Source organism: Cavia porcellus, unplaced genomic scaffold (assembly GCF_034190915.1).
Source record: "Cavia porcellus strain 051 isolate PalLab524CR breed Dunkin Hartley unplaced genomic scaffold, mCavPor4.1 scaffold_5, whole genome shotgun sequence".
NCBI classification, from domain to species: Eukaryota; Metazoa; Chordata; class Mammalia; order Rodentia; family Caviidae; genus Cavia; species Cavia porcellus.
Window position 1 is genome coordinate 25608080 of NW_026947488.1, and position 280253 is coordinate 25888332.

The 280253-nt window shown below is 42.3% G+C and overlaps 9 protein-coding genes, 1 non-coding gene and 1 pseudogene across 37 annotated transcripts; 6 read left to right on the forward strand and 5 right to left on the reverse strand.

The window, feature by feature from the left end:
* The first annotated feature begins 7421 nt into the window (after positions 1-7421).
* On the forward strand, positions 7422-7540 carry LOC134476196 (5S ribosomal RNA). The gene has a single exon (XR_010047755.1). It is a non-coding gene; the product is annotated as a 5S ribosomal RNA (ribosomal RNA).
* A 10492-nt stretch (positions 7541-18032) lies between these two features.
* Positions 18033-51048, forward strand: Rbm39 (RNA binding motif protein 39). Of its 9 annotated transcripts, XM_063248444.1 has the most exons (19): positions 18034-18321; positions 19077-19140; positions 19365-19437; positions 20854-20903; positions 24171-24242; positions 25856-26050; positions 29037-29102; positions 29200-29253; positions 31015-31132; positions 32167-32319; positions 34949-35086; positions 38087-38152; positions 39850-40054; positions 40721-40798; positions 44331-44381; positions 46941-47022; positions 49403-49508; positions 49912-49990; positions 50086-51048. In XM_063248444.1, exons 9-19 carry the CDS (start codon positions 31070-31072, stop codon positions 50184-50186), a joined length of 1122 nt encoding a protein of 373 aa, XP_063104514.1. In that variant the 5' UTR covers positions 18034-18321; positions 19077-19140; positions 19365-19437; positions 20854-20903; positions 24171-24242; positions 25856-26050; positions 29037-29102; positions 29200-29253; positions 31015-31069; the 3' UTR covers positions 50187-51048. The 9 variants fall into 9 exon arrangements, 8 of the variants coding, with proteins under 8 accessions (XP_063104511.1, XP_063104512.1, XP_063104514.1 ...); XM_063248443.1 differs by lacking the exon at positions 24171-24242 and having other exon boundaries at positions 20327-20903; XM_063248446.1 differs by lacking the exons at positions 24171-24242; positions 29037-29102.
* A 1345-nt stretch (positions 51049-52393) lies between these two features.
* On the reverse strand, positions 52394-54352 carry Romo1 (reactive oxygen species modulator 1). Its single transcript, XM_003467810.5, has 3 exons — positions 54162-54352; positions 53840-53970; positions 52394-52583 (listed from the first exon to the last, which is right to left on the reverse strand). The coding sequence occupies exons 2-3, from the start codon at positions 53968-53970 to the stop codon at positions 52475-52477; spliced, it is 240 nt and encodes a 79-aa protein (XP_003467858.1). The 5' UTR covers positions 54162-54352; the 3' UTR covers positions 52394-52474.
* Positions 54256-83887, forward strand: Nfs1 (NFS1 cysteine desulfurase). Its single transcript, XM_063248447.1, has 13 exons — positions 54256-54418; positions 54973-55082; positions 56012-56128; positions 59152-59235; positions 64353-64505; positions 72398-72491; positions 73886-74020; positions 78267-78424; positions 78841-78946; positions 79030-79111; positions 79870-79953; positions 80550-80639; positions 82790-83887. The coding sequence occupies exons 1-13, from the start codon at positions 54322-54324 to the stop codon at positions 82851-82853; spliced, it is 1374 nt and encodes a 457-aa protein (XP_063104517.1). The 5' UTR covers positions 54256-54321; the 3' UTR covers positions 82854-83887.
* Positions 83888-89124: 5237 nt separating this feature from the next.
* Positions 89125-141616, forward strand: Cpne1 (copine 1). Of its 6 annotated transcripts, XM_013150270.3 has the most exons (18): positions 89125-89289; positions 94362-94446; positions 97188-100209; positions 119331-119459; positions 119551-119730; positions 119885-119959; positions 120043-120114; positions 120886-120966; positions 121134-121223; positions 121332-121418; positions 121557-121643; positions 121740-121799; positions 121879-122012; positions 122119-122173; positions 124013-124064; positions 140437-140570; positions 140693-140929; positions 141149-141616. In XM_013150270.3, exons 3-18 carry the CDS (start codon positions 97210-97212, stop codon positions 141287-141289), a joined length of 4614 nt encoding a protein of 1537 aa, XP_013005724.2. In that variant the 5' UTR covers positions 89125-89289; positions 94362-94446; positions 97188-97209; the 3' UTR covers positions 141290-141616. The 6 variants fall into 6 exon arrangements, with proteins under 6 accessions (XP_013005724.2, XP_005002791.1, XP_013005723.2 ...); XM_005002734.4 differs by lacking the exon at positions 97188-100209; XM_005002736.4 differs by lacking the exon at positions 97188-100209 and having other exon boundaries at positions 89131-89289; positions 94394-94446.
* LOC111756173 (small nuclear ribonucleoprotein-associated protein B-like) lies at positions 122527-124268 on the reverse strand (annotated as a pseudogene).
* Positions 141617-144488: 2872 nt separating the features above from the next.
* On the reverse strand, positions 144489-148469 carry Spag4 (sperm associated antigen 4). Of its 4 annotated transcripts, none has more exons than XM_003467802.5 (12): positions 148011-148469; positions 147478-147582; positions 147267-147333; positions 147036-147094; positions 146839-146882; positions 146548-146573; positions 146327-146435; positions 146015-146090; positions 145798-145913; positions 145323-145490; positions 144769-144858; positions 144489-144661 (listed from the first exon to the last, which is right to left on the reverse strand). In XM_003467802.5, the coding sequence occupies exons 1-12, from the start codon at positions 148318-148320 to the stop codon at positions 144506-144508; spliced, it is 1326 nt and encodes a 441-aa protein (XP_003467850.1). In that variant the 5' UTR covers positions 148321-148469; the 3' UTR covers positions 144489-144505. The 4 variants fall into 4 exon arrangements, with proteins under 4 accessions (XP_003467850.1, XP_023419963.1, XP_063104519.1 ...); XM_023564195.2 differs by having other exon boundaries at positions 148030-148249; XM_063248449.1 differs by lacking the exon at positions 147478-147582 and having other exon boundaries at positions 146839-147094; positions 148030-148249.
* Positions 148470-160634: 12165 nt separating this feature from the next.
* LOC100733214 (fer-1-like protein 4) lies at positions 160635-182546 on the forward strand. The gene is given in 33 exon segments (XM_063249463.1): positions 160635-160713; positions 160980-161035; positions 161379-161467; positions 161563-161662; positions 162765-162856; positions 163030-163071; positions 163354-163524; positions 163984-164044; positions 164158-164289; positions 164574-164636; positions 165276-165360; positions 165569-165728; positions 165843-165928; positions 165931-166025; positions 166111-166297; positions 166664-166831; positions 167032-167220; positions 167360-167537; positions 167631-167751; positions 168161-168261; positions 173385-173472; positions 173557-173755; positions 177434-177524; positions 177664-177834; positions 178229-178383; positions 178925-179085; positions 179606-179691; positions 180819-180917; positions 181083-181143; positions 181146-181326; positions 181773-182053; positions 182135-182235; positions 182315-182546. Coding segments are annotated over 33 exon segments (4119 nt in total). The 3' UTR covers positions 182505-182546.
* A 1449-nt stretch (positions 182547-183995) lies between these two features.
* Ergic3 (ERGIC and golgi 3) lies at positions 183996-193982 on the reverse strand. The gene is made up of 13 exons (XM_003467791.5): positions 193794-193982; positions 193588-193658; positions 193385-193472; positions 193043-193162; positions 190076-190169; positions 188909-189074; positions 188709-188766; positions 186317-186348; positions 185412-185508; positions 185271-185335; positions 184496-184632; positions 184362-184417; positions 183996-184190 (listed from the first exon to the last, which is right to left on the reverse strand). Exons 1-13 carry the CDS (start codon positions 193879-193881, stop codon positions 184111-184113), a joined length of 1152 nt encoding a protein of 383 aa, XP_003467839.1. The 5' UTR covers positions 193882-193982; the 3' UTR covers positions 183996-184110.
* Positions 193983-196567: 2585 nt separating this feature from the next.
* Positions 196568-197390, forward strand: CUNH20orf173 (chromosome unknown C20orf173 homolog). The gene is made up of 3 exons (XM_013150416.1): positions 196568-196781; positions 196921-197179; positions 197330-197390. Exons 1-3 carry the CDS (start codon positions 196568-196570, stop codon positions 197388-197390), a joined length of 534 nt encoding a protein of 177 aa, XP_013005870.1.
* Positions 197391-220737: 23347 nt separating this feature from the next.
* Positions 220738-266999, reverse strand: Cep250 (centrosomal protein 250). Of its 12 annotated transcripts, XM_063248456.1 has the most exons (35): positions 266848-266999; positions 263816-263914; positions 259110-259397; positions 258395-258451; positions 257319-257401; positions 256737-256902; positions 255887-255993; positions 255402-255653; positions 253653-253749; positions 250930-251037; positions 249952-250110; positions 249413-249591; positions 248797-248979; positions 247188-247332; positions 246606-246752; positions 245662-245892; positions 243765-243958; positions 243423-243550; positions 243055-243224; positions 241706-241873; positions 241204-241338; positions 238942-239085; positions 237959-238092; positions 235515-235653; positions 234432-234774; positions 233556-233677; positions 232293-232413; positions 231007-231128; positions 228003-230555; positions 224607-224702; positions 224379-224458; positions 224303-224336; positions 223742-223843; positions 222760-222822; positions 220738-221489 (listed from the first exon to the last, which is right to left on the reverse strand). In XM_063248456.1, exons 3-35 carry the CDS (start codon positions 259293-259295, stop codon positions 221226-221228), a joined length of 7212 nt encoding a protein of 2403 aa, XP_063104526.1. In that variant the 5' UTR covers positions 259296-259397; positions 263816-263914; positions 266848-266999; the 3' UTR covers positions 220738-221225. The 12 variants fall into 12 exon arrangements, with proteins under 12 accessions (XP_063104526.1, XP_063104525.1, XP_063104521.1 ...); XM_063248455.1 differs by having other exon boundaries at positions 224303-224458; positions 250936-251037; positions 266848-266998; XM_063248451.1 differs by having other exon boundaries at positions 224303-224458; positions 249952-250116; positions 250936-251037; positions 266848-266998.
* Positions 267000-280253: the final 13254 nt, after the last annotated feature.

Consider the following 280253-nt stretch of genomic DNA (forward strand, 5'->3'; position numbering starts at 1 on the left):
ATATGTTAATCAATGCTCTTCTCTGTAAAGAACTGTAAAACCTTACCTAATTGATATGTTAACCATTGTTGCCCTCTACAAACAACAGAAGTGGTGCTAAAACAAGCTAACAAGTGTTATTAATCACTGTTAGGCGCCTCTACTCTCCACTAAAGAGCTAAAGAAAAGTAGGATGGCCCTCTAATTTATACTTGTTTGAAGTAACTTGCTTGTGTGCAGGGAGATTTGGTTATTAGCATAACCCTTTACCTGAGCTTGATCCCCCTCCCCAGAAAGAAATTCTGTTCTATATGGCACCTTATTGCCTCCCCTCTCCCCTTACCTATCTATCTAGGCTAGGCCATAAAGATTTTGGGTTTCTGGTGACCTCTTCCTGACCTGATGGTGGTCTGTCATAAAATGTGCCTTAGCTTCAAAGAAATTACAGGAAAATGTTGTGGCTTAACCCTAATGCACCAAAAGGGTTAAGTTCCAAATCCTTGTGAAGGCTTAAGTTTCAGCTTCTTATAACTTTTGACCCCTTCCCACCTGTTAGTGTTAATGAACTGTCCTGAGATAATTAGCTTTCTACTTTCTTCTCCAAATGTTATTGCAGATAATTCTTATCTGCAGGATGGAAGTAACTCAAAAGGCGCCAAAGGCTGCAGAGGTTGTCAGAACTAAGTGGACAGCTATACAGTTTCCAGATTCAGGTCAACAAGTTTGATGGCTCTGCAGGTTTCTTTGTCTCCCCCCCCCCCCCCCCCCCCCGCTTCTCCTCCAGCCTCTTTTTAAAGTCCTCCCTTCAGTCTCTGGGACGAAGTCTCCAAATTGGCTCCCGGAGACTCGTCAACAGGCCTGGCCTAATAAAGCCTTTGCTCCCCAAATTTCAGTCTCTTGCTTCCTTGGATTTTGTACCGGGTCCGAGTTTTACAATGTTCATCCTTTTGATTTGACTGACTTTGTTCTGATGTCGCATCTGATTTTACTCTCTTCAAAAAAAGTAATAAGAACTGTGGGAGTAATAAAACCCAAAATGTGTAATTGTCATTGTACAAAAGAAAAGAAAAGAAAATGCTCTAAAGGTTATAACTGTATATATGTTTAAGTATATAAGACATATAACCATGTTAATGAGTTTTTTTTTTGGATCGTTGAACAAAACTGTTTGTACTCTCACTGTTTGAAAGTCCACTTTATATGCTTCAATTTTGTAACTTGAACAACTATTTTTTTTGTGTCTTTTTCATTTTTATCAGTACCAGGGATCGAATTCACAACTGCCTGCTTGCAAGGCAGGTGCTTATGCCGCTAAGCTAAATCCGCAGCCCCGACAACTGCTTGCTTTCAAGGCAGGCACTTATGCCGCTGAGCTAAACCCCCAGCCCCTGAACAAAGATGAGAATATGTAATCTATTAACTAGTGATTTCTTACTGTTTATTTTTTAAATTTTGTATCCTTTTTCTGTTTTTTCTTTTTCTCCTTAAATTAAAAAAAAACAAAATAGAAATAAAAAAATTTTAAAAAAAGATCAGCTTTTTGGTTTTTATAGTCTTCTTGAGGCCAAGAGCACCAAGGTTATGAATCAGGCACCCCAGAAGTGTGTTTTTTGGGGGACAGGAAGTGATCCCCATGACCAAATTATAAGTGAGCTGAGAGAACAACTTGGCCTTGGGACGTAAGTTTTGAAAATGTGACACTGCAAGTCCCAAAAGGGGTCTCCTAGGTGGTGACCGAAGAGTGCGGGGTGGGGTGGGGTCCCAGAGAACAAAAATAGCAATTTTGCCTCAGGCTGTATGGCTTAAGGAGTGTGAAAACTGGTATCCCGGTTCAGGGAAGGCAGGATAGGTTCTCTGATGCAAGCTTGCAAATTAGCAATGGAAACAGAAAACCCCAGATGGTAGCTCACCTGTGTTGAGTGAGGAAGGTCGCTGAGGCATGCAGATTAACAGTGGCAAGTAAACAGTCCTGGAGGAAAAAAAATGTGATTCTTAGGTAGGGGAGTTCCAACTGGGCAGGATTTTTTTTTTTTTTTTTTTTTTTTCTGGGCAGGATTTTTTAGGAGCTAACACAGTCTGCCATCTGAGTCACAGCACCATTATGGAAGTTTTCAGTGCAACAAAAGAGAGAATATAAAGTAAAAAATAGCCTTTATTCCAGGGGAGAGGAGTCCATAACCATAGAAGCCCTGGGTCCCTCTCACTGGAACCTGGGTTATGGGATATATGTATAACCTCTGACTGGGGGTGATGCTTCTGGTGGGCATTGATGATGCACCAGGAGCTGATTGGAGTTTTTGTCACACACAAACAGGAAATGAAGTTGCAATTAAGGCTGAGGAAGAAGCAGAAAGTGGTAGGCATTCCTGATTTGGCCTTTCACCATGTTATCTTTTTTTTTTTTTTTTTTTTTTTTGTCTTTTTCCTTTTTATCAGTACCAAGGATCGAACTCACGACTGCTTGCTTGCAAGGCAGGCGCTTGTGCCACTGAGCTAAATCCCCAGCCCCCTCTTTCACCATATTAGACCACAGCCATAACCATACAGTAATTTATACTAGGGCAAGAACATTTCACTTCTTTTTCCTCTCCCATGTTCCCTTTCCCATTTGAATATTTTCTATTTCACAATATCTAGTATACATTTGTTCCTTATTTACACTTTTGATTTCTCACACTAGAAAAACAATGCAATATTTACTCATACGTATCCAATGTATTTCACTTAGGAGTATGGTATCAAGCAGCATTCATTACCTAAAAGTCTTAAGCTTATCCTTCTGTTTGTTTTTTGTTTGTTTGTTTTTGTTTTCTGTATTTTTTGAGATGAGGTCTTGCTATGCAGTTCAGGCTGGCCTTGAGCTCACTTTGTAGCCCAGGCCGGTCTCGAACTCACAACGATCCTCCCACCTCAGCCTCCCGAGTGCTGGGATTATAGGCATGAACCACACCTGGCTCAAGCTTATCCTTCTTTATTGCAGAGTTAAAAAAAAAAAAAGCATATCTTTTTTATTCTTTCATTGGTTGAGGAGCATTTGAGCTATTTCCAAAATTTAGCTATTAGAAAATGTGCTACTATAAACATTTATGTGTATATAGTACTGTCATATGATGCTTTTAAGTTTTGGGGGAAGGTACCAAGAACAGGGATAGCTGGGTCAAATGGAATCTCTAGTCCTAGATTTTTGTTGTTGTTGTCTTTTTGAGACAGTATCTCCCTATGCAGTGTAGGCTGGCCTTGAACTCACTCTGTAGCCCAGGCTGGCCTCAAACTTGCAGTGATCCTTTTACTTCAGCCTCCTCAGTGCTGGGATTACAAATGTGTGCTACCATACCAGGAAAAAAAGGCTTTTTTGAGGGAATCTAGATTTTGAGGGAATCTCCACACTGATTTCCACAGTGTCTGTGCCAGTCTATACTCCCACCAGCAGTGGAGAAGGGTTTCTTTTTTTCCCCATAGCCCTGCCAGCATTTGTTACTGATTTTTTTGAGACAGAATCTTTTTTTGTCTTTTTTCCTTTTTATCGTTACCAGGGATCGAACTCACGACCGCTTCCTCACAAGGCAGGCTAAATCCCCAGCCCCTAGACAGAGTCTTACTGTGTAGTTTAGGCTGCCCAGGAACTCACTATGTAACTCAGGCATCTCAAATTTGTGGCAATCCTCCTGCCTCAGCCTCCCAAGAGCTGGGATTACAGGCTTGTACCACTACCATGCCTAGTTATTCTGTTGTGGGATGGAATCTCACTGTTGTTTTACTTTATTTTTATTTTATTTATGATCTTTTGAGACAAGTTCTCGCTATGCAGTTCAGGCTGGTCTTGGGCTCACTTTGTAGCCCAGGCTTGTCTCAAACTTGCAACAATCTGCCTGTCTCAGCCTCCCAAGTGCTGAGATTATAAGAGTACACCCCCCATGCCCGACTGAGTGTTGTTTTGATTTGCATCTCTCAAATGACTAGTGATGTTGAACATTTTTTCACATATTTATTTTTCATTTCTATTTCTTCATCTGAAAAGTGTCTATTTATTTTGGATGCACGTTTTTGGATTGGGTCTTTACATTTAGGGGATCTGATAACGAGTTCTTTGTATATTCTGGATATTAGTTCTTTCTCTGATGAACAGCTGGCAAATTTTTTTCCCACTCTGCCACCACATCTCTTTTAGAGGCTAACTCTTTCAGTGCTGGCCAGCACGTCCAGCCTCATTTTGTAACAGACTTTCCCAAATCCCCGAAAAATAGTTCCCAGTTCTTCTCTGTTCCAGTTCCCCTAATTTTTCTTCAGAGCATTTATTACCACCTGATAAATATTTATTTATTTTTTGTCTTTTTCCTTTTTATCAGTACCGGGGATCGAACTCACGACTGCCTGCTTGCAAGGCAGGTGCTTATGCCGCTGAGCTAAATCCCCAGCCCCAAATATTTATTTATTAATGATTCATACACTTGGGATATAAAATCCTTACAGATAAAGTCTTGGTTTTATTTACTGGTTTATTCTCAGTGTATAGAGCAATGTTTGGCTTCCTACAAATGCTTGATAAATTTTTTATTTTTGTTTTTGTTTTGTCTTTTTTTGTTTTGTTTTGTTTGTTTTGTCTTTTTGAAACAGGGTTTCAGGCTGTCCTTGAACTTATTTTTAGCCCAGGCAGGCCTCAAACTCACATTGAGCCTCCTGCCTTGGCCTCCTGATTGCTAAGATAAGATATGTTTTTTTTTTTTTTTAAATGACAGTATCAAACTATTTTGGCATGCAAACTGGGTGTGGTGGTACATGCCTGTAACCCCAAATTTCAGAGGCAGAGCCAGGGGGATCACCATAAATTCTAGTCCAAAACTGCTTCTATTATTTATGTCAGTCAGCCTAAGTGCCTTTTTATATTTTCTTTTTATTTATTAATGTTGTGGCTTAGAGACTGAGCCCAAGGCCTCTGCATTGAGGTATCTCCCCAGCCTGCTTGCCTGCTCTTTGCTTGCTTGCTTGCTTGCTTGCTTTTTTCTTTCTTTCTTCCTTTGAACCAGTATCTCTTAGTAAATCACCCAGGCTGGGCTCAAATTTGTGATACTCCTGCCTCAGAGAGCTGGGATTAAACGAATGTGCCACCATGCCTGGTATGTTTCTTTTTACATATGTTATCAGAGACCCCTGCAGCAGGCTCCAAGGGGGCCAAGTGTTTGGATCAGTGGCACAACCACCTACCTGGTGAGCATGAGGTCATAAATTCGATCCCTGGAAATAGGAAAACAAACAAACAAACTCAGGAATTTGGGCAGGAAATACAGTTCAGTGGTAGAGCACTTCACCATCATGTGCACAGCCCTGGGTTGGGCTTAGCTTTATAAAAAGGAAAAAACATGCAGAGATTGAGGTCTTTCATTTTTTTCCGAGTAGTAAAGATTGAATCTTTGCTACTCAATTATATTGCCTTGAGTTACATTCCCAATTCTTTTAAAAAGCTTTTGTTTTTTGTATGGGGGACTGAACTCACAATTATGCGCTTGCAAAGCAGGCGCTTATGCTGCTAACCTAAATCCCCAGCTGTTTTTATTATTTTTTATAAATTATTTTTCAAAAAATAAATAAAAATTATTTTTCAGATAGCATCTCACTGAGTCAAACCTCCAGTCTCAGCTTCCTGCAGTGCTGGAATGACCCACAACTCTGACTAGAAAATTTAAGAAAAAAATTAGAGGAAAGGAGGAGGGGGGAAAAAAAGTTAAGGTCGGGAGGGGGGAAGATAAAAGGGGGAAAAAAAGAGAATAAGGAAAAAAATGGAAACAAAGCTTTTATTTCCAAAAGGGGAAGGAAGGAAAGAAAGGATGAAGGGAGAGGAAGCAACCTTACCAAAAAAAAAAAAAAAAAAAAAATCAAACCGTATTATGTCAGGTACAAATTTCTCATGATGATGTGATCATTATGGATATAAAAAGTATACCAATAAAATTAATTTAAAATTTTGTGGATACTATATAGTAAGTGCGTGTGTGTGGTATTGGGGACTGAAACGAGTACCTCACACATGCTAAGCAAGAACCCCAGCTCTGAGGGGCTTCCCCAGCTTTTTTTTTAAATTTTGAGATGGCATCTCACTAAGTTGCCCAGGGTGGCCTAAAACTTTCCATCCTCCTGCATCACCCTCTGGAATAGCTGGAGTTACAGATATGAGTCATCATATCTTGCTCCTGATTTTTTTTTTTTTTTTTTTGTCTTTTTCTTTTTTGTCAGTACTGGGGATCGAACTCACGACCACACACTTGCAAGGCAGGCACTTATGCCGCTGAGCTAAATCCCCCAACCCCAGTCTTGCTCCTGCTTAACTTTTATAGTAATGCCAAATTGTTTTCCACAGCAGCTACCTTGTATAGCTACCTAGTAAGCTATATATTTATTATATACTCATATCATTAAAGTATAAGGGTTCTAATTTTTCCACATACTTATCAACACTCCATGGCATTTAAGTCATGATCATTATTTATATATTTTTCATTCTGATGCTCCATTACCTGGATCTAGATCTATATCTAAATTCATATCTGTATCTAGTGCAACCTGGTTTTTGACAAGTTATATCTCCTGGACCTTATACAGAAAATGATTGTTAAGGACGTGTTTCCCAGTTTCCAAGTTAAATAAAAAATACATTAAATACCTCTCAGCAGAGATGCTGGGTCTTTCTGAACCACTCATCATACAGGCTCACTCATATCATGGAATCAGAGGCCTTTCATTCAAAATTTCTTTGAATTTTGATGCTTCTTATGTTTGTCACTCACTATTGTCAAGATGTGTCTACCTCATGATGCTTTGTCAGTAGAATCTTTCTTTCCATTTCTAGATTCACTTAATTCCTAGATGTTTTTAGTGCTATGTTGGATTGCATTCTTTTTTGCTTCTGTCAGATTTTTTTTTCATTTTGGTGTTATTTTGTTTTGTTTTTTGAGACAAGATCTTGCTATGTAATTCAGGCAGATCTTGAACTCATTGTGTAGCCCAGGTTGGCCTCAAACTTGTGGTGATGCTCCTGGCTCAGCCTCCTGTGTGCTGAGATTACAGGCATATACCACCACACTCAGTTTAGAAGATGTTTTTATTTTATTTATTTATTTATGTCTTTTTCCTTTTTATCGGTACCAGGGATCAAACTCATGACTGCCTGCTCACAAGGCAGGCAGGCGCTTATGCTACTGAGCTAAATCCCCAGCCCTAGAAGATGTTTTTAAACAGTACTTTGTCGGGCTGGGGATTTAGCTCAGCAGCATAAGCACCTGCCTTGCAAGCAGGCAGTTGCGAGTTCGATCCCTGGTACCGATAAAAATGAAAAAGACAAAAAAAAAAACCCAAAAAAACAGTACTTTGTCTCTTCATAATGTTTATCCATACAAAGATTAAGACCTAACTGGCCTCTTTTGTGAGCATTTGGGAGAAAAGTGGGGTGATTCTATGGCCATACCACCCTGAACGCGCCCGATCTCGTCTGATCTCAGAAGCTAAGCAGGGTCGGGCCTGGTTAGTACTTGGATGGGAGACCGCCTGGGAATACCGGGTGCTGTAGGCTTTTATATTAAAAAAAAAAAAAAAAAAAAGAGAAAAGTGGGGTGAATGAGTGCTGACATGCTGCAAGGAAAATTAATACAGCTAAGATCCTGTTGTTGGATATGTACCATTGATGGTGGGAGACAGATAAATTCTGTTTTACTCTGACTGCTTATACCATGTCTTTTGTTGAAAGAAGACAAGAGCCTGTGGGACCCCCAATTTTTTTTGTCTTTTTGAAACATGAAGCTCAGGCTGGCTTTGGGCTCATTTGGGCTCACTTTGTAGCCCAGGCTGGTCTTGAACTTGCAATGATCCTCCTGCCTCTGCCTCCCCAGGGCTGGGATTACAGGTGTGAACCACTAAGCCCAGCTTGGGACCCCAAATTTTAAACTAATGCTGTGTCTCTTTGTGTTTCATCTTCATCACCATCACCCCTTGCCCAGACACAAACTCATAAATTGGCCCCCCTACACACACACACACACACACACACACACACCCCACACCTACACATTTTTCTTTCTTTCTTTTTGGTGTTTTGAAACAGTCTCACTATGTAATTCAGACTGGTCCTGAACAGGAAGCAATCCTCCTGCCTCAGTCTTCCTCAGAGTCCTTGTGCTGTCCCTGCTTCAGCCTCCCTACTGCTAGAATGGCAGGTACACACCACCACCCCTGCTCAAATCAGTATATTTTGGGAAAAAATATATTACTCTCTCTGGCCCTGTTCCTGATTCTGGCATTCATTCACATTAAATAAAGTTGATAAAATATTACCTGATTTGTATGCACTTGTCATTACTCATCTATTGGCACACTTATAAATAGCAAATTTTGCTATATGTAAATTTACTTAATTGGAAAAAAAAGAATTGTAAAGTGGGTGTGTTGGTGCATGCCTGTATTCCCAGCACCAGGGAGGCTGAGGCAGGAAGAATACTGGGAGTTTGAGGGCAGACGGAACTACATAATAAGACCTGGTACAAAAGACACACACAAAAAAAGTGAACAATATTAAACCTAAGTTACAATTATGCAGTGTTTAAGTGTTTAGGGTTAAATTATATATGTCTGCAATTTATTTTGTAAAGCACATAAAGCCAGGTGTGGTAGTACACATTTGTAATTCCAACTCACTGAGATGCTGAGGCAGAAAGGACCAGAAGTTCTAGCCCAGTATGGGCAATTTAAGATCCTGTCCCACAACCTACACACACACACACACACACACACACACACACAAAGGGAGGGGGCTCATGGGCATGGTGCCACCTGCCAGTAATTCTGTAATTCTAGAAGACTGAGGCAGAAAGATTACCTCTAATTCAAGGCCAGGCTGCATTATAATAGCGAGTTTGCCTGAGCTATACAGCAAAAACTATGTAGCCTGAACTATACAGCAAGATTTTGTCTTAAAAAAAAAAAAAAAAAAAAAAAAAAAAAAAAAAAAAACAAGAATGTTGTAACACAGGCCTATAATCACAACACTCAGGAGGCTGAGGCAGGAGGATCACTGTGAGTTCAAGGACAGCTTGCACTACATAGTGAGATTAAACCCAGCCTGAACTGCATAGCAAAACTCCCATCTCCCCCCAAAATCAAATTAATAAAATATATGAGCACTCAACATATATTTTGAGTTTTAATTATAGTCTAGGGGTGTACTAGAGCACTTGCCTAGCAAGCTTGAGGTTCTAGGTTCTATCCCTAGCACTAGGAAATAAAAATAACAAATAAAACCAAAAAAATTTTTATAAACAAGGCCAGGCATGGTTGCACATGCTGGCAATCCCAGCACTCTGGGAGGCTCAGGCAGAAGAAACACCACAAATTTGAGGTCAGCCTACACTACACAGTGAGTTCAAAGATACCCTGAACTACTTAGTGAGGCCTTGTCTCAAAAAAGCAAAAAGCAAAATACGAAAAACAAAACAAAGACAAAAGCTTTCTTAAACAATGTTGAAAAATAATTCTCAGAACTGAGGATATAGTTCAGTCGTTCAGCACATGTTAAATCCCTAGGTAAAATCTCTAGCATCACACATACAAATCTTTTTTTTTTTTTTTTTTGTCTTTTTCGTTTTTTTATCGGTACCAGGGATGGAACTCACGACTGCCTCCTTGCAAGGCAGGCGCTTATGCCGCTGAGCTAAATCCCCAAGTTGTTTTTTTTTTTTTTTTTTACCGGTACCAGGGATTGAACTCATGACCACATGCTTGCAAGGCAGGCGCTTATGCCACTGAGCTAAACCCCCAGCCCACATACAAATCTTAATTGCTTTGATGACCTGTATGAATCAGGCAGGGTCATCTAGAATGAAATTCTGGTTGTTTGTTTTGAGACAGGGTCTCATGTCATAGCTCAGGCTGGCCCTGAACTCTCTATGTAGTCCAGGCTGGCCTTGAACTTGCTAAGATTCTCCTTCCTCAGTCTTCCAAGTGCTGGGATTACAGGCATGCACCACCATCCCCAGTTTAAAAGCAGATTCTCTGATCAATTCATGTCATTGAACTCAAGTAGATAAACATAGTTTCAGAGGGATAAATGAGATAATTTATAGAAAATTGTTATTTTACAAAGTGAGCTCAAGGGCAGCCTGAATTGCGTAGGGAGATCCTGTCTCAAAAAGACAAAAAAAAGAAAATTTTTATTTTATTATTATTATTGTTATTTTGATACCAGGGATCGAACTCATGACCTTGTGCTTGTCAGGCAGGCACTTATGCTGCTGAGCTAAATCCCTGGCTCCTATAGAAAATCATTTATAAAATGTGAAATACTATACAAATGCTGTATGCTATTATATAGGGTTTTGCTTTTGAAACAGGGTCTCACTATGTAGTTTAGGCTGGCCTTGATCCCTTCACCTCAGCCTCCTGAATATTGAGATTAGTTGTACATTGTCTTGTCTGGATTTTTTCTTCTTTTTGTGGTAGGATTAGATCCATGTGATGCTGAGCAAGCACTTTACCGCTGAGATGCATTTCTAGGCCCTTTTTATTTAATTTAATTAATTTATTTATTTTTTAAATTTTATTTTGAGATAGAGTCTTGCTAAACTGCTCAGACTGTCCTCAAACTTGCAATTCTCCTGCATCAGCCTCCTGGAGTAACAATTATAGGGGTACACCAATGTGCAGGGCTAGGACAATGTACCTTGAGTTTTGTGAATAGGATTCACAGTAATCACAACAAAGTTATTGTATTGTAGCCTATGGTACCATTTCAAGTGAGTGGATATAGATATACTTCTGAAACACCTCTTTCTAGAGATTAATAATTTACTGAGGTTTTTTTTTTTTTTTTTTTTTTTTGTAGCCATGTGCCACCATGGGCTACATTAGTGAGTTCAAGGTCAGCCTGACCTGCAGAGTAAAACCCTGTTTCTTTTTTTTTTTTTTAAAACCCTGTTTTAACCCTGTTTGTTTTTTTAACCCTAAAGGACAAAAAAAAAAAAAATGGTCATATGTATTGGGAAATGGGAAGAAATGTTTAAGTGAGAAGCGTAACAAGGGTTGGAAAAGGGAAAGGAAAGAAGGAAAAAAGAAAAAAGGGAACAGAAGGAAAAATGGAAACAAAGCTTTTGTGAATAAGAAGGGGAAGAGAAATTGAAGGGAGGGTAGAGGAATGGTGAAAAAAGGAATCAGGATATATCACACACCGGTACAAATTCTATGTGATGAATGTGTTCATCATGTGTACCTAAAATAAATCCATAAACTCAATAAAGAAAAAGTAGTAAAATTTATTGGGGAATAGGGATGGGGAATAGGAATAGCTTCTAAAGAGGAGAGGGGTCCCTAGTGGGTTGCCAATGAACTCACTTCTCTGAGAAATTTTTATAGAGCAAAATATCATGAGGTGAGGGGCTGGAGATGGCGGCTTGGTGGTAGAGTGCTTGCCTACCATGCACAAGGCCCTGAGTTCAACCTCAAGTACTATAAAAAAAATTCATGAGGTACAAATGGGTTAAAACTATAATCAACCATAGCCAAGTGTAGCAGTACATGCCTATAATCCCAGCACTTGGGAGGTCAAGGCAGAAGGATCACTGTGAGTTCCAGGCCTGCTTGGGCTACAAAGTGAGTTCAAGGCCAGTTTGAACCACATGGCAAAAACGTGTCTCAAAGAACAACAACAACAACAACAAAAAAACACTATGATCAGGGGCTGGGGATTAGCTCAGTGGCATAAGTGCCTGCTTTGCAAGCAGGCAGTCGTGAGTTTGATCCTTGGTACCCATAAAAAGGAAAAAGACAAAACAAAACAAAAAACACTACGATCAACCAATAATATTACAAGTATAGCAGCACGGCCAAAATTGATCCAATACAGTAACACAGGCATCCGGATCACATCATTAACCTTGGCTGATAATCTACAGTTTTAGTTTTAGTAGTTTTAATCTTAGTGGATGGGAAAGAATGTCCCACCACTAATGAGATACTCATGTATCTACACAGGAAATCTCAAAAGTGTGGTACTAGTAATATCAAACTTCCATGTATCCTCTAGGAAACTGTAAATCTTGCCATTGTGACTTGAATTTTTTTCTTTCTTTCTTTCTTTCTTTTTTTTTTTTTTTTTTTGTCTTTTTGTTTGTGTGTTTGTTTGTTTTTATCGGTACCAGGGATCGAACTCATGACTGCCTGCTTTCAATGCAGGTGCTTATGCCGCTGAGCTAAATCCCCAGCCCCTTTGAATTTTTTTCATATTTCTGGTAGCAGGAATCAAACTCAGGACCTTGCACTTGCTAGGCATTGAATCTTTTTCCGATGTGCTTCCAGCCACAACTTTGATGCACTCTTATCTTCTACACTTACTTCCTTGAGGGTCAAAGCCCTAGATGGTAGCCTATTAATTTTTACCTAATTTAGCTGTTTAAAGTGCCATCATATCTGTCTTTTATTGAGGGGGCGTCCAGGGAATTGGAAAAAAAATCTTTGTTTCCACTTTTTCTATTTTCTTTTTTTTTTTTTTTTCTTGTCTCTCCTGTTCCCTCTCCCTCCCTCCCTTGTTCCCCTTCTCATTTGAGGTCCAGAAGACTGAATCCAGAGCCTATCATTTGCTAAGCACTGGTTCTATCATTCTCCTATTCTCCAATCTGGCTTCACAAATTTATGTAAATTTCTTTGAGATAACTAGAAGGCGCTTGACATCCTGGGCAACACATAGGAAAGTATTTGGTGCTGAGGATCAAACTCAAAACCTTGTATATGTTTTTTTTTTTTTTTTTTTTTACTGGGAACCGAACTCATGACCTCGTGTTTTCTGGGCAGGTGCTATGCTGCTGAGCTAAATCCCAGCCCCAAGACCTTGTATATGCAAGGCTAGATAGAGTGCTACCACTGAGCCACATGCCCAGCCTAAGTATTTGAAACAAATGCCAAATTCAATCTGTAAGTACACTGACTAGGTAACAAGCACACATGGAATGTAGGTCAGAATGGTACAATTCTTTGTTTCTTTTTTAGTTTTATTTATTTTTCTGATATAGTTTTATGTACTTAAGTCAGGCAAAGATCAATGAAGCGGTAAAATCAATTCCATCTCTATAAAATGGGCATGAAGCCTGGAATGGTGATGCATATCTGTAATCCCAGCATTCTGGGAGGCTGAAACAAGAAGGATTGCAAGTTCAGGCCCAGTCTGGACAATTTCGCAACTTAGTAAGACTATGTCTCCAAAAGCACTACTTAACTATATATCTATATTTATATCTATGCATTATAAAGAGAGCTACATCCCTGGCTCTTAGTCTGTTATTTGAGACATGATCTTGCTAGTTAATCCAAACTGGCCTTGAACTATCTTCTTGCCTCGACCTGCAGACTGCAGACAGCTAGGTGTGTACCACCATGCCCAGCTATATGAAGTTCAATCCTAATACAGCAAAACAAAGAACTAATCAACAAGCCGGGCGTGGTGGCTCATGTCTGTAATCCCAGCACTTGGGAGGTTGAGGCAGGAGGATCGCTGAGAGTTCGAGACCAGCCTAGGCTACAAAGTGAGCTCAAGGCCAGCCTGAACTCTACAGTGAGCACCTGTCTCAAAAAGACAAAAAAAAAAAAAAAAAAAAAGAACTAATCAATCAAAACAAAACCAACAACAATCCTAAAAAAAATCAAACTTTGTAGCCCAGCCTGGCCTGAAACTTGGAGCAATACTCCTGTCTCAACCTCCCAATTGCTGGGATTACAGGAGTGCGACATTAGATATTTTAACTAAAAATATGGAACAGAGTGACTTGAGATTCATGATTTTAAATGGAAAGGTATAAGATATTACATTAAAATATTTTGAGTTTGTTCTGAATTATGATGCTAGTGCTTTGTGCATGTTAGTTAAGCACTGTTCCTTTATATATATGAGCACTCTGGTGTTATGCCCCATATTAGTTAGTCTTTTGGTTATTTGAGATATATCAGTGTAGTTCCTGATAGTTCCAAACTCACTATCTAGCCCTGAGTGGTCTCAAACATTTTTGTTGTTGTTTTGTTCTTTTGAGATGTGTTTTCTTTAAGTAGTTGATTATGCAGTTAGATTGGCCTCAAACTTGTGGCAACCCTCCTGTCTCAGTCTCCGGAGTGCTAGATTACAGGCCACCATAACTGGCTATCAATCACTCTAGAAGAAAATAGGATGTAAAATACATTTCCTTTATATCTGTTATCCCTGATTTTCAGGAGGCTGAGGCAAGAAGATAGAAAGTTCTGGTATGGGATAGGTTATTTATTTATTTATTTATTTGTCTTTTTCCTTTTTTTATCGGTACCGGGGACCGAACTCATGACTGCCTGCTTGCAAGGCAGGCGCTTATGCCACTGAGCTAAATCCCCAGCCCCTGGGATAGGTAATTTAGTAACTTAGGGAGACTTTGTCTCAGTATAAAAAATAAAGGCTAGAATGTAGCTGAGTACAAAGAACCTAGGTATATAAATAAATAAACTTTCTTATATAAATTAAAGATTAATTTTAAGCATGCAAGTAACAGAATGGTGGCTGCACAGACCTGTAATTCAAGCACTGAGGATATTGAGGCAGGAGGATCACTGAGAGTTGAAGATCAGTCTAGGATATGTAATGAGTTCAAGGGTACCACCTGGAATATATAGTGAGATCCTGTTTCAAAAAATGACAAAACAAACAAACAAATAAAAAAAGCCAAACAAGAAATGTCCAAGATGGGGCTGGAGATTTAGCTCAGCGGCATAAGCGCCTGCCTTGCAAGCAGGCAGTCGTGACTTCGATCCTCGATATCGATAAAAAGGAAAAAAGACAAAAAAAAAAAAAAGAAAAAAGAAATGTCCAAGAATGTCACTCAGTGGTAGAGGGTGTGCCTAAAATGTGTGAGGCCCTGGGTTCAATCCTCAGTACTGAGTTAGGGAGGAAAATACTATTGTGAAATATCTGTCAGCTCTATCTTTTTTTTTTTTTTGTCTTTTTGAGTCAGGGTCTCCCTATGCAGTTCAGGCTGGCCTTGAACTCACTTTGTAGCCCAGGCGGGTCTCCAACTGGAAAGGATTGTCCTGCCTCAGCCTCTTGGGTGCCGGGATTACAGGCGTGTTTATTTTTATTTATTTTTTTTGTATTTTTACCGGTACCAGGGATCGAACTCATGTCCACAGGCTTGCAAGGCAGGCGCTTATGCACTGAGCTAAATCCCTAGCCCTCTTATCTGTCAGTTCTTTAAGATTAGCCCTGAACTGGGTGGAAAGTTTAACAAAACTGCCTTTTTCTTTTCTAATTTAAAAATTTATTAACTTCAAAAAATTAACGCAAACCCAAAATCTTTGAATCTATCTTTAAATGAGAAACCATTTTGGTATTGGTTTGCTGAGGCAGAGTCTCGGCTATGTATTTCAAGTTTGTCTGGAACTATGTGGCAAGCATTGATCCAATGCAGGATTTGGAGTTCAAGGTCACCATGGTGTACCTGTCTAGGTCAAGTGCAACTTGGGTACGAGGAGTGCAGGAGGATGCCTGAAATGCCCACAGTCTGGAGGCTGTGGCAGGTAGATTGGGTAAACTTCCTTTTTCTTTTTTTTTTGTTTGTTTTTTGTCTTTTTCCTTTTTATCGGTACCGGGGATAGAACTCACGACTGCCTGCTTGCAAGGCAGGCACTTATGCCGCTGAGCTAAATCCCCAGCCCTTAAATCTTTTGTGTGTGTGTGTGTGCATGTGTGTGTTGTTTTTATTTTGGTACTAGAGATCAAACTCATAGCCTCATACTTGCCAGGCAGGTGCTTATGCCACTAAGCTAAATTCCCAGCCAAAGCTTTCTTTTTCTGTCCTTGTTAAAAGTGTTTTTCGAGCCGGGCGTGGTGGCTCATGCCTGTAATCCCAGCCCTCGGGAGGCTGAGGTGGGAGGACTGTTGTGAGTTCAGAGACCAGCCTGGGCTACAAAGTGAGCTCAAGGCCAGCCTGAACTGCATAGCAAGACCCTGCCTCAAAAAAGACCAAAAAAAAAAAAGTGTTTTTGAAGCCAGGCGTGGTGGCTCATGCCTGTAATCTCAGCATTTGGGAGGCTGAGGCAGGAGGACTTTGCCAGTTGGAGACCAACCTGGGCTACAAAGTGAGCTCAAGGTCAGCCTGAACTTCATAAGACTTCCTGTCTCAAAAAAAAAAAAAAAAAAAGGGTTTTTTAAGACAGGCATGAGACAGTTTGGGATGGCCTTGAATTTGTTTACCTAGTCCAGGTTAGCCTTGAACTCACAGCAATCTTTCTGCTTCAGCCTCCCAAGTGCTGGGATTACAGGCATGCGTCACTAAAATCCTCTTGCTTTTAGTCTACTGAACCTGAGGATATCTGGTTTAGACAGTTTCTTTTTAGTTAATTATTTTTGAGATAGGGTCTATCAGACTGGCCCTGAGCTCACTTTGTAGCCCAGGCTGGCTTAAAATTCATAGCTATCTGCCTGCCTCAGCCTCACAGTGCTGGTACTACAGGTGTGTGTCACCACACCTATTTTTTATTTTAGATTTTATTTATTTTTGAGATAGATCTCACTGTGCAGTTAAGTACCCTTGAACTTGCTTATGTACCCAAGCTGGCCTCAAAACTCACAGCAGTCCTACTTCCTCAGTCTCCCAAATGCTGGGGTGTGCCACTTTGCCTGGCTTCTCTATTTTTGTTTTTTGAGACAAGATTTCACTATGTAGTTCAGGCTGGCTTTGCACTACGTAGCCCAGGCTGGCTTCAAACTTGTAGTGATCCTCTTGCCTCTCAACCTCCACAGCGCATGTGCCACCATGCCCGGCTAGTTTCTCAACATCTGTATTTCCTAGAAGTAATTGTTTAATAATACTATAATTTTTTTTTCAATTTTTTTTTTCCAGTGCTGACAATTGACCTAGGCCTCATGCAGGAACTGAAAAGGAAATGGTGGGAAATGAGGAGAGGCTCTGAGAGATTAATTTACTTGTCCAAAGTCAGTGTTGGAGCATTTGCACCATGTCTCAATCTTTTTATGCTCCATCATCAAGCTGTGATAGATTCCCTAACATTTTTGTTTGAAAGCGTTAGTATTTTTTAAGACATTTTTATTTGGGAGGAAGACACCTACAGTCAATGACCTCTCTGCTTCCCGTCACAGTATTAGCCAAAAAACAAGTGACAAATTAATGTTTGGATATCAGGGCCTCTGTCTTCAGGAGTTAGGAGATAAATTTAAAATAATCAGGAGCTTTTTTTGTACCGGGAATTGAATTCACGAGCTTGCGATTGTCAGACAAGTGCTGTGCCACTGGAATACATCACCGGCCCAATGGGGGACTTTTTTGAGGAAACAATAGCAAACTCCACACGAGGCCAGGCTAAATTCAGGGGGTACAAAAGTAATCTACTGCTGAGAAAAGCTGAATTTTATTTTTTTCCCCTCTACGACTTTCTCCAGTGTTTCCAATGATTTTTCGAAGCTCGACAGTCAAGGTCTCGCCTAGTCCGGGCACTAAATGGCAGTGTAATATTTTTTATTTTGTCCCCAATCCCTCTCTTCTCGTTTTGTCTCTTACATGATTTTCTCTTTGTCTTCACCCTCGACGGAAAACCGCCATAAGTCAATGATGGCTTTATCCCATCGCCATATGGACTAGATTGCTTTATGGCGACCTTGACAGCCACCTGGGTGGAAGGCCGGAAAAGGGGGGGCGGTCGGCTATGAGCGGTAAACCTTCACATGGCTGCGAGAAGGCGCCACGAACAGAGGAAGAACGCGGAGGTCCACTCAGCTAGGAGCTCTTTAAAAGATTGACGGATAGCGCACCAATAGTCTTCACCCTGGAAAGTTGTGGGTTCTCGCGAGATTTGGACTCCGTCTGGCCACAAGTCCAAGGCGCCTTGGAAAGGGGGATGGGAACGTCTGTGGCGCAATCATTGCGCGAGATTGGGAGGCAGTCGCTGGGGCAATAGCTAGATCTCGCGATATTTGATGTTCTTCGGTCTGGAACGCAGGGTAATTTCTCGCGAGAGTCCGTGCTGTAGGCTCTAGGAGACCCCGTGTGTTTGTGTGTAAGTGTGTTGGTGAATGTGAGTACGAGGAAGCAGCCGCCGCCATTTCAGGGAGCTTGCTGACGCTGTCGCAGGGGTGGATCCTCAGCTGCCGAAGCCTCTGTCCTGCTTTTCTGCGCGGGCTCCTCTAATTCCATTGTTTCTTTTAGATTTACTTAGGCGTATCCGCCTTCGGAGCCCTTATTAATAGGGCCAGGCGGTACCGCGGCCTGGGCCTAGGGCTTAGTAGCAATAGCGGCAGCCGACTTTACGAATACGAGCACTACAGGCGTCCGAAAGCCCGCACAGGTAAGGTGCCATCGTGGTTCCGCGTATTGTAGGATTTTAAAGTATGGTGTTCCGTCCTGAGGAACGCTGCTGTTGGTTTTTAGTGACGTGTGTGGTAGTTCTTGGGAAGTCGGCCCAATTTTGGCAGCCGCACCCTTTTCCTGGTGGTAAGAGGAGGGTTTCTTGGGGTGGCAAAGACCCCAGGGAGGCTTTGGCAGATGGCGACCTGACCCTTCGAGGCCTTCGCCTGCCGCCGCTTCCCAACATGGCGCCAGCCGAGCGATGCCTTGGCACACAGCCCCTCCCAACGCGAGGGAGTTTCCTTTTGCCCCTAAAATGGCAGCACAGGTTTTGTGCGGAAAGTGGTGCTGTGGCCCGAGGTTCTGCGGTTTGGTTTTGTGGTTCTTTATAGACTTAAAATTTGGACTTTTATGTTTTTCCCATGTTCTGGGGCAAGAGACGTTTTATATTTACTTACGCAAACCCCAGTAAAGTATCTTGGACCACTTGTGTCATTTTAGGGGTTTTTAAATATTTGTGGAATGTGTCGGTTAGGAAAGAAAATGATCAAAGATAAAAATTGAAAACTCGAGTCGGGCGTGGTGACGCACGTCTCTGATCCTAGCACTGGGGAGACTGGGGCAGGATAATTGCTGTGAGTTCGAGGCTAATCTAGGCTACGTAGTGAGTTCAAGGCCAGTTTGAATTGTGTGGAAGACCTTAACTCAAAAAAAAAAATTGAAAAATGTTTACTCACTAGATTGTCTTGTTTTTAGGTGTTTAGAGAAAATGGCAGACGATATTGATATTGAAGCAATGCTTGAGGCTCCTTATAAGAAGGTGAGAAAACATGTCGGTGAGGTTTATATATTTCTTAATTTAGCATTATTCACGAAACTACTGCTGAAATGTAAACTAACCTCCCTGGAGTCCTCTTGATTTATCTTATCAGAGATGCATTACGTGTAACTTACAAAAGTAAATATATGCTATTGATGTAATAATATTGTGCAGTAGTTTCACTTCAGCGTGATGAATAAATGCCCATCTATCTCTCTTTGTAGACTTGCCTAACGATATCTCACCTCTACTCCCATGAATTCACCTTTGATTCCAGTGTGAACTGTCAATCATAAGGTAGTAATTGAGTGACTTATCGCTGTACCGTGGTCCCCTAGGTAAAATGACTCAACTAAGAATTACCAGCTCCAGTTTGGTATAGCAAAAAGGTGAATGGTAGTGGTTTGGGAAAACAGCAGGGGTCCAAGAATAACAAAGTGTAACCAGTCTATGGCAAGTAAATCTTTCAACAAGTCTTTTAAGAAGTGGGTGAGATTTAAAAATTTACACATATATGAAGGACTGGTGATAGTAAATCTTAAATTAATAATTACTAAAATTCTTGGATCCCTGAATAGAAAAAAACAAAAAACAAAAGAGGCAGTATCACAGCTTAGTCACTTGATGACTGTTTTACTGTTCTCCATATTGTTTTGTTTTTAATTAGGCCCTGCCATTGTATTTCACACTAAAAACTACAAAGGGATTATTTTGCCTAATACAGTATGACCCATTTCAGTATCACAGTTAAAGTAAATTCACTTCATTCTTTTCACCAGTTGGTGGTGAAAATAGCAGTATGCATGCATTATCACTGGTGTCACAAACTGTAAGCTTTGTAAGTTAGCACTTATGCTCCTATAGCTGATGTGATCAAACTTTAAACATTGCACTAAACCTTTTAAAAAACAATACATTTGTTTTGGAGTATGTAGCACGGCCATGTGGTACCCTTTGGATTCTTTCTGATATCTTTAATGTATAGTTTTGTAATGCATAGATTCTTGAAGAGCTTTCTGTTTAAAAATGTTAAAATTCTTGTGTCTTAGTTTAACATGGATGTAATTCCATGTGAACAGGTATGGAAGTAAGAAATGTGTAGGTTGGACTGGTGGATTATTAATTGACTTTCTGGGTTCTTGGGAGTCAACATTACTAAAGCAGTGTGAATCCCTGTTTGCTTCAGGGCGAGATGTGTGACAGAGGTGGCATCAAGCTCTTACAGTCCCAACCCTCCAACGGAAATGGGCGAAGATCTCAGGAATGGCATCGGTCACAGGAAATCGATAGTGGCTGGCTGCTAGCATGGCCACTTGGGGCTTAGGCAGAAATAGAGCCGTGGTACTGACAAAAGGGACCATAGCACACGGAATAAAAGTCGAAACAGGACTTCATGTTTTATGGAAATTATATTTAACGACTTCAGCATTGTAAATCTGGATAACTTAATATATAAGCTGTGTAAGAAAGTAAAATTTAATGTGTTAATGTGGACATTTTTATTTTTGTATCTTGATGACATAATTGTAAACAACAAAGTGGTTAAACACATACCATCTAAATTTTTTTATAGCTTTCCATATTAAACTTTAAAAGTAATTAGTTTTTAAATTGTTTTGTATTTTCTTATTCCTATTCCCTTTACCCTTTGACAACTTGAAATGAAATGTTACCACTTCGTCCTCATGATGTTCTTCTATCAACCCTGCTTAGGATGAGAACAAGTTGAGCAGTGCTAACGGCCATGAAGAACGTAGCAAAAAGTAAGTTTTAAAAAGGAACAGGGTGGGAGGGAGTTACGGTGAGCTTTGTGTTTGAAATTTGAAGTTGTGTTCCTGTGGCTACATCATCTTAATAAGGTTTCCTTCTGAAGCTTTTATCTGTCTCTAAGAATATTTGTTCTTTTATCTTTTTGGGACAAGAAACTCCTTGAGAATGTGAAACTATGGACTTTTCCCTCCCAGATTTCAGGGATCTTCTGGACATGTTCCACTTAAGGTCCATCATGATAATCTGGTTCAGAGTTCTGTATTAAGCCAGCCATAGTAGCCCAAATCCTCCAGCTACTTGGGTGGCTAAGACAGGAAGATTGTGAGTTGATTGGAAGCCAGCCTGCTCAACATAGCCATACTGTGTCTCAAACAAGAGAAAATGACTTCTTAAACTAGAATTTGTGTTTTGCTTTAAATTTGTTACCTTTCTCATAACATTTGTTGATGCTGTCAATGCAACTATCTTATTCCATTGAATTTGAAAGGGTGAAGAGTTATATTAGAGAAGATAATAGCCATGGAAAGTATTATTGGTCCTAAATCACTAAAAGGAATTTTTGCTCCTTAGTTCTGAAAAGCTGTTTTGATCATAATAAGATAGTGTACTTAAGTACTTAATGTGACTCAAATTATAAATATGGAATTTGGATTAGATGAATGACTCAGGAACTTTGTGCTACATACTGGTATAGGATACAGTGCACAGAAAACTATGTAGCAGTTCATAAGACTGGAACCTGCTAAGCGTGGTGGTGTACACCTGTAATTCTAGCACTCAGGAAACAGGCAGGAAGATCAGAGTGAATTGAAGGCTAGCCTAGGATACATAAGTGAGTTCACAGCCAACCTGTACTATACAGTGAGACACTGTCTCAATATTAAAAAAAAAAAATTCCAGGAACCTATTTAAGTTCTTTTCAGCTTGGTCATATTATAAGTATTAAGCTGTTTTATTAACCTATGTTGATATTATTAAAATACTGGATCATATTTATGACCTCATATAATCACAAGTGATAAAATGGCACTTTTTTGGCTTTTCCAAAGACCTCATAGTGCTTCACAATAACTACCTCAATCCTCAACAGATTCAGTAGGTAGTTTGATAAAATTTTGTGGATAAGTAAAATGGTTATATTTGTAGTATATAGGGTTTGTTGAAGCTTTGTATTTTTATAAGACCCTTAAAATGTATTAAAGCACAATAAATGATATAACTTGTGGAAAAATTTTTTTCTGGTACAAGCTTAAATGCGTGTCATTTCTATTTCCTTGCTAATGAAACGTAGATATGAGTATTATGTTTAGTATTGGTAGTTGTGGTTAGAGAAGTAATCAAATTACTGCAGGCTTATGTCTGGTTTTAGTCTTGTTGACATAATGTTTTGTAATGTTTCTATTTTTTAGTCATCTAATCAGATAACCCAGGAAGAGATATCTATATAATAAATTGTCAAAAAGTAGGCAGTGCATATGTCTGGCCTAATGACTAAGTCGTTTCACAGTATTGAAAGGTTTGGGGTACAAACCTTTACTGTTCTCCAGTGTCATCACCCCTTGCTACTATCATCTCCTGTTTATATTTGCTTTTATCTTTCTTGTAAACTCATTAAGGCCATCAAGCTTTTATAAGGTAATTGAACATCAGGCTCTCTAGAAATGATGTTTAGAGGCTTTTTTAATATAAAGGAGTCCCATAGGAATAAATAAAATAATAGAAAACTTAATTGGCTCTATAATTGTATAAGGAAAGAGCCTTTCTAAGCACTCTGATCTAGTAATCTTAAAATGTACAAGACTCATTGCACATTGTCAGACTCATTCTAGCTGATTAAATGGTTCCCTTGTTCAGTCAGGAGTTTTTCTAAAGGAGCTTATTCAAATTAATTCAAATACTAGGTAGATGAAAATTTTGATATTGAGGGATAGAAGAAACAAGATGTTTTACCTTTGCTTTGGCATTCAGGGTAAACTATCTCAAAGGAGCTGCCATTTGTGCTTTTTTTTTAAATTCTAAAATTTCAGTGGTTTTAAAAGCTATTAATTGTTGAAATAGTTTATAAGATACTAAGAAAATGTGTATTCCAAAAAAGCACTGACTGTTTTCTTTTAAAATAATTGTGAGCCTCTACACATACATGTCATTGTATGCCTGCAGTAAAAAAATAGTATAATATAGCACGTACAAGTTATCAATTAGCCTATTTTATGAAGAGTTATAACCCAGAGGTTGTCAAGACCTTAAAGTATGCTTTAAGTACCTTACGTACTTAAGGTTGCCCTCAAGGGAACATTTGTTATTATAACCAATTTTGCAAAGTCTTAAACTACAATTTATTTGGTTAAGCTCTTTAAAGAACTACAAGGCTAATGAAATGACACAGTTGAAATATATTAGCTGCTGTGGTGTGGATTATCTATAGATTTTGGAATAAATGACTTTTCTATTTTTTTCTTATTTTCCAGAACACTTTGCATTTAAAATTTAGATCTTCTTACATGGAAGAGGTCAAATCCAGTTATAGCAAACACCTTTACAACAGAGGCCATATAACCAAAAAGTCCAAAGGCCCAGCCCAGTGGACCATTTACTTCAATGATGTTCAGTACAAAATTCCACTGCCACTAGAGACTTTGGAAAGTCCTATTTAAGTTGTAACAGGATTTGACTATTAGTATGGGTTTTGATAACATTCTTTAATGTTTTCTGAAGCTGGGATTTATTACAGAAGTATGCTCATTTCTAGTACCTTTAAATTTTTCTTTTGGCTATTTATGCAGAAGATTGTTTTCTCTGAATGTCATCCTGTGTTGTCTTTTTACCTGTTTGGGGTTGCCTTCAGATGTGGGTGAGGACTGTAACAAAAGTCCTAGGAATACTTTAAACTCTGTCTGGTCTTTGAAATCTTCTTTTGGCAGAGTAAAGTTTGGGGCCTGTGAGAGGTAAAGTATGTCGGCTACCTCTCTGGTTCAGGTCATCTTTAAAACTTTTGTCCTTTTTTATGGTAGATGGGATTGTTTTTTAACTTACTAACTTTAGCTTGAACGGATTATGTTATGTTTAGAACTTTTGGTTTTAGCCATACCACAACAGTTTCTTAGTCTTAAGAGCTAGTGTCAAGTTTTTGAGACAACAAAGACAATGTTACCTGCTGCCTATTTGGGCTTTGGTTTGACTTGAGTGTAGCCTAATTGTCTGTCATGTGCTACTTAGCATATACATTTCTGATAGTCAGGTGGATTATCTTGAAATTTTAGACAAAGTTTCTGCCTCCTTGGAAAGCTCTACATCTCCTTGTGATTGGAGTGTGGGTTTCAAGATTCCAGAAGGTGGGTGTCTTCATTTTTCTGTTTTTAATGCACTCTAAGGTAACCTGCTTACAGGTTCTCTGAGGCAAATCTTGATAGCTCCTTATGCTAACTTCATTTTGTTAAGTACTAAAACCATTATTTTCCAGAAGATGTAGAATTGTCAAAATAAAATGTTCAATCTTTATACTACAGATTGACATTTTAGTGAAATAAGTTTGTTTTGAAATGTATTTCAGTTTTCATTGAAATATCTGAAGGCACCTCTTATTTTGGGTGATTACAAAGTATACATTTTGGATTTAATTATGAATTGAGTGGGTCAAATGTGAAAAATTCAGAAATGAACAAGAAGATACTACTGACTGACTATTTTACCTTTCAGAGTTTGTGATTTTATAAAGGTCAAGTTGATCTTTTTTTGATTGCATCCTACAGGCTTGTATAAACTGGCTTAAAAATGAACTCCGTTTTCTAGTGTGTTTATTATAATATTAATGGTGTTTCAGTGGCACAAAACTAATAAAACGCTAGCCACCTGGGAGGCAGGAAGATCACAGGGTGCCAGCCTAGGCAACTTAGCAAAACTTTTCTCTATAAGGGTTGAGAGCTACACTTTGTGTCTCATATCTAGTTCTAGTACCTGGAGGCTTAACCTTGAACATACGGAGTTCAAGGCTGAGGATTCTACATAGTGAGAATCTGTCAAAAAAGGAAAAGATGACAGAGGATGTGTGGATGTAGCGCAGTGATACTTTGCCCTGCGGGCCCAAATCTGTGTGTTTAATCTCCAGTACTGCTTTTAAAAAATTACATAAAAATCTAGTGTTAGCTGAAAGGTGTAGCTCAGTGGTTTAAGTGCTTGCCTGTCAAGCACAAAGTCATGAGTTCAATCCCCAGTACCAAAAAAAAAAAAGAAAATCTCGTATCAAAGGGCTGGGGATATAGCTTAGTAGCTTGACACCTGAATGGCAGGCACAGGGTTGTGAGTTTCTAAGCCCCAGTAGCCCCCACACCCCAAAAATATTGTGTTAGAATGTGTTAATTCGTAGTGGGGCTTTTTTTTTTTTTTTGGTCAGTACTTGTAATTTTGCCAGTGGAAACCAAATGTTGATGTCTATATGATTCTTTGAAGGTATAAAATGCTCCTGTAATTGTACCAAAATTGACTTACGATAAATCCGTGTGTTTAATGAAAATTTGGACATGAACCAGTGCTGGTACTTTAATGTGAGCATATACCATTGTAACTTTCATTTTGTTATAACTTGTGGATTAGAATACTTGTTGACCTGTTACAGTTAAACTATTTAAAAGTTTAGATTTTGAATTATTCTGCCAACAAGTCCTGTTTTTTTGGTCAAAGCTGTAATTGACTCAGAAGATCCTTTCAATTCTGTGGTTTCTCTCTAATAATTCCTTGACTGATTTCAGTCATGTGTGACAATAGAAGAGTGTTGTTACCATACTAGAAATTATTTTTCCTTAGTGTACTTATGTATCATTTTATGATAGTAAAAAGAGGAAAATAAGCTTACAAAATAGTTAAAAATTTGACCATAAAAGGAAGTATGTTTTAGTATTTTTAATGGATTTTTTAATCAGTAAGATAATGGTTATTTTTATTTTCTCAGGAGGAAGAAAAGCAAGAGCAGAAGTCGAAGTCATGAACGAAAGAGAAGTAAAAGTAAGGAAAGAAAGCGTAGTAGAGATAGAGAAAGGAAAAAGAGCAAAAGCCGTGAACGGAAGCGAAGCAGAAGCAAAGAAAGGAGACGGAGCCGCTCAAGAAGTCGAGATCGAAGATTCCGAGGCCGCTACAGAAGTCCCTAGTATGTAACTATAGTTACGATTGTGACTAGAGGAATATTTTCTGGCCAATTCAGATAGCAATTTAGTTTGAAGGATTTGAATTGTGAAATATTGTAGATGTTTGATTAAAAATCAGCCAAAACCACTTTGAGGAAGAGTAAACATTAAATAAATGTATTGACATTAAAGATTAATGAATTTAAAAAAATTGGACAAATAAGATTTGTCATAAGTAAGATATACTTTGTTAACTCGGCTTAATTTTTTAATTGCATGCCAGCTCTAATTAGACTAAACCATTAGAATGCTTGAAAAAGTATAAAGGTGTGTGAAGTATTATATTTTTAAAAAGTTTTAAAATTTAGGGGAATAGGGTACATTACAAATACGTAACAAATAAATACTGGCTGTATAGCTATTTTCAGATGAAAACACGTGAAATTTGTTGTGTAGCCTTGATAAAGATCTTTGTTTTGGACTTACCACATGTAATTTGTATTTAAGATTCTTTAATACTAGTAGAATATTCTTGATTTATGGTGGCACATGCCTGTAATCCCAGCAGTCTGGAGTTTGGGGCAAGAGGATCACTGAGTTTGAGGCCAGCTTGCATAACATAGGGGGAACCTGTCTCAAACACACATACAAAAAATGCAGACAAAAGATACTCTAAAAGTGCTTTGAAAGTTTTATCACTACAGAAGTTTGGATGTAGTTAGTCAAGTTAAAAATGTTTATTATGTCCATGAATACTCAACTATAGTAGAAGTTTTGGAAAGCAAACTACTAACAATTTTAAGCAAAGATTAAAATAATGATGAGCCAGCCATGGTGGCGTACTCCTGTAATCCCAGCATTTGAGAGGCTGAGGCAGGAGAATCCCTTGCAATTTTGAGACCGCCCTGGGCTACAAAATGAGCCCGTGGCTAACCTGAACTGCATAACAAGACTCTGTCTCCTCACAAAGACAAAATCACAATGGTGTGATACTGTCTTCTCTTAATAAGCACGCTGTTGGTTGGGTGTGGTGTTACATGCTTGTAATCCCAGTACTCTGGAAAGCTGAGACAGGAGGTCCTGAAGTTTCAGCCAAGCCTGGGGAATTTAGTGAGACCTTGTCTTCAAAGACAGATTTGAAGCTGGGGATATAGCTTAGTGATAGGGCACTTGCCTAGTATGTTCAAGGCCCTCGGTTCAGTTCCCGGCACTGCAAAGACAGGCCTGAATCAGAGCTTTGTACTCCTTGCAAGGCACTTAGTCCTCCTATCTTTTGTTTTCTCTTAACAAAGTGGTAACTTACACATAAGCTCAAAATGAGTAATGGTTAGAAAATGTAAATAAAGCACTCAGTACTTGATATTCAAAAAATGTTTGGTGTTAGTCGAAATCATTTGTTGTTTAGTGATACATTGAATTCTGAGTCTGACCATCTTTAAAATAAACAGTGGTGGTGCATAGCTGTATGTAATTTTAACTGAATCAGACAGAATGCTGTGACTTTGAGCCTGGGCTACTAAATAGTTCAACGCCAGCCTGGACTACATAGCAAGTCCATCACAAAAAACTTTAAAAAACAAAAAAAATATTTTCTAGATTCCTTTTTATCTATTTATTTCATATATTTTTATATGAAAATTGGCCCATAGTTTGGTTTTGATTTTGAATACTGTATTTAAAACTTGTTTTTGTTCAATTCATCAAGATGAGTACCACACTTTTAAAGTGGGATTATGTTACTTTACCAGAATAAACTGATGGAAGGGAGAAGATACCATCAAAAATCAGATTATTATAATTTCTGTTGAGGATTGGTATTTTGTCTCTAGTCCTGGTCTGAATTTACATAAAGATGATTTTGTATTTGTGTGGATTTCAAGCGATTTTTAAGTGTAGAGGTTATAATAGGGTTGTATTATTAAGGGAAAGAAAATAGCTTACACTTTTTACTTGAACTTTTATTTGGTGAATATATATATGTATATAAAATATATTTTACTGTTAGCCTGAGTTGGAAGGGGAACCCACTTGAATATAAAGTAATTTTATTTGGAACTGACTGAATGTGGTGATAAGAGGGATAGTTTCCATGAAAACTAATTAAACTATGGGTCACAGACTCATTTCATTTTGCTACCCTTCTGGAATAGAAAAGGAGGATGAGCACTAAGGGATAGGTATATTTACTGGTGTCTTTAAGTTTGGTCTTTAAAAAGGACAAAAACTATTGGTGTTACAAAAGTTGCCTTTATGGTGTTTGAAAACGTAGTTTTAACTAAGAAAAATCCTCAGTTTTTATTCTGAGGAGTTAGTCCCATTACAAAAAAAAATCAAATTGTGGTGCACTATGTGTCCTGTCATGCTAAGAATTACAGTGACCATGGCATGACTGTATAAAATTACTCCTTTTGCTGGTTGTGGGGGACACATACTGTAATCCCAGCACTTGGGAGGATTGCTGTGAGTTCAAAGCCAGCCTGAACTACATAGTGAGAACTTGTCTGAAAAAAGCCATTTCTCTTTTTTAAAAGCACCTCAAACAGACTTATGTGTATTGTAAGTGTACATTTTATATATGCATATATTGATAGAAGGCTGTGCAGCACACCAAAAGTGCTTTAACAAGTTATGGTTGGTGTGAGGGAATTTGACTTATTTTTACATTTTATGTGTATGCTTTTTAAAGTTTCTGGAATATATGTACAAATTAGTAATTTTTAAAAATTACGGGGTTTTGAAAATGGGTATTAGTATTTTCAAAAAATTTAAAAATTTTGAGGCTGTATCCTTTGGTCTTGGCACCTCTCAGTGGTCCAGGATGGATATAAATAGAGCATTCCTGGAATAGAGTTGAGACTTTTTATTTTTTTAAGTCTTTTTGTTTCCTCTTCATAAATGAGGTGGAAAACAAGCAGCCTAAACAGTGTTAAACTTGCTGGAGAGCGCATGAACGCGATCTTAGCAAGACCCTAAACCTGTAACTAGTGTAATTTTGTGTTTCCTTTTTAGCTCCGGACCAAAATTTAACAGTGCCATCCGAGGAAAGATTGGGTTGCCTCATAGCATCAAATTAAGGTTTTTAAAACATACTTCTGAATTGTTTAAATTGTTTTTCAAGGATCTAATGTGATATATTTGTTTGGATAACTTCTGAAACTTTTTAACTTTGCAGCAGACGACGTTCTCGAAGCAAAAGCCCATTCAGAAAAGACAAGAGCCCTGTGAGGTAGCTGTTGGTCCTACTTTTTTTCTTTTAAGCTTGTAGATGTTGTTGTACACAAAGGAGAAAGAAAAAAAGGCTAATTTTAATTAAGGAAAGTAATTTGGAGTTGAGCATGGTGAATGCCTTTCATGCCAGTCTGGATTATATGAGTTCAAGATCAGCCTGGACTACATAGTGAGACTCTGTCTCAAAAAAACAAAAAAAATCACTATCAATTTATGAATTTTCAGTGGCTTTAATGTGTAGTTAAAAATGCAAAATAATGGTTCAATATGTAGATGCTGAGATATTAATGCTGTATTAAATGACATTTTTAAAATTTGCCCTTTGATAAGTTTAGAGAGACTCATTTACCTCTGAATTAACAAATGAAATTTTTTTAAAAAATGGGGTCTGGGGATTTTTAGCTCAGCGGCATAAGCGCCTGCCTTGCAAGCAGGCAGTTGTGAGTTCGATCCCCGGTACTGATAAAAGGGGAAAAGGCCAAAAAAAAAAAAAAAAAAGAATAATCCGGTAGGGCAGTGGTTTTTAACAATCAAATTTTATATCTTTTGTTTCTGTAGAAAAGTATTTCATTTCAGAAGTGGTAGTTACTCTTGAGTTGGGTGTGGTGGTGCACACCTGTTATCCCAGTACTCTGGGAGATTGCAAGCAGAAGGGATTGCAAGTTCAAGGTTAGTTTGGGCACCTAGTGATTTTTCTGAGCTCTGACTCAAAACAATAGAAAAGGACTGGAAATGTAGCACCAGGAGCTGGCCTTGGATCCAATCCCCAAAACCACACCAAAAAAAGTTAAAAAAAAAGGGGGGGGGGCTTGTTATCAAACTTAGTTCAGTTATAAAGTGCTTGGGTAAGCATATATTAACCACCTTGGATTCATTCTCCAATCCTGGGGAAATAAAAGGTTACTTTTCTGTATTCGTAGCTCTTTTATACGATAAACTACATTCTGAGGATTATGTGGTTTTCATATTTTGTGATTTTTACTTTTTATGATTTTAAACTTTGACATGATTTTATGAAGTGCTTGAGAAATCCTTTACACATATTGTGCACATGTAGAATTTGTGATTAGTTATGGGATATTTTGTGTGGTTGATATTTAACGGTCAGGTTCTTAAACAGTTCTTATGTATCACAGATATATTGTCACTTTGGAGATTGTAAGTCCAATAAATTGTTTTTTTTATTACCACGCAAGATGTGTTTAGCAGGAACATTTTGTCAGTAGCTATCATTCTTTAGAGGGAATTGTGTGTCCCATTGTTCTGTGGATAATAATATATAAATAACTTAATGAAAATCGACCTGGAAAATGTGACCAACTAGTTTATTCTATTTAATGAAAATATACTATAAAGAGGTTAATTTAAGGGCTGGGGATTTAGCTTAGTGGTGTAGGTGCCTGCCTGGCAATGCAAGGTCATGAGTTTGATCCCGGGTACCCAAAAAAAAAAAAAAACCAAAAAAGTTAATTTAACACAGTAAGTTGTAAACTAGGCATGATGGCGCTTGCCTATAATTCCAGTAGAAGGCTAAGGCAAAGAAATTGTTTTTTTGAGTATTGCATGTTAAGTTATTGATATTATCTCAAAATACAATATATAAAAAGTGTTAGGCTTGCTAATATAATGAGATCTTACCTCAAAAAAAACTGCTAGGGATATAGCTCAGTAGAAAGTGCCCATGTTGTTAATCACCAGTATTGCCCCAAAAATGATACTAAGAAACAAAAGTTGATTGTGTGTTCTTTATTCCTGTCAGGGAACCTATTGATAATCTAACTCCAGAGGAAAGAGATGCAAGGACAGTTTTCTGCATGCAGCTGGCAGCAAGAATTCGACCAAGAGATTTGGAAGAGTTTTTCTCTACAGTAGGCAAGGTAAGATATTATTTTTTGAGATTGCATAGTTGGGAATTGCAGTGCTTTAAGAAATGTTACAGTGGATAAAAAGGAAAATGCATCTAAATAGCATCTAAATAGAAAAATTTCTATTAGATTTAGGAATAGTGTGAGTGTATTAGCACATGCCTATTACTGTAATACTCAGGCTAAAACAGGAGAATTGTAAATTTGAGTCCAGCATGGACTACATATGAAGGTCTTGTCTTGGTGGTAGGGGTCTTTTTGAAACAGGTTTTCACTATGCAGTTCAGGCTGACTTTATGCCCACTTTCAACTTGCAAAGATTATCGAGTGCTGGTATTACAGGCATGTACCAGCATACATAGATCAAAATTTTTTTGTAGTAGTAGAATTTGTTGTATGCTAACATTTCTGTTTTCTTTTTGGTATGGGGGAATCAAACTCTTGACATTGTACTTGCCAGGCAAGTGCTTGTGCCACTGAGCTATATCCCTGACCCCGTTTCTGTTTTCTATTTAGTTCTCTTTTCCATATCTGGAACTTAGGAATTTCTCAGTGTAGCCAACTTTTTTATCAGAAGATATAAATAGGGGCTGGAATGTATCACAATGGAGTGCATACATAGTATGTGCCAAGACCCTGGGTGCAGTGGTGTGCTTCTTATAGTTCCAGCTACTTGGGAGGCAGAGAAAAGAGAGGATTGTTGCAGGCCACTTTAGAAACTTACTGAGAATCCTGTCTCAACAAAATGACTGGGACTGAGCTCAGTGATGGTGTTCTTGGGTTCAATCCCTAGGATGGCAAAAAAATAAAAAGAGGAAGCTGAGTATGTACCTAATTCGTAGAGTCCACGCTTACTAGCATATATGAGGCTTTGGGGATTTAACTCCCAGAACTGAGAAAAAAATTTTAATATGTCGAAATGATCTACGATATAAACTTTGTTATATCAGTGATGTATATATACTGTGTCAGTTTGGAAATAGCTAATTTATATGCTTTACAATGAATTGTTGCACAAACAGCTCTCTTAACTGTTTTGTTTTTAGGTTCGAGATGTAAGGATGATTTCTGATAGAAATTCCAGACGTTCAAAAGGAATTGCTTATGTGGAGTTCGTTGATGTTAGTTCAGTGCCTCTAGCAATAGGATTAACTGGCCAACGGGTTTTAGGAGTGCCAATCATAGTTCAAGCATCACAGGTAATGTATCTCATTAAAAAATAGGTCATTACTAGCACTGAAAGCTTCCTATTTGGTATAGTGCTGTAGTGTATTGAACTTATTATTCTTGGTGCCTTTTTTGTATCTTTATTTTTGTCTTGTTTTGGGTAGTGGGAATTGAACTCACGATCTTGTGCTTGCCAGACAGGACCTTCTGCCACTGAGCTATATCTCAGCCCTGTGTGTCCTTATTATGATTACTTTGATATTCTGTGTGAATTCTGAATACCGTTGTTTGATTTCAAAATTCATTGTTCTATTTTAATCAAAGTTGTAAATACTTAAGAAAGAGACATGAGTTTGATAATAAGATTTTTTATTTTTATTTTTTTTTCATTTTCTTTTTTGTCTTTTTTTTCGTTTTTATCGGTACCAGGGATCGAACTCATGACTGCCTGCTTGCAAGGCAGGCGCTTATGCCGCTGAGCTAAATCCCCAGCCCCAAGATTTTTTATTTATTCTGATTTACTAGGCATTGAGATATCTGTGAATATATTTTCCTCAAATTTCAAATGAAGTATGACACTTTTGAAAAATGTCTTCAGCTTTCAGATTTCTGGGTAGCTTGAACTGCCGTCATTTATACCTTTTTTTCTTACCTTTTCTTTTCTTTTTTTTTTTTTTTGTCTTTTTCCTTTTTATCGGTACCGGGGATCGAACTCACGACTGCCCGCTCTCAAGGCAGGCGCTTATGCCGCTGAGCTAAATCCCCAGCCCCACCTTTTCTTGAAAATAAGAGATGGCAATTTTATTTGGAGATTCTCTTGTAGAAAATAAGCTAAATTATTTTTCCTTTGCTGGTACTACACAATTGTTGATTGTTGCTTTTGGGAAAACGAAATTCGTACGCATGAGTTTTGTTTGTTTGTTAATGGGAGTTGAACTCAGGGCCTGGTGCTTGCCAGGCAGATACTGTGCTGCTGAGCTACATTCCCAACCACGTATTTACATTCCCAACCACATATTTCATTTCTTAAATGGAATGGTGTTTTCTCATTTTGACAGTATCCTTAGGTTTCTCTCATTATCCATGTACATTGAACTGGCTACTGATTCTGTCACTAGTAAGTCAGCAAAAGTGGCAGCTACAGTGAAATATTTTGAACAGTCATATTCCTGTTTGTAAACTAGCCCCTGGAGTAAATAACTGTGTGTGTTTGTGTGTGTGTGTAACTTGGGAACAAGATAGAAATATGACTTGAAATTACACTTCCTTCTAACCAAACATTATGTAACTATTGCCAAACTTAGTTTTTAACTTGGTTTTTGTCATGTTTGAGAGGGTGGTAGGTTCTGCTTTTATATTAAGAATATTTAATACTATGTGAACTAGGTAGGAAAATAATCAGAGCTCTAGTAGTGTCAGAGAAACATAATAGTTGTGTGTGGATTGGTGTGACTAAGGAGTGAGAAGTAGTAAATTTTAGTTTATTATAACTACTCATTCTGCACCATTTCACAGAAAAGGGCCTTACGTTAGAACGTAAACTGAAAATTTTTCCTTAAGCTCTTTTTTACGGGTATAGTAGTCACACCAAATGATTTTCTTGGTAACATAGTTTTGATACATGTCTGGCGTTAACTTTTATTTTTTCAAAAACTGGTGTAATGGCTGATTTGAAATTCCTTTTTGATGCCGCCTTCTCTTGCACTTTCTTGGCTATCTCAATGTCTTCAGTTGATTGAAAACCTTTACATTTCATGACGCTTGTCTTTGGAGAAGAGCCTGAAGTTGCATAGTGCCAAACTGGTTGAATAAGATGAATGAAAATACACTGTAACATTTTTCTGCTACTGCCTTTCTATTGAATAAAGCAGTCAGCAGCTGCATTCACCAAATTGTTTTTTATCACATCTGATAAAGATATTATTGAGGACTTTTAGAACTGCTTCAGAAAGTGGCAAAGAACAATAGGAAAAGTGTTTCATGTAAAGTTGGAGATATTTTGAAGGATTAATTAAATGGCAGTGTACCTTTTTATTGTAAAAAAAAATTTTTTTTTTTTTTTTTTGTCTTTTTGCTTTTTATCGGTACTGGGGATCGAACTCATGACTGCCTGCTTATAAGGCAGGCGCTTATGCCATTGAGGTAAATCCCCAGTCCCCGTAAAAAGTTTTTAACTTGAACTTTCATTGTTTTGATCACTTCTATATAACCTTTGGTAAAAGGATGTATTTTTTTTTTAAGATTTGAGATCTAATGTGGTTTTATAGTTATTTCAGTATAAAATACGGTAAATAATTGCTCTAGATAAAATACATGCATTCTCCTATGCTGTGGTAAAATATATTTAAACATTTAGCCACTATTAAATGTACAGGTCAGTGCCAGTAATTATATTCCAAGATACTATAGTTACTATTGTTAATCACCAAAACATCACTCTTAATTGTACCCATTAAGTCACAATTCTCTTTACACTTTTCTAGACCTTTGTAGCATCTGTGACTTTGTTCTAGAGAGTTCATGTAAATGAATTCATGCAATATTCTTTGTAATTAGATTGATTTCTAATCTTTGATTTCAGTTGTTATTGAGCAACCTAAGTGCTTAATCTGGTTTCTCTTAGCCCTGTATGATGTGGTTCGTGTTTTGTTTTATTCGTAGGCAGAAAAAAACAGAGCTGCAGCAATGGCAAACAATTTACAAAAGGGAAGTGCTGGACCTATGAGGCTTTATGTGGGCTCATTACACTTTAACATAACTGAAGATATGCTTCGGGGGATATTTGAGCCTTTTGGAAGGGTAAGTCCAACTTTTTGTTTTCAGTTTTTTTTTTTTTTTTGGTGCTAGGGATCAAACTTGCCATGTACTTGCCAGGCAGACACTTGTGCCACTGAACTAAACCCCCAGCCCTGTTCTTGGTTTTTTTTTGTTGTTGTTGACGGTGAACTTGCCATGTAGTGCAGTCTGATGGTACAGCAGAGTGGTAATGTTAAGTAAGGTATGTTTCTAGGGAGGCAATTTTTTTCTTTTCTTTCTTTCTTTCTTTTTTTTTTTTTTTTTTTTTATGACAGGGTCTCCATCTAGACCATCCTAGCCTTCAACCAAGTTATGTAGCCCAGGCTGGTCTCTGACTCACAGTAATTCTCCTGCTGTAGCCTTCTGAGTGCTGAGATTACAGATATGTGCAACTACACTGGTTTAAGTCCAGTGTCCATGAGAGATCTTTAGATGGTACATGATTAAAAATGTAACTGTATAATAATGTACATTTGTCTACTTAATTTCCTGTGAGATTAATATTGAAAAGAGTTGGCCAAATGGGGTGGCTCAGCTAATCCCAGCTACTCTGACTGCTTAGGGAAAAAGCCTGGGTGTAGTGATGGTGTTCCTGTAATCCCAGCACGTGGGAGGCAGAGGCAGAAAGATTGCCATGAATTGTAGACCAGCTTTGGCTGTGTAGTGAGTTCAAGGCCAGCCTGGATTACAGTGAGACATTGTCTCAAAACAAATGAAGGGATGAGAATTGGAAATTCAGGGTAACATATTGAAACTTTATTACTGTGAAGAGTGAGTTCCATATCTAGTAGTACTGGGGGAAAAAAAGAAGGGAATGGGTTTTTCTTTTTGTCTTTTTGAGACAGTGTCTCACTACAAAGGTTAGGCTGCCCTTGAGCTCACTTTGTAGCCCAGGCTGATCCTGTAGCGCACAAGTATCCTTTTGAGTGACGGGAGTTAATTACAAGTGTGCACCACCACGCCTGGCACACGAAAAGAATGTTTGTGTAAAATTTTCTGACATCTCAAGGTTGATAATATACTTGATAGACTATGTGAAGACAACCTGTTAGTAATATGTATGAGAATCATTTGTTTAAAAATCAAGATCAACTTGCAAGCGCTTGGTTTTGAGTTCGATCCCCGGTACCGATAAAAAAAAAAAAATCAAGATGAAAATTTAAGAAGAGGATTGGGGATATAGCAGAGTATTAGAGGACACTTGGGTTAAATCTATCGTTAATTCTGTGCTATTGAAAATAAAAATACTGTGCATTTTAAAAAAACCTTATTTTTTTTATTGGTTCATTTTAGAAATAATGGGATCATTAGTCATGGGGTATTTGTGCCTTAACAGTACTGGTTGAGTTTTTTGTTTGTATGGTTTTTTAGTACTCAACATGGAACTCATAACCTTTTACTTTTCAGAGAGGTGCTTATGGTGCTGAGCTAACTCCCTAGCCCCTATCATAGGTTATTTGCACCTATACAAGATAAATCTTACTGCTGCTTTTTTTCCCTCGTGTCCCACCCCTTCTTCCCAATATCTCTTTGTGCTTATTTACACTTTCAATTTCTCAAACCAGAGAAACTGTGTGTTTACACTTGTGTCTGATTTATTTCACTTATGAGCATTGTGTTTACCTGTCAAGCTATATGTGTTTACCTAGAAATATCAAGCTTATTCTTTATGGCAGAGAGTAATATTCATCAGTTGATGGGCATTTGGGCTATTTCTAAGATTCTGCTATTACAAACTAATGCTGTACATTTGGAGCAGGAGTTTTTTTGGCAGGTGGATAGTTTTTAGAGAAAAATGTTAGGGATGTATAGAAAATAAATTATTTCTGTCCATTTCATTTTACAGTAGACATTTTATTTTGGAATAAGTGTGACTGTTAAAAGTTTGAAAGTCATTGTATGACCATGAATAAAATGTAGGATATTGTGTATACCTAGTCAGTGCTAGTATGAAGATTACCCTTGGCTGTGCTTCTCGGTAATTTTTGTGCTTTCTTTTTATAGAAGGCTTAACTGGGATGATGTGTAATTTACAAATCCTGTATTTAACCTGTTGAAAGTGAACAGTTCTGTGAATTTTATTTTATTCATAGATTTTTGGATTTTGTTTTTGGTTTCTTTTTTTGAGACAGGGTCATGCTATGTAGTTCAGAGGAATTTGAACTCACTATGTACCCCTAGCTGGCCTCAAACTGGCAATTATCCTACTGCCTTAACCTCTACTGAGTGCTAGGATTACAGTCACATACAGCCACTCCTGGCTTCCATTCATACATAGAGTTATGTAATTGATCAGTATATCCACTGTTGTTTTAGCCAACCAAATAAGTGTGTTTCATATAACTAAGGAGAAATGTTTGATATTTTCAGTGTAATGGAAAGGAAACATGTTTATTTTGTTCATATTTCTGGCTGTATTTTAAGAAGAGGATCTCATTTTCCGTTTTGTATTTTTTTTTTGTCTTTTTCCTTTTTTATCGGTACCGGGGATCGAACTCACGACTGCCTGCTTGCAAGGCAGGGCACTTATGCTGCTGAGCTAAACCCCCAGTCCCCCGTTTGGTATTTTTTTTGAGACAGGATCTTGCAGTGCAGTTCAGGCTGTTCTTTAACTGACAGCATTTCTCCCTGTCTCACTTCTTGAGTGCTAGGCTTATAGGCCTGTGTTACCTTGCCCATCTGAATGTTCTTTTTGAGGCAAAATAAATTATTTGGTGCTCTGGACAGAAGTTAGGGGCTCTGGACAGAAGTTAGGGCCTTGCACATGGTAAGCTATTATTCTACCTCTGAACTATGTACCTGTTCCTTGCCTTTTTTTTCTTAACTCCAGTGTATAACTTACTGCTTTAACAAATTTTAGGCCTTTGTAAGTGTTTTTGGATGGAGAGTTTAAATTCCTTGTAGGAGGAGAAGGGTTTTCTGCATTTGTGAAACCCATATCTTATGGAATAAAATACTTTACCATTTCCTTTTTGACTTAGGTAGTAATTCTTTCAATTTCAGATTGAAAGTATCCAGCTCATGATGGACAGTGAAACAGGTCGATCAAAGGGATATGGATTCATTACAGTAAGTAATTGCCATAAGTAACATTGTATAACATTTTTTTTCTGAAATGTTTTTCTGTGTTTGTATTTCAGGCTGGTTTTGAACTGTTATCCAGTGTGGCTCTTACCTGGGACAGTCTTTTTGCTTCAGCCTTGTGAATGCTGGGATTATAGGCATGTGCCATCATACCCAGCCCCAACAACATTGTATAACATTTGATTGATTTGTTCATTTATTATTATTATTTTTTTTTTTTGAGAGACAGTCTCGCTATATATAGCTCAGGCTAGCTTTGAACTCACTGTGTAGTCCAGGCTGGCTTTGAAACTCGCAGTGCCTGCTTCAGCCTCCCAAGTGCTGGGATTACAGGCATATACCACCATACCCCACCAAATTTTAAGTAGCAAAAATATACTGGTTACTAATTGTGAGCGAGAAGTCATGGTTAATTGCTTTTACGTGATAAACGAGGCTGATGATACTCATTTTCCTTTTTTTTTTTTTTTTTTTTTTTTTTTTTTTTTGTGGGGGCCAGTACAGGGATTGAACTAATTACCTTGCACTTAGCAGTCAAGTGCTTGAGAGTCTTGCAGTTTAGGCCAGCCTTAAATGCACTATGTAACACAGGCTGGTCTTTAATTCCACTTTCTCAGTTGGTATTATTACAGGGGTACACCACCTCTCCTAGCTGTATGCTCAGTTTCATTAGTTAGGTTTTCACAGAATTAAAATGTACTTCATTTGCTGACTTTCTTAATGGTACATTCTTAACAGTTAAAATGAAACATCGTAGCCAGTCATAGTGGCATAATTTTAAGGCCCACTGTGGCATCTTGGTGACTAACTAGCAAGACCTTATCACAAAATTTTAGAGAAAACTGAAACAAAAAAAGTTTCTGTTGTTCATGAATAGTTGCGCTTTTGCCTTAGATATACTGATGGCAGGAGGAAGAGCGCACCTAAGGTTTCTTTATTTCTTATTTATTTATTTATTAACAAGGTCTTGCTGTGCAGTTCAGTCTGACCTTGAACTCAGCATGTAGATCATGCTGGCCTCAAATGCATGTCAGCTTCCCCAGTGCTGGGATTTTTCCGTCTCTCGTTTTTTTGTCTTTTGGAGACAGAATCTCACTATGCAGTTCGGGCTGGTCTTGAGCTCACTTTGTAGCCCTGGCTGGTCTCAAACTTGTAATGATTCTCTTGCCTCATCCTCCTTAATCCTGGGTTCACAGGCATGCGTCACCGTGCCCAGCTAAGGTTTCATGTCTAATAACATCAGTGTGGTTGTTTCACCTTTTTAATTTTTTTTCTTAAAGTATTTACAGTATATAGATTTTGTTAGTGTGTGTTACTAGGCGACTATTTTACCTTAATACAGTGATATTTGTAAAATAGATTATAAACAAATGTACTAAAAATTGTATTTTAATGTTTAGTAGCCACTGTGTAATTATTGCACTTCAGTATTAATAACAGGTGTTTTTTAAGAGCTTTGATGAAAGATTTTAACTGTAGAGTGAATGTTGAATTATTTTCCATTTGTATAAGTCAACAGATGTGCATGAGTTTATGGTCTGATTTGTATCATGTTATTTATATATTCAAATTTGAACCTTTCCCCCACTTAGTAGTTGCTATTGAATGTAATAATAGATTCAGTGTTTAACTGTAGGATGTTGTGTGTACATTAGTAAATTTTAAATTCCTTCCCTTCTCAGTTTTCTGACTCAGAATGTGCAAAGAAGGCATTGGAACAGCTTAATGGCTTTGAACTAGCAGGAAGGCCAATGAAAGTTGGTCATGTTACTGAACGTACAGATGCTTCTAGTGCCAGTTCATTTTTGGACAGTGATGAACTGGAAAGGACTGGAATTGACTTGGGAACAACTGGTCGTCTCCAGTTAATGGCTAGACTTGCGGAAGGTAAATTTTAAAATTTTTAAAAATTTGACGTTATAGTGATAAAGTAAACATGCAAAGTAAGAAATGAAAAGTGGGTGGTTATGGTAGTACACATATTTAATGCTTGCTACTTAGGCTGTAGCAGGAGAATCATAGACTCTAGTCCAGCCTGGGAAACTTGGCAAACACCCTTGCAAAATTACAACTAAAAAGCATTGTCTTGGGGATAGAGTATTCTAGTTTTAATCCCTAGTAGTGTAAAAAAAACAAGTGGAAAAATACTACTTTTAATTTGAGGTTGACGTTGTCTTTGGGCAGCACGTAGTTTGATAAATGAAGTTTCGTCATTAAAGTTTAAATATATTTCAGGAGTTCTAGCTGAATAGGCATCATAACACAAAACTGCAGTTCCAGCACTGTGGAAAACTGAGCAAGATTGCAAATTTCAGTTCAACTTAGGCAATTTAATGAATTAATAAGACCATCTTCAGATAAAAAAAGGACTGGGGATGTTATTTTGCTCAAGGTGAAGGCCACCACCACAAAAAAGTTTTAGTATTTTTGCTCTCATAGTATACTATTTTCATAGCTATATTAGGGAGGAATTAGCTGTGTAATTTGTTTTAGTGTGATACCTGGTAGTCCACACCCATGAAACTTTGCTCTTAAGAACCTATTGTTTTACAGGTACTGGTTTGCAGATTCCACCAGCTGCACAACAAGCTTTACAAATGAGTGGCTCTTTGGCATTTGGTGCTGTGGCAGGTAGGAATTGAATCTTTTCTAATTTGAAAAAATCATTTTTTCATCTAATTCGAAAATTTGCCAAATTTTTGCATTTAAAAGGACTAACTGAGAATTCAATTCATCAAGTACTTTTAGCATGTATGTTCATGTAAGGGTATAGATTTAGAAGTATCCACTAATTAAAAATAAGCTGTGAGGAAATTTTTATCCCAGTTGAAATTTGGAAGTTTAGCTCTTAATAAGTTTTATTCTTAATGAGTACATCTAATACTATTTGAAAGAAAACTTTCATTGCAATGTCTATGGTTAGAAAACACTAATACACCCTTTAATCAAACTAATTAAAACATGCTGTAGCAAGAGTTTATTAAAGTTCTTAGAGAAAGAAGGAAAGAAGGGAGAATTGACTTAATCAGGTTGGGTTCATGAAAATTTCTCTATTTCAGAATTTAGTTATCTGAAGTTTGTTTTTACAAATCTTGACAATCACTTAAAACTCAGAGGTAGTATAGAATTAAATTTTAAAATGTCAAAGACATCACTCTTTGAACATGGAAGAATCATTTGTATTTTAGATGTAGGTTGGTAGTAACTTTTTCCTGAGAGAATAGTAATTTCTATTTAGTATTGGTCATTTGATCTAATTTACAAAGGGAGACAGATCAGACATGGTGGTACATGTCTGTGATCCCAGCTCTCTGGAGGCTGAGGAAGTAGAAGGGCTTTGAGTTTTAAAGGCCAGCCTTCCCAAAGTGAGATTTGAGAATTATATATAAGGCTACCATAATCTAAAATTAATGAGAACATCGTGAATATGTCATGATTTCTACTTAGATCCTAAGTTCATCTAAATAAAGGGGAGAATTATTTATGCCTTTATTTTATTTTATTAAGAAACTGGTTCTTAATGGCTATCCAAAGTATGGGTGTACCTTTAGAGGCCCTCTCCTTTGGTCTTTTCTTTCTTAATACTTTAAATTTGAAAAATGACACATGGTTTTAGAATTCATGTCAGCTGTGCCATTGTGTTAAGTAAAAAATCTAGGGCTAGGGATTTAGCTCAGCGGCATATGCACCTGCCTGCTAAGCGTTAGGTTGTGAGTTAAATCCCCGCTACCAAAGGGGAAAAAAAACTAAAATCTTAAACTGTTGTCTGGCTGTGGTGGTACACAGCTGTAATTCCAGTACTTGGGAGGTTAAGGCAGGAGGATTGCTACAAATTCGAGCTGACCCTGGGCTACATAACGAGTTCAAGCTCAGCCTGAGTTACATACATAGCAAGACCCTTTCTCCCAAAAGTTAAAAATAAGAAAGTAATCCTAAGTGTTGAGCAGCAATTTTGATAGCTCTCCAAGTATTATATCTGCTATCTTTTTGGTTTTAGCACATATTCATATTTGATTTTTATTAGCTATTTAATTCTTTACGTGAATTAATCATTGTATGCCACTTGGTGTGACTGAAGACAATAAAGTACACTCATCTCTTCTAGAAATACACCCTTTTAATGGTTTGAAAGCTATTTTGAAAACTGTCTCCTCTTTTTCCATTGCTCAGGTCATTTTTTGATAATCTAGAAAATGTTTAATTGTAGGTTTTCCACTAGAGGATAGAGGAAAAATTTTGTTACCTCCTTCATGGAATTGATACAATGACAATAGGATGCATTTAAAAATGAACAATTTCCTTTGGATATTAAATATATTGATTTGTTACACAGATCTCTTCATCTAATTAAGGACACTTTCAGTATCAAGCACCCTCACATAGGTCACATATTATTTTTCTTACAATGTTGTGTGCAGCTCCCTGGGCATTCACGTTAGTTTGGATTAAATTTGCCTGGTTGTGATCAACTTAAATTCTAAAAGTCTTTATGGATTTTGTGATAATAGTCACTACTTGATATATCCCCTTTTTAAAGTATTTTTTGAGATGATTTTAAAGATTGTTCTTTCACATTTCTTACATAAGAATTTCTTTGTAGCGAGTAATCACTTAATTTTTGTGTAAATATTTATAATTGAATATTGCAGAATAATGCACAATGCTAATCATTAAAATTACAGGTAAAAACCCCCATCCCCTCTGGTTGGCTGAGGCAGGAGGATCCATAAGTTTGACGGAGCCTAGTCTGGGCAGTTCAGTGACCTGGCAGGAGGACCCTGTCATAAAATTTTATACTGGATTGCAGCTGTGGCTTAGTAAGAAGGCCCTGGGTTCATTCCCAGTAAGAAAAAACAGAAAAATACCTTATGTATAATTCAGTAACTTATATTATTACTTGTTTACCCTGATTAAGGCTATAGTCCACAAGTTTTGTTGTCCCCCTACAATCAAACTTGGGACCTTTTGCTTCATGGCAGGCTCTGTGCCACTGAGGTGTATCTCCGGCCTCTCTAGTCTCCAAGTTCTTAAAGCTATTGTTATAAAACTAATCCTTGGTTGTTACTGTGTCTATGTATATTATTGTAGCTTAATTGGCCTTTGCTAAGATGGATTAGTAGCTTTATGAAACCCATGCTGTGTTTCCAAATTGTTCAGAAATGACTTGGAAAATCATTTAAGTTGATTGGGATTTATTTATACTTAAGAGCATGGATTTCTGATACCTATACTTTTTTCCCATTTTAGGAAATAAAAGTCAAATTGTGTTATTATTTAAAAGTGTATTGACTGTGTACCTATGGTTATATCTTCAAGTTTCTTCAGTATACACCAGTTATATTTCTTCAGCTCCTTGAGATGCCAATTTTGAGCACCTAGCACCCAGGTATTATATCCCAGTATGACTTGGGTTACAGATCCCTTTACATTTTGCCATTTTTTAAATGATCATTTTAATTCCCAGGAAGAAACCCAGTTGAATCACATTTTAATGAAAATCAGAGCAACTAAATGTTTATATTTTTCTTGTGTTATACATTATCATAAACCCTATAACACATTTCTGCCTTACTGAGTTTTCAGAGTAGGTTGTGAAACGATAATGCTACTCACTTTCACTACTAGACATGACAGGTTAAATGTTGTTAAAAACACTTAAAATATTTATGCTTTTTGGAGAAATAACCTTTTCCAGTGGTGATACTCATTTCAAATTGGCAGATCTTTAAGGCATTAATATTATTGTGTTTACTCTTATTTTTCATGTATAAAATCCTGAATGCCACTGATGTTAAAAAAGTAAATGCTTGAATTTTCCCAAGTACTTGGAATTGAATTCTCAAGATCAGGGTTTTTCACACATTATCTGACCGGTGTGCTCCCCTTTCCCCATTTCCCATTATTTTCAGCTGAAGAATAGTGTAGTAGAATGCATTTGAGATATCAGATAATAGGAATAGGAAAAACACAAGTTTCCTAGGGTGAAAGGGGAAAAAAGACCCCAAAACCTTGTCAATGAGGAATGGGGAAGGAGGTTTTGCTGCCAGGTTTTGCTAAGTTCTTTTTTTAATAAACCCTGCTGCTGTAGTCCTCTTTTATTAATGCTTTCCTGACATTTACCCTGTTAGTTGAGGCTCTTCATTGTTCCTGCACTGAGCTGTAGAATTCTCTTTTGTTATAGATTTGCAAACACGACTTTCCCAACAGACTGAAGGTGAGTTGAACTGTTATTTTTGTCTTTGAAATAGAATTAAATGCAGTAAGCCTTAGTTGTTTGTATCATTTCATACAATATTTTTTGTATCTGACACTTTCAGAATGACACTGTGCTATATATACACATTAGTCTTATAGTTCAGAATATTTAATACAATGGACAATGAATATTAAAATGTCCATGCTTGTTTTTCTTTAGCTTGTTTAAAATTTTCAGCCTTGCGCTGAGTTTGTAGTTCAGTAGTAAAGAGTCCTAGCGAAGTACACTAGCACTCTATCCCAGCACCTCTTACCTCCCCTCTGAAAAAAAACTCCCATCTCACCTTTGTATGTTTTGTGTTTATCAGTTGTGTTGGATATGAAAATAAAGAAGTGAAATACTTTATGTTATAATTAGTAAAGATGTCTTTCAGATCATAGAATAATCTGAATGTATTTTTACATCATGAATCAAGGAAAAACTGAATTTTCGTTGTTAAAAAATTGTACTATCCATGATTCGCATAAGCTACAATCAAGTCATGAGAATGTTTGTTTAGACTTGGATTGCATGTGCATTGATACTTTTTAGAAAAGTAGGCTCTGAGTTCTTGTTTTTAATTATCAAGTAAATCTCTGTGTTTGGCAGAAAAAACATTTTGCCAATCAAGTTTGATACATGGAAAATCTCTACTTTGTTCTTGATAGTAACAAATTAAATACATTTTAAACAATTCCATTAAATGAGTGACAGCGGTTCTCAGAAAATTTTTGTTAGTGAATTTTAATTATGTGTTTAGTATGCATGATTTATAACATTTAATAATTTTAGAAAGCAGAAAAATCATCTTCCTGTTTTGCTAAGACCTGTTTTTATGCAGCACATTTGCATTGTGTTTTGATAGCACAGATTGATCTCCAGTTTTTTCTTAGTTATGCAGCCTTGTCTTTATATCACATTAAACTCTAGAGCTCATGTGATATTTCTTACTCCATCTCTAGAGTAGCTGAGACTACAGGTCTGCACCCCTGGGCCCAACCTATGATGAATATTGAAAACTTTCTCCCAGTAGAATTTGATGATAGCAATGTCGGCATTTTTTTATCTAAAAAATGCTTGTTCATGCAAGGAAATAAAAAGCAAGCTATCAGAATCCATAATTCTTTTCCAATATATTTCCTGCACTGCCCTATTATGTTCACTGGAAAATTTCTGATACTTCCTCAGGTGATCTATCGTTCATTTTAATTACCATGATTTGTTAATGCATTGTTTTATCCTTAGCTTTGTTTGTTGTTATGCAATGGAATCAAATTTGGTCAGATAATATGATAACGGTGAGTTGTGTAACAGCTACTGGATTTTTTTGTAAATCACATAAAACCATTGGAGCAACTCTTAGAAAATGCTACTGTTTTTTTTTTTGTTTGTTTGTTTTTTTGTAAATCACATAAAAGCTTTGAAGCAAGTCTTGGAAACTGCCCTAATTGCCTTTATGTGTTTTAAATACAAACTTTATATTGTCTAGAATTTTGAAATTACAATAGTTGACATTGGTATTTTAGATATATACATCTCTTTTTAGCAATTATTTGATTGGTTTATTCTCAGATGTTACTTTGTGGCTGGGCTTGAATTTGAGATTCTTCTGCTTCAAGCCTCCCTCGATGGGATTACATGCATACAACAGTGTGCTCAGCCTTTGTAGTATTTGTTTTTTTTAATATATATTGTGCTGAAATCAATATAATCCAACATTAGTTTAATATACAGCTTAGTTTCCTAGGAAGTAAAATCTTAGTTTGAATTTTATGCATCTTATTTTAAAAACAATTAGATTAAAGGTTATTTCTGATGTGAAAGAAATTATAGATCCATAGGGCAAAACTAAGAAGTATAGATAGGTACAGATTTATTTGACATTTTAATAGATTCTGTTTTAGCATCTTCCTCATTTTGTTCTAAACTCTTAACTATCCTAAAAATCAGTATTCCATTTTATCGTCTGGATTAGGTATTGAGATTTTTGTCTTCATTGAATGCTACAGACCACAAAAGTTTAAATTCCCTTACAAAATACTACTTGCGTATTTGTGCATGTCTGCTTTTCCAAAATCGGATTGTCCCAGTTTTCTGGCAATTGAAATTAAGTGCAGTCTACATCTATCTGAATCACTTTGCTGCTAATGAATAAAAATACATTAGTGGAAAAAAGTTTTATCTAAGCTGGGAATTTAGCTCAGTGGCATAAGTGTCTGCTTAACAATGGCGAGATCATGAGTTCAGTCTCTGGTACAAAAAAAAAAAACCCATCTGTACTGAACATGTACAGCCTTTTCTCTTTGTCTTTATTACCTAAGCTTCCATTGTTTTTAGAGATGATTTAAAGTTATAGTGATAATAATAACAGCAGTATTTCAAAGGGAGGTTAGTGAGTTGAGAAACATTTAGGAAAGATAAATTGGTGAAGTGACGTCCCTACTACACTGGGATAGGTTTTTTTTCAGTTGTTAATTATGAGGGACACTGATACACATTTTCCATGAAACTAATTTTTCTCTCTTAATCCTTTTTTAGCTTCAGCTTTAGCTGCAGCAGCCTCTGTGCAACCCCTTGCAACACAGTGTTTCCAGCTATCTAATATGTTTAATCCCCAAACGTAAGTATGTTTTATCAAATTTATTTTTCAAGTTTAAAAGGACATACTGTGAAAGCCTTAAAGGGTACTTTTATGTATTTTATTACTGAAACATTGCAACAATTTTGAGGGTGTTAGCATAAGTTTTCTTTGGATACATTTGTTAGGTTGAAATTGAACCAAAAAGTGTTATTGTATGTTGTGTATGTTTTTCTGTATTTCATTTTGCTTTGCTTTGTTTTGTTTTTTGAGGCAGTAACCTGTAGCCCAGGCTGGCCTTGAATTTGGGGGTTGATCCACTTGTGTCTGCTTGAGTGCTGGGTTACTGGTGTTACTTTGCCCACTCTGTACACAGATTTCTATGCATTTGGCTTTTTCTCATTTCTTTTTTTTTTTTTCCTTTTTTTTTCCTTTTTTCTTTTTTGGTACTGGGGATCAAGCTCATGACCTTGTGCTTTACCAAGCAAGTGCTTGAACTGCTGAGCTAAATCCCTGGCCCCTATACTTTTTAAATTTTGTACCACCATGCAAGAGGCTGAGGCCACAGGTTAGACTCAGGAAAGATCCTATCTCAAAAACAAAAAAATTTTTTAAAAGGGTTCTGTATATTAGTACATAATGGCTATGCTCACCCTGGGGAATTGGTGAGTATTACAGTTTTACCTCTTGCTCTTTTCCCTCCCCACCTATGTAATTTTCTGTTAAGTTTGTACAGTATATGTTCCCATTGTATATATTCCCTTTTTACTTGCTTTTATCTTTGAAATTTACAATGTCTTGGTCTAGTGATAGAAAACAATATTTTAAGTTTTCCCTCCATTAATTGATGCTATAAGTTTTAAAATATCATTAGAGGGTTTTTGTTGTTGTTCTTGTTGTTGTTTTTCATCTTTGTGACACAGGGTCTCACTATGCAGTTCAGGCTGGCCTTGAGCTCACTTTGTAGCCCAGGCTGGTGTCAAATTCAAAACGATTGGAGTGCTGGAATTAATAGGCATGGACCAAAACGCCCACCTATTACGTCTTTTAAAATTTATGGAATCAAGCCAGATATAATCATAGCACCCTTGACAGTAGAGAATTTTTGAGTCAATCATAGGCAGTCTTAACATTTTAATGAGACCCTGTCTGAAAGGCTGGAGACACAGCCCAATTTGAATGCCAGTTTTGGTCCCTGGTAGCACAAAAGAAAAGAAAAGAAAAAAAAAATAACAGCATGCTATTTGTGTGGGTGCCTGCATTTCCAGCATTTGGGAGGCTGAAGCAGAACAAAAACTACATACCCAACTCTTTGAGGGTGAGGGTTTCACTAGAATGCCAAAGCCGGCCTCAATTTTGTGAAGTTTTGTCCTTGTCTTCTAAAGGTCTACAGGCATGCCGCCATACTCATCTTGCTATTTGTGCCTGTTAATAGTGTGCCACAGGGAAAGTCCTTGGATTCTTGGGTGTTTCTTTTTCTTTTGGTCTGATACATTGGCTTTTAACTTTACTATGTAGTCCAGGTTGAGCTGGGATGCTTGGTGATCCTCTCTCAGGTGCTGGGATTACAAGTTTGTCCCCGGCTTAAAACGTTGGATTTTTGTGTTCCTGATAACATTTATTTTTATCCACGAAATAGTGATAATTGATAACAAGTGTCATTTGAGAAAATACTGTTTTAAAGATAGCGATATTGAATACTGACCATGGGCCAATAAAAGTTATTTATACATTTTTAAGTAGTGAAAATTCATAACCTAGGCTCTGAACAATGTTTTGCAGGTTGTGGATGAAACCCAATGCCTAAAGCATGTTCACAACACAGTCTAACTCTAAACTAGTGTCCCCAACCTCAGAAACTAGCTGGCCTTGATTTCACTATGTAGTCCTAGCTGGCCTGTCTTACAGCAATATTCCTGTTATTCTCCTGAGTGATCAGATTAAAGGCATTTGCCTGACTCGAACCAGTATATTGTGTTAGTTTTCTTTGATTTTTCCCTGCAACTCAGTATTGTTAATATAGCTGTCTTTAAAAATGCAAAAAAACTTTAATCAGGTAGCTTTTGTTGTTTGAGACAGGTTCTCAATATGTAGGTCAGGTAAACTTAAAACTCGGTTTGTGGCTTAGACTGGCCTCATTTATGGCAATCCTGTCTCCTGAGTGCTAGGATTGCAGGCATTTGCCACCAAGCCCAGTTCTTAAAATGCCTTTTATTCATAACAACCTGTTTGTTTTCTTTACTGTTTTTCCTTTTGTACAAGGGGTCAATGTCAACAACTTCATATTTGTTGAGCAAATGCTTACGCCATTGAGCTAAATCTCTGGCCTTTAATGCCTTTGATACTTACAAGTGAATATACATATATACAACATTTTACTAGTTTAAATGTTATTTTAAGGCAGCTTAATACTTTCTTACAGAGAAGAAGAAGTTGGATGGGATACAGAGATTAAGGATGATGTGATAGAAGAGTGTAATAAACATGGAGGAGTTATTCATATTTATGTTGACAAGAATTCTGCTCAGGTATTTTTCTTTTTAATTAGTGATGTTTATATACTGCGTTCTCTGTTTAAACATTTGGGACACATGATCACTGCATCCCATTAATGATTATTTCTGCAAGGACCTTTAACATACTGGCAAGATACTGGCTCTAAAATAAAATTAATTAAAAACTTGCCCCACATTACCAGTTTTGTGTAATAGTAAGAGCACTGACATTTTAATTTTTATCTTAAAAGTTACAGATAAAAGATTATTTGATAGGTTGCTATGTAAATCATTTGTCAATAAAATTGTGCATGTGCACATTGGCCATTGGAATATATGTAAAACATTTTGTGGTTTTGATGTGTCTTTAATTAGGCAGTATGACTAAACTTATGTGATTATGTTTTATATAACTGTGTTTATTTTTGTTTTCCAGGGCAATGTATATGTGAAATGCCCATCAATTGCTGCAGCTATTGCTGCTGTCAATGCATTGCATGGCAGGTGGTTTGCTGGTGAGTGTCCTCCCCTCCCCTCCCCAGGAATTGTGATTAAAGGTCTAAACCTAAGTGATGGTACTAAACCTAGTTGTATCTGCTTCTTTCAACAGGTAAAATGATAACAGCAGCGTATGTACCTCTTCCAACTTACCACAACCTATTTCCTGATTCTATGACAGCAACACAACTACTGGTTCCAAGTAGACGATGAAGCAAGATATAGTTCCTTATGTACATAGCTTTTTTTTTTCCTTGAGAATTCATCTTTTATTTAGATAAAAAAATAAAGAGGCAAGGGTCTACTGTCATTTGTATACAATTCCTGTTACCTTGAAGAAAATAAAAATGTTAACAGGAATGCAGTGTGCTTATTCTCCCTAACTAGCAAATCCCAATGTATACAAAGCTGTTCTTTCTCTGCCTTTTTAAATGTTCACGTAGAAAATTACATTAAGGATCTATAGGAATAGCTCTAGAGGAACAAATGTGCTTTCTGTAAAAAGGCAGACAGGTATGTAATGTTTTTAATGTTTGAGAAGCCTAACTTTTTACACAGCAGTTACATTTCACTAAGTTGATACTTGGCTCATGGTGTAGCAGATTTCTAAAGTACACATTTAGTGTATGGAAATTCAAGTCAGTGAAAGGGCTGTTTGGCTAGCATCTTGATCTTCCATTCTGATCATTTGTCAAGAAAGGGAGATTTCAAAATTATATTTGATGGTAACTTTTCAATTAATGTATCTGTAAAAGTTTCTTTGTAAATATTATGTGTTCTGGTGTGTCTTTAAGATTCCAAACAAAATGATGCCTGCATTTCCTGAAGATATTTAGTAACAGCTTGATAAATTAAGCAGTCAGAGGAAGAAATAGGAAATGCAGAAATAGGTTTTGTCTGGTTGCATATAATCTTTGCTCTTTTTAAGCTCTGTGAGCTCTGAAATATATTTTGGGTTACTTCAGTGTGTTTGACAAGACAGCTTGATATTTCTATCAAACAAATGACTTTCATATTGCAACAAATCTTTGTAAGAACCACTCAAATAAAATTCTCTTAAAAAGGCCACAGCAAATCTTCATTTATCAAATCGTTTAAAGTTACAGAAACTTGAATAGTATATATTAATTTCTTTGGGAAATAAATTCTTCATATAGAGTTGGAAGAAACTTACCCTCAAGCTGTTCCTGTCAAGTCTTTCACCATGTCTACAACTCTTAGAGCCTCTTTAGGATAATGTATCAAAATTGAAGGTGAATGAAAAAAATTGACCCTAAGTCTTAAATCTGGTATTTTGGGGCGCTTGGTATCTTGTGGACATCTTACTCAGGGGTCCGGGAGTGTTTCACAAAATGATTTTAATCTAGTTTTCCAAATATAGTAGTAAAGGGATTCTGAGCTACTTAGTTTGGTAGCAAAGCTTTATCATTTTAACTAAATTGTATGATCAACTTTATTTTGGTTAAACAATAGTTACCATTTCTAACTTTATAACCTGAGAAGAGGTTTGAGGGTGGGAGTTTCGTTATTTGGTGAAGAGATTCATAAGGATGTCGTCCCTCACCCGCCTATCAAGTCCTAGCTTTTTTCTTTTGGAGGGAACTAGACCAAACATACCCTTTGGTAGTTTTAATTTCAAATGTTTTTCTTACAGGCCCTCAATTTCCCACTGAGGACAGTGTGTACCTGTTGTAACTATTCTGGTTGTGTGTTTAATTCCTGTTTGATCTCTGATCAAGTATTTTTTTTTTTTTTTTTAAATGCCTTTTTGAGACAGGGTCTCACTGCAGTTTAGGCTGGCCTTTGAGCTCACTTTGTAGCCCAGGCTTGTTCAGACTTGCAGTGATCCTCCCTTCTCAGCTTCACATTACACAGGCGTGTGCTAAAACATCTGGCTGTATTTGTCTATTTTCATCTTTACCAGTTTTTCTAACAGTTCTGATTAACACTTGAGAGGCAGAGCTGGTCAAAATCAAGGCCTGTGTGACCTGCAGAAGTGGTTTAAAAGAGGCCTGATGAGATAGTCATTTGTGATTTGCCCTATTGAGAATCTACAAAAGTGGTTTAAAAATTAAGTGGATAAGTATTTTTTCAAATGAAGCCAGCAAAATGTTCTCAACGTACCAACAGCAAGTATTGGGAATAGGACAAGTTAAAATTTTTGCAGTGTGTGACCTTGGAGGACATGTTTTTCATAAATACACTAAGTTGAGCAGTTTACTAGGAGATTATATATATATATATATATATATATACATACAAGTGTATATATATATACATACAAATATATGTATGTATATAAAAATACTACTAGGCACCCTCTAATTTTCTGCTTTGGTTTAACAGTGGTAAGACACTACCTCTATTAGGTAGCCCACCTGTTAAGTCATTTGCCAAACTCAGTAATAACAGGCTCATAATGAGAAGAAAAGACTTTTATTATACTACAAGGGCTGGGACAGATGGGAAGTTGTAAATGTAGCAGGCAATGACTGCCCTGGTTAGCATCGTATGCCCATTCCAATGGCCATGAACGTGCCAAAGGTGCCTCCACTCTGCATCATGGTTTTCCCAATGCCACCCATCAGCTCTCGACCACGCATTCCAATCCTGAGGAGGAAACATGAGTGAGGCCAATGAAGAACAAAAATACAAGGAGGAGTTTTTAACTTCACTTTTTAGTCTGCATTTGTAAAAATGGAGCACTACTAAAGTCTGGCAGTCCTTTTATCTCCTGCTACTCCTTAAAAGTTAGCCCCCCCCCACCGTAAAAAATGACAAAATCGATCCTTCAAGAGCTTTAGGTTACTCTGCTGAATACAGCTGCCATCAATTTTATGGGAGGCAGGAGACAGTGTAAAGTACGTGGGCAAGTTTAAGTTGATTTTTGTCCCAAGGGCTTATGTGGTCCAACAGACTTGCCCCTTTCCTTTCCTTTGCATCCCCTCTCCCGCCATGGCCCCTTCTAGACATAAACGGGACTGAACCAGGGTGCACGATGTTCTCAGCTGCTTTCATTTTGCGACAAGGCCTCACTAAATCGCCCACCTGTCCTTCAACCTTTGATTCCCCTGCCTCAGTCTCCAGGGTAGCTGGGATTACAGGCATGTGCCTCCACATACATTTGCCTTTTAGTTTCCTTGTGGTAATGGTTTTGTACTTGGAAGTTGGTTTCAAGACCCCAACTCTAAAATTTACAGTCTAAATCAAATGTAAAGTAGGCTTTAAAACATTTACAGAATGGTTTTGAGGTATCTAGCGCAATGCTTAAAATGCTAAGTAACCCCCATTTTTAATTTTGGGACAGGGTCTGGATAAGTCATCAAGTTGCACAGGCTGACCTTGAATCTGTGATTGCCTAGGTCTCTCCCGAGTGTTGGGATTACAGACGTGAGCCACCACATCCAGCTGCAAATTTCTTATTACACACATCCCCCCCCAAATCCAAGGCCTTGGGCATGCTAGGCAAGCACTACATCACTGAGCTACATTTCCAGCCCTCAAGTTTGTTTCTCTTGGCGCAATTAGAGATAAGGTCAGTAAAAGTAGTAATAGCCACTTGGTATATGCCACATTCTATGCAAATTGTTGACCTGATCGTTTGAAACATGAGTTACTATTCTCACACTTGAAACATAACCTCCCACTTGCGTAAAGTCATTGAACGACTAAAAGAAGGATCAAAACCCCACTCTGCTTCCAAAGTTCAGATTCCTAAATACTAGGCGTACAGCCTAAAAGCGGTAAGATAGTAGGTCTTGCTCAAGAAAAAAGTTAGACAGAACTGGAACAAAGTAGGCTCTGTAGAGGGCCTGGTTAGACGAACTCGCTAAGTCCCGCCCAGAGATCACGCCCGCGACCCTCACCTGAGACAGGAAAAGGTGCCAAAAAGCGCCCCAGCTGCCATGCCCACGGCGCAACCCATGACAAAACCCATCTTCACGCGGTCGAAGCAGCTTGGTTGGGACTGTCCGTAGGGACCCACGGCCACCGGCATCTGCGGGGTGCGAAGAATATGGGAGTGCGGGCCTAGCCGCCTGCCCCGGAGCCAAGCGGGGCGAGAAGCACATCCAAGGTTTTGGGAACATAAATGGAGCAAATTAACTCGTAGACCAACTCCACCACCCTTTCTGGGCTGAAGACCCGACGTCGCGAGACACTGACGGGCTCCGGCCACCCCCACCTCACCTCGCTCGCGGCCTCGGTAGTTCAGCAGTACGTCTCACGGAAAGGGAGCCGGAGGCCGCTCGCGGTCGGAGGGATCACTTCCGGAGCGCGAGGCAGTACTTCCGGTAACCTGGGCCCAAAACTGCTGCTTCTTTGCGCGGTGGGCTCTGCTATCGGTACCATGTTTTTCCGAGCCGCTTGGAGGCGGGCGGCTTTGTTGGTGAAGGTTTCTCCCGGGCCGAGGCCCACCCTGCACAATCGAGGACTGCGCCTGCGTGGTACGATCCTGCTCTGGCCCGCTACCACCCTCTTGGGATGCGCTGACTTTTCTTTTGGGGCGGCAGCGCACCTAACTATTGAGCATTTCTGTCCTCGTCCTGCTTGCCAGATCCTCTCAACTTTTCTTCTCACCTGCATCTTCGTGCTTTCTCGGGAAGATCTTCTCAGCACGCCTTTGGAGCTTCACGGCCTCATATTTATGATCTCTCTTGGCCAACAGTTAGAGATGGGGATCGAGGCTTTTGACCATTCAGCAACCTTTGAAGGCTATTTCACCTGCTATGTCTACTGATTATTTCCAAACAGTTTTTACCTTCAGAGTGCTCCTCTCTCCCATCCAGACAATTTGAACCTTGCTCTCAGTGACCTCCCTCCAAGAACCTGGTTCTGTCCCTTAGCAGCTTTTTCAGTATGCTTGCCTTTTCCTTTGAGATTCTATCCCAAGCATCCCCTAAATGTCTCATCTCACCTCCTTTCAGCTTGAGCTGTTATGACCTGTGTCCATCCGTAGCTACATTCTCTCTCTTGACCACTGTGTACTATTTTTTGTCAGTTATAGATAATGCTTCCCAATCGGCTGTACCCTCAGATGCAGCCGCTGCCCCTGAGGCAGAGTCAGGCCTTCGACCTCTCTATATGGATGTGCAAGCTACAACTCCTCTGGTAAGAATGGAGGGACAGCTTTCCCTAGGGTTGTTTCCCCAGGAAGTAAATATTAGAAGCGAAAATTCACAGAAAGACTGCATCTCCTTAGAAGTGAGAGCCATTGACATATGCTGGGATAAACAAGTCAATAGGCTTAAATTCTAGTTTACTTGAAATGGTTTTACTATTTACTAGCTATCAACCTTGGTCAAATCACTTTCAGTACAGGCACTGTAATAGCAGGACACTGTAAATGACTGGACTAGCCAGGCACTTTGGCATGGTGACATAGACCTCCAGCACTCTGGAAGGCTGAGGCAGGAAAATAGCTAGTATAACCCCAATTAGCCTCTTAACACGACTATATAAAAAAAGAGGAGGGGGAGCTCAGGATGTAAATGTGCAAAGAGTTAGGTTTAACCTCAATACAAAGAGGGAAAAACCAGCCTGGCACTTGATGAGCCTATTATTGTAATTATTATTATTATCAATTTTGGTGCTGAAGATTGAATCTAGGGCTTCATACATGCTAATCATGTATACTACCACTGAGTTACATCCTTAGCTTTCCTACTTTAATAGTAATGCCAGTTTTCGCTAGCATGTTAGAAGGGGTGTTTATCTGGTAGGGTTTTATCCCAGTCTCTCATAAATCACATCATCTGGTAGGAATGGAAACATTTGCAGAAACAGTAGTCAGAACAAGTCAATACTTGTAAACTATGTGAAGGAATGGTAGAACAGTCTGGTTGAAGATAGATTGGGAGCAGGAGTGTATTAGGTTGATATTTGATTAGTTCCTGAGGAGCTAGAAGACTAGGACCTAATGCAGGCAATGTCTGAAGAGCTAGCAGTATGTTGAGACAGATTGGGCAGATGTGAGAGGTGGAGTGGGGCTTGTGTTGAGTATGGATCAAAGAGGCTGGTCTATTTTTTGTTTTGCTCAGGATCCCCGGGTACTTGATGCTATGCTCCCTTACCTTATCAACTATTATGGGAACCCACACTCCCGGACTCATGCTTATGGCTGGGAAAGTGAGGCGGCCATGGAACATGCACGCCAGGTCAGTACAGAGGAGTCTTAAGGTTCCAGTATCACCAGGTTCTGTGGCCTGTGGAGGGATTTCCTTTATGATAGGTGGGAAGAGTGGAGGCAGAAATGGTTTGGGCTACTTTGTAAAGAGATTCAGGGAGCAGCCTTGGGGTCTGACAAGCATTTGACTAGTTCTCACATTTCCTAGCTAAATTACCTTAGACAAATTACGTAATTTCTTTAGGCCTCAATTTCTCCACATTTCAAGTGAAGAGTGCATTAGATCCTGCTCTGTATGGTTATTATGATGAATTAATAAAACAGTGCTGGTAAAATTTAACTCAACATTTGCATATAGAATTCAATACTATACAAAGTAAGAGCTCAATAAGTGCACTTTTTCTCTATCTCTAGCTATATTCCTTTTTTCTTTTTTTTTTTTGCATTTTAAAGTTTGATTGGTACATTTTATTTATTTATTTATTTATTTATTTATTTGTCTTTTTCCTTTTTACCGGGGATCGAACTCACAACTGCCTTCTTGCAAGGCAGGGGCTTATGCCGCTGAGCTAAATCTCCAGCCCCTTGTTTCCATTTTTTCTATTCTTTTGTTTCTTGTTCTTTCTTTCCTTTTCCCTTTCCCACCCCTTGTTCCTGTTCTTATTTGAATATTTTCTTCCCATTTCCCAAAATCTAATATACCTTCTGGTCTTTATTTATACATGCAGTTTCTCACATCATAGAAACAATGGGATTAGGGGCTGGGGATTTAGCTCAGCGGCATAAGCACCTGCCTTGCAAGTATTTGGTTGTAAGTTGATCTTTGGTACTGATAAAAACGAAAAAGCCAAAAAAACAAACAAACAAAAAATGGGATTTAAACATTTGTAACAGATTTATTTCATTTAAGAATATGACTTCAAGGTGCATCCATTTAACTAGAAATGTCTCTGGCTTAACCTTTTATGGCTGAGTAGTACTCCATTGTATGAAAAAAACCCCACATCTTCTTTATCCATTCAATAGTTGATGGGCATTTGGGCTGTTTTCAAGATTTAGCTGTTAGAAACTGTGCTGCTATAAACAGGGATGTGCATGTATCACTGTTGTATGATGCTTTTAATCTTTTCGAGAAAATACCAAGAAAGGGAACAACTGAGTTGAATGGAATCTCTAGTTGTAGTTTTTAAAAAAATCTCCACATTGATTTGCACAGTGGTTGTACCAGTCCACAGTCTCTCCCAACAGTGATAAAGGATTCCTTTTCCCCAAAGCTCTGCCAGCATTTGTTATTGGTTGATTTCTTCATAACAGCCATTCTTTCTGGAGATGGAAGTTCAGCATTGTTTTAATTTGCATCTCTGAAATGACTAGTGATGTTGAATATCTTTTCATTATATTTATTTGCCATCTCTGTGTCTAAGAAGTGTCTATTGATTGCAGATGCCTATTTTTGGATTGGGCCTTTAATTTTCAGGGGTCTGATTTTGTTGAGTGTTCTATATATTCTAGATATTAGTCCTTTGGGGAATAGCTGGCAAAATGTTTTTCTCGCACTGTAGGTTGTCTCTACTCTGTTAGTGGTTTCGTCCAAAAGCTTTTTTTTTTGTCTTTTTCATTTTTATCGGTACCAGGGATCGAACTCACGACTGCCTACTTGCAAGGCAGGTACTTATGCCACTGAGCTAAATCCCCAGCCCCTCAAAAGCTTTTTAACAAGACAAGATTCCAGTTGTTGATATTTCATGATAGTTCCTGTGTAATCAGGAATTTTTTTTTTTTTTTTGATACTGGGGATTGAACTCAAGACCTCATGCTTGTTAGGCAGGTGCTTATGCCGCTGAGCCAAATCCCCCACCTCTCAGGGTTTTGTTTAGAGTCTTTGCCTATAACAATGTCTACCTATTCTATCTTCAGCAGATTTAGTGTTTCTGTCTTAGTATTTAAATCTTTTATTCTGTTTTAGTGTTTAAATCTTTTATTATTTTATTTGATTTTTTTGTTTAACACATGGTGAAAGATATGGGTCTAGTTTTTTTTTTGTCTTTTTTTTTTTTTTCATTTTTATCAGTACCAGGGATGGAACTCACTACTGCCTGCTTGCAAGGCAGGCGCTTATGCCGCTGAGCTAAATCCCCAGCCCCAGAACTATTCATTTCTAATAAGGGTTTTTGACACCTTTGTCAGAGATGAGGTGGCTGAGTGTGTGTTTGGAGTTGTTTCTACATCTTCTAATTTGTTCCATTGATCTTCAGGTCTGTTTTTTGCCAGTACCATTCTGATTTTATCACGGTAGTTTTATATTAATTATAATTTCAAGTCAGGCTTTAGGACGCCCCCTGCCTTGCCTTTGTTGCCCAGAATTACTTTTGCTATTTTAGGTCTCTTCTGGTTCCAGTGAACCAGGATTGTTCTCTCTAAGGCTTTGAAATATGTTATTGGTATTTTGATCAGGATTACATTATGTCTGTTTAAAAATTTTGGAAGTATGGCCTTTTTCACTATATTGGTTTTTCCTACCCAAGAACAATGGATACCTTTGTTTTTTCTGATATCCTCTTCAATCTCCTTCTTCAGAGTACTGTAGTTTTTCAACCTAGAGGTCTTGTACTTCCTTTGTTAGACTGATTCCTTGCTATTTTATTTTTTTGGATGCTGTTGTAAAAGGTGTTATTTCCCTAATTTTTCTTTCAGTGAGTTTGTTATGTGTGTAAAGAATGCAGTTGATTTTTTTTGAGTGTTGACTTTGTATCCAGCTATGATAATGAATTTGGTTATTGAATCTAGCAGTCCTATCTCAATAAATGCTTTAAAAATATATTGCATAATATTTTTTATTAGCCTGTCTTAGGCTAAAAGAGCATAGAATTTAAACTGTAACTGAATCTCTCCCTTGTCTGACCCTAGCTAGACCTATAAAGTACAGTGCTTCCTGGACAGTTAATAGAAATGCATTGAAGTTTTTGTTGCTCCAGATCTGACTCCCAGGTGTGTCGGCAACCCCATTTCGGATGAGGGAATTAATGTTTTATGTCTCTATTTCCTGGCTTGCAGCAAGTAGCATCTCTGATTGGAGCTGATCCCCGTGAGATAATTTTCACCAGTGGTGCTACTGAATCCAACAACATAGCAGTTAAGGTAAGAGAAAGGGGCAGGGTATGGTTCAGTGGTAGAGTGCTTCTTTGATAGGGAGGGAAGAGATGGACCGGATAGCATATCTGGATCTTCCTGACTTTAAAGATGGGTGTTTGCCATCATTTACACTGATAGATGTGCCAGGCATATAGCTCAGCAGCGCAGTTCCAGCCTGGCAAACTCAAGATACTGAATTTGATCTTATAACGAAAAATAAATAAATAGATTGGTAGGATTGGGTTTTTTTGTTGGTTGGTTGGTTGGTTTTTTGTTTTGTTTTGTTTTTTGAGACAAGGTGTTGCTATGCAGTTCATTCTGGCTTTGAGTTCACTGTGTAACCCAGGCTTGGTCTCAAACTCACAATGATCCTCCTGCCTTTGCCTCCTGAGTACTGGGATTACAGGCTATCTTGGTTACTTTTCTTTCATTGCTGAGACAAAATATTTGACGCCCAAAATGAAGAAAGGGAAGGTTTGTTTAGCTTAGAATCTTTGGAGGTTTCAGTCCATACTCAGCTGGCTCCAAAGCAGGCTAGCCTGGTGCTGGGGCAGCCATTTATGGTGGCTACAAACAAGAGCGGAAAAGGGCTAAAAGGGGAAAACCATATCTCCTTTCCTTTCTTATATTGTATGAGGTTTACCTGCACCTGACAGGTGCAGCACTCACACCACCAATCCCAGAGGTAGACAACGAACCAGTCACAAAGTGAGACTCAGTCACCCTAGAAAGGCCCACCTCCCATGACTGCATGAGGCTTGTGGTGACATTGCAACAAATCACAACATAGGTGTGTGCCACCATGCCCAGCTAGAGGTGTTTTTCTGAGCCACCCACTCCCACCCTATTAAGAAAAGAAGACACATTGATTTATTGCGGTTTTTTTAGCCCTTTGCAGTTTACTCTGTCTTGATTCTTTTTTTTTTTTTTCTATTGGTTTGAATCAGTGTATTAGTTGGATAGGAAATGAGTAGTTCTTAAATTTCATCTGTTTTTGTTTATGTTTTGGACAGCAGCTACTTCAAAGAGTGGATAATGGCGACTAAGTCCTTTTTTTGATTTTTTGATTTTTCACTGCTAGTAGTAGCAGTGAAGTCCAAGATAACTTATTTATTTATTTATTTATGTTTTGGTGCCCAGAATCAACTCTGGGCCTCATGCTTGCCAGGCAGACACTGCACCACTGAGCCAAATCCCCAGCCCATGATAACTTTCCTTGACATATTTTCCTGCTTCTTGTTAGCAGTTTTGCTCTTACTTAATTCCATGGCTGCCTTCCTATCAGCTGCCCTTTTATTTCTAATTATACCTGCTTACAAGAAATTCTTCTCCAGGCCGGGGATTTACGTCAGCAGCATAAGCACTTGCCTTGCAAGCTCTTGGTCATGAGTTCGATTCCCCTGTACCAAAAAAACCAAATTCCTGTCCATGGCAGGGTATATAGTTCAGTGGCACAATATCTGCCTGGCAAGCATGAGGTTTGAATTCTATTCTTGATACCGAAAAAAAAAAAAAAGAAATTTCTCTCCCTGTTTAGGTGCCTTCCATAGACATTCACTTGTTGCTCAGTCTGGGATCATTCTACCCTGGAAACACACAGATCCTTGATGCTAATGCAAGTAGAATTACACTCTTAGCAGCAATGTTGACATCTCAGAACATAATCACATTGGACTGGGCCCAAATTACTTGAGTAAATGCCATACTCTGAAAAACTGTGACCTCTGTAAGTTCAGCCCTGGCTCTAAACGTTCTTACCATTCTTTTGCACCTATGCAGCCAATATTGGTTTTTCTGAGCTCTGTCTGAGTATAGGAGGTCTGTGATAGGCTCAAGAATCATCAGCACTGATCTCATTGGCAGGAAGGAATTCTTTGAATTTTGGAGATCAGAGTCCAAATGGAGGTCTTTCCAAAGGTGGAATGGTTTGTGAAATGAGAAACTTTTGAAAGAAAAAAGCCTGTATATGTGTATGTATATATATGTATATGTATGTGTATATAAAAATAATAGTCAAGATAGTTATTATACCACTGATTTCTCTGTGTTCACTGAAGAGGAAGATTTGTGCTGGTATTGTTTAGACAACTGAATGCAGTTGTGTTGTGCTCTGGGTGAATGATTTGGGGATGATAATGCACAATGTACGTACCATTGTTACCCCCTGATTGATGTGTTTTGAATTTTTTATTGTATTTCTTTTTTGATATTTGTATCTTTGAACTAAAATGGATTTGTAAAATAAACCATTGGGAGAAAAAAAAGAAAGGAGCTTTAAAAAAATTTTTTTTTTGATACTAGGGATCCAACCTCACATTTGCCAAGTAGGTGCTTGGGGAGTGTTTTTGAAAATGTTTTGGAAGCCTCTAGAGATTCCAAACCTTAACTAGGTGCAAAATTGCTAAAAGAATCCTTGATTTTATTCCTCTTATTCTCCTGAGTGGATGTATAAATATATATCTTCCATTAAAGAATTTCACATCATAGGTAAAATATGAGAGGAAGGAAGACAATATATTATCTAAATTACATTGTGTAGAAATGATAATATAATTTTGAACCTTCTCATTGCCTCTAAGTCACTTATATTGTTATTATTGTTTTGTTTTGAAACAGGGTCTCAGTATGTTGTTCAAACTTGACTTTAGCTCACTATGTAGCCTAGGCTGGCTTTAACTTGCAGTGATCCTCCTACATCAGCCTCCCAAGTGCTGCAGTTACAGACATTAGTCACCATACCCAGCATAAATCAATTTTTAAATACTTTTTTATGTTCTTTGTCCTTAGGAACATAACAGTTTTATGTAGCTATAATGTGGGTCCAGTTAACTTTGCTAGGGCCTGAGCATGCTATGTACACCTCTGACACTGAGCTATCTCCCCAGCTCCTAATTAGTTTTATTTGTTTTTTTGTCTTGTTTTGTTTTCCAAACAAGGACTTGGTCTGTTTCAAGCTATACTTGGACTCACTATGTGATCCAGGCTTGTCTTGAACTCCTAGCATTCTTCCTGCCTCAGCCTCTTGAGTAATGGGATAAGCATGAACCACCACGGCAGCCACAAAGTTAATTCTAAACTAATTTTCTTAGCATTATTCCAGGAAATGATCATATGCAGATGTGAATGTCTCTCCCTCTTTTTATCTTTCACTTCTTTTTGCTTTCTTTTTCTTTCTTTTTTTTGGGGGGTGGGGTGGGGACAGTGCCTTACTTTATAGGCTGTCCTTGAACTTATTTTATAGCCCAAACTGGCCTCAAACTTTTTTTTTTTTTTTTTGAGACAGGGTCTTGCTATGCAGTTTAGGCTGGCCTTGAACTCACTTTATAGCCCAGGCTGGTCTTGAACTCACAACAATTTTCTTGCCTCAGCCTCCTGAGAGCTAGAATTATGGGTGTCTGCTGACCTCAAACTTTTTTTAAAACTTTGTTTTTATTCCCATAGTAATGTGTAATTGATAAGATATTATATTGGAAAGGCCTTGTCTGTGATATGGTGTAGATTTATGCCTAATGCAGGATTCCTTTTTTTTTTTTTTTTTTTTTAAGACAGAATTTCACTGTGCAGTTCAGGCTGGTTTTGAACTCACTCTGTAGCCCAGACTGGTCTGGAACTCACAATGATCCTTGCCTCAGCCTCCTGAATGCTGGAATTACAGGCATGTGCCATTATGTCTGGCATGGCCTCAAACTTTTGATCTGCTTGTTCAGTGCTGAGATTATAGCAGAATACTATCACTTCTGGGTTTGCTTGTTTGTTTGTTTTTATTGAGACAGAATATCAGTCTGATGCAGTGGGGTTTTTTTTGTTGTTTTTTTATTACCAGGGTTTGAACCCACGACCTTACACTTTCCAGACAGGTGCTTATGCTACTGAGCTAAACCCCTGGTCCCAGAGTATCACTGTTAGCCAGAGTGGTCTCCAACTTGTGGACTCAAGTGATCTTTCTACCTCAGTCTCTTTTCTTTTTCTAAAATTGAGTGTAATTGTCAAAGAAAGTCATATATATTTAAAGTATGCAACCTGATATCTTGAGATACATGAACATTGTGAAATTATTACTAAAATCATGATAATTAACATACCCATTATCTCATGTACTTACAACAATTCTTTATTTCCTCTGTTTAGAGCCATTTTATAATAGCCTACGTGAAAAAATACTCTTAAATTAAAAGCAAAATTTTCTTGGCATCTCAATTACAGTGACAGATTAAGCCAGTTAAGTGAACGCTATTATAGGGATTTTTCTTGATATCTCTGTGTATAAATGTATTTTTGAAAAATAAAAATTGGCAATAGTCTCTCTCTCTTTCTGTCTCTGTCTGTCTAGTACTATTGGAGCTTGAACAAAGCCCTGAGGCCTTTGTACTGGGCTACATCCCCAGTCCTTTTTTATTTTTTCTGTTTTTTCTATGTTTTGTTTTGTTTACTTTTTGAGACAGTGTCTCACTATGCAGTTCAAGCTAGTTTGTATTCACTATGTAGCCCGGTCTGGGCTTGAACTCGCAGCAGTCCTCTTGCCTCAGCCTCCTAAGCCCTGGGATTTAAAGCCTCTGTTACCATGCCTGGCTCCCAGCACTTTTTTAATTCTTTTATTTTGACAGGGTCTCAAATGTCCTAACTAAACATGAACTTGTGATCCTCCTTCCTCAGCCTTCCAGCATACTGGGATCACAGGCACATGCCACCATATCTGGTATATTATTTTTTAATGACATAAGTATAACTTTTATCCCCCTTATTACTGGTACTTAAACCCCCTCTTTCCCTCTCCCTTTTTCCTTTCTCTTGTCTCATAGTCCCCTATTTTCATGTCATCTCAACTTTTTGAGTAGCTGGGACTGCAGGTATGTGACACTGTACCTGGCTGTGCTTTTTTACTTAGATAAATTGGATGGTTCTTGGTTATTTTCTAATAATAATTAAAAATTTCTGGAATTTTAACTCATTTTGGTTACTTCTGATATTAATATTGAAAGTATCTGGTAGAATATGTGCTTAGTATGTACAAGACCCTTAGTTCTATCCCTAGCACACACACACAAAAATTCCTCATGAATGGAATTCAAGTCATAATTGTTTCTGAGAATTTTCTCTTTTCTTCCACATCATGATTTTTTTAGGGAGTGGCCAGATTCTATAAGTCACGGAAAAAGCATGTGATCACCACACAGACAGAACACAAATGTGTCTTAGACTCTTGCCGTTCACTGGAAGCAGAGGGCTTTCGTGTCACCTACCTCCCAGTACAGAAGAATGGAATCATCGATCTAAAGGTAGGTGTGGTCCATGATATGTGGGACAATCAGGAGGAGCCTGGCTTCAGCCTATAAATCCTTCTCTTTAACCTTTCCTGGAAAAGTTTCATCTAATGGCAAAGGTGAGGCTTAGAGAAATAAGTCTTGCAGAGAAGAATGTGTTTCCCTTGAGTATGTAGCATTCTCTTTGGAAGACTTATTTTTCAACTTGTTGGTGTTTCCCTCTTTATTTTATTTTATTTTAAAGAGAAAAAAATGGAAAAATCAAGAAGCAAACTAAAAAACAACAACAAAAGCAAAATGACAACAACAACAAAAAAAACAATAGTGATACAGGTTTTCAAAACAAGATGATAGGATTTTAACACTGGTTGTTATATTGCATATTGTTATGTTCAGAATGGTTGTTTAGGTTACCAGTTACAGGAATAAAATCAAACAATAAAACAGAAAAAACATTGGGTTTCAAAAACAAGACAGAAGGAAATCCCCTGCAGTTGCTATAATGTATATTGTTACCTCCAAATAGGTGCTTAGACTACCAGCTTTAGGCCTGCAAAGTCAATCAGACAATATAAGCATTATCATTATTATTACTATTTTTTACTTAGTTGCTATCATCGCAGCCTGAGCTTCTCTGAATCAGCTTGTTGCTTCTAGGGAGAGGAATTGCTCTTTGTGTCTCCCAGCTTGAGTGCTGGCTGACTCACAAGAAGGCATAGTTTGTTTTCTCGATTCTCCTCCCATTCTTCTCTGGCAGTGGGGATTAAACTCAGAACCTCATGTATGCTATGCGATTCTCTTTCTTACATTGAATCATTATTCATATTCATATCTGTAGTTTCTTCCTTATAGTGTCTTTAGAATTATGCTTTTCCCTCATTCCTTTCTTTGGAAAGGTCAAATCTTGAATTGTAACCACTTTTGGAATTTAACTGTGTTGCCTAAACTAGTCCTTTAGCCACCGTGTTCTAACATATCCTATAAATCCTCAATGGACTTTTATTTCTTGTTTTTTTGTTTGTTGTTTTTGTTTTTGTTGAGACAAGCTCTCAGTATGTAGTGCAGGCTGGCCTTGAACTTGCTTATATATCCCAGGCTGGCCTTGAACTCATGATCTTCCTGCCTCAGCCTAAGATTACCAACATGTGCCTGCTGAACTCTTATTTCTAGAGGACTTTTCTTCTAAGGGACCAGACTGTATTCCTAAAGTTTTTTGTTTTTTGGTTGGTTTTTTTTGGTATTTGCCATTGATACTCTGGTTCTTTTTCTATAACTCCAACTTTTTTTTTTTTGAGCAGAGCAGGGTTTTACTAAGTCATAAGGTGCCTAGATGGCCTAGATTGCTCTTTTGGCCTCAGCCTCCTAGAATAATGAAATTATAGGCATGCTGTGCTACTACACCCAGCCTGTTAAATGATTCTTTCACTTTTCACAAACCTTGAAAGTTTTGGCTGACATTAAAATTTCATAGTCTGGTGTGTTTGTACACTGCTATAGTACTAGCATGTAGGAAGCTGAGGTGAGAAGATCTCTTAAAACCAAAATGGTTTTTGTTTATGCAGTGCTATGGATCGAACCTAGGGACTTTACACTGAGCTATATCCTCAAACCCTTACCCCCTTTTTTTCTTTTGGGAAAATTTTGATAATTTTATTATATTAGTATATATTTGTAATTCATTGTAATTTGTAATGCAGTTTGCATTCATTTTGGGGATTGGTTATGTGTACCAATTACAGCTTGTTTTTTTAAATCCTCTTCCTCTTCCATCCCCTTTTCTCCCTCAGTTCTTTTTTTATTTTGTTCTTTATATTGTCTCATGTAAATGCTAAGTTGCTAAGGCTGTGTTTGAACTTGTGATTCTCTTGTCTCAGTCTCTCAGAGCCCTAGGATTACAGATACATGCCACCTTGCCTAGTTCTGTAGGGTATTTGTTTTCAAATTTTTACATTTTTAAGAAATGATGTTTAGATTTGTTTGTTTTTTGTTTTTTAGTACTGGGGATTGAGCCTGATGCCTTTGTATATGCTGGACAAGTGCTGTACCACCCTACATTCCCAACTAGGGTGATGTGTGAGTGTCAGAGTATGTGTGTGTGTGTTCAAACAGGAATAATTTTAGTACTTCTTTCCAACCTGGATGTTATTTGAATTTCTCACCTATTCAGAATTTGTACTGCAGTGTTGAATAGAAATGACTAGAATGACTATCTTTGTTATTATTTATCCTAGGCAAAAGTTTTTAACCTTTCTACTCCTAAGGATGATTTCCGCTCTAGATTTTTATGGAGGTGTCTCTTTATAGATGTCCTTTATCCACTTGATTAAGTGGTTTCTTGAATGTTTTCTCATAGAAGGGTTGTCGGATAAGTTAAATTGTATTCTCTTAACCATTGTGAGTGTATTTCTGTAGGCATAGTTAGATATTGCAATAAAGCTTTAGAAAGCAAAAAAAGAAAAAAGGTATTGGATTTTATCAATTGTATTTTTGTGTTTTTTAAGTGATCATGTGGTTTTTGTGTTTTTTTAGATGGCAAATCATTGTCTTTATTATGGCCTGGCACTGAAGTTGTATTAAGATAGTACTGTGGGGGCTGGGAATTTAGCTCAGTGGCCTAAGTGCCTGCCTGGCAAGCACGAGGTCATGAGTTTGATCCCCAGCACAAAAGAGAGAGAGAGAGAGAGAGAGAGAGAGAGAGAGAGAGAGAGAGAGAGAGAAAGTACTGTGGACATACCAGATTAAGCACTCATCACAGTATTCCTAAATCATAGAAAAACAAAGCAATAGAATATAAAATATAGTGTTCCATTACAGCAGAATATATTTATACATTTTAGAAAGTAAAATGAGGCCAGATATGGTAGTATATGCCTATAATTCCAGCTACTTGGGATGTAGGAGGACCACAAGTTCAAGTACAGTAGGAGCAAGTTGGCAGCATCTTACCTCAAAATGAAAATAAGAAAAGGCTGTGGCCATGGCTGTGGCATGTAGCTTATACACAAAACTTGGGTTCAATTCCTGGTACAAGTGAACTTGGGTTCAATTCCACCACCACCAAAGAAAGAAAAAAAATTAAAATGATGCTACAACCACGATTGTGTGATTCTGTTCTCTGTTCTGTTTTTCTTTTGTGTGCGTGTGTGTCTTGAACTTACTGTGTGGCCCTGACTGGCTTCTGATTCAGCCTCCCAAATAGCTGAGCTAATAGTTGTATGCCACACTAGATGATTATTATTGTTGTTATTTTGTGTGTGGTGGGGAGTGGGGTACTGGGTATTGAATCCAGGGTCTTGTGCACGTTAGCCAAATGCTGTATCACCTAGCCAAATCCCCAACCCCTGGCTAGATTTTTTTTTTTTTTTTTTTTTTTTTTGGTCTTTTTCGTTTTTATCGGTACCAGGGATTGAACTCACAACTGCCTGCTTGTAAGGCAGGTGCTTATGCCGCTGAGCTAAATCCCCAGCCCCCCCCCCCTTTTTTTTTGTCTCCCTGGCTAGATTTTTGTTTTCAAAATACTTAACATAGTGCCTTATTTTGTATTTTTTTTAAAGATAATAAAACAGAATAAAACCAATCAAAATAAACCAGTGTAAAAGATACAGGCCTCAAACCTTACAAAATCAGGGCTGGGGATTTAGCTCAGCAACTTAAGCATCTGCCTTCTCAGCCCGTGGTTGTGAGTTTGATTCCTGGTACCGATTAAAAAAAAAATTACAAAATCAACAGTAGCCTTTTAATGTCTTCAAACTAACTGCAGATAATTTCAGACATAGTAAAAATCAAACAGAACAGAATAGAATAAAATAATAAACAAAATAATGAATGCAGTTGGAGGTTTAAGCTCAGCCGCAAAAGTGCCTGCCTGGCAAGCACAAGATTGTGAGTTTGATCCCTGGTACCAAAAACAAAACAAAACAAAACAACAAAAAATGCATGCAGTAAATGGCTTCAAAATAAGTCTATAGTAAATCCAGAATTGCTATCATAATATATCTTGCTGTCTTTGAATTAGCTGCTCCTGTCATCAGATTTAACATAATCAAACAAAACAACAGAGAATAAAACTCAACCCTACAAAACAATGGAAATGATATAGGACCTTAAAACAAGACCATAGGGAATGAACAATGGCTGCAACCCTCAGGAGGAGATCTCCAGTAGATGCCACACTGTGTACTGCTATCCTCTGAACCTATGACCAGACCGCTGGCCCTAGACCTGCAATGTTAGTGAAACACCAAAGCACCGCAGGCATCCAATTGCATTTCACCTCCATAGCTATCATCACAGCCTGTGTTTCTTTGGATAAACTGGTCACTTATGCAGGTGGGGTGGGAGAAGGATTGGTACTTATTGTATTATCAATCTGCATGCCAGAAGGGGCTGGGGTCTGGCTTTTTCCAGTCTGGTAGTGGCCTGCTCATGGTACTGGTTCTCATACTGGGCTTGCTTGCTGGTATGGTCTTGTTCTCTCTCCCCTAGTCCACAAATGGCACTGACTCATGAGAAGAGGCTTGAGTCTAGCTGATCCTGGTCTGGTGGCAGCCTGTGCATAGTGCTGGTTCCCAGACTGGACTGTTCTCTCTCCCCCAGTTGCAATGACCTCCTTTGTATTTTTTATTATGCCAATGCATAGGGAGAGAAGGTTCAGCAGGACAGGCAAATCAGAGTAGTTCCTCCTGCTTTCATAGAGCTCACATTTCAGTGGAGGGGCTGTTAAATATGTAAATAAACATAAATGAAATAACTGCTACAAAGGAAGCAAACAAGATACTTATAGAGATCCCTTTCCCGACCTTGTCGCAGTCCAGGAAGTTTATATTTGTAGTCCCATGGAAAAGTTATTGGAATTTTAGCAAGTTAATACTAGTTTACCACTTCCAGTGCAAGCCACAGCAAGAATAAAAACACAAAGACATATTTATGGTTATGGGGAGCCAAGAGGTCTTTAGTCTGGCTAAGGTGAGGTTTCATCAGAACAAAGACCTTGAACCAGGGCCTAATTTGGATTTTATTAATTCATGAAGAATGGAGAGGCTAGAGGATGAGTGACTATGAGAAAGGTGGGAATTAGGTGAGTACTGTGAGCTGGGCTGGCTAGGAGACCTGAAAGCATCCCTGCAATATGCAGAGAGAAGGATATGTAGAAAGACGAATCTGCATAACACAATTGAGGTAACATTTAGGAGTCCTGCGCTTCAGCTCTGATGTGCTTTGCCTGTGCTCTCTGAAGTCATAGCATCTTATCAGGTGGCCACACCCAGTTGACAGCCCTGGAGTGGTGGCTCAACCCATGTTTTGGGAGTCACGGCCTAAGGGAACAGTGACTGTCACCTAGCTTCAAAGATTACACAATAGCAGCTCATTTAGCCCTATTAACATTGCTTACAGCCAGTTGAAGGGGAAAGGAAATGGCTTAGCCAGCTCTGTACATAACTGTACATGGAGATAGGTCCAGATTTAGCCAAAGTGGAGATAGGTTCTCTTTTGTTCAAGGAGAGTCGTCCAGATTGTCCTTCACAGATGCTGAGAGAGAATTTGACATTGAGTACCTACATTAGTCCAGTGTAAGGCAAAGGCATAATAGATGTTGATGGTTTAACTAATAGTCCCTTTGTGATATGTAATAATACCTTTGTGTAATAATACCTTTGTGATCCCTTTGAGTTTCAATAAGATGTGGTTCCTGCCTCCATGTTGTTAGCAGTAACCCCTGTCCTTGCTTTCTTTCTGTTTCTTTCTTCCTTTTTTTATCTTCCTTTCTTTTCTTTCTTTTTTTCATTTTTTTCTTTGTTTCTCTCTTCCTGCCTCCCTCCCTCTGTCTCTTTCATTCTTTTTTTTCTTTCATTAGTTCTTTCTTTTTTTTTGTTTTTTTAGATAGCATTTCCCTGTTTAGTTTAGGCTAGTCTTGAACTCCTATGTAGCCCACTCTGGCCTTGAACTTAGAACAGTTCTCCCGGTTCAGTTGTCTGAGTGCTGGGATTATAGACATGTGCCACCATACCTGGCCTGTTCAAAGGAACTTACCATTTTGTAATATTATATAACTGGAATTATACAGTATTTAACCTGGGTTAAATTGGCTTTCTTCATTCACCATATGTCTTTGGCAATTCATTCATTGTTTCATGTACATATTGTTTGTTCTTTTTTATAGATGTACCTTAGGGGTTTTTTTGTTCATTTGTTTTTCTTTAATTTTTTTTATTATTTTGAAGGTAGTAAAATACAACAGAACAAAGCCAATTGAGACAAGGCAGTGAAATCAGGTATAGTAATATCAAACCAAAAACAGAACATTATAGAACTTATCAAAACAGAATATTGAATAGAGCAATACAATTAATCAGAATAAAGCAAAACAGTGATAACAATATTTGCCTTCAAAGAGATGGTAGGAGGAAATCCCCCAGATTTGATATATTGCATATGGTCAACCTCTCAAGAGATGCTCAGACTGCTGGCTCCCATTTGCTAATGGGGAGGGTGGGGAAGGATAGGATGTTTGATTCTCAGCCTATGTGCCAGTAGGCTCATGGCTGTTTACAAGGGAGGTGAGCAGGTTGCTTTGTTTCTCAGCACCCTAAGTTTCAACATGTAACGGATGTTGGGAGACCTTGGCTGATTCTCCCCCTGGGGCGCCTGCCACTTGCTCAAACCATGGCTGTTTACCAGTGAGGCAAGAAGGTTACTTTGTTTCCCAGTCCTCTAAGTTCCAACATGGCTTGTTTTTGTTTTTTAAATATGGTCTGGCTATGCCGTTTGGATTTGCCTTGAACTGACAATGTAGCCCAGGCTGGCCTTAAACTTGTGGTGATCCTCCTGCCTCAGCCTCCAGAGTGCTGAGATTATAGGAGTGTACTTTGTAGCTCAGAAAGTACCAAAGTTTTATTAACCATGTATCCATGAAAGGATATCTGGGAAGTTTCTAGGTTTTGACTAATACAAAAGCTACTAAGAATATTTGTGAGTTGGGGATGGTGGCACATACCTGTACTCCCAGTATTCTGGGAGGTTGAGACAGGAGGATTGCAAATTCAAGCCCAGCCTGGGCAGTTTAGCAATTTAGCAAGATCATGTCACCAAGAAAAAAGAGAAAGAGAAAAAGAAGAAAGAAAGGAAGGAAGAGAGAGGGAAAAAAAGAAAGAAAAGAGAGGAAAAAGAAAGAACAAAGTTTTTGTACAAGTTTTTTTTTGTGAATTTTTATTTCTGTGGGATGAATGGTCAAGAGTGCAGTGAATGTGTCATGTGGTAGTTTTATGTAATTATTCTAAGAAGCAGAGGCTGATATAGGTCTGTAGCTAGTTATTTGGGAGTCTGAAATAGGACAATGAGTTGCGCCCAGGAATTTGAGGTCAGTCTAGCATCATAGCAAGACAGTATCTCTGAGAAATCAAAAAACAAAACGAAATAAAAAGCTATTAAACTGTTTTCTAAAATAGTTATACCATTTTACATTTCTCTGTATCTTCACCAGCATTTTGTGTTGTGACTTTTCCTTCAGTGCTGGGAACCACATGCAAGCACCAAGGAAGCACTCTACACTGAGCTGTATCCCCAGCCCCATATCATTTTTATCTTAACCATTTTGACGCAAAGGGGTGCAGTGAAAGGCCTCTTTTCCTTTGTCTTTTTTCTTCTCCTACACTCCCCTCCCCTTACCTCTGCACCTCTCTTCCAGACAGAGGCTCAGTTCCAGTTCTTGCTATGTAGCCCAGGCTCATCTCAGATTTCCTCTGTAGTCCCCAGTGGCCTTGAACCTAGAATCCTGCCTCAGCCTGATGCTGCAATTACAGGCATACACCACTGTGTCTAGTGAAAGGCCTCTTTTTAAGACTTGCCTACAGGGGAGGCTTTGTTGGCCCTAGATTGTCAGCAAAGCCCTTACTTCTGAATATTTCTAGGAACTAGAGGCTGCCATCCAGCCAGATACCAGCCTGGTTTCAGTTATGACTGTGAACAATGAGATTGGAGTGAAACAGCCTATTGCAGAAATAGGTGAGTATTATAGTTTAAGTCTTGCTTACTGAGTTCCCTCTCTGCAGCAAGAGTATGGTGGGAGCTCTAATACTATAGAGTGTATGTAGTAAAGCAATCCAAGGAATCAGAATTCTAAGTACTTTGTTCATGAACATTTTAAGTAGCACAAACAATTTTGGACTTTAGGTCCAGTACCATTTTTTATTATGTTTGTTTGGTTTTGTTTCTTGAGATAGTCTCACTATATAGTACAGGCTGGCCTTGAACTCACTTATGAAGTTTACACTAGCCTTGAACTTAAAATCCTCCTACCTCAGCTTCCTGAGTGCTAAGACTACAGGCATACACCACCAAACCCGGCAAATTTAGTACATACATCCATACATACATTTATTTATTTATTTTTGTTGGTGGTACCTGGGACTTAAAACCAGAGCCTCATGGATGTTAGGCAAATGCTGTACCACTGAGCTACATTCATAGCTCCAAATGATAAGTTTTAACATTGCACTGATCCCACCAGCAGATAGCTGCCAGGATAGCTGCGTTGTACTTGCTAGGCAAGTATGCTACCCCTGAGCTATGTCATGTGTCCCTTTTATTTTTATTGTTTTTTTTGCCAAAAATAACAATTACCTAAAACAAACTAACAGCAATGATGTTTAGAACAGCATCCCCACTTAGAGCTCATCCTCTAATCAATCACTCCCTTTTTCTTTTTTTGGGACTCGAACCCAGTTCACACTGAGCTACCTCCTCCACTCTTTTTTGTCTTTGTTTTGAGGTAGGGTGTTACTATTTTTACTAAATTGTATGAGATGGGCTTAAGCTTGTGATCCTTTTGCCTCATTGAATTTGTGATTTTTCTGCCTCAGGGTCCTAGGTTCCCGAGATCACAGGCATGTACCACCACATCGCTGTGTAGTTCAGGCTGGCCTTGTATTCTGCTTCAGCCTTCCCAGTGCTGAGATTACAGGCATGTGTCACCATGCCCAGCTTCTTTAATCTCTTTATGCACATTAAAATAAGATGTTGATTTTTTTAAATGAGAAAGGTTCTAAAAGGTAATGTGACTTAGGAAAGGCCAATGTTAATGAGGCAGTAAGAAGAACCTTATGCATGAGTATATCAGGTGGGTATTGATTTGCTGCTTTACCCTTGATGTTTAGAGTGAGAGCAGGGGTGGGGGTAGGGGGGGAGGAAAAGAGGAAAGGGAAAAAGGAAGAGAGAAGAGAAACAAGGGGAAGAGGAGAGAAAAAGGAGGAAAAGATAGGTAGGAATGGGAAAGGATTTACTATAATATTAGTGGTAATTTAATGTGGGTGGAGACAATTTATAGTGTACTATGGGTTGTTTCCTGGTTACTTCCCAATATTGTGCTTCCCAATATTTCCCCTGTATTATTTCCTCAGGGCAGATTTGCAGTTCCAGAAAGGTATATTTCCATACTGATGCAGCCCAGGCTGTTGGAAAAATCCCACTTGATGTCAATGACATGAAAATTGATCTCATGAGCATCAGTGGCCACAAACTCTATGGGCCTAAAGGTACCAGCTCCTTCTAGATTTCCTCTTCTTTCTTTCTTTCTTTTTTTTTTTTTTTTTTAAGATTTCCTCTTCTTTGAACCTGTCCTCAAACCCTTTAACAGATGTTTCTTAAAGTCATTTGAGCTATGAGCCATTGTTGTCAGAGGAACTTGTGCATCGAGAATGCTTTGCAGAGTACAAGTGTCATGTATGTGTTTATTTATTTATTTATTTTGTGGTTTTGTGTTTTTTTTTGGTACCAGGGATTGAACTCAGGACCTCTAGTCTGCCAAGTAGGCACTTACACAGCTGAGCTAAATCCCGGCCCTATTTTGTGTTTTTGAGACAGGGCCTCAGTCTGGCCTTGAACTCACTATATACCTCAGGCTGATTTTGAACTCGTGGCAATCCTGCCTCAGTCTTCCAAATGCTGGGATTGTAGGTGTGTGTCACCATGCACAGTTTGCATTTATATACCCGAGCAGCTATAGGTATACAGTAGCTCTTGGAAAGAGAATGCTTTTTGTTTTTGTTTTGAGACAGTCTTGCTATGTAGTTCAGGCTGCTCTCAAACTTGTAACAATTCTCCTGCCTCTCAATTTCTCAAATGCTGGGATTACAGACATGTGTCACCACCCCAACTAGAATGACAGTGTTGACCTGTGTTTTAACAAAGTAGCCATAAAAAGACAAACGCTGCTGCTCTATCCAGAGTGAAAGCATTTTTTGTTTTTTGGTTGGTGTTTATACTAGTACACTTTCTGTGTCTGCAGGGGTTCATCTTAATGTACACTTTGTGGATAAGTGCAACAGCTTCTGGAAGGATGGATGGATGATAGCTTCTTCACAGGGTTTCCAGAAGTCCTAGAGCTTTTGTAGGATGTTCTTTCAAAAGGCTCAACAGATATTCTGTCTACCTAAAATATTGGTTTTGTTGGCCGTTTCTTCCCTTTCCTTTTCCTGTTTCTTCTTTCTTTCCTTTTTTCCTCTTTCCCTGCTCTTACCTTCCCTATTTCCCTCTCTCCTTCTATTGCTTCTTTTCTTTTTTTTAAGTGCTGCGGATCAAACTCATTATCCTCAGGCATTGTTCTGTCATGTAGCTACACTCCCAGCCCTACTGTCTTTTATTGTAGATAAATCTATTTTGATAAAATCAATGAATTCCTTTTGATCAGAAGCTCCAGTCAGCATTTTGATGTGTGTAGCTACCCTCACTATTCAAACTCCTGCTTTCCAAATATAGACGCTTAAGTAGATTTTCATAGTATGATACCCTTCACCATCCTGACATGATATTTGAGCACTTGTTCTCTGAATTTTGGAATTACATAGATTCCGTTAGTATAGGACAATTTCTTTTCTTTTCTTTTCTTTTTTTTTGGTAAGGGGGATTGAACTCATGACCTTGTGCTTGCCAGGCTAGCGTTTATGTCCCTGAGCTAAATTCCCACCCCTTTGTTTTGTTTTGTCTTGGAGAATTCTAGCTTTGTAACTCAGGCTGGCCTCAGACTCACTATGTAGCCCAACCTGGCCTTAACGCAGTCCTCCTGCATCAGCCTCCTAGAGTACTATGGTTACAGGCATGTTCTACTATGCCTGGCTCAAGCTGGTTTTGAATTTCTCTCTTTTTTTTTTTTGTCAGTACCGGGGATTGAACTCACGACCATGCTTTTGCAAGGCAGGCACTTATGCCGCTGAGCTAAATCCTTAGCCCTGGTTTTGAATTTCTGATCCTCTTCCTTCAGCCTCTAGAGCAGATGGAATCATAGGCATGCGCCAGTGTGTCAGTTTGAATTTCTTTCTTTTTTTTTTTTTTTTTGTCTTTTTCGTTTTTATTGGTACTGGGGGTCGAACTCACGACTGCCTGCTTTCAAGACAGGCGCTTATGCCGCTGAGCTAAATCCTCAGCCCCCCAGTTTGAATTTCTTAATAGATGCAGTAGTTAATTTAAATTTGGGAACCACTGTCTTACGTTTTATAGTACTTCTATTTTCTTTCTTCCCCTTATTTTTTCTCTTTCTTTTCTTCCTCTTCCACCACTTCTTTCTCTTCTTTTTCTTTTCTTATTTTTTGAGACAGAGTTGCTCTGTATTCAGATTGGCCTTGAGCTCCTTTCAGTGATCCTCCTGCCTCAGCCTCCCAAGTGATGGGATTATAGACATGTGTTACAATGCCTGCTCACTACCTTCATTTTGTGCCTAAATAGTTTTCTGTATAGGAGATGAATTTTATTAAGGGCTCACATTATTCAAAAACCCTTGACTATTTAGTGAATTTCTTTTCTTTTTTATTTCTTTCTTGGTATTGGGGATCAAATTTACAACCTCATGCTTACCAGGCAGGCACCATGCCGCTGAGCTAAATCCTCAGCCTTTAGTGAATATCTTTGCATATTTATGCTCATATATATATATATATTTTTTTTTTTTTTAAATCTTTTTCATTTTTATTGGTACCGGGGATCGAACTCATGACTACCTGCTTGCAAGACAAGTGCTTATGCCACTGAGCTAAATCCCAGCCCCATGGTCATATTTTTGTACAAATTGTGTTTTCGTGTAAAATTGTTTTGATGGGTCACGGGAGATTATATATGTATATGTTTTGATAGACCTTGGGAGATAGTGCTAATTCTTAGCACCATTCTCACCCCCTACTCCTTTATTTTCCCTTCATTTTTAAAAAACGTAGGTAATATATTTACATATTTCAAAATTCAATAATGCACACAGTGAAAAGTCTACCTTCTACTCCTGTCTGCAACCTTTGGGGAAATGGTATCTTGGTTCTCTCCTTTCCTTCCTTTCTGTCTTCCTCTTTCCCTTCTTCCTTCAACAAGCCTCACTCTGCAAGGCTGGCATCAAACTGTTGGGCTTAACCAACCCTGTTTTAGCTTCAGTGCTGGGGCTGTATAGTAGCCATGCACCACTATGCCTGTATGACTAGCTTGAATAGTTTTCTAGAATTACTCGGTGCATTTTCAAGTATGTAGTACATATATACTTCCTCTCTGTCCCCCTTTTTAGCTAAATGATAGCTTATCATAGTTATTTTGATCTTGCTTTTTCACCTAACAATACATCCTTTTGTTTATTTTGAACTGTATAAACAGTTCAAAATAATTTGAATTTGGGGAATTTGGGGAAATTTCACCAGTTTTTTATTAGTACATGTTTGCAGAACATGATTACATTCATCATTGAGAATGTTACATGTACATAATACATTTCAGGCCAGGCATGGTGGCACATGCCGGCAATCCCAGCACTCAATGGGTGAGGCAGGAAAATCACCATGGGTTCGAGCGAGCCTGGAGTACATAGCAAGACCCTGTCTCAAAACAAACAAACGAACAAGAACAACAACAAAAAACCCCAAACAACCCACACCAAAAAGAAACCCCAAAGCGTAATACATCTTAATCCTCCAGTTTTACATAATACATCTTTTTTTCTCATTTGTTACCAGGGATGAACTCATGACCTTGAGTTTGCCAGGCAGGCGCTTATGCCACTGAACTAAATCCCTGCCCTCCCCCACTTTTTTTTTTTTTTTTTTTTTTTTCCTCCCCCACTTTTTGAGACAGGTTCTCTATGCAGTTCAGGCTGGCCTTGAGCTCACTTTGTAGCCCAGGCTGGTCTCAACCTCCCAACGATCCTCCCGCCTCAGCCTCCTGAGTGCTGGGATTATAGATGTGAGCCACCATGCCTGGCTCAACATAATACATTTTAATTCTATCTCCATTCACCAGTTTTCCTAATGATGTATATTAGAGGTTTTATAAGGTCAGTACAAATTTTTCTTCCTCGTTAGTTGATACACCTGCTTGGTATTTCATTGAATTGACATAATTTTTTGGCATTTCTCTGATGGCCATCTAAATTGTTTCTAGGGCCAAGGATATAGCTTGGCAGCACAGTGCCTGCCTGGCAAGAGCAAGAACCTGTGTTTGATTACTGATACCCCCCAAAAAATTATTTCCAATTTTTTTCTTTATGAATAATGTTGCAATATATGATATCTTTTCATTCATCCTTAGAGGTCTACTTTAAACAATTTTGGGACTGACTCCCTCAGGTAGTCACCTTTCTGATGTTAGTTTTACTAAATATTATGCTCTTGTTGCCATTTTTTCTCTTCTTTTTAGAAAAAATTCTAAGTTTCTAGAAAAGTTGAAATAATATTTTGATTCCTTTGAAAAATGATATTTTGTCTCATCTGTGTCTCTCTGTTTCTCTTCTTTTTTCTAACTAATTTCACTTCCCAGGGGTTGGTGCCATCTATATCCGCCGCCGTCCCCGAGTGCGTGTGGAGCCCCTGCAGAGCGGAGGGGGGCAGGAGCGGGGTATGCGGTCTGGGACAGTGCCCACACCCTTGGTGGTGGGGCTGGGGGCTGCGTGTGAGGTGGCACAACAAGAGATGGAGGTATGGGGAGAACTTTCCCCTACTATTTCTTCCCCTGTGCTGGGTCTACTGTTTAATGGTGTCCCAAGATGGCTAAGTCAGAGCTCTGCTGGAAGAGATTTAAGAAAATCCTGTCCTATCCAGATTCTTCAGTCCCGTTGTTCTGAGGGAGGTGTTACTGGGCTCCAAAACCCAGGGCCCAGGAGTAGTTACCAGCTGATTTGTTTCTGGGTTGTTGGAGGTCTGTTACTGAGTAGCTTTCACACGATGGCACTGTATTCAGAGCTGGGTATACTGTGGTCTTCATGAGTAACGAAGGTTGATAGGTGAGTTTGATGTACAGTCACTCCTGGATAGAAGAGAGGGCTCCTAGAACTATGGGTTTTCTCAGGTGATTGGTAGTCATGGTGCTTAGTCAGCCCCTGCCTATTCCTTAGTATGACCACAAGCGGATCTCACAGTTAGCAGAGCGGCTAACACAGAACATAATGAAGAGCCTTCCCGATGTGGTGATGAATGGGGACCCTGAACACCACTACCCTGGTATGGACTTGGCTTTTCGTCCCCCTTCTGGATGAGACTAAGATTCTGAAAGTCCTCTCATTGAGTGGCCTTCTCTATTTTAGGGTGTATCAATCTCTCCTTTGCATATGTGGAAGGGGAGAGTCTGCTGATGGCACTCAAGGATGTTGCTTTGTCCTCAGGGAGGTGAGTTGGGCCATACAAATAGGTACTGTGGCAGGGTCATTAAACCTGGCTTCTAAGTTCCACACAGGTTACTAAACTTCCTGGTATGGAGAAGATAAGCACAAGAGTTCTTGATTCATGACAGAGATCATCTTTTTTATCTGGTTAGGCACTGGCTGAAGTTTATCACCCTAGCAGAGGTGCCTGGGGATGAATTTTTTGCCTTTTATAGCCCCAGAGGTATATGTATCTCTTCTAGAATTACATTAGCAGTTTTATTCTCTTTTTTGAGACAGGGTCTCATTATTCAGTTCAGGCTGGCCTTGAGCTCACTTTGTAGCCCAGGCTGGTCTTGAACTTAAAACGATCCTCATGCCTCAGCTCCTGAGTACTGGGGTTATAGGTATGAGCCACCATGCCCAGCGTAGCAGTTCTATTGTAGGTCTCCAGAATTGAAGATGTTCAGAGGCCACCAGTGGTTTAGATGCCCTCTAAGCTGGTACAGAGAGTATCTTCTTGTTCCAGGGGAGTGAGCACAAAGTTCTCTGCTGCCTCTTCCTGTGAGATCCAGCCCTGGGCTATTATGTTCTGTTATGCGCTGGCAGAGAAGCTAGCTTCAAGTCCTAGTATGTGTAGGCAGTGTTGGGCCCTTTGGAGTGCTAGATCAGGTGTCTGTTGTTGTCCCTGTTGTGTGACTCCATGGCCCTGGGGGAAGGGAGCAAGAACTGAGGATTTGTGGCTTGAAGCAGATGTTGATGATGAACTGTCTCTTTCCTCAGTGCTTGTACTTCTGCATCTCTGGAGCCCTCTTATGTCCTTAGAGCAATTGGCACTGATGAGGATTTAGCACACTCTTCTATCAGGTTAGTGAATTGAGCAGCATCATTTATTATTAAAGGCTTTGTGTGTGTGTGTGTGTGTGTGTGTGTGTGTGTCTGGACTGAATCCAGAGCCTCACCCATGCTAGCCACGTTTGTTGCCACTGACATATATTCTCAAGCCAAAAAGCATCCTTCTTATTGTTCATTTCATGTTACCATCTTTCTGAATCTGTTTTTCTCTGTCCTTTCTATTTTTTGGTGCTGGGGATTGAGTCTAGGGCCTTGTAGATGCCAAGCATGTGCCCTTTCATTGCGATATACCTCCAGCCTTTCCTTATCTCTTGTTTCTAGAGCAGAGATTCTCAAACTTCACTGAACATCAGTCATCTGGGAAGTTTATAAAAGATGTCAGTTTCTGAGTCCCATATGCAGATATTCTCCTTTGCTATGTCAGCAGGGAGTAGTAGGAAATTTCTTAGGTGATTCTAATATGTCAATTAACAGTCAGAACCCTGGAAGAGTAGGTCTGTGTTCTTGTCTGCTTGACTTTATAGATTAAATCTTCAGTGGATTCTGACCAGATAAATTTACCCCAGTGCTACCTCTGATAGAGAGTTCTTCCCCTGTACCCTCCTCAGGTTTGGCATTGGCCGCTTCACAACTGAGGAAGAAGTGGACTACACTGTGGAGAAATGTGTTCAGCATGTGAAGCGTCTTCGAGAAATGAGGTATGCATTATTGGAAGAAACTAGTCCTGGTCCTTCTCTTAGCCTTAGGCTGTGTGTTCACATTGCTGGAAACCAACGTTTGAAGTACTTAGGTTTAAGAATTCAGAATTCTAAATCATAAAGAGAAGAAAGGCAAGAAAGTAAATATTCTTCTTCTTCTTTTTTGGTTCTGGGAATTGAACTCAGGACCTCGTGCTTGCCAGGCAGGCGCTTGTTTGTGCTACTAAGCCAGGTCCCTGGCCCAAAGTGAATATTCTTGACCAATTTTTTTTCCCTAGAATATTAAAAGTATTTTTAAACTTAAAGAAGGGTATTAATGCAGGTAATTTTTTTTTTTTTTCCTTTGTGGTACAGGGTCTTTTACATGCTAGTCAAGAGCTACCATTGGACCACTTCCCACCCACCATTTTTATTTTTACTTTGAAACAGAGTCTAGGTTGTTCAGATTAAACTTGTACTTGTGATCTTCCTCCCTAGGCCTTCCAAATAGCTGGGTTCTGTGGCCAAACTTTAGAGAAATTGTATGATAAATATAAGATTGTGCATGCTCCTTAGAGACTTTTTTTTTTTGGTTTTGAGAAGAGGTCTTATTGTGTAGCTCAGACTGGCTTTGAACTCAATGTATAGTCTAGGCTGAATGCAGGAATCATTAAGCATGTACCACATGCTTTCTGTGAGAGTCCTAAAAGATTAGGAGTTACTACTTAGTGGTGTTTGTACAGTCAACAATTTCGTAGGATATGGTCTTGCTCACCTGTAAGTTTAGCACTCTGAGAGGTTGAGGCAGGAGGAGCACAAATTTAGAGTTAAGATAAGGCAACTAAGAGACTTAGCGAGACCTGTCACAAAACAAAAAATAAAAAGGGGCTGGAGATATAGCTCTGTGCAAATACTAAGGTTATAATCCCTGTATAGGAGGGAAAAAGGCAAGAGCTTGTTTACTATTTAGGTGCTACTAGGGCTTCCCCAAATAATCATAGGTCTCAACTTTCTAATGGGTACATTGAGGCCTCTGGATATTTTTCAAAGCTTGACTATTATTGGTCCAGTTGACTTTCAGGATTCCCTTGGTCACTTGGTAGAGTAAGAAAGTTCAAGTATGCACCTTGTTTCCCTTTGTGAGATATCCCCTTTCTGTGTTCTGGATTTTCCTTGAAAGGTATAGCTATATTGTTTAACCATCTGCAGCTTGCTTAGGGTTCTTGGGCTCTAGAGTCTTCCATTGGCGTTGCTTTCTGGTACAGTAAAAGGGCATTTCTACTGACAGTGCTTTCTTACTCTTCCTGTGTGTCTTCAGTGGCCATATCCTTTTCCTTATGATCTTTTACAAACTGAATTCAGCCTGATCCCAATTAAACTTCACTAGAGCCTTATTTTGTGATCCTATTTGGGACAAAAAAGAGATTGCTAACTGTATTGAGTCAAGGAAAATCTCATAAATAGAAAGATGTGCTGGACTGGGCATGGTGGCACATGCCTGTATCCTAACTATGCAGGAGGCCAAGACAGGGGGATCACAAGTTCAAGGTCAGCCTGGGGAAAAGAGCAGAGACTCTGTCTCAAAATTAAAAAATAGAAAAGCAGTTGGAGATACAGCTTAGCACTTCCTGGGCTCACAGCCCACCACCACCAAAACAACCAACTAAACCAACAAAAACCAAAATCAAACAAAGAAACAGAATCCCCAGAAACTAAACCAAAACAAAAACAGAAAGGCAGGCTGGGACTGCAGAATATAATAGTATGGAATAATCAAGAGTAGAATTAAGTTGGGACAGGAAGGTCACAAGTTCAAACCCAGGCTGGTCAATTTAACAAGACCTTGTCTCAAAATTATAGAAAGACAGAGACAGTGAAGGAGAGAAATAAAAGAGAGAGCTTATGACTATTCCTAAAATTCATTCACTCAAGGTCCCATTACAGCTGAGTATAGGGTATCTAGTTAATTTTCTTTATTGCAGTTGGGGAGAGGCTAGAACTGACCAGGATTTAAAGGCAGCTGGTATTCATTAGCCACCTGTGTTAGGATCCACTAGGACAGAAGACAGAGATGAGACAGAAGGAGACCAGTTATTGCTCAGGGCATTGAAGCCAGTGTTGGTTGCCTCCTATCAAAACCTCACTCACTATATGCTGTTTTTCTTTGGCAGTCCTCTCTGGGAGATGGTGCAGGATGGCATTGACCTCAAGAGCATCAAGTGGACTCAACACTAGAAGAATATGCCGCTGACTCTGTGCTGGTCTGACTCTTTTCTTTCTCACTGACCCATGCACACTGAATAGTTTATATCCAGGGTGTGCTCTGTGGTCAAACTGAAATTGCTGTATCCCCATTAACTTTAGCACAGCCCACTTCCAAGTCCAAAACAAAAGAAAATATCTTTCTGCAGCCTTCACGACTTTGTTGAGGGTATATATCCATTTCTCTTCAAGAGTGCTGCTCTGGTCTTATAGTGTGTAGTCGTTTCCATCCTGAAGCAGTAGAGACATTTGCTATAATATTACTGCTGGACATCTCTGTGACTTTTGTGCAGATCAAAGAAGAACTAAAAGAAGGCTGTTTGTTCAGGGACTCTGATGTTCTATGTGCACATTTGAATCACTTTCTGCTGCTCAGCTGGACTGGCTCCTTGAGCAACAAGAATAATCAACTTCTTTAATTTTGTGTGTGTGTATTTGGTTCCAAAAGACATCTCTTTATATTGTCTATAGACGAAACAGCAAGTTTCTTAGAAGGCTTACAGTGGACCCTCAAGTTATGACTGGCTCGACATACAGACAGCTTGAGTTATGGCTGGAATTTTAGTTTTAATTTCCTTTATGACCGAAGTCTTGAGTTATGACCTGAATGCTGGCTACTTGTGCTTCCAGACGGTCTCAGATGTAGATTCACCCTAAAGGAGTTCTGGAAGGAACATTATAACATTGTTTCTTTTATGGAGTTCCTTCAGAAATCTTGGGCCAGAGTCTCTCTCTAAGGACACCAACATCTGCTTGTATGCAGGAGAGAGATTTGAAGACTATGTTGAGTCTGAGCCTTCAGCTGACAACCTGAGTTATAATCAGCTCTTGGGAACGAATTGAGTTTATAAGTCAAGGGTCCACAGTATCTCCTTTACTGTTCTCATCTTCCTTTTTTTCTTTTAATAGAGCTAAAAATATCTGTATGACTATTATTCTAATAATTTATGTTTCTTTGAAATTTGTTAATTTGGAGATTGGAGAAATAAACTTGATCTTCTGTTTTACTGTTTCTGTATAAGAATCAGAAGAAGTTGACACTGCTGCATGTGTTGACCACTTTTCTCTCATTGCTGAGATAAAATACTTGATGCCCAAAATGAAGAAAGGAAAGCTTTTTTTAGCTTACAGTTTGTGGAGGTCTCAGTCCATGTTCAGCCGGCTCCAAGGCAGGGTGGCATGGCTAACAGGCACTCATGGTAGCTGTAAGCAACAGAAGTGAAAGGGCAAAAGCGGGGAGCAAGCCGCTTTGCTTCCTTTATATTATATGCCAGCTACCCTCTCCTGGGTGGGTGCAACACTCATTCTGCCAATCCCTGTGCTAGAAAATGAATCCATCACAAGCACTAGATTCAGCTGTCTTCATGATTGCACAAGGCTTTGGAGTGACATCCAAACACAAACCATAACACTGCACTTGAGAATTGTGAGGAAGACAACCTGATTTCCATGGATGATTTGCTTAATTTGCATCTCTCTTCATTCAACAATTATTTACTCAACAATTATTTAAATACCTGTCAGGACCCAGACTTTATTCTGTGTATTAGGGGAGACACCAGTTAATAGGAACAAAAAACACCCCTGTTATTGTGTTTTCATACTAATGGAGAGCTATAAAATAAGAAAGGCTATTATAGGTTGTGACAAGTGCTATAAATCAAGTAAACATTAGGGAGAAGCTGTAGTGCTGAATCTTCTAGCAAAGCTTTTCTGAGCAAGTGATGCTGAAGCAAAAATGTATTCAGTGATAGCTGGTCAACAGATGAGTAAGGGATAAGAGGAAACAGCTTGGCATGTGAAGTACAGTGCGTTTGAGAAACCAAGAAAAAGCCAGTGGAAATACAGTCGTTTTTCCATTTGTGGGCCTGAACACATACGTAGTTGGTTATAAGAGAAGAAATGTTACGGGTCCAGAGCTGGGTATGGTGGTACGCACCTGTATTCCTAGCATTTGGAAGGCTGAGGCAGGAGAATGGGCATGAGTCCGAGGCCCATGCAAATAACATAGCGAGACTGTCTCAACCTACACCCTACCAAAAAAAAAAAAAAAAAAAGTTCATATTGAACATCTATCAGGTTGGGATTTATAGTTCCCTTATATGATTTGAAGGTCCTATATCATCCCTATGTCATTAGGACAGATGATATTTGCTAGTGTGACTCTTTTGTTTTTTCCTCCCTCCCTTCCTTTTTTTTTTGTGGTTCTAGAGACTGAACATAGGGTCTCACACATGCTAGGTGAGAGCTCCACCACTAAGCTACACACTTAGCTCTTTTAATTTTAGTTTATTTTTTGTGATAGTGGGAATTGAGCCCAGGGATTTTACACTGAGCTATATCCTCAGACCATTTCTGTTTTTTTTATTTTCAGACAGTTTCACCAAATTGTTAAGTTGCCCAGGCCGAGCCTCAATATGTGATCCTCCTGCCTCAGCCTCCCAGAGTGCTGGGATTACAGGTGTATGCCACCACATGTGGACCCCTCTTAAATTTTTTTTTTTTTTAGTTTTGGGGATCAAATTCTCAACCTCATGACCTCATGCTTGCCAGGCACTTATGTCACTGAGCTAAATCCCCGGCCAAAATTTTTATTTTGAGGTCGGATCTCACTGAGTTGCTTAGGCTGAACTCCAGCTTGTACCCTCCTGCTTCAGCCTCCCATGGAAGTAGAATTACAGGCATGGGTGCAGTGTCTGTGTCGCTTGTTTTTGACAAGCTAATAACCTTCTGGATTTTTATTTTTATTTTTTGTCTTTTTGAGGCAGAGTTTCACTATGCAGTTCAGGCTGGCTTTCAGCTTACTTTGTAGCCCGAGCTGGTCTTAAACTCATCATGATCCTCCTGCCTTAGCTTCCTGAGTGCTGGCATTACAGCCTGGCTAAATTTTCTTTTAAAAAAAATTTTATTGTGGATATTTAAAAACATAAAAGCACGGGGACTGGGGATTTAGCTCAACAGCATAAGTACCTGGCTTGCAAGCAGGCGGTCGCGAGTTCGATCCCGGATACCGATAAAAATGAAAAAGACAAAAAACAAAACAAAAAACCATAAAAGCACGCAGCATAAGATAGTGATTTCCCTGGTGCCCATTTGCCCCCCTCCAACCATTATTCTCCCAGAGCCCAATCTGGTTTTATTTACACCGCAAATGCTTCCTCCACTCCCTGTGTTACTTTGAAGAAAATCCCAAGCATGTGGGTTGCTTTTAAGATACTTTATCTGGTCAAGTCCTGCTGGCCTGAGAACCAATTTCTCTGGAGACTTTGTAACTGCCCGGATCTGAGAGCGATCCCTTAGCAGCGATGCCTGAGCTCTCGGGGACCCCGGTGCTCTGGCAGCGGTAAGCCGCTGTCATCGGGCAGAGAATTTGCCCTTGCGCCTCTTCTGAGCTAGGCGGCCACGTCCTTCCTGAGCGTCCCTTGATGGATGCGCTGCAAAGCAGGACGCCAGGTTTTGTGTGTCGCGATCAGGATCCGGGGCCCGGGAGCGGGGTTCAAGAGCTTCGCGAGCCCTGTCCGCTGACGCTGGACAAACTAGCGGCGGGGACAGTTTGAGAACAGCACGGGCTCCGTCTCCTGCCAGCCCTCTCTGCTCCCCGGTCACTGCGCGAGGCTGGACGCGGGTGTCCCGCGGCTGCTGTGCCGGGATCCTCAAGGCTTCCGGGTCTTGGAGACATTTTCTCCATCTGCCGCGGGGAGGACGCGGATCGAAGAATTTAAAAGAAACTCGGAAGCCGCCAGCCCAAACAGTGTAAGAGCAAGTCCTCACCGCGAGAGGGCGCTGGACCACGAAGAAACTCGGAGCCTTTCTGCTTCACATCAGTCCTGTGAAGCGAGTCTGTCCTGCCTTTTTGGCGCTGGGATGGAACCCAGGACCTTACACAGCAGGTAAGCACTCTCCATGGAGCCGCCCCCAGCCTGGAGCAAGTCGTCTTATCTGGATATTTTGACAGCGCCATCCCACGTAGGCACCCCAGGACCCAGCTGAGTTCATTACAAACCCTTTATCCTTTTTTTTTTCTTTTTGTCTTTTTGAGACAGGGTCTCTCTATGCAGTTCAGGCTGGCCTTGAGCTCACTTTGTAGCCCAGGTCTTCCCGAACTCGCAAGGATCCTCCTGCCTCAGTCTCCCAAGTGCTGGGATTACAGGCATGAGCTACCACGTACAGTACAAACCCTTTATCTTTTAATATGGAAACAAGGTCTTACTACTAACTAGGTTGACCTCAAACTTGGGATCATTCTGCCTCAGCGTCCCATGAAGCTAAGATGACAGTTGCATTCCATGAGACTTGATTTCACAGTCCTTTCACAGGCAGGCGATGGGAATGGATTCAGGTGAACTAGTACTCTTCCTTTCCTGAAGGGCCTGGCGCTTCCCGCACCACCTCAGTAACATGGCTGCCTCTCTCTGGGACAGTGTGTTGTCCACACAGTCGTGGCAGTGGTGATTGTCCTGAGTTTGCCTCCCAGCACCTGAGTCATAACACAGCCTGCTTGCTCATCAGAGGGCCTGGCCCTGTATCTCAGCAAATGCTTTTGTTTTTGCCTTAAAGACACATCCTACTTCAGCCAAGGTAAGGCACCACGGCCCTCTGTTTGGTCACCTACATCTGGGGCTCCCCTCTGCCCTGGGTCCCACCCCACATGTTATGCTTTGTGTCTAGATGTTCCCTCAAAGCTTCATGCAGTTCTAGATGGGGCTTTTTCAGAGGTAGATCAACCTAGAGAGTGTGATTAAATCATGGTTTAATACTGAGATTAAGGGTGAGTGATTGTTGAATCAATTCACTGATGGAATTGCCTTTATCTCAGCAGTCTGGGTAAAGTAAAAGGGGCATGGGGGCTGGGGATTTAGCTCAGCAGCATAAGCGCCTGCCTTGCAAGCAGGCAGTTGTGAGTGCGACCCCCGGTACCGATAAAAAGGAAAACAAGCAAAAAAAAAAGGGGGGGGGAGAGCTTTTTTGGTGTGGTACTGGGAATTAGACTCAGGAGCTCATGCTTGCCAGGCAGGTGTGCGCCACTGAGCTAAATCTCCAGGTCTAAAAGACTGTTCCTGTTCACTTTCTTCACTTGCTGTCTTCCACCACCACCAGGAACTGCCCCCTCTACTGCTGCCTAGGAGCCAGTCAGTTATGGACTGAAACATCTACAAACTGTGAGTTAAATAAACCTTTCCTCCTTTAAAACAAAACTATACTACATTTGTTAAAACAATGTTGATAGCGTATTATGAAATTTGAAATTTTTTTCAGATTTCTAATAATGGATTTTCTTTTTTCCAAAGCCAATCCTGGATACCATATTACATTTAGTAGTATTTTTAAAATGAACTCTATTATACCTATAAAATATATTTATTTATTTTATATATATATATTTTTGAGACAGGGTCTCTATGTAGTTCAGGTTGGCCTTGAACTCCCTTTGTAGCCTAGGCTGGTCTCAAACTCACAAGGATCCTCCTGCCTCAGCCTCCCAAGTGCTGGGATTACAGGCATGAACCACCACGCCCACCTACCTATAAAGTATAAAATGTAGATTTAAAAAATTTTTTTTTCAATTGTAGGTTTGATTTAAAAATGGGGTTTGTTTCTTCAGTTTGCTGTTTTGGGAATTCTGGGCTAGCACCACTCAAATCTTTCCGTACAAATCTTCCCAAAATTTGTTAAGAGTTGCGATTTTAGCCCTCATTTAGAGCTAAGTCCTTTTTGATTTGGAAGATGAAGTCGAACTGAAGGAGCATTTAGGACACAAACATGGAATATGTAGTTTCTTCAGTAACAAAATAATAGTGTGGCCGGGGGTTTAACTCAGCAGCCAAGTGCAAGGTCGTGAATTCGACTTCTGGTACTAAAATAATAATAATAATAATACATGCAGCTATGTTGGGTTTAGTGTGGATAAGTCTCACTAGATTGAAATTTTTAAAGGGAAAAACCAACTTTTGGCTGAGAGGACTTTTCAGCGAACTAGCCTCTACTTTGTGGTCCACTTCACTTCAAAACAGTTCTGCAAGATAGGCACTATTACCTTCCTTTCGCAATGGCGCCAAAAAGTGAAGTACTCTGCACAAAATCTAGCAGTAAAGTGCCGAGGCATCCCAACCATCCAGCCTAAGCCTAAACTAGGCGCCACTCCATCTTAAACACCTTAACTTCCGGGAGGCCGCCCGAGAGCGTTGGCGCGCGTGCGCTGCCCCGCCCCGTGACGATTTCGCCGTCCCGCCCCCTCTGGAACGCGGAGCGGCTGAGCGGGCTGGCGGCCATTTTGTGAAGCGGCGAAGGAGGTGGTCGCTGCGCTGGGCTCCAGGAAGCCGTTCGGGCTGGGGCTGTCGGCCGCGGGGCAGAGGCACTCGCGCGGGGGGTAACTCGGGTCTGGGTTCTGGTGACGCGCAAGCTCTCCCCGGTAAGACTCCCGCAGCCCCTGAACGGGCGGGGCTGTGCGGGGCTCGAGCCGCCCATAGGTGCCCCGGGGCGGGGCCTTTGGAGGCCTCTGAGCCCGCCGCAGCGAGCGCCCCACACAAAGGGTCGGGGCAAACTGCGACGGTCTTGGGGTGCCACCTGCTCCTCTGTGGCCTCGGAGGATACCGGGAGAATGCCAGAGGATGAGCCTACATACCGATGTGGAGACGAGACCTTGGCGAGGACCTTGAAGTGGGCTGAGATAGGGAGGCGGCCGGAGCTGGGTGGCCCAGCGGCCCCGAGTTAACGGGAACTGCAGTGAGAACACACCCACGTAGCTCCCGCGGCCGACTTCCTCTGGCTCCAAATGGGGCAGAGGGTTCTGCCTACGCCTCTGCCTCGAAGCGGGAAGCCGCCCGTGGGACACCCCCCTACCCGTAGTGGAAAGGAGGCCCCTGTGGCCTTTTAGTAAATAAGGGGTGCAATGAGGACACCCCGAAAGGGATGCACCCCCGGCGCCCCGGGTTGTGAGTGCAGGAAGTCGGTCTTGGAGCTGGCCGCCTCGGGGTCTAAGGTGGAGGGCTGTGGAGCTGCTAGGCCAGCGCTGGAGGGCTTTATTCAGGACGCAGCCCGCTGGGAGCCGGTGCCTTGTGAGGAGCGGCTGGCGTTGGAGGTGGAGTGTGGGTGGCTTTGATGGCTAGTGGTGTTTCTCTGAAGCTTGGTGGCGCAGGTTTGCAGCCACGTGAAACGGATGGGAGGATCTCTGAGTATCCACAGGTTCGCGATGGAGGTGGGCTCGCATGGAGCGTACTTAGCTGGGACCGTGTGGTCTGTGTGCCTCCAGGGAGTGCATAATAGTGAAAAATGTGAGGGGCTACGGCCTGGGCCACTCGACTTTAGTGCTAAGCATTCATTCAGCTAGGTAGTATATATTGAGAATTTTAGGCTGCTGTAGAGGTTTCTAGATCTTTAAAACCCTCGTTGGTTCTGGTATTCCCAGAGATGACCCACAGTAAATGGGGTAGTTGGTTGGAAGTATTTTGCATTATTTAAAATTAGGGTAATGTCTGTTAATACAATTGAGAAAAAGGCGACAGAAGATTGTTGAAGGAAAAGGTTGCGATTGGAGTATTTCTGTGAGGTGATTGCTTGAATAGTTGGAAATGGTGTAAATTTTGCAAAATGCAGTCTTAGCAACAAGAATTGCCCGGGACCTTGTTAATGTATTTCAAAGCATGTACAGTTGGAAAAACAAATCTTAAGTCTGGACATGTAGAGAAATTTTGTTTGTGTGGTTGTTTGGAGTTATAGAAATTAAAACAAGACGGTTGCACTTGTTCTTGAAGTTTTGTTTTGATAGAATGGATGGTTTTGGTGTTTACCTAACGGAAAGTATTCCGTATCAGGCATTTTTCTAAGATTGTGGTGGTTCACGTAAACTCACTACAATTTTTGAAGGAAATGAAATGTTTGTGTGTTTGATGTGTTTAGTATGTATCACTGGACAGCTTTTTTTTTTTTTTTTAACCAAAACGGAATGATTTTTGTTACTTTCTTATGTTCGATTAAATGTTGACTACTTTGTACATGGGGTGTGATACATAATTTCAAGTTTTCTTACGTTCAGGTATTTCAGGTGAAATATGTGCCGCTTTAGAAACTATCGTGGTAGATACTTTTATATGCTATTTACTACTGGTATTCTTCAGGCTTCTTTAACTTTATTTGAAATGTCAGATTTTTTCTTACGGAGAATTTGGGTTGTTGATACCATTTTTAGGTGTAAAACTTGATTTTGTGGGCCATTGTGTACCAGATGCTAGAATCTAGTGACGTATTGGTATTTTTATTCCATTCACAGAGCCATACATCATTCAGTTGGACGAACATTTTCTTTTGTAGGTGTTGTAGGAAAAACTTAGTAATTTGTTGCACGAAAGACGTTTTTAAGATATTCCTCCCTAAAATCTGACTTGTTGTCTAGTTTAATATCTTAATGTTTGGTCCACAAGAGGTTAATATTCATGGAAATGAATATTGCTAAATGTTTTAGGTCAACTAAATGGAAAAATTATTTCATTGGAATTGAAGTTTTACCAAATTTACTGTAATCTGTATACCCTTTGGTTTGCCAAGGTATAATTTAAATTTAAATTTAAAGTCAGCTTGTCTTAAAAATCATAGATGTGGTTGGTTAAGTTAGTAATTTTTCTTTGAAGTGTAAATGAAATAAGATAATGACCATTTTGTTGCTGTTTGGGGAGGTAAAAAATAATATTGAAGTCTTTTTGGCAGGAAGAGTATCTTAGAAATGTCTTTTGACTTACTGCTTTGAGTAAATATGGAATGGAAAGTTAATGAGAAAACTGTGCAATGTAATTATACAAGGTATCCATCTCTTAGCATCAGAAAAATTTTTTTCATTTAGAATGATCCTAGAAGCTGACATGTGTTCCATTTGGTGGTGGGAGACAAAAATCAAATGGACAAAGCTGTGGTTGTTTCATTCTGCCTACCTGAATGTGATTATACTTCATTACAGCATTGTGCCCATTCTAATTGATCCTGTGTTGCTCATCATTGAGGTGAACATTTGAGGGGGTTACTAGTTTTTTGCGTCAAGTTCAGCTTACTCCGATTCTTGTTGAATAAAGTTTGGTGACTGAACAAAGAAAAAATTCATTTTGGATGTTTATTATCAGATGAAGAGTGGAAATGGTCAAGTTCTAGTTTGTGTCTTCACTTCTTGATGAAGAAGTTTGTTGTCAGACATTTTATCCTGAAATCCTAAATGATAGGAATGGCTAGTAAATAAAAATGTTTATCCTATCATCATATACTTAGTTTTTAGCACATATTTGTAATTTATACATGCATCTGGTGTTTGTCATGCTGAAGCAAAGTCTGTGTTAGGACATGAAGTGGAAAATATACTAGGTCTTCTGAAGTATATCAATAGATTAATAGCAAAACAAGCCCATTTTCTTCTTGCCTTCCCATACAGGCTATACGTAGGTAAAATATGTATTTTTAGTTGTGTTGTTGTATAGAATTCAGTTTTGTTCTAAAGTTCACCAGTGCTTAAAGGTGAGTGGAGTGGGTTAATTTGGGAGCCTGCATGGTTGTTCACATTTGTTTTAGCATGTAGTACTGAGCAGATTCCTAGAAAATATTGTTGTTTGTTAAATTAGTGTTGAAACAAAAAGTACAGTATTCTCAGTTCTGTTTCTGTTTACCCTTTTTCTTCTGAAGGAAGAGATCTAACACCAAAGATTGTGAATTTCTGGCTTTTGGCTTTCACTTACTGCATACTTGATTTGGGTGGTATTGGGTTTCCCCTTTGTAGACATAAAAGCACAAATCTGTGTCTGGATTGATTTTTGTGCTGTTAGTTGAATACAAAATAGAGCTACACATTTGCCAGATGCAGCTTGGTTTTTAACACTTTGTGGATAAGAATTTTCCTCTTAGTTTTTAGAAGCCATTTCTGGCAATCTTGTAGAAATTTTTGAGTGTATTTAATGAATGCCCTTTGGATTTAACTGGCCAATCCTTTGTTTTTCAGCTGCCTTCTTGGGTCTGAAAGAAAAGAGGCTGAGAAAACTGTTTTCATCTTTCATGGCATATATGCCCATTCCAGACCTTTTTAAATGAGAATTTGAGAATCGAATGGGATCAGATGTTTATCACAAGTACTTACCTAGAAAACTACCTTGGTTCTGTAGCTTCTAAAATTAATCTTGTACATTTAGAAATAAATATTGCAGCCGGGCCTGGTAGGGCATGCCTGTAATCCCAGCATTTAGGCAGCTGAAGTAGGAAGAATGCTGTGAGTTGAAGGCCAACCTGAACTACTGTCTCAAAACAAAGATAAATATTTCAGTAATTCATGCCCTTCTTCACAGTTGTATTTGAAGGATTTTTTCAGTTTCATATGTCCTTTTGTGACCAGTTACATAAACTGCTGGATGTGACTTTTTGAATGAATTTTTACCTTCTACAGACCTAATTAGGATAGATTTCTACATATCAAAGATTAATACAGTGCTCTGGACTTTGGAAAGCATCTTCATAACATTTGCATAGCTTTCTGTGGCAAAAGAGTTTCGCTATTGTGTAGTAGCTTGAGTAGTTGCCTAAAACATGTTTGGTTTCTTCAGACAAGTTTGAATAACACTTATGATTTTTGAAATTTTACTTTTTGGTGATGAATGTTGAACTCACTAGTTGGTGCCTTAATTTTGAAAGTATTAATTAAAAATGAACATCATTCACATGAGTAGTCTGTTAATACTAAATAATGGAATTTCTTTCTCTGAATTTAAAAAAGAAAATGACCTTTTGAATGTAATTGTTTCATTTGGTCACATATATTGCTGATGAACTGTTCTAATTTCTGGTGAAAGTTGAAGGACCTGTTTTTACTTTGGGAAATATTTTTTAAGATGCCTGACACTTGAAGGCAATTTTTAAATGAACTTTTTGGAACTGTTGTGGTGTTAGAACTTTTCCTTAATATGTTGAACAGCTGTGAAATTAGTTCATATAGTCAGAATTTTCACTTCATTTATGTTTTTGTGATATTTGATGGTATTTTGGTGTAAAGGAAAATACATAGAAAAAGAAACTGCTGTAGTTTCTATGAGAACCCTTGAAGATTTAATGTGTTCAGGAGTTGTTTTTGTGTGAACTAGTTCCTTTACGCCAAAAGTTTGGTGGGAGATAGGTACAGATTGGACTTTTCTGTATTAGTTTATTCAAGTGATAAAAGCAACCAGCTAGGAAGCTAAAATTTATGACTTTTTGAATTTTCAATTGATTCATTCTTGGGCTATTTTGTGACTCTTGATACATTTAAATATATACATACTTTGAGAGACTAACCTGCAAAGGCAATATTAGGTTAATTAGTCATGTGTGGGATTTTGGTATATGTGGTTTTTTTAAAAATATGCATTCTAATGAAATATTCTGGTGGTTTCAGACTCGCCTTCATAATGTACAGTCAGTGTGGCCTGTGCGTGTTGTTTTGTGTTTCCTGCATTGATTTTTGCCTCCGTTTATTCTCTATTGCAGTCTAAAAGTTGGTTTTAATTGGTTGCCCACAGGATTGACTTGGCCTCTACTTCTTGTTAAGAAAATACATCTCTTGTTTTATCAGGTAAGAGATTTTGAATAGAGGGTTTGTTTAATACAAAATAAAATGAGATGGCTTTTTAAGAAACATGAAAGTATGTGTAGTAGTAATACATTGTGTGTGTTGACAAGCTTGTGGGGGTGGTGGTGAATGGACACTTGCTTGGTTCAAAGGATTAGTTTTATATGGCTACATTTCTTATTGTTAGATAGTAAGAAGGTAGCTGTTCTTTTTCTCAGTAGCATTACAGAGGAATTAAAACTACAAGTGTTTGTTATTTGTATTGTTATTTATAATTTTTTTTTTCGTTATTTATAATTTATGGAAGTACAGTTATAAATCTTGTATTATAAGTTTTAGAGTACAAATTTTAGATTTTAGATGAAATTTGAGCAATTGAATATAACTTTCTTGTTTAAGTAAGTTAGACTCAAGATAGGTTGAAATGACTTGTGTCTCAAGTAGGTACTTAATAGCGAAATGTCACATTTTTTGACTTAGTCTTGTGCTATGATTTGATTTAATTTTTAGCCCTTTTTTAATTGGTAATATGAGGCAGATTTTCAGTGGCATGTTTTCATGTGTACCTTGTACAGACTTTCATTAAATCTTTTAGCAGAAAAATGTCTTAACAATTTAACTATGTATGTTATTTAGCCTTTTGTTTAATTTTTGTGTTCTTGAGACCATATGCAATTCTCATTTTATTCTGTAAGTGCAAGCTAACATATCCCTCTCAGATAGTTTTGGGTGGTTGGGTTGTTTCTATTACTTGAACAGTAATGCAGTCTCAATTTTTCACATAGTCACATTGTAGATGCAAGGAATGCAAATTTGGTGTAATTTAGTAAAAGAGAGAAAGTCTGATGGTGTGGTTTTTAGTGTTAATTTTTTCTTGTTGATTCTTGCAATTCACAATCAAAAGCTTTACTTACTTTCCCCAAATTTCTAGTGTTTTATAGTAGTCTCACAAAGAATATTTTCTGTTTTCTCTTTCTGGATTAAATTTTAGAATAGTTTTTATATTTTGTATAAACACATGAAAAAAACCCATGAAGCCCAAAAAGTGTATTTTCTTCTCTTTCTTTCCTTTTTTTTTTTTTTTTTGAGACAAGGTTTCACTGTGTTTCCCATGCTGGCCTTGAACTCATGAGTCTCCTGCCAGAGCCTCTGAAGTAGCTGGGATTACAGATACATGCCACTGCGCTCAGCTTATTTCTGTCTTAAATACAATGGTCATAATACTGAGACAGTTACAGATTTTATTACTTTAAATTAGTGTTAATGTAATACTTGAAAAACTGCTTTCATGAAATTACCTAATTCTCAGAGTATATGGCAGGGAACCTTGCCTTTTGTAATGTTCTTATTTCATAAGTGATGAAACCAGATATCAAATAATAACTTCCCTGATGTCTCAGAGCTAATTTAATAGGTATATTTAAGTTGGTTTATCCCCATTAATTTCAAGTTAATATTTTTCCAGCCATACAAATTTGATTTGTGTCAGTTCACAAGGGTTACCCCTGTTTTTGCTTTTAGAAACTTAGAATTTAAATATTGAAATTTTATTTAAATTTGGGAGAAAGTTTTCTTTTAACCAAACCAAAGTGTATGTTATTAAGGTGATTAGTGAACAACCAGAGATCCCATAGGAGTTTTGTTGAGTCAGAGACTGAAACAATCACTGTGTAAAATTCACACCCTAGTTTTTTGAGAACCAGAACAAAAAGCAACTCATCATTGTCATCTCACCCATAGGAAAAAAATTTTAATGGAGAGTTCATGAATGGATCATTGGATCTCAGGTTTAATTAAAACAGCCACAATCAATGTACTGTAATCGATGTGTACTTTTTAAAGGTATGAATAAGCTGAGCCTGATGTTGCACATTTGGAATCCCAGCTACTTGGGAGGTTGAGGCAGAAGGATAGAGAGTTAAGGCCCACCTGGGCAAAATAAGCCCTGTCTCAAGACAAAACTACTCAAGCTGATGAGTATAGATAATTCAGATTTATTGTTTTAGGACTCATGATCTCATGATACAGTAGCCTTGTTTGTTTGTAAGATGTGTGGTTTTTCTTTTCTTTTTTTGGTACTGGGGATTGAACTAATGAACTCCTGCTTGCCAGATAGTCGCTTAGGCTGCTGAACTAAATCCCTGGCCCTGTGTAGTTTTTCTTAAAAGCTATAAGGCAGTGTGAAGTTTTCAGATGAAGCATGGTATTATTTGAGCTTTGAATCTATTTTAGTGTTATTTGTAATTAATGAGCGTGCCAGTTTTCTGTTTCTGTTGGATTTTGAGAGTGAGCCCTGTAAATGACACTAATAAATTACCAAGTTTATAGGGATATTAACTTTGATAAATTCTCAGCATGATTTTTTTTTCTTAGGGATTGTTAAACTTTGTTTCTTGATTTAACTCACTTCTTTTAAATCTTACTGAAGGCTTAGTGGTCTGAGTGATGTACATGGTGATTTTACTGTTCTACCGTTGTTATTTTCTGAAACTTTTTGAGTTTTGGGACTGAACTTCAAATCATTTCCAGAAGTAATGCCTTTAAAAGTTGAAATTCTCTGCATTTTAGATTATAGTTGGCACTGAATGTTCAACTGTGTTTAGCATATCTAAATTAAAGACATGCTTATTGACAGCTTGAGGGACTGTTTGAGGGTCTATTATGGTAAATGGTCATTCTTGCATCTAAAAATTTGGTGTGATAAACAGGAGTCTGACCTGGCCATTGCCTTTTCTCATCTGCAGGTGTGTGTGGTTTCAGCGCAGCATGGCTGTGGTCATCCGTTTGCAAGGTCTCCCAATTGTGGCGGGGACTATGGACATTCGCCACTTCTTCTCTGGATTGACCATCCCTGATGGGGGCGTGCATATTGTAGGGGGTGAACTGGGTGAGGCTTTCATCGTTTTTGCCACTGATGAAGATGCAAGGCTTGGTATGATGCGCACAGGTGGTACAATTAAAGGGTCAAAAGTAACACTGTTATTGAGTAGTAAAACAGAAATGCAGAATATGATTGAACTGAGTCGTAGGCGTTTTGAAACTGCCAATTTAGATATACCACCAGCAAATGCTAACAGATCAGGACCACCACCTAGCTCAGGAATGAGTGGCAGGGTAAACTTGCCTACAACAGTATCCAACTTTAATAATCCTTCGCCAAGTGTAGTTACTACTACCACTTCTGTTCATGAAAGCAACAAAAATGTACAGACATTTTCTGCGTCCAACGTAGGAACTGCTCCTCCAAATATGGGAACTTCTTTTGGGAGCCCAACGTTCAGCTCTACCATTCCAAGTACAGCCTCTTCAATGAATACAGTCCCTCCACCACCAATTCCTCCAATTCCAGCAATGCCATCTCTGCCACCGATGCCATCCATTCCCCCAATACCAGTTCCTCCTCCAGTACCTACATTGCCTCCAGTTCCACCTGTTCCCCCAATTCCCCCAGTCCCTTCTGTGCCACCCATGACCCCACTGCCACCCATGTCAGGCATGCCACCCTTGAACCCGCCACCGGTGGCACCTCTACCTGCTGGAATGAATGGCTCCGGAGCACCTATAAATCTGAACAATAATCTGAACCCTATGTTTCTGGGTCCATTGAATCCTGTTAATCCTGTCCAGATGAACTCTCAGAGCAGTGTGAAACCACTTCCCATCAATCCTGATGATCTGTATGTCAGTGTGCATGGAATGCCCTTTTCTGCAGTGGAAAATGATGTCAGAGATTTTTTCCATGGGCTCCGTGTTGATGCAGTGCATTTGTTAAAAGATCATGTAGGTCGAAATAATGGGAATGGATTGGTTAAGTTTCTCTCCCCACAAGACACATTTGAAGCTTTGAAACGAAACAGAATGCTGATGATTCAACGTTATGTGGAAGTTGGTCCTGCCACAGAGAGACAGTGGGTAGCTGCTGGAGGCCATATTACTTTTAAGCAAAGTATCGGACCTTCTGGACAAACTCATCCCCCTCCTCAGACACTTCCCAGGTCAAAATCGCCCAGTGGACAGAAAAGGTCAAGGTCAAGATCACCACATGAAGCTGGTTTTTGTGTTTACTTAAAAGGGTTACCATTTGAAGCAGAAAACAAACATGTCATTGATTTTTTTAAAAAGTTGGATATTGTGGAAGATAGTATTTATATAGCTTATGGACCCAATGGGAAAGCAACTGGTGAAGGCTTCGTAGAGTTCAGGAATGAGGCTGACTATAAGGCTGCTCTGTGTCGCCATAAACAGTACATGGGCAATCGCTTTATTCAAGTTCATCCAATTACTAAGAAAGGTATGCTAGAAAAGATAGATACAATTCGGAAAAGACTCCAGAACTTCAGCTATGACCAGAGGGAAATGATACTAAATCCAGAGGGAGATGTCAATTCTGCCAAAGTCTGTGCCCATATAACAAATATTCCATTCAGCATTACCAAGATGGATGTTCTTCAGTTTCTTGAAGGAATCCCAGTGGATGAAAATGCTGTACATGTTCTTGTTGATAACAATGGGCAAGGTCTAGGACAGGCATTGGTTCAGTTTAAAAATGAAGATGATGCACGTAAGTCCGAACACTTACACCGTAAAAAACTTAATGGGAGAGAAGCTTTTGTTCATGTCGTTACCCTAGAAGATATGAGAGAAATTGAAAAAAATCCCCCTGTCCAAGGAAAAAAGGGGTTAAAGATGCCTGTGCCAGGTAATCCTGCAGTACCAGGAATGCCCAACACAGGAATGCCCAACGCAGGAATGCCCAATGCAGGAATGCCCAGTGCAGGAATGCCCAGTGCAGGAATGCCCAATGCAGGAATGCCTGGTACTGGAATGCCCGGTTCAGGGATGCCTGGTGCAGGAGTACCCGGTGCGGGAGTGCCTGGTACAGGTGTGCCTGGTGCGGGAGTACCCGGCGCAGGAGTACCTGGTGCGGGAATGCCTGGTGCGGGAATACCCGGTGCGGGACTGCCTGGTGCCGGAATACCTGGTGCTGGACTTCCCGGTGCGGGAATACCTGGTGCTGGAATACCTGGTGCGGGAATGCCCGCTGCAGGAATACCCACTGCAGGAATGCCAGGTGCAGGAGGTGAAGAGCATGCCTTCCTGACAGTAGGATCAAAGGAGGCCAACAATGGTCCTCCATTTAACTTTCCTGGTAATTTTGGTGGGTCAAATGCTTTTGGGCCACCTCTTCCTCCTCCAGGATTAGGAGGGGCCTTTGGTGATGTGAGGCCTGGTATGCCTTCAGTTAATAACAGTGGTTTGCCTGGTCTAGGATTGGAAGTTCCAGGTTTTGGAGGTGGACCAAATAATTTAAGTGGGCCATCAGGATTTGCAGGGGGCCCTCAGAATTTTGGAAATGGCCCTGCTACCTTAGGTGGCCCCCCTGGCTTTGGAAGTGGCCCTCCTGGTCTTGGAAGTGCCCCAGGGCATTTGAGTGGACCACCAGCCTTTGGCCCTGGCCCTGGCCCTGGCCCTGGCCCTGGCCCTGGCCCAATCCATATTGGTGGTCCCCCTGGCTTTGGGTCTAGTTCTGGAAAACCAGGACCTACTGTAATTAAAGTTCAGAACATGCCCTTCACTGTGTCTATTGATGAGATTTTAGATTTCTTTTATGGCTATCAAGTTATCCCAGGCTCAGTGTGTTTAAAATACAATGAAAAAGGTATGCCCACAGGTGAAGCCATGGTGGCCTTTGAATCCCGGGATGAAGCCACAGCTGCTGTCATTGACTTAAATGACAGGCCAATAGGCTCAAGAAAAGTAAAACTTGTATTAGGGTAGACATTAATTCTTTATAGGGTGGATCTTCATATTGCTGTGATTAATACATCCAGATTTGTTTTTCTTAGGATTTTCAAGTTAGAACTGTGGATTGTTTCTTTTGCATATCATTTGGTTTTCATAACAGCATTGGCGACTGTTTACAACTTACTATCAGGATAAACATTGCTGTATGTTATAGTAAAGCTGTCTGGAAAGAACACAAACATGATTTAGGCATACCATTAGAGAAACCGTTTGTAAAACCCAATGACCACATAAAGCTTATCAAGGAGTCTAGATTGTTTTGTTTTATACTGTATGGGATGAAGAAAATAGATATGTTAGTAGAGTTCATTGAGGTCGTTCTTGCCAGCTGTTGAAAAATAGAAGTTGGCTACTCTGGGAATTTGGTTTAAAGCTGAACATACTTGCTTTGTTCTAGGGTCAAAGCTTTGTCTAAAGTCTTCATTTCTTTTAAAATTTAATAAAATCTCTGTATACAGATTCATTGTATGTACCTTTATTGCTTCTTGAGGGTTCTTGCTGTATAGACAGTCCTGCTTTCGGACATTGCTGCTTTGTTTGCTAATTGACTCATTTGTAAATGAGCAGAACTTTTGTTGTTGTTGTCGTCGTCGTTATCGTCGTTGTCGTCGTTTTCCTCTAAATCTAAAACTCCATACTTGGTTTGTGCTATCACTCTGAACTTTGATTTTTAATGTCATACTTTGAAACTGTAGAATAAGAGTTTTGCCATACAAATAAACTACAGAGTCCTCTACCTACCAGAGCATTTTTGGTTTGACCGCCTAGTTTTAGTTTAATAAACTTCATGTTTGGATGGCCTTGCAGACCAGACACCACTCTTGGTGGTCAGTGTTTAAGATGGTTTGATGTGAAGTCCCATCAGTGACGGACTGATTGTTCTAAGTAGCAGTTTCCTTCTGTCCCAACATAATGTGAAATTTTGGCCTTTAAGTAAACAGATAGGTTCATTCATAAGAAAGTATTATATATCTAGGCTTTTAAAGCTGAAGTTGAAATCGTTAGCTTTGCTCCAGTGGTAGAGTAGAATAAAAGGTTCATAAGATTGTTCATAGGTTGGTATGTGTTTGATCTTGTTACCTTGGAGGCTCTTTTGTGAGTTTGGTATAAAGTTTGAGCTTGTTTATAAAAATTCTTTATGCAGAGTAAGAGTGCAGGTGCCACAGATGAGATAATTGACTGCCTTTTTATGTCCTTTTTCTGTGGCATTCAGGACACTAAAATAGGAGGACCACATAGGTTCTGATTGATAAGTGTCCTTTCATATGGCATCCTGCTCACTGCTCCACAAGGCTCTACTTCACATTTTTTTTCTTTAGTTAAAATGCTCAAAAGATGTGTCATATTATACTATAAACATACTGAGAGGTTGGTGAGTTATCATGGAAAATAAATTTTATCTTTTATATGGGTCCACTTGTTTGGTTTGAAACCATTTCCAACAGGTCAACATATTTACAATGAGATCAGGCTTATAACAGAAATATATCCTGTTAGAAAATATGTAGTGCCTTTTTGGTGTTGTAAGAAATAGTGTGGTTGTGTAGTTTAAAGTTGGGTGTGGTAACAGGTTTTGTTTTGTTTTTGTTTTTTTTTTTTCCTCTTGTGAAAAGATTGTGTTTAATCTTAGAGGATTGACCATATAGGATTTTCTTTAGGGAAAGGATTGTTTTAGACTTTCAGAGAAAAGGTGGCTTTGTTTTGAGTCTGGGTAATTTACAAATACAAATTTGCTGTAACAGATCACTAGATGCTATTGCCTCAAATTAAAAAGTAATGTGATATTTGTGTATGTTTTTCTATTAAGTAATCATTTCTCATTTCAAAGATAATACGAACAACTTCAGAGCTGCTTGGGAATCTTATTTCAACCACAAATTTATTTCACCTGTTGGAAAGCTATTTTCATTTTAGGAAATTTGGTAATTTTGAAGTTTTTTTTTTTTTTTTTTTTTTTTTTTTTAAGACAGAGTCTCCCTATGTAATTCAGACTGGCCTTGAACTCACTTTGTACCCCAGGCTGGTCTTGAACTCACAGCAATCCTGTCTCATCCTCCTCAGAGCTGGAATTATAGGAATGTGTCACCACATCTGGCTTTGAAGATGAAATTTTTTAAATCTTTTTTTCCCCACAATTTGTTTTGGTTATATGGCCGTACATTATTAAATATTTCATACACTTTATTGCAGTTACTTTGTTACTTCTACATCTTAGATGAATGCTGAAAAGGAAAACTTGATTTCATTGTTCATTAAATAAATTAAGAAAATAGTGGTTTATGTAGAAATTGGAGAGAACTTTGTTTTATATTTCATTGAAGCACAGCAGTGCTTGTTGTGAAATGTAATTAAATGCCTTGCCCTTGTGGAATTTGATTTATGTATATCTGAGACATATTAACATAGTGCTAACTACTAAGTACTGTTTATCTTGTTCTGGGCATCAAAGTTTCAGTTTAAAAAAATTCCTGAAAATGTGTGTGAAACTATTCATACCTGTCTTTCCTATATATTTTCTCCTAACAACTAGACTTGGGGTAGAATTGAATTTATTTTGTTTTGTACAGTATGAAGGATCTGTAAAGCTTTGCTCAAAGTTGTGTGCATTTGTAAACATTATCATGGTATTCTCAATTCTATGTGTAAAGTTTATTGTCTGCTTTTGGTGACTGACATTAATGAAAGAATTTTCATTAGGTTTGATTTTTATTTTTTTCCTCCTGAGCTTTTATTGGTTTTTTGTTGTTGTTTTTGGTTTAAAAGATGAGAGAAATCTGCAAATGTTCTTTTTATAAATAAGCAAATTTGTAAAGTTCTAAACGTTAGTGTGAAACAGTTCATAAGCATAATTTGAAGGAATATTTTGTTTATATTAGTTTGTATGTACAATTACAGGTGACTTTTTTAAGTGCAACACAGCATTAAGTGAAATGGAGTTTCTAACTTTGTATTCCAAGTTGTCAAAACATCAACAAAGAAAAATTTCATTAAGAAACTTTTTATTGAAAATTTCAGACAGCTATTCAACGTAGTGAAGGTCAGTCTTAACTCACTGTATGAAAATCTAGGACTGTATATACAGAAACATGTACACATAAGGAGACACTTAGGTGGAAATAGTCATCTTGGTTAAAAATAAGGAAGCCTAAAAGTTTTACTCAAAATTCAGCTTTGTTTTACAGGATTCTGTGATTGTATACAGGTGTGGGTCAAGTGTGGAAAAAAAAAAACCTCATAATTTTAAGAACATGAAAAATGACTTAAAAATGTTAAAATTGCTGCTAATGGAATTTTGGAAAGAATTTTTGGCAGTGGTCACTTTAAAAATTATTGCCCACCCTCACAAAATTGCCACATTTAAGTTGTTGTATTTCAGTTGTTTTACTAGCAGGTCTATAGTGGTCCAAACTTTACAAACCAGACTAGTAAAATGGATCATTGACAGAATGGCCACCACATTGCCAGCAGATACTGCTTTGGCATCATTCAGCAGTTTTTGTTTCTAAAAATAAAGTCTTGAATACTGTCAATAAACTTGTCACAAAATAAAACAGGCTGATGCTTTTAATGTTTCAATTGCAGGAGTACTTTACTGAGCTATATATATTATCAGGGTTTTTTTTTTTTTTTTCTCCATTTTAACTCCTAAAAATATTTTGTGCCTTTGGAAAGATGGATTTGGTGATCTTGGAGGTGACAATTGTTGCTTACCCTTGTCTGCTATCTGCTAATGCTGAAGTGGAAAGAAGAAGATATCTGGAACTTCAGGGAGGAACTTGATTCTAGGTCATATCAGTGATATCCACCTTTTTAGAGATCGTGTGTGTTTGCTAGTGAATTTATGTGGACTTTACCAGGAGCCTGTATGCTCCTTTCACAGGACTGTCACAGGAGAAAGGAGTTTGTGAATTAGCATTTAAAAAACTGATTAGAGTAATATATGGGAAAATCTGTGTAGACTCTGAATTGCACACCTCTAAAGCATTGTGAGTGTGTACGTTGCTTTTAGTTTGTTTTTGCTTTTGCATTATTACTATGTGGGGTAATTAGAGGGAGAAGGTAGAAATCAAAAATGTTGCTGCTTCTGACATTGATGCTCCTGTTTGTCTCTTTCACGTTTGTTTAGCTTCTGAAGAAATTAGCAAATGAAGTTTTCATAAATTACATTCCTTTAAAAACAACAACCAAAAAAAGAGTTATGGGAACTAGTGGGCTGCTGCTTATAATTAAAGCTCTTAAAAAAATGTTCTATTATTAAAGAGTTTAGCCTGTATATTAATTGTAATATCCAGCTTATTTTAGATATGTTTAGATGAGACATACATAATTTGAGGTGGTCACTGGGTAGTTTACATTTTTTTTGAGAGAGAGTCTTGCTTTGTTACCCAGACCTGTCTGTCCTTGAATCCTGGTTTTAAGCAATCTTCCTGCCTCAGCCTCCTAAGTAACTGCAACTATAGCTGCTTACCCCAATACCTGTGAGCCTTTTTAGAATTAGCAAGATTGACTAAGCACTTACGTGAAATCAGCACCCCATAGATAACCCAGAATGGCCTTTACCATTTGAAAAGGGTGGACTCCGATAATGTTTATTTTTCTTGCTCAGGAGAGATTGCTTCTATAATTCATTGTTTGTTGCTTTCCAGTGTTTTGTAGCAGGAAATAGTTATCAATTATGTGTATCCATCACTTTTTCCAAAAGGAGAGATTACTTTTGTCTGTCTGTTTTGAGTTTGAGTCTTGCTATTTGCCCAGACTACTTTAAACTCACCAATCACCTTGTCTCAGTCTCCTTAATGAGCTGGGATTACAGGTATGCACCACTGCCTGTGGCTTAAAAGTAGAGTTTTTATAAAATAAGGTAGAATCTAAATTTACAACTTTGCTTTTTTATTTTAAAAATTTCTTGATTTCAGTGTCATCTTTTTAGTATAAATTCTGATTGGTCATGGTGATGTGTAAAATGTTTTGGAAACAGTGTGCTCTGGTAGTAGCACTATTTTCTTGATGCTGTAGTGACTATTCTGGGAAAGCCTTTTCTGTTCAACAACATCAGCACGCTCATCTTCTATTGGTACCTGCTCAGCTAAATGTTAATTCTTCATGTGGTGTACCTGGGTTTATTCTTGGTACTTTGAACTTTATGTCCAAGAGCCTCAGAAGCATCCTAAAATGTGACTCATATTCTGTTCATCATAACTAGCAATGGACAAGGTAGCATGAGCATGGTTTTCTACATATGCTCTGCCAGGGATCAGTCCAAAAGAAAGGGGTAAAAAGCCACCTAATACAGATATTCCAGCCCCAGGTACAAGAGGACAGCAGTCTTAAAAAGTGCTGGGCAGTATGCCATGCTAGACAAACAACCTACTAACCCCTTGAATTCTGTTGAGTTGCAGGGACCTCCTTTCATCGAAGAGCAGGACATAAAAGACTCAGTGAAACAGTTATAAAGTAGTGACAGGTGATACAGTAGAGCATTGGTATTGGCACTAAAAGAGTTTCAAATAACTTCGTATTTAACTGATAGTTCACCATTAGTTGTACATTAAAAACAGAAAGCAACTGGGAGAAATGGAAGAATGATCATCAAAAAGATATCAAAATATGAACAGGTGTTTCAGTCCCTCCATTTTGTTACCAGTTCTCTCCTTTTGCTTGCTTATGCAGTAAATTTTCTGGTAACCAGGAACTGTGAGTCTCACTCAGACTGAAGCACCTTGTTGCTGTGACTCTAGCCCCTTAGTGGGAGGCAATCTTTTACTTAAAACCCTTGACTAGTGAATAAGGCTTGTCACATGATGCATTTGTGCTTTGTAGCAAATGGTAACACCACATTGTTCTACCACAAATCTCCTGTTAGTCTTCACAAAGTATAACAAGGGGAAAGAAACTCAGCTGCTAAGGCTGGGTGTGGTGGCACACCTATAATCTCAGCACTTGGGAGGCTGAGGCAGGAGGATCTCCAAATTAAAAAGCCAGCCTGAACTACATATTGAGATCCTGCCTCAAAAAACACCACCACCAAAAAAAACAAAAAACAAGAAACCCAAAAAAACAACAGCGAAAAGAAATTCAGCTGCTAAGTGGACCTTGAATCATACCAACTGGTAATGCTGCTGATTACCTCATATTTCTTTGGTTCTAGTGATTTATGCTACTGTCCACTACATGCCACACTGGTTTTATTAGGGGTTGGGAAGGTCATGTAGTGTATATACATAACTGCTGAGGCATACGGTACCAGCAGGTAGCTCCACTGCTGTAAATCTGGCTAAAATGTGGAAGGGTTAATGCAAGTACTGTTTCCTGAAATAGTTGAAGCTTTGCTTCTGTGATTCTTTATTGACTGGTTAAAATTGGAAATACAGTATCTCTTGTCTTCATGCTTTTAACAGATTTCCTATGAACGAACAGCTGAGCCGTAGCTGTACTTAGCAAAATTTTAAACAGTGCACCTGGCTCGCCTAGGTAGGAAAGAAAGCAAAGTAAAATGTCTATTCAAGAGTTTCCCAGTTTTGAGTTGCGTAAGTGCTTGGTGGTACTTGTGCTAGGTACCTCATATACCACAAGAGGCAGGTGAAGGCCCTCCTGACCAGGTGCTTAAATGATGGTTAGAAACAAGTGTGAGCCCGTCTGTGTCTCTAGTATAGTTTTCTCATTATTAAAACCGTGCTGTTATTTTCACACACAAATTTTGAAGAATGACTGATGTGAAGATCTTCAAGTATCCCAAATGAGTTATTCCAATGAGGGATAGAGATGCTTGTGTTAGGAACAGTAAGTAGTTTACTTTTCCACAGGTGCTAGTCTCCACTCAGTTCTTTTTGTGCCGTATGTCACTGCGGACTATAGATAATTCCCACAACTCTGCTGCTGCTCTAGGAATATTCAGGAAGGTGGGTCAATAGTGCGTTGACACCTGGCAGGTGATACACATTAAAAGAATTCTAGCAGGACAGGATGGAGGGGGCACAATTGACCTATAGGTTTTTCTTTGAAGATGTTGATATAGATCACATTTTCTGAGATGAATTTTATCTTTATTTGCATTATTCATGTTTATTTAGTCCTTTGAAGTCCTATAAATGAATCCCATCTTGCTTTCTGCCTCAGTATTCACACAAATAAGGAAAATGTGATGGATGTAGAATTATTTTTCATCTGTATGCAAGGTTAGTTGGAATTACAGGGTTAGGCCACATGCATTTCACTATTAGTGGTGGATTTCAGATTTGAGTGAACTACAAAATAGGAGTTGAGTGGGCAGAGAAATATTCTTGGGATCAGGTTCTCGTTCTGAGATTTATTGTGATCCAGAACAAGTCATTTCTCAGCTTTGCCTTCAGTGTTAGTTCTACAAACTGGAATCACACCAGATTATCTCCTATTTATTTTTGAGAATTTTGTGAAACTAGCTAGCTGTTCTATTTCTGCGAATCTGTAGTAAGTTTGAACCTTAACTTTAAAAGAGACTGGCACACAAACTTTGGGGCTGGCTTGAATATCACTTTTTCTGCTGTGCCGGAGGCCAGAAAAGAGTCTTTTTTCTCCTTCAGAGTTTGTCTGTGTTTTACAGTTAGGTCCTGAAGAGTACATGCAGCAGAATCCTTTCTCCTTAGTTTCCCATGAACCAAGGAGTTAATGATGCCACACAAGCCAAAAATACACCCACTCGTGAATACTTAAAAGAGGAACAGTAAGAGACACTAGGTACCCTTAAGGAGGGGTCATTCCTCATGGTTGGTCTCACTTGTCACAGTAACTGTGTAGTAGTGCCATTATTATCCCTGCTTTTCAGATGAGAAAACCCTAGGTAAAGAAAAAGTCATGGTGGTACATGCCTATAATCCCAGCACCGGGCAGGCTGAGGCAGGAGTAGTGCTGAGTTAAGAGGCCAGCCTGGGCTACAAAATGAGTTCAAGGCCAACCTGAACTGCATGGTGAAATTCTGTGTGAAAAAGACCAAAAAAGAAACTTGCCCAAGGTCTTGATAGGAAGGTGCAAACAGTTGTCACAGGTGTCAGAATGAACTCAGAGGCGCATATTGTTTCCTGCCTCTTGTTGACTTAGGGAAAAATGGAAAGCAGTCCTACATCATGAATCCTGAGTCTCCTAAGGAAAGAGCTCCTACCCTGTTAATGCCTTTACGTGTCCTCAACACCAAGTACAAGGTGGAGGGATGGAAGCAAGGGTTCTTGGTCAAGCTCATGATTACAGAATGATAACCATACTTGTTTTGAAGCGGGCAGGTGGAAACTGTTTAAACTGTTTAGAGTCTGGATGGGGAAAACTCCCAACCCAATATAGTCCTGTTCTGCTTGAAGGCTGTGTGTTTCTCTTTAGTCGGCTGCTTTGCCGATCCAGTTCTCAAGATAAAGGCCATGCTCTGTGAAGAGCTGGGTGTAGGTTAGATTTGTTCCACTTCAGATAAGTCTTTGGAGATGTTGGAGTTGAATTAGTGGTTCCAGAAATTTTTTTGACGTCACTCAGTACCCATTTTCTTTATTGTATTTCCCTACTTTTGACTTTTTGTGTGCACATTTTAAACCTTGCAGTTTTGCCATGTTATGTGACAATCAGGTTTCTTAGTGCCATATAACTTTAAATGAAATTTAGTTTTCAGGATTTTAGTTTATGAACACAATTTTAATAGCCCTGAGAAATCAGCATGAATAAAGAATGACATTTTAAGGATCTGTACTTTTGATTAGATTTGTGACCTAAGAGTAACATCCTTGGAGTTGCTGATTTAAATTTGGAGAATCCTTCAGTTAGAGGAGAAAACTTCTCTACCTTTTCTATATCCCTTAAATGAAAAATGATGGTGGTGGGTATAGTTTTAATCAGTCTTATGGGAAAAGAGTATTCAATGGGTCTTACTCCTTTGGAAGCTTTTAGAGGATTTCCTGATGGGCTTTCAAGACTTGATCCAGCACCTGAGCAGCACCAGCATGCCAAGGTAGGCAACAGGTGTGAGCACGACTTTGTTGGAGTGGGCCTACAACCCAGACACTTTGATCCTCCTCATGTAGCTTTTCTGTGCAACTTCTGTTCCATGACTTAGGATTGTTGAAGATAGTAATCACAGACCTGACTTTTCCCAGCTAGGCTTTTGAGAGTGAGGAGGGTAGTATAATTCCCATTTGAAACAATGATGTATGGGGTTCAGCCCATCTGACACTGAACTGGATCCATTTCAACCTAGGAGAAAAGATTTATGAAAAGCAGAATTAGAACCTTGCAACCCAGAGAGATGCCATAAAAAAATGAAGAGCAGCCAAATAGTTGCACATGGCTAAAACTCCAGCTACTTAGGAGGCCAAGGTAGGAGGATCAGGTGTTTGAGGCCAGTTTAGATAACTTAGCAAGATCCTGTCTCAAAAAGAGCTGAGGATATAGCTCAAGAGGGTCACACCTGGATTCTGTTCCTAATGCTGCAGCAGCATTGGGAGGGATTTCCTTATTAACAGGATGTGAAATTCCCTATGCTGGTAAACTGGCTCCCATGGGGAGGGGAAGCCCTAATTTTACTGTTTGCCTATTTCTGTAGTTTAAGCAAGGCCAGTTGATTACACAGTTAATGCTTAACAATTGGCTTCCTAGCAAATCGTAAAACCTGCTCCAATATGCTGATGCAGACTTACCTCGTGTGTTTTGAATTTCTGTTATGTGCACAGATCCATACCTTATGGCAAGAGATACAGAAGGAGTACTTATTCTAAAGCAGATTGTCTTTTAATTTATAGGAAAAGAATTAGAGAAGCATTGGAAAAATACAGTTGGCTCGTACAGATTTAGTACCCAAAGAAAAAAAAATTTGAGTACTGAAAAGATGAAAAGGGACTCTGAGCTAGGTTTGAAGTTGATAATAGCTAATGTGCTGGTAATACTTCCAGCATGTGTACTAAGTACTTATTAGCATGTTGGGTACATTATTTACAATTGTATACTAGTTCTTGGAAATAGATAATATTCCCCCACTTATGTCAGAGTAACCTAAGACTAGAGAGGTTTAAGGGTTTTTTGCCAAAGTTACATGGATAAGACAGTATAGTGCGTAGCTTGTGGTTAGGAAGGAGCAAGCAACATTTGGTGCATGGTCACACTACAGAAAAACCCATAATGTTGCCCATTACATCAGATTATGATTGGTTATAAGAACACAGATTCTTCCAGGGAAGAAGGTGGGTTAGCTATAGTCCAGAGTGCCAGACAGGGTGTGTTTTAGTTCTAATTTCACTTTAGGTGTATTGGCTTAACCATATCACGTCTTACCTTTCTGCCTTGGGTTGAGGAACTTGGACTCTGGTCACTCAATTCCTGTTCAGTTCTGGTATTTTTTGAATTTTAAGTTACAAATGTGAGAATGAATAAGGCATGTTTAAAGAACTCAAGGGCTGAGACATAGCTTAGCGGCACAATGACTGCTTGGCAAGCACAAGGTTCTGAGCTGAGTTACTGGTACTGGAAAAAAAGATGAACTCTGTAAATGTGTCCTGCCAGGGTTCAGGATTTGGAAAGCATTGTGGTTAGTGGTGGGCTAAACAGGGAAGCAAAGTACAAGGGGATGGAGAAGTGACTGGGACTCCCAGGTGGACCAAAATGAAGGCAAAAGAACTTGTGTTTAGCCATTTCCATTTGTAATTCTTGATTAGCTTCAGGTGCAAAGGTATTCAGGGCTCGTAGAGGTAATCTTTTGTGTTGGATATTCCTAGAAAGCTCACTTCTCCCTGATGACTTTAGCAATAGGTCAGGGCTAGATTTGGGTCATGTTGAGAATCCTTGGAATTATCACTTCTTTCTTAGAATACATCAGTTCAGCAAATTTAAATAGAACACCTGCTATGTGCCAGTCACTGAATAGCAATGAGGGAGATCTTGTCCCTCTACTTATTTGAATCCATGATCTTACAGGGGCTTATATAACAAGCTACATATTTTGATAGATTTGTGAGAAACAGTTTTGTTTGGTTAAGTCATGCAAGTTTTCTGACCTCAGCATAATAGAGGAGGGGCCACGGATAGAACTTCGTGGTCCAGTGCCTGTCTTGCTAGTGCAAGATCTTGAGTTTGAGTCTTAGCACCCCCTCAATACTGACTTGGTAGTAATAGCACCAGTTAGATATTAGATACCTATTAAGATACTCTGGTTGACTGAGGAGTACACAAAGATCTGATGAGTATTAGCCAGACCTCTCCTATAAAACTAATAAAGTTTCCTTTTTTTTTTTTTTTGACTTACATAAGTGTAATATTTAATTTGTTGTTTTTGAAACAGAGTCTCACTAGTTCAGGCTCGCCTTGGGCTTGTGATCGTCCTCTCTCAGCCTTTTAGAGTGCTGGGCTCACACACACGTGTTACTCCAGAGTTTTATAAATCTGCTTTTGTAAAATTGTGTTCCTGAAAGGGTTAAAAACTCAGAGGTTAATTATAATGATACTATATAAAAAGTCTGGTGTAAAGCATATTGCTATTCAGAAGATACAGAAAAGTGACTGGCAGGAGTTTTAAGCACAGATTTTTAGACAGGCTTTGAGGTATATTTTATTTTATTTTTTTTTTGTCTTTTTCATTTTTATTGGTACCGGGGATCGAACTCATGACCACCTGCTTGCAAGGCAGGTACTTATGCTGCTGAGCTAAATCGCCAGCCCCTTGAGGTATATTTTAAAGGAGATAAGTAGTATTTGGAAGAGATTAATAAACCCATGGATTACAGATAGTTTAAGGGAATATGACTCAAAGCATAGAAGACTTATAAGTTTTTTTTTTTTTTTTTTTGGTACTGGGGATTGAACCTTTCGCTTACTAGGCAGGCAGGCAGACAGGCACTTATACCACTGAACTAAATCCTGGCCATAACATAAATGGTTTTGTAAAGTTGTTGATAACCATACGAGAAAAGGAAGCAGACCTGTGAAAAACAAGACTGGTTGTATAGAGACGCTCTAACCTTTAAAAGCCAGACCACCTTAGAAGCATAAAATCATCAAAAACGTACTTCCAACCAGGTGTGGTATGCGCCTGTAGTCCGGACATTTGTGATGCAGGAAGATTGCCAGTAGGTCAAGGACAGCCTGACCTATCAAAGTTTGTCTTAAAAAAAATAGTTTCAGACGCTACTATATACAAATAGGCCAAGAACCGTATGGTTGGAATTTGAGTCTGGGTTCAAAATAAGAAACCAAATGGAGGTAATAGGGCTGGCTTTAGGGAACGTCACGGAATAGTAATGAGTAGGGAAAAATTCTGTAAACCACCAAAAAAATGAGACCTAGCACAAGAAAAAACTGACCCATTGCTTCTATTTAACTGAGACAAAAAATTCTTTCTCTAGGTGATCTTTTAAAAGTCATGGAGCAAAGTATAGTAGTCTACAACTATAATCCTAGCACTCAGGATCCTGAGGCAGGAAGATCGCCGTGAGTTCAAGATCAACCAATCTCAAAACAATGGAGTATGGTCTTACCACCTCACATAATTACTACTAATGCCTTTGTTTTTGTGAAGTTTTACTGGGAGAGGACCTGTAGTTTTCCATTTAAGTTACTTTTTTGTTTGGGTTTGTTTTGTTTGTTCACTTTTATTCTGGTACTGAGAATTAAACCTAAGGCCTTTATGCTGTTACATTTTTTAAATTAAGTCAGGGCTTGCTATGTTGCTGGCCGAGCACCAACTTGTCCTCTGCCTTAGCCTCCCAGAGGGCTAGAATTAATGGTATGTACCAACATGCCTGGCTTTAGTTTTTTTTTTTTTTTTTGAAAATTGTGACCATGCAGAAAACTTTGAAAAATTGTACAATGACTATCCTTATATCCAACATTTAATAAAATTAAATCATAGATTTTAATTTAGATTAAATCATAGATTTTATTATTTCAGCTGTATATCTGTGCCACAATCCATTTTAAAATTTTTGCTACATTTCAAACAAGTAGGCATCAGTATACTTCTAACATTAATTTTTTTTTTTAACTTCTAACATTTCATCATGTCTTAACTTCAGTACTTGTTTGTGGGTTGTTTTTTTTGCTTATATGCAGTCACAGATACATCCTAGGTGTACCATTAAGTGAAAGTGACAAGGGCAAATGTTACTGTGACCCATGTTCCTTTCATAATAAAGAAATATTTTATTACCGGGGATTGAACTCATGACCTCCCATTTGCCAGGCAGGCGCTTATGCTGCTGAGCTAAATCCACAGCGGAAATCTTTCATTTCTTCCTAGAATTCTTTCTGCCTTGTCTTAATCAATATCTTTCCCCTTCCCTAAGGAAGCAGGCAGGACACCACTCTTCGAAAATTTTTTGTATCATAGATTTGTTTTTGCCTGTTGCAAAACGTTATAAACGAGAAATGCAATTCAAAAAAACTCCTTATAAATTAAATCTTAAGTACTTTGTCATTCTGATTCATCCATTAATAATTCATTCTTTTAGTTGCTGAATAGTTTTCTTAAGCATCACTTTACCCATTTGGGTCCCCCATCCTCATTCTTATGTTGATGGATACTGAGTTGTTTTAAGTTTCTGGCTGTTATGAATAAAACTGATATAAGGGGCTGGGAATTTAGCTCAGCGGCGTTAGTGCCTGCCTTGCAAGCAGGCAGTCGTGAGTTCGATCCCCGGTACCGGTAAAAACGAAAAAGACCAAAAAAAAACAAAACAAAAAAACTGATATAAACGTTCTTGAGTATATCTTTGTGGATACAGTGTTTAATTTTTTTGGATAAAGAATTAAGAATGGAATTATTCTTGGGCTAGGTATGTGTTTGATTTTCTGATAAACTTGCTAAATTATTTTCCAGAGTGGTGCATTTAATACCTTCCTTAAGAATATTTGAGTCTTACATCCTTGCCTTCATTTGATATTGTTGTCTTTAACTTTTAGCCATTGTGGTGGATTTGTATCTCTGTGGTTGTATTTTGTATTTCTATGATAACTAATGTTGTTCACTTCCTTTCTTAATCATGTTTTCCTTGTGAAGTATCTAATCAAATCTTTGACTCACTTAAGATAGAGCTGTATGAGTTCTGCATTTAAATTTTTAAAGCTTTTTTTGTATTGAGACTCAAACTCAGGACTTGGCACTTTCCAGGCAGTTGCTTGTGCTGCTGATCTATTTCCTCGGTCCCTAAAACTCAACTGTAGAAGATTGGGATGGGGGATTTACTGCTAGATATTAGTTCACGTGAAAAAAGCCTGAAGGTGTGAATTATGCAAAATCACTTTCACTGTTTTTACCAACTATAAACCAAGTACTATTACAAGGAATATAGAGATAATAACTAATGTTAGTTTCAAGGAGCCCATAGATTGTGAAAGGAGACAAATAAAAGTAAAAATTCTGGTATAATGATTTTAATGTTGTCAGTTGTTGACTTACTAGATTGATTTGTGTATGTCGATCAGAAAAGACAACCTGGCTAGAGCATACGTGGATGGCTCCAAATGATAATTTGGGCAAAGATTAGGTCTTGCAGGGTCTTACAGAGCATGATAAAAACTTTGGGTTTTATTTTGAGTGTTTGGGGAAATCATTCCAGAGTTTTAAGCAGAGAAATGACATGATTTGGTTTTTGTTTGACTAATAAATACAGAAATGTGTGTATGGTTACGGTTTTCCAGAAGAGAGAGAGTAAAATCCTACCCAGGGAAGGATCCGTAAGAGAATAGTATCAGGGGCTGGGGATTTAGCTCAGTGGCATAAGCACCTGCCTTGCAAGCAGGCGGTTGTGAGTTTGATCCCCAGTACCGATAAAAAAATAAAATACATTTTTAATAAAAAAAAGAGTAATATCATGTCAGACCCTTGGATGACAAGACATTCATTATGCAAGAAAAGTCATAGGGGTGTGTGTGTGTGCATTGGTATGTTTGGTGAACCAGAAATAACTTCAAATGTCTAGTAAGTAGGGCCGGTGGACAAACGGCAAGAGATGAAGCAGGTTGTGCTGGGAATGCAGGGTTACCTTATTACAAAATTCACGTTTGTATAGATATGCCCTCAGAGCTGTGCAGCAGGGTAACTTACTAGGGAGTCTGGTACTCAACCTGAGGGTTATGGGTTAGTTGTATAATGCTGTTTATTAAGATACAGACTTGGGGAAACTGACCAAGCAGGGATAACTAAGCGAGGTGGTATTAGGGAGGAAAAACCAGGGAAAGGTAAACTAACGCTTGATTACATAGGCATTGTTGAAGTAGAGGCTTTGGGTTTAAAATAAATACTCAAAGAAGAGTTGGCTATGAATTGGGGGAAGGGTGACTAGTGACCCCAGGGCCTTCAACACTGAGGTACATTTAGACCCTTCCCCTGCCTTTTGAGACAACCTAAATTGTCCAGTTGGTGTTGATCTTGTGATCTTGCCTTAACCTCTCATAGTGCTGGGATTACAAGAATGTGCCACCAGCTGGGGATTTAGCTCAGCGGCATAAGTGCCTGCCTTGCAAGCAAGGAGTCGTGAGTTTGATCCCTAGTACCGCTAAAAAGGAAAAATATACACACACACACAAAAAAAGAATGTGCCACCGTAAGTGGTTTGAAAGGTATAAAATGAACAGCATAAAATACTGAAATATTGTAGAGTATTAGAGAAGTATTTAGAGTATATAAAATTCACCTTTATTATGTTCCAAAGCATCTAAATATCATAATTTTGGTTGTTTTGCTGTGGATTGAACCTAGGGCCTTGTATATACTGAATTTATGCTCTACCATTGAGCTATAGGCTCAGTTATGTATCTCCATTTTCCAGTATCTATTTTGTATATATATGCATTCAAATCTGTTTATGCACATACAATTGAAGTTTTTTTTTTTTTTTCTTATCGATATCGGGGATCGAGCTCACGACTGCCTGCTTGCAAGGCAGGTGCTTATGCTGCTGAGCTGAATCCCCAGCCCCACAATTGAAGTTTAAAATAGTGTGATACTGTTTTAGTGTCATACTCTTCCTTTTTTTTTTTTTAGTCTTTTTCAGACAGGGACACACTATGCGGTTCAGGCTGGCCTTGGGATCGATTTGTAGCCCAGGCTGGTCTCGAACTTGCAATGATCCTCCTACCTCAGCCTCCTGAATGCTGGGATTCAAGAATGCACCACCATACTCCAGCTTGAAGAGAAGGGTCAGGAGGGCTGCACCTAGCAAGGCTCTAGGGTGGAACTGCCGAGTCCTTTGGAGCTCACATCTCACCACGCCTCTTCAGGAGCTAGACAAGGAGCTATGGGATTTTTTTATTTTTGTTTTGGTACTGGGGATCGAACTCATGACTTTGTGTTTACCAAGCAAGTGCTTGAACTGCTGAGCTAAATCTCCATCATGCTTCTTCCATTTTTTATAATTTAAGGTTTTTAGATCTAGCAATATAATGATTCTTTTGGTTGTGTGTGTGTGTGTGTGTGTGTGTGTGTTTTAGCTGCTCGGCATCCTGTTGAATAAATCTATAATTAGCTTGGTCGTCACTTAGTTGACATATTTGGTCTAAGGCTAAGAAGTGATTCACCTTAATAGACCTTTAAGCTGCCTCGGGTTTTTCGCTATTTTTAACAATGGTGACATGAACAGTCTTTTTCATTGTTTCTGAATTGTGCAAACACCATATCTGAGAACATACAAGGTAACAGGTGTGGAATTGAGATTATAATTTAGCAGAAGTTGTGGTCCTGTCCTATTCTGATTTGTCGAGGCAACTGCAAGAAAATAATTAGAAATCTTTAGTCCTGCCAAGCGTGGCAGTGCATGCCTATGATTCCAGTACTTGGGAGACTGAGGCTGGAGGATTGTTGGAGTTTGAGGCCAGTTTGGGTTACCTAATGAATTCAAAGCTAGTTAATCTATGTAATAAGACACTGTCTCAAAAACAAAAGATCCCAGTACTTGGGAGGCTGAGGCAGGAAGATGACAGCAAATTCAAGGCCAGCTGGAGCTACAGTTGTGAGTTCAAGACCAGGCAGAACTTGATAGCAAGACCCTGTCTATCAAACCAAACAATTTAAAAAGAGAGATAGTTTTTTCATCAAAGGATGCACTTACGCAGAGTTTAGGTGCAATGAAGAGGTAATATGTAAAGCAAGATGGGCATTAAAATCACCCTTTGCTTTGGGTAACATTCATTCCACTTAGATTATGAGGGACCAACGTGGGGTGATGGGCTGGGTAAGGGAGAGAATGATTGATGGGAAGTATAGGGGAAGATGAGTATAGAAGCATCCCAGGGAATACTGCTGAGAAAGAATGTTTAGTGAGGCCCAGTGGGAGATCTGACCATCCCTGTGTACTCTTGGTGCAGGTGGTCTTCAAGTATACGGGCAACGAGTGGGGGGAGCTAAAAAGCATGTGCTTAGGATGCATAACATCCTAGGTTCAGTGTTAAAGTGTCTGTAGTGGAAAGGTCTACATTGGAGCCAATGTGGTATTATAGGCAGGAAGATAATGTTGCCAGCAGAGAGATGGGTGAATTTGAGATGCTTAGTCCTGTTTGATTTGAGGAGCAAAAAACCTGTCCGTTTGGAGTTGACTGGGCTGAGAGTTGGAACTTGATACCTTTTGGATTTTTGAAAACTTTAGTTTCATATTTATTTATTGGTTTTTTGAGATAGGGTCTCATGTAGTTCAGGCTGGACTTAAATTCACTGTGAAACATAGGTTGGCCTTGAAATTGTGGCAATCCTCCTGCCTCAGCCTCCCAAGAGCTGAGATTATAGATGTGCTCCTGGCTGGCCTTTTGGATTTCGTGTAGCAAATATTTATTATCTAGGTACTTGAGATAGAACAATGAGCAGAATAAATACTCCTTCCTTCACAGACCTCACATTTTAGTTGGCAAGACTAATTGTATAAATAATAAATATAATGTAACTCTAAAAAAGAGGGTCAAGGATGGAACTCAGTGCAGAGGCTTTAGTTTTGTTTGTCAGTTTGTTTCTATTAACCAGTCTTATTGGTAAATGCTAAAGCAAAGGCTGGCCATGGTGATGCACACTTGTAATTCCAGGACTCTGAAGGCTGAGGAGGAGGATTGCTCCAAGTTTGAGCCCAGCCTGGGCTACATAGTGAGACCCTGTCTCAAAAAACCAAACCAAAGTTAAAGTAGAAAAGGATTATGTGATATGACTATAGGGTTAAAATTTAAAGTGGCTACAAAGGCAACAATATTTTAATTAAAGACCTGGTGGGAGAAAGACAGTAGCAAACCATGTGGATAATACGGGGAAAGAACATTCCAGGGTACCGCACAGAGTGTAGGGATATTAATGAGGTTGATTTATTTGAGCAATGACAAATGGGGTAAGCAGGAACAAAGTGTCAGGTTAGAGATTTAGACCTTTCGGGACCTTATGTTACAGACTATGTTACAGTTTGAATTTTTTCTAAGAGCGGTAGAAAATATTGGAGGGTCCAGGCAGAGTTGTGATTAGACCTGACTTCTGCATTAACAGGATCACCTTAGTTGCTATGGTGAAAATAATATGTTGGAGTAGAGATGGTGGAGTGGGATTGCAATGACAGGATAGAGGAGGCCAGTTGATGCTAATGCTGTAAGTTAGGTCAAAACTGGTAATGCTTTGAACTGAATAGTGACAGTGGAAATGGTGAGGAGTTGGACATAAGTGGCTCACTGTAAGTCAGGAGAATCAGTTGGCAGATCATACTTTAAGATGTACGTCCTCAGGATTATTGTGAAACCAGTGGAGGAAGAGATTTTTGGGAGTGAGTAGTGTCTGGATCATGGTTGCATTGGAGACAGTGTTGGGATTGGAAACTGGCTTAACATCAGACCTGGGACCGTTGAAACAGGAGTGAGATATATTGGTCTGTGTAGAAATCAAGGTTGGAATCTGAGTCTGGGCAGTACTATGAGATTAGGAACAATTTCAGGGTGAGGATTAGTTTATATCATATTCTTTTGGACCAGGGTTGGTAGTAACCACCGTCTTCTGTATCATTGAGCTCCCTTTGAGGGGTAATGAGGCTGGGTCCTCAGTACTCTTGGGTGTTTTGGGATTTAGGCTCTAGAGTCAGGGAAAGGTAGAGAAGGGTCCCTGGTATTTGACACAGCTCTTTTTCCCCTAGATGGCCCACTGCAAGACTTTGGTTCAGCTCTCCATTTCCTGTGACCACCTCATTGACAAAGACATCAGCTCCAAGTCTGACCCACTCTGTGTCCTTTTACAGGATGTAGGAGGGGGTAGCTGGGTTGAGGTGAGGTGGACTTTGGAAATTATGGAGGGGGGACTAGGATTATATTCTGGGATAGTGTGTGATCGTGATGCTTATTGACCTCTTCCCACAGTTTGGCCGGACCGAGCAAGTACGGAACTGCTCAAGCCCTGAGTTCTCCAAGACTTTGCAACTTGAATACCACTTTGAGACAGTCCAGAAGTTACGATTTGGAATCTATGACATAGACAACAAGACACCAGAGCTGGCAGATGATGATTTCCTAGGGGGAGCTGAGTGTTCTCTAGGACAGGTATTGTAGGGCCAGGGATTATTAGAATCTTTCAGACACAAGTTCTGTGAGTGTCCTTTCGGAAAACCCAACATGCCTAGACTGCAGGTGGCGAGGTAAATAGGATCTAATCCTGCCTGAGATAATAAAATCTTCTTCGTCTGCGTTGCCCCAGGTTGTGTCCAGTCAGATACTGACTCTACCCTTAATGCTGAAGCCTGGAAAACCTGCTGGGCGGGGGACCATCACGGTAAGGGAAAAAGCAGCAAGAGTTCTAGAAGGGGCTTCTATTGATAGAAGAATTCACAGTGTGATACATTCTTCCTTGCATAGGTCTCCGCTCTGGAGTTGAAGGACAGTTGTGTAGTAACCATGGAAGTGGAGGCCAGAAACCTAGATAAGAAGGTATGTCTGCAAGAAGGCCCTGGGGATCCAAGAATTGAGACTAGGATGGTTTGTTACGGTATATGGGGAGTAGGGGTGGAAATAGAGGGCTGACATATTGGTGGTTTCTGTCTAAATCTTTTTTTTTTTTAATTTTTTATTATTTTGAAGGTAGTAAAATACAACAGAACAAGATAGAACAAAGCCAATTTAGACAGTGTAGTGAAATTGGTACAGAATTTTGCAGCAGGTTACCAGGATAACAGTAATAGGTACCACAGTATATCTCATTATCTTCACAATAGTTGTTCTTTCTATCAGGTATAGCAAAATAAAATGAAATACAGAACATTATAGAACTTATCAAAACAGGATATTGAATAAAGTATTGCCATTAATCGGAATAAAGCAAAACAGTGGTAAAAATGTTTGCCTTTGGAGAGATGGTAGAAGGAAACCCCCTTTATTTGCTATATTGCATACAGTCAACCTCCTAAGAGATGCTCAGACCTCTGGCTCTCATTTGCTAATGGGGGACAGGGGGATATTTGATTCTCAGCCTGTGCGCCAATAGGCTCACCACTGCTTAGCAGGGAGGTGAGCTGGTTGCTTGGTTTCCCAGTGCCCTAAGTTCCAACATGGCATGGATCTCAGGAGTCTGGTCTTCCCCCTGGGGGGCCCGCAGCCTCCCCATGAGGGGCCCACAGCCTACCACACCACAGCCGCTTAGCAAGGAGGTGAGCTGGTTGCTTCTGTCTGAATCTTATAATGGGTATCTGTGGGACTTTGCAGGACTTCCTGGGAAAATCAGATCCATTTCTGGAATTCTTCCGCCAGGGTGATGGAAAATGGCATCTGGTATACAGATCTGAGGTATGACACTCTTAATATTGGGTGGGGTGGGGTAGCAGAGAATCTCTTGGATTTGTGACTAGCAAGGTTTGAAACACATAAAAGAGATTACAAGTGGCTATGGAGGTATGACAGTGCCTCATGTACCAGGTCAGAGTTCTGTGAGAGGTCTTGCTTTCTACCTTCAGGTAATCAAGAACAACTTGAACCCTACATGGAAGCGCTTCTCAGTTCCCCTTCAGCAGTTGTGTGGTGGGGATTACAGCACACCAATTCAGGTGAGGAGCTTGCCTCCAGAGTGAGCTGAGCAAGGGAAGAGAGGCTGGGGAGGCATTGCTCACTTGTTACCCACCTCCTTTATATATACACATATACTTTCTTCTCAGGTGCGCTGCTCAGACTATGATAATGATGGGTCACATGATCTTATTGGTATCTTCTACACCAGCTTGACCCAGCTGCAGGCAGTCCCGGTGAGCTTTGGTCCTATTCTGGGGTGTTAAGTTGGGCCTGGATGGCTATATATCCCAGGGTAAGAGGATAAAAGGACAGCTTGAGTCCTTGGCTCATGCTGTGGAAGTTACCTACCCTAATTTTTTTCTCTTCACCAGGCCGAGTTTGAATGCATCCACCCAGAGAAGCACCAGAAAAAGAAAAGCTACAAGAACTCTGGGACTGTCTGTGTCAAGGTTTGCCAGGTGAGACAATAGCCCATGTGACCCAGGCTCTGATTTCTGAGTTCTAGTGGTGGCAGCCCCCTTTCACTCCAGGCATGACCCTGGTTTCATCTGCAGGTGGAAACAGAATACTCTTTCCTGGACTATGTGATGGGTGGTTGCCAAATCAACTTCACTGTAAGTAGTCTTACTAAGGGCAAGAGAATACGTCTGAGGCTCAAGGTGGCCTTCAGCTCCATTCTTGGCCTCCTCCCAGGTTGGCGTGGACTTCACTGGCTCCAATGGAGACCCCTCCTCTCCTGATTCGCTGCATTATCTGAGTCCTACAGGAGTCAATGAGTATCTGACAGCACTGTGGAGTGTGGGCAGTGTGATTCAGGACTATGACTCGTAAGTAACTGCTTCTCCTGGCTGTCCCTCACCCTTCTATTACTGTTATGAGCCTCTGAGCTTAATCCCCTTATCAACACTTCCTCAGCTCAGTATTCTCCCACAGGGACAAGCTATTTCCAGCATTTGGGTTTGGGGCTCAGGTGCCTCCTGACTGGCAGGTGAGTCCTCTGTCTTTCTCCATTCTCCTAGTTTTCAGTTTTAATGTCTTAATCTTGGGGGATGTGGTGAACTAACTTAGTGCCTGTTAACTTTAAGGGGAGGTGCAGTGATGTATCCCTAAAGGGATACATACAGCAGGATTCAGGCTGAACACCTCCAGGAACCTTGTTACCTACCATAATGACCTTGTTCTTGTCTTTTCCTTCCTGTCCTCTTGAACTTCAAAGTCTTGTTCATGATAAGCAATTGCTGTACCACTGACCAATACCCCCAACCCACATAGTCACAACCCCCAACTCACATTTTTGTCCTTTTTCTTGCACAAAGATTAGGGGAAATAACTTCATTTTCATTCTTTTTTTTTTTTTTTCCACATTTCAAAAGTAATATTTAATTATGTATATGACCTTGGGAGAAAGTGATGTTGTCACTTTTCTCAATAGTTTTTTTCTTTCTTTCTTTTTTTGTCTTTTTCGTTTTTATCGGTACCAGGGATCGAACTCACAACTGCCTGCTTGCAAGGCAGGCGCTTATGCTACTGAGCTAAATCCCCAGCCCCAGTTTTTTTCATTTTTAATATTTGCTTTATAAAGCGCTACCCAAGGAGCTATGTAGATGAGTGCCTTTCCAAGTGGTTATATCCATCCTGAAAGAGCATATGAATGTTTATTGCAACAAACTGATTTTCAGGTCTGACGAAGGAAAATATTTCATTATGACTTCATTTTGTAAATCTTAGTATATGAGAAGTAAATGTATTTTATACAGAAAACTAAAATTAGGGCTAAATTTTTAAGGCAATCCATCTTCACTCTGTTAAGAACCAAACATATCAAAGTTTTTCTAAAATAAATGGATACATCAGGTGCATATTCTTTTAAGACAGTTTATCATAAATCAGTTTCATAGGCTATGAAGAAGTAAAAGGATTATGTACAACTTCACAGGAAACAGGTAGGGAGCAGAGAAGAGTCCAGGTGGGGCTAGAGCCTAGGTGAGTACATCCCCAGGGCAGGGGCCCCTAATAAGGGAAACTAAACTAAATAGTCTACAACAACATAAAAATTGCTTCTGTGGAGCTACTTTTGTGACTCTGGCCAAGGTCTAAGAAGGCCTTATGTACCTGGGGGAAGAGGCAAGCCCCTAGAAGTCCCTCACCCAGGAGGGATCGTCATTGGGGAACCTATGGGCAGCTGCATGCCAGGAAGAGGGCCTATCATGCCTGGAGGGATGCCAGGCCCATAGATGGGGGAGGACCTCCACAGCCAGGTCAGTTCTGGGGCCAGGCCCCTGTAATGCTAGCTGTGGTAGCAGCTGCAACAGTGCCTCTTCCTTGTGGGATTATCATCTGTTGGGATGGCCCACCAACTTCAAGGACTGACCCAGCAAGTCCTACCCACAGCTCTACCAATTTCTGGGACCCCAGGAGCTCCAGCATGCAGTACCTTTGGGAGGAGGTCCTTCCACTGTCATGGAAACCAGGTTCTCCCCTGACAGCAGCACCACACCAAGGACTCATGTCTCTTCCCTTTCGGCTTGTGTATAGTTCTTTGGCTTGATCTTTGGCTTGATGAGTTAGGATCAAATTCATTTACTTGTCAAAAGCCTTGAAGGTACCAGTGAAGATCTGGCCATCTTGCAGGATGCACTTTGTCCTGTGGTCATTGTGCTGCAGCATCTTGGTGCTCTTGCCCACTGTCATGGAGGTGATTCTGATGGTTTGGATTCACACTGGATTTGCCTCCTTAGAAGTCTAGCCACAGCCAGCATTCTGTTTCCTGTGGCTGCTACCAGAAATTCAGCCATGCGTAAAATTCTCATTTCATTTTTGTCCTCAGGTATCGCATGAATTTGCCTTGAACTTCAATCCTAATAATCCCTATTGTCCAGGTAAGTTCCCCATCCTTCAGTGTGAAGGAGATTGATTTGTCCATACTTGAGGGTAAGCCTGTACAGGGAAATAAGAGGAGAAGGGAGGAGATACCTGCCTCGGTTGTCTAGAAGAGTGCATTTTAGAGCTGCTACTGGTGCTGCTGCTGCTGCTTCTGCTTCCGCTTCCTCTTCTCTTCTCTTTTCTTTTCTTTTTTTTTTTTTTTTTTGTATTTTTTGAGATGGGGTCTCGATATGCAGTTCAGGCTGGCCTTGAGCTCACTTTGTAGCCCAGGCTGGTCTCAAATTCACCTACCGAGTGCTGGGATTACAGGCGTGAGCCACCATGCCCTGCTCCTCTTCTCTTTTCCTTAAACATTTGGAGTAGATGATGATTACATTTATGTTAGAGAGTAGGTACATGTACTGAACATATTTGGAGTTTTATGTCCTTCCCTATCTAGATCGCCTTTTCATTATAATTTTTGTAGTTTACTATATATAAAGATTACATTCATTAAGGGTAATTGGTTACATATATATATGACACATTTTAAATCTTTTTACATCCCATTCCCATTTCCCCCATCCCCAAACCTCAGGCTCTTGATCCCCTTCACATTTGCAAAAGATCTATCACCCTGATTCCTTTCATCAGTATTTTATTTTGCTTTTTACTTGTACTTGGGAACCTGTATGAGGGGAACCATACAGTATTGAAGCTTGTGTCACTCGATTTACTTCACTTAACATGTTTTCAAAGTGTCCACTGTCTTACAAATGTCTCGATTATTATCCTTTATAGCAGAATAACATTCCATTATATGTGTTCTTTTGTTTGTTTGGTTTTTGTTTTGTTTTGAGACAGGTTCAGTGTAGTTCAGACTGGCCTTGAACTCACAATAATCTGTTTAGTCTCTTTGAGTGCTAGGATTACAGACGTACACCACCATACCTGACTTCTATAATATGTAGATAGAACATTTTCTTCATCCACTTGTCTGTTAATAGACATAAAGCCTGCTTCTAAGACTTGGCTATTATGAATTGTGCTGCTATAAACACATGCATGAATCTCTGTAATATGATATTTTTAGGTTCTTTGGGGAAGATATCTAGAAAAGGGACCCGCTAAGTCAAATGGAATTTCTTAGTTTTAATTTTTTGAGAAATCTGTACTACAGTTACATTTCTACCAACAGTATAGAAGGATTCCTTCTTTACTGTAGCCATGCCAGTGTTTATTATTTGATTTCTTAATGATTGCTATTCTTTCTGGTATAGGATGAAATCATAGTATTGTTTTAATTTATGTATTTCTCTAATTGCCAAAGAAGCATTTTTTCATGTACTTTCTGGGCCATTTGTGCTTATTTTTCTAAGAAGTGTCTATTTCATTCGCCCTTATTTTGAGTCTTTTATTTTGGGGGGTGTCTAATTTTTTTGAGTTCATTATATATTCTAGATATTAGTCCTTTGAGGAAGAGCTGGCAAAAATTTTGTTCTCATTCTGTTGGTTGTTTCTTCATCTTGTTGGTTGTTTCCTTTGCTGTCCAGAAGCTTTTTAATTTAATGGAATCACATTTTTTTATTCTTACTATTCTTTCTTGTACAGTTCTGTTTAAAAAGTCCTTGCCTGCCTCAGTTACTTCAAGAGTTTTACTTGTCTTCCAGTAAGTTAAGTTTCTATTTTAATATTTAGATATTTGATTCACTTTCATTTTAGTGTAGGGCATAAAAGTTATGAATCCAGCTTCAGTCTTTTTTTTTTTTTTATTTTTTTATTTTTTTTTTGTCTTTTTCCTTTTTATCGGTACCAGGGATTGAACTCACGACTGCCTGCTTGCAAGGCAGGCGCTTATGCTGCTGAGCTAAATCCCCAGCCCCCAATCCAGCTTCAGTCTTATGCATTTGTAAAGCCAGTTTTCCCAGCACTGTTCATTAGCTTAAAGAGGTTATCTTCTCTACAGTGTGTTTTTGGCCCTTTTTGTCAAAGATCAGTTAGCTGAATGTGGCTGGGATTATTTCTGAGTCCTCTGTTCTGTTTCACTGATCCATATGACTGTTTTATTACTGTATCTTTATAGTACTTGAAATCAGGTATTGTGATGGCTTCCACTTTGCTTTTGTTGCTTAAGATTGCTTTTACTATTTTGAATCTGTTCTGATTTCATATGAATTTCAAGGTTGCTTTCCCCAGTTCTGTGAGGAATGCTTTAGGTATTTTGATTGGGATTATATTAAAATAAAAATAAATAAATAATACCATCAAATTTATATATATTTGAAGAATGGCCACTTTCACAGGTTTTTTTTTTTTTTTTTGTCTTTTTCCTTTTTATCGGTACCGGGAATCGAACTCGCGACTGCCTGCTTTCAAGGCAGGCGCTTATGCCGCTGAGCTAAATCCCCAGCCCCACACTTTCACAGTTTTAGTTTGATATTTTTGTGTATTTGCATTTTTGTTTGTTTTTTGAGACAAGGGTCTCACTGTATAGCTCAGACTGGTCTTGGGCTCCCAATGATCCTGCTGCTTCAGTCTCCCAAATGCTGGGATTACAGGTATGCCACTCCTCTTTCCTTTTACTTTCCCTTCCCTCCCTTCCTCTCCCCTTCCCTTTTTTTTTTTAAGTGCTACCACTGACCCAGCTGTCAGCTTTCCTGTGGTGGGGAGAATGGGAAGAGACAAAAGCTGACATCAGGTGGAGCCCTCTCTTTTGACAGGAGAAAAGGAACTACTCAACCACTGTAGCAGGTTTATTTATGCACTCAGGAAGAGAATGTCAGTTTCAAGCCCCCTGCCTAGCAACTTGTTTGCCTGGTTGGCTTGCATCCTTGCCTTCTTGGAGCTGGAACAGCTTGTTTATGTGGCTTGCTTTGGGCTCTGTGTGTTTGCAGGGCTGGCCTTGCTTTGGTCTCACTGCATGATCCATCTCCAGATTCAGCCACTCCTGATATTTGAGAAAAGTTTTCACAACACAGTTCAGGCTGGCTTTGTAGCCCAGGTAGGCCTTGAACTCGCAGCCATTTTTCTGCCTCAGCCTCCCAACTGCTGGATTATAAGCATGTGTTACCATGTCTAGCTCTTTCCATCTTTGATGTTGTCTTCAGTCTCTTTTTTCAGAGAACTGCAGTTTTCTTTATAGAGGTTTTTTACTTTCTTAGGTTACTTCTACATATTTTTCTTGATGCTATTGTGAATGGTATTTTTTTTCCTAATTCCTTTTTTGATGAGTTCATTATTAGTGTACAGAAACACTTGGTATTTTTGTGTTGATTTTGGGACCTGCTACATTGCTGCATTTATTAATTCTAGGAGACTTTTGATGGGATTTTGTGGGTCTTTTTTGTAGAGCATCATGTCATCCAAAAGTAATGATAAATTGGTTTGTTCCTTTCCCATATATAAATCTCCCCCCGCCCGGTTTTTTTCTTTTCTTTTTGTGTCAGGGTCTTGCTATGTAGTTCAGACTGGCCTTAAATTCAGCAATACTCCTGCTTCAGTGTCCCAGATGCTGGAGTCACAGGTGTATGCGACACAGCCATCTCCTTTTATAGTGGATCCTTTATTTATGAATTCGGTTTGTTTATGAGGGCTGTTATAACTCAAGCTGGTTGTAAGACTACTTTTTCCATAAGAAATAATGAAAATACCCATAATACATATCAAACCTCCCAAAGCACCCATGACTAATCTTTTCATAATAAAAAAGGGTCATATAATGTGTATAATTTACCAGAAACACCAATAATTTTCCTAGTGTATTCACCAAAAAGTTATAAAATGTGCCTAGTTTGCCAGAAACAACAATTTTACTCTGTACTCACCTTCAGGTTGACACCTTTGGCTTGCAGGAAAGGAGGGTAAGGCAGAAGGTGGATTATTGTTTGGAAGGAGAGTCCTCTTGCATAAAACATTAGCAATCTAGTTCTCGGGCATCCTTTCTCGTTGGGAGTGTTTGTAGCCCACTTGCAACTGCTTCTGGCTCACTAGGTCTTAACTTTTTCAGGACTAAAAACTGGCCTAAGGTTGTCTGTTTCTGTCTTTAACACTGTTCTGGGTTTTTGTTTGTTTGGTTGGTTTTTTTTCTGTTGTTTTTTTGAGACGGTCTCTCCATGCAGTTCAGGCTGGCCTTGAGCTCACTTTGTACCCCAGGCTGGTCTCAAACTTGCAACGATCCTCGTGCCTCAGCCTCCTGAGTGCTGGGATTATAGGCATGAACCACCACGCCTGGCTTTTAACACCCTTCTATAGTGTGACGTGACCTTGTCACTAAGCAAGTGAATGTAAAGTGAAAGGTTTTTTCCTGTGTCTGAGTGGGTCTTTTCTACAAATGTTTATTATAGCATTGTTCATTTTTCCAGGATTTCCTTTATTTCAGAAAAAGAATTTTGCTGATTGTTGATCTTCAGAAAGCTCCTCAGCTGTTCTTCTCTGTTGTTCAGCCAGAAGTTGCCGAAGTTCCTCTGTTGATAGTTCCTCTGAGTGTTCCTTCTTCCACCAGTTCCTCAGTGTCACTGTCTACCTGCAAGCTATGGAGTCTGCTATAGTGACAGTGTCATCAACCACAAGGTCAATCAAAGGCTCAGGCTCCTCTAGATATCCTTCAGAGTTTCTCTTCTGTATAATTTTAGGCCATGTATTCTATTTAGATCTCAGTGTCCTTACAGAGACATTGGCCCAAGATTTTTCAGTTAACTTCCTAAAGGAAAGGATGTTGTAATGTTACTTCCAGAACTCTTTAATCTGGGACTATTGTGGAAGCACTTCAGGAAGTTGGTGTATAGCCTTTCTTTTCCTGCCTTTTTGAGAAAGGGTTTCACTGTGCAGTTCAGGCTATAGTCCATGCTGGCCTCAAACTTACAGTGATCCTCCTGCTTCGGGCTCCTAACTGCTGGGATTATAGACATGTGTCACCACACTTAGCTGGCCTGATGTATTGCTGCTTAGTTAGCTATAACCTGCTAGTCCATAGACTACCTACTTTGAAGCCCCGGCTGGTCTTGAACTCATAGCAATCCTCTTGCCTCAGCCTCCCAAGTACTAGGATCACCACCACACCTGGCACCAATATCTTATTAAAGATCTTTGCATGTCTGTAATTTTATTTTTGGGGTCTTTGTTTTTGATGCTGGCTTCCTGAAATGAGTTTGGATACTCTTTTCTTTTTCAGTTTCATTGAAGAGTTTGAGGAGTATTGGCATTATAATATATTTTAAAATTTTATAAAATTTTGCAGTGAATCCAGTAGGTCCTGGGCTTTTCTTAGTTGGTAGATTGTTTTTATTGTCTTAATTTTATTGTTATTCGATTGTCTTAATTTTATTGTTATTCGATTGTTTAGCATTTTTATGTTGTCTTTAGTTTTGGTAATATGTAAGTCTTAAGAATCTGTCAAAAAAAATCTGTCCTTCAGAATTTTTCAATTTATTGGAACATAATTTCTCATAGTAGCTACCATCTTCTGGATTTTGATAGTGCCTGTTGTGATTGTGCCTTTTTTTTTTTTGGACAAGGTTTGCTATATAGTGTAGTCTGCCCTCAAATTAATAGCAATTCTCCTGATTCAGCATTCCAAATGCTGGGATTATAGGCATATACCACTAGGCCTTGCTGAGTTTTTCATTTTAATTGCATTAAGTGAATCTTTTCTCTCTTTTTTGGTGAGTTTGGCCAGTGGTTTGTCAGTCTGTTTTATTATTTCAAAGAACCAGCTCTTTGACTCATTCTTTGTTGTTGTTTTATTTTTGTTTTGTTTTGTTTTGGTACTGGGGATCGAACTGATGACCGCACACTTGCAAGGCAGGTGCTTATGCCGCTGAGCTAAATCTCTGGCCCCTATTCTTTGTAATTTTTTAGTGTCATTTTCATTCATTTTTGCCCTGATCTTTATGATTTCCCTTCTTAAACTTGGGTTAGGCTTGGTTTGTTGTTGATTTTTGCGTAATTTAAGATTATTAGGCTCTGTTTTTGTAATGTATTGATTGAAATAAACCTCCCTTTTAGGTTTACTTTCATTGTATCCTATTGGTTCTAGTGTGTTATACTGGCATTGTTGTGATTCTGTTAGGGCCGACGCCGCAGGGAAAGAGACCCCAAGGACTCAATTCTTGGTGAGGGAAAAAAGTTTATTTCCATGCGCATGGGGTCCCCCAGGCAAACAAGTGCGGAGGGGCCCCGAGGGGGAATTGTGTAGGGTTTTTAAGGGCGCAAACGGGAGGCAAGCGAGTTTACAGAAGCAGATTGCATTGGTTAATTTTGAGCAGCATAGGATTTGGCAGAAGTTGATTGGAGGGGTTTGGGGTTGAGTAACCATGGAGACTGGGGGTCCTAGCCCAGTCACTATGTGCCCAGAACAGAACAGTTACTTGTCTTACTTATCTCGTTGAGACAGAACAACCTTGCAGGTGCATTTTTTCTTTTTTTTTTCTCTGCTCTGATAGCTCTGGGGAGTTAGAGAGTTAACCCTTTTATTCCCCCGCTCTGGGGAGTTAGGGAGTTAACCCTTTTATTTCCCGCTCTGGGGAGTTAGGGAGTTAACCCTTTCATTCCCCCCCCTTTTTTTTTTTTTTGATGACTTTTAATCTTAAAGGTCCTGTATTGGTAAGGGATCATATTGTTGACGTAGCATTATAACCTTTACTTGAGAGATCTGAGCCCTCACAAACTGGGTTACTCGGTTAATGAGGTAAGGGGCTATAGCCATGACTATAATGAATCTAGCCAGGGGTCCCAGTAAAGGGAGAATATAGGGCAGGATTGATTTTCAGAAGGAGAACATTTTGGCTTTATTTGAAGGGGGCTCTTGAGATTTAATTTTTTTTTTTTAGCTTTTTTATTGTATCTGTTTATAACCTTGTATGTGTCTTTAAAATCACAAGCTTTTAAGAACTTTGACATAGTTTATCAACTTGTTTACAACATAAGGCCCAGTAGGAGGATTAACAAAGGTCTTGTAGCTGTCATTAAAGCTGTTAACCAAAAGGAGAAAGAAAACCAACATTTAAATTTATTCTGTTTTACCATATAAGTAACAATTTTTAAGTCAGACAGAGGCCTCCTTGGGGTCTCTATAAAGGAGGAGAACACAAAATTATCAGTTATATTAGACAATCTTAAGCTTTAAAGTGTCCTTGGAAGAAATGACAGTTTACTTATTTGTAGGCTGACGGTCTTTTGAAGTTGGGACTTGTCTGCATTGGGAACGTTGAATCTAGGTAGGCTTTTAGCTATTTTGACAATCTATTGCGGCTTAAGAGATTTATGGTGAGGTCGCTCTCAAGAGATTTACGGTGAGGTCGCTTGTCCAGGTGTCTAGGCTCTTTAGCTGTAGTGGGCAGCAACAAAGTAACCAGTAGATGGAAGTCACAGCTAGCTGAAAAGTCTGGGGAGACTTAATAAGATCTTGATTAGTTAAATTAGCTAATTTTTAGAAACCTCACATAAAACCTCAAAAGAGGAAATATCTACAACATAGGGGGTGTATCACGCATGTAAAGGGGCAGAAGGAAAAGAGACTCACCCAGTTTTTGCCAGTTTTTAAGGCCATTAGTAATTATAGTCTTTAAAATCTAACTTATCTTTTTACCTTTTTTTGAACTCTGAGGCTGGTAAGCCCAATCGAGTTTTTTTTTTAATTGATCTGTAAAGCTTAGGTTAATTTGAGTTACTAGGCTATAAAAGCCAGGCCATTGTTGGACCCCACGGATAAAAAGGGAGACCAAATCAGAGAAACTGCTATCAGAGCTGACTCAGACTAAGTAGAAAACACTTATATTTTTGAAGTTTAGGCTTTTTATTTTTGTAAAATTTATTTTTTAGTGTTTTTAGGCATAGTCCCACGATAACCAGTGGTTTTTATTTGTTGCAGTACTTTTAGATTTACCAATTGGCACTGAGGGCATCTGAAGCTCACAGACTGGGCTAGCTTGATATTAGCCCCCGGAATCTCTTGGAAGTTGAGCTGCCAGATGCTGGTCTTTTTAAGTGTAAATGGGCTCTTGAGAGACATAACTGTTTTTATCAGAGAAGTAGGATGGAACTCTAGACAGTAGCTTATCAACTAGATAAGGTCGATGTTCCGTGAGGTGATCAATGAGGCAACGAGGGGTCATCCTCAGGCAGCAAAGTAGCCAAGTTTGAAGCTGTTGTTTTTAGAAATAGTGCCTGATAATGTATGGCTTAGGAATTAGACATCCATCAGTCTGGTGGGGCCTTGATGAGAGTCTCCAGTGAATAGGAGGAAACAATTAAGAGTTTGTGTCTAAAAGTCAATTTTTAAGCCTCCTTTATGAGGGGGCCATTGAAGAAATCACCGCAGACAGGGTGGCCATCTGGTTGCCACAGAACCAAGTCTCTTGGAAAGGTAGACAACAGGCCTCTGTCAGGGTCTCAAACTCTGGATCAGTCCTGTGGCTCTTAGAAATTTTGTACTTGTCTTTTAGTCACAGGGACTGGAATCCGTTAGATGGCTCACAACAACCAGTGTAGTCTTTTTTTTGTGTAGACTGGTTCTGATAAGGTCGGGGGGACTCGCATCAGAGCAGTTACTTTTTTTTTTTTTTGGCTGGCCTCTCTGATGTGATTGTTACTCTTTTAGCGGCCTGATCTGCCAAATTATTTTTTTAGGTGAATAGCAGCAATCTGCTGACAGCCAGACTGCTGCCAGCAAATTTAGGATTTGTGGAGCCCTCTTTTTTTTTTTTTAATCTTAGCTCTGGCCAAGGTTAAGAGACCTCGCTCTTAATAGATGGCTCTATGTATATGTATAGTAGCAAAAGCATATGTACTATCAGTATAGATGTTTACCCTCTTTTTCGTGGCTAGTTTTAGTACATCAGTCAAAGCAATGAGCTCCGCCTTTTGGGCAGAGGTGCCAGGCTCTAACCCTTTAACCCAGAGTACCTCCTTTTTGGTGGTCACTGTTGTCCCAGCCACTCATCTGTCTCTGCCGTTCTGGATGAAGCTGCTTTCATCGAACAGTTGTCGGCATTTTTTAAAAGCTGGTCAGTAAGTTCAGCCTGTAGGTTCCGCTGCAGTTTGAGGATGTCAGCACACTTATGGAGAGGTGTCCTTTGTTCCTCCAGGTCATCATCAGGCATAAGGGTGGCTGGGTTTAAAGCTGAAGAAGTCTTGAATATCATTGACTCTGGGTCTAGAAGCAGGGCTTGACAGTAGAATTCTGGCATTGGAGAGCCTTTTTTTAGGAGGGGTTTTGATAAGAGTCTCTAAACTGTGAGAGGTTACCACAGAAATCACTTGCCCAAAGCGTGTTTTTTTTGCTTCCTTAAGTAACATTGTCACAGTAGCTAGTATTTTAAGGCAGGGGGCCATACTCCTGTTACTAGATCAAGTCTTTTGGAGAGGTAGGCTATAGGCCTCTTTCAAGGGCCAATGTCCTGAGTTAGGACTCTTTTGGCAATGTCCCTGAGTTTATCTATGAACAAGATGAAAGGCTTGGTAACGTCAGGGAGTCCCAGGGCTGGGGCCTCTGTCAAGGCCTGCTTGAGCTGTTGGAAGGCCTGTTTACATTTATCAGTCCAGTTCAGCGAATTTTGAGTTTTTCCCTTATGAGAGTCATATAGAGGCAAGCATTTTAGTAAAATTTAGCCTACAGTATCCAATTGTCCCTAGAAACTCTCGTCTGTTTTTTAAAGTTTTTTTTTTTTTTTTTTTTTTTATAACACCTTGGCTATCTTTTTGTAAATTTTTTAGTTTTTAAAGACCTTTTTGTGCTATCTTTATTAACTGGCTGAGGGGCATCTTTTTTTAAACCTCTCAAACCTTTGTAATTTTTGTCTAACATGTGGGGCCGACTGAGTTACAAAGAGAACAACTGGCGATACTGGGAAACCTCCTTACCTCTGGATGTCCAGTCAGGGTAGCACAAAAGGAGAACATGGTTTTGGCATTCCAGATCAGAGAGCCGGCTTTATCTGGATGGCACACTGTTTCTTGTCCAAGGGTGTCACGTGACAGGCCATCATTTTACTAAAATTATATTTTTAACAAAAAGGGCTTTTTCACAGGTAACAAAATTGTGCTGTATAATCTCCCAGATGTTTACAGCACATGTAAGAATTTGTATCTTATTTCTAGTATCACCTATAATCTCATTTTAATGAAAACATTTTGCAGCAAAGTACAATCTTATTATGTATACTTTTACCAAAACTGATCTAATACTGTCAAATTCTGAACACATTTACTTTTTGTCAAACCTGTTATTTGTAGTACTATAAACCAAGACAAATAAAATTCACATCCTCTTGAGCCTTTTACAACTTACAATAATACCTCTCAAACTAAGCTTTGATCTTTTTCCACATTCTGGCATAGCCAGACACCTTTACTTGAAGACCACTCTTTTTGTCCCTCTTTTTACTATTACCAGTCAATTACCTTTTTTTTTTATTTCTCAGACAACATCAAAACTCTCAACAAAACCCTTGAAGTCACCTTTTAGTAGTCCAAAACATACTTACTTTACCACATAAAAATGCTGTATTTTAAAAACAAAACTGTAACCTTTTAGCTGGCTCAAATATACTACCATCTGGTTTTTACTTGGTAAAGTTGATATGATTTTTAATAACCAGAGATATACATATATATGTGTACATGTTTACATTTTTTACCAGAGAGGAAAAAATACTCCTTTTAAAAGGCATGCTGAGGTTGCAAGCAATCAATTGAAGTCTTACATATTAAACAAGGCGCCACAACATTAAAGACACAAACAAAGGGAGCTTCTTGTATAGTTTGGTCAGCTAAAGGAAATAATTTTTTTTATCATGAACCTTTAATCTAATAAGCCATATGGATCTTACAACAGAAATGGGCAACAAGCCCCTAAGTTAGTAACAAGTTTAAACAGGCAATCAAGGAGAGGGCGGAGGAAGGAAGGGTTTTACCCACGGTGGGGGCTCCTCCCTGAGGTCCTGTCATACCAAGATGTAGGCGATCCGGTCGGGGTGGCCCTCTCGTCCAGGGCAGAAGATGATGTTCTTAACTGCTAAGATGAGGGGAAGGTGGAAAGTCCCCTCCGGTGGCCAACCCATGGAGAATGTGGGCCACTCAGACGAGCAGAAAGTCTGCCATTTACTTTTTTTAACCTGTAAGGAGAGATTGTGAGCCCTCTCTAGAACCTCCGACCAATGGTTGAGGCTGAGGGACAATGGGGACGATGTCGTCTGGCCCATGATGTTCTGAAGACAAAGAGTGGTTAGCGTACACGCGACACAACAAATAACCGTTCACAACAGTCACAACACACAGGACAAACAGGCCGGCCACCTCACTCTCACGCATTAGTTTCACATCAAACGAGTCACCTTAGGGGGTGCCTCCAGATTGGCCCGGATGGACCACAGATTGGGAATGAAATTCCCCAGATTGGCCCAGAAGGACCACAGATTGGGAATGAAATTCCCCAGACTGGCCCAGAAGGACCACAGATTGGGAATGAAATTCCCCAGACTGGCCCAGAAGGACCACAGATTGGGAATGAAATTCCCCAGACCGATAGGAAAATCCTGTCGCAGACGGTGAGTCACGGAAAACCGTGTGGGGCGTCCCCCGGTCACCAGAGAACAGAGAACAGATAACAAAAACAGGTAACAAAAATTGCCCGGTTGGCTCGGGGCGTAAAATACCGGTAGATTGATCCTCAGAGTAAAAATAAGAAGCGACCGGTCGTACTCACCCACCGCAGAGCCGTTGAGGTCACCTCCCGTGAGACGTGCTATCTCGGTGGGGCCTCCAAGATGTTAGGGCCGACGCCGCAGGGAAAGAGACCCCAAGGACTCAATTCTTGGTGAGGGAAAAAAGTTTATTTCCATGCGCATGGGGTCCCCCAGGCAAACAAGTGCGGAGGGGCCCCGAGGGGGAATTGTGTAGGGTTTTTAAGGGCGCAAACGGGAGGCAAGCGAGTTTACAGAAGCAGATTGCATTGGTTAATTTTGAGCAGCATAGGATTTGGCAGAAGTTGATTGGAGGGGTTTGGGGTTGAGTAACCATGGAGACTGGGGGTCTTAGCCCAGTCACTATGTGCCCAGAACAGAACAGTTACTTGTCTTACTTATCTCGTTGAGACAGAACAACCTTGCAGGTGCATTTTTTCTTTTTTTTTTCTCTGCTCTGATAGCTCTGGGGAGTTAGAGAGTTAACCCTTTTATTCCCCGCTCTGGGGAGTTAGGGAGTTAACCCTTTTATTTCCCGCTCTGGGGAGTTAGGGAGTTAACCCTTTCAATTCCAGAACCTAATTTCTTCTGTTTCCCATCGGATGTTCAGGTGTGTTAAGTTGTTAAGTTGCCAGGTATTTATAAAACTTTCTGTGGTGTGTGGTGTAATTGATTTCTATTTTCTTTCTTTTTTGTTGTTATTTTTCTTGGTAACAGGGATCAAACTCACAACCTCATGTTTGCCAGCCCCATTTGATTTCTATTTTCAATGTACTATGTATGGCCTGAAGTAAATGTGGAATGGTTTTGGTTGTTTTTGTTTTGTTTTGTTTTTTGGTTGTTTTTGTTTGTTTTTTGTTCTGGGACTCAAACTCAGGACCTTGTGCTTGATAGGCAGGTGCTGTGCCACCAAACTATATCCCTGGCTCTATAATTTTGATTGTTTCATATTTATTTAAGCATGCTTTGTGGAATAATATTGTTGGGGCACAATTATAATGTGAGAACACTTGTACAAAATAGCAAACTTACAAGTATTTCATAGAGAGCAGTTAGAAGCCTCTGACCAAGTTTCTGCCGCTTCTGCTGAATTCAGTTGTCATTGTCTGTGTCTAAAGCCCAGCTGCACACTTCTGATAAACACTGAGTCACAATGATTGTCTATGCCTTAAGGCACCCTGGAGTAGTAAGGACTACTTGCTAAGGACCTTTAACTATGCTCACTTTGTAAGGGCCCTCCTCCCCCAATGTTGTTTCAACAAATCTGTTTTAGAGTAGCCTGCCTGTCAATATATGACTTGAAGCAGGTATCCAATTACGTAATGTTTGTCACTTGCTTTGTACTTCCCACTTCTAAATGCCCATGCTGCTTTTTTTTTCCCCCCCTTTTTGGTACCAGGAATTAAACTCACAGCCTCATGCTTGCCAGGCAGGAGCTTACACCACTGAGCTAAATCCCTGGCCCCTGCCACTACCTTCTTATCTCCTTGGTGTGAAGAGTGTTCGTTTCAGTTTTGACTTTTTCTTGCAATCATATTTGGTTTATTTTGGAGAAAGTTTGGTGCTGAGAAAAATGTGTATTCTGTTGTAGAGTAGAACACTCTAGATATCTTAGTCCATTGTTTTGAAGATGCGGTTCAACACTTATTTGTTGATTTTGGTTTGGTTTGGTTAATATGTCTCTTTGTAAAGTGAGATAGTCAAGGCACCGTTATGATTTTCCTGATATTTATGTACTGCAGTATTTGTTTTATAAAGACAAGTGTTCCAGTACCAGGCATATGTATATTTACAGCTGTAGTCTTTTCCTATTGGATGGTTTCCTTAACTAGAATGTAGTAACTTTCTTTGCCTGATCAGTTTTAGCTTGAAGGTTACTTTGTATGAAAGTAAAACTACTCCCCTTGCAATTTATAAATTTTATACTATTTTTATTTTATTTTGGTACCAGGAATTGAACTCAGGACCTTGTGCTTGCCAGGCAGGAGCTTGTGCTGCTGAGCTTTATACCCAGCCCTACTTTTTACTTCTGAAATTTCTGTCTAATACGTTTTTGTCCAGTCTATATCTTTGGTAAATTTGTCTTTTATGTTTTAAAACTGTTTTGGTCAGCTCTTCCAATTGTTTGTTTCTCCCATATTGCTAAATCAAAGAAAAAAAATCTGGTGGGAATCCTTAACTTCACTTCTACTCTGCAAGCAGCCACAGTAATTTTTGCTTTGGTCTTGTACTCAAAACCAATCCAAAACCAAAAAAACCCCTAAACTAACTCAGCCTCAAGAATTCTCTCCTCCAGCCAGCACATAGAATAGGACACTATCCCTGGACTTCTTAGGGACTTTTCCCCCTCTGCATTATGGTAGAGTCAGCACATGTGCTCATGTGCTCACTTGGATCACATGATCATCCTCAGGTGTCCACAGACCTATCCCTTGTTTGTCCTTTTTGCCCAAAGGGGGAGATATTGAGAAGGGCTGGTATTTGCACTGTCTGACCTACGCCTCTGTGGTTTGTTGATTCCCTGAGGCTGTCTGGGATGATTTCAGGATGGCTGCTTTCTGGAGGGGTAACTGCAGCCATGGCAGCACTGCTTCCTGAGGATCTGGATGTTTGGATAGATCTACATGTATCATCTTCCCTTGTCCTAGTAGCTGTTTTTCTTAGTTTCCTTTTGCTAAAAACAATACCAAATGATCACAATTTAAAGGAAGAGAGGTTTATTTTGACTCACTTTCACTTCATGGTCAACTGGCCCAAGACAGAAACAGCCTGGGTAGAAGATAGGAATTCATTCTGTAGCAGCTGAAAAGCTGGGGACAACAGTATACCCTCATTCCCTCAAGTCATACCCAGTAACCCACCTCCAACCAGACCCTACCTCCTAAATGCACACTCAGCTACTGAACTCATCAACAGATGAATTCATCAATAGATGAATCCACTGATGAGTGTAATGATTCAATGATTTTGCACGTATGAGAATTTAGGGGGACTTTTTTTGTTGTTTTGTATTTTGAGACAGGTAGTTAACACTGGTCACGAACTATGTAGCCCAGGCTGGCCTTAGACTCATGGTGATCCTCATGCTTTAGCCTCCCAAGTGCTGAGGTTATAAGAATGTACCACCATGCTCAGCCATAAGAGTTCATGTTTCATAATTTTTTTTTTTTTTTGTTTGTACTGGAAATTGCCAGGCAGGCACTGTGCCACTGAGATATACCTCCGGCTTGTTTCATAGTATTAGCATTTTTTCCCCCATAATATTAACAGGCTAGATAATTTCTAGAATAGTCCTTAGTATAGATTTATCTGCAGTATCCTCAGATATCACATTTTTCAGCAGCAATACTACCGTGTACCATGTAATGCTATACATTCTCAGTGCATCATAGCAGGAGGTGGACATGATGTTGGTTTGCCCTGTTACTAGTCAGTCATATTAACTTCGATCTTTTGGTTAAGAGGGTCTATCAGATTTCTTCACTGTACAAACACTGTTCTTCCTCTTGTGGTTAGTAAGTACCTTTTGAAAATAAACTTTGAAGCTCTATAGATGTCCAATTATAGCTGTGTGTGGTGATGCATGCACTCAGGAGACTGAGACAGGAAGATTGCCACAAGTTCAAAGCTTGGACCACATAGGGAGTTCAAGGCCAGCCTGCACTAAAACAAAACTACATTGGGACCAGAGGTTTAGCTCAGTGGCACAAGCACCTGCCTGGCAAGTGTAAGGTCAATTCCCAGCACCAAAAAAAAAAAAAAACTAAAACTGAGCCAGATGTGGTAACACATGCTTATAATCCCAGCATTCAGGAGGCTGAGAAAGGAAAACTACAGAATTCAAGGCCAGCCCAAATTACATATAGTAAGACCCTGCTCAAAAACAAACAAAATCCTGATATTTATTAATCATCAATTTTTACACCCATTGATGATCCATGCCTGAATCAGTAATTGTGAAGATAGAAACTGGGGGTTGAACCAGGGCCTTTGCAGTGAAATGCATTCCCAGTCCCGTTTTTAAAATTTTTTTATTTTTTGAGATAAGGTCTTGCTGAGTTCCCAGGTTGGGCTTGAATTTTTGCTTTTTCTGTCTCACTCTCCCAGAGTGCTAGGATGGTGGGCATGTACAACCATATCCAGCCTGAATCAGTTATTTATCACCAAATGATTTTATAATTTTTTTTACATTTATTAATGGCTTTCCCTTGTCCTTCAGTGATTAATATCCACATGGATTCTTACAAAGTAGTTTATTATTTAGTGTAATGCTCAAAACATTAAACAGAACAAATTCTGAACAGAATTTGTTCAGAGAATTTCCCTAATCTAGGTTTTTAAGATTTTTATTAGTATATGTTTGCAGTACATAATGATAACATTCATTGCGGGGAGTACCTAACAGCTTAATTCTTTTTAGTTCTCTTCCCCACTCCATCTCTGGATCTTCTTCCATTTGCAAAAGATTTAGCTCCCTATTTCCTATTACCTTTTACTTTATTCTTTATACTAAATTTGGGTTTTATTCCAACCTGTTATTTAGTGCAAGTATCCTCTCTTTGAGCCTTAGTTTGTGTGTGTAGGATAGAGTTAGGTACCCTGGGTCGCAGGGGTGACTGAGTGAAATGCATCCAAGATTCTTGAGGACTAGCTTAGTCTTAGAAAGTCTGGAATTTCACAGTGGCTTTGTTTTGGCCCTCTTTCTCTGTAGGTATTCAGGGCATTGTAGATGCCTACCGCCAGGCCTTGCCTCAAATTCGCCTCTATGGGCCCACCAACTTTGCACCCATCATCAATCATGTAGCCAGATTCGCAGCCCAGGCTGCATATCAAAGGACTGCGTCAGTAAGTATTGTTTATAGTAGTGGGTTGTAAGAATGGTGTAACAAGGGAATGCATGGTCGGAATGTTGGGGGTGGGATTTGGAAAGAGCATCTGCCTAAATATATGTATGTGCTTGCTTCCAGCAATACTTTGTGCTGTTGCTGTTGACTGATGGTGCTGTGACAGATGTAGAGGCTACCTGCCAGGCTGTGGTAAATGCCTCAAAGCTGCCTATGTCAGTGATCATTGTGGGTGTGGGCGGAGCTGACTTTGAGGCCATGGAACGGTTGGATGCTGATGGTGGACCTCTACGTACACACTCTGGAGAGTCAGCAGCCCGTGACATAGTGCAGTTTGTGTCTTACCGTCGTTTCCAGAATGTGAGTAAGGGCAAGGCTGAGAGCAAACCAACCTGGGGGTTTATCCATCCACATGTTTTTTTTTTCCTTCTACATGCTATTGATACGGAGTTGAGGATCAGGAGATAAAAGCCCTTTCCTTAAAGTCTGGGGCAGTTTTGGATGTTGGGTTTAGCTGTAAACTTTGGGAAGCTGTTATTCCTCACCCCTGCCTCAGTGACTTTGCTCTTGTCCTTGCAGGCCCCTCGGGAAGCACTGGCACAAGCTGTGCTTGCTGAAGTGCCCACACAGCTGGTCTCCTACTTTAAAGCCCAGGGTTGGACCCCACTCAAAATGCCTCCATCCCCAGCCAAGGTTCCTGCACAGGCTCCCCAGGCCTAGGTGGTGCTTTAGATTTTATATCTGCTTATTATTTGCTACTTTTTTTTTTTTTTTTTTTGAACTCACGACCATGCGTTTGCAAGGCAGGCGCTTATGCCACTGAGCTAACTCCCCAACCCTGCTACTTTTTTTTTTAAAGACAGGGTCTCATTTTGTAGTGGACCCTGGCTTTAAACTCATTCTGTAGTCCAGGCTGGACTCAAATTCACAGTGATCCTTCAGCCTTAGCCTCCTGAATGCTGAGATTACAGGCAGGCCTGTTACTGCTATTCTCGATCTCATGCTTGTTCTTGGCCCCTCTTATTCAATAAAGACCAGTAAAAACCACTGCTGTGCCCTACTAGTCTGTGTTCCTGGACTTTGATTCTTATACCTTAGCCTTCTGAGTAATTGGTACTATAGGCATGTACTACCATCCCCAGCTTCCCAAACCCTTTTTATGTAGTCTTGAGGATGAGGTATCCTGACCAAGCTGCATCCAATTTCTGATTTTCCTGTCTCAGGCTCCCAGGGTGCTAAGATTACTGCTCCTAGTTCATATCAGTAAGCTAAGGCTTTGTAGTACTGGGGATTCAAACTAGAGCTCCATCCCCAGCATCCCACTCTACCCCTCTAAGTCACTGTGTCACCCAGGCTGGGCTTGAACTTGCCCTCACCCTACCTCAGCTGGGATTACAGGTATATACCACCATGTCCGGCTAACCTTAGGGTTTTTTTAAGACAGGGTCTCACTTTGTAGTGCAGGCTGGCCAGCATCCAAGGCACTGTAGATGAACTCACTATGTCACCCAGGCTGGCCTCAAACTTATGATCCTCCTGCCTCAGCCTCCCTAAATGGTGGGAGTTCAGGTGTGTACACCCATGTCCAGCTAGCCTTAGATTTTGAGAGCACTTGGTACAGGGTGTTTGTCTTCAAATTATGAAAGAATATCCCCCAAGTTTAAACAGATGGATGTGTTCTACTTCTGCATAGACACAGCTATGTGTTAGATACTTGCAGGCCTATTTCGTAGTAACCTGTTGGTAGTCTGACATTGATATACTGAGAAGGTTCCTACCATTAAAGATGTTGCATTTTTTTTTTGCTCATGTTAATCTCTATAGGGGAAGTAATCCTCTGTGCCTTAGCCAAAGTAATGTAACTGGCCCCACAAAATGAACTTTTTTTTGTCTTTGAGATAGGATTTTACTGTGCAGTTCAGGCTAGTCTTAAACTCAATATGTAGCCTAGGCTGGCCTCAACTCACGGCAATCCTCCTGCCTCAGCTTACCAATTGCTGGGATTACGGGCATGTGCCACCGAGCCCCACAAAATGAATTTTAAGTTAGATTATTTTTCCCTGTAGAGACAAGTGGCTTCTTCAGACCTAACACACAAATGGCTTCCACCTACCTCTCAGCTCAGATGAACAGAATATGCTGTCAGCAGATGCTGACACCAGGAGATCTCAGTCCACAGAATGAGCTGAGGATAGCTGGAAGTGACAAAGTAAGTGTGGTGATTGTGTGTTGTCCCATTCTACAAAAGACCCCTAAAAAGACCATGTTGAGGCATGTACCCCTAGATCTCTTGGAGCTAGTTGTAAATAAACTTTTTTTTTTTTTTTTTTTTACCAAAATAGATGACCTCCTTTGATTTAGTCAGCAGTAAGTAAATGAACCTAAGCATATGAACTTAGGTAACAGTAATACTACAACATTATTTTATAGTAAGTAAGCCACCATTTAGGTGTCCTGTGCGGACCCTTAGAAGGTGGTAATGCTGTGTTAGATGGCACCGAAACGCCTGTACATCACTGTATTGGCTGAGATCAATGCACTTCCTTTCATTTTGGGTGCAGGGAGTTGTTAGTTTTTTGAAACAGTCTCACTATACAGTTCAGGCAGGCCTTGAACTGTGTAGCCTAGGATAGCCTTGAACTCACCGTGATCCTCTTATCTCAGCCTCCTGTGTTCTGTGATTATAGGCGTGCCTCACAGCTAACTGGAATTCCATGTAAGAAGGGGGAACAGAATATGAATTTGTAATTCTCTCCATGGATTCTAGTTTTTACTTCTGCTTTTTGCTCTGACAGCTGTACATAAATAGGCGCTTTGTAAGTAGAATGTGTATGTGAGAACTTTGGTGGTGCAGCTGCCTGTTAGCTTTCCACTGCTCTGTAACCTCTAATAAACTCATTCACTAAGCTGGTCTTGCCTGTGTTATTCATTGGTCTTTTGGCATCTTCCCCATTTAGAGAGAGATTGATTGTTTCCTTGGGAAATTTGTAGAAATCCTCTTTTTATATTCCTAGTTAGAACTCAGTCCTTTGCCCATCTCTCTTTTTTAACCTCTGAGTCCATTTTTGAATTTTAGAGTAAAAATTCTTGGATCTATAAAGTTAGCCGTCCTATTTTTTTTTTTTTTTTTTTGGTCTTTTTGAAACAGGGTCTGGCTATGCAGTTCAGGCTGTCCTTGAGCTCACTTTATAGGCCAGGCTGGTCTCGAACTCCTATTGATCCTCCTGCCTCAGCCTCCCAAGTGCTGGGATTATAGGCATAATGTCCTGTTTGTTTGAGCAGCATCTTTCCCTCTTCTGGATCAAGGGCAAGGGGGCTGAACTAGATTACTTAAACTGTGTCTCACAGAGTCAGACTCAGGTTTTAGTAAAAACCCTTTGTAAAGGCTGCTAGAATTGGATCAACCCAGAAGCTTTCCAGAGGATCTCATTTCCCCTTCACCTACAACTAACAATACCGACATTAGGGGCAGGAACTGAGAAGCACAGTTGTGACTTTAGCTGCCTGGCAGCTCTGCAGCTGTATTCTTGGAGGAATACAGCTCTGCATCACATTTTAGCATAAACTTCATTGGCTGTGTCACCTTGAGAAAGAGAGTTTTATGTCTAGGGTAGAATATCCATAGCACTGGCTGGTCCGATGGCAGTGGGTTATCAGAACTTATTAACATTAGTGTCACTAAAGTTGGTATGCCACCCCCCCACTGCTAAATTTGACTGGATTTTAAAAAACAAAGAATATCCATAGCACTGTCTCTTGCATATGTTAAATATTCCATAAGCATCAACTGCTGCCTTATTAATCTGGAGTAAGACAGGTAGACTGTACCATACTTACACGCTAGAGGCAGCCAGAACTCTCTCCTGACAGCATTTGCCAGCACTGATTCAGCTTCCTTCAGCAAAAAAGTTCAGTGGACTCCAATCATCAGCGTGTTTAATGGGGCCCCCTAGTGGCCCCTGTGGCACTACCCTCTCCCTCTGAGATTCTTAAACCATGGGCACGGACTCGATACAAGCACGTGAAACGTGGGTGGCCCCAGTTGCTTAGAATCTGGATCTTCACCTTGGGAAAGGCAGATGGAGAGTCATTCTGGGGAGATAAATAGGGCATGCCAAGAAATGCGCTCAAGCACTGTCCTGCATGTTCATCTCCCACTGCCCCATTGCCTTACCATCTTTGCCCCTAGACAAACACACCTGTAGGTGGAAAGTCTGAATCGCAAATTTCTTCACGTCAAAGGTGAACCTCCCCAAGAAAACTTCAGTCTTATCATCAACCTGGAGACCCTGGTGAGGGAAGAGTGAATGGAGGCACAGTGAGGCACACGCTGAGAGGACGGGAAAACAACTTTGTTGAGGCTCTTCTGTGTGTTCAGTAGTGCTCGCTACATGTGCTCTCATGTATGTTCTGATCATAGGTTGTGTAGTATGGAACGTGGGTGCTAAGAAACCAGTTTTTAGTATGGCCAATTTTATGTCCTTGAGCAAGTAATAGCATTACTTTCTTCGTATCTAAAGAGGGAGATTATCGTACTTCCATAGTTTTTATGTGGATGCAATAAAATATGTAAAGTGCTTGGCACAAAGTAATACCTACTATTTGGATATGCTGTTATAACTTAGAGCAGCAGCAGCCCTGACAAAGAAATCTTAGTATGTCCAATTTATACCTATGACTCAAATTCCCGCACCAGTTCTGGAGACTACCTAGTGTGTTCTAAGCAAAATGCTCCAACTCCAGCTCCACTCACAAAGACTGCAAAGTCTCGGGGGGCACTGCTGGCATCTTCCGTGTGTGCCACGCTGGGTGGGGGATGCTGCAGGGTGATGTCACTCAGCTGCACACGGCCTGCCAACCGGATCACAACTTGGCCTTGGTGGCCCTGAAAAGCCCAGCAATTCCCAGGGAATACATCTGGCTGCAGAAGGGTGGTCGTGGGAGGAGACACCATGAGAACCTAAGGACTGTGGCTACTGCCCCTCACCCACCTCCAGGCCTAAGCCTACCCTGATCCTACCATGGCCCAGATCCCACCCAGGGCTTAGTCTCTTGCACTGCCAGTTCTCTTCAGTTCCCCAGGTTTGCTCAAGAGTTTCCCTTGGGGAAGGCCAGATTCAGTCTTCCCAACTGCCCCTCAAATCAGCCAGGTCCTGACTCCATGGAGCTGGTCCTTTCTCCAGCATCTATCACTTGGTTCTATCCCAGGATCCTGGTTCCAGGCCCACCTCCAGGATGACCGTAGGTGGCCGTGCGTAATTCCAGAAGCTGAAGCGATTCCAGAAATAGGCCATGTTTGTGTCCTCATAGTCATGGGATGTCTTCTCTAGGTCAATGGTGGCTCCTGGAGCAGGAAGAAACAACCCTCAGGGGATTAGGTCTCACAGCTGAGGAAGAGGTCTGTCAGTGTCTCCGTCTCCTTTGGTGTCCCTCCTTTGGTCTTACCCACGGAGCTCAGGGCATAGTCTGGTTTCTGCACGAAGTCCTCATTCAGTCGCTGGAACACTAGCTTGGCAACTCTCTGAGGGGGGTAGGTGGGAGGGGCGGAGCTTACGGGCTGTTTCCACAGGTGGGCCAGGCTCTGGGAACTCTGGCATGGACTTTGTGGGCCCAAGGGAGACCTGCAGTGAGGCTAGTTTAGTCCCAGGCCCCATCCTGCAGAATCCGCCAGAGGTTTGCGGGGACCACAAGTGGGCGGAGCCACGGGACCAAGCTCCCCACCAGACCCCTGCGCAGCCTCCGGGCAGGCTGGCTCACCTCACTATGAGCCTTGCGAACGCGGGCCACCTCCTTGCGGAGTTTATTCAGCTCGGCCTGAAGCTGCTGCAGCTGCTGCCCATGGGAGCGCAAGCGCTCCTGGTGCTCGCTGGAGTGGGGAGGTGGGCGCCCTGCGGTCGGCTCCTTGTGTCCCCCTCCCTCAAGGCCCCCCTGCAGCATCTTTGGGCGGCCCAATCCCCATCCCAGATGCCCGGTTTCACCTGGGAGACAGCATCGCCTTAGGTTCCTATGGGGTGGAGGCAAATACAGCGACGCATCAGTTCCTGCCGCCCCACTTTCTCCCATGCCAGCCTGGAGGCAGCCACACTCACACTGCTCCTTTCTGAGAACTGTCCAGCCTCCCCTAAACCTTGTCTGACCCTCAGGATCGCAGCCCCTCAGAAATCTGTGTCCGGAGCTTCCTAATGGCCTCTGGTCCTGCTTCCTCCCAGCAGCCACACACACCACCACCACAGCCTCTACCCACCCAGGCTACAGTGTCCCCGACTCACATTCTCCAAAGGAGGGAGCAGGTGCAGGAGACTCCAAGAGAGTGCTGGAGAAAGGGGAAGGGGTTTCCTGGCATGAGGGTCAGTAAGAGCAGAGTGGTGGGGCGCAGGGGGAGGCTGGGGGCTCTGAAGGCCGAGTGGGCTGACGGACAAGGGGAAATGTGTGTCCAGAGCTGGACCCTGGGGTATCCGTGCCTCACCGGCTAGAAAGACGCTCAGCAGCGACGCAGCGGACAGGAAGTGGACTGAGCAGACCTCCCTGCGGGAACGGAGGGAGCTGAGGCCCCAGTTCCCTGGTCCACGCATCCGGGACCCCAGGGCTCTACACCCTCTAACCCGACACCCCATCGGCATCGACTCGAGCCTCGCGAGCCCGGCCTCGCCTCCACCTGCCCAAGCAGCGCCCGCGGCGCCCCCGCGCTCCCCCTGACCTGCACACACCGAGCAGCGCGTCCCGGACCAGCAACAACAGCACTCTCGGCACCTGGAAGAGGAGGCCTGGAGGAGGAGAACCGGATCAGAGAGGGAGCCCGAGGACGTTCGGGATTCCGCGGGGACTCACTCGGCAAGGAGACTGGGACCCAGGAGAGGCTGGACACCCGACAAGAGTCTCGGAGAGGGGCTCGGGCTATTGGCGCGTACTCAGGAAGCTCTTGGTCGCCCTCAGGGCAGGCATCTCCCGCCTCAGATCCAGGATCGCGAGAAGGCTCCGCTGCTCCTCAGAGACTGCGGGAGACGCAGCCGGTTCTGCCAGAGCCCACGGGCTCCACTGAGGCATTGCGCACCGCACTCACTCCCTTACCGCCCAGAGGTCCGGCCCCAAATTCTCCAGCCGAAGACTAGCAGGAGCCCCTCAGCCTGGAGGCCTAGGCGGGGCCTAGTCAGGATTTGGCCCCACCTCCAAATGATATCCCGCCCCGTTGGTGCAGTCCTCTTTCCAGGTAACCAATCACGTCCACAGGGAGGAGTTCCTCTGTAGCGCCCAATCACAGATCTTCCCCGCCCCTTCCCAGAGCCGTCCATCACACCGAGGCACCGTCCCCTAAGGGATTTTATTAAGCGCCTTCCCCTCCAGAGGCTACCCAACCAAATTGTAACCCGTTCCACGCGGGCCCCGCCCCACAAAACCGGCCCCGCCCCCTCCCTCAGCCCCACAGGTTCGACCCCGCCCGCACCCGAGGCCCCGCCCCTCACGGTTGCCGCGCCACACGCGGTCTCCAGGTTGTGGTTCCCAGGCGAAGGCTCCTGCCGAGAGCTTCCAGCCCATGAGCTTCCTCTGGGCAGTCTGCGGCGTAAGGCAGGCTCACCGCAGCTCGAGCCCCGGTCCCTTCTGCCCTCGGGCTCCCCGGGCCCCTGCCCAGGAAACCGGTGCCCGCTGCTGTCCCGCGAAGGGACGCTGTCTGAGCTGTCGCTGTTCTCGCTGTAGAAGCTGAGCCTGTGCTCTTGCGGGGAGGCGACCGAGCCGGGGCGGGGACTCCGCCGCATCCTGATCTACAGAGACTGCTCGAGGACACCCCAGTTGCTACGCAGCCACTTAGGCCCTCGGCCCTCAACCCTCCCAGCTGCTGCGCGCCGCGGGTGCCCCACCAACCCAGCGTGATCCCGAGGGCCGCGTGATCACACTCAGCCTTCTCTCCCTGCCTGTGCCCAGCGGCCACAGTCACAAAGGGGCTTGACGTCACAGTCGTGACGTCACGGAGAACTGTGGACTCTAGGCAGTCTGGTTCTTTGTAATGTTTAAGAAGAGCAATGACTTCAGAGCACTTACCAGGAACTCCTTGTGAAACTGCACGCAAACGGATTTCTGTCCCCCTTCCTTCCCTGCTGGGGTGTGTGTGTGTGTGTGTGTGTGTGTGTGTGTGTATGACTGGACTGAACGAAATTCACTCTACCACTTAGCCCTTTTTTTAAAATATTGAGACAAGGTCTCACTAAATTACTCAGGATGGCCTAGAACTTGCAATCACCCCACCTCAGCCTCTCTAGTAGGGAGTAGCTGGCATTACAGATGCATTCCACCATGTCCAGCTTTTCTCCTCTGTTCTCCACACTCACATAGTATGTAATTGACTTATTTTATTTTGCTTGTCATGGTCATTAGAACATAGTTTTTTTTTTTTTTTTTTTAACTTTTTATCGGTACCGGGGATCGAACTCACGACCGCCTACTTGCAAGGCAGGTGCTTATGCTCCTGAGCTAAATCCCCAGCCCCTAGAACATAGTTTGAGGGTGGTGATTTTTGTTGGTTTTGTTCACTTCTGTATCCTCTAATACCTTGGAAGACCTACTCGAATATTTACAAAGGAATGAATCTTAAGAACTAGAGCATATCCAGGGCACTTCTTAATAAACACTGTCTTCTTTGCTATGCACACCCTTTTGTTCTCTTTGTAATCCAAGTCATCAGGCCAGAGAACTCTGACCTCAGAATCTGTGGTCCTTTCCCCAGAAACGTTTCCACAAGTTTGGGGGTTAGAATTCAGTATCCACCAGTCACCATACCCAAGACCACATACCTGAGCCATGGAGAAAGAAATGAGAAATCACAGATCATTATGCTGGGAAGCCAGAGGTTTCCTAACTTCGACTGTACAACAGAACACAATGCTAATATAATTAATAGAAATTCAGGATCCCATTTACTCCTTGACTATGTTACCTCAGTATATCTGGGATGTGCCCAAGAATGTGGTTTTGTTTTGCTGTCCTGAGGACAAAAACTATGTGCACTTTACCACTAAGCTACATGCATAGCTCTTTTTCTTTTCTTTTTTTGTTTAAGATAGGGCTTTGCTATGTAGTTCACCACGGCCTGGAACTCACTATGTAATTTAGGTTGGCCTCAAACTTGTAATTATCCATCTGTAGCCTTCCATGCACCACTGTGCCAGGCTCTAGTCTCCCTCTCACTTATCCCTCTCCTTTTCTCTTTTTGCTGCCCAAGACAGTGGCCACTCTATTTTTGAGACAGGGTCTCACTAACTTGTGCAGGCTAGACTTGAACTTTTGATACTCCTGCCTCAGTGTCCTAAGTTACTGGGATTTTAGATGTGAGCACTTGGCTAGGAATGTGCATTTTAAACTATGTGCATGATTTTTATTTATGTCCACACTTTAAAGTAAGCTAGTACGTCTTGCGCAAATTACACAGCTAGGCAAACAGTCCAGAGAAGGCAAAAGACATGCCTGTGACTGCTTAAATGCATGACATAACAGATTAGAAGGCCAAAATCCTACTTTCTTTTTTTTCCAAATCCATTTATTTCAAGGAGAAAAAGCAAAAGAAGAATAAAAACTAAAACAATTTCAAAACACATCAACTGGGGCAACAGTGTGCATTGTCACTGTTGTACTTTACTTAAAAAACAGGGCCCCATGATGAAAAACGGGGCAAGACCCCAAGATGACAAACGGGGCAAGACGTCTTTTTTAAAAGAAGTGCTTTTATTTTAGCTGGCCCAGCAACACAGTGCAGATGGAATTTGCAAAGCTGTGCAACTGAGTTAGAGTTTTGACTGATTTTTATAGTTCATTTATGATTAGCTCATTGATTATTAAGTACATAGTGATGAGAAACAGAAATAAGGTGGGCCTTGTTCCCCTTTGCTTGAGGTAAGAAGCATTTCACAGTGGGTGGTTAGCCAATTCATAGCCCTTGGTCTGCCAATTCTGGGAACATTTGTCTCTCATAAAGGGAACAATGGTTGACACAGCATCATTTGTCTCTTACAAGGGGAACAAAAGTTGACATTGCACACAGGTCACTAAGGTAGGGGGGATGACGCATTACAGAACAGCAGAACGACGCGGTCAGTTAATTTATAACTATGTGGTTGGTGCTTGGTTACTAGGGTAATGAGCTCAGTACAGAATGACAATATTACTAACAACTACCTTTTTAAGTAACTATTTTTGTTAATTATCTTTTAATCAATTATTTTAATTTTTAGCATCTTAGTATAACAGTCACCCCCAAATCATTCACCCAGAGCACAAGACATCTGCATCCAATTGTCTGAAAAATACTGGCACAAATCTTTTTCTTCAGTGAACTCAGAGAAATCTGTAGTACAACTATATTACCTATTATATATATATGTATAAAAACACATGTATACATATGTTGTTTCTTTCAGCATCTCACACTAACTAGACAGTATGTTTATGCATATGTGTCTTATTTATTTACTGAGTACACTCTAAAGTTGCATCCATTTACATATAAAAGTGTCCAGTTTATCCTTCTTTATGGTGGAGTAGGACTCCATTATATAGAAATACAACTTTTTAAAAATCCATTCCTGGGGGCTGGGGATTTAGCTCAGCGGCATAAACACCTGCCTTGCAAGCAGGCAGTCGTGAGTTCGATCCCTGGTACCGATAAAAACGAAAAAGACAAAAAAAAAAATTAAAAATCCATTGCTCAATCAATGGGCATTTAGGTTGTTTCCAAGATCTGGCTATTATAAATTGTGCTATTATAAACATGAGTGCACATATACCGCTGTGTTATGATTTTTTAATTCTTTCGGGAAGATACCGAGAATAGCTGGGTCAAACTAGGACCTCTAAGTCCTAGTTTTCTGAGAAATCTCCACACTGATTTCCACAGTGGTTGCACCAGACTGCATTCCCAACAGTGGAGGCAGGTTCCTTTTTCCCCACAGCCCTTCCAGCATTTGTTATTGCTTGATTTTTTTTTTTTTTTTTGTCTTTTTCATTTTTATCAGTACTGGGGATCGAACTCACAACCGCCTGCTTGCAAGGCAGGTACTTATGCCGCTGAGCTAAATCCCCAGTCCTTATTGCTTGATTTCTTGATACTAGCCATTCTTTCTGGGGTGAGGTAGAATCTCAGTGTTGTTTTAATTTACATCTCTTGGATGACCAATGATGCTGAACTTTTTAAACATACTTATTTGCTGTTCATGTTTCTTCATCTGAGAAGTGTGTATTCATCTCAGATGTCCATTTTTAGACTGGATCTTTAAATATGGGAGGACTAATTTTTTTGAGTTCTTTATATGTTTTCAGTAGTACTCCTTTTCTGAGGAACAGCTGGCAAACATTTTCTCCCAGTGTGTGTTGTCTCTTCACTCTGTTGGTTGTTTCTCTTGATGTGCAAAAGCTTTTCAATAGGGTGAGATCCCAGTTTTTGATTCTTTGCGATAGTTTTTGTTCATTGGGAGTTTTGTTCCTAAGGTGCCTTCAATAGTTTTATCTATTCTATCTTCCAGCAGATTTAATGTTTCTGTTTTAATATTAAGATCTTTGATCCATTCTGTTTTTAGCTTAGTACATGGTGAAAGATATGGGTCCATTTTTAATCTTTGGCATGTGCAGAGCCAGTTTTTCCAGCACCATTTATTAAAGAGGCTATCTTTCTTGAATGTGTTTGGAACCTTTGTCAAAGATAAGGTGGCTTAGTGTGTCTGCAGTTGTTTCTGCATCTTCTAATATGTTCCATTGATCTTTGGGTCTGTTTTTTTTTTTTTTCTCAGTACCAAGCTGTTTTATCACAGTAGCTTTATTGTATAATTTCAAGTCAGAGATTGTGGTGCCCACTGTCTTGTCTTTGTTGCCCAGGATTGTCTTTGCTATTCTAGGTGTCTTCTTGTTCTAGATAAAATTTAGGATTGTTTTCTGTAATGCTGTGAGATATGCTATTGGAATTTTTTTGTTTGTTTGTTTTTGGTAATGGGGATCCAACTCATGACGTTGAGCTTGCCAGATAGGTGCTTATGCTGCTGAGCTAAATCCTTAGCCCCATGCTACTGGAATTTTGATTGAGATTACATTGTATCTGTATAATAGTTTTGGAAGTATGGCCATTTTCACTATATTGGTTCTTTCTACTCAAGAGCAAGGGATATCTCTTCATTTTCTAATATCTTCTTCAATCTCCTTTTTCAGAGTACTGTAGTTTTCAATGTAGAGGTTTTTTACATGCTTTGTTAGATTGATTCCTAGGTATTTCTTTTTTGGGGATGTTTGTTTTTTGGGGATTGTAAAAGATATTGTTTCCCTGATTTCTCTCTCAGTGAGTTTGTTATTCACATACAGGAAGGTTACTGATTTCTGAGAGTTGACTTTGCAATCAGCTACATTACTGAACTTGCTTATTAAATCTAGTTATCTTTTGGTGGAGCTTTTGGGGCTTTCTAAATAAAGTATCATGTTATCTCAAATAATGATATTCCTTTCCTATCTTTGTCTCTTTTTTTCTTTCTCTTGTCAAATTACTCCGGCTAAAGTTTCCAGGACTATATCAAATAAAAGTGGAGACAGTCAATATCTTTGTCTTGTTCCTGATTTTATTTATTTATTTATTTATTTGTTTGTTTATTTATTTATTTATTGTCTTTTTCCTTTTTATCTGTACCAGGGATCGAACTCACGACTGCCTGCTTGCAAGGCAGGTGCTTATGCCGCTGAGCTAAATCCCCAGCCCCAATTGTTCCTGATTTTAGAGTGAAAGCTTTCAGTTTTTTTTACATTTAGTATGCTCTTTGCTTAAGATTGTTGTAAATGGCTTTTATCAGATTGAGATAAAGACCATCTATTCCAATTTTCTGTAGGGTTTTTTTTTTTTATCATGAATGAGTGCTGGACTTTGTCAAAAGCTTTCTCTGCATCTACTGAGATGATCATAGGAATTTTTTTTTTTTTGTCTTTTTCCTTCTTATCGGTACCGGGGATCGAACTCGCGACTGCCTGCTTGCAAGGCGGGCACTTATGCCGCTGAGCTAAATCCCCAGCCTCCATCATAGGATTTTTGTCCTTATCTCTGTTAATATGGTATATTATATTTATTGATTTACATATGTTGAACCATCCTTGCAGTCTTTGTGTGTGTGTGTGTGTGTGTGTGTGTGTGTGTGTGTGTGTGTGTGTGTTTCGTTTTTATCGGTACCAGGGATCGAACTCAGGACTGCCTGCTTGCAAGGCAGGTGCTTATGCCGCTGAGCTAAATCCCCAGGCCCCCATCCTTGCAGTCTTAGGACAAATCCCATTTGATCATGTTGTACAATCTTCTTGACAGTTTGCTGCAGTCTGTTTGCCAGTATCTTACTGAGGATTTCTGTACAAATGTTCATTAGAGAAATTGGCCTGTAATTCTCTTTCTTAATTGGGTCCTTCTTTGATTTTGATATGAGGATAATTGTCATGGTTCATGTTGGTGGCCCCCAAGCCTCATGCCTTTGCATGTGATTGGTTCACTGTCTAGAGCTTCGATTGGGAGAACGAGTGTTATACCGGCAAGGGGTGGAGCCAGGATGTGATGCAATGGCAAGAAGCAGGCGTGTCTTGCCCTCTTGCAGGTTTCTGCCTTGCTGTTTACAGCCACCATAAACTGCAGTCCCGCCAGGCCACCCTCCCTTACAGCCAACTAAGTATAGACTAAAACCTCCAAAAACTGTAAAAAATAAACCTTCCTTTCCCAACTTTGGGCATCAGGTATTTTGTCTCAGGGACCAGTAAAAAATAACTAAGATAGTAATGCTTGCTTCCAGGAATGAATTTGGGAGTACTGCTTCCCTTTCAGTTTCGTTAAAGAGTTTGAGAAATAGTGGTGTTAGGTCTTCTCTACATTTCTTGTAGAATTTAGCAGTGAATTTGTGAGGGCCAAGGCTTAATCTTTGTTGATAGGTTTTTAATTATATCTTTGATTTCATTTATTGATATTGGCTTATTTAGGATTTTTATATCTTCTTGATTCAGCTTTGGTAATTCAAATGTATCTAAAAATCTATTCCTTCTGTATTTTTCATCTTGTTAGAATACAGATTTTCGAAGTACGTATAGATGATGTTCTGAATTTCTGCAGGGTCTGTTGTGATTTCACCCTTTTCATTCCTTATTGTGTGGTTTGAATCTTTTTTTTTGATAAATTGACTAAGGGTTTGTCAATTTTATTTAATCTTTCTCTCTCTCTCTCTCTCTCTCTCTATATATATATATATATATATATATATATATTTTTTTTTTTTTTTTAGTCTCCAATGTATTAATTTCTGTTTTGATCTTTATAATTTCACCCCTTGCATGAGCTTTTGGCTTAGGCTGCTCTTCTTTTTCTAGAAGTCTGAGGTTCACCATTAAGTTATTAAATGTGCTTGCTCTGTTTTCCTGATATGGGTATTTACTGCTATAAATTTCCCTCTAAAGACTGCTTTCCTTATGTCTCACAAATTGTAGTATGTCATATTGTCATTATCACTCAACTGTAAATACTAATTTCTTCTTTAATTTCATCTGTGGCCCTGGGTCTGGGGATTTAGCTCAGCAGCATAAATGCCTACCTTGCAAGCAGGCAGTCGTGAGTTCGATCCCTGGACCAATAAAAACGAAAAAGACCAAAAAAAAAAAAAAAAACTAAAAAAAAAAAATTTTTCATCTGTGGCCCTTTGGCTGTTCATCAGGGTGATATGTAATTTCCGTGTGTTTATGAAGTTCTTGTGGTTTTCTTTGGCATAGAGTTCCAATTTCATTGCACTGTGGCCTGATAGTATGCGTTTACTTAGGCATTCCTTTGCATTTACTTAAGCATTTGGAGAATGTCCCATGTGAGCTGAGAATAATGTATATTCTGATGTTGTAGGGTGGAACACTCTATAGACATTAAGTCCATTTGTTCACAAGTTTGATCTAAAATAAATAAAGTTTGATTTAGTTCTAATATTTCATTACTGATTTTTTTGTGTAGTTGATCTTTTTGTGATCTGTCTTGGTCAACTGAGGTCTCCCAATACAATTGTATTAGGGCTTACTTCATTTTTCATGTCAGTTAGTAATTGTTTTATATAGTTAGGTGCAATGGTATTTGTTACATATATATTTATGATCATTATCTCTTCGTCTTGGATTTTTTTCCCTTTATGACCTTTTTTTTCATAGTGACCTTTTTTGTCTCTCTTAATCAGTCTTGGCTAGCAATTTACTTTGTCTGCAAATAGAATAGCTACTTTGCTTTTTTCTGGGTTCCTGTCATATGAAATATTGTTCTCCATCTTTTGATTCTCAGTCTATGAATTTCTTTTTGAATTAAATGTGTTTGTTGTATGCACCATATTGTTAGATCTTGCATTCTGTCAGTCTGTGGCTTTTGATTGGTGAATTGAGACCATTAACATTGATGGTCATAACTAATATGTACTGACTTATCCTTGCCATGTTATTTTCCTATTGTTGGCTCCCTCCTTCTGTTTGCCTTCCCTGGTAGATTCTTCTGTTGGGGTTCTTGGGACTATAGTCCTTATTCTCTCTTTCTAGTATGTCCTTCCGAACATTTTGGAGTGCTGGTTTGGCGATCATAAATTTCCTCAGATGTTCTTTGTCATGGAAGTATCTTATTTCTCCATCAGTTTTGAAAGACAGTTTTGTGGGGTACATCAGTCTGGGTTGAAAGTTACTTTCCTTTAAAACTTGGAATACTTCACTCCAAGCTCTCCTTGATTTGCAAGTTTGTGCTGAGAAGTCAGCTGTGATTCTGATGGGCTTTCTTTACAAGTGATTGGTTTATTTTCTTTAACAGGTTTTAGGATTCTATCCCTATGTTGAATTTCTGGAATCTTAACTATGATATGCCTGCATGTAGATTTTTTTGTTCATTGCTAATTGGAGTTCTATATGCCTTGTTTATCTGTATGTCAAATTCTTTTTCTCTACCAGGAAAGTTTTCTGTCATGATGTCTGTGAACATTTTAAAATGTCATTTGTGGCATCTCCTGCTTGTTCACTATACTAATTGACTACATTTAGCATTTTTTTTTTTTTTTTTTGGTACCGGGAATCAAACTCATGACCTTGTGCCTGCCAGACTGGCACTTATGCCACTGAGCTAAATCCCCAGCCTGATTCCAATTAATTTTTTTTTTTGTCTTTTTCGTTTTTATCAGTACCAGGGATCAAACTCACGACTGCCTGCTTGCAAGGCAGGTGCGTATGCTGCTGAGCTAAATCCCCAGCCCCTTCCAATTAATCTTAAATTATTATTCTCTGTCTTATCTAGCAGCTGCTGGATTGATTTCTCATGGTCCTTAGCTATTTTTGAGAAATCTTTCTTTTCCTGGTCACTAACTGCAAGCCTGTTTTCAATATCTGAGATCCTGTCCTCACATTGGCCTAATCTGGTTTGAATATTTTCAATTGAGTTTTTATTCTCCTGGATATTTGCTTGAATCTTCTTTATAGATCCCATTTCTTTCCTATGCTGAGCTTCCATGATTTGCTTAAGCTCACCTAGCTTTTTTGACTGTGTCTGCTCTAACATCGCTAAGCATAGTATGTATTTTGGTCATCTATATACTTATGTGAGAGATTATTTCTGATTTCACTTTTTCCAGAGCCTCATTCAATTGCTTTGCTGTTTCCACTTCAGAGAGACCTGGTGGGGGGCTTTCAGATTGTCCTACCTCATTGCCCCCTGGATTTGCCTTTGGTGCACTGGATGTCTGAGGTTGCATTTTGCTTAGGTATCTTCTCATTTTATTTTCCCTTTTGTTAGTGTGACTCCTGGGGTGATGCTTGTAAATTGTCTATGGTGGGTTGCTTTATTGGTAGTATTTAGGATCCTTAGATGATGATTATTTCTCTAATTATCTTCCAGATGTAACTGGTTTTTGGGTTTTGAGTCTGTTGGAAGATCTTACCTCTTCAGTTTGTTAGAGATGGGAAGCTGTTGCTCATTTGATCTAGTTCCTGGTTCTTTGGCACAGTGCCACCATATTTTCTGTGACCCTTAGTTAATCTTGGTCATAGATTATCAGGACCAACAGCTGTTTAGAATGATTATGTCAATTTCGGCTATAGTGGTACCAAGAGCATCAAACATAGACTAGAAAACAACAAACTGAGCTAACCCTTGACTTACAACTTTTAATCATAAGAACTAGATTTGTGATTATATAACAAAATGTAAAACACACCTGGTAATTAAATGAAATATATAAATACATAATGTGTCAATTTTGCCCTCAAGAGTTCAAATTTAAAATGGACTAAGAGAAAATAGAGAAGTGCAAGAAGAGAAAGAGATCATAAGTAAGATTAAAGGACAAAGGGGGATCATGCCAACTAGAGGAAACTGGCACAGAAGACTGAGGGGGCTGGGGATTTAGCTCTGCAGCATAAGCGCCTGTTTGGCAACCGTGCTGTCATGAGTTCGATCCCTGGTACCAAGAAAAAAAATGAAAAGGATGTTATCAGAAGACTGAAGGAAAACAGAGATGGAAGAGATAAAAGCAAGAACAGAACCACACCCACAAATAGGTTAGGAACCACTTTCACACTCAGAAAAACAATGATGGAGAAAGAGAAAGAAAAAAAAAGTTAAAAACAGCCCCTTTCCAGGATTCTCTAGTTTCATTAGTGAACAACCTGTGGAGACAAAGTCCTAAATTGTGCCAATCTATCCCAGCAGGTGAGCTGTTGCCTTATGGCACAGTAGTGGATAATCTCAGCAGGACTGCCCTGAGACTAGATTCACTGGGCTTGCAATTTCCATGGGTCTACACCTAGCTGGGAGCCGCCAGAGGGAGCCAGCAGCAGTTTGGGGTTCTGGGCTGTCTCTAAAGTGACTCCCAGCTATGCGCACACTAAGTCCTCTGCAGTCACTGCCAGCCCGTGCAGTCCTCCATATCCGATGCTCCTCTCCACTGTTGCATCTCTCTTCAGAGGGGTTGCCAGCTGTCACTGTCACCATGACTGTACATCCTCAGATTCAAACAGCTCCTCTCGCACATGGAGTCCCACCTTGGGGCAAAAGCATTGCTGGCTACTGCCTTCTTCTTCCTTGAAGTTTTTCTTTTTACTCTCTTTGTGGGCTTCAACTTGCACTTAAGATTCTTCCTGGGTCCAGAGGACCCACTTTCTTCTTGTCTTCCTCACGGTGCAGTAGTCCAGAGTCTGGACAGTGCCTCTCAGAGAGGCTATTTTCTCTGCTGCTTATCGGTCCGCCATCTTCCCAGAAGTCCTCCAATATCTTTCTGTCACCTTCATACCTTCTCAGGAATATTAGAAAGTGGAAGTGGTAATTCTTAGAGAAGTAGAGGCACAGGGACAATCTGTTAAGCTTTGTTCTACCCCAGAGGGAAGATACCCATGCCAGGTTCCAGAAAGGTGACATCAATATGTTGCTTGATTAGCTTAACCCACTGATGACTATGTTGCCTCCTGATTTAATCACCTCTCGAGAAGTCTCTTAATCCAGTGAAGCTGACAACTAGGATTAACTAGCACAGTCCACGCGCTCTTTTAGGTCCCAGTCTTTGTCTGTCAAAGAACGAGAAGTGACCCCTCCCTCCAGAATTTGGAGGGCCTTGAGTCTAGCCTGGATCTTGCTTAGAAAGAAAACAACCAGTCTCTCTTGTTTGGCATTTTATAGACCTTCAGACTCACTTGAACACCTAACAACTGAGAAAGAGAACAGAACTTTCCAGCCCCAGTATTGGGACAGAGATGCTGAAGCATAAGAAGGCACCTTGTCCAACCCAAAGTCACACAACAACTCTGCCTCTCTGATGAGCTAATGTTATCTGCAACTGCTGCTTTTTACATTCCTTGTGTTCAGGCCAAACTAAAGCAATCACCTGTCCCAGAACACGCCCCACATTCCTCTCCACTGCCCAGATGCCTGGCTCTGCTCCCAATCCATCCTCAAAACACACTTTAAATACTCCCTTTTAAGGAAAGCCCTCTGTCCTCCTTCCTCAGACCTCTGTAGCCCTGATCCTTTCCTATAGTGCTGCAAGTTTTTGGCCATGTTAGCAACTAGAGCTCTTGAAAGTACTGGGAAACAGAGAAGACATTCGGCTTACCTCTCTGTAGCTGGATCCTCCCAACAGGAGTATAGCTCAAGTCCTGCACATAGAAGGTACATTAAATAAAATAAATAAGTGGGTAGCCAGGAAATGCATTCAACACACAGTTTCAGGCTGCGAGAACAATTATTTCACATCTATTAAAGGTCATAATCTAAGCAAGGAAATTTATATCCAGAAAAATGCACACATTCTTAACATTTTATGGATTAGTTCAAAGGTTTATAGACTCTCAGAGGCCATCTATGGTCTCATTATTGTCCTAGGAACTCAAGTTTAGGACCTTTAGCTTCCGGTTAAGAAGCATATGGAATAGCCGGCCATGGGGGTACACACCTGTGATCCCAGCACTTCGGAGGCTGAAGCAGGAGGAGTGTCATGAGTTCAAGGCCAAGCCGGGCTAGTGAGTTCAGGACCAGGCTTAACTACCTGGCAAGACCCTGTCTAAATAAAATAAAAGATAAATAAGCATATGGAACAAGTACTATGTGCAGGTGATGGATGCATTCTCATCAATATTTAAATATGGCTTTAATGCAGGGGCTAGGGAATGTATTGATTCATCCAATTACACATCCAGTGTTTTGAGGTTTTACCATGTGCTGCATCCTGAGCTGTGGACACAGAAATGAATAAGAAACATTGTGAGCTGTGTGCCCTTGAGGCCTCATAGGCTAGCAGGCACCAGCCTGGGGTCTTGTCCTCTCTGTTCCCACCCTATATCAGTTCCCAGTCCACGAGGAGGGATGAAGGCTGAGGTATCCTATCATGATGGGAGGCCCGACCTTGGCCACAGGTACCTTAACCCTGCCTCTCTGTCCTCCCTCCATCTCCACCCGTGACCTCCAGGCCTGCCACCTATGTATTTGAGTAAAGGGCAGGGATTGCTGAACCTGCTGAGTGAGTCTAATGAGTCAGAGGCAACTCAGGTGGGCAAGAGGGCAGGCAGCAGAGGGAGAGCTAGTGGCACTGGGACCATGGCTCTGACTGTGTATGTTCGGAGACGAACAGGGCTGCCAAGTACCCACGACAGACAAGTAAAGCTCAGCTTTTGCGGTGAGTCTACCATAGCTACTCTAAGGATTTGTGGAACAGGAAAGCTCTAGATTTTCCATTCTTCAGACCTCTCAATCCATGGCTTGTCTTTCTCTTTTACCTGATAACTCTCTCTGCTTCTTTCCCTCTTTATTTTCTACTTTTCTTTAATTGTGACTCCAGGGAAACTAGGCTTGGCACCAAAGGGTGGAGAAGGCAAATGATTATTTTGGGTGAGGACAAGGTCTCACCAAGTAGTTAAGGCTGATAATTTCGGTTCTAAACAGGCTTCACCCAGAAAACAAGGAAAATTCACTGTGGTCGAGAAGCAGATGTTGGTGAGGTCAGTATAACTGGTTTCTAAATGGGGAGGAGCTGATCTGTCTTGCTTCAGGTCCATCCTTGGTTTAAAGGACTCAAGTCCTGGAACTGGGGAGGTATAGTCCTAGGAAGTAGGGTCAGCTTCAGGTTTGAGAAGTGACAACCAGTTTGGGGGACAAGTAATTTCCTCCAGATCTCCCTAGTTTAGTGTCAACCCCAGCTTGGAGGATCAATTCCAGGTCTGAAAGATCAGTTCTAACACTGGCTCCAGGCTTGGAGGGCTGGCTTCTATTTCAAGGCTGGAATTGGTTCTGGACTGGGGTCCGGATCAGCCCAGCACTGGGTGTCACAAGCTTCTTCCCCAGCTGTTTCGCTGGCCTCACTATGGGGCTCCACTGCTTGGGGAGAGCTTGTCTGTGCAGGTGGTCAACTGCAGCCGTGTGTTCAGCCACAGGTGAGTGGCCCTGGGGAGCCAGGGACGCAGGAGGGGTTGGAGATGGCTAGTGCCACTTCCCTAGGTCATTGCTCTGTCCCATGCCACTCTCCCAGGCCTCTGGGGACCCTGGTGATCTCCCTGCAGCAACTGCAGAGTGCTGGGCATTTGGTGCTTCGTGAGGCCCTGGTGGATGAGAATCTTCGAGTGTCTCAGGTGAGTCCTAGCAGTCATCGGCCTGTCTTCTCCAAGCCAGAGACTCCCTGTAGATAAAGGGTTCCATTTAACCTAGAGGAAAACTCAAGAACAAACCTAACAAGGTCCTCCAACCAGGGCTCTTCACTATAGCCCCTGCCTGAGTCCTAGTAGGGCTAGAGCCAGGTCAGTGTGGGGCCCAGGGATGTGGCAACAGAAGAAACAAGGAGCCCAAAATGAACCTGATTGGATTTTCCTCGTGTTTCACAGAAATTCACTTAGCCTAGAAGTGGAACTTCATTTTCAGATCTACCACTTTCCAGCTAAGAAATTGGACAAGTTATTTAGCATCTCTAAGCTGTTTCCTCATTTATATAATATAGAATCATAACAAGTGTTGTTTTTCTTTCAATCTGTAAGTCAGTGGGTTAGCTCTTTTATAATAAACCAATTGTAGTGCTGAGTAATAAGGATTCATTAACGAGCAGAGCCAGATAAGGATTTGTCCTCTTGGAACTCCCTAGCTAAACAGGGAGGCAAACATAAGCCAATATTCACACACACACACACACACACACACACACACACACACACACACAATGTAAAATTAGAGCTAGTGGATGTTACAAAAGACTGGCAAAGGGTTGAAACAGTGTATAACAGCAATATGTGACCTAGGAGGGGTTGGAAAAGTTTTCCCAAGGAAACAGTGTGTGAACTTGGAACAGAAGCATTATAAGCACTGAGTAAGAGAGGAGAATGTTCTGGGCAGAAGAAACAGAATATGCAGAAGCCTAATGCCCTGAAGGAGCATAGGCAGGGTGCAGAGCAGCAGTAGAACTTGGAACCTAAAATGAGATGCAACTGGAAAGACTGGTAGGGGCCATGCAGAGCTGTGAAGCTCACAGTAAGAGACTGGCCCTTTTAAGAGGTAACTTGCATATTAAGTTCTTAACAAAATTAGGAGTAATTAACATTATCGATAATCATGGAAGAACCATACATCACCACAGATGCAGGCCAGGAGGGTTTCTGTTAATAGGTGCAGTAAAAGCCATTGTCCTTTGACATCTTTTATCAGGAGTACTGTGAGGGACCTAGGACACATTGCTTGTGGCTTCAGCTCCAGGTGGAGCTTGACCTGAAGTACCAGCCCCCAGAGGGCGCTGCTGGAGCAAGGGCAGAGGAGGACTTTGGGACACCTATCCAGGACAGGTAACCCCCCCAGGAACCCGAGTAAGGCCTGGTGGTCCCAGCCCAGGAAGGTCCTGGAGAGGGGAAAGTGGCACCAAGCCCAGTCTGCTGGATATAATGACTCAAGGTCTGTGCTGGCAGGGTAGCTGCTTTGTAGTCAGGCCACCCTTTCTCTTTATTTCTCCTCCTCCCAGCTCAGAGTTGATCATTCCCAGTGTGGGCTTCCAGGAGCTGGAGTAAGTATGTGGGAATAACCTGGGATCAGCAGGGTCACTCTTAAGGTTGGAAGCCAGTGACCTGGAGTTTGTTCCAACATCCAGGATCAAGACTGAGTCAATTCCAGGGTCTGTGGTCAGTTCTAGAATCAGGGAATGAGTTCTGGAATTAGAAGGGTCCCAGGGTTATTAATCTGCTCTGGGATCAGGTGAAAGGTTAAAGGTCAGTCCTAGGGTCACTGAAGTCAAGAGAAGGCCAGAAATGGGTGACAAGTAACAGGCATGTCCTGCCTCTTCTGTCAGGCCTGGGGAGGCCCATTTGGAGCGGCAGGCAGTGGCTCTGGGCCGCAGGCTAGCTCGAAGCCTAGGCCCACAGGATGATGAGGAGAATGAGCTAGAGCTGGAGTTGGAGCTGGAGCTGGATGATGAGCCTGATGTGGAGCTTTCTGGAGTTGTGTTCAGCCCCCTCAAGAGGTAATTCATACCTACCCAACCCCACCCTCACTCTGCCGTGAGTCAGTCTCACTGCTCACATATGTGGACCCACTCCCACCTACCCTCATAAACACCGTCCCAGGAGATGGGTGAATAGTGCATATCTTGGGGTCAATCACTCACAGGCATAGACACTGCCATGATGAAGGTCAGTCATACTCACTCAACACTGGTAGGTGGTAAAAGCTTGATGAGGGCAAATTTTGCAATGTCTCATTGCTTAGCAGTGTTGGCACATAGTTGGTGCTCAATAAATTTTGTTGCATGAATAAATATTATCAGTACTCTAGGAATAAGTCCTATTCTATATAAAGACAAGTCCCGAAAGACTCAAATCCAAAAGTTCAGAGACAAGAGGAGACCTCCCCAGCGTCAAGCAAGTGTGCATATTTTGGTGGGGAGGGGGGACCTGAGAGCTCATCTTAAGCTCTTCTGCAGCCGAGCACGGGGCCCAGCTTACCAGGACCACTGGCAGGTGTCCAGAGCCCAGGACTTTCAGGTACTGCTTTCCTTCCAGTTCCTAACCCTCCTGTACCTCCTGTTGTGTGTGCACTTTCCTCCCTCTAGTCTGGCAGGTCTGGCTTCCTGTCCTCCCCTTTCTGTACCCCTTAGGTGGGAGTCACGGTGCTTGAGGCTCAGAAACTGGTGGGAATCAATATTAACCCCTTTGTGGCCGTGCGTGTTGGGGAGCAGCGCCAAGTGACAGCCACACAGCGTGGGACCAATTGCCCCTTCTACAACGAGGTGGGCGCAGACCAAGGAAGAGAACAGTTTTTTGTTTGTTTGTTTGGTACTGGGGATCAAACTCACAAGTGCTTAGGTCACTGAGTTGAATTCTGGGTGAGAACTATTTGAGAACAAGCACTCAGAGAGGACCCTGTGGGGTGCAGCCTAGCACAGTTTCCTCACATGCCCGGCCTATGGGTGGGCGGGGCTTATTGAGCAAGTGAGGATGCATAATTGTAAGTACCACCTTCCCTTTCCTAGAGGCCCTTTACCGCTAACCTCTCAGCCCCACTTTAACCCAGTATTTCTTGTTCGAATTTCATGAGACCCGGCTTCGCCTCCAAGACTTACTACTGGAGATCACGGTGAGGAGGGTACACTGTGAGCAGTTTCCATCAGAGGTGGGTGGGGGGAGGGGACCCAGACGTGGTGGTTCATGCCTGTAATCCCAGCTGGCAGGTCGAGGCAAGAATATCACAAATTCAAGCTCAGCCTAGACAATTTATCGAGAGCCTGTCTCAAAATAATAAATAATGTCTATCATCCCGACTATAATAATAATAATAATAATAATAATAAAGGGCAGGAGAGGGGCTGGGGATTTAGCTCAGCGGCATAAGCGCCTGCCTTGCAAGCAGGCAGTCGTGAGTTCGATCCCCGGTACCGATTAAAAAAAAAAAAAAGACAAAAAAAATTAAATAAAGGGCAGGGGATGTAGTTCAGTGCCAAATCCCTGGATTCAATTGTGAAAAAAAGAAAAGAAAAAGAACAAAATAAGAAAAGGAGAAAGTGAGAGAGGAAAAGAAAAAAAAAGTAGATACAGAAACTCCTAGACTATCAACCAGCGATTTCTTACCGTTTGTTTTTCTGTAATTTTGTATTATTTCTACCCTTTTTTATCTCCAAGTATTTTTTTGTTTCCTTTTCTTTAAATAAGAAAAAAAAAAAAAAAAAGAAAAGAAAAGAAAGAAAGAAACTCCTAGACTAACAATACTTTTCCCCAGGCTTTCCACTCGCAGACACTCCCCTTCATGTCTACTCGGATAGGCACCTTCAGAATGGACCTGGGCATCGCCTTTGATCAGCCAGGTACCGAACTCTCTCTTTACTGAGATTCATGTGTTCGGACCAAGACCCCAGAAGTAGGTCCCCGCAGGCTGAGATTCCAACTCTTGGGAAGTTGCACTTTCCAGGCGCTAGCGCTCCTCCCTGCGGAACCAGACAGGAGCTCCACCACTGTTCAGTGCATAGGTCCCAGCCTATGATCCCTGAACCCTGGCCTTCCCCACGCTCTCAGATGGCCACTTCTACCAAAAATGGGCTCCTCTGCATGACCCCCGAGACACCCGCGCTGGGACCAAGGGCTTCGTCAAGGTCACCTTATCAGTGAGGGCGTGCGGGGACCTGCCCCCTCCACTGCCACCCCCTGGCCCAGAGCACAGTTTGGACATCGAGAAGTGAGCTGGGGTGTGAGGGGCAAGGGACAGTCGGACGGGTGTGGCTTCGGGGCGCGGAGACGCACAGCTGCTAGGCATTCAGCATCTTGGCGTCTCTGCGCCGGGCTCCCCCAGGAACCTGCTCCTGCCCCGCGGGGTGCGCGCTGAGAGACCGTGGGCGCGGCTGCGCGTGCGCGTCTACCGTGCGGAGGGGCTTCCCACCTGCGCCCCGGGCTGCTAGGCAGCCTGGCCCGCGCCTTGCATGACCAGCGAGTCCTCGTGGACCCCTACGTGCAGGTGTCCTTCCTGGGGCAGCAGGTAGGTGACTCTCGTGCCCACTCCACCGCGGCTCACGCCGGGCCCCCACCGAGCCCTCTCCACCCGGCTTCGCCGTGGCTTACAGGGCGAGACTTCAGTGCGCAGCGAGGCGGCGGCGCCTGAGTGGAACGAGCAGCTGAGTTTCGTGGAGCTCTTTCCTCCGCTGACGCGCGGCCTCCGCTTGCAGCTGCGGGACGACGCGCCCCTCGCCGACACCGCCCTCGCCATGCACGTGCTGCCCCTGCGGCAGATCTCCCACCCGGGGCGCGCGGGTGAGCAGGTTTGGGCCCCGCCGCGGTCCTCTCCGGCCTTACCTGTCACAGACTAGGATCCTCACCCCCAGCTGTCAAAATCCTGCCGCACCAGCTTATCCAGGGGCCACCCTGTCCTGCCTAGCGGGTTCTCCAGCACTAAAACGACGCCCCCTGTCGCTCGATCCTTCGCCCCGCCCCATCCGGGCTCCGCCCCCAGGGCCGGTTTAGAGGTCCGGCAGGTCGCGTGCCGGAGCTGTTAGTCTGCTGCTGTTGCCTGGACTCCTCTGCCAGGGCGCCCCCTGCCCGACCCCCACGCAGGACTCGGAAGTGGAGCAGAGACCCGCCCCCTGCTCCCCTCCGAAGCCCTGTTCTTGTTCCTCACAGCCGGGTTTAACCCCACCTTCGGCCAGGCCTGGGTGTCCCTCTATGGCTCTCCCCCGAGTGGGGGACTCCGGGATGGACTTCAGAGTCTCAATGAAGGCTCTCAGAGGTGGGGGCTGGAGCCTCTCAGCTCTGGAGGGTGGAATCTAGTCCCGGGCATTAACCGCCAAGGCGTGTGTGTGTGTGTGTGTGTGTGTGTGTGTGTGTGTGTGTGAATTGAATGAAAGAATGAATGAACGCATTTTGGGGCCTGGGTGAAGAGTGCTGTGGGAGGGAGGGGCTGAGCAGCCAGAGACCCGAAGTAACCAGGCTGCAAAGGCAGTGACAGGGATAGAATGTCTGTGGTGACACTGGGTTTTGCTTACAATGACTTTCTCTGGGTGTTGTGGCCCAGGATAATCCAGGTTTCTCCTTGGGATCTGGGAGAGTACAGCATGACTTCCTTTCACAGAATGCTCTTGCATCCCGTGAAGATTTCCTGCTTTTCGGCGTGCTCTTCGAGGCCACCATGATTGATCCTGCTGTAGCCTCAAAGCCTATCAGTTTTGAGATTTCCATTGGTGTGTGGCTAAGCCTAGCCCCTGAGGGTGATGGGTTTGAGGGTGGTCACTCTTGTCTCATATCTATTGAGGCAGAGGCCTTTGAGGGAGGGGTCTGGCTCTCAGCATGTGGCCTACTGACTTGCTGCTCTGGGAGTAGGTCATGCAGGTCGCAGGGAGGAGCAGCAGCACAGAGGTTCCAGGGCTGGGGAGGGAACCGCAGGCTCCATGGTGGAGGCGCAGCCTCTGCTGGAGTCTGAAGATGTGGGAGTCAGGCTGGAGGAAGAGGAAGAGCTGGGCATCCCAGCCCAGCAGCCTGAACCTGTGGATGGCAGCAGGTAAGTGTTCCTGGAGGTTGCAAGGAGGATGTTGGGAGGTCCCCAGGCACCCAAGATGACCCCAAATCCTCTGCTCCTCTCCATCTGACCCAGTGCTTACTTCTGCTTGCCTCTTCGTCACTGCAAGCCCTGCATACATGTGTGGAGCCGATGGGAGGATTACACATGGTGCCTACACAGCAGCAACTGTGTGTGCAAAGCGGCTGAGAGGCTGGTGAGGGCAAGACTGATGGCCACCAGGAAAGGCTGGGTCATAGGACTTTGGGGTGACTTCACCCTTGAAAGGAAGTGCCAAAAAGAGCTAATGGCCAGCACCTTGTTGGTGCAGGGACAGAAGGTGGTAGACAGCACAGCTTCTGGGAAAACTGTGGGGCTGAATTTGCGGGGGGGACAGAGATTCAGGACTGATGGACCCAGGAAGGGGCTGGTGATAGAGCTGAGTGGACCTGCTGAGAGCTGGGCCCCATAGGCTGGCACCTTAGAGAGACTAGGAAAATGGAACCATGAATCCAATGGAGCTAAAGAAGGGCAGGCCTAGAGGTGCTGTGGGGAGCGGGTGGGGCATCAGGGTTGGGGAGTGGGGTTTGGGACAGTGAGATTCTGACTCTCTCCTGGGTGTTCAGGACCAGGGGCTGCAGGAGGTTGAGAAGATGCAGTGCAAGCCAGGACTGGGTGCCCACCTGCACCTCAAGCAGGCTCTGGAAGAGCTGGTGGCTGGGAGCAGGTAAGCGGAGATCAGCTCCTGCAAAGGCTTGTGACCACCTGCGGCAGGTGAGGGAGACTCACGGGGGCCGTTTGGACTCAAGGGTGGCCAAAGCTCAGCACTTCACAGAAGAGTAAGAAGGAGATGATTGACCCTATCAGTGGAGTCTGACGAAATTATTGGGGTAGGCTGCTCCCAGATGTGTGGGTGCCTTCGTTGACTTCTGCCTCCCCTGAACTCCCTTCCCCCTGTCTCCCCGGAGGAAACAGAGGCCTCACTTCCTCCACAGCTGCTGCCTGGTGGCCCTGGGGTACGTGCCCTCCCTCACTGCCTGGGGCATTCACTCCGCCATTATCCTCGGGCTGTCTTGCATCCTCAGCTGGCCCCTGTCTGCTGGTAGTTATCGGGTCATTGCTGTAACCGCATAAACATGTTCTTGCTTCCATCTTTGACCCTCACTGCCCTGCATTCCATAACCTCCAGGCACTTAAGTCCTTTTCTGATTGTCTTTTCAAAAGAGTTATTTGCCTACTTCAACAAATATTTATGACACTTGTTACGGTAGACACTGTCTTAGGCACAGGGATAGCAGTGAAATACGCTCCTGCCACAAGTCCTTGAAGCTTACATTCCTGTGGCAGATAAGAGAAGAGACACAGGTGATAAACATGTAAATAAGGAGATAGAAATATACTAAGGAGGGTATGTGTTGGTAGAGGAAATAAATCAAAGATACATTAGAGATAGGTGTGACAATTTTATAAAGGGTAAAGATGGGAGCCCATTGGAAGGTGATGTAAAGATAATGAAGAACGAGCTGTATCTGTGAAGGTGTACTATACAGAGGTGTAGGCATGTGCAAAGGCCCTGAGGTAATAGCATGTCAGGTGTGTTTGAGGAAGAGCAAGGGAACCAGTGTGACTGCAGCAGTGTGAGGAGAGTATATGAGGTTAGAGGGGGCTGAGAGGAAGGGTCATAGGAAAAGCAGATCATGTGGGTGGCTCATAAGCCATTGTAGTGACCTTGATTGCTTCTCTGAGTGACCTAGGGAGTTGCTGAAGGTTTTGGAAAGAAGAGATATGCTCAAGTCACACTTATTCTTTGAGCAGGGATGGGGGAGTGGTAGCGTAAGGGAAGAAGCAAGGGGATCACTGATGTCAGCCTTGTAATAATCCAGGTGAGGGATGGTGAGAATCTAACCTGGGGTGGTCGCAGTACAGTGTATCAAGAAGGGATCAATAAGAAATTGTGGTGTCGGAAGTGACACCTCCAAACTTGCAGATGGCCAGGCATACATGGGGTGGAGGAGCATGTGTGAAGAGTCGTGGGTGATTCCCAAGACTTTGGCTTGCACAGCTGTGTCAGTGGTGCTGTTGACACAAGGAGAAGGTCTGAAGCAGGGTGGGTCCTGGAAGCTCGCTCCGAGCTCGTTAGCTTCAGATGTCTGTTAGACTTAGGGGTGGACACCTCTGGCAGCCAGCCAGCAGGTTGAGCCCTGGGGACAGTGTGAGGCTGGAAATACAAATTTCCATGGGAGCTGATGCTATGTAGACAAGGCTGGGTAAGATCACCTGGGAGCAGGGAAAGCGATCTAGGACCTGGAGAGCTCCAGCAGGGCAGAAGAGGGGGGGTCCAAGCCAAGACCTCGCATCAGTAAGGGCAGTGGGGTAGCAGGTGGGGTCACTTTTATGTCTCACTTTGCTCAGCTTTCAGGGTCCGTGGACAGGTGGAGCCCGCCCTCCATCCGGAAATGCTCACTGTGGTTCCCACAGCCCCACACTCCTGCTTTCCCTTCCTCCTCCCTTCGGCTGCCTGCACCCCTCCCTCCTCGACCCTGAGCATTCTAAGGGCCTTGTGTGAACCTCACAGAGCTGCACTGCAAGGCTCTCTTCTGCCACCTTTGGTCTACTATGTTTCCCCCCAACTAAGACTTGATCTTGTATTAATTTTTGCTGCAAAAGACACAATAGGGTTTATTTCCAGGGAGTGTACAAACATTTACACTTATTCAAATGCAGTCATGTCATCTTCATCATCATAACCCTTGCAACCCTGAATTTCCAGCCTGAATTTTTGATTTCTGTGTCACTGAGCAACATCCCGAGCCCACAGCCTGAATTTCTGGTGACTCAATTTCCTGTAAAACCATTGGCCCCAACTCTCATGTCCAGCAATGGAGCTGTCCTTAAATGAGCACTTCTTGTCCATGTAGCCTGCTTGTAGTACATTGGCAACACAGCCATCGGTGATCCTACCCATGAACTCTTCACCCAAACCAAGGCTTCACAAAAGTTTCTGTTAAATCAAGCGTTCACTGAAGACTTATGCAACAGGAGTGGCAGCACAAAGGATGACAGTTAGGAATGGCAGCCTGCACAAAAGGGACGAACAATCCAGACACCGAAATTCATAAAATGTTTATTTCCATGAATACATTAAGTATATCCATTACAAAAACACAGCATGTTGAATACTGCAGATTCACGTTAGACACAGCTGCATCTGTTTGTTATCAAGTGTGCATGTTATTTGTGTGCTATCAGTATTGCAGCTGGTCATTCAGCAGTAAGTTGGAGTTCATCTGTTTATTTAGGTATTTACCTCATGTCCTTTTGAGTATTTACAAATGCTTAATTATAATTTATATTACCACTTGTTTTAACTTTCCTGTCAATATTTAATTACATATTAATATTACCACTTTATAATTCCGCAGGTCCATTGTGTGTTGCAGTGGACATACTAAATGTATCTGCTTGGCTGATGATCGTACCTGAAGCTTATTTTTGAGATAGGACTTGTATTGCAAGCATCCTGGAAAATCATGCTAGGGTTTATTTTCTGGTTAGATTTTATTTTCAGGGAAATATATTAGCTTCATTCCTTGCTTGTTTTTCTATAGAGCACAATTATCTCTATTTTCATTTTACTAAAATTACTTTTTGGAGCGCTGGGTATATAGCTCAGCAGTGTAACTGCCTACCTGGCAAGTGCAAAGTTCTGATTTTGAGTCCCAGTACTCACTCCCTGCCCCAGTATATATATAAAATTATTCTGGCAGGGAAATTTTAGTGAGATTTACATATTTCACATTTCACTCATTATTTGTAGCTTTAGACAGTATAGTTTCTTCTAAGGCAGTTATTTCTACCACACCCAATTTCCCTGAATCCAATTTTGAGTTTGACACTTGTCAGATTTGATTCTTCTGTCAGTATTTGATGAATAGCAGATATTTCAAGTGTGGTTTGAGCACTGGTCAGTTTTATTTGGTGCTGATTAGCATATGATAGAAAGAGGAAGAATAGGGCTGGGGATTTAGCTCAGTGGCATAAGCGCCTGCCTTGAAAGCAGGCAGTCGTGAGTTTGATCCCTGGTGCTGATAAAAAGGAAAAAGCCAAAAAAAAAAAAAAAAAAAAAAAAAAAAAAGAAAGGAAGAATAAGGTAAAAGTGTAAGCTCTGGGAGCAGCATTTGGTTAAATCTTCAGAGAGCAGGGACGCAGCTCAGCGGGAAAGTCCTTCCCTAGCATGTGTGAGCCTGGGGGTTCATTTGCCAACACTGCAAGAAACAACAAAAACAGCACGAAAACCTTTGAAGTCATTTAGTTTGTATACCTTTTAATATTTTTATAAAACATTTATATTTTACAAAATATTTATAAATTTTTAAATTTATAATTATTTATATTATAAAATATTTGTAAAAACTTTAAAAGTTATTTGGAGTCAAACGAGGCTGAAAATATTCTTTGTCTCAAAAACCATTTTACTGCCAGGCGTGACGGTACACACCTGTCATCCTAGCACTCAGGAGATGAGGCAGGATTGTGGCAAGTTTGAGGCCAGCCTGGCCTACATTGGGAGTCCAAGGCCAGCTTGACCTGTATAGCAAGACTCTGTCTCTAAATATATATATAAATAAATAAATATTTTTAAAATTAAAAAAGAAAAAACCATTTTACTTTCCCCAGTATCTTGTAGATGCCAGGCCCTGTCAATAGAGAATACAGTGGGAATTAAAATGGAGTCCTGGCCCTAGCTTACTTTCAATTTACATGACTGAGCAGAATGTGAGAACAGTGAAAGTGGCAGGAGCTGTGAGAAGGGTGGTGGGGAAAGTGACATTTGAGCAGAGACCTGAATGAGGGAGCCTGCCATGCTGATATCTAAGGCAGGACACTGCAGCATGAGGAGCAGCTGCAAAGGCCCTGGGGTGCACATGGACCTAGGGTGGCACAGGGGTACGCAGGAGAGCAAGAGGTGTATTTGATGACAGGGAGATCAGAGGAGCCTTTCGGGCCATTTAAAGGTTTTGTCTTTTACTCTGAAATGAGAAGCTACTGGAGAGTCCTGCGTGGAACAGTGTTGCAAAGATCACTTTGAATGCTCTATTGAGAATGATCTAGAGGGGTAGTGGTGAGCAGAGAACAATCAAGAAGCCATTGCCGTAACCCTAGCTGAGAAATGATGGTGGCTTGGACAAGGGTGGCCCTGCAGAAAGGTGAAAGGAAAGAAGTGGTCGGTGTCTGGGTTTTTTTCTCCCTGTGGGTGCTGGGGTTTAAACCTAGGACCTCATGCATGTCAAGTACATGCTGTACCAATACGCTATACACCAGCCCCAGCTGGATTTTGGATATTTTTTGAAGATAAAGTATGCATAATTTGTTGATGGGCTGCTGTGGAAGGGAGAGGAAGAAACAGTAGCAACGCATGAGTCTTGAAATTTTGACCTTTCCATTTCTTGGGTGGAGGTGGCCATTGGGAGCATGCATTTGGGCTTGCAATGATCCATCTATCTTTTAGCCTGGTGAGGGCTAAACTGCAGGTGATGTCGGACTTACGTATGCATAGGAATTTCCTGGGGTGCAAGCATGTAGTTTGATGCTCAGGAGACCTGGCACAGGGCTGCATTTCTAGCTAGCAAACTGGTGGTACAACCAAGTAGCCAGGGAGGTGGACACTTCAACATTGGTGAGCTCTGGGGCTCAAAGGGGAGGCTGCCCTTGATGAATCTGGATGAGGCCGGAATACAAAAGTCATCCTCAGAAGAGCAGGACTGCGTGGGAGGCTGGGCAGGGGCCTGCTCCCAGTGGCCCCTGCTGTCTTCTCTGAGTTCTCCCCTGTTTCTTGCCTGCTGCCCACAGACAGTTTTGCCGCAGTGCTGAGTGCAGGACCATGACCCGACCCAACGCCTTGGATAGAAGCTGAGCAAAACTGCTGAGTCACAGCCTGGTACTGGGGGAGAGGAGGAGGAGGAAAGCAAGGACACCTAGCTAGGACCCTCCACCCACTCATGATCTCTTCTTGCCTTTCCAGAACCTGTTAGCAAAACAAAGACTTCGGCTTTTAGGGGGTCTGAAGAGGGGCACCATACAAAAGAAGGTGGCATTGGCCAAGAAGCTCCTGACTAAACTGCGCTTTCTGGCTCAGGAGGTGATGCCTCCCCAGCTCATTTCTGTACCCTGTATACCCTTCTCCCTAAGCTTTTGCACCATCCCAGAGGCCTCTAGCAGTTGTGTGTAACACTTGCCCTTTGGACTGATGCCACTGCTTGGAGCACTGGACCATGCTGCATTTAGAGCAGCTGAGGGTGAGGAGAAGAGTGTTAAGGTCTAGTAGCGGTCCAGGGCCTCCTCAAAATCTCTCTCGGGCTGAACCACTGAGGGTAAGTTCTCTTGGGCAAGACCTTCCCATTCAGAAGCTCTGAAGAAGTTACTTGAAGCTGAAGGAGTTCACAGTTTGTAAATGTGCTCTCTGCCAAGTATCTGCATGTGTTACCTTGTGATCTTTCCGGATGCCTGGGAGGGAGTTTATCCCATTTGACAGGAGAAGGGATGGAGGCTTAGAGAGGAGAGTGACATGGTCTGTGGTTCAGAAGCAGAGCAGGAATTCCAAGCCAGTTGGGGGGTTGGGATTTGAAAAGTGAGAAAGAATGTGCAGCGTGTACAGATGCCCAGGATTGGAATGGCACAGCAGGTGGAAGTCAGAAGATTAGAAGGACAGGTAAGTGGTGATAGGATAGAGTCTTTTTTTTTTTTTTGGACACAGGATCTTCCTATGTAGGCCAGAATGGCCTTGAACACACTATGTAGCTCAGGTTGGCCTAAAACTTGAGATGATGCTCCTGTTTCGGCCTTGTGAGTGCTGGGGTTACAGTTGTCTTCCCCATACCTGGATAAAGACCTTATTATATTGAATTTTTATGCAAAACTGTGTGTGTGTGCATGTGTGCTGTGCATCAAGCCCAGATCCTCAGTCATGCTAAATATGCACACTCCCACTGAGCCACACCCTAGCCTTTTTTATTTTATTTTATTTTTTTTGAGACAGGGTCTCTATGTAGTTCAGGCTGATTTTGAACTCACTGTGTAGCACAGGCTAGCCTCAAACTCGCAGTGATCATCCTACCTCAGCCCCTAAGTGCTGGGTTTGTAGGTTTGCGCCATCACAGCCAACATGCTTTTGAAATTTGTAATAAGGCGAGCTCTGGTATAACCCTTTCCTGTAATCCCAGTACTAGGGGAACTGGCAGGAGAGCACCAGGATGAGGGCAGCCTGGGCTACATAGTGAGTTCAAAGCCAGCCTGAACTATATAACCTGAAAAAAAAAAGCCAAAATAAATATATAAGTTAATTAATTTTAAAAAATGAGAACCTACCTTTGTTAGCTAGCATTTAAAATATTTTTTGAAGCTAGGCATAATAGGACATACTTATAATCCCAGCGCTCAGGGAGACTGAGCAGAAAGATTTCAAGTTGGAGCCTAGTAGGCAACTTTGTGACTTACTGTGACCCTGTCTCAAAATAAAAAGTTAAAATTCTTATGGGCCAGGGATTTAATTCAGCAGCATAAGCGCTTGCCTGGCAAATGTGAGGTCATGATTTCTATCCCCAGTACAAAAAAAATTATAATTGACATAAATTTGCATCTTTTCAAGCTTTATAGTATTTTGCTTTTTTACTTAGTATTATGTTTGTGGTATTTGTCCTGATTGTTGCATATAGCTGCAAGTTACCTATTTTTGTTGCTGTGTGCTACTCTTTCATTGTGTGACAGTACTGTGGTTTACATGTTCATTGTGTTGGCAGTGGATATGTGAGCACTTCCCCCTGGTTGGTCATTGGAAATAATGCTTCAAAGAACACTTTGGACCATATTCTGATGTACTAGGGCTGGTTTCTCAAATTGTTCTCAAGTGTTTTGTTCTGAAGTCTCCTTTACATCCTTAATAATAGTTGATCCTAAAGAACTTACGTAGACTACGTCTTATTAGGTAAATATTTACCATTATATGAAGTAGGAAAAAACTGGAGAAATAAAAAATTATTAATTCAGTTACCATACCAAGGGTAAACCCATTATATATTAACATAAATGACATACTTTCATGAGAAAGAAATATATTCTCCAAAACAAAAAATTTAATGAAAAAGGTAGCATTACTTTACATTTTTTGGGCAAATGCCTGATGAGGAACTTTTTATACTCTTATAATCCATCAGTCTTTCTTGCACTTTTAATGGATCTCTTATTTAATTTGTTAATTCCAGTTTTTAAGTGTTTTGCTGAAGTGATCCATCTTTTAACTCCTGTGTGATTTTTATTTTTTATTTATTTATTTTTGGCTTATTGTGGAGCTGGGAGCCAGTTGTAGAGGTGTATACTATAATCCCAGCTCTGTAGTCTCAGCTCAGGAGGCTGAAGCAAGAGGATGGCCATGAGTTCAAGGCCAGCCTGAGTTACGCAGTGAGCTCAAGGGCAGCCTGAACTATAGTACATAGCAAAACCAGGTCTCAGAAAACCTAAATAAAGTGGTGCTGGGAAATCTTACCCAGAACCTCACAGATGCTAGGCAAGCAGGCAAGCACTCTTATCATTGAGCTACATCTACAGCCTAGCATTGTTTTGTTTTGAAATAATAAGATTGAACTTGGGGCTTTTCCCTGAGATACATTCCCAACCATTTAAAAAAATATTTTATTTTGAGGTAGAATCTTGCTAAGTGTTAAATTGCCTGGGTTGGACTTAAGCTTTTGCCTCTGCCTTCCAGAGTGCTGGGATTCCAGGCTGAGCTACTATACCCAGCCCTTTCCTAGTTATTTTAATGTCCCTGTCTCATAATTCTAACATCTGGGTTTCTATGTGTCTACTTCTATTGATTATTTTCTTTTTTTGACTTTTTTTCACTTTTTATATGTCTTGTAACTTTTTATTATGTCTGGATTTCAGTACAAAAGCACAGTAGAAACAGAAATAATGTTCGTCTTGGGAAAGTACTATTCTCTTCACATCAGGCCACTGTGGTAAGGGCTGGGTCATTATGCTCTGTAAGTGAACTGGGCTTTGCTATGTTCTTGGTTTGATTTTGTCTTCAAATGTGTTTGCAGTGGGACAGGACTGTCCTTTCAGCAATGCCTAGAATGGAGAACTGGAAGATTCCAGAAATCTGCTTCTCGTTCTCTCCCAGATTGCCAATATTCTGACTATGTGTGATCTCTCCCTGCTTTCTAGGCAGCCTGGTGGGTTTGAAGGTTGCTGGCGAGTTCACTTTGCTCTTTAATTCTACTTCCTTCCTACAGCACCTTGGGATATACAGTCTGTTTCAATCCTTCTTTCCTAGACTGTTTCATGGTTTTGATTGTTATGAGGAAGGAGCCCTGAGCATTCTTGTAAAAGTCATTTTGCACACCTTGGCCTCTACTTCCAGGTCAATACCTGAAAGTAGCATTGCTGGATGATAGTGTCTCTATGGTTAGGTTTATGGAAAACTGTCACGTCATTTTTTTGAAGTGATTGCTATATTTTATGTATCCACTATTAAAATAAAAAAAGTTCCATTTGCCTCATTTTCTTCACCAACATTTGGTGCTATTGGTGTTTTATGTATTTTGATGAATGTGTAATGGTAACTCATTGTAGTTTTAACCCAGGTTCCTCAGTGGCTTGGTACCGGGAGTCAAACCCATGACCTCGCACTTGCAGACAGGCAGTTACTCCACTGAGCTAAATCCCTGATCCTCATTTACTTTTCATATATCTTTTAACAGTGTTTTTTCATAGTTTTGCTAGTCTAAAGACTGAATTGTTTTGCTTCACATTGTAAAACTGTAAATGTTTTAAAAAGATTTCCAGCTGGCATGGTAGCCCATGCCTATAATCCCCTGTGGCAGGAGGGTATCTGCAAATTCAAGGCCTGTCTTATGTGGTGGTGAGCGCTGGCAAGGAGCAGCAGGACACCAAGGAGCGCTACATCCCCAAGCAGCTCAACCCCATCTTTGGCGAGTGAGGCTGGGCCTTAGGGTTGGGGGTGGAGAGCAGCTTGGCCATCAGTGCTGCGGCCCAGGGGCTGTCACCTCATGCCTGGTATGGGGTGGCACCTTCACTCCAGACTACCTGTGAGGGCCATCTTTCTCCCGGCCAGGGTCCTGGAGCTAAGCATCTCACTTCCAGCCGAGCCAGAGCTGACTGTGGCTGTATTTGATCATGACCTTGTGGGTTCTGATGACCTCATCGGGGAGACCCACACTGATCTGGAAAACCGATTCTACAGCCACCACAGAGCGAACTGCGGGCTGGCCTCCCAGTACGATGTGTGAGTCTGGCAGGGCCCTCAGGAGCTATTCTGCTCTGACCCAACATATTGGGCTCATTCCCAGTTGTGCCTCCGGATCTCGGAATTTCACAGAAGGGGAACTAATCATCCTCTGCCAAGACAGCAAAGCTCAATAGCCAAGGCTTGGCTTGAGTGTTGAGATCCTGTAACTAGTACTTCACCCACTCTTTTGGGCCTCAGTTTCTCATCTGCCAAATAGAGATGGTAACAATATCTCCTTCATAGAAATACATCATTTCTATAAACAAGGACAACCTGTCTCTCACTGGGGTTCTGAGCCTGTATCCCTCCTCCTCAGAGGTCATCATCCCTGTCCTGTGTCTGTCTACTATACACTGGCACCAGCTGAGACATCTTCCTTCCCTGCCCTTAGAGATGGGTACAATGCCTGGCGTGATGCATTCCGGCCTTCACAGATCCTGGCAGGGCTATGCCAACGCTGTGGCCTCCCTGCCCCTGAATACCGAGCTGGGGCCGTCAAGGTGGGGAGCAAAGTCTTCCTGACACCACCTGAGACTCTGCCCCCAGGTACTGGCCCCTCTCTGCTGGACAGGACAAGGGGAGCAAGCTGGAGGGAGAATAAAGTACAGAGGGCCCGGTGCCAGTTTAGTGCACCCCTGAAAAGATCTCACTGGAGGCAGCAGGCAGAAAATGTGAGTTTGGTTGAGTCAGAACAAGTTTCTTGGATGCTGGGTAGAGAAGTCTTTAACTGGACCCCTTAGAAGCCACAGTTAATCAAGTTCTCACATCACAGGGCAATGCCATGGTGTGCACGTGACAGCATGTACCTGCAGAATTGAATTCATGCCTCATGAGTGGCCAGTGGTGTATTCTGTGAACAGGGTCTGAGCAAAGGCTACAGCCCTTCTGTGTGCCCTGGTCCCCCTACTGCTGGCTCTCACCAGCCAAAGTTATAGCAGCAACCCCTCCCACTTCAGGGGGGGCCCACTCGCCCTCTGAGTCTTCCTGTCCATGGACTCTCTCAGTTTAGATCTGCTGAGCAAGGGCCGAGGGAGGAGGGAGAGCTGGGCACTGTGTGGAACTCAAGCTCATACACCTCTTGTTTCAGGTGAGGGGGGTCCTCAGTGGGCAAGTGGGACCTCTGAGGAGGCCCAGGCATTACTTGTCCTGCGGCATTGGCAGGAGATGCCAGGGTTTGGGATCCAGCTGGTACCTGAGCATGTAGAGACTCGGCCCCTCTACCATCCTCACAGCCCAGGGCTGCTGCAGGTAAGGGGTGTTAGCAGTCCCCAAACTCAGGACTCACAGAATCCCAGGATTCCCACTGATTCGGGCCTCTGGCCCTGGCACACCCTTTCTCTAAAACTTCCACTTGGGCCTGATGTTACTTGCCAGCATCCCCACATAGTCTTGGAATCTTGGACTTGTATGCTGGGACCCCTTACCCTGTTCCTGAATTGGTAGGATCCCTACCCCAGTTTGACACCAAGTTTCAGACCTAGGGTTCCCAACCTGACTTCCACCCTGTTGACTAAGATCTGGGCGTTAGGAACACCAGATCTTACTTTTGATGCCTATTTTCCATTCCTTATCCCTGAATCCCCACCCCAACCTTGACCCTATAACCCTCAGCCTGGACTCCACCTTCATGCCCATCCTCCAGGGTCTGCTCGGATGCCCCTGTCCCAGTGCTCCCTCCTTTTGGGGTAGGACATAACCTGTGACCCCATGCCTGTCAGGGGAGCTGGGAACCCTAGCAAGAACCTCAATCCTAGTCCTCTGCCCCTAGGGATCCCTTCACATGTGGATTGACATCTTTCCCAAGGACGTACCTGCCCCACCTCCAGTTGACATTAAGCCTTGGCAGCCAATCAGGTGAGAGAGAATTCTGGTCCTTTCTCCCAAGAGGCGGGCACATCTTGGTCACTGAAGATACAAGCCCCCTCTGAGGTAGGCAGAGACTGCTGAAATCCTGACCACAGACTTTTAGGGTAGATGAGTTAAGAACCCCTCCCTCTCTCTGACATAGCCACTGAGTTGATGTCCATCACTGGTAAGCTGAGAATTCATATATTTTTCAGTGAACCCCCTTTCCATCTAAGCTAGTCTGAGTGGCACTCTGTGGAGGATGTAGCTACTGACATGAGGTTGGATCCAGGTGCTTGGATACTGCTGACAGTCTGTCACTTTCTGTCTCTGGGTTTGCTTTCCTTGGTGCCACTGTCAGGGAGCAGGGGGCTTCTTCAGTGCTGGGCTTATGTCTTACCAGCCAGGCCATTTAAGCAGTTAGTTAGAGCAGAAGCCTAGAGCCACCTCTCCTTAGACCAGCTGGGGTCAAATACAGCTTCTGAAGCCTGTCATCGTGGTCAAGGGGTGGTAATACACCTTAGGCCAGTCCCAGATGATGTCCCCAACTCTGAAGCCAGTTAGGGACTGCCCAACCAGAATCACATAGATTGTTGTGAGGGGGCAGGGTCATCAGCAGAACATAGGGTACAGCCTACAAACAAGGGGAAACTGACATTGGGCAAGAGAAAGCAGCTGTCAGGCCAACTCTGTGACAGGCGCAGACAGGGGACAGGATCCAGAGCATGGCAGCCCCTTCTGTCCTTCCAGGCATGGCCCTCCTGCCCACTGTCTGCCATCCCCCACTTCTGTCTGCAGACTGGCTTTCCCCTCTGCTCAGTCATCACTTTCCTGCTCCCTGAACCTCAGCGTGCGCATCACTTGGCTTGCAGCGGGTACTATTCTGTGCCACTCAACATTCCTGGGTCCGACTCCAAATTTATGGGAAGCCCTCGTTGCATTGTCTTGGGCCAGGAAAGCATTCTTGGTGCCACCTGCTGTCCCTTAATGGAAGCGCAGGCATACTGACTCCAGCTAGGTACACCTCAGATGCTCAGTGAATGTCCGTGGCCCTGGCCCCAGTCCTTCCCGCCTCCTGCAGCCCCTTCCCAGAGCCTTCTTACCAGTCTGAAAACCATCCCCTAGTACATCCCCAGTTACGAGCTCAGAGTTGTCATCTGGAACACAGAAGATGTGGTTCTGGGTGATGTGAACCCTCTCACTGGGGAGATGTCAAGTGACATCTATGTGAAAAGGTAGGTCTTCAGGCAGGAACGGCCAACAGCTATCCTAAGAGGGCATTGCAAGCAGGAGCTTGGGCTTTGGCTGAGTCTACAGCTTGTCTCCAAGCCCTCAGTGTGCCTAGACCTTGGCGAAGAGCCAAGTTCTGGACCCTAGCCCTGTCCCTTCCCCTGGCCCAGCTGGATGAAGGGGCTGGAGCATGACAAACAAGAGACAGATGTCCACCTCAACTCACTGACCGGGGGGGGGGGGACTTCAACTGGCGCTTTGTGTTCCGCTTTGACTACCTGCCCACGGAGCGGGAGGTGAGCGTCCGGCGCCGACCTGGACCCTTCGCCCTGGAGGAGGCTGAGTTCTAGCAGCCCGCTGTGCTGGTCCTGCAGGTCTGGGACTATGACCGCATCTCTGCCAACGACTTCCTTGGTACTGCTTAGCCTCCTCCAGCCTCAACCCCAATCCCTGATTTCTCCCCTCATTGCCCACCACCCCTGCCACCCTTGTCCCGATTCCCTACTCCATGCCACCCCTCAAGTCCTACAATTTCAGAACCCAGGGATGAACTTTCGTTTTCTGGACTGAGGACAGTGACTTCCATTTTTACTCATAGTCCTTGCTCAGTCTTCAGATTTACCTTAGCTCAAGTCACCACAGGCCCATGATCCTTACTTTGGCCATCTGATCCCAGTCCCTGGCCCTCTTCTGTTGGGATCCAGCCACTGCTAGCAGTTGTGTGGTCCATAGCTGTGGCCTGATGAATGACCAGATCCTAGTTTTGGTGCCCCACTTCCAGCTCTGCTGTGCAGCCCCCTGACCCCTGGCCCCATCAGACTTGGATCTCACCCCTAACCCAGTGCGCTGTGATCCTGCAGGATCCCTGGAGCTGCAGCTGCCAGACATGGTTCGGGGGCCCCGAGACCCTGCCCAGTGCTCCGTGCGGCTGGCCGGTGACAGGGCCGGGCCAAGGTGCAATCTGTTCCGCTGCCACCGCTTGCGGGGCTGGTGGCCTGTAGTGAAGCTGCGAGAGGCAGAGGACATGGAGCGAGAGGAGCAGGAGGCAAAGGCTGGCAGGAAGAGGAAGAGGAGGAAGCGGAAGGGCAGGCCTGAGGACCTGGCGTTCACAGACTCAGGTGGCAACGTCTACATCCTCACAGTGAGTGCAGCAGCATAGGGACCCAGGCCTGGCTGTGCGCTCAGCCTCTGTGCCCAGTGACACTCAAGTGTCTTTTCCTAGGGGAAGGTAGAGGCAGAGTTTGAGCTGTTGACTGTAGAGGAGGCAGAGAAGCGGCCAGTGGGCAAAGGATGGAAAGAGCCGGAGCCCCTGGAGAAGCCCAAGTGAGTAAGGCCCGGCGGGACTGAGCCCAGGGCAGCAGGGGTCTGGCAGGGCTTCCTGACTCTGCCTTTCTGCCAACAGCCGCCCCAAAACCTCCTTTAACTGGCTCGTGAACCCACTGAAGACCTTCGTCTTCTTCACCTTGCGCCGGTACTGGCGCATCCTGCTGCTCCTGCTGGTGCTGGCACTCATCACCATCTTCCTCCTCCTGGTATTCTACACCATGCCCGGCCAGATCAGTCAGGTCATCTTCAACCCCCTTCACAACTGACCGGGGACACAAGTCCTTCCTGTCAATACGAGCTGTCTAAGAGTCCAGTGCTTTCTTTCAGTAAAACTTAATCACATGTCCATCAGATCCTGACTATGCATTGTGCAGAGTAGGCTCCCACAGGCAGCAGAGGACACAGGTGTCCTTGAGTAGTCTCAATGCTAGAGATTTGCTGAAATACACAGGGATGGAAGACCGGGGCGGTCAGGGGCCAGGGTATCCATTCACTGTCACAGGACAGTCAGCGTTCAGGGAGGCCACCTGTTGCCATTCCTGCTGGGGGCCAGGTCTCTCCTGCCTGATCTGCCTGTGGTTCTGCCACTCCACATCTAAGCACTGTGCTCTTCCATCACTTACTCCTTACCTGTCCCAAGGGGAGCATATCCATGAGGACGCTTTTGGTTTCAAAAGAAATGGCCACCCTAACGGAATGTTTGCTTGGCTGCTTCAGGTGCAGTGGGCCAGCAAGACCAGTTGCCTCTGCTTCCTGGCTTAGCACTGCTGCCCCAGGTAGGCAATTTCTTCCCCTGGAACTGCAGGATTGCTGCCACAACCTCGTTTCCCTATTCACCCCAGAAGGGAAGAAACTGATCCTCTTCCCCACCCAGCAATGCAGGGGAAACTTTGGGTGGAACACCAGCCCCTCCCCCAAACCACTTAGGAGGATGAATAGGGCTTCCTGGAAGAAATTCGGGGTACTGTGAACAAGAATGGTTCCTGAATAACCAAACAAGGCCCACAAAGCCAGTGCTGCCACCCTTCATCTCTAGATGACTGGTGTTCACAAGGACACAGCTCTTGGGTTATGTTATCTCAGGGGTTTTGCTGTCACTGTACTGCTCTTTGCAAACATCCATGCCCCCTGCTGTGTTGTGTGGTCACTCCTGGAGACCTACTCTGATGAGCTGCATTTCCTGGGCTGTGGAGTGTCGAGGCCCTGGGACCACGCTCTCCACACACAGGAAGGGCGAAGGGAAGCCCTGGTGCTAGTGCTCTAAAATGGCCCCTACTATTTTCCCTCCTTGCTTTAAGTTTTGCTTCCATCCAGGAGCCTCCAAGGACCAGGAGGTACTTTGCTCTGTGTCAGGGGCAAGTATGGAGCTTGGCACACAGCAGGGTCAATAAGTATATGACCAGGCAACTGAGTAGGGGTTGAGTCCATGGTCCTGGCATATGGCTTCATTGTAGCTGTCACCAAAAAGGTGGTAAATCCCAACTTTCACTCAAAACACCAGGTGTTAGTCACTCCATGGCCTGAGGGCCATGGCAGCTCCAGGATGCTCACCCTGGACAAGTCAATTTTAGCAGAGGAGGGACTGATGACTGAGCTATGGAATGGAATAAAACCCTGTTAGCTAGAAGGTGCCGATGTCAGGCTCTTAGAGGGCATGTGGGCCCTGATTTGTCAGCCAAGAGACTTCGATATGTGGCTAAAGGACGGGCTGGTCTCAGGGTCCAGCCAGACCCAAGAATCACACAGAGACCAGTGAGTACTATCACAATTTTATCAACCTGGGGCTGGGGAGGTGGGAATGTGGAGGATGGAAGAGGCTGAGGGATACAACGACAGACCAAAGAGAAACAGAAGACCTAAGGGAGAAGATGACTACGTTGTCTTCCCCAGCTCAATTTTCTTCTGGATGGCACGGGCTGAGTGGTAGATGAGTGAATCGATGAGACCAGCCACTGGGGGAGAGGCAGGGCTGGCACCTTGATCTAGTGATTCCTGTCACCGCACTCTCCAGACTAGAATCTCTCTTGGCCCCTGAAATGTCCCTTCCTCCCCCACCAAAACCCAAGGACCAGGCTTTGTACTCCCCTCTGTGCTGCACCCCCACAACACCCAGTGCTTCTTACCTGTGAACATGCCCCCGATAATGGCACACACACCCGTCAGGAAGTGAGTGAAGGACCTGGCAGAAGAAGCAGGGACTCAGTAGGCACCCGCTCCCACAGGCCCTGGCCCTGGTCACTCCTGTCCCCACCCTTACCTGTGCTTCTCTGTCAGCTTCACCATCATAGGTGAGAGCTCGTAGAGCACGAAGACTCCGGGAAGCCCTTGGTCACCCAGCAGCCCATTGGCGACTTTTTCATGTCTTGTCACAGAGAACTGATTTGTCCTCAGCACCTAGAGTGTGAAGGGAGCCAGGGCCAGAGTTGGGTCTACAGCCCTGGGACCGTTCCCGCCTCTCATCCTGTGCCCGGACTGTGTGGAGGTGAGAATGAGGCGCCACACTGGTAACCAACACCGCAAGACTCAGGACCACCTGGACCCCCTGGCTCAGCCTTGTCAGCCTGATCACCAGCTTGTTACAGTTTATCAGTCTCAGTTCCATCTGGGCCTACTTTTGTAGGGAGTATAGGATGAGATGTGACTCTCCAAGGCCAAATTCTGAGGCAGAACTGACAGCCCTGCCCTCAGCCCCTCCCATTCTACCACCGTGGAGAGGCTGCACCTCAGAAGCAAGGCCCAAGGAGGCTGAGGGGCCTGGTGTGCTGAAGCCCCGGCCCAGGGTAGACAAAGGGTGCACAGGGGACACTGGGGGGAATGGATGGGGCCTGGGCAGAAGAAAGAGCAAATGCTCGAAATCCATGCCCTGAGCCTATCTCTTCCTGTGAGGGCAAAGTACCACCCTCTGAGCCTTAGTTTTCATCCACCAGGGGAATACAGCAGCACTTCACTTCCTAGGCCGCAGGGATTACATAAAGCACCTCAAGTGCTCGCCACGAGGCAGGTGACTGACATCTGAGGCCCCTCAGACTCACCTCCCCGTCTACTTTCATGTACACTGTGGGTACCACCTTAACAAAATACTGGAACATCATGGAGGCTGCAGGGAGAAGAAAGCACAGGCATGGGTGCTGGGCAGGGCTTTTGCGGCAGGGGGCCACCTCCCAGGCTGGTACCTTGAGGTGCAGTGACGTTAGTGTGGTCCAGGGGGTTCACGATGCCTGGGTAGTCCTCCCCAAAAGACAGGTGCTGGATGTAGTGGGTCATGTTGATCTGCAAGCAACACCAACCTGAGGCCCAGACAGTCCCCAGCCCACAGCAAGCTCAGTATTACAGCAGCGACAGGATGCCTAAGCGTCCATGCAGCTAGGGGAAGAGGAGGAGGGCAGGGAGAGGCAGCCCCCATTCCCCCCAAGAACTTCTGCTCAGTCCATGGGCTCCTGAGGTCAAAATACTGGCTTCACGTACCCGGGCACACTCAGGCCAGGAACCAACTCTGAGTGACAGGTACCAGCTTTGTCTAGGAACTTCAAGCCATGAAGGCAGAGGCTAGAGGTCCCCAATCTTCAGCTGTAATCCCTGTTCCAACCTGAATCAGACTCAGCCACTCCAGGAATCTTTTTTATTTTCGTCTTTTTCCTTTTTATCGGTACCGGGGATCGACTCACAACTACCTGCTTGCAAGGTAGGCGTTTATGCCACTGAGCTAAATCCTCAGCCCCCACTCCAGGAATCTTTTAAAAAGTGCGTATCTGATTGCGTCATGACCCTGCTTCTGGTAGGCCAAAAGGCTTCCTGTTTCTTGGGAGAAAGGCCAGACTCCTCAGTGTGGCCTCAGAACCCGCTGTCTTGCCAATGTCCTCAGCCTCACTCATTCACGGCTGGCCTTGCAGTTCCTCAAAAGCGTACAAGCCCTCTTGGTCTTGCCCTGAGGATCCCTGTGATGCTCCTGTCCAACCCCATCCTTGCCCAGGACTGCTCACACGACAGTTTAAAAAGTCATCCACTCACTTTCAGATGGGAGCGCTACCTCACCTCAGAGCAATGAAAGCACAGCCAAGCACCCGCCCGCTGTACTTACGTTGTCAAGGCCAAAGCTCTGCAGGTCATGGACTAGGAGAGAAGGGAGAAGCGGTCATCAGGGCAGCAGAACAGCCTCCTGGCTCCCTCAGGATCCTCCTTCTTCCCTCTGGAGTGTGACTCACCTAGCTCTTCTTCGACCCCTGATCACTCTCAAGCCTGGCACCTCCTGGACCTGCTTATGGACAGCCAGAAAAGGCCTGTCCTAGGCCCGTGAAGGTCACACCCTTCTTAGGAGATCGTAAGAACAGACACTGTTCTTCCTTGAAATACACAAGGAATCCAAACCTCTACTCCCACCAAGGGCCTGCCTGGGTCTCAGGAAACAAACCCCCCTGATTCTATCTCCTATTAACTAGAGCCAACTGCCAGTCACTAATCCCACAGCGCTTGGCACATGAGAATACTAAGCTCTCCCCTGTTCCTAGCTCAAAGGGAATCCCATACCTATACCAGCTATTCTAGAACAAGTTATTCCTGCCTTCAAACTACAACCTGTCCTGCTGCAAGGAACCCTACCTCAAAGACATGTCCCAGTGCTTCTGACATCACCATCAGCCAAACCAGAGAGGGGGCCCAATCTCAAACCCATCAACACCTCCCCCTTCCCAGGAGGGCAGCTGCCCCAGAAGTGGGGGCTTTCCCTCCCTGGGGGACAAGACCACTTACTCTCCACAGCATGTACTGCAGCATGGGGGAGGGAAGGAAAGAGAGAAGAGAACAACGTTGAGAACTATGGAACAAGATTTATGTCTGAAGAGAGGACTGCATATTCCAGCCTCTGCAACAGATCTGCCTGGCTATCAAGCTTCTTCCGGGTCCCCTTCTCAGGGAGCCCTCCCTTGGCCACAGAAGAGTACAACAGGGCTTGAGGGACAGAACTACGGTGGCCCAGGAAGAAAAAAGGACCTGGGGCCTGAAGAGCCCCTTTCCTAGCTGTGTGATCTTAAGCAAATCATTGGCCTTTCTATGTTCTTTTCCACAAAGGGCTGTTGTGAGGACCAGGTAGGATCCAAAACAGGAAACACTTGGTAAACTTTACAATGTAGATTATATCATCCCACCCCACTAGTCAAAAAGTGTGTCAGAGAGCGGCCTCCAGAGCCTCAATTCTGGTGGATCTCTGGCCTCCGGAATCACTAGCCTTGAGTTTGAACATCCTTCTTCAACATGGTCAGTGACCCTGACAGCAGCCCCCCTCAGCAGAGCAGAGGCTCCGCCGTTTTGGCATTGCCTCCTGTCCCGTATTGATGCCCTGCCTGCCCCCTGCACAGTATCTCACCACACTCGTGCCATTTCAGCTGCCCACTGTCTCTGTACCTTGAACTCACTAAGCAAAGCACATTCTTGCCTTTGTGACTGGCATTTATAGACCCCCTGTGGCCGGCTTCTTTGCTTTCCTCAGCTCTTTCCTGTATTACAGTCTTTCCCTGACTATTCTAATTAAAATAGCACATGCACTGTCCAGTCCTAGCCCTCACCTCCACTATCTTTATCTTACCTCTTTTCAGTCCATATTACTACTTTATTACTTAATTTATACACCACATATTTTACATACTTGTTTATTAGAATATCCTGCGGTCAGGGACCTTACTGACTACTGGATCTTACCATCCATACCAGGGGTGGTAAACTTACGGCACATGCCGCAGCAGACCGTTTGTATCACTGAAAGCTCTAAAAGGTTTGCCATCACTAATCTAAACTAACACATCGCTTAAAATAGGTGATTGTTAAATGTCTAGTGAGTGTATCAATGAATAAATGAACCAGAATAAATCTCACTTACTTATCCCAGTATCCTTGAGAATGAAGTAGTGTACTAGCATCACTGATTTACAGAACAGATTGAATAGGGTTCCTTAATTCCCAAACATAACACAGCTCAGGATTGCAGAACCTGCATTCTGACCAACTCGGCTTCCCTAAAGGCTCTCACACAGGTCATCTGATATTGAGGGTTACAACTTAAACAAGTGCCAACCACAAACAGGCTCTGTGCTACAATCCTTTTTTTCCTTCCCTTTTTTGTAGTACTGGTGATTGAACCTGGAGGCCTTGTGCATGCTCAGCAAGTGTAACACCACTGAGTTACATGCCTAGTGCCTAAAATCTTTAACTTGTCCAAATATCTGGAGGTGTAAGTACTATCATCTCCATTTTAGAAAGAAGGAAACTGAAGCTAAAAAGAGTAAGAAATTTCCCCAAATCACAAAGCCAGTAGATTTGAAATTGATGTGTGAATCTCCAGTAGTCTAGCTCCTCAGCCTGTCCTCTTAACCTGTGCCAAAATGCCGCCGTGAGATGCAGGTTGCTATGGGCTGAAGAGAGCACCGAGCAGGGGAAGATGTCCAGGGTCTCAACCGCCCAATGGATGCAGCGTCACTCACCATGTACATGAGACTGCTGGAAGCTCTTTCCAGGGGCAAAGTGGAAGTTTCCAGCCACCTGTAGGGGATATTTCCTCTCATTCTACGGCAGTATCCTCTCTTCACCTCCCAGGGACCTGAGTGGGTCCTTAGTTCACTGTGCATCTCTCTCGGCCCAGTTCAGTGCAGCTGCCCTGCCCTACCCCAATCTCGCCTGCTACCTTGTTAACTTCCAAGAAGCCATACACCTGGCAGCCTTCATTCTTCTGCTCCTGCATCTTCTGGCTGAAGCCCTCTCGCCGGCACTGCTCAATAGTGTCCGGGTTCTTGAAAGCCCAGCCTCGACGGCGATAGGCCTCCCGCACATCTTCACAGGTGTTGCAGCACCTGGAGGACAAGGGCAGGGCTGGGAAATCACGGCTGAGATCTGCAGTTTAGTCTGCTACAAAGCTTCTGCCAACCTCACCCCTGACTATAGTGTTTCCTTAGTGGCAGCAGGGCTATTCAAAATTCATGTTTACATTCTGTTTGGGTGCTGAATAAACAGTGGTGATGATTACAAAACACTGAATATTCTTTTTTTTTTTTGGTACCGGGGATCCAATTCATGACCTTGCACTTGCCAGGCAGGTGCTTATGCCACTAAGCTAAATCCCCAGACCAACACTGAATATTCTTAATGCCAGTGAATGAAACATTTACAAATGGTTAAATGAGGAAGGTGGTATAGCTCAGTGGTAGGGTGCTTGCCAAACATTTGTGAGGAACTGGGTCTGATCTCCAACACCACACATATACACACAAATGTTAAAATAACAAATTTTATGTCACATGTATTTTACCACCAAAAAAACCTTTTCTTCACATTTCTGGGGATCAAAACCAGGGCCTCACATATGCTAGGCAACAGGCTACATCACCACCATACCCCTCAAAAACTTTAAAAAATATGTATTCCCAGGCCCCACTCAGACCTGTTGACTCAGCTTAAGAGGTCAGAGCCTGTGAGACAATGTAACAGTGAGCAGACACTGAGGCCCTGAAGTCTGGGCTGGGCCTTCCACATCAGGGCTTTATATACAATACATATTTAGTCTCTGCATGATCTGCAGGGAGGTGATGTGGCTCGGCTTTGTCCACAGGGCTGGAAGCCAGGTAGTTGAATTCGATTCCAACTCAGAACCATTTTTAAGGCTCAAAAGCAGAGAACACTTGAGCCTTCCTGGGTCTACCACTCTCAGGCAGGGGCTTCATTATCTGCACCAGATCAATAACTGGGGGATGCACTGATTCTTGGTATGACCCTCCCACCTGCCAGTCTGACTAATGCTGAGGCTAACAGGCAGATCTGACGGGAATCTGGCTCCCAACCCCTGGGTGTGGCTCACTTGAGGTCTTCCGACTCAGCACCATAGCAGCTCTCACAGCGGTCAGGATCCAGGGAATCTGGGTCAAACACGGTCACCTCAACTTTCCCAAGCTCTAAGGGAAGGGCAAGGGCAAGGGCACAGGCATCAACTGGGGGCACAGAGAGTGACATCTCTAGCCCTAATTCCTGCACAGGTTCCTTGGCCATCAGGCTGGGGACCCTGAAGTTAAAACAGCTGCTAACATTTACATAGTATGTACTATGGGTCAGGCATTAAATACTTCTACATATCTACTTCTACATACAGACGTAGATCTATATCATCTTTTAATAAAAAGTAACAATAAGACTGGACATGGTGATCCATGCCTATAATCATTGAAAATTCAAGACCAGCCTGGGCTACAAAGTGAGCTCAAGGCCAGACTGAACTGCATACTAAGACGTTGTTTCAAAAAGACAAAAACAAAAAACAATATTTAATACACCTAACTCGTATCTTAATTTAGCCTATAACATGCTCACGGGGCTGGGGATTTGGCTCAGTGGTAGAACGCTTGCCTAGCAAGCTGGAAGCCCTGGGTTTGGTCCTTAGCACCAAACCTGAAAAACAAAAAATCCAAAAAAACCCACAAAAGATAAAAAAAAAAAAAAAAAATGCTCAGATTACTTACATTAGCCTAAAGTCAGATAAAACTAACACAAAGCCTAAAAAATTTTATGAAAAATATTGCACACACACACCAAAATTACTGTATATCTCTATTTATTGAATACCGCACTGGAAGTGAAGAATAGAGTAGCTGTAGAGATATATTTTTTTTTCCTTGCAGTACTGAGAACTGAACTCATGACCTCACACTTGCCTAGCAGGTGCTTATGCCACTGAGCTAAATCTCTGGCCCTAGATATACTTTTATACCATCATCAAGTCAAAAAAATCTTAGGCTAGACAACTATAACTAGGGGATCATCTGTTAATTCATGAGATGAGGTACTGCTGTTTTTTTGTGTTGGTGGTAGTGCTGAGGAATTGAGCCCAGGGCCTTGTGCATGTAGTCTAATAGCTCTGAAGTATCACTGTTTATTATCTCTTTTTTTTTTTTTTGTCTTTGTTTTTCATTTTTATCGGTACCGGGGATCGAACTCAGGACTGCCTGCTTGCAAGGCAGGTGCTTACGCCGCTGAGCTAAATCCCCAGCCCCCCTATTATCTCTTTATGGTTGAGAGACATAGACTGCATGAGACAAAACTAGACTTTGAGAATTTAAATTATTAACCTTCAACTGCCTGCATTCCAAAGGAAAGAATATAGGAATGCAGCCAGTGGGCTAGGGAAGCAAATACTCAAGAAGCCAATGTTTATCTAAAGGAGTTCCACCAAGCCAGCAGCATAGCAGCATACAAGGCCCATCCTCAAGCTTCTGTTACTCAAACTACAATAAACAGAATGAGCCCTTTCAGCCAGAACTGCCACCTTCCAGTAATTTGCAAAAATGACAAACACAAAGGAAAAGAGGAGGGGAACCTAGAATACGTTCTCTAGGCTTGTTAAAAACATGGGGTCGTTCCTTTGGCCACATACATGCGAATCTACAAAAAGGGTGATATTGTAGATGTCAAGGGAATGGGTACTGTGCAAAAAGGAATGCCACACAAATGTTACCATGGCAAAACTGGAAAAATATATGGTGCTACCCAGTATGCTATTGGCATTGTTGTAAACAAGCAAGTTAAGGGCAATATACTTGCCAAGAGGATTAATGTGCATATTGACCATATTAAACACTCAAAGAGTTGTGATAGCTTCCTGACATGTGCCAAAGAAAATGATCAGAAAAAAAAAAGCCAAAGAGAAAGGTGCCAGGGTTCAACTAAGTGCCAGCTGGCCCCACAGAGAAGCGCAGTTGGTAAGAACCAATGGGAAGGAGCCTGAGTTGTTGGAACCTATTCCCTAGGAATTCATGGCCTAAGCTGGGGGTGGAGCTCTGCCATTCAGTATCTAATTGGAGGCTAAGTGTTCCAGGCCCCACTTAAAAATAAAAAACCATCCATACCGCCTAGGATGGTTTTTTTATATGAACAGGTATGTGGTACCTTTACCTCAGAAACAAATATTTGGAGTGGATTTTCATTCTACCTAGTTAACTGTGTCAGGTCTTTACACTTCAGTGGTTTTCTTGCTGACAGATATTACTGAGATACTGTCTATGGGTAAATGGTCAAATGAAATATTGAAATTGGTTTAAAGATTCTGTAAATCATTCTGTAAATTGGTTTAAAGATTCTGTAAATCACCATGGGGAAAAATATACCAAAATAAATGGAAGTCACTTCAGTTAAATAAATGGAAGTCCATTTCAGTTAAATTGTTTAAAGCAAAAAACCAAAAACAAACAACAAAAACAAAACCAGAATGAAAACCAGGTAAAATACCAAACTCAACATATAAAAGCTAGACCTATGTGCTCTGTTTTGGTTTTTCCCTCAGTAATAGGGATTCAATCAAGAGCCTTGTGTAATCTAGATAAATTCTGAAGCACAGACCTACATCATCAGCCTTTTACTTTGAGACAGGGTCTCTTGAAGTGGACCAGGCTAGGGTGGAACTTTTGATTATCCTGCCTCAGCCTCCAGAGTAGCGGGGATTACAGGAGCATGCCACCACAGCTGGCTCCATTCTAATTCTTTCTTGGTTTTTTGACAGGGTCTTGCTATGTAGTTCAGACTGCCCTTGAATCCACTATACAGACCAAACTGGCCTGGAACTTGCAGTGCTCCTCCTGCCTCAGCCTCCCAAGTGCTAGGATTATAGGTGTGTGACACCATGCCCTGTCTCTGAGTTGGGTACTCTGGGAAAGTGAGCTGACTTCTCTAGGCATTAGCTCTTTAATGTCAATGTGCCTGCCATAGTCCACTTGCCAGAATGTAAGATTTGGATATGTCCAGCTTTAGGATCTGAGACTCAGTCCCCCACTCTGGTTACCATGCCGCTCAGCCTCTGAGCTCACGGGGATGCCATCCTTGTCAAGTCGTTTCTTAAACAGGTTGTGTTCCACGTCCAGCTGCTGCTCCCCAGCCACATCCATGGCATCAATGCTCAAATCTGCAAGCAAGAAATCAAGCTTAAATATCAGGACTGTAGGGTGTAGAGGTCTGGATTTTGGATGGAAAGAACCTATCTTGTGGCAGGACAGGAGCCAAAATCGGACAAGGGGTCGGAGGATGTCCTGGGTTTCAGGTGAGAATCTAAGGCTGGATGTGAGAATCTGAAAGCCCATCTGGAAACCCTGGGGTTTCCAACTCCCAACCTTAGTGAGGTACTCACAGGCACAAGGCATGTGCGGAAAAAGGACATCAATGTTGATCTTCAGTTTATCTCCCCGTGACTTGTCCACGTAGAGCTCAGGATGCACCTATGGCCGTGCTACATCAGTCAGGTTGGGCTCCACACCTCTCCTTCCCCACTCCCACCCCAAAGGTCCTATCTTAGCATGCCCCGCCCCGCCAGCGTGCTAGACCGGCCCTTACCTCAGTGGTGAGGTAATACTGCAGCTCCGACAGGAACAGTAGCAGCATAAGAAGGCCACTGACGATAGTCACTGCAGTGCGAGGAGCGAGGGTCAGAATGGCCTCTGTTCCACTCTCAGACACCAGCAGGCCGTCCAGAGTTCAGGCGCCCAGGCCAAACTCTAGGACAGCGCCTTCCCCACAACCCTGGCCCCGCTGCTGCTTACCTGTGGCGCCCCCGCAGGTCTTGACCCGGAAGTCCTCCAGAGTCTTGGGGTAGGCATCGAACTGTTTGAGCTTCCCCAGCGCCTCCATAGGGACCGGCCGGAAAGGGGTCGCCAGCCGGCCCGCCTCGGCCGCCTCTGGCTTCCGGCTGGGAGCCGGAGTCACGCCTCCTGCCCTCCTCGCGCAGGCGCAGCACTAGGCACGCCTGAGCCCTCACCCACGACGTGACAGACTGCCCCGCCCACCGATGTGGCACGCCCCCTCGCTCCAGTGTCTGCACGCCGCGGTGAAGGCTCGGTGATCTCGGGATTGTACTGCGTGGGTCAGGGTCCGGGCAGAAGGTCTCTGCTGTCTACAAATACTGTAGCAGTAGCGGCTTTTGGTTGCCTTGTGCTAGGAACCTTGCCTTGTGTCAAGTCTCTCACTTCGGACACTTGAATCTCTTAGAATAGTGGTTTTTAGGGTCCCTCCAATAACCAAAAGCAACATTATCACCTTGGAGTTGGTTAGAAAAGTGAACAAGTGGTGGCCATTACTGAATTAGCAATTCTAGGAGTGGCACTGTGGTGATTCTGATGCTGTGAGAGTCTGCCCTGCAGAGTTGGCATTAGCTTCACTTTCCCAAGGGCAAACTGATTAATAGCTGGACCTTATTCCAGTCCAGTTCTTCTGGCCCTCAAAGTACTTTGAGAATCAAGGAATAGGTTGATTTTACTCAAACAGTGTCCCAGTAGTTCTCTCAAGTCCTGGATTTCTCTAAATTATTGACCTAAATTATTTTCTAGACCCTAGGCCCCTCACCATTGTGTGCCACTCCTCCAAGGCCTAGACATAAGTGTGTGAATTTAAGCCCTTCACCCCCACTTTGCGTTGCAGCCCATTGTCTGGAGAGGAAGAGCTGTCACAAATACAACCAAAATGTCCCCCAAAAGTTCCCTTTGTCCAGAGGGAGTTTTGGGGAGGTGACTGGATTATGGGGGGCACTATACTCATCAGTGGATTGACTGTGAACTCATTGATGAGTTCACAGTTGAATGTGCTAATAGTTGGAGGAGATAGGTCACAGAGGAGTTGTCTTTTGACTTTCTCTCCCTCTTTTCCTCCCTCCCTCTTTCTTTTTCTCTCTTTCTGGTTCTTCCTGCTTTCTCTGTTCCTGGCTGCCCTTGAGTTGAGCAGTTTCCCTCTGCAGTACTCTTCCACCATGATGTTCTTGCCTTGTACCCAACCAACCATGGACTTAACCATCTGAAACTATGTGCCAAAATAAACCTCTCCTCCTCAAATTGTGTGTGTCAGCTATTTTGTAGCAATGAGAAAGCTGATCAATACAGAGAAGGCATATGGGAAAAGGCAATAAATGTATTTGTGTATCATAGAAGAGGGGGGATAATACATGTGTTTTTGGCTTCAGTAACCAGGTAGCTGAGTCCGTTTTCTGTTGCCATAACAATATATGAGACTGGATAATTTATAAAGGAAAGTAGTTTATTTTGGCTCAATAAACCTCTGAGGATACAAAGTCCAAGATCAGGGTGCTAGACTCCACAAGAGCTTTGTGCAGCTTCATAACACTACAGAAGTCAGAAGCTAGAGAAAGCTGTGTGTACAAGAAAGACTAAGAGTCAAACTCGCACAGTGGCTAGTCCATTCCTGTTCTTAAGAGAAAGGCATTAATGCCTCACGAGTTATCTGTCATCCTGACCCAAAACCTCCCATCAGACTCCACCGCCTAATGGTGTAGTGCTGAGGAATGAATGTCCAACACATGAATTTTTGGTTACATAAGCGATAGCACTGTGGGAATGGGTGACTAGAGATAGGAAAGCCTTGGGAAGGGGTTGGTTTTTAAAATTTAGTTCAAATTCTGGCCTCTTCTGTTTAGATACCCCTAAGACATCTGCGTGGAAGTCCACTGAACAAAGAGAGTTAAGGCAGAACCCTGTCCCCATGGAACTTACATTCAACGTTGGCCATTTGGGCATTGGAGATAGGACAGGGTGGTGATTTTCTCTTTTTTATCTAGAATCTAGAAAGATTTTATTTATAGTTTTTAATTTGACTTCTGATGCAGAGAATTGGATTTTTATTTTTTCTTTTTCACTTTTATTTTTTTATCGGTACCAGGGATTGAACTCATGACTGCCTGCTTGCAAGGCAGGCGCTTACGCCACTGAGCTAAATCCCCAGCCCAGGGTGGTGATTTTCCAGGCAAGCTATATGAAGCTGGCCGCAATGTATACTTTATGATGAGCTCTGTAATATACCTGGGATAACACTGAGCTAATCCTCCCTCTTGCAGGGGGCATTTAGGACCCAATATATGTTGTCTTTCTGCTCTGGCATCTTTTTGTTATTCATTATGAGCTTTTTCATTTAAATGCCCCATATTCAGAGCCAGTTTTTAAAACTTCATACTTTTTCTTTTATAATTCTTTTATAATTTTATAAAGTCTTGAAGGTCTCTTCTTAAGTGATGTAGAAATTGTCTCCTCTGGCATCTTCTATCTCAGCCCAGTCAGCATTTGCTTTGGGGGTAAGGAAATGGATGGGGAGTCAGGATATGAGAGGCTGGAGGAGTGTGGGGTGTAGAGAGTGGGGAGATATGGTGGCCAACAGAACAGAGGGAAGCGGGTGCTGTCAGCAGCTTCAGCCCCACAACCTTCCAGGTAGAGAAGCAAGTCTGCTGCCAGCCACACAAACCATTGTGTGAATCAGACATGAAGTACTGGGGAAGATTGTTGTCCTATGGGACTTTTGGGTGCTCCTCTTGTGGCTGATGGCTCCGTACCTGCATCTGACCCCTGAATCAGCACTCCAAGGAAAGCAGATGTGTGTGGTTCCATGGCATCACAACTACCCTTGGTTCACATTTTCTTCTGGGACCTGCAACTGCTCCTCCTGTCACTACAGAGTTGGAGAATGGAACTGGTTTGGAGGGTGCCTGGAAGACTGGAGCGTACTTCATAAGGACAAAAGTTTCCTGGAGACTGGTCAGTGGTCAGCACGGGCCCTGTGATACTCCATGTCTGCCTCATGCCTAGCGCTTTCCTGTTTTCTTACTCAAACCCCTGCCTTTGGCCTGGCTGAGTCCTCCTCTCTTCAGACTCATTCTCTCATCTCTGGATGCAGGTTTCACCACTCAGGCCTGCTTCTTTCCACTGGGAGCTGCTACCTGGCCTCAGCCTTCAGCCTCTTCCTCCTGCTGTTACCAGGTCAGGAACTCAGTAAGTGAGCTTGGCAAAATGTGGAAGAAGATGTTGAAAGCGACTCCCAGACCTTTGGCGCACCATTTGGATTTCTACTGTGTGACTTGTGTGGTGTTGAGGAACCCACAAATCCCACAGGGCTCTGCCCTCAGTGACGTCGATCAACACCACATGATCTTCAGGTAGGTGCTGAAGAGAGGGCAGCGTGGCAAAGCTTAGGCCCACTCTTGGGTCTGTCTGTTGACTCTCCTTCCCAGGATGAAGCAGGCCTTTGCCCAGGGCTTAGAGACACCTACAGGAAACCAAACCACAGGACCCTTTGCTTGTTCCAGGAATGCCAGTTACCAAGGCTCCTGGATGCAGCGACTGCTTCAGCTTTTTAACCTGGTGTGAACTTCGGATGCTCAAATGACAAGGTGGTGGAAGAAATGTCCCTCGATGTTCTGTGAGCGACTGAGGAAGAGTCACTTCAAAGGAAGACAGTAGGTACTCCAGAAAGTGTCTATGATGCCTGACTGGAGGCACCAAGGGAACCTTTCCAGGTCTCGAGAACTTTGTGAAACTTTGCCACCTGTCATTCTTTCTTAGATTTTGGAAAATTATTCAGTTCCTTGGAGGAGTGATTCTGTAGTTAAAACGAGGTGAGAGGTCAAGAAAGGAGAAAGATATGGCCTCGGGCCAGCCCTTTGCCTTTTTTCCTGGGTACAAGCAGGATAAGTGGCTGGATAACCAGGGTCAGAAACTCTCTTTATGGCTCTGTTCTGTACCTTACACACCTGTGCCCAGGCAGGAAAGGCTCTTGTACCTTCCCCACTTAAAAATTCTATTCTCGATGCCTTCAGCATAGAATCTAAAGTTAGCTGTCCAACATTCTGCCTTTTCCCTTGCCTCCTCTCTCCCAGTCTCCCACTCTGGGGTTCTTAGGGTCCCAAATAAAATACCTTGTTATGGGCTGCTTCTCCTGCTTGGAATGCCCTACTACTATCTCCTTGGAAGAATCTCCTTCCTCCTGGTGATGGGAGCAGCTAGTTGGTGCTCTGTTTTGGGTTCCAGGGTGTCTGTAAGAATTTATCCCACTGTGTTCAGAGTTTGTGTTTCCTGGAGAAGGAGAGGTCCATTCTCCCTCACCCTAGCTCCTCCTGAGATGACCTGCCACACTAGATTTGAATGAGGGGACATGGTGTAAGACAGAAATCAGCCTGCTGACACACACACGACTTCTTTTCATCCGGATTTGGATCAGAACAGCAAAGAAAATGGTCCTGTTACTGAGAGAATGCTAATCGGACCAATGGCCTCCCAGGAGATCTTGTTTATGCAGAGGACAGAACCAAAAATGGAAGTTGCCTGTCATCTAGAGTGTCAGACAAGCTTACCATCCACATGTGATGGCCACATCAGTTCTACTTTTTTAAGCCTGAATGCTGATGGGGGTTAGGATTATGGTAGCAGTGGTGGCAGCGGGATTGCAGAGACTTTCAGGGATACAGGGTGAGAGGAGACTGCATGGAGATCACTCTGGTACTGAATAAAATCCTGGCCTGATTATCCTACCTGGAAATGCAGTCTGGGAAGGAAGGGCCAGATCTCAGGGGCAGTGTTGAAGTAACTCCTCTGCCTGACTCTCTCAATTATGCAGGAGGTGCAAATTTAGAACCCAACTCCATACAAAGTGTGAATTAATCTTGAGCTGAATCACCCATGTGGGAAGCTGGGATTTTTTGTTGTTGTTGGTCAGTTTTCCATTGAATAGATTTCAAGGTTCCTAGTTTGTTTAGGAATCTCAGTTCCAATTTGTTGCCTCCCTTAGCCTTAAAGTCTTCTGCTCACATAAACATTTAAACTTCTAAATTGCTGGACTATTTTAAAATTCTCTTTTAATTCTAGCATTTGGGGATTTTTTATTTTCATCTTCCAATCTTTGCCCTGCATTCCAGATAAGTTTCTTTAATATATAGTATATGTTTATAAATTTTCCACTTAATGTAAGAAGGATATATAAAACCGTAGGGATGGTTAGGAATAGCTCCCAGGGAAGACCCAGGTAGTAGGGAACAAAGGATGGATGGATACCTTATTTTCATTTACTTTTTGTATTTTGGATTATTTATCTCAGTCCCACGTTATATGTTCAAAAACAAAAACAATTTAAATAATTTTTTTGTCTTTTTGAGACAGGACTCGCTATGCAGTTCAGGCTGGCTTTGGAAGTCACTTTATAGCTCAGGCTGGTCTCAAACTTGCAACAATCCTCTTGCCTCAGCCTCCCAAGTACTTAAATAATTTTTTAAAAATTTTTTACTATTTTGAAGGTAGTAAAATACAACAGAACAAGACAGAACAAAGCCAATTGGGACAGTGCAGTGAAATTGGTACAGGACTTCACAGCAGTTTACTGGGACAACAGTAATAGGTACCATAATATATCTTGCTATCTTCACAATAGTCGTTCTTTCCATCAGGTATAGCAAAATCAAACCAAATACAGAACAGCATGGAACTTATCAAAACAGAATATTGAATAGAGCAATATAATTAATCAGAAAAAAGCAAAACAGTGATAACAATATTTGCCTTCAAAGAGATGGTGAAAGGAAATCCTCTCTATTTGCTATATTGCGTGTGGTCAACCTCCCAAGAGATGCTCAGACCTCTGGCTCCCATTTGTTAACGGGGTAGGGGAAGATGTTTGATTCTCAGCCTGTGTGCTGGTAGGCTCATGGCTGCTTACCAGGGAGGCAAGCGGGTTGCTTCGTTTCCCAGCACCCTAAGTTCCAGCATGGTGCGGATCTTGGGAGCTGCTGGGTGGCTCTCTCCCTGGGGCAGCTGCAGCTTGCCTGAGTTATGGCTGCTTACCAGGGAGGTGAGCTAGTTGCTTGGTTTCCCAGCACCCTAAATTCCAGCATGGCGTGGATCTCAGGAGTAAATAATTTTTAATATTCTGTTTTGGTGGTCCTGGTGGTTCACACCTGTAAACCTAGCATTTGGAAGGCTGAGGCAGAAGGATTTGTGGCCTACATATTGAGTTTAAGGCCAGTGTGAAATATATAGCAAGATCCTGTCTCAAAAATAAATGAGTAAATTGTTTTGTCCAGAAGCTCTGGGCATTTGTAGGAGGAATTTTCTGGTTATCTTTTAATTCATCATTTTGCTGGAACTGGGCCCCAGATGAAGTCTTTATAACCATCCTGTAGTTTCATGAAGTGGCTGCTTCTGGGTGAGGCCAGGATGTGAAAAGCCTCCTTGCTTTATTTCTTCCACTGAATGGCAGTCTCAGTGGAGGATTGGGGTATGGACACCATGAACTAGAAGAGAAAGTCAGGCCTAGAATAAGTGATTTTTTTTTTTTCAGTGAGGGCAAATTGCTGCCACTGGGTAGCTAGGGAGAGAGGTGGTGCCTTATCAGGACCCCAGGGGTGGGAGTGGGGGCAGCTGCTGGTGGGGAATTTGGGAATCAGACCCAGCCTTGCCCTGGACAGATGAGAAAGACCTCTGGCCATGTTCACCATGGCTTCCATTCTGGTTGCTTTGCTCATACGCTCATGAAGCAAACATTGGGGAACAGCCTGTTTTAAATAGTATCAGTTAGTTCTTAATAGAGAAGCTAGACATTTACGTTCTCTACCAGTGATGGCAAACCTTTTAGAACTTTCAGTAACACAAACAGTCAACTACAACACACATCTCATAGGTTTTCCGCCACTGTTCTAAGCTACACTTCCCCTCAATTATCCTCTTGCTAGCCTTCAAATATTAGTTATATTGCTGGGCTTGGTAGTGCGCGCCTGTAATCCCAGCACTTGTGAAGCTGAGGCAAGAGGATTGCTATGAGTTTGAGGTCAGCCTGGACTACAAAGTGAGTTAAAGGCCAACCTGAAGTACATAGAGAAACTCTGTCTCAAAAAAGACAAAAATAGTTATATCACTATTTTGAATATTATGACTTGAAAAACATTGCTTAGTTTCTTTCCCAAATTTCAAGAAATTGGCAAATTACCTCAAAATAATCAGACATATAACATTAATCAGCTTCATCATTATTCTCAGAAGGAGGAGGAGATTATTTAATATTTTTCTGGTGTTTTGACACAAAGTCTCACTGTGCAGTCCAGGCTGGCCTTAAACTCACTATGTAGCTCTGGCTGGTCTTGAATTGGTGATGATCCTTCTGCCTCAGCTTCCTGAATATTGGGATTATAGGCAGAAGTACATGAAGCTAGAAAAGATGATCATCTATATACTGCCTGCCTGGCAAGTGCAAGGTATAAAAAAATGATGCTGAGAGGCCAAACACGGTGGCTCATGCCTTTAATCCTAGTACTCAGAAGGCTGAGGCAGGAGGATCATTGCACGTTTGAGGCCAGTCTGGACTACATTATTGAGTGACAACAACAACAACTAAACAGCAAAAAAACAAATAATGCTGAGAAAGCTGGCTATCCACATGCATAAGAGTAAATCAAGACAACCCCAGCCTCTTCCCATGAGTCAGTGCCATTCGTGGACCATGGGTAGAGAGAACATAGCCACACCAGCAAGCAAGCCCAGTCTGGGAACCAGTGCCATGTGTGGGCCACTGGTGAACAGACCCCAGACTCTTGTAGCATGCGGGCTGGCAAACAAGAAGTGGCATTCCCCACCTCCCACCCACCTCCATTGTAAACAACAGGCTTATCTGGAGAAACACAGGCTGTGATGATAGCTATGGAGGTGAATTGCAATAGGGATGCCTATCGTGCTTTGGTGTTTCACTAACATTGCAGGTCTAGGGCCAGCGGTCTGATTATAGGTTCAGAGCATAATGGTATACAATGTGACATCTAGGGGGATTTCCTTCTGAGGTTTGCAGCCATTGTTGATTCCCTATGTTTTGGAAGTCCTATATTATTTCCATTGTTTTGTTGTTTATTCTCTTTTGTTTTGTATGATTATGTCAAATCTGATGGCAGGAGCAGCTATATTGCAAAGATAGCAAGATATAGTAGCAATTTTGGATTTACCATAGGATTATTTTGAAGTCTTTTATTGCATTCATTGTTTTGCTTTTATTGTTTTTATTCTTTTCTGTTCTGTTTGATTTTTACTATGTCCAGAATTATCTGCAGCTATTTTGAAGACATCAAAAGGCATTATTATAACTATTGTTGATTTCATAATGTTTTGAAGTCCTGTATCTTTTACATTGGTTTGCTTTGATAGGTTTTATTCTGTTTTATCCTGTTTAAAATAAAAAAATATAAATCAAGACCCATATATCTCACCATGTACTAAATGAAAATAAAAATGAATCAAAGATCTAAATATTAAAACAGTTAAGTCTGCAAGAAGATAAAATAGGTAAAACTTGGACTAGGAATTTAGTGGCAAAAGAGCCTGCCCAGTAAGCCTGAGGTTGTGAGTTTGATCCATGGTACCATTAAAAAAAAAAAAGAGGTGAAACTCTTTTTTGTTGTTGTTGTTGTACCAGGGATTAAACTCATGACCTTATACTTGCAAGGCAGGTGCTTATGCCACTGAGCTACATCCCCAGCCAAGGTAAAACTCTTGAAGACATAGGCTTAGGGAAGCACTTCCTGAACAGAACACTAATTACATGAGATAATACCAGGAATCAACAAATGGAATCATATCAAATTAAAAAGCTTCTGCACAGGGGTTAAGGATTTAGCTCAGTATATAAGCGCCTGCCTGGCAAGCATGAGGTTGTCAGTTTGATCCCTGGTTTAAAAAAAAAAGTTTCTGCACAACAAAGGAAACAACCAATAGAGTGAAGAGTGAACCTACAGAATGGGAAAACATTTTTTCCATGTATTCCTCAAACAGAGAGCTAATATCTAGTATATAAAAACAACTCAGAAAAAATTAGATCAATCCTAACTCTAACCCCCAAATAAAAGATCCAGTCAAAAGATGGGCAACTGAAATGAATAAATATTTCTCAGAAGAAGTACAAATGTCCAATAAATGCATAAAAAGATGTTCAATGTTTGTGACCATTAGACAACCGTGCATGGCTTAGCCACTTTGATTATATTGGTTCCACTTACCCAGGAACGGGATGTATCTTTCAATTTTCTGATGTCCTCCTCTAGTTCGTTTTTTAGAATGAGATAATTTTCATTCATAAAATCCTTCACATCCTTTATTAGGTTAACCCTTAAGTGTTTTTCTTGATGCTATTATCAATGGTATTGTTTTCCTAATTTTGTTCTTAGTTTGTTATTAGCATATAGGAACACTACTGAGTTTTGTGTGTTTATTTTGTATCCTGCTACATTGCTGAATTTGGTTATTCATTTTTTGCTTGTTATCAATTCTGAGTGTTTCATGATTTTTTTTTGTGTGTGTGTTATACAGAGGATTATGTCATCTGCAAATAATCAATGGGATACAGAAGTAATTAAGTAAAGAATAAGACAGTTCCTAAAATTAAATGATAATGTCAGTACAACACACCAGAACTAAAGCACACAATGAAAACTATCTTATGAGGGAAATTTATAGCTATGAATGCCCACATCAGAAAAACAGAATAAGCCCGAATAAACAACCTAATGATGCATTTCAAGGTCCTAGAAACACAAGAACAATCCAAACCCAGAACTTGTGCAAGGAAAGAAATTATAAAGATCAGAGCAGAAATCAATGAAATGGAGACTAAAAAAATAGCACAAACTCTCAATGAATCAGAGAGCTGATTTTTTATTTGAAAGAATAAACAAAATATACAAATCCTTAGCTAATTTTACCAAAAAAGGAAAGAAAAAACAAATCAACTAGAAAGGAAAAAGATGAAATCACAACAAAGACTGCTGAAATTCAGAAAATTATTAATAACTACATACAAACTTATATGCCAGAAAATTGAAGAACTCAGGAGAAATAGATCCCTAGATAAATATGAATCACCAAAACAAGCAAGAAGACTTAAAGATCTTGAATAATTCAGTAATAGTCAATGAAATTGAAGCAATAAGGAATAACCAGCAAACTCAGTAAAGCCCAGAACCTCAGTAATGGATTCACTACCAAATACTACAAGAACTTTAGAGAAAAACTAACACCAATACTCCTCAAAATTTTAGCTTTGTCTGAAATCAAGAGAGTAAGAGTACTCCCAAATCATTCTTTTTTTTTTTTTTTTTTTTTTTTTTTTGTCTTTTTCTTTTTTTTCGGTACTGGGGATCGAACTCACAACTGCCTGCTTTCAAGGCAGGCGCTTATGCTGCTGAGCTAAACCTCCAGCCCCCAAAATCATTCTTGTAAGCTAGCAGTACCATGATCTAAGTTTCAAATAATAAAAGAGGACCAATCTTTCTAATGAACTTAGATACTAAAAATCCTCTATAAGATACTGGCAAACAGAATGCAACAAATCATTTAAAAGATCTTACACTATAAGCAAGTAGGCTTCATCTCAGGGATGCAGGATGATTCAACATACACATATCAATAAATGTAATTCATCACATAAACAGAAGCAAGGACAAAAATCACATGATCATCTCAATAGACAAAGAAAAAGCCTTTGACAGAATTCAACATCCATTCATGATCAAAAAAGAAGAACTTGGAGAAAATGGATTTAGAAGGATTTCATCCCAATATGATAAAAGCCATTTATGACCAACTTACTGCCAATATCATATTAAATGAAGAAAAACTGAAAAATTTTCCCTGTAAAAATCTGGATCAAACAAGGATGTTCAACATAGTCCTCAAAACATTAGCCAGAAGAATCAGGCAAGAGAAAGAAATAAAAGGAATATGTATAGGAAATTTAGCAACATAGCTACCTATATTGTGTTATATCTTTCAAAATAACTAGGAGAGGCTTTTGAAACTGTTAGTTGTGAGTCCCTGTAAAAATGAAAAGTTAAACACTTCCAGCATTCAGTGGTACAAGATGAACATTACCATTCCAAAAGGTACAAACAGGGAAATATAAAGGAATGGGACCAAAGCAAGTCCAAAATCCAGGGCAAACGTTAAGTCCTGTAGTTCTACTTGCAACATTAGAAGCAATCTGTGGTAAATTGTAAGCTCCAAAAAGCTTGTGTGACTCCACATCTATGGTATTTCTGGTGGTTGTAGCTCCCATGGCTTCTCCCTTAGGCCTGCTCTGTTCAATCCTTGCAACTTTCCTTAGATGATCCATGGTCCTGGCTTTTCCAATTTCTGGGTTTGAGACTGCATTTTTGGCTTTATGCTCACAGCTTCACACATTGCTTTCTCAGAGGCACACTACCTGGGCCTCCAGGCCTTCTTCTGAAATCTGGGTGGAAGTCTTTTTACCTCAGAACTGCATGCACCTAAAATCAGCACCACATGGATGATGCCAAGGTCTACGGCCAGCTGGTACAGTAACCAGACTTTCTTCTCTCTTGCCTGTAGGGGTTGAGTGCCTGGATGGCTGAGTATTCTGAGCCTGATTCTGAGGAACAAATTCTCTATGCTGCTGCCATTCTGGAGCCTGGTATGGCTGCCACCATTTTTGGAACCTGGTGTGGCCATTGCTGCCATTTCTGGAACATACATTATTCTGGATCATGATGGTTTGTGACTTTCTCCTTGAAGCAAAGCCAAGCTCAGGAGGTTTCTACTCAGAAGAAGGACTGTATTGACTGTTAGGTTCCAGACAATGTGTGTGATGGCTTGGCAAAAAGTTTGTCTGAATTTTGCTTGTGTCCAGATATTTTTCCTGAAACTAACATAAGATTAAGGGTAGTGGACTAATTAATCTGGCAGAAGAAATTTCAAGGCACTCAAATGTTGAGGTAGTGGCATGGCTATTGTGGAGGGGATTTTAGCCAGATTTAGGTTGTGAATCAAGAGCAAAGAGCCTAGCAGGATGATTTAAAATATTGCAAGTTCAGCCAGAAGTGAAACTCCAGTAAAGCTATGGACTACAAAGATAGAGTTGAGGAGACCTCAGTTGCTAAGAAGAATCAGAATATAAGAGATGGCCTGAATGCATCACAAGAAGCAGTGAGACTCCATCATCTGTGATCTCAAAACTGCCAAAGTGAAAGGCTTTGCTTCAAGGAGAAAGTCACAGAGCACCATGATCCAGAATAGTGGTGGTCACACTATGTTCCAGAAATGGCAGCAATGGCCACACCAGGTTCCAAAAATGGTGGCAGCCATACCAGGCTCCAGACATGGTGATTCTATAGCAAATACAGATTTTAAAAAGTAGCTTAAGAAAATGATGGAAACCATGAATGCCCAACACAGGAAAGAAATGGAATCCATTAGGGATGGGGATTTAGCTCAGCAGCATAAGTGCCTGCCTTGCAAGTGTGCGGTCATGAGTTCGATCCCGAAAAAGACAAAAAAAAAAAAAAAAAAAAAGGAATCCATTGAACAGATTCAACAAGATATCCAGCTGACTAAAAATTCCATTGAAAGTATCTGCAGCACACGAGGCATGGTGGCACGTACCTGTAATCCCAGCACTCAGGAAGATGGCTGCAAGTTTGTGGCCAGCCTGGGCTAAAAGTAAGTTTAAGGTCAGCCTGAAGTTCATAGTGAAACTCTGTCTCAAAAAGTCAGAGAGAGAGAGAGATAGAGAAAGAGAGAGAAAGAAAGTATCTGAGTTAAAATAAGCCAGATATAGAAGACAGACTTAGTGATCATAAAAAGAAAGATTTCTTAAAAATAGCAAAGTATCACAAACAATCCACCAGCTGTTAGATGATGCAAAGAAGAATAACATAAGATTCACTGGAGTCAATGAAAAGATAGGAGAAGTCACAAGTAAAAACAAACAAAACAAAAGAAAACAAAACCCTGTTCACAGATGTCATGACAGAAAAATTCCCTGGCAGGGTAAAGGAATTGACATACAGATAAATGAAGCATGTAGAACTCCAGTTAGCCATGATCAAAACAATCTATAGCAATTATATCCCAGAGGGCAGCCTAGCTGGAAGACAGTGAGTCCGTGCTCTGCACCCCTCCATTATATCCTGGACGGTGGAGCTAGCTGAAAGTGAGTTTGTGATCCAGGCCTCCTCCATTGCATCCTGGAGAGTGGGCTGGCTGAAACAGTGTAAGGCTGATGGGAACCCCAAGATGAAAAACAGCAGCCCAGCACACAGATGCACATACATCTCTGGAGGGCAAAGTAATCAATGAGGCCAATAATATTGCAGCATCTGAAGCAGCAGTGAGGAGAGAGGAGTTGCAGCCTGGAGAACTCCACCAACAGAAGACCAGTTCCAGCCTCCACATCCAAAGAAAAAGATCGATTCCATACCCAGCACATCTCTGGGATGCAACACAGACATTATCACATTACTGTAAACACTGGGGATTTAGCTCAGCAACTCAAGTGCTTGCCTGGCAAATACAAGGTCATGAGTCAATCCTCGTTACAAAAAAGAAAAAAGAAAAAGATAGGTTCTTGGGGATAGCTATAAAGAGCTAAGTACAGCTGGAAAACATCCCTGAGGAACAAACATCTCCTTTCTTCCTTGAGAGAGGCCTCGCTGCTAGTGTAGAGCTATATGTCATGGGAGGTTGGCAGGTACCAACAGAGAAGACAAAATAAAAGAAAAAAGAGAAGGTGGAGAATGGCAACATGCAGAGGTGGGGTGCAGCCCCAGACCACCAGCCTATCCAGAACAGGCCTAGAACTTTCTGAAATGATAACAACAGAAGTGAAATAAAAACAAGTGGAAAAGGCTATAGAGGGAAAACATCCTCAGGTACAAAAAGAAATAATACTTAAAATCAAAGATATTAGACAAGACACAAATAATATATGAGCTTAGAAAAAATGGAAACAATAAATGGCCAACATAAGAGAGAAATGGAATCCATGAAACAGATACAAAAAAGAGATGCAGGAGATTAAAAGCTCCAATGAAAATGTATGCAACAGGTTGAATGAAGGAAAGGATAGAATTTCAGATCTTTTTTTCTTGGTCTTTTTGAGACAGGGTCTTGTTAAGGAGTTCAGACTGGCCTTGAGTTCACTTTGTAGCTTAGGCTGGTCTTGAACTTGCAATGATCTGCCTACATTAGCTTCCTGAGTGCTGGGATTGTAAGTGTGCACCACCATGCCCAGCAGAATTTTAGATCTTAAAGACAGAATCGTAGCTAGTGATCATGAAAAGAAAGATATCTTAAAAATAGCAAGAGACCATGAGAAATCAATCCAACAGATACAAAACAAAACAAAGCAACACAAAATTGATTGGGGTCAATGAGAAAGCTGGAGACAGCATAAATGCCTTGACAATCATAAATATGCACCTAATACAGGAACACCCAAATATATGACAGTTATTGGTAGGTGTCAAATGAGCAATAACATGAGTTGTAACTGGAAACCTCAATCTCCCTTTGTTACAGAGAGACAAAACAAGGGGCTGGGGATTTAGTTCAGTGACTTAAGTGCTTGCTTGGTAAACATCAGGTCGTCAGTTCGATCCCTGGCACCAAAACAAAAACCAGAGAGAGACAAATCAATTAGACAGAAAATCAGCAAAAAAAAATAATCTGAACCAAATCAAACTTGTGAACAAATGGACTTAGTAGGAAGAAGTCATGCTCCAAGGCCCTGTGCTTGTGGCCAGGAAAGATCTAGTGAGCCCAGCAAGGCCCAGAGAAGAAGCCATGTTCCAAGGCCCCACCGCCATCAGGGGAGCATCTATGAAACTCTACCTCATGCCTTGCCATCATTCCAGGAACCCAAGTGTCTTGTCCAGTCCCCTGCACCAAGGGCCTGGCAGCAAATACAGGAAGCATCTGGGGTGCAGCAATGGGCTGATTCAGAGAATCACAGGAAAATGTTAAGACAAAGGGCCAAAATACAATCTCAGACCTCCAGGTCATGCAGAACAAGTTCAGGAGACACAGACAGTAGGAATTAGAGATCACACACCTGAAATTTCTGAAAAGATAATAACTGAAGTAAAGGAGCAACTTAGTTCTTATACTGACTAGTTAATTTTACAAGCTTATGTATGATGATCTGGACAGCTATTTTGAAGACAACAAGAGGCATTATGGTAGCAATAGTTTATTTCCTATTATCTTGTTTTGAAGTCCTGTATCACGTTCATTGTTTTGTTTTGATTGGCTTTATTATATTTTATTTTGTTTGATGTTATTCTCTTTAAAATAAAATTTTAAAAAAGCTACAGCAAGTCATTTCATAGTCAAGATCCAAGAAACAACACAAGAATAAAATATTAAAAGTTCTTGGAGAAAATAAATTATCTATTAAAAAAAGCCCATCAGATTCATAGCTGACTTCTCAACATAAACTCTCAAGTCAAGAAGAGGTTGGCATGAAGTATTTCAAGCCCTAAAAGAAAACAACCTCCAACCAAGATTGATGTACTCCACAAAACTATTTTTCAAAATTCATGGAGAAATAAGGTACTTCCATCATAAAGGACACCTGAGGAAACTCATGAACATCAAAACAGTATTCCAAAATCTTCTGAAGGACACTCTAGAAAGAGATAAGAAGGAGTATAACTCCATGAACCCCAACAGAAGGAATCTACCAGGAAAGGTAAACAGTTAAACAGAAGGAAAAAAGAGAGCCAACAACAGGAAAATGACATGACAAGGATAAGTCAATACATATCAGTTAATGATCTCAGTTCACTAACCAAAAGAAACAGACTGGCAGAATGAATCAAGAAGCAAGATCTAACAAAATGCTGCATACAATAAACATTAAATTCAAAAAGAAATTCATAGACTGAAAGTCAAAGAATGGAGAACAATACTCCATATGACAGGAAACCAGAAAAAAGCAGGAGTAGTTATTCTATTTGCAGAAAAAGTGAATTTCAAGCCAAGACTGATTAAGAGAGGCAAAGAAGGTCACTATATCCTTGTAAAGGAGCAATCCAAGTGGAAGAGATAACAATTATAAATATATACACATCAAATACCAGTGCACCTAACTATATGAAACACATACTAACAAACATGAAAAATCAAATAAGCACTAATACAATTATATTGGGGGATCTCAATACCCTACCGTCACAAATAGACAAATCAACTAGACCAAAAAATCAACAATGAAATATTAGAACTGAATCAAACTTTTGAACAAATGGACTTAGCAGATGTCTACAAATTGTCCCATCCTACAACATCAGAATACACATTCTCTTTACCTGCATGTAGGACATTTCCAAAATAGATCACATACTAGCTGATAGGACATGCTTAAGTAAATGCAAAGGAAATGAAATTATCCCATGCATATTATCAAACAATAGTGCAATGAAATTCAAAATTAATGGCAAAAGAAACCTCAAGAACATCATCAACACATGGAAACTAAGTAATGCCCTTTTGAACAATCAGTGGATCACAGATGAAATTAAAGTTAGTTAATATAGATTTTAATAGGGTGAATTTTGATATCTTCCCCCCATATTTATTATGTTGTGATGCAAATCACTTTCTTAAGCATTTCTTTTTTATGTCAAATTTCATCATTTTTGTCACAAGAGTTTTTAGAAGGAACTACCTGAGTGCCACCAAATTAAGAAGTAGTCATACATATTAATGAATTACTTCTTTAAGCTTTCCTTGACCCTATGTAAGCTTTCCACCCTTGCCATTATCTTTTTTTTTTAAATCTTTCTAGAAGGATAAAACTATCATCATATAAAACCCTCTCATATCAAAAGTGTACACTTACAATTATAGTCTTTCTATTTCTCAGCTAGTTACAGCTGCTTGGATTTTGTTGTTTTGTTTTGGGGGTACTTGTAATCAAACTCAGGGCCTAACACTTGCTGGGAAGACACTCACCACTGAGCTAAATCCTCAGCCTTGTTTTCTTTTCTGAGACAGGGCCTCACTATGTAGCGCAGGCTGGGCTCGAACTCATAGTGGTCCTCCTGCCTCAGCCTCCTGAGTGCTAGGATTATAGGCATGTATCACCACACCCAGATGTTGAGATTTCTTGTGTGTATATGACAGGATCTCCCTATGGTTGGATTTGGACTCACTCTGTAGGCCTTAGACTTGCATCAAATCTCCTGTTGCAGCCTCCTGAGTGCTTGGATTACAGGGGTGCAAACCATACCCAGCTTGTTTGGTTTTTAAAGTATTCTCCCTTCCTATTTTTCTCAGATTGTTACTTTGTAAATTTGGTTGACTGCCAGCAGACCTCTGCTTATTCTTGAATCTGTGTTATCTTAAACCAACAGGGATGGGAGAAGAGCAAATTAACCCTGTAAATTCAAAAATTTGTAACACTTAAGAAATGTTTTCAACTAACTCAAATTGAAAAACAAAAGTACATTTACCAATTAGCTAAAATTTGTAATTTGATTTCTCCTCGTTAGAGCTGATAGGACTTTGGTCATTCAGCACCAGGATGAAATTGCTTTGGCTTTTAAACACCTGTAGGTGCTCCACTTGTATATCCTGATACACTAAAACTAAGCAGCTTTTTTATGTCTTTGTCCCTTAAGGCACAAATCATTCCCCTAATTATTTTTGTTTTCAGACTGATTAGACCACCGTTTCCCAGGACCCAGGTGAACTCATGCAACATTGGACTCACATATTTCACTTTTCTCTCCCACATTAATTATATATACACATTTTTCTTTCTTTTTTTTTTAACTTGCTTTCTTTGAAAATTAACATTTTTCTTTTTTTTTTTTTCCACCCTCAAACTCATGTATTTCACTTCTTTCCCAGTTTTTTTGTCCAGGTACCAGATTCTCTATCCCCAGCTATCCTGGGTCACTCCCACAATTCTTACACTCTGTGAGCTTTTCTTGTCACAGGCCATGCCCATGTTTTCTGTTCGGGGCCGAGGTTTGGTTGCACTCCCTCCAAATCCGGTCAGTACACCTCTTTAGGAGCCACTCTCATTGCAGGCTTATTCCCCAAGCTGTTTGAGAATCACTTACAGCTCCTCTCATTGAGACCCTGCTCTGTGAGGTGTTAAAGTGCAATTGTTCACTGTGGTCCTCCCCCACATTCCACTTGGGGTTGTAGGCTTCATTTGACCCAATCCATGTCACACTACACCCACTACACCCTGGGAGGTGATCAGGCTGTCCTTCCATTTTGTTTGTTTATTTATTGATTGATTGATTTGGTACTGGGGTTCCAACTCATTACCTTGCACTTGGCAGGCAGGTGCTCATGCTGCTGAGCTAAATCCCCTGCCCTCTCCTTCCATCTTCATGGAATGAGTTTTTTTGCTCGGGCCTGTAGTGAACTGTCATTCCAGAATCATCCTGAATTCCCTCAGGTTTCATTTGTGCTGACAGGGACGAGGTCTCTAAACTGTGGGAGGGCTGATATGCTGTCTGAGCTGCAGTCTCACCTGGTGGTGCTGGAGGTCACAGGACTCCCAAAGCTGTGGCCCTCTTGGGCCTGCAGGCAAATAAGCCTGCAAATCTGTCATCTCTGGTCCCTTTGCCAGGAGTTTTGTAGAATCCAAGAGATCCAAGAGACCAAAGGGGAAAAGGAGAATCTATTTCCAGGATTTTAGATGCACATTGATCCAGCTGAACTTGCATCCAAAGTGCTGGGTGTCAGTGAGAAGAGTCTTGCTCTATCACTGAGTTATCTTCATGATTTCCTCAAGAATCTAGTGAAGAATTTGGCAATTTTATGAACTGGTTCTTCCTGAGTACCACTGAAGAGCAGTGTCACAGAGGCACTGTCATTCATGTTTGGATCTCTGTCGATCCATTTCTATTTCTAGTCTTTCTCTTGTACAAATGATGTTCTTTGAAGATATTAATGTATAAAAGAGTTGATGTTTGTTTTGTTTGATTTTTAAACAGAGGAAATAAAAGGGATTACAGCTCCTTTTTTTCCTTTCAAAGTTGCTACCAGTGTATTCAGTGATGGACAACAGAGAGACAAGATGTAGAGTGTTTAATTGCTTCATTGACAAAGCTGCTTTTGAATGCTGGTGGCTCTCTATTCCTTTAACACTATGCACTTTTATAATGTGTGTTAATGCTATATGACAAAATGCTCTGATTCCTCATGCCAAAGATCCAATGCAGTGTATATAACTGAACACACTTGTCCTTTGTGCTCTTTTTTGTTGCTGTTGTTAACAGTGCTTAAAGAACTCATCCTTTGCAAGTCATCCATGTTGTTCCTTAGGCATTTTTATCTTTGCTCAAATTGTTGAAGAATGGTGAATCGTTTCATGGTTTTTTTTATTTGGGTCTAATGCACCTTTTAACACAATACATGCAATACATTGTATAACTTGTTTTCTGAAAAAGTAAATCTTTTAGGAATTGTTTTTCAGATATTGAATAAATTTTGGCCTTAAATTTAAAAACAAAAACAAAGTGCTGGGTGTTAGAACAAAGGAAAGGTTTTAATTTTATATGCTGTTAGAGGGGGTGTAGTCTTTAGTTTGGAACTTGTAGGCAGGCAAGTAAGTTTGCATGAAAGTACAAGAAGACAAATTTTAGAATGTCACAGAACTCTGCTCACAGTGTTTACAGGATATGGTTCTTATCCCTGTCTATATTCCTGGCAGGTCTGGGGATATCATACACCCTGTTTACAGGCACATACTTGCAAACCTTAGAACAATGAATTACAGTCATGGAGCAGGGGCAGTTCTAGCTGGGAAAGCTTGTTCTCCTTTAAGTCCTGTCTCACATGTCCCCCTGATGCTTTATTAATAGTCTTCCTTGTCTTCTGGCTCTGGTCTGAATGCCAAAACGAAGGAGGAGACCGTAAGTCACAATATGGTCTCTGGGCTGAGGCCCTTGATACACCTGGGCTGGCAGGGATGCCCTCACTGAGCGTGAAGTAGTATCAACCCTCCCTTTCAGCCTCTCACTCATGCCTGGGCCTCCATCTTCAGGGTAGAGCAGGTGGAAAGGGAGGCCACAAGTAAAGTGGTGGGAGGTGTGATGTGGCGGGTGGGGGGAAGGATAAGGCCCCCACAATGAGGGGATATCGGTGCCCCAGGCCCTCTTTTTTCCCTGTGTGAGGTGGAAGAGCCAATTTGCTGTCTGTGAGGGCCATCACTGCCAGGTCAGAGATGAGGATTCACTACTGGAAACGGGCCTTGCAGCTCGCTGTATACTTCCATTGCGTCCAGTGAGCCAGAGGTCAGCCAGTGCACTCTCCATATCGGGAACGGGATACACTCAAGGACCTGTCATTGATCCCGAACTCTTTTGGAGGGTACGGCTGCTTGCCTGAGGACCACAAGTGCTCTGCCTCCCCCCATATACCTGTCCAGTCTGGCTGATTTGATAGCCACTTCCAAAGGATTGCTGAATCCCTGCAGGAGCCACAAGCTGTCCCCTCTGATGCTCTGCTATTATGACTGGTCAGTGCATGTCTTAGTTACTTTCTCTTGTTGAGACAAAATACCCCCAAAGTTAAAGAAGGAAAGTTTAGTTAGCTCACAGTTTATACAGGTTTCAGTCCACATCAGCTGGCCTGAGGCAGAAGAGGGGCAACGGTTCATGATGGCAGAAGACAGCAAAAGCAACAAGAGCAAAAGGGCAAAAGAAGCCTCTTTCTGCCCCTTTTATCTTGCCCAGATTGCTGGGATTTGGAGGTGCAATCCAGTCAGGGACTGACCCAGCAATCACCCACCTTTACTCCAGCACTGTACTACAAATCAATCAAAATTCTAGATTCAGCTCCCAAAAAGGTTCATCTAAAACTGCATGAGGCTGTGGGTGGGGGCATCTAGACTGGGGGCCTGGTGCCTGGGAGACAGATGAGGGGCCAGATCACTTGGTGTCATGCTTTTATTTTCCTTAAATTTTATTGGTACTTTTATTTTTTGAGACAAGGTTTCACTATGTAGTTCAGATTGGCTGTGAACTCACTACGTAGCCTAGGCTGACCTTGAACTCAAAGTGATCCTCCCGTCTCTGAGTGCTGGGATTACAGGGATGGACCTCCACAGCCAGCTATGCCTCTTCATACATCGTATCTGGAATGTCCTTTTCTTGTCTCCTGGAGAGACAGTCTCCTCCTCAGTGTGATGAGGAGCTGCTAGCTGTCTGTCTTTTTTCCAGCTTCCAGTGTCACTCCAGGTGATGGTGAGCTCCCTCATCCTCCCTGTCCCAAGAGGAAGCCTACACCTCGGGTGTTGAGTGATGTATGCTGAAGGAGTGACAGATGTTTATGAGAGCAAGGCAGGATCCAGCCTACTACCTCATGGCCATGTCTTATCCTGTCTCCCAGGTACCCTTGGTTTGTTTTGGGACAGATCAGCTGGAAAGGTGGTCTCATTACTGGGATGATAAATATTCACTTAAGGGCGTCATGTAGGATTTCCCAAAAGAGAACAAGGTCATCTCTAAACTGCAGAATAAGAGGAAGTTTGTTGTCTAGAGTTGAGAAGAGGGAGGTTGCACTGCAGGCCCCAAAAGCAGACAGGTAACCAAAGGGAGCTTGGAGTGTCAGAGAGGAACAGATTTCAGGTGAACCCCACAGAGACAGCTCTGCTGCGGGATTCCTGCGGGGTGCCATTAAAGGGCTGCACTGTATTACTGAGTCTTTACAGCAAATGTATTAACATGTCTCTCATTCTATAGTCGTATCAAAATGTAAGATTAATGGAAAATGGTGTATAATTGAAAACAAACCAAGTGAACTTGAATATCAAATTGATAATATAATGCCATAAAAAGAACTGTTTCAAGTTCCTTTGCAGCTCTGTACCCTGGGTGAACTCCTCAGTAAGATATTTTCTATAAACAAAAAGAACTATAAAAAATGTTAAAACTTCACGTGGTATATTATTTAACGTAGTGCTATTCTTTTTTAAACTATATAGTGATAATATTTAGGAGCCAGATAAAAATTGGACAATAAAGACTCTGTGACGTTAAATTAATTGTTTTTGATGCTGGAAGTTGAAGCCAGTTTTAAATGTTTTACTGCGGTAAAATATACGTGAGATTTACTATTATTATATTCATTATAACAATTTTAAGATGTGCAATTCAGTGACATTATGCACACTCACATTGTTATGTAATTATTACTACCTTGAACTTGGTTTTCAAAATACATTTTTCTCCCTTACTAAATAGATTTGGTACCCATGCATAGCCATAACCCCCAATGATCAACACCGAAACTAGATTTTGTCTTCTAAGTACTTTTTTCCACTGTAACTTCTTGGTCTGGACAAGAAAAGTATGAGGAAAACCAGACATCAAATTTTAGCAAGCTGAGTGTCAAAAAGAGCAACATGCTTAAGTCCACAAAGACAGTTAAAGAGAAAGGAAAACAGTTTATTGGTGGCATATGCAGTTAAGGGTGTGTGTTTGGGCAGGGGACCTATGCGTGCAATTGTTTCATTTTAAACAAGCAAGAAAATCTATCACAAAAAAACAGTTGAAATGAATGGAACTTTTAACCATGTTACAATGTTTTCTCATGGATTCTTTCCTCAAACAAGATTAAGAGTTGTTTTTCCCCACCCTGGCTGGGAATAGACGATGCCCTTCCCAGGGAGATGCATTATGGCCTCGGCCCGGCTTCTCACCCTTTGCCATTCTTGTCATTGCCTTTCCACTTGACTACCAAGCCCTCTCTCAGCGTCTGGGCCCTGGCTGAGTGCTAGGCGAAGGCTGTCTTACAGCAAAGCCTAAGCGCAGGCACTCACAATGTGACCTGGTGACGAGGCCCAAACTAGGCTGCAGGTCAGTCAGGAGCATGAGACTACTCAGCCTCTGGGATCTGACCTGAGGGCTGGGACAGGCGGAGGGAGGTATAGGAGATGCCTTGACAGGAAACCAACTTAGTGCAGCGTGCGGATAATCAGCCTGGTGCTGAACAAAAGTCTTCTCTGTTCCCCCCTGCAACAAGTAGTAGTAATTAAGAAAGAACCAAATTTCACTAGAGACATTTCTAGGACAATGGATGCACCTTGAGACCATACTCATAAGTGAAATAAATCAGGCACACACATGTAAATACCACATTGTTTCTCTAGTGTGAGAAACTGAAAATGTAAATGAGAACCAAAATGTATAGTAGGTATTGTGAAATAGGAAGAAAATGTTCAAATGGGGAGGGGAACAAGGATGAGGGGAGTGGGAAATGAAAGAAGGGAAAAGTTAAAAATAAATGAGAAAAGAAGAAAAATATTAAAACAAAGCCTTTGTAAATGGGGAGGGTGAGGGGTTGAAGGGAGGGTAGGCCAATGGGGAAAAACAAGGAAATCATGTATAGGTACAAATTCTCTATAATAAATGTGATCTAAAATGTATCTGGGCATGGTGCTGCATGCCTGCAATCCTAGCACTTTTGAGGCTGAGGCAGGAGGATCACTACAAATTCAAGATCATCCTGGGCTACAAAGTGAGCTCAAGCCCATCCTGAACTGCATAGGGAGACCCTGTCTCAAAAAGACAAGCAAACAAACAAAAAAGTACCAACAAAATCTGATAAAGAATGAGCCAAATTTGGACAATAATTCTTGTCCCTTTCTAGCCTCCAAACAAATAGCTACATCCTGGGAGTAAAGCACACCTACAAACTCTCAGATAGACACATCTCAGATGGCCCTGCAGACATCTCTCCTCTGAGTCCTGGCCCACATCTTACCTTCAAGCCTCCCTGCTGAACCAAACTTAAGGCCCTACAAAGGTATCTAAAGTGCAGGTGGCATTAGCAGCAAAAGCCTAAGAAAAAAAAGAGGCCTCGTCCGTGACTGGGCTCCTGATGGAAATGAGCAGGGTGAGAGCCCGGTCCAGGGGGGCCTCACCTCACATCTTCACCTCCATCAGCATCTGGTCGGGGAAGGCAGAGGCAATGCAAGGGTCCTCAGCCTTGAGCCCGTGTGTTTTTGTCATTCCTCCTCTTCTGCCTGCTTTCTAAGTGTGGTAGGAAGAATTGAGCCTCTACCTCTGTACTCTAGGTTATGAGGCATTAAAACAGAACTCGGAGAGATACCTAAACTTTCTGTCCCTCTGTAAAATCTTCCCAGCTCAGGCCAGCAACTCCTGGTCAGCCCCTCCCTCAGGAATAGAGACTTAGCGTCTGAATAGAGACCAGGTTCTGTGCTCTTCTCACTGACAAGGGACACGCATCAGGCAGTTGTCTCATGAGAATAGCCTCCCTTAGAGGAACAAGATGGGGTACCAGCAAGGATAAAACTAATAAAGTGGGTTATAAACAAGCTTCACAGTGTCCTAACATCTGAGGTGCACAGACAGAGTTAGCTGCTGGGCTGAATAACTAACCTGGGTTTTGTTTGATGTCATAAATTGCATAAAAGGGGACTTCTCGTTGATCTGGGACCCTGCTTAGTTTTGAGCATTTCTAGTGGCTGAGACTGTGCACCAGTAAAGTCAAGTCTTCCTGAAAAATCCCTCCTGGTCCCTCCAGTTTCTTTGAAATTCTGCAACAGTGGTTCACTACTGGGAACACATGGGCAGCCCCTGCTTCCTCGTCCCCACCCCTGCCCACAGCACCTTTGTCACTATGCTTCAGGGTGGCTCACGAGGAGGCAGACATGAAGTTTTATGGCAGAAAATGTCATCTGTCCCAATCCCAAACTAACAAGAGGACTTCTCTTGCCCATGGGTTACCGCCCCACCCACGCAGACACTCCTGGCAGCCCTGCTGCAGGCCCCAGCCCTGCAGCTGTGAAAACAGTTGGCTCCACAGCTGTGAAGCCCTGCCTCCACCACCTGAGAGTCCCACTAGTTTCTTGAGCACTTCAGGTAGACCTTGTCCTGCTGGACCCGGCCACCCTGTCTCCAGAGCTTGTGGAGGCTCAGTCCTGAGTTCTGGGCTGCATCTTCTCTTTCCCCTTCCCTCTGCTTGGTTTCCTCTCTAATGGAGTCCAGCACCTCCAGGGTACTGGGGCTTCAGGGTGAGTGATCAGTACTCAGTGTGCTTTTCTCTAGGCACCAGACCCACAACCTAAATTCCAGCTGAGCGAGCAAGGACTTCTTCATCTGATTCCAGGCCACAGCCAGATCCTCACACCAGCCTAGGCCAGTCCCGTGCTGAGGTGGGAACTGAGGAATCTCCTGTATTTGGAACATGGGTTAACCGTCCACAGGCACCACGCTGTGTTCAGGGGAGGTGAGAGGACGAGATGAGTAGCTGCGCTAGGCTGTGAGCCTCAGTGCCTTCCTGATCTCTGTGCACTCAGTGCACCCAGTGTTCACAGCCTGGATGAAAGCATCCACCCACTGCTGGTATCCTGATGCCTCCCGACCTGCCGTAGATAACACTGGGCTAAAGACTGGAAGAGCCCCAGGTCTGGAGCAGGCAGCTCTTGGCTTCTCGGGGTAAAGCTGATCTTGCTGTCACCCTGAAGCCTGTGATGGTGCAGTCTTCATCCCCTGCAGCCAGCACCACCAGCTTCTCCTCTGGTGTTACACTGGTGCCAGGCAGCTTTATTGCCCTCTAGGTGTTGGTAGTCCCATGTCGGGAAGCAGAGAGCAAAGGTTTTTGGGCTGCACGTGGTGTGCTTGTGGCTCAGAGGCACAAATCATAGGCAGCTCGCTGAAAGAACTGGAGCGGGGCCTTCGTCCCACCATAGTAACACTGGCAAGAGAGCCTGCCAGGGTCTAGGGGTGTAGCTTAGGGCAGAGAGCTTGCCTAGGGTGCATGAGGACTGAGTTCCAATGAGATAGGAAGGCAGATCTGTTTTCTTAGGCTTTAAAGTTTTGCAACAAGGGTCTTAGGCCTTAGGTCTCAGTCCACTGTCCACCAGGGCCAGCCTGTGACAATTCTGTCACAGCTCATCCTCCTGACTGGCTTCATACAATCATAGCTGATACACTGAGGAAGGGACATCTTGAGGACATCTGCACAGACAAAGATGAGTCAAGGGGAATAGGGCTAGAGAGAGCTTCTACCTAAGCCAAAGATGAACTCAGTGTTTCGGGGACTTACAACTTTTTTTGCAAAAAGAGAAGAAAAACCTAAAAGGGGGACTTAGAATTTAAGTCAAGAACGTTTGGTGGTTCCACATGTCAGTGAGCTAGAGGCCTTCATAGTCTGTGCCCCAGCTGTGACCCCCACCCACTGCCACAGCCAGACATCTCACCAGCAGCACCCCCCAACTCCTCCCATCCTTCAAGGGTCTATTCATGTATCCTTTCCTTAGTGTGTGGGCTTGCCACAGCACTAGTCAGTACACAGAACCATCTGACTTTTTTTTTGGTGCTGGGAATTGAACTCAGGACCTTATATTTACCAGGCAGGTGCTTGTGCCACTGAGCTGTATCTCTGGGCCTGACTTGCTTTTTTGGAGACAGGGTCTCACTATGTAGTTTACACTGGTCTTGAACTCACTATGCAGTCCAGGCTGGCCTCAAACTAACAGCAATCCTCTTGCCTCAGCCTCCCAAATGCTGGCATTAGAGGAATGTGCCACCATGCCCAACTTGTCTCTGATTTGTTAATGAGTGTGTCTGTTTTTCTTCTTCTGGTTTTTTGAGATGAAATCTCACTATACATTGCAGGCTGGTCTTAAAATCACTATGTAGGCCAGGCCAGCCTCAAACTCACAGTGATTCTCCCACCTTAGCCTTCCAAGCTAAGTGTGCACTGCCATACCTGGCTTGTTAGTCTGCTCTTATCAAGTGGACTTCATGCTTTTTGTGGACAGGAACTTTGTCTTGTCTGTGAAACCTCTGATCAGAGAGCATGACATGTTAGTAAGTTCATGTCACCTGATGGGAATCGGCAAATTCCTTTTTAATCCCCTTGATGTGCAGCCCACTAGCAAAACAAGACAATGGCAGAGGACTAATACAAAAAGCCTGGGTTTATTGTTGAAGGGGGGACATGAGGAAGATGAGCTGGGACAATAAATTCCCAACAGGATGGCAATGAATTTCTCGGCATCTATTTCATCAGGTGCTAACAGCTTGGATGAGGACATTCACATACTGTTGGGGTCGCTGAAGCCTCCCACCCTAGTACAGACTGCAGGGTTTCATCAGGCTGTGGCACAATAGCCACCCTTGGCCAGTGCTAGGTGCTCCTTGATGATGTGATGTGATGCGCCTCATTCTCACGTGAGCTGGGGCCCTCTCCTGTCGTGCAGGTTTCTGTCCTCTTCTTGGGAATGCCAGCTGATCTGGGAGCCCAGGTAGGCTAATTGAGCTGGACCTTTCCTTTGACAAACCTGTCACTGTGTGGAGGGGCCACGACCTCCTCTCTAGTCATGCATTTCTCTGTGTGGTAGCAGGCTTGCCTGGATCCTGCCAGCCTGTAGCTGGCTGGCTGTAGCTGCTACCTGGGCGTAGCTTGGGTGGTGCTGGGGCTGCGGTGCAGCAGGATTGGTCCTGGGGATGTCAGACTTTGAGTCAGGGACTCATCCAATTTTCGAGTCTCAGCCTCAAGGACAGTGGCCTCGGGGGCCTGGGCCACCTTGAGCAGGGAGTGGGACAGGCTGTGGTGCAGGCCTGCTAGCTCCCGGCTGGTCTGCACTGAGCGAGCAATGTAGTCTTGCCTCTGCTTTCGCTCCAAGGCCAGCTGGGCCCGCAGCAGGGCCACCTGTGGGGCAGGTAAAACAAGACAAAGAGCAGTCGATGTCCCAAAGCTGTCCCAGCAATTTGCTCCCATGGCTCTTGCCAAACCTTGGAATGAACTTTACCACATATACAAACCTCAGAATCAGGTTGGAGGTGGGGTGGGAAAAGAACCTTGAGGACTCAAGAGAATTCAGTGATTTAGAACCCTGGCTCCACAGGGGACACAAGAGAGCTTCAAAACAACAAACCTGTCTGTCAGTTTTATTAAAGGATCAGTTTTATGCAGTAAACTGCCCAGGTTTTAAGCGTGTTTTGATGAGTTGAAGAATGGATATATATCCATGTATAACCTCTATTTCAGCCATGATATGGAACATTTTAATCACTGTAGGAAGTTCTATCATGCTCCTTTGGCAAGGTTTTAAAAAATACTTTGACTTAAAAAGATTAGAGTGAGGCTTGGGTGTGAGTATCTTGTCAAAGCTCCCTAGGTGTTTCTCATGTGCAGCAGGGTGAGACTCACTAACCTTCCCATTTTCCAGATGGGTATAGTGAAATGAGCAGGAAGGAAGCTGCTGGGGCCTAAGGTCAGTCTAGGACTAGGGGGAGGCAACAGGCACCTAGGGTACAGATCTCTGACCTAAACCCATGTCCGGGGCCTCTCTTGCTCATCCTGTCAGGGCCATGCCTAGAACAGCTTTGTAAGATCTAAACAGAATTCAAAGTAGCAGTGGAGTCTAGGTAGAGTCAGGCTCTGCCTATAGTGACTAACGATTTCTGAAGCAGGCTCAGAAATCAAAATTCCACCTTTCTTACTACTCCTGGGCATTGAGAAAGAGAAATACTTGAGGTGAGAAGGCAAGGTAAGAAGGCACTAGACACAGTTTCCCTAACGTGGCAACTTGGCATGAGCAATGTGTAGACTTCTCTGTCTGCTGGCAGGTGACAGGCCTGCCTTCAAGGGTACAGCTGTGGGCACAGGAGGCCAGGATGGTTCTGCTTACTGTAGACCATCCTAGAACACTGTCTGCCTCTTCCTTTCCCTTCCTAAGCTGGAATCTGGAGGTCAGCCTGGATCATGTTTCCTGCCCACTCCTGCTGTAGCTACACTCCAGGAAGAGCTGGGACTGCAGCCCTTCTTGCCTCCTGTGGAGACTGAAGGGCTCTGAAGGCTGGAAGTACTCACCCTCTCCCCGCAGGAGGTGGACAAAGGGTCAAGCACATAGCAGAGCCTGAAGTCTGAGTGCAAGGGAGGGAACGGGGCTTGGAAAACAAGTCCTTACAGAGCTTACCTCTTTCTGCAGTTCAACCATATGCTTGGTGTCTGAGAAGGCCCTCTGTTCTCCTCGTCCATCCTAAGGAAGACAAATACCAAACTTGTTGGAAAGGGCAGTCATACTCAGGGGACACTGCAGCATCCTTCAGCTGTCTCATCACAGTCCTGGGGGTCTGGGCAAAGGCTGCAGGGCATATGTGCCTGAACTCAGACTGAATCTTTATAGGGCCTGCTCTCAGGGCAAGGAGAGGCCCAGGAGGCCCACAACAGCATAATGGGTGACATTGTGGAGATCTGATGCTGAACATCCAGAAGACCTGGATGGCATCTGGTTCTCTGAGGTACTTTTACATGTAATGGAAGAAGGCCACATACCTGCTTTGTGCCAACCCTAGACTGTGAGCTGAATATGGAGAGGGGAGGAAAGACAAGGTGCCTGCTCTTGGGAAGCTTCATTAAAGGAAGAGGATGGAGAGCTGGAAATACTCAGTTATCAGAAGCTGCAAGGCTACATAGCTGGGTCTATTGGTAAACATTTCTCAGTTGAAAGAGCTGACAGTATAGGGGTGTCTTCCTTATTTGGAAAAGGAACTCTGTTCCCCGGAAATACTATGAATTGCAATCTTGCAAATTTAGTACCATAAGAAGGTCTGAGAAATCTGCAAAGCCACGATCAAGCTCCTAGGCACGTTAAGAGCAGCAAACACATGACAACCTATATGCCAGGGATTCTGTCCAGAGCCTGGTGAGGCCTGCCCCTGGGTGAGTTTGGGCCTGGGAGATCCTCAGAACATGGGGCTGCCAGCCTTGCCTCCAGTCCACTCACTGCCCTTGGGCCTCCTTCTCAGGACAAGGCCAGCCTGAGCTGTGCTGAGCAGGGTGACCTCCAGTAAGGGAGGGCCTCTCTGGCTTGGTTGGGGTGGCTGTCTCACTGTCTAACGCTGGCCTGGGATGTGCAAGACAGTGGGCTGGAGTGTGGGTGGGGAGAAAAGGTTTACCTGCTGTGTGGGTGACAAGGCCATGGCTTCGCTGACTTCCAGGGCCCCTGCTTGGGACCTGCGCATGGACTCCCTCTTCAGCTTCCTCCGCTCTCGCTCCACCTGCCAAGAGGCAAGTGACAAACACATCTTAGTGTAGCCAGTGCAAATGTACAGGCTGGGCCAAGGGTCAGGAGTGAAGGGAAGCAAGACTTGGGACAGGGAGGGCATAGCACAGGAGATGGGCCACCTTGTGGGTCTTGGGAGCAAGGGTCAGCAAACTTTTTCTATAGAGCTTTAAGCTCTGCGGGCCATTCCAGCTCTATCACTATTCAGCTTCTCTGTCATAGTGAGCAAGCATCACAGACAATGCATGGCTGTATTCCAATCAAATTTTATTTCAGAAACAGGTAGTGGGGGTTGGGAATGTAGCTCAGTGGTACAGGACTTGCCCAGGGTTCAATTCCCCGTATAGCAGAAAGCAAGCAAGCTAGCAGCAGGCAGCAGTTGGAATTGCAGCTTGCAAGAGAAGGGGAGATACAAACTGCAGGGGCAGGAGCTGAGGGAGCAGACACTACTGACCTGCTCCAGGGTGCTCCGGAGCTGCATGTTGTGGTGCTGCAGCCTGCTCCGGTCAATCTCCAGCCAGGCTACAGCTTGCTGCAGGTGTTCTAGCCTTTGTCCCCATAGCTGCTTCTCTTCTATCCCAGGATTAGGCTCGACCTCTACTTCTGAGACCTGTGTGAGGAAGAACTGAGAATCTCACCTGACGGATGGGAAACAGGTGGAAGGCGAAGGGACCAATGCACAGGTCTAGGATTTGGAGACCCAATTCCCAAGGGAGGCACCCCCTGGGGTCATTGGTGCTTACTAGTTTCCAGCTCACCTCTCCAGGCTGCGCACTCTGCCCTGCTCTGCTGGTTGGGCACAGGCTACGGAGCTGTTCCTTCTCCAGTGCCTGTTTGGTGAGCTCCAGCTCCTCCTGGGATGAAACAAAATCAGGTCACACTAACCTCATATACAGATGCAACCCCTCCACTCAACCTCATAAATACTATTTCCTAGTCAGGGTATAATCTTAAGTTTTTGTGTAGCCTCTGAGCTATTCTAGTGTAGGACATTGATTTTCCAGATGGATAAGACAAAAGAGCAGAAAGGGACCCTCCCAAGGAGCAAGATTCACGGTCAGCCTGCACTGAGCCTTCAGCCCACCTTAATCTCACCTGAGGCCATGAGACAACCCTGGGCCTCTGCTGTGTTCTGGAAAGAGCAAAGACTCGAGTCTCACTGAGCTGGGCACTATGTCACCAGTCACCACTTACTTGCCATAAGACTTGGGTCAAAATTTAAGCTCCTTCCAAACCAGAAAGCTAGTTCCAAACCCAAACTCCTCATTTGCAAAATGGTTGCATGCTCTAAGAGACAAGGGTCAAGGTCATGGGGTTAAATCCCATTAGATGAATAAGGAAATTGAATGTTAGTTATTGCTAGTCACCCTTTGTTTCTTAAAACAATAATAGTCAAGAAGGATGATGGATGGAAGGAAACAAGTTCACAGTGTGACGGAAGCTATCTTGGAAGGATGAACTGAGTGGTCAAAAGACTAAACTCAGCACCAGTGTACACCTGAACTTCCAACACTCTGGGAGGCTGAGGCAGGAGGATCACAAGCTTCAGTTTAGCCTGAGCAATTCAGCAAGTTAGTGAGACTGTGTCTCCAAAATGAAAATGATAGGTAGGAAGACCATTGTGAGTTTGAGCCCAGCCTGGGCTACAAGGTGAGCTCAAGGCCAGCCTGAACTGCATAGCAAGACCCTGTCTCAAAAAGACAAAAAAAAAAAAAAAAAAAAAAAAAAGGAATAAAAAAGAAAATAAAGGCTGGGTGTGGTGACCCAGCACTCAGGGCTGATATAGGAGGGATCACCATGAACCATGAGTCTCAGGCCAGCCTGGGCTACAAAATAGGTTCAAAATTAGCTTGAACTGCATAGTGAAACTCTGTCTCAAAACAAACAAACAAATAAAAAGCAAAACAAAACCAAACAAAAAGCAGCTAGCTGTGATGGCACAGGCCTGTAATTCCAGCACTTGTGAGGTTGGGGCAGGAGAATTATGGTGAGTTTGAGCCCAGCCTGGGCTACATAGTGAGTTCAAGGCCAGTCTGAATTATAGTGATACTCTGTCTTAAAAAACAAACAAGACCAGGGCTATAGCTCAGTGGCATAAGTGCTTGCCTGGCAAGCTGCCAAGTCCTGAGTTCAATTCCTCATACCAAAACAAAATAAACAAAAAACCAAGCCTGAGGCAGAAGGATGGGAGTCCGAGGCCAGCTGCTACAAAGCGAGTTCAAGGCAGCCTGAACTGTCTCCAAAACAAACAGGCTTAGGGATGTAGCTCAGCACAGGCTTTGGATTCAGTACCCAGTACCCCGCCTTCCACCACCACCCAAATATACCAAACTACCCCAAGCTCTTGAGTCAGACTATTAGATCTAACTTGCCTTAGGCAACTACCAGGCGTATGCTTTCAGACAAATTAACCTCTCTGACTACCATGTCAACTACAAAATGAGTATGTTAGCAGTTCTTCTTTTCAGAATGGTGGTAGAAAGTGAGGTCACAGTGCCTGGCATTTAGATGGCACCACAGTGAAGGGCTGGATCAAAAACATGCCTTTAAGCGATGGGCGTGGGAGATGGGTAAAGTAATCCTGACCCAGATTTCATTATTAAGTGAACACTGCTCAGTATCTTAAGAGCACGGCCAAGAAGTGCCCTCCTGCCCAGTTACGTGCCTTTCTTTTGCTGTGCCTGTGCCAATGGCCTGGAAGAGGAAAGGAGTTCACTGATTGCTTTCTTCCTAAGAACTATCATTCTGGATCGAATCAATGAGAGTGCCAAGGGTCAGAGCCAGGGTCATGTAGCTAATAAAACTACAGAACTGTACTCCAACCCAGGAGCTTGAACCCACAGTCCATAAACATAATTTCTTCCCTACACACTGTCTTTTAACAAGAGCAGAGCTGTGTAAGGTTCCAGAAGGCAAGTCCCTTGGGGGTTCTGTGTCTGGGATATAGCAGGGGTTCTGTGGGCTCAGCCAAGGGACCAGGATGTGCCTGGAAAAATGGACTAAGTTTTTCTTGGCAAAAGAAAAACCACACGCAGTGGTCAGCCTGGCTTTCCTGACTGTCTACTCTATGTAGGTCCTGTGCCCAGTGCTGGGGTTGCAAAGGACTAAGGCATGGTCCTTGACCTGAGGTTAAATGTTATGCCCTATTGTCCTATCCCGAACCCCAATCCGTGCTCAATATCCTACCTACCAGAGCCACATATTCCTAACTGCTGCTGATGCCCAAGTTTCTAACCCTGGCCAGTCTTATCCTTCAACGTCAGGTCCCTTCCCTAAGCTGCTGCTGGATCTTTTGCCCCGATCATAACCACAGGTGCCTTGCTCCATTTCCAAACTGAACTCTTCATTCTACCCTTTTCCCTCCCCGCCTGCTTTTCTTCTCTCCACGTTGTCTGTAACTGTTTGCACTTTCTTTATTCCTCCCATCTATTAGTTAATCAACAGCTAGGAGTACTATGAACCGCTCAGATCTACGCCATCTTCGGTTTCCACCTCTCCTCAGGTTTTCTATTAGATTCTCCCGACTGGCATCCCCCGGTCTACTGCTGCTCCATATGGTGGCCTGAGTGATCTTTTAAAACTGTCTCTGATCATGTCACTTCCTCACCCCAAACTTTCCTGCTAGAGATAGAGGTCTTAGGGTGACTTATGAGCTATGAATGCTGTGATCTCTGTCGTCCTGTTTTTTCTTTCCAGCTACCCTCTGTGCCCTAGCCACCCTGTGTCTCCTACACAGACACTCTGTACACTCTCTGTCCCTATTCTTCCTCTTCCTCAGAAAGCTCTGCCCCAAACTGTACTTGGCTACTTCCTAACTGGTCTCTTCAGATCTAACCTTCAACCCCACTTTTACCAGGAAGCTTTTGGGACTCACCCCCAGGAGAGGCTGGGTATCCTTCCAGCATGCATGGATCTACCTGATGCTTCTCTATTGGGCACTGACTGTCTGCACATAGTTGCTTAGACTAGCTCCAAGGGTAGAGATAGGGTTGGCTTGCTGATCAGCACTGTATATAGGCTGAGCTTTGCTCATGTTGGGTGCTCATGATATCAGCTTTCTTACATCCTCTGAGTGCCACAAGGCCTGGAGTGAAAGGCAGCCTCTGAGGTCAGCCTGATTGGTCTCCAGCCCTTACTCCCCTGGAGTGACTCACCTGCAGCCTTTGCTGTTCTGAGTCCCGCTGTAACACAGAAGATTGCAGCAGCCTGGTTACCTCCTGCAGACTGTGGACACTGGCCTTGCTCTGAGCCAGGGACAGCGCCAAGTCTTGGGCCTTCTCCCTCCACTCAATCTCCCTGGCCTCCGTCTGCCTCAGGGCTACCTGCAGTCGCTCCAAGTCCCAACTCAATTTTGGAGATGGTTCCTCCTCCACCGGGGAGGCTTTGCGGCTGCGGGGAGAGGCCTCCGAGTTCTTTTGCTGGGCCGCTCTCAGCTCCAAAATCTCTTCTTCCTTTCGAGCTAGAGTCAGCTGTAGCTCTCTTAGGCTCTCACGGAGGTTCCTCACCTCTTCTTTTCCTTGCTCCAGACTCTGCTTCTCTTGGCCCCTCTGGGCCAGACACTTCTCCAGCAGCTGCCCCTGTTCCTGATGATGCTTCAGTTCTTCATCCTTTTGGGTAAGTGCCTGTCGGAGCTGTTGCACATCCTCCTGGTGTCGGAGATCCTGCTGCTGGATCTCACCTTCCCGCATCCTCAAGGACTCATCTAGCTGTTGGGCATGTGCCTGGCAGGCATCCAGGGCAGCCTGCAAGGTGGCAGTATCTGCCTCCAGTCTACGGCTGAGCTCTGCTTGCTCAAGAAGGCACTGTTCTTTCTCTTGCAGTGCAACCTGGGCCTTGCTGAGGGCCTCTTGCAGAGCTGACTCCTGATGCCTGAAGGACTGCCTTTCTGCCCGCAGAGCCTCCAGCTCTTGGTCCTGTTCCTTGAGTGTGGCTTTTGTCTGCAGCCAGCTATCCTTTAGGGCCCTTGCTTCTGCCTCATGCTCCTGTGCTTGCTCAGCACACGTCTGCTGAAGAGCCAGCAGAGCCTTCTCTTGTTCCTGAGACTCAGCCCTTAGGTCTCCCAAAACCTCCTCTAGGGCCTGTACCTGTCGTCTCTCCACTGTGAGCTCTTCCTGGAGCCTTTGCACGTGCTCCCTGTGTTCCTCCAGCTCCTCTTGGTGCTCCTTTAACATCTCATGGGCCTGTTCCAGAGCTGCCTGGAGTGCACTGGCCTTCTCCTTCTCGCCCTTCTCCTGGGCTTGGGCCTGCTGTTGTTGTTGTTGCAGGACCTCAAGTTCCTGGTTCCTCTGGGCCAGGGCTCCCTGGGCCTCTTCCAGCTGACTCTGAAGCAACTGCTCTTTCAGCTCCCCCTCTTCCTTGGCTTCCTGCAGGTGCTGCTGCAGAGTCACCATCTCCTGCTCTCTCTGGGTCAGGAGCAGATTGGTCTCACCCACCTTCCTGTGCAGGCCCTGGAGCTGCTGCTCCAGCTGGTCCTTTTGCTCCTCAAGTACCTGGATGTGCTCCTGCTGGCACTCCACCTCCTTCTCTTTATCCCTCAGGATCAGCTTCATGTGCTCCAGGTTCCCGCGCTGTGCTTTACTAGGGCTCTTCCCCTCCTCTGTCCGCTCCTGCATCAGCTGCCTCTGAGAGGTCAGCTCCCGGCCGCGCTCTCTTAAGGACTGCTTGATCTGTTCCAGGTCTTCCTCTAGGATCTTGGTCTGTCGTGTCCTCTGGTCTTCCAGGACCTGAATCCTCTCTCTGTGCAGCAGGAGCTCCTGACCCCTTCTCTCGAGGTCTTGAATCAGATGCTCTTTCTGTCTCTGCAGCTCCTCCATCTGCTGACGCTGGGACTTTACCTCCTGGTCCCTTTCCTGTAGCTCTCTTGTCAGAAGGGTGCTGTGGCTCTCCAGCTCATGGATCTGGCTGCTTTGTGCCTGCAGCTCCTGGCTCTTTTCTTCCAGGTCCAGTGTGAGATGGGTCAGAGCCACCCTCTGCATTTCCCGCTGGCCCTCCAGCTCCTCAATCACCTTCTGCTGGCTCTCTACTCTGTGATGGCTTTCCTGCAATTCCAGGGCCAGGCATTCTAGAGTTACCAACTGTTTTTTCAGATCCTGAATCTGTCCTCTCTGGGATTCAATTACTTGTGCTTTCTCCTCTAGCTCCAGAAGCTGACGTTCCAAGACATTCCTCTGGGTCTCCCGATCCTTTTCCAGCTCTTTGATCTGCTCCTTCTGCACAGTCAGCTTCTGCTCTCGCTCCTGGACTGCCATGGGCAGGTGCTCTAAGACAGACCTACACTTTTCTAGCTCCTGAATCTGTTCTTGCTGCAGATCCACCTCCTGATTCCTCTTTTTCAGGTCCAAAGACAACAGTTCCAAAGCTGCCTTCTGCATTTCCCGCTGCTTCTCCAGTTCCTGGATTTCTCCCTGCAAAGTCTTCACTTCTGCTTCTCTTTCAGATAGCGTGTGCGCCAGCAGAGCCAAATTCTCCTGTAAAGCCTTCCCTTGGGCTACTTTCAGCTCACCTTGCTCTTGCAGAGCCTGGGCTCTCTCTCGTTCACTCTCTACCTCTTCGTTTTTCAGTTTCAGTGCTGAGCGAGCTGTTCGCAGATCTTCTTCAAGGACCCCGGCAGCACTTGCCTGAGCCCTGGCTTCCGTAACACTTGCTTGCAAATGCTCCACCTGGGCTTCCAGGTTCTCCTTTGCTGCCTGAAGCAACTCTCGCTCATTCTGGAAAATAAGAGCCAAAGCCACCATAGACAACGTGACTTCTCCAATGCCTCGCTCCAGTATTGGCCTAATGCTTCTTTATTTTGTGGCATTAGCTGTGGCAGGGACTTGGGCAAAATAAGTGACATGTTCCACTTAAGCTAATCCTATTAAAAAAGTGTCCTGCACCTCTGGGGACTCTGTACCAAGAGGAAATGGCTTGGTACAAATGAGCAATCCCAGACTCTAGTCCTTCAGGGTAAGGGACAAAAATCCAAATCTCAAATCATAGAGAGTAATTGGAGGATTTCTATAACTTTAATGGTTCTGAGAGACATTGGGATAGTCAAAAAAACTAAACCTTGTGCATGTGACCACAAGCCAAGGAGGATCTTGAAGCCAGAGTCTGGGGTCCCAAACGGTGGCTCCTGAGGCTACTCTCCCACCTTACCCCAAACCAGTACCATGTTACCTGGGCTTCCATTCTTTGAAGCTCTGCTTGCCGAAGGTGACTCTGTAAGGATGCCACGGTTTCATGAATTTCCATCAGCTCAGATTCTAGGGAGTTCTGTTTTTCTTCCCACTTGGATTTCTCTTTGGGAAGAACAGAGGTAGTGGAGTCAGGCTCAAGGCAAGGGATAGGAGAACATAAGACATGTAGAGATAGATGGAGGATGGGAAAGAAAATCAAAAGGGAAGAAGGCCAATGGGAGAGAATTACTCCCAGCATTCAAAGTCATCGCCCATCTGCCAGTTGCTCCGGTATGCCTAGGCTCCTTGCTGCTTCCAGACTCATGTCTGTGTCTGCTGCTAGCCCCAGCACTGCATGTTAATTACACTAACTCTCCTCAGCCTTCTCACTCAAGGCTGGAGTTCAGACAGGTTAAGCCAGCCAGTATCAGAGGTCCCTTCCCATCCCCTGGTGATGTGATTTTATAGAGGTTCTTAGAGACTCTGGTGGCTCTGCTGCCTGTCCCTCATTGCTGCAAGATTCCTCAGAATCTAGATCTAATTGTCCGGGCCTCAGAGAGACCAAATAGTCTCAAAAAGGCTTAGAGATATTCCCCAAGTTTCCCTCTTTTCACCCACAGCATAAACTTGAACCTTAAGACCCTTCCCTCTCCTTTCCTTTCCAAGTGGTCCCCACTCTTTCCAGCTCCTGGCCAAGGTGCAGATTCCTAGCTGCCTCCCAAGTAAGCACTATCCCAGGCTAATCTTGAGTACATAGTTCAAAACGATAAAAACAAGCAGCAAAGATAAATGACAGAAAGACTTGGTTTTTTTTGTTTTTGTTAGTTTTTAGTCAGGATCTTGCTATGAAGTTTAGGCTCATCTCAAATTTACAGTGCTGGGATTACAGACACTACCACACCTAGCCATTTTTAAAAAAATTTTGATAGGGTCTACTATGTAGTTCAGGCTGGCCTTGAATTTGAGGTGGTCCGCCTCAGCCTCCCAAGTGCTATGTTTTGTTTTTTTTTTTCATCTCCCAGAGAGACAGAAAAAGGAAGCTATCTTTTGGCGATAGCCTTATCTCAGTTTATCAAATTTTTCCTCAAATTCCTTTTGGCAGGATGGCCCTCAAAGGCTAAGTAAAGCAGAAGAATAGCTTAAGGAGCTCATCTCCTCTGCAAGACACTTTAAATACCATCTCACAGTTGTGGTTAACCAACACAAAGTAGCTGCTAGGCTGCTCCTGCCTGTCCCAGGCTTCCTGCCTATCCTCCCTTTAAACCTGCCCACCCACCTATGACTCACCTTCCTGGCTCTGGAAGAGCTGTCTCTTTAGGTCCTGCAACTCTGAGTGAACCTGGGTCTTCTCAGCCTCAGCCTCAGTTAGCTGTTGTGCCATCTTCTGAGCCTGATTCTGTAGGTCATCCTGGGAAAGGAAGGCAGGTGAGTTCCCCGTCCGCCACAAAGCTGGCCCAGCCAGGCTCAAGCCCGCTCTTCCCTCTCAGCCTCTGGGGTGGTCTGTCATCCCTCCACTCCCAGGATGACTGCTCAGTTCTTAGCCCTGAACTCGAGTGCAGCTCCCGCAAGGGACCACAGAGCCCTTCTAACCTTTGAGCCTGGAAACAGCTGCTCATGGTGCTGTTCCGGGGCACACCTCTTCCCTCCCAAATGCCTACTTCAAAGCTTAGTCCCAGGGTCTTCTTCCTTCCCTCCGCCCCTCCCTGAGCCAGAATGACTGCCCCTTCCTCAGTTTCAGAGCCTGTCATCTGGTCCTGCTCCAATCAGTTCAATTGGTTTTGCTTTCTCCCAGAATATAGTTTGGAGTCAGGTATGATGGCTCATGCTTATAATCCCAGAACTCTTGGAAACTGAAACAGAAAAGCTGAAATTTCCAGCTCAGCCTGAGTACCTTAGTGACTTAGATACTTTCTCAAAAAGTAAAAAGGGACCCTGTCTAAAAGAAAAAAAAAAGAAAAGTAAAAAGTGCTGTGGATGTGGCTCAGTGCAAAGATCCTGGGTTCAATTCCCAGTACTGCGGAGGGGGAGAAAAGAGGCATTTTAGTCCCCCACTGTATGAATCTCTGGAGGGCATATCCCCAAGCGAGAGTGGCTGGCATTCAGGTGGCACTCGATTTGTATTGACTGACAGGTTCACAGTGAGGTGGGATTTGTAGGATCTTTAGTCTTAGGTCTTAAATGCTGCATAAAAAGCAATCTCAGTGATCCCCAACTTGCTGGGTTTCCGAATTCATGGTTGAGAAAAAAATTATTCAAAACAAAACCAGACTATATTCAGGGGTTATAGTTTCTCAAAACAGTACCCATTTATCCTCAAGATAAACCTGTGGGTCAGACAGTATTCTCCTCCTCCTCCTCTGAAAGTGAGAGTAAGGTCCAGGAAAGCTGAATGCTTTAGTCACAGTAGCTAGTAGTAAGTGATAGAAGGAAACTCATCCCATCTTGATATCTCAGAAGAAAACAATTCAAACAGCTTCATGAATCTGTGTGCCAGGCTTTTCAGGCAGAGGTGGGTTGTTTTTAAAAAAGAAAGGAGGGCAAACAACATACCCGGGCCTGCTGTGTCTTCCACAGGTCTTGGTGAAGATTGTGCAGGGCAGAAGCCACAGCCTCAGCTGAGAGAGCCGTCAGGAGGGGCCCTCTCTTAAAGAGGCTTCTAGCTCCATTTTGGTCTGGAGAAATGAGGAGAAAACCTTCATCTGCTTGCCACTGTGCAAAGAAACAGCCCTTCTTCCCTATACCCTTCCTTGGCCTTTCCACTGGTCCCTCCAATCCTCAAAAGGCAGCCATTCAGTCATCACATGCCTTCTGCTTTTCTATGTGCCAGGCACTATGGTGGGCATAAATGATCCCATGAACTATTTGAGTTATTTACATGTACTCCTTAGAAAATCCTGAAGTAAGTACTTTTAACATCCTCATTTAGTCGAGAAATATCAAGCTCAGAGAAATTAGCCCAAGGACACAGGGTTAGCAAGTGGAAGGTAAAAATTATACAAAACTATACTGTGGTCAGGGTTTCTCTCTCTCTCTTTTTTTTTTTTTTCCTCTGTCTTTTTGAGACAGGGTCTCGCTATGCAGTTCAGGCTGGCCTTGAGCTCACTTTGTAGCTCAGGCTGGTCTCAAACTCTCAACAATCCTCCTGCGTCAGCCTCCCAAGTGCTGGGATTACAGGCATGAGCCACCACACCCGGCTTGTGGTCAGGGTTTACAGTTTGCAGAGTTCCTCAAGACCCCATTCATTATCCTAAGTCTTAGATCTTAGGTCTGAAACCCTCGTGTTTCAAACACACCTAGAATTAATTCCAAAGCCTGTGGTCCTAACCTTGATGCAATACTGCAGGAGGAAATGCACTCCCCTCCTTTCCTCCTTAAGTGAGGCCTAGCTTAGGCCCAAAGGATTTAGCTCTTGGGTGACTGCCTCACCTGACTCAGGGCCCCAGAGGGAGGGGACAGAGTCTCCCCCACCCATCAGCGCAGGCCTCTTCTCCCAGGCAGACCCCAGGGCCTGCTGCAGAACAGAGTACAGGCTGGCCAGCTGGGCCTGGGCCTGGGCTCCAGGCTGTTGCTCAGCGGCCAGTGCCTCCAGCTGGCTCTCTGTGCTGCGCAGTCGCAGCTGTAGTTGGGTGGCCTTGGCCTCCTGGACCCGCAAGGAAGCTCGCAGCTGCTGCTCTGTGATCCGCAAGGCCTCTAGCTCCTCCAGCAGCTGTGCTTCCTGGGCCACAAAGTCAGTCTCCTTTTCCTTAACCTCCTGTCTCAGTAATTCCACCTATCAGGGAGGAAGAGGATTCCTTAGACTTCCCAAACCTCAGGCCTCCCAGGCCTGACCCTACTCAACCCCTCTGTAAAGCTGGTCCCAATGTGGGAGCATCTGAATATGCTCAGCTCTCTAGCAAGTAGGGAGGGCTCTGAAATGAATATTCCTCTACTCTGACACCTGGGCCCATACTAATGGGTTCTGACCTGGTTTACCAAGCAAAATGACAGCTTACTGCTTTGATTAGAACTCTGTCCTAAAACCCTGAAATGAGCCTAAGACTGTCACCATACTTACTTACTGTGTTCCTGATCCTAGTTACATATTACCATTGTGCCTAAGAACTATCACTCATGTTTATGGATGAAGAAACCAATGCTCACACAACTAGGAAGTAGTAGTGGCAGCAAGCTCCGGACTACTAGCAGACTGGTGCCCTTATCCATTTCTAGTGGCCCCCCACACCAGCCCAGTTGATCTCTCCTCTGGACCAGGCTGAAGGGCCCACTGTGAGCAGACTGAGGCCCTGGAATCTTCTTGCTGCCGCCTGCCTAATCTGGTTGATGCTCTATTCCCCCAATAGCACCTTGCCAACCACATCAAACACACTCTTGGATGAACCAGGCCACCTGGGCCCCATGTTCCAGGCCATCACGTTCCCTATTCTCATCTCTGAGTCATGGTCCCCAACCCCAACCCTGCCCAGGACTGACTTTCCACTGCTGAGGGCTCAGGGCCATAGTGGCAGGTACCTGGGCACTGAGCTCCTTCTGCCCTTCCTGGGCCTCCTGCATGTCCTGGCGCAGGGAACTCAGCTCTTGCTGTTGAACAGAATCAGCTTCTTGCAAAAGAAGGAGTCTCTGTTCCTTTTCTACCAGTGACTGAGTCAGGCTAGAGGGAAAGGGGTGAGAGGGTTAGACAATTCTCTCAGGGAGAGAGAAACTGCATTTTCATTGGAGCTAATCATAGCATTAAGAATTAAAATAGAAGCAGTAATGATGTTTAGAGTGTCACAATAAAACTGCCCTCTATGGGCTAGGGATACAGCTCAGTGGCACAAGCACCTGCCTGGCAAGCACAAGGTACTGAGCTCGATTCCCAGTATCAAAACAAAACAAAAAAAACCCTGCCCCTACTGAGCACCTACTCAGTGCTCACTTCAGGCATACAGTGCTTCATTTCTTTCTTTTTTTTTTTTGTCTTTTTCCTTTTTATCGGTACCAGGGATCGAACTCACGACTGCCTGCTTACAAGGAAGGCGTTTATGCCGCTGAGCTAAATCCCCAGCCCTTACAGTGCTTCATTTCAACTTGTGTTTATTGTTCTCTGGCAAACTCCACATACCTCTATCAAGTACTTCAAAGTCAGTATAACAAATCTCATGTTCCTTCTGTGCCTCCTACTACATTCCCTAGCTCAGTGAATGGCACCCCTGTCCACACTGTGCCCCAACACAGAAACTTGGATCACCCAGCAGAGCTCCCCTCTGCCCCACCCACATCCAATCCATGTCTGCGTAGTATCGCTTCATCCTATCTCTGCTACACCCCTTGTCTCCTCCCTCCCCACTAAGGACCCTGATGCAATAGTAGTTCCCACCTGTGTCAGACCCTGGAGTTGTCCTTCTGCCTTGAGGGTCATCACCAAAGAATCTGTCCCTTCTCAAACTCTTGTATCACTGAGAATACATGCTCCTCCCCTTTTTGAATTTTTTATTTTACTTCTGATATTTTAAGCCATTACTGTCCCCATGTCACCCCTTTGAGTCCAGGCTGGCCTTGAACTCTCTCAGTGATCCTTTTGCCTCAGCCTCCCAAGTACTGGGATTACAGGCATGTACCACCATGCCCAGCTATTTCTTCTAATATATCATAAACTGGATTATGTGCCAGCATGATAGGAAATGTCTGGAATTCCAGTACTCTGGGAGGCTGAGACAGGAGAATCGCAAGTTCAAGCCAAGGCTAGTCAATTTAGTGAGACTGTCTCAAAGTAGAAAATTAAGAGCTGAGAATATAGCTCTGTTCAAAGGCACTAGGTTTAATCACCAATATTATAATCAATCAATCAATCAAGTTCCTTTCCCTCCTTGAAATTCTCCAGTGGTTTCCTATAAAAATCTACAATCTCCTTGCCATTACCCACAACACTGTAAGTGGTATGAAGTTTTCCATTTTTGCCTCATTTGCCATAATCCAGTTACAACACATCCTGAGTCTCACTAAACACTGTAAGCTTTCATGTACCTCAGGGCCTTTGAGCAAGAGCATGACTTTTATTGCTGCTGTATAATGCTCTTTCACCTCTTTGCTCTGTTTCTTCCTTTAGTGTTCAGTTTAAATACAACCCCTGAGGAACAACTTTCCAAAGTAGGTCTCTTACAGGGTGTGATGGGCACATGCCTCAATCCCAGCACTTCAGAGGTTAAGGCAGGAGGATTGCTGCACGTTTGAGGCCAGTCTGGGCTACATAGTAAGTTCAAGGTCAGCCTAAACTACACAGCCAGGCCCTGCTTCAAAAAACAAACAAACACAAACAAAAAAGTAGGTCTCTCTGTTCATCTCCATACCAGCACCATTTCTTTCCTTCATATCACGTGTCATAATCTGGAAAATTATTTGATTAAAGTTTTCTCTACAAAACTATAAATGCGGGGCTGGGGGTTTAGCTCAGCGGCATAAGCACCTGCCTTGAAAGCAGGCAGTCGTGAGTTCGATCCCGGTACCGATTAAAAAAAAAAAAAAAAAAAAAAAAAAAAAAAAACTATAAATGCTGTTGAGACAGAGGCCATTTTATGTTGTTCATTACTGTTATCCCCAACTCTGGCTCAGTGCCTGGGACATAATGGGTATTCTCTAAATCTCTAAACCTTTACTAAATGACCGAAGTGTAAGTTTTGAAGACAGGACCAGGTCCTGTCTACATATACACCCAATATGGCTACATATATACCCTAGAGCTGAAGACATGAAAGACAAAGTGACCCGAGTGAAGAACTTTCTGTTTTTTTTTGTCTCTCTTTTTTGAGACAGGGTCTCGCTATGCAGTTCAGGCTGGCCTTGAGCTCTCTTTGTAGCCCAGGCTGGTCTCGGAACTCGCAACAATCCTCCCACCTCACGTGAGCCACCACGCCCAGCAAGTAAAGAACTTTCAATGTCACTGTGATTATTTCAGCCAGAGGGGCTTTCTAGCCTACCTGGCCTTCTCCCTCTCCAGCTCCTTCTGAATTCGGCTATATTCCTGGGCCTCTCTCAGCTTTTCCTGAACCTCTTGCTCCACCAATCTGTGGGAATCCTCCTGGGCCACCAGCTGAGACTTTAGGTCTTCCACCTGGAAAATTAAGGACATAAGGATCAGATGGCAGGGAAGCCATGGGAGGAGGCTTCTGGCCTGGTGCTTTTGGCTCCTGCAAAGTACACCAGTTAGTGGCCTTGCTCCAATATTCTGAAGGTTCTATCCATCCCTAACCACTCTCCTTAAACACCCTCTCTCAATACCAGTCAGCCTGGCCACAGGTCATCTCACAAATGCTGTATAAGGGCAGATAAGAAAAACATCCTGGCTACACCGAACTCTACCCCAAAGCAAAGCAATGGGTACAGTGATTATGCTTAAAACAAAACAAAACAAAACTTTCCGATCATCTGCTATATGATTCTGAGATGGAAAACCTATACAATGTGTGCACTCTAGTAAGAGGTTACAGTGGTCCTGGGGTATGCTGGAACCAGTCCTACTTAAGTACCAAAGTCTGCAAATGCTCAAGTTCCTTCTATAAAATTGCACAGTATTTGCATATAACCTATACACATCATCCTATAATCTTTAAATTGTTAATAAATTACTTATCATACCTAATACAATGTAATTACTATGTAAACAGTTGTTATGTTCTATTATTTAGGGCACAAGAACAGGAAAGAAGTCTCTACATGTTCAGTGCAGATACGATTCTTTCCAAGTATTTTGAGTTGGTCGTTACTTTAATCTGTGGAGTGGAACTCATGGATACACAGGGCAACTGAACTGTCCTAGGACTCGGAGGGGCCCGTGTTTTCTCCAGCACACTTTCCCCTGCCGACCTCAGGCCGCAAGGCTGCAACCTGTGGATGGCAATGGGAAGACCTCACTGTACCAGGACAGGCTTTAGGGAGGTGGTGGTGCTAACGAGGTGGGGACCTGGTTCTGCAGATCTATCTTGTCCTGCAGCAGGGTGCTGCCCTCTTCTCGGAGGGCAGTAAGGTCATTTCTGTGCTGCTGAGTTGTCTCCTTCAGTTGTCTCTGAGCCTCCTGGAGCTGGGTCTGCAGCATCCCAGTGGTCTCCTGCCGAGGTAAGAAGATACCAGTGAATATGGGAAAGCTCCTGAAGGGGGCTGGGTCTATTTTTTCTATTGGGTTGGCAAAAACTGTGGCAGAGGCTAGCAACCCATGTTGTTTCCACCTCAACTCATCACTTCCTATTCCCTTTCCCTCCTCATAAAGTGTATGGGCTTACCCAAGTTTTTGGTTAAGGTCCATGTCTGTAACAATGTGTCAGTGGACTACAGAATAGCCCCCTTCCACCTGATGCCAGCCCTCTCACCCCAAACACACTGTTCTCCACTCGGCTGCTAAAGTTATAAACAGTGGTGCCTCAGTTCAAAAACTTGATTCCTTCCATGATTTTGGCCTCAGAGTTGGACAAGAACCAAATCAAATTTAATGGTAGGTTCAATGTTGACCTAATAGAGAAATTTGATATGGTTTTCATCCAGTTTGGTTGGCTTGCAACCAGAATGGTGGAGAGAACTGAGTTCATGAACCAAGATGACAGACAGATAGATAGATAGATAAATAGACAGACAGATAGACAGATATGAGTAAAACAATATAGCTCAGTGGTCGTATGCATCCACAAAAAAATATATATATATACACATATGAATAAAAATACGTATCATCATGTCCTACACTTGCTTTTAAAATATCACCCAACAGTTTTCCACTGCCCTTAGAACAAAATCCAAGCTTTTATTATGGCTGAGGAAAGACTCCTGCTACCTCTCTGTTGGAGACCAGTATGAAGTGGCTCTGAGCAGGATTTAAATTTTACTAATTGGCTTTCTATGTTTATCTGTGAATCTATCCTAGGCCCCTTGCTTGGCGACAGTAGTTGATTCATAGTAAGTGAACCTCTATGAATCACTGGTCCTGGCTGAGGCCTGTAGTGGCCTGTGATGCCAGAGATACCTCAAAGGGCAAGATAAGGTCACAGCTGCAGACAATCTGGCTCCAATCCCAATTAACAAGGTAGAGACTGCAGCTGCGAAGATTACTCCTACAGTCTCACTTCTACCATGTCTTCATGATAAGACAGTGCTACTAAATTGACTTGATTCATGACTTGGAGATGTCCTTGAAATGTTCCTGCTCACTGCCTGCATTTTCCTCAGTCTCTCCGCCCTTTGTCCTTGATCCTAATATAAGCGGACTGACTGATCCAGAGAATCCTTTGTCTTTACCCTCGAAGCCTCGAGCTTAATTAAAGGGTTTTGACCCTCCTGGAGCCCTAAAAAATCATACAATTTGTCTCTTTTTATTTAACTTCCGCTGTACACTCATTTGTGAGATCAGGGATCTAGGACAGAACCCAGTATCTCTCCATTTGTACCAAGCCATATGCCTGCTTTTTGGCCGTGAATTTCCCAAACCTCTTTCAGTCTGTCCTGGCCCTATGACAGCTAAATTCTCTGCTGGAAGCATTCCTAGCTGATGCCTTTTTTTTGGTCTTTTTTGAGATGGGGTCCTATCTCAAGCAGTTTGGGCTGGCCTTGTACTCTCAGTGATCCTCATGCCTCAGCCTCCCAAGTGCTAGGATTACAGATGTGCTACCATGCCCAGCAGGATGGCTTCAATTTAACCTTCAAGTCTCAGCTCAAATGTCCCTTCTCTGCAAGGTCTTCCCTGGCCATCTTACCTTGAATTCTCTCAGTTACACCATCCTATTTCTTTCCTTTATAACACTTAACTGTAGGGGCTGGGGATTTAGCTCAGCGGCATAAGCACCTGCCTTGCAAGCAGGCGGTTGTGAGTTCAATCCCCGGTACCAATAAAAAAAAAAAAAAAAAAAATATATATATATATATATATATATGTATATATATATAAAAATATATATATATGTATGTATATATATATATATAAAAAATATATATATATATATAACACTTAGTGCAATCTGTGATCATCTCATTTATTTTATGGCTCCTCATTTGTCACTTATCTCTACCACCAAAATGTAAGTTCCCTGAGGGCAGAGACCACATTTGTCACACTATCAGGCCCCACATTTACAAACTTGTCATGTGTCAGCACCTACAGTTCAGGGCCTGTGCATAAGAAGTGCCAAAGTACTCTGCATTGCTGAATTGGGGAACACACACCCCAGCCCACCTTTCATACCTGCTCCCTTAACTTCTGAACCTTCATGTCTTGCCTCAGCCGTTCCAGTTGTTGGCTGGCATCTGCCAGCTCCTTCTGGGTTTGCAGCAGTGTCTCCAGGAGGGACACTCTCTCTTTCTCCGTTTCTAGCTGCATCTGCAGAGACAGAAGGAGCAAGAGCCTGTGGGCTCAGAGTTACAGTGCTCACCCAGGAGGGCACAAGCACATCCCAGCTGCTCTAGGGTTCTTTCAGCAAACAGAAAGTCTGAGTCCACTGACTGAGGACCAGGAAGTGCAAGACTGCTGCTGGTTTGCAAGCTGACAGGATGTGGTAAGTATCAGCCCTCCCTCAGGAAGTATGACATACTGCCGGCCCTGTGGCTAACAGTGTGGATCCCTGTATGCTGGCAGTAAGGTAGATACACTCTTTCTGGAAGCCCCTCAGGCCCATGCTTAGGAGTGGAATAAGGGAGTGGTCAAAGGTCGGGGGATCACAGATGAATAAACCGTCTTAGCTTCCCACCTGGCAAAGTGCACTGTCAGCTTGGGTCCGTTCCTCTTCTCTCTGCAGCCGGATGGTCTCTGTTTTTGTCTGCTGCTCCCTCAGCCTCATTTCTAGCTCCATCTTTTCCTTCTCTAGGCTTTCCAAGGCCTTGTCTAGTTCTTGCTGGTGCTGAGAGCGCTCTTTTTCCTGGTCACATGAAGGAAATACTGTTAGAATCCAATGGGTGAGGAGAGATAGCAGAAAGCAAACTCATTTAGAATGAGACTCTCTCTACTACTCTTGAGCTGTGCCCCAGTTACCCCAATAATCCTGTTTCCTGATCTATAAAGTGAGATTTAATAATTCCTGCTCTAGCTGAGAATGGTGGAGCTCGCCTATAATCCTATTTTTGAGGCTGAGGCAGGAGGATCCTTAAGTTCAAGTCCAGCCTGGGCAATTTAGTGAAACAATACAATACGAGACAATACAATAGAGTTTCTCCTGAGGCACTTTAGTAACCATTAATCCCAAGGTCCACTCTTCTTATTTTTTTCAAGAGCACCCTTTCATCCTATCGCTCAACTTTCTCTTTCTCTCCACACACACCTCAGTAATGACAGTTAACACAAATATAGAGCTCGTTCATAACAGAAACTACTTTTTAAAAATTGGGGATGGAACCATGAACTTCATCTCTAATCATTTTTTATTTAATTTTTTATGGTACTGGGAATTGAACTCAGGATCTTGTGCTTGTCAGGTAGGCACTTGTGCCACTGAGCTACATCCCTGACCCCAATCTCTAGCCATTTTTATTTTGGGGTTCTGAGTATGCATCATTTTATCTGGTTTTTGCCAGAAACTATTTTTAGTGCATATATTAACTCACTTAATAGTTAGAAAGTAGCTAGGTGGTGTGGTGGGGCATGTCTATAATCCAAGTGTGTGGGAAGTTGAGGGATGAGGATTCCAAGTTCGAGTCCAGCCTGGCCAACTCAGTGAGAACCTGTCTCAGAATTAAAAAAACAAAACAAAAACCAAGGGTGGTAATGGTGGGGAATTGGAGATGTAGCTTAGTGCAAAGGCCCTGTGTTCAATCCACAATGCCATATAAAAGAAAAAGCTAGAACTTGGATTTTTGCTTGTTTCTTTGTTTTTGAGACAGTGTCTCACTATGTTGTCAGGGCTGGCCTGAACTCAGTGTGTAGCCCAGGCTGCCCTTGAACTCATGGTGATCCTCTGGACGCAGCCTCCCAAAAGCTAGGATAGGAGGCATGCGACACTGTGCCCACCTAGAAGTTGGATTTTATACCTTGGTGACATCTTATAAGCAGCCTGAAGGGAGGCCATGTCTGCCTCCCCATCCCCCAACCACATCCGCTACCTACCCACTTCTCCTGGAGCTGGTTCACCTCCTCCTGGTGGCCTGCCTTCTGCTGCTCTAGGGCTGCCCGCCACTCTTGCTCTGCCTGGGCCAGCTGTCTGGCTGCTGTATTGCGCTCCTGCTCTGCCCAGCTTCGTTCAGTGTCCAGTTCCAGCTTCAGGCACTTCACCTCCCCTAGAATGCCAGGGATAGGAACAGCTCTGTAAGCCTTTGCTCCACTCCTGTTTACCCAATAATAGTCTCCTGCTTTCCTTACAGGCAGGTCCCATCTCTAAGACCTGGCTGGAGAAGCATTCTAAACACCTCCCGCTGCTTTCCAGGTTTTGAACGTTCCACAGGATGGATGGTGCTCGATTCTAGTTGAGTTCTCACCTTGGATTACTTCCTTGGCTTGAGTGATAGTTTGAATCTGGACCTCCAGTTGCCCCTTGGTGACCTCTATCACAGAATTTTGTTGCTGGGCCTCAAACAGACTGCTCTCTAGTTGCTCCTTCGCTGAGCTGTGAGGTTCAGGAATCAGTAAGAGATCTTACCTATACAGTCCCTTCCTCTTCCTTGAGAGGTGCTGGGTTCTAGGTACTGGCTACTTGAAGAATTTAGGGGTGATCATAAATTGGTAACTCATTGAGAACTCACAGGTGCAGAGAACTTGCCTTGGCTATCCCTTGCCTTGCAAAGCTCTCTATGCTTGGCTAAATGGGGTCTGTGTCCTACCTGAGCCCCACAAGTTGTTCAGTAAGGTCCTGGCGGTCCCGTTCCACAGCCTGCAGGCGCACCTCAAGAGCTGCCCTCTCCCGAACCAGGGCTTCCTTTTCCTGCGCTGCCCTCGCAAGCCCTTCCTCTTGTCGCTCTACCTCTTGATGCAGCTGCTGCAGCTCAGCTGCAGCTGCCTCCTGCTGGTGACAAGACTGAGGGAAAGAAGTTAGTAAGATGGAGGAGGGGCAGAATCACCCGAGGGCTGCTACCACCAGGTTAGAGCTGCTGACTCCTTGGAGATTTTGTAGTCAGCACTGGGAGCCCTGAACATTGCTCACTCAGTCACAGGTCATCAACCCAGTGATCCCCCAGCTCAGGAAGAATGCTCTTCTACAAGCAAGGCCCTTGCTAGGGGCAGCAGACATGCTCCTGAGGTGCTTTTAGTTTTGAGAAGACACACACACAATACCAGGAACAAAGTGATCACTGTCCTGAGAAAGGGATTCTGAGAAGAGGGATTCTATATAATTATTAAGGCAATGAGTAGTTTGGTGGCAGAGAAAGATGTTCTTTGAGAGGTCATTCACGAATTGATTCAGATAAAAATTTACTTTGTGTTTGGCATGAGGTAAAAGGAGCAGGAATAAGACAAGTAAGACATGGCCTTGGGAAATGGTATGGTGACCTGTGCCTGCAATCTCAGCACTCAGGAGGCTGAAGTAAGAAAGCTGCAAGTTTGTGGCCTGCTTGGGTTACATCACTATGTACCCTGGTCTCAAAAAAAGATACTGGGACTGTGGATTTAGCTCAGTTGCACAGCACCTGCCTAGCAACCCTGAGTTCCTGAGTTTGATTCCCAGTTAAAAAAAAAAAAAAAGATACTGCTTTGCTTTTGAAGACATGCAAATAAATAACAGTATCATGGGTATAGTGCCTGAAATAAGAATGAGGTGATAGCAGAGCATAGAGGTAAAGCATTTAATTCTAAGTGAGGGATACAAAATAGTGAGGAATTGGCTAAGGATCCTGTTACAGTTTATGTCTAGATGTCGCCCTAGAGCCTTGTGCACTTTTAGATGGGGCATTTTTGGAGGTCTGTGACTGAGTCATGGTTCAGTACTAGTATTTCAAGCTGCTGAGAGTAAGGGTGAGTGACTGCTGGATCAGTCCACTGATTGGACTGGCACAACCCCAATCCCAGCAATGTAGGTAAAATAACAGGGGCAGAAAAAGGGTTGTTTTTGTCCTTTTGCTCTTGTTGCTTTTGCTGTCTTCCTCTGTCTTGAACCATTGCCCCTCTGCCTTTGATCCAGCTGGTATGGACTGAAGCTTATACAAACTGTGAACCTTTCCTTCCTTATCTGTAGGCATTGGGTATTTTGACTCGGCAACAAGAAAAGTAACTAAGACAGATTACCATTGTAATTCCTTTTGAAAATGGGAAGATATATCACAAATTACTACTGGTCATTTCCGGGAAGACTTTCACTTTGAGTCGTTTCTATAGCACTTTAATTTTTTACAATGAACATGTATTGCGTTTGTTTTTTTTTTTAATGAACATGTATTGTGTATGTGTGTGTGTGTGTGTGTGTGTGTGTGGTACTGGGATGGAACTCAGAATCTTCTCCAGTCTTTTTTTTTTGTTACTGGGAACTGAACTCAGGACCTTGTGCTTGCCTGGCAGGTGCTGTGCCACTAAGCTATATCCCCAAACCCCCGGCTGTTTTATATCCCCAGACCTTTTTATTTTTCATTTTAAGACAAGGTTTTACTAAATTGTCCAAGCTGGGCTCAAACTTACTATCTTTTTACCTCAGCCTCCTAAAGTGGTGGAATTACAGGTATGCACCACTGCATCTGGCTGGAGGATGTATTATACCTTAATGTAATTGTGTCAGTTTTGTCTTCTCACCTTGCTTAATTTCTTTGTAATTTCTTCTTTTTCTTCTTGGATGCCCCTGAGCTCTGCCTGCAGCTCAGCTCTGGTCTGCTCTGCTTTTAGCAGCTGAGCCTCCAGCTGAGTTTTCTTCTCCCATAGGACTTCCCTGTTCCTCTCTGCCTCTGCCAGGTCCACTAGCAAACTGCTTCTCGCCTGCTCTGCCACCTCCACTCTGCTGCACAAGGACTGGTTGTCCTGCTCCAACTACTGGCCAAAAAGGGAAAAGGGCAGGTATATTAAAGATGAGTGGTTATAGTTTTCTTGCACTATCTCAAATGCTTAAACTAAAATCCAAATGAGATCTGAATCCAGCCTCAAAGATGATGCCAGAGTGCTTGTAATAGAGGGGAAAATCCATTCATTTTATCTGTGCTTGTGTTCTAGGTACTGCGTAGGCTGGAACCTGGCAATGGAGACTTTTTAAAAAATGCAAAATCCAGCTCTCCAAGAATTCAGAAAAATGACACATAGTATATTTCTTGGGCTCAGGAGAGCAGGGTAGCAAGATGGCCCCTCACTAAAATTTTAAGTTAAACTTGTAAACTACAGAGGAGATATTTTGGAATTTAGACTTTTCAACAGATTCTTCTCTGGTGAGTGCTAATATCTTGTCCAATAGGATTAAAATTCTAGTCTTGCTTTCAGAGGACCTAAGTCTCTTTCCCAGTTGGGATCAAAACTGATTCTGCTGAGGTGTGGGAGAGTATTTAATGGCTCAGTCTAATTCTTTGCTCTTCTCTGCATTATAAATGTTGCTTTTGGGCATTTCAGAACTACATTTGGGGGGTAGGTAACCTGTTGGGCTTGATTCTTTAAGGACTCTGCCCTGTTACAGGCAACAGTTTGTCTGTCACTAGCATAGCCTCAGTAAGAAAGGGCTCAGCCCTTCTCTGGGAATCAAGCACATTATTGCTCACCTGGAGAAGCTGCTGGTTCAGCCTAACTTTATCTAAGGCCAAAGCCTCATTTAAGGTACTGAGCTTGACAGCTGCAGCCCGAAGATCAGCAACATCTGCTTTCAGGCTGTTTTCAGAAATGGACAACTCTCCAATGGACTGTTCTGCCTAGAAACAAGAAAGTGTTAAAGAGTTTCCTATTCCCAGTAAAGAGTTCACATTCCCAATGCCTGCTTTTTTTTTTTTTTTTTAAACTTTTACAGTGATTAGCAAACACTTCACCCTTTCCCTTCTGTTCATAAGGAGGCCTAAAGCAGTTTGAGGCAGACGGCAAAGAGCTTTGAATGTGGCACCAGAGCTGGCAAGCCACTGAAAGGCTTGAAGAGACTGACTTAGCCAAATTTATACTTTAGAATACTCATCTAATTTCAATATAGAGGTTATGTTGAAAGGATGGGGACCCAGAAGCAGACTAATAATTGAGGAATGACATGGGAAGGGCCTTGTGTGCAGGGTAAAGAATGAGGGAGGCTGAATGCCCCTCTTCTGTGAACACAACTTTCGAAGCCAGCCACCCAGCAGGTGAAGAGGAGGCCTACACACCCTGGCCAGTGCTGCAGTCACCTCCGCTTGCTCTTGCCTCAGTAACTCCCTTTCCAGGTGACTTGACTCCAGGGCTTCCCGAAGCGTGATCAGCTCACTGAGTGATTCTGCCTGCTTGGCTTCCAGGCCTACCAGCGTCTCCTGACTAAGAAAGAAAAGAGGGAGCTAGAGGAAGTCTTTGGGAGGTGCCATGTCCCAACAGGTTAACAGGTGCATACTTACTACAATAGGTAAAAAGGGTATGATTCCCTTTCCTATACAAAAGAATGAAGAAAGTCTTAAAACTGATAGGGAATGATCTCTAAGACAATGGAAATGAATAAAACAAGGTATAGGAAAATGTATTTAGCACACTGGTTTTTATGCAAAAAAGTGAAGAAAAAAAGAATTTACCCTTAAATTTGCATGAAGTAGCACTGGAAGATAAGAAATTAATTTAAATGATTCCTACAGAGAGAAGAGAAATGGGATGGAGAAAGGAAAGATGAGAGTGAGGCTTTTCTGTGTATTTTTTTTTTTTTTGTCTTTTTCCTTTTTATCGGTACCAGGGATCGAACTCATGACTGCCTGCTTTCAAGGCAGGCGCTTATGCCATTGAGCTAAACCCCCAGCCCCTTCTGTGTATATTTTTAAAAGTTTTTTATAATTTTGAATCACATGACAATAAATTAAAATTTAAAACTGTAATTATCTCTGCAGATTGTCTGCCCTTCCCCTTTGTACAGCAGGGAGCCCTCAAGCTTCTACTGTTCTCATCGTCTAGGCACAAGGAACTAGGGCTCAGAGAAAAAGAAGAAAACACCAAAGGTGAAGAAGAAGTGCCTCACTACCAACTACTCAAGACCTAGCATCGGCAGGTGACATCTTCCAAAATACAGCTCTAATCTTTCCAACAACCCTTCAAGGTAAATCCTATTGTCTCCATTTTGCAGATAAAATAATCTGCTCAAAAGACAGAGCCAGAATCTAAACCAAACTTTTGTCCAACTCTAAAGTCCCTGCTCCTTACTATAACATTACTAAGGAGAATTTACAGATTAGCCAGGGCCAGTGACTCTGGACTTGTCTTCTCAATGAGTTAATTTCCTACTGCTTTCCAGTATTTCTGACCCGTTAGCAGCCCATCCTACTTTAAACTTGCCATGAACTTTCCTGCACCCTTTCTGTGCTATTCTGCTCTTTTGGTCTTTCTCACTTTTTATCAGTCAAAAGAGGTCAAGCCTGACTCACAGTATACCTCTCCTCCATAAAGCTTTCCCTGGTCCTCAATCATTAACTGTTACTCCTATGCTTTCAAAAGACTAAATTTGATGTTCCATTTAGCTCATACTTCATCTAGCCTCATGTCACAGTTGTTTACTTTCTGTTGTCTTCATTCAACTGCATGCTTTTTTGTGATCAGGGCCCATGTCTTATTCCCTTATGTATTCCCCACAATGTCTTGTCCCTGTAGGTGTTCAGCAAAGTCTGAGGAACTTTTCTATATTCATCATTCTGCAAAAGAAGTAGTAAGATAGTCTAAATGTACTTTCTATAAGAGGGGAATGGCGTGGGGAGGCTGTGGAACGGAAGGCCAGGCCCCTGCAAGATGGGAACTGGTCACACTTACAGACGTTCTCTCTCTCTGACAGCCAAGTGTAACTCTTCCTGCTGCTCCTCCTTCTCCCCCTGGGCTGAGTCCCCCTGCAACTGCAACTCCATGTTCACCCTTCGCAGTCGCCATGCCTCCTGCTCCAGTACCTCTAGTTGCTGCTGTAGTTCTTCCCTACTCTTCTGTAGTTGCTGTCGCTCTCTGAAAGGAGGAAATAAGAGTGAATAGACCTTGGGACCTAAAGTCCTTATTGGAAACAGATCTTCCAGGGTTAAAGGAGAGAAGTGCTTGTTTCCTTTCAACATTCTACCTTTCCTTTTGCATGGGAAATTGTTTTTCATAATGTCTTTTTTTTTGTTGTTTTTTTATCAGTACTGGGGATCGAACTCACAACCATGCGCTTGCAAGGCAGGCGCCTGTGCCGCTAAGCTAAATCCCCAGCCCCGTTTTTCATGATTTCAAAGAACCCAGAGCCCAAAAGCTTATTCTGTAAGAACAAGCAGAAGTGGAAGAAAGCAGCCTTGAGCAACCCTAGGTGTTGGGGCAGCAGCAGGAGACAATCAACAACAATGGATCAGTGGGTGAGGACCATGACTGCAGGTGGAAGGGAGGGATAAACAGCCCACTGGCTCACTTGTTGAGAGAGTCCACCTCTGCCTGGAGGCCCACAGTCTCCCCTGCCAGTGCATCCCGCTCGCCAGTGAGCATCTGCAGCCGCTGTCTCAGGGTTTCGCCTTCTTCTTCCCACTGATAGTGCTGCTGCTGCAAGACACTCATAGCCTCCTGGCAGCCTGAAAGCTGCTGCCTTAAGTCCTGAGGAGGGATCGTAATAGAAATGAGGCGATAAGCAACACAGCACAGAAGGGATTTCAGAAGCCTGAAAGTAGGTTGGGTAAAGAGGGTGGGGCTTTGCTATGCAAAGATCACATGCAAACCAAAGCATGCCACTGGCACTCAAAATGTGCCTGTTACCCACAAGTAGAAGTAGGCAGATTCTAATGGACATTTTGGGGTATCAACTGAATACCTTAAATTACTCATCTGAAAAGGAAAGTCCAGGCTAAGGACATACCTGAGGCACAAATCAGTTTAGGCATCCTGCGGTGGGTTACCCATACTGTTTCAGGGGCCACCCTGCGGGTGGGTTCTTAGAAGAAATGCTGGGGTTCTCACCTGCATAGCCTGGCGTCTCTGAGTCAGCACTGAATGTACCAGAGTAACAGCTTTGCCTGGATCCTGGGAATCAAACTGGCAGAAGCTACTAGAGTTCAATTCCAAGGAGTTCTCATGACCAGAGTTTTGGACCATTGTGTCCTCTTCTTCTACTAAAGCCTGAAACTCAAGACAGCAGAGTCAACACCCTACTGACTAAGACTGGAGTCCCCACAGGGAACTTACATTACAGCCTGGAAGAACCTTCTGGTTATCCAAGTTTGGGACTAGCAAATAGTCTAGAACACTATATAGGAAAGTAACTGTGAAGGACTTGGCTGAGGACTGGATGGTTAAACTGCAGAGCAAAAGCACACAGGTTCTATAAGAAACCAATGGTTAAACAACAAGAAGTTTACATTAGGGAAACATGTACCTGAGCACTGTCCTTCCCTTTCCCCCAAGAAAAACTGCCTCGCCTTGAGACAGCTTCTTGCTCAAACTGTTTTTCTTGTGCTTTTTTCGCTTACACTGATATTTTAAATAAAACCCAGAGTGCTCTGGGCTTTGAGACTTCTCCTGGGAGTCTCCTTAATGATGGGCGCTCTTGGGTGAGATAGCCTTTCTGGATCTCTTAGTGATTTAACTAAGTCTAGTTTCTGAGCAATCATTCATCCTCTACATCACTATGGTTGCACATAATGATAAGTAATAAATGAGGAAACAAAGGAAGAAGAGGATATCAGGTGACAAAGACCAGAATTCAGCCTGTGGCTGGAGAAATGCAACTGGCAATAACAAAGAGGGCCTGTCCACCACACAGTACTTGGGCACAAATACTTACCTCAGGGGTTTGCTCTTCAACTAGACTCAGAGAACTCATCCCCTCAAAGCCCTAAGCCCAAACCTCAGAGAATGAAAACCTAGACACTTTGAGAGGTCAAAGCACCCTGGGGAGAAGAGTGAGACATTATCCAGTTACCAAGGCAATGGGCTTACCAGTACCTGGGTTATATCCTTGATCAATTGCTGCAAAGATAACTTCTCCTCTTGGGCATTCTTACTGAGAGATGCCTCATGTTCCATTAACTCTGTGTGATTTGTTTCCTACACAGGGAACAGAATAAAGCCTGAGAGCCAACCTTGCAGAAGAGAAAACGTAATTCCAGACCTCAAATCAATCAAATTTTCACTGTGTATCTTTTTTTGTAAGTCTTGCTATGTAGTTCAGACTGGCCTTGAACTCACTACTTCAGGTTTCCTTGAACTCACAGCTGCCTCGGCCTCCTAAGTGCTAGGATTATAAACAAGCATGACCACACTCAGCTCATGTCTATCTTGTCAACTCCACTTTTCCAAGGAGTCTAGAAACAAGGTGATACAATGATAAAAAGTTCAGATTAAGTGATTAAAAGTTTTAATAAACCTGCCTAGATTGGGGTTCTTGATCACTAGCTTGGTCACCTTATGTAACTCCTTGAACCTTTCCCTTGAAAGTAGGAATAATTAACAGCAACTACTTCACAAGTCAAATAGAAGCCTGCATGAAAAACTGGCTGTAAACGACTCAGCAGAGTCCTGGCTTGAGCAAACAAGCATCCTGTAACTCCACACTGAAGGAGGCTTAGGCAGGAGGATCTCAAGTCCTACAGGGCAATGTAATGAGACTGAAAAGGGGTGGGGATATAGCTCAGCAGTACTGTGCACTCCTGGGTTCTAGCTCTAGTACTGCAAAAAAAAAAAAAAAAAAAAAAAAAAAAAAAAAAAGCAAATGCCGAGAGCACATGAGCTATTATTGGATGGGGGTGGCTACAGTCTCAGAATAGTAAATTAATGTCTGAGATTTAAGGTTACTAGGAGAAAACATTAAGACTCAAATCTAAATATTTTGTTTAGGGCCAGGGATATAGCTCAGCAGCACAGTGCCTCCCTGGCAAGCATGAGGTCCTGAATTCAATTTCTGATACAAAAAAAAACAAAACTGTTTTTGTTTTGACATGACTTGTGTTTGAACCCTAGGCCTCATATTAGCCAGGAAAATGCATTACCACTAACCCCAAATCAAGAATCATCTTGAAGACTCCTCTCTTCCTTCCTACTGTGTTTATGTTAGTGAAGCTTTAAAGATATAGACCTACAACTATGTTTATTAAGCTTATTTAAAATTTGAGTCAAGGGCTGCGAATGTAGCTCAGCGGGCTCAGCGCTTGCCTGGCAAACACAGGGCCCTGAGTTTGATTCCCAGTACAAAAAGAAAAAAAATTTTTTTTTAAAAATTGAGGTAACAATTATAAATTGAGAGGTTATTTTGGGGGGGGGGGTAACTGGTGATCGAACTCATGACCTCGTGCTTGCCAGGCAGGTGCTTACTCTGCTGAGCTAAATTCCCAGCCCCATAAATTGAGAGATTTTATATAAAAATGTGAATTTCTAATTTCTTTCAAAAAGTTAACAAATGCTCCCCTTCCTAAATGGCAACAGTTTACTAAAGTTGATACCTCCTCAAGATGATATTTATTCTTTTCTTTTTTTAAAGACAGGGTCTCAGTAAGTTGCCCATGCTGTTCTTGAACTCAAGATCCTACTGCCTCAACCTTATGAGTGCCAGAATTACAGGAGAACACCACCATGCTTGACTTGAGACACTTATGTTTCAGAGTCCTATAATCCCTGACATTTCTCACTGTTTCTTTAATGCTGAGCTCAAGTATCCCATGCAGTACTAAAAGCTAAACACAACAGCACCAGTGCTCTATGGTTTTCCAGTTATAACTCTAACACCCCAGTCCACTTCACTCATTTGTATTAGATAAGGCATATAGATGTCAAATTTGGCAAATTCCTGACAAAAGGGAATAAAAAAGACACAATCCTGGCTTACAGCTGACTTTAGTGTAGGTGAAATTGTAGGTGTGCATGTGGATAAGGGTTCAAGAGCTGCCCAACATCAGAGAGGTGAAAATTTAAAGAGATGAAGGAAGACATGGCAGACAGCCAAAGAGTCCTAGAGCCACCCTAAAGAACCCCTCTGGTAACATCCTCAACAGAGGTTCAGTCAGTGACTAAACCCTTGCTCCTTTACAAGGCAGACTATTCAAAAGAATAGCTTTACTTGTGAGCCAAACTATCTCACAACTCCTAAACCCTGACTTTGGTTTTGCCCTGGGAAACAATAAACAATTCAACCTTCTTTTCCTCAGTGTTAGACCTTCAGCTGTGTGAAGGCAGCCATGATTTCTCCCTCAAGTCCTTCTTGCTGCAAGCTAAACACTACTGCACTCTCTACATACCCCGCTCCTGGTAATTTGTTACTGTGGCAGAATGTCCTTCTCCCTCACTTCATCCTCTCTTGCTTGTTTGGTCTCTTGAGACAGGGTCTTGCTGTGTAGTACAGGCTGGCCTCACACTGCCTCTAGCTCCCAAGTGCTGGGATTACAGGGGTATGCCACACACCTGACTGACAGTATATCCCTTAGTGTATACACTAACCACTCTGACAAGGATATTATAATTTCCCCAGGAATACAGTTGGGACAGTTTAAACAATTAATAATAAACGAATGAGTTCATTTTCAAATGTAGCTAAAGTATTTTTCACTTTGAAGGATTTCATCAAGGACCATTTAACTGGTCTCTGCCATCTGGACTACCATGTTGCCCATAAATAGCAAGGAACCTATAAGCTCCCTCCCAGCTCCTCTCCAGAACACAGGATAATGTACCAGTATCTCCATTGTTTCTCTCAGAGCTTTCACCATCCTTTCATAATCTTCATTTTGCTTCTGAGACTGGGTCAGCAGAGCAGAGAGCTCAGTTACTCTAAAGAGAAGAACATAGCACTATCACCTGGCCAGCCCACAGGTGTGGACAGGGATACTATTCAACACTCTCTATCCCAACACAGACACTCCCACTGCAATCCCAACCCCTGAATCCCTTGTGCACCCCCAGCCCCTCTCCATGCCCTGAATACATGATGCTATAGCCTTGAATTGGGGTGGGGATGGGGGAGCCAAAAGCCACTCAGACACATGCAGGGATTTACCACATCTCAAGGCTGGAACACGTGTTTGGGGGCCCGAGAGCTGAAGGAAAGCCCTGGCCCAGGCCCTTCCAGGCCTCGCTTGATCTTGAAGTCAAGCACCCTGAAGCCAATAAGAACATCAGAATTGCCACATGGGATAATCCTAAGGTCCCTCCAGCCCAAGGCTCTGACTCTGATAGGGAAAAAGGAGGGATCATTTGGGAGAGAGTATAGTCAATCTCCCTGATTAACCTCAAAACCCAGTAATATCTTTTATCACTTAACACTGTATCTTGGAACTTAGTACCTGAGGAGTAGGATAAACAAGTATTTCTTAAATGAATATCATCCAGTAAATTAAAATCTTAAAATTTTAAGTTTAAAGTTTTTAGAAGTCGGGGCTAGGGATTTAGCTCAGCAGCATAGGCGCCTGCCTTGCAAGCAGGCAGTTGTGAGTTCGATCCCCGGTACCGATAAAAAGGAAAAAGACAAAAAAAGTTTTTAGAAGTCTTAATAATTTTATTATGTACTGTTTCCAAAAGTCTAACTCAAAAAACATTAAGTGTCTTCTAGATGGCAGATGAAATGCAAAGCATAGACACACAAAACTAAGACATGGTCTGTTCTCATGATTCTCAGTGTCTTCTCCAAAAGTAAAAATAAAATAAAATGTCCCTGTAATTTATGTATGTCATCAATAGGCAGAGAAACAACTGTAACCATGGGGCACTGTCCTGAGAGTGAACAGTATCTCTGCTATGTCTCTGCTCTTCTTATTACCATTTTAAAAAGACTATTTTATTATAACCCCAAAACTGAAACAGTTGAGCAGGAGAAGTAGCTCAGTGCGAAAGTATGTACATAGCATGGGCTTAGGTTCAACTCCAGCTCTGCATCAATAAGCAAACAACTAAATCAGACTATCACCACCAATAACAATGAAAACTAATTAATAACTAACAATAATAAAAACTAATTAATGAAATTAATGCTGTTTAACAGTCAGATAAAAAGGCCACAAAAACATAAAAACACAATAGCCTATTGGGGTCAGAGAAGGCTTCACAGAGGAGATGACATGGGACCTATGCCCTAAAGGATAAGGCAGAGAAAAGCAAGGGAAGCATTCCAGCCCAAGGTCTCCCTGTACAAAGGCAGAGGAGCGGGAAGACCTTGGCTGTTCTGGGAATAGCGAGTAGTCTGGAGTTGACAGAGAACAGAGTCATAGCTAACTATAAAGTAACAAAAAAGAAACTGAGTTATAAGTTAGTTTGAGGGGACAGGTCAGCAACAAGCCCCAGCAGCAGCACTGGATTTCCAACTTGACTCCCCACATCTCCTTCCTCTCCCACACTGGGAGTGCTCTTGGTGTCTCCTCTACGCCTAGTTCTCTAGGGAAGTCAGCTCTTCCTCCGTGGATGTTCCCTGGGCCCTCAAGCCATCTTACCTGTCCTGAAGCTCAGCCTTCTCTAGTTCCCCTTGGCTCTTCAGCTGTATTAACTCCTGGCTCTTGGTGTGGGCTTCCTTCTCTAGCTCCTGGGTCTTGGCTACTAGCAAAAGCAGCTGGGTTGGCTCACTCTCCTCCATTCTTCCAGAGCCACTGGATTCCTGAGGATGTGCTCCCACAGTCAGGCGCAGACAACAGGTTAACAGGGAGCCTGAGAGCCTTGCATGTTCAGCCTTTAGCTCCGTCAGATCTCTGAAGACAAGCAAGGAAAAGAGCAGACTCCAATAGGGATCAAGGAAGGGAGAACGGAGATCGGGTTCAACAAGCCTGAGGGACAGGTCTGGGAAAAATGATCCAAAATCAATAGTAACTCTCCCCTTCTCCCCATCCCGGCACCTGATCCCCCTGCTACACAGCACTGGGCTTCTGCCTCAAGTCCAGAATCGGTAAGGGCAAGCCTCCTCCCTTCTCATCCCCACACTGACCTGTCAGTAGCTGACTTCATTTCCAGGAAGTGGCGTCGGAAGGTCACCACCTCCCGCCACAGACTGAGAAGGCGACCATGTTCCCCTTTCAGATAGCCCTTGAAGAACTGTGTGTTCAGAAACCCAGGTCATATCCAAGGGCAGAGGACTATCTTTTACCAACAAAGAATCTTGGATTTACTCCTGAATGCTGGGAGGGACTTGTAGGAGACAGTTCATGAATAGGTGTCTATACTCAGGTTATGCTGAAAGGTTTAATAAAGCTGGCAGTGGGCAAAAGGCCCTGGATGGTAAGTAGCCTTCCTCTGGGTTAGATGAGAAAAGGATACACGGTAATTGCTTAAATGGGAGCTACTACCACAGACTTACAAGGAGAATCAAGTGATCTAATATACATAAACTACACAGCACAGAGCAAAGGCTCAGGAGACATTTGTTTCCTTTAGCTGGGATCTGAAAATCCCCCAGGTTCTGTAACTGGTCTTTTTTCACCATTCAGTTCAGCGTCTACCTCCTTAGCATCTAGATATACAAACTTCCAGATGAAGGGAGTCAATAAACATCCAGATCTACCTAAAACCTAAGCTGGTCACGTTTCCAAAGAGACCTGTTTAGTGTCATGCCATCTACTAGCAAAGCTAGACTAGGCAGGCAGTGGTAGAACCAAGAAGACTTCAATTGGGTGAAGCTACCCGTCCAGGCCTGGTTAATGTGGGCAAAGCTGTCAGCGTCAATAAGGATGGTCAGAGACTTTCGCAATGACAGCTTAGTTTCCATCCAAGTCCTGCAGGTAACCCTCCCCAGGACTGCCCAGGACAGAACACAGGGTACACACCCCTGCTCTGCCTACCTCTTGCTCCATCCGCCACTGGCTCTCCTTCCTCGTTAGCTCATCCCGGGCCCGACTCCAGTCCACTGTCAATTTTTCCATATCTTCCCGAAGGGCTTTATTCACCACATCAGCTTTTTCCATATGTAGTCGAAGGTGGGTGTTCACCTCTGCTAGACTCTCACATCTGCACTGGGAAGGGGTAAGAACAAGTGCAAAACAAAAGTCTGGTCCAACCCTTGGGGCTCTTGGGAACAAGCTGACAATAACAGGGGTTTTTGTTGTTGTTGTTATTTCTCGGGGGATTTTTTTTTTTTTTTTTTTTTTTTTTTGGCTTTTTGAGACAGAGTTTCACTATGCAGTTCAGCTTGGCCTTGAACTTACAGCAACCCTCCTGCCTCAGCCTCCCAAGTGTTGGGATTACCAGCATGTGCCAACATACCTGGCCTAATGACTGGAATTTTCCAAAGCCCAGAATTAGAAGGCTAAGGCTGATGTCTATGGTTCTAACCCATGTTAACCCTCAGGACAGAGGTTTCCCATCAGCCTTCTCCACCACCTGCTTAGCCAATCACTCAGGTCAGAAGATGTATGGTACATCACCTCTGCTGCTCCTCATCCAATCTGTTTAGTAGCTGATCCAGGTTGGTTTCCTCCACATTTTCCCACCGCTGAGGGATCAGTCCCTTTGCCAGACAGAGACAAGCCTTATTCACTTCAAAGGAAATATCACTCAGACCAATTCCTCGTCTACAGCAGCCTGCTTTTTAAATTCTCTCTCCATTTTGTGATCAATGTGCTTCATTTCTCAGTCACTATATCCTAAAAGCAAATCCACTGAATCTGCCTCTCCAAAAGTGAACCAACAATCTTATCTATAAGATGGTAAAGTGGCAAAAAGAACCTTGGACCTAAGAAACAATGAAATTGATTTCTACTCCATGTGGGCCTTGCTTGGGAAGTACTTATAACTTCTACAGTGTCTTCAGTTACAACATGAAGGTAGTATCATTCTCTTTCTTGTTTTTTTTTTTTAGATTTTTTGTTTCTTATTTTTTGGTGCTAAGGAACGAACCCAGGGCTTCTAGCTTGATAGACAAGCATTCTATCACTGAGCTACTTCCCCAGCCCCAGGTATTATCATTCTCCTTGAAAAGCTTTTTCACAGACTCAGTGACACAATTATTTGACAATGCCTAATGCTGCCTGACCTGCATAAAACATGCCCACTGTGTTTTAGTTCTTTCTTTTCTCTGAGACAATTTTTTTGTAGGGAATGAGAGAGGCCCCTGAGGGAGGAGGAATGAAGGCAAATGGGTCTTCCAAAGCTAGCCCTACCCAGCCAGTGGCACCAACACATCCCTCTGCCAGAGATGCGCTGCAGGCCAGCACAGGCGCACCTCTCTCTACTACAGGTAAACACTGACACCTGCTGGGAAAAAGATGGGCTTCTTTCTTTCTTCTAATTTCACTTGTCATTCTGGAAAGCAACTGAAGCTGCCTTGGTTCTTAGAGAACCAAGGGTTGTGAGCTGACAGGCAGAGCACTCGGGAGTTAAAGAGTGAGTGACTTCTACCAAACACCCCTTATCACATCCCAGCCTCCCCCATGCAACACAGTGACCCTAACAAGTGGATTTGCTGAGGGGACTAGGGGACACAGAGCACAGCCTCACTCACTCCGGTGGCTTCCAGCCGCTTCTCCAACTCTTGGCACCAGCTCCGGTACTGCAACACCTATAGCAGAGAGCAGGCCCTTGGCAACAGATACGGCTGGTACAGACAGCCCAAGTGAAGGACCCCTGGGTCCTGGGCTAACCTCATAGAAACAGAACTGAGTGGTGATAGGGAGGTAAGCCCACAACATTTTAGAGTTTCTGTTTGGGCATTTAAAGAATCCTTTTGGTATGCCTCTTGTTTTGGGGAGGTAAAACCTGAAAATCTAGGGTGAGGTCTTAACTCTAGCCCCACACTCCCCTGGGCAACAAATTTAACCCTCACAAACATGATCTTCAAAAGTGACGAGCTGAGTGTGGTGGTATACGCCTGTATTCCTAGTATTCAAGAGGCAGAGTAAGAGGGTCACTGTGAGTTCGAGGCCAGCCTGGGCTACATAGTGAGTTCAAGGCCAGCCTGAACTATCTAGCGAGAGTCTATCTAAAAACAAAAAGCAAACACAACAACAAAAACAGACATACGCCAGAGCCCCATGGAGTAGCTATGAGCACACACACAGAAGCTGTGCGTTAAAGCCGGATGCGATGGGTTCTCTGCTCTCAGGCTCAGTGTGGACCACTCCCAGAACATGGCTCTGCCTCCTCTAGCTCTTACCCTACTCTAGGGGCAAGCTCTAGTGAGTGTTCTTTTTTCCCCTCCCCGAGGACAGCTGCCTCACCTTGGCCTGCAGTTTCCTCACAAGGGTTGCTTGCCTCTGCTGGGCCTCCTGGGAGCTCTTCAGTTTCCGCCAGGAGACAGCCTGGTTCTCCGCCATCTGCTGCTGTAGTGCCAGCACTTGCTCTTCCAGCACCAGCTGCAGGGACTGGGGCTTCATGTTGCTCAGTCCAGGACTTCTTGTCTCCATGAGGGCAGCAGACAGCAAGCCCTCAGGTCTCTATGCAGTCAGAGGCTGATTGCTCCCGTAGGATCCCTAACCATTGTGGCACTCCTACTTCCTCCTCTTGAACTGGAGATTAAAGCAAACACACAACTGAAGGACTGTGTAGGGGATGCAAATCTATTCAGCAAACACTCACTAAGTCTGGCAAAGCTAGGTTGGATAAAGTAAATATGTTCCTTTATTACAAGACTCCTCAGAACCTTTTAAACTAATCTAGCTCTACAGAGGGCTATGCTGAACATCATTCCCAAATGACCATGAAATAAGGTCTTAGACCAATGTTTCCTGCCATTCCTTTAGAACTCAATGCTAAACCAAGAGCCCTGGTTTATTATTGCATCCCTAGTATCTGCCAGAGAGACAAACATTTGTTGAATGAACCACTGAAGGCGCTGTTACTCCGTAGAGAAAACAGACACAAACAATTCAGTGTGGCATGCGAGATGACAGAAATATGGAAAGACTGCATGAGCAAACACGAAGGACGCTTCACCCAATATAAGGGCTATCAAATGTGTCACTTATCAATACTATGCGCACCTATGGGTGTTAACTTTGTTAAGAGCTTTACATGCATTATGTCATTTTGTCTAGACATTTTTTTTTTTTTCCCTGAGGTGATGCTACTGAGGATTGAACCTGGGATTCAGCTATATCCCTAACCCTTTAATTTGGAGCTATATCGCTAATCCTTTAATTTTGAGTAGCTGGAATTACAGGTGTGCACCAGAGTGCCTGGTTTATATTACATTTTATCAGGATTACTTATCTTCTTACCAATCTGTTAGACTTAAAGGCAGGAGCTGTCTAATACATTTTAGCTGCTAGCAAGCTGTCAGCAATGCATAATGAAGAAATACATGTGTGGTCCACACAAGGATTGAGAGTAATTGAAACTAGGTACCAACATTTGTAATTGAGAGAATACACATAAAAATTCATACTTCTGGAAAATACTTTGGAAAATCAGTCTCTACTGATCCTTGGCTCATAATCCCTGAACTGCAGCTGAACAGCATCTCTCCCTTTAGACCGGGATGTGCTCTGCAGTTTACCACAGCTCTCCTTCCTGACGGATGTTCTCTCCCTCACATTGATAGCAGACCTCAGTTGTCATTTATCATTGTACTTGAACTACTGTTTTTCTTTTTCTTTTCCCCCAGTAAAGAACATTGAATCTAGAACCTTTGCACTGAGCTACATCCCCAGCCCCTTTTATTTTTTATTTCAAAACAGGGTCTTGGGGCTGGGGATGTAGCTCAGCGGCATAAGCACCTGCCTTGCAAGCAGGCAGTCATGAGTTCGATCCCTGGTACCGATAAAAATGAAAAAGACAAAAAAAAAAAAAAAAAAAAAAAAACACAAAAAACAGGGTCTTGCTAAGTCACTAAGGTCCTCAGGGTGAGCCTGAACTTGTGATCCTCCTGCCTCAGCCTCCCAGAGGGCTGGGATTACAGCCTACATATTGTTTTTCTTATAACAGAGTCACGGAGGAAAACTCCATTTTTTAACTTACACAACCACCTGGGCAACTGAAGGTACCCAAATCTGTGGAGCCTATCCTAGGCTGAAAGGATGAAGCAGGAAGGGTGGAGTGGCACCTACAAAGGCCTGGCAGCAGCCATGCCTCAAGCTGGAATAACATAACCTTCTTTCATATTATAAGACATCCTCCTTTCTGCCCTTGCTTTCCACCAGGGCTGTGTAATCAGCTCACTACGGCTCTGTGAAAGGCTGTTTCGCCGAGTTCAACAAAGCTCAATCCCTCTCTGCCAGATGGAGACACAGACCTGTCAGGAAACTGCTGTTACCCAGGATTTCTACTGACAAGAGCAGAGCTGAGTCCTTTCAAAGGAACTGGGGGCCCTCTTCTCTCCTAACACTAGGAGGGCTGAGGCAGCATTTTGTACATAGGGAGTTTCGGAGGCCCTAGAGACTCTTTAAACATTCTCTGAATCAAAATTTCAAAATATCAGACCGAACCACACAAAATCACTAATATTTGTCTACTACTACAAAATGACAGGTTTTTCTTCTTCTTCTTCTTTTTGAGACAGAGACTCTATGCAGTTCAGGCTGGTCTTGAGCTCACTTTGTAGCCCAGGCTGGTCTCAAACTTGCAACGATCCTCCTGCCTCAGCCTTCCGAGTGCTGGGATTATAAACGTGAGCCACCACACCTGGCTTAAAATGACAGTTTCATATACTTCAAACTAGCTCCAGATACACTGTTCAAAGAATTCTCATTAAATCCTTTTTTGGAATGAGGTTGCCAGAAATATGGAAACATTATTTGAGAAGGTGATTATCAGTAATACTTCAGAAAAAGATAGGTTTATTAAAATTACATAATTACTTTACTTTCACAGATAATCTTAAATTTTTAGAGCTATTTAGAAATTTAGTACAACCCTCTTGTTTTAGAGAAAACAGGTTTACAGAGATGAAGTAATATTACTTTGTTCATATTTTTTTATGTGTCCCACTCAAAAAATTATTTAAGCCAGGGCATGTGGTATATCCTGGAGGCTGAGGCAGGAGAACTGTTCCAGCCTAGTCTGGGCAATTGAGAAACTTATTGAGACCCTGTCTCAAAATAAGACATACAAAGTGGAGTCTGCAGATGCAGCTCTGTGTGAAGACCCCCAGCTTAATCCTTAGTATCATGAACCCCCCCAAAAAATTACAGCAAGTATGCCATATTATTATAAAATAAAAATGGGTACAGGGTATACAGGAACTCTTTGCACTGTGTAATTTTTCTGAAATTCTTAAATTGCTCTAAAAATTAATTTTAAAATGATTTGAAGTTTTATGATTAAAAAAAAATCTCCAGGGCCAGGGATTTAGCTCAGTGGCATAAGCAACTGCCAGGCAATCCTGAGGTCATGAGTTTGATCCTCCGTACCAAAAAAACCCAAAAAAACAAAAAAAACCCCATAAGGTTGTAGCTCAGCTGTACAGCGCTCACCTAAGCACTCAATCCCTAGTCCCTTCCTCCCCCAAGCACACGTTGCCCACCCATAAATTTGAAATTCACTACAAGAAGAGTGGTGACAGAGAAAAATTACATCAGGGAACTTTCTGAAATTGAGACTTAGTTCTGAGCTTCTTAAAGACACAACTTAGCAGTCTTTTATTACTGACAGAGTGGGGAAAGATTCACTTTTTTATACATTAATTTATCTTGTAAATACTCACGAATTCCAACTCAGTATCGGAAATCTGCCATAGTAGTACAGAAATTAACAAGAACTATTTCCTCCTTTTCTAGGAATCAGACTGAGAAGGGCAGCAACCTCAACAAGCCTAAGAGCCACCTGAGCACTTGGGGTAAAAAGGGAAAAAACAGTGATAGGAGTAATGTATTTTGCCCTCCATAATCTGAAATACTACAAAAGTAATCCCAGCACTTTGAAAGGCTGAAGCTACAGGATCACAAATTTGAGCCCAACCTGGGTAACCTAGTGATTTAGCAAGAGCCTGTCTCAAAATAAAAAAATAAAAATAAGTAAGATTTTAGAGACATATCTCAATGTGAAGACCACTGACTCAATTCCCAATAAACCTACCATAGAAACCTCCAAAAACAATATTTAAATAACATTTAAACCAGGCGTGGTAGCACACACTTATGATCTCAGCACTCAGGAGGCTGGTTAGTACTGTTGGGAGTTTGAGCTTAGACTATGCTACATAATGAGTTCAAGGCCAGCCTGAACTATCTAGGTTTGAACCTTGTCAAATAAATAAATAAATACACAAATAAATAAAGTTTAAACCAGGAGTGGTGGCAGACACCTGTAATCTAAGCACTCAGGAGGATCTTTGTGAGTTCAAAACCAGCCTGGTCTACAAAGTTAGTTCAAGGCCAGCCTGAACCGCATCTCAACAAGACAATAAATAAATAAATACAGTTTAAAAGAGGAGCACTTCCACTTAAGCTTGGAATAGAGGTGTAAATGCTATAGCACTCACTGGTATTAGTATAATTTGGCACTTAGAGCAAAAAAGGGAAAAATACTTGAAAATACAAACATTTTATTTATTGAGCCAAGCCGCTCTCTTACCTCGTGTAATGTACACCCTTTAAAGTACACCCACAAACACTTTGATACTTCTTCCTTCAAGAAGTAGAGCCTAAACCAGCTCTATGGAAACTGTAATCCCAGGGAAGCTGAGGCAGGGGGATAATAGGTTTAAGCCCAGCCCAGGCAACTTAGTGACTTAGCAAGACTCTATCTCAAAATAAAAAATAAAAATTAAAAAAAGGATTGGAGATGCAGCTCCAGTGCCAAGGCCTTGCCTGGGTTTAACCTCCACTATGGGATGGGGAGACTCTAATTCTGTCCCCTAGAGTGTGGGCCAGAATTAAGGAGAGCTGACTTCTGAGACAAGATCATAAGTGGTTCTCTGGCTCTCTGCTTGCTTGCTGTCTCTCTCTCTCTCTCTACCTCTCTGATCAGTCACTCTGGCAGAAGTTACCTGTTCTGTCCTGAGGACATGAAGGCACCCTGTGAAGAGGCCCGGAGCTCAGGAACTGGGGCTTTCTGCCAATAGACCTGTAAGTGCGCCATCTTTTTTCTTTTTTTTTTTTATGGAAAAAAAGTAAAACAAAATTTCATAACAATAGGAAAATAACAATCGTTAACACATTGCATACTTTACAGTATTTTAAAGTAGTTACTTAAAGTACAAGATATGGGCATAAAAAAAATCTCCAAATGATATTAACACAAATCTTTCTATTCAATGAACTAAGAAAAACTAGTAGTGTCACTATCTTGGTTTTTTTTTCCTTTCCTTCCTTTCTCCTTTTTCTCATCCTTGTTCTTTTTCTTTAGAATAATTTCTTCCCATTTCACAATATCTACTGTACATTTTGAATCTTAGTTTTTCAGTTTCTCACACCAGAGACAATATGATGTTTACATATCTGAGTCTGATTTATTTCACTTATGCGTATAGTCTCAAGCTGTACCCATTTACCTATAAAAGTCTCAAGTTTATCTTTATTTATGGCTGAACAGTACTCTATTGTATAAAAAGACCATATTTTTTATTCATTCCTCATTTGATGGGCGTTTAGGTTGTTTCCAAGATTTAGCTATTACAAATTGTGCTGCTATTAACATGCATGCATATATACACACACACATATATATATGTGGGGAAATAAATAATAAATGGATAAATGACAACATAGTATAAAATTTAGGAAATGGAAAATAATATTGATATCAGTGGTTACTACCTATGGTTACATTTCTATCTCTTTTTTCCTTACTATTTCCACACTTAAAGGTAATCACAGTTTAAGTTTAAGCACACACACACACACAAATCTTCTAGGAAGATACCTAGAGGGGAAATAGTTGGGTTAATAGTGTGCCATCTTGGAAGCAGATCCTTCAGTCTCAGTTGAAGTCTTCAAGTCACTGCAGGCCCAGCTACCAGCCTGACTGCAGCCTCCTGAGAGATCCTAAACTAGGGCTGCTAGCTAATCCACTCCTGGATTTTGGATCCATGAAAAATATGTTGGATAGTAAGAGACTGTTTTCTTAAACTGCTAAATTTTAGGATCATTTCTTGCATAACAACAGAAAACTGATCCATCTGAATACTCCAAATGCCTCCTAGATAGTAGCATGCCTCCTAAATTGTTTATTCTCAATAGAGTAGTCAGAGGATTCCTTAAATACCCATAAAACAGATGATGCCATTCAGAACCCTCTGGCCAAAATCCTTATAATGGCTTACAGGGTCCTAATTATTCCATCTCAAACCCCAGCTGTTTTAAAAAAGCCACCTCCTACACCTCTTTCCTTTGCTCACACCCCTCCAGCTACAGGCCTCCTTGCTGTGCATGGTAAACACACTAAGTCTCCATCAGTTTCAGGGTCTCTTCCCACTTTTATTTTCATTATCCACACCTTTACACCATCAGCTCTGATGAAGTGTTACCTTCCCAGTAAGGTGTTCCTTAACCAGCCATCTGCAATAACTGACACTCCCCCACACACTGGTGTTTCTATTGACCTTGCCACAATTTATCTTTCCCTATCTAATTATTATGTGTAATAATCTTCCAGAGTATAACTTGCATGACTACAGAAACATTGTTTTATTGAATGCTGCATTTTCAGATCTTAATAGTGAATCTGGTATTTGCCAGGTGCTCATTATTTAAGTGACTGAATGACTGATATAAAGACAATAGGTAACATGATCCATATTATCATCAAAAGTCTTGCAAATACTGTTTTATAACCATTCAAAAAGAAAAAAAATCATGTACAGTACTTTATTCTCAAAATTACTTGTGCTCTTCATTTTTAAAAATTTAGAAATAAGATTATTGTCCTCATTTTACAAGAAATGCAAGATCCCCAGAAAGGGACATAACCAGTTAGCAGAAAAGCAGAGAGACTGAAACCCCAATCTGATTCCAAATTCTAGCTCTCTCCATTCTATTAGCTGTCTCCTTTCCTCTGAAATCACAGCTCAACGAAAGGTTGTGAGATGACCTTCAGGCCTACAGTTTTGAGGGAAAAGGAGCAAAGAAAGGCAAAAAGTGAAGTAACACAGGTTAGCTGTAGGATAATCCCCGTTCTAGCTTTCACTGTGTCATGAACTCACTCTAACACTTTGGAAACATCAATTCCTCGGTAAGCCTTCTTCAGTAACAGGTGCATCACAATCCTGGCCTAACTCCTGGGACAAAGGTACAAATCAATTCGACAACCACTTACCAAATCCAAAAGCAATTTAGCTAAGTTATCACACGCTCTGGGGACAGTTTCCAGCCCCACTCCCTCATTAGTTTATTTAGCTATGAGTGCCTCAGTTTGTTCATTCGTAAAATGTGAAGAGATGGTAGCCACTTTGTAATCTCTGTAAGGATTACATAAACATTTGTATGCCCCCTAACATTTTGAGACTGTTCAGTAAATACTAGCTATTATTATTTGCAATACGCCAGACCATGAGGTAGGTGAAAAAGGCAAGGCAAAAGGTCTAACTCCAGGTGTCAAAGAAAAGCAGGAAAAATGAGTGATGAGAGCAAAAGCAGGGAAGTGCTGGGAAAGGTTTCCGAGGGGTGATCTGACTTGGGTCCTTTCCGCATCAGGGTCCCCAGGGAGGCGGGTGAGACATGGCCCTCGCATAGATCATGTGCAAAGCTGCAAGAGCACAAATAATCGCTAATCTGTGGGCGCACGGAGCCAGTGGGCAGGAGGCGCAGCACCGCCTCGGGATGGCCCGGCTGTTGGACACGAGGGTCGGGAAGTTCTCTCTCTGCGTGGACGGGGGCGCAGAGTGGTGACGGCAGCAGGACGCTGAGGCCAGCCGGCTGGGGGCCCTAGGACGCGTCCCTGCCAGTCTGGGGGCCTCGGGTGCCGCCTGGGAATCAGGAGGCCGCAGCCTAAACGAGATCCCCGGGGTCGCGCACGCAGGCGGGTCCCTACGCCTCAGACCTTTAACCCAGGCACCTCCCGACTGCCCGAGCCCCACCTCACCGCGACCGACTTCCTGGGATTCCCGCAGAATTCCTCAACTAGGGGCGGCCGCAGCGCCCACAACGCCGGGCCGGGGGCGGAGGCCCGCCATGAGGATGGCTCCCAGACCCCGCCCCCAAACTCCCGCCCTTTGGGGTCGCGTCCCATCGGGTACTGCGCCTGTAGGCGGACTGTACCAGCGTAAGGCCTTCCGCCATGTTGAGTACTGGCAGCTGATTTACTCTAGCGGTGCAGAAGAAAAAGAGGATTAAATTGAGACATATTATTCCTCAACAAAATGAAGACATTCATAGCCTCCGGATTCAAAAACGAAACGTTTTGGGGACAGGATAAAACGCCCTCAATCATCACCCTTTTGGCTTCACGCATGCGTAATAAAAACAAAAATCCGTGCTCTAGGTGCGCTTGCGCACTGCTCCTCCAGTGAAACCGATGACAACTGAGAGGAACAGAAGAGATCCAGCTTCTGAGTCGAGATGAGACCTGCCGGCCACCAGTTTTCAGGGTTTTCTCACTTTCGGATGCTGATGGGGGGTGGGGTGGGGTTGGGGTTGGGTGGGGGAGGGAATCTGAGATGTAAATACTTTGTCAGGGACTATATGTTTCTCATGTGAAAACACAAAAAGTTCTCAATAATTACTTTGACACAAAGAGAAAGCAAATGAGAAAATGAGAGGTTACTCATTCTGAAAAGCAAATTAAATTACTTAGATGCAAAGAATTGATGATGTGGACTGCACCGCCGAGAACTCCACAATAAGACCTGTGCAAGAATGTTCCTGCTAGAGTATTTGGAATGGAGAAAAACAACTAAAAATGTTAAAATATCAAACTTGTTTGTTTCTTTGTTTCTAGACAGGATTTCACTAGTAGTTCAGGCTGGCCTTGAACTCCCTATATAGGCTAGGCTGGCCTAAAACTCATAGCAATCCTCTTGGTGCTAGAATTATAGGTATATACCACCATGCCCAGCAACATACCAAATTTTCTCCCTCAGGGCCTTTGCATACTTTGTGCTCTGCTGTGACCACTCCCCATCCCCTGTTCTAGGGTTAGCTAATACCTTGTCTCTTTTTAATTTTTAGGTTAACGATAATTCTTCAGCTAGGTCTTCCCTGACTATGCCATCAAAGTAAAACTCTGTATTTTCCATCATTGTTCTATGTTTCTTTCATAGCACTTTCTACGTATTTATTTCTTCTCTCTTCATCCTGAATGTATTTTTTTGTTGTTGTTGTTTTGTTTTGTGGTAGGGTCATGTTATGTAGTTCAGGCTTGCCTTGAATTCACTATGTAGCCCAGGTTGGCCTCGAGGTTACTTTGATCCTTCTACCTCAGCCTCTCAAGTGCTGGGATCACATGTGTGCTACCGTACACAGCTCCACCCTGAAATTTAAAATTCTTAATGTTAGGAGACTCTGATTTATTCCTTGTATTTGCATTGTAGTCTGTCACATGGTGAATAAGTATCCAATGAATGAACAAATCAGGTCAGCCTCAGTATTACAAAGGTTAAAGACACAAAAAAGTTTAATGACAAAAATCTATCAGCAAATCACAAAATATAGCGTTAAGATTATAGGAGTGAACATAGGTTTCAGATTACCAAAACCTACCAATAAAGGGGCAAATGAAGTAGAATGGTATCAAAACCAAGCACTAATCTTTGATTTTTTTATTTTATTATTATTTTTTTTGTGGCGCTTATGCTGCTGAGCTAAATCCCTGGCCCTTAATCTATGATTTTTTAAAAGGAGAGTTCATTCGTTTCCTTATTGAAAATCCCTTATGTTCTATTCCTGAATAATAATAGTGTATCAACAGCAAGCTGGAAGTTGTATCAAAACACAGTGAAATGGTACAACGGAATTTTCTGGACCAAACTTGGAAGCAGAGTTGCTGATGTTGGAACGTGGGTACACTGCCCCCTAGAGGTTCTCTAGGTTCAGCGACTACATCAGCCTCTACGTGTCTGGCAGAGTGCCAGGAATATTCTTGACATACAATTGTTGAGGCTGGGCATGATCTATGCGGATTTAAACAGACCCCAGATTTGCTCATTATGGCCATTCCATGACAAAAGGTAGCCTAGACTGATTGATTTTCTTTTTAAAAATTATATATGTGAAATTTTAAAGGGAGGTGCTAAATTATCATATTTTCCCTTATACCCTAAAATATCTCATAAAGTTTTTAAAGAAAGTTTTCCTTTCTCCATTGTAATAACATAGAAGGTGTTGGGTGTGGTGGCGCAAGCCTGTAGTCCCAGCACTGAGGCAGGAGGACTGCCGTGAGTTTGAGGTCAGCCTGGGCTACATAGAAAGATCCTGTCTCAAAAAAAAAAAAAAAAAAAAAAAAAAAAAAAAAAAAAGTAGAGGGGTCAAAAGTGTAGAGGATAGAAAACTTGTATGGCGGGCTGGGGATTTAGCTCAGTGGCATAAGCACCTGCCTTGCAAGCAGGCGGTTGTGAGTTCGATCTCTGGTACCGATAAAAATGAAAAAGACAAAAAAAAATTTGTATGGCAGTACTTCTGGCAATGCGTCTCTATCCTTCCTTGTGGAAGACTGATAAGTGACCACCTTTAACTACTCCAGCCAAGTCACTGGGGGAGAGGGCTCCTAGGAGAGTCTGAGGCGTTGAATCTCTCACTGTTGCAATTGGGGAACCTAGTGCCTGCAATCTACTGCCTGCCTGGGAAACCCACCAACAAGAGACAACACACAGCTGCTAACTGCTTTCCTGGTGGACCCAGGAGAGTACAGTCCTACTCTGCTGCGGTTGATCTATTGCCCCAGAATTTGTCAGTTCTGGAGAGCAGATGTGAGCTACGTGAGAGCAAACGAGGCTGCATCTACCATTCATAAGTCAGTAGTGCTCCTACAGGGGTTATGGCACCCCAGGAGTGAGAAGTAGACAAGTGGTCCCTGCTAATAGAGATCTTTTGCTAAGGGATCTATGGTAGAGGAGTCCAGCAAGCAACCTCTAAAGAACTACTAAAAGCACCCCAAGTTTTTTTTGATGATGGACAGAGATGTTGTTAGACATCTGTGAGAGCCAGAAAGCACAGAGCCAGCTGCAATAGGCTTTCTGCACCTTCCCCATCTTCCTCATGATGTCAACACGTGGAGTGACAAGTGCACTGGGAACAACAGATGGGGACAGTGGGACGAAAAGCCCAACTTTTACCTTGTGGCTTCAAACCAACCATCTAAAGCAGAGATGGGGCCACCAAAAAGATACATTTCTTTTAGTAGATCGTGACCAACTTGCTGCTGTCCATTTCAGTTTATCCATTTATCACTAAACACAGATTGACTGAGTAGCAGTCACATGCCAAATCCTTCTTTTCCTCAGTCAGATTTTATCGGTACACTTTAGATAAACATAATGATCCCATTCGTCATAGACAATTTGTACCTGTACATGGTGTAACTTAGATTTTTTTCCTCTTTCCTTACTCTCTCCCATTTACAAAAGCTTCTTTCCATGCTTTCCTTCTTTTCTCATTTATTTTTAACTTTCCCTTCTTTCATTGTTCTCCTCCCCATTTGAACATTGTCTTCCTGTTTCACAATATTTATTATCCATTTTGGTCCTTATTTGAACTTTTGGTTTCTCACACCAAAAAACCACAATCCTATATTTACACATGTATGTCTGATTTATTTCATTTAAGAGTATGGGGTTGAGGTGCATCCATTTCCTTCTTTATGGCAGAGTAATACTCCATTGTATAAAAAACACATCATCTTTATCCATTCACTAGCTGATAGGTGTTTGGGTTGCTTCCAAGATTTGTTTTATTTTTTAAACTTTTTATTTTAAAGAGGGTAAAGAAAACAGAACAAAGCAGATCAGAAGAAAACAATGGAAGCGACAGATTTCAAAGCAAGACAACGGGATCAACAGAGTGGCTACTATAATGTCTCTTGTTTTCTTCTAAATAGTTGTCTATATCTTCACATACATTAAGTTCATACAAAACAAAATAATATAAAACTGAACAAAACTAAATAATAAAGGCATTGCAGGCCTTCAAAACCAGATAATAGGAATATCAACAATGGCTACCATAATGTCCCTTGTTCTCTTCAAAGCAGCTGTCCATGGCTTCATATACATTGAAATTAAATAATACAGAACAGACTAAAACTACTCTAAACAAAGAATAAAAGTACTATGGATTTCACAGCATGATGATAGGAAATCAGCAATGGATACCATAATGTGTCTCTTTCTTCACTGTAGCTGTTCATTCATCACGCATAATAGAATTGATTCTCATAAACTGTTTGGGAGAAGTTCTAGGCATGTATAAGACTCTATATGTACATCTATCTTTCCTTCAGAAGGAAAAACAAAACAAAGCAAAGCGACAAATTACTAGAAAAACAAGAAACAAGGTGGTAGGAACATAACTAAGCTTGTTATTTTACATAGTGATCTTCAAAAGAGTTCGTCAGATCACCAGACACAAACATGCAAAATTGATCCAATCCTATGCGTGTTAACTGTTTTGTTCCAAGAACTAATAGAATTTTTTTGAACTAATAGAATTTGTAGCACGATTACCTTAGCTATCTTAAGTGTGTTTATACAAATTTAGATACTTTTTTTCTTTTCCCTTCCTTTTCCCTAAGATATTATTATTCCCCCTTTGAGCAAATACTTACCCTTTCACAGTATTTATTGAGGATTTGGTATCTTATGTACTCTTACCATTTCTTACACTAGGGAGAAAATATAGCACATATGCATATAGCAACTTTACATATATGAGCTTGATTTATTTCACTTGTGAGTATGTTCTCAAGTTGCATCCATTTACCTATAAAAATCTCAATGTGATCATTCTTTTAGCTGAGTAGTACACCATTGCATAAAAGTACCACAACTTTATTGTCCATTCCTCAGTTGATGGGCATTTAGGTTGTTTCCAAGATCTGGCTATTACAGCTGGCGGGGCTGGATATCTAACCAGCTGAGCCAGATGCTCATGGTGATCTGGCTATTACAAATTGTGCTGCTATAAACATGGGTGCACATATATCACTGTGATATGATGTCTTCAGTTCTTCTAGGAATATGCACAGAAGTGGAATAGCTGGGTCGAATGGGACTTCCAACCCTAGCTTTTTGAGGAACCTTCAAACTGACCTCCACAGTGGTTGTACCAGTCTACACTCCCACCAATAGTGCAATAGTGTTCCTTTTTCCCCACAGCCTCTCCATTTGTTGTTAGAGGTTTTCTTGATCCTGGCCATTTTTTCTGAAGTGAGATGGAATCTCAGTGTGGTTTTAATTTGCATTTCTCTAATGACCAATGATGCTGAACATTTTTTCATGTATTTATTTGCCATTTGTATTTCTTTCTTTCTTTTTTTTTTTTAAACTTTTTATCAGTACCAGGGATCGAACTCACGACCGCCTGCTTGCAAGGCAGGTGCTTATGCTGCTGAGCTAAATCCTCAGCCCCACCATTTGTATTTCTTCATCTGAGAACTGTATATTTATCTCAGATGCCCATTTTTGATTGGGTCTGAATTTCAAGTTTCTGATTTTTAAAAATTGTATGTTTTAGAAGTCCTTTGTCTGAGGAACAGTTGATTAAGATTTTTTCAAAATTCGTGGGTTTACTTTTTACTCTGTTGGAGATTTCTTTTGACAGGCAAAAACTTTTTAATAAGACAAGATCCCAGTTATTGATTCTGGGAAATATTTCCCATGCAATTTGTTATTTGCTCATGAATTCTATGCCTACCCCTATGACTTCAAGATTTCTATCTACTTTGTCTTCCAATAGATTTAGGGTTTCCATTTTAATATTTAGATCTTTAATCCACTTTGATTTTAGTTTACTACATGGTGATAGGCATGGATCTAGTTTTAGTTTTCGGCATAGGGAGAGCCAGTTTTTCCAGCACCACTTATTAAAGAGACTTAACTTTTTTCTTAAAACGTGTGTTTGGCCACTTTGTCAAAGATAAGGTGGCTTGACCAGCGCAGCCCCAATGAAACAGGAGACAGGAGACACTCTTGTGGACGACAGTTAACTGCTGCTTTATTCACGCGGGCTCTGGTTTATATATTTGGCCATGACCAATCACAGGCTGCCACGAGGAAGCAGGGCGGGAATGGGACGCAGGCTCCGGCTACCATATCCAGCTGTGGCCAATCAGGAGTTGCCACAGAGTACGGAGTGAGCACGAAGTGCGCACGGGTTGGCTAATTTAAAGAGGGACGTAGCGCATTGCGGAAGCTGGCGTGGTCCTTAGTCCCGGGTGGGGTATGGTATGTTGAGCGCCTGCGCCCAACAGTGGCTGAGTGTGTTTGTAGTTATAGTTGTATCTTCTGATCTATTCCATTGATCTTTAGGTCTGTTTTTATTTCAGTGTCATGCTGATTTTATTACAGTAGTTTTGTAATGTAACTTCAAGTCAGGGATTGTGATGCCTCCTGCCTTGCCTTTGTTGGCCCAAAACTGCCATTGCTATTCTAGGTCTTTTCTGGTTCCAGATGAATTTTAGGAATGATTTCTCTAGATCTGTGAGGTATGCTATTGGCATTTTGATTGAAATTGCATTAAATCTGTGTTAAGATTTTGGGAGAATGGCCATTTTCACCATATTTGGTTTTCCTATCCATGAACAAAGACTGTTTTTCCATTTTCTGAGATCCTCTTTAGTTTCTTTTTTCAGGGTATTATAATTTTTACTTTTGCTTCTTTTGTGAGATTGATTCCTAAGTATTTCATCTTATTGGATTTTTTTTTTTTTTTGGTACCAGGGATTGAACTCATCACCTTGTGCTTGCAAAGCAAGCACTTTTTCTGCTGAGCTAAATCCTCAGTCCCTATTGGATGCTATTACGAAGGATGTGGCTTCTCTTATTTCTTCCTCTCTCAGTCAGTTTGTTGTTTGTGTATAGGAAAACTATTGATTTTTGAATGTTCACTTTGTATCCAGCTACATTACTGAATTTAGTTATTATACCTGGGAGTCTTTTAATGATGTTTTGGGGGTCTTCTATGTAGAATATCATGTCATCTGCAAATAATGATAATTTAACTTCCTCTTTTCCTATCCTTTCTGTTTTTATTTCTCTGTCTTGTCTAGTCACTCTGGCTAGTAATTCCAGTACTATATTGAATAGCAGTGGTGATAATGGACGTCCTTGTCTTGTTCCTAATTTTAGAATAAAAACTTTCAGTTTGGGGCCATTTAATATGATGCTGGCTGTTGGTTTGTCACAGATGGCTTTTATCATATTGAGGTAAAGACCATCTATTCCGATTTTCTGTAGATTCTTATCATGAGTGAGTGTTGGACCTTTTCAAAAGCTTTTTCTGCATCTATAGAAATGATCATGTGATTCTTATTTTTGGCTCTATTGATATGGTGAGTTACATTTATTGATTCATGTATGTTGAACCATTCCTGCATTCCTTGGATGAATCCCACTTGGTGGTGGTATATAATCTTCTTGATTTGCTGCTTGATTCCTGTTTGCCAGTATTTTACTGAGAATTTTTGCATCTGTGTTCATTAGGAAGATTGGACTGTAGTTCTCTTTTTTGGTGTTAGAGTAATACTTGTTTCTAGGAATGAGTTAGGGAGAATTGCTTCCCTTTCAATTTCATTGAGTAGTTTGAGGAGTGTTAGCATTAAATCTTCCTTGAATTTCTTGTAGAATTCCTCAACTGAATCCATCAAGACCTGGGATTTTCTTTGTTAGTAAGGTTTTATTACATTTTCAATTCCAAGATTTGGCTATTACAAATCATCTGCCAGATCCTCTGGGGGTCTTTTTTTTTTTTTATCAATACCAGGAATCAAACTCATGACCACACACTTGCAAGGCAGACACTTATGCAGCTGAGCTAAATCCCCAGCCCAATCTGCCAGATCCTGAAGCAGACACTAGGAAGAATCCAGAGAACACAAATACATAGACCCTATCTACAGCCTTAGTTCACATATTCACATGGGAGACAAGCAAGGGATCAAATACTTCACACACATACAACATAACCTGTATGGACAGATATGGGGGTTGGCTTCATGGGGGCAAATGTTACACCTTTGACTGTAAAGTGCCAAGTAGACAAAGTGGGAGCTCACCCAAGCAGAGTGTGTGCAAGGGCACAGTGACATTGAACGGCCTGGGATGTCTGGGAAAGGTCAGGAATTCCTTCTGGGACCTCTTGCTGATCCCACCAGTTGCTTGGGCTGTGTGATTCTTCTTAGACTGGCCAGTTAGACAGTAAAACAATCTCCTCTGTCAAATAGATGTTTCCTCTGCTCCTGTCCTGCTCAGTGGGCAGATTTCTTTCTAGTCCTATTCCTTTCCCACCCAGGGAGACTAAATGCCCACCAGCCAGACATATTTTGAAGCTGGTAACTTCTTTTCACCACTGTTCAGTGTTTGGCTAACAAATGACAGTTGGTTATAGCTCTCACAGCACCATGTCCTTTCCTCCTTAAAAATGGATGTTTAATATTATTCAAACCTGAGAATTTAGCTGCTGCCTCATGTGACAGTAACTAAGCATTAAGGTTCTGGGCAGGAATCAAGAAGAGGAAGATGGCAGACAGAACTCTGGGCTTTACCAGACACACTCACGTGGGTTTAAACTCTGGGTTCAGACTTGTGTCTAGCAAACTGCTCCCCGTTTCCGTGGCTCCCATTCCTCAGCTGCAAAATAGAGGTAAAATTCCATATATTGTAGGGTTGTTATGTGCAGCATGGGAGAAGGAACTCAATGGAGGAAGGAAGGAGAAAAGGTTTCTGAGCTCAAGAATGACAAGGTTTCCAGGTCCCTAACTGGTTACCACTGGGGAAAGACTGCAGTGGATGGAAGAGTGTGATTTTCTTTTTCTTCTTCTTCTTTTTGTTTGTTTCAATTGTCCTGTACTGCAGGATCATAGAACTAATTACAAACTTAACCTATAACTTGATAATCTTTAGTTAGGTAATAAGTTTTAATAAAAACAAAGTGTGGCACTCAGGAGGCTGAGACGGGAGAGTTGCTGCAAGTTCAAGACCAACCTGGGCTACAAGGCCAGCTTGAATTGCCAGCGAGACCTGTCTCAAAAAGACAAAAAAATAGAAAGTGACTACAGAACAACTTAAAATGCAGAGTAAGGATGAGAAACATCTATCTAACTGCCAACCCATTTAGTTCTCACTAAATGAAACCCCAAGCTTTTCTTTTTTAGGAAAATAAACTGTAATTTCAGTAAGCAGCAATGCGGGAAGTTTTTGTTACATAGACCAGTTTCCATTCAGTCAACTGTTTCTGGCTATCTCAAGTGGGATAGATACATTTATATAATGGGCTGTGCTTGAACCTTCCTTGTAAGCAGCTTTAGATCTGCAGTACGCTTAGCAGTCGTCTCCTTTCCTGTCGTGCAGAGATGCTCTGTACCCACTTGCTTTTCCACTCAGTTTGTCGTGCGCTCTCGTTCCTTTTGATGCATCATCTTCGTCACAGAAATATGCTAGTGCAGGCGATTCTTTTCTTCCCTATGTGCTCTGTGTAGCCATTTCCAGTAAGTAACCTCCAAAGCAAGGTTATATGAATCTATGAAAATGTCATAATGGAACCCATTGTTTTGTACAACTAACACGCACCGATAACTATAATATTAAAAAAAGTAAGTGAAAAATATGAGGCTGTTTGGCTCACACATCCCTTCCTGCAACTGACAGAAGCGCACACACAATTTCCAGCTTCCGGTTGTTGTACTCTACCATACGTGCAGCTTGGCAGGAGGGATTTATCTATGATAGGAACCAACTGCACTTTGGGGACAAGGTGCAGTTCCCAAAGAGTTCAGCAGGGGGAGCAATTGGGAATTTGCACTTCACAACGGCTGCCCCAGAGGGATTTTAAACTGAACCGGGTGGCTGGAGTGAGCTTGACTAGAAGCGGCTGTGCTCTTGCCAGCACCCTCTGTGCTTTCCTGGGTGAGGACAGCTCAGGCACGATGGATTAAAAGCAGGACAGACGGAAGGTTACACACTATGGGCCCAACTTGCATTCAGTTGCTGCCTATGAACTGTTCACGCCTCCTTTGCAGCGGGAAGAGCAAAGATTCAGTCAGGTGCCTGGGTGCAGTCCTAGCTCTGTATGTGACCTCGTGTCAGTCACTTAATTTCTTTGAAACTGTTTTCCAATTTATGAAACGTGGCATTGTTAACAATGCAAAAAAAAGAGCTATGATTTTTGGAACACCTAAAATATGCCAGTCGTGGAAAGAAAGGTGCTTTACATATAAAAATACATTTCGTTCTTACAACTGCTCAGTGATGCAGGTATTTGTTTTCTAATTTTCTTAGTAAAGAAACATTCGTGCCAGGCAGGGTGGTACACATCTCTGGAAGGCTGGAGAAAGAGGATAGCAAGTTTGAGTCCAGTCTGGGCAATTAGTGGTTGAGGGAGACTTTGTCTTAAAATTTAAAATGTTTGAAAGGGCTGGAGATGTAACTGAAGCTCAGTGTGGAAGCCCTGAGTTCCATCCTCAGTACCACAAAAATATGTAAGTAAGATTCAGAGAAGTTATTTTTAAATGCAAATAACTGTCATTTATTATTATGTAGGAGGCACTGTTGTTTGTTTGTTGGGTGAGACAGGGTCTTGCTGTGTAACCCAGTCTGAGTTTGAACTGGAGATCCTCCTGCTTCTGCGCCCCTTCCTACCCCCTACTGAGAATGCACACTGCCTCCTGTGTGAGCCTCTGTTCTACTGACAACCATCCTATGGAGTAGGAGTTTTTTAGGTATGTTGTTACTAAATTAAGGCAAGAGAGATTAAATAACTTAGTTGAGGTTTCTTGGTGGATTGGGGAACTCAAATTTGAAGGCAGGTAGCTCAGCTCTTAGTCATTATATTATGTGCTATAAAAATGACAAGTGTTTTTTAAAGATTTATGATAGTAAAGGACATTTTGCCATTAGTTTCCTCTCAAAATATCCTCCTTTTTCTTTGAGCATACTAATCTCATCCTTCTTGCCTCTGTCTGAAGTGGATTGGGAAGTCCTCTTTAGTTTGTTGTCATGACTGCCTCAGAGTCCTGAATTTAATAAAAATGTTTCCTTTTCATGATCGTTTCGACTTTAGGATGCATGGTTCAAGATCCAGTGAATAAGGTTAGTGGGAATACACCATCGTATTTTGGAGTTTTTGTTTGTTTGTTTGTTTATGGGGTTGTTTTTGTTTCTTTTCTTTTGAAACAGGGTTTCACCATGCAGTTCAGGCTGGTCTTGAACTCACCATATAGCCCAGGCCGGCCTCAACTGTCTGGCTGTCTATTTGCCTCAGCCTCCTAAGTACGGGGATTATAGGTGTATGCAGTTTCACACCATAGTGTTTTTATAAATCTCTCTCTTTTTTTTGTACCGTGGATCGAACTCATGACTTTGTGCATGTCATGGCAGGTGCTTGTGCCACTGAGCTAAATCCCCAGCTAAATCTGTCTTTCTATTGGATGACACTCAGTGGCAGCATTCACCATATTTTTAACAATCATACCTTATAAAGACACTCAAGAAAGAGGACTTTAAGAACTGCTGCAGAAAGTAACAAGAACAGGCGAGGAGTGGAGGCTCATGCTTGAAATCCCAGCCCTCAAGGAGCTGAGGAAGGAGGATTATAGCAACTTTGAGGCCAGCCTGGACTACATAGTGAGACCCTGTCTCAAAGAAGAAAACAAAATAAAAGAAAGTGACAAGAAAGAGCAATAGGACAAGTGTGTTCAAAGCAAGGTGGGATTATGTGAGGAGGAAGAAAAACAATATATGTTTTATTGTGGTAAAAATTTTTATTTTATTGATTGATTGATTCTTTTGAGACAGGGTCTTGCTCTGAAGTTCAGGCTAACCTTGAACTCACTTTTAGCCCAGGCTGGCCTTGAACTCTCAGTGATCCTCCTGTCTCAGCCTTCCAAGTGCTGAGATTATAACCCTGTGCCACCATGCCTGCCTAAAATTTTTTAATTTAAACATTCACCATATCTTTCAATCACTCCTTGTATTCTTCTGCTTAAAATCCTCCACTAGATTTTCCACTGCGCTAAAAATAAAACCCATAGCCAGGTGTGGTGGCTCACCACTGAGGAGGCTGAGGTAGGAGGATCGTTGCAATTTTGAGACCATCCTTGGCTACGAAGTGAGCTCAAAACCAGCCTGAATTGCATAGCAAGACCCTGTCTGAACAAAACAAAACCAGTCCATTTTGCTTTCATGTCTTGAAGGCCACACATCATGATGCACTTTCGCATGACTTGACCTCGTCTCCTACCTTTTACTTCTCGGCTCCCTTTGCTTCAGCCACTCCAGTCCTCCTGTTTCCTCAAGCGTACCCTACACACTTCTCAGGGCCTTTGCATTTGCTATTGCCTCCCCCAGAAATGATTATGCCACAGACCTTTGGGTGGCCCATTGCCTCATCACGTCACGTCACCTCCCCACACACAAGTGGGGCATTCCTATCGAAAATAGACACCTCGTCTGCCCTGCTTAATTTTTCTACACAGCACTTAGAATTTTTTGAAATTATACATTTACCTATCTCTTCCACCAGAATGTAACACAGAGTTTGTTGTCTTGTCCATTGCTATTTAGCTAATACCCATTTGCTGAATAATTAAGTAAATAAATGAATGAATGCCCAAGTCATTCCACTGGTTATTTATTTATTTTTGGTACCAGGAATCAAACTCATGAGTTTGCACTTATCAGGCAGGCACTGTGCTGCTGAGCTACATCCCCAGCCCCACTCAACCGGGAAGCGGCAGAGCTGGGACAAAGATGGTGTTGTCTCATCCTGGAGCCTGTGCTCTTAGCTTCTGTGTTGTGCTGCGCTGACTCATGGAGGGATCTCAGAAGATTCAGACAGCATAATGGATGTGAAAACTCTTTGGAAATTGCTAAGTGCTTGAAAAAGCAAGAAATTATTATTCTTCATTAGTTCACTATTTTCTCATCTAGTAATGCTCTGGCATACTGACTTTATAAGGATGTTTTGTGGGGTGCCAATGAGATAATGAATGGGAAACAGTTATGAAAGTTGAAGTTTCAATATGATGGACAGGACTGTAAAGATTATTTCCATGCCAGCGGCTCCCCAACGCTCTCATCCTCTACTTTAAGTTTGACATTAATATTGCTGACAGGAGGGGGGAGGGAGAGGAACCCAGGGGACGCAGGGACTGTGTCCCAGTAATTAAACATGTCGGGACTGAAGCTCTGCCAGCGCCAGCATCTGGTTGCAATTACCAGAGGGGACCAAAGTGATTAGTCACCTTTATAGTGAGAGCCAGGCAGGCATGCTGGGCTCCTCCTTGGAGAGGGCCTGGTACTCAAGCTCAGGGTCCCTTTCCCTGTTCCTAACCCCTTTAGGGAG

What these genes read in the sequence shown, in the direction of transcription:
- Rbm39 (XM_063248439.1), top strand. Translation starts at nt 19,090, where the DNA reads ATGGCAGACGATATTGATATTGAAGCAATGCTTGAGGCTCCTTATAAG. An exon ending in AGGGATATGGATTCATTACA is followed by an intron (nt 38,153 to 39,849) that starts GTAAGTAATTGC and finishes TTCCCTTCTCAG; the next exon opens with TTTTCTGACTCAGAATGTGC. An exon ending in AATATGTTTAATCCCCAAAC is followed by an intron (nt 47,023 to 49,402) that starts GTAAGTATGTTT and finishes ACTTTCTTACAG; the next exon opens with AGAAGAAGAAGTTGGATGGG.
- Romo1 (XM_003467810.5), bottom strand. Translation starts at nt 53,970, where the DNA reads ATGCCGGTGGCCGTGGGTCCCTACGGACAGTCCCAACCAAGCTGCTTC. An exon ending in GGCACCTTTTCCTGTCTCAG is followed by an intron (nt 52,584 to 53,839) that starts GTGAGGGTCGCG and finishes TTTCCTCCTCAG; the next exon opens with GATTGGAATGCGTGGTCGAG.
- Nfs1 (XM_063248447.1), top strand. Translation starts at nt 54,322, where the DNA reads ATGTTTTTCCGAGCCGCTTGGAGGCGGGCGGCTTTGTTGGTGAAGGTT. An exon ending in TCGAGGACTGCGCCTGCGTG is followed by an intron (nt 54,419 to 54,972) that starts GTACGATCCTGC and finishes ATTTTTTGTCAG; the next exon opens with TTATAGATAATGCTTCCCAA. An exon ending in TGCAAGCTACAACTCCTCTG is followed by an intron (nt 55,083 to 56,011) that starts GTAAGAATGGAG and finishes TGTTTTGCTCAG; the next exon opens with GATCCCCGGGTACTTGATGC.
- Cpne1 (XM_013150270.3), top strand. Translation starts at nt 97,210, where the DNA reads ATGGCTGTGGTCATCCGTTTGCAAGGTCTCCCAATTGTGGCGGGGACT. An exon ending in CTGAGTGTTCTCTAGGACAG is followed by an intron (nt 119,731 to 119,884) that starts GTATTGTAGGGC and finishes GCGTTGCCCCAG; the next exon opens with GTTGTGTCCAGTCAGATACT. An exon ending in CCAGAAACCTAGATAAGAAG is followed by an intron (nt 120,115 to 120,885) that starts GTATGTCTGCAA and finishes GGGACTTTGCAG; the next exon opens with GACTTCCTGGGAAAATCAGA.
- Spag4 (XM_003467802.5), bottom strand. Translation starts at nt 148,320, where the DNA reads ATGCGGCGGAGTCCCCGCCCCGGCTCGGTCGCCTCCCCGCAAGAGCAC. An exon ending in GCTGAGCGTCTTTCTAGCCG is followed by an intron (nt 146,883 to 147,035) that starts GTGAGGCACGGA and finishes CCCTTTCTCCAG; the next exon opens with CACTCTCTTGGAGTCTCCTG. An exon ending in CTATGCCCTGAGCTCCGTGG is followed by an intron (nt 145,914 to 146,014) that starts GTAAGACCAAAG and finishes TTCCTGCTCCAG; the next exon opens with GAGCCACCATTGACCTAGAG.
- Ergic3 (XM_003467791.5), bottom strand. Translation starts at nt 193,881, where the DNA reads ATGGAGGCGCTGGGGAAGCTCAAACAGTTCGATGCCTACCCCAAGACT. An exon ending in GACCTGCGGGGGCGCCACAG is followed by an intron (nt 193,659 to 193,793) that starts GTAAGCAGCAGC and finishes CTCGCACTGCAG; the next exon opens with TGACTATCGTCAGTGGCCTT. An exon ending in TAACGTCACTGCACCTCAAG is followed by an intron (nt 185,336 to 185,411) that starts GTACCAGCCTGG and finishes TTCTCCCTGCAG; the next exon opens with CCTCCATGATGTTCCAGTAT.
- CUNH20orf173 (XM_013150416.1), top strand. Translation starts at nt 196,568, where the DNA reads ATGGCTCCGTACCTGCATCTGACCCCTGAATCAGCACTCCAAGGAAAG. An exon ending in CAAAAGTTTCCTGGAGACTG is followed by an intron (nt 196,782 to 196,920) that starts GTCAGTGGTCAG and finishes CTCTGGATGCAG; the next exon opens with GTTTCACCACTCAGGCCTGC. An exon ending in CAACACCACATGATCTTCAG is followed by an intron (nt 197,180 to 197,329) that starts GTAGGTGCTGAA and finishes TGCTTGTTCCAG; the next exon opens with GAATGCCAGTTACCAAGGCT.
- Cep250 (XM_063248451.1), bottom strand. Translation starts at nt 259,295, where the DNA reads ATGGAGACAAGAAGTCCTGGACTGAGCAACATGAAGCCCCAGTCCCTG. An exon ending in ACCAGCTCCAGGAGAAGTGG is followed by an intron (nt 241,874 to 243,054) that starts GTAGGTAGCGGA and finishes TCATGTGACCAG; the next exon opens with GAAAAAGAGCGCTCTCAGCA. An exon ending in TGGTTGAACTGCAGAAAGAG is followed by an intron (nt 221,490 to 222,759) that starts GTAAGCTCTGTA and finishes CCTGCCCCACAG; the next exon opens with GTGGCCCTGCTGCGGGCCCA.